At 39.3% G+C, this 217,574-nt stretch overlaps 3 protein-coding genes across 5 annotated transcripts; 2 read left to right on the top strand and 1 right to left on the bottom strand.

The window, feature by feature from the left end:
- Positions 1 to 1,670: 1,670 nt before the first annotated feature.
- Positions 1,671 to 13,968, bottom strand: LOC121505261 (HMG box-containing protein 1-like). Its single transcript, XM_041780400.1, has 13 exons — positions 13,899 to 13,968; positions 11,305 to 11,391; positions 10,851 to 10,946; positions 10,542 to 10,737; positions 8,291 to 8,417; positions 8,023 to 8,134; positions 7,757 to 7,869; positions 7,487 to 7,643; positions 5,651 to 5,795; positions 4,984 to 5,102; positions 3,252 to 3,432; positions 3,026 to 3,167; positions 1,671 to 2,946 (listed from the first exon to the last, which is right to left on the bottom strand). The coding sequence occupies exons 2-13, from the start codon at positions 11,375 to 11,377 to the stop codon at positions 2,929 to 2,931; spliced, it is 1,479 nt and encodes a 492-aa protein (XP_041636334.1). The 5' UTR covers positions 11,378 to 11,391; positions 13,899 to 13,968; the 3' UTR covers positions 1,671 to 2,928.
- Positions 13,969 to 16,097: 2,129 nt separating this feature from the next.
- Positions 16,098 to 37,539, top strand: pik3cg (phosphatidylinositol-4,5-bisphosphate 3-kinase, catalytic subunit gamma). 2 transcript variants are annotated; one of them, XM_041781294.1, is made up of 24 exons: positions 16,098 to 16,249; positions 17,483 to 17,698; positions 17,793 to 17,964; positions 18,041 to 18,303; positions 19,036 to 19,122; positions 19,206 to 19,306; positions 19,914 to 20,083; positions 20,167 to 20,354; positions 22,121 to 22,228; positions 22,340 to 22,427; positions 23,507 to 23,930; positions 24,096 to 24,194; positions 24,281 to 24,416; positions 27,634 to 27,699; positions 27,884 to 28,027; positions 28,367 to 28,448; positions 29,782 to 29,876; positions 30,049 to 30,195; positions 31,621 to 31,711; positions 31,781 to 31,911; positions 34,798 to 34,909; positions 35,012 to 35,169; positions 35,495 to 35,576; positions 35,821 to 37,539. In XM_041781294.1, the coding sequence occupies exons 2-24, from the start codon at positions 17,486 to 17,488 to the stop codon at positions 36,018 to 36,020; spliced, it is 3,357 nt and encodes a 1,118-aa protein (XP_041637228.1). In that variant the 5' UTR covers positions 16,098 to 16,249; positions 17,483 to 17,485; the 3' UTR covers positions 36,021 to 37,539. The 2 variants fall into 2 exon arrangements, with proteins under 2 accessions (XP_041637228.1, XP_041637227.1); XM_041781293.1 differs by having other exon boundaries at positions 17,479 to 17,698.
- Positions 37,540 to 82,912: 45,373 nt separating this feature from the next.
- Positions 82,913 to 198,575, top strand: ano2b (anoctamin 2b). Of its 2 annotated transcripts, XM_041780780.1 has the most exons (25): positions 82,913 to 83,041; positions 88,336 to 88,728; positions 115,364 to 115,462; positions 115,699 to 115,850; positions 118,128 to 118,182; positions 118,273 to 118,324; positions 123,186 to 123,241; positions 123,696 to 123,743; positions 127,622 to 127,686; positions 130,928 to 131,062; positions 132,764 to 132,924; positions 133,742 to 133,824; positions 133,924 to 134,013; positions 137,625 to 137,708; positions 146,136 to 146,210; positions 146,450 to 146,651; positions 148,605 to 148,716; positions 151,461 to 151,518; positions 151,644 to 151,744; positions 161,916 to 162,058; positions 171,213 to 171,365; positions 173,354 to 173,406; positions 176,229 to 176,407; positions 192,175 to 192,280; positions 196,402 to 198,575. In XM_041780780.1, exons 1-25 carry the CDS (start codon positions 83,009 to 83,011, stop codon positions 196,774 to 196,776), a joined length of 3,063 nt encoding a protein of 1,020 aa, XP_041636714.1. In that variant the 5' UTR covers positions 82,913 to 83,008; the 3' UTR covers positions 196,777 to 198,575. The 2 variants fall into 2 exon arrangements, with proteins under 2 accessions (XP_041636714.1, XP_041636715.1); XM_041780781.1 differs by lacking the exon at positions 137,625 to 137,708.
- Positions 198,576 to 217,574: the final 18,999 nt, after the last annotated feature.

Raw genomic sequence — 217,574 nt, 5'->3', positions numbered from 1 at the left:
GGGCTTTTGAAGAATGATCTATATTCCTGTTACACAGTGAAGGCCTGACTGAGGTGAATTACTATCCAAGTTTAAGCAAGGCAAAGACCATTACAACACCGATATGAGGCTCTTCCTCATTTTTAATGCACCCATAGCCACAACATATTTCCAGGCATCTTTTTTCACCTAAAGCCAGAAAACTACAGGAAAAGTCCCATTCTGAAATCTAAGTATGAACACAAATACCCACCAGAACTCACCTGTGGTGATTATGAGAGTCATAACTCAAACTCACCACATCTCAATATTTCAACACGTCTTTAGGCCAGGTGCAACATAAAAATCAAGTAGATATGCTAACTACTGGTTCAATAAAGGTTCTTCTACCACAAATCATTTTTTACTTACTTAATGCACCAAATGATTATTCCAAAATGTCTACATGGATCCACCTAATGATAATTTGCTGGCTGTGAAGATTTTGAGGGGCTTTGACCTTGCTGCTGGGGCCAGGGGTCCTCCTCAGGGATTTCTTTTAAATAATAAAACTAATTTTAATGCTATTTTATTCACTCTTGGCTCATTTAAAATACACATTTGATGCACACCTATTGACTATATCTTGAAACCCACCAAAGTTTCAATAATTGTTAAAGCCAGTGGAAGCCACTTCCATTAAAACTGAAAAAAGCTGCATAAGATATGAGCCCATCCTCAAGACTCTCTTGTACAGTGCCTTAAAAAAAATTCACCCCCTTGGATGTTTAGCCCTTTAATTGATTTTCTAAATAAGTCATGGTCAATATATTTTGGCTTTTTCACAAAAAAAAAAAAAAAAAAAAAAAAAAAAAACACCCACGCCCCTTTAGAGTGACTGACCTAATTCAACAGAGATCCAGCCAGTTGGTGTTAGTAGTGTCATAATCAGTTAAATGGGGATCACCTGAGTGCAGTGAATGTGTCTGTATTATAAAGACACCTGTGTCTGGAAGGTCCAGTAACTGGTTCATCAGTATTCCTGGCTACCATTATACCGTGAAGACAAAAGAACACTCCAAGCAACTCAGAGAAAAAGGTTATTGAAAAGTATAGTCAGGGGATGGATACAAAAATGTTTCCAAGGCACTGAGCATCCCCCAGAGTTCAGTTAAATCCATCAGCAAGCTATGGAAGGAATATGGCACATGTGTAAATCTGCCTAGATCAGGCCATCCTCCCAAACTGAGTGACCGTGCAAGAAGGAGACTGGTGAGAGGCCACCAAGACACCTATAACTAATCTGAAGGAGTTACAAGCTTCAGCAGCTGAGATGGGAGATAGTTTCAAGGTGAAAACTTATTAAATCTCAACTAGAGTTCACCAAAAGGCATGTGAGAGACTCCATGGTCAAGTGGAAGACAGTTATTTGGTCTGATGAGACCAAAATGATGCTTTTTGGCCATCAGAGAAGTCACTTTGTTTAGCAAACACCAAAGACTGCAAATCACCACAAACGCACCATCCCTACTGTGAAGCACACTGGTGGCAGCATCATGCTGTGGAGATGCTTCTCAGCTGCCAGCTCGAGAAGGCTTGTAAGGGTAGAAGGTAAAATGAATTTGAAAAAATTTAGGAAAATCCTGGAGGACATTCTTATTATACATACAGTAAAAGCTACACAGAAATGGTTTAAAGACAACAAGGTGAAAGTTCTGGAGTGGCTCAGTCAAAGCACAGACCTCAAAAAGCCAAACTGTATTGGCCATGATTGATAAAAGGCTAAAACATTCAAGAGGGTGAATACTTTTTATAGGCACTGTAATGCTAAATATTTAATATGGCACACTAAGAAATTAAAATTTAAAGGCAATAACATGTTCACTTTTATAAAGTAATATATTTTCTGCTAGTAGTTGTGTCATCCTACTGTGTGCTTTAATCAGTTTTCTTTGACATACTCTACAATATCCTGTATGTTGTGGAGTTAAATATCAATTAATTTCTGATGTAAGAGGCATAAAATAAGTAAAGGTCAAGGGGAAAACAGAATAACTGCTTAAAGCTGGAGCAACTGAAAGGGAAACTTAACACTTGTATTTTCTTTTAAATAAAAGCCTTTCACGGAAGTTACGTTTTTCTTTGCTGACCTGCTCTATATTTGTAATTAAGATAATATTTCTATTAGAAGCAAATAAAACTAAAATATGACTACTAACTAAATAAAACATGATAAATTACATGAAAGCCAAGTTAAATATTCTAGTTTTGTGCAATACACTGTGCAAATGCAAGTAATACAGGCAAAAATATGATGTATTTTTATATAATATATATTTTTGGGAAATTAGCTACATTATCCTACATGCTACAGCACCACAACTTCCACCTGTTTCAAGCATATGATGAGAAACTGAAAACAATCAGAATCTCTCTTATTTTAATGTCACATATTGAAAAATCACTCAAGGAGGAGGGCTCCTGTCATGGATTAAACGCAGAGTTTTTGGTTTTCCTGGAGGGAGACGCAGCCTTGCTCTACAGCCTTAATGTCAGGTTCAAAATGAAGTTACTGCTGGTTACACACTAGACGATTTAGGCCCAATTTTGGATTTGACCCAAATTCTTCCTCTCTTCTTGACAATGTCCTATATTTGCTTTTCTGTTCTAAAGTCACGTTTGATCACTTAGGTTTCTGTGAGATCTGTAAAATCACCTCTGTGAAATCGTGATTGCAGGCATGTGGTCTCCCAACCTGGCTGAGTTGTTATCTTTTATTTTGTCTGATTAAAATGTGTCCAGCGTTATGTCAGCCTAACTATAGAAGAAACTGATTTATACCTCTCTTATAAGTAACTTTAGCACCTTTGGAAAGCTAGAAAAAGACAAGCGAGTATTAGGAGCTGCTGCATAATCTTGGAGATTAAGGCTGATTTGATGTTTACAAAATAGCTCTTCTCGTCTGCAGTCTTAATTTCCTTGACAACCCTGTTGAAGACAGAGAAATATTTAGCCAACAGTATTTAAAAGCAGACAGATTTATCCGGTGTCAGAGTGAATTCCTTACAGAGGTGGTTCGTTTGCGTTTCCAGCAGTCTGGATTGAGTCTCTTCTGCTCGTCTGCGAGGGCTTTGGCCTGTACGGTGAACGCTCGACGCTCTTCACTTCTCATTTTCTTCCACCGCTCACCGAGGAGGACGCTGATGGCTCTGAAACGAACACGCCTCGTTTATTAGATCAAAATTAAAGCTGTAAGAACAATGTTGCGACCCCTCTAGGCAGACGACACTGACCTGTTGTCTTTTCCAGGGTACATCTGCGTGTACTCCACCCTGAACTTCTTGGCAAACAGCATGAAGGCGTTCATTGGTCGCTTGCACTTAGTGGGCGTGGCACTTCCTGCTTTGCTGTCATGCTGCTGGTTTTTGGTTAGCTTCTGATGAGGTGAGTGGGTGGGACCAGGACTGTGGGCCTCTGGAGGTTTTAAAAAGATCCAGAATTTACAGTTATTTTTTATTTTTAACTTTGCTTGGGGTCTTTGAACTGTTGACTGTTCTAGATGTTTTTGTCAAACTGGTAAATCCTCCTAAAACCCTGCCTGTACATATGAGGACATTACATTTGCCTTTCCAACAGTACAGTAAAAATTTCTGCTCTAAGAATTTTTTTATATATTTGTCCATTGAAGCTTAAGTAAGTTATTTTAAATGTTGAAAGGATTTGCCATGAAGTTTTCAGGAATTTTCATGGAATTTTTGGGGATATGTTTGTTTATTTTGGAGGCCTTCATTGGCGGAAATTTGGAAGGATTTCTTTTGTTGTGTGAAATTTTCAAAAATGTTAAATGAAATTTTAGGGAATTTGGGGGAACTGTCTGTCATTCTCATGGCATTTTTTTTGGGGGGGGGGTTGTATTTGTAAATTTTGGAAAATCTGATGAATAAAATTTAAAGGAAATCTGCTTTGAAGTTTTAGAGAATTTGCTTTAAAATTGTCATGAATTTTCATAGAAATTTGGGGGATTTTATTGTTTATTTTGAAATGTTTCATTGGTAACGTGGGGGGAAATTGATTTTGTTTTGTTTTTTTTCAGCTCTATGGGAAATTTTTTGGAGGACAGATTTTTGGAAGGAAGTAAACTATCAGTGCATTTTGGGGAATTTGGACATTTCTGTGATGTCCGTTGAAATTTTTGAAAGATTCAAATGGAAATTTCAGAACTTTGTTTCAAATGTATTTGTAAATTTTTGAGATTTGATAAATAAAATTTAAGGGAACTTGCTTTGATATTTTGGGGAATTTGCTTGAAAATTTTCAGAAAATGACATGAAATTTTGGGGGAAAATTTCATGACACACAGCAAAAACAGAAACTCTAAAACCGATCCAGTGCTTCATTTTCTGCAGAAACAGGACCTGGTTTGGTTATAAAGAAAATTATAGAAATAACTAACTAAATAAAAAATAATTACTTTCCAAAGACAAGCCTAAGATTTTAAACTTATCAGGTCTGACTGATCCCAAAAAAGTGGCATTCAAAACCAAAGTTCTGGTCTCAGGAGGACAGAAAATGTTGATGATGCTACTCTGACAACTTGTGTTGGTTTGTGAATGAACATATAGATGTCTTACATTTAAAAATGTTATTTTAATACTTTTCAGCAGCTTTTAAATCCCTCATAGCCATGCCTAAACTATGCAACCCAACTAAACAACTGTTTAACCTTTAAATTTCACCATAGTTTACTTAATTTCCTATTAATTAAAACTTCAAATAAAGAATCTGACCCATAAATCTAATTAGAGTTCACTGAGATGACCATTAGTAGTTTTTTGTCCTCTGAACAACCATACCAATCTTTGCCAGCAGTGGAGTCGCCCCCTGCTGACCATAAGAAAGAATGCAGGGTCATGGAATTTCTACATCATATTAAAGGACCATAAGCATTTCCTCTGCTCAGACTCAGCTTTTTCTCATTTAGTCAGTGGATGATCTGAAAATTTTATGAGATTTGAAGTCCAGCACCTTGTGATGCGTGTCTGTCTGGAGAAACAGCTCCCCCACTGGACTGGGAGGTGCGCCGCCGTCTGGCCATACTGCTCAACACGTAAACGGCAGAGGAGTCCAGAGGAGTGAAGTCATAACTGAAAAACACATCAAAGTCTGAGTTTGACACACAATCAAATGTAGGTACAGTGATGGACCAAACATGGACGCTAACTGTGTGTTCACTCATGCCGGACCAGGAGACACTTAAAGACCATCAATACAAATCCAAAAACAAAAAGAGTAACTTTTTTTTTTTTTTTTTAAACCATGCAGGTTTGTGCAGAGTCTCTTGGGGCGTTTCCACCAACCAGTCTTTTATGGTTAAGTGCAGTTTTGAACAGTTTGATCTCACTTCTGTTTCCACAGCCAACCAAATCCTTTCCTGGTGGAGGACCAGCAGTGAGTCCAGCTCCTCCCTTTAGGGTTTGACAGGTACACTTGACACCCCAACAGAAGGGTGCCAAAAAGTAGGATGTTACAGATGGTTATTTTGGTACCTTTCTCAACCTCTTTGACATTAGAAATGCAAATAGTTACAGACTGTGCTGAACCAAATTGAACTGGACTGCTTGGTGGAATTCTAGTTGCCTACTTTAGCTTTAACAGGTACTGCACCAAACAAACTACTGTGCTTCTGGTTTACCTCCTGAACGTGTCAAAGACCAGCGAGTCGTCAGTGTGTTTGGCATCTCTGTGTCCTGGAGGGAGGCACACACCTCCCACCTCCATTTCATAGCACGGTATCCCATGATGCACCACGGTCAGGCTTGGGTAAAATGAAGACCACCCTAAGAGAAAGCAACAGTGTTAATCTATCTCTACGGGGGTCTACGTACAAAGAAAAGATGAATTTGTGTTTTAGGGAGCTGCAGTAGGTTTCAGTACAAGTGGTGGTCTGCTTTCACTTTGTAGGAAATTTGAAATCCGAGCAGTAACCAATCATATCTCAGCAGGCTTTGGTATAAGAAAGAAAAGAAGCTTGGTATATTTGGGTTACACATCCATCCAGGCTATTCTTATGTACATGATGTATCAAAAACCCTTTGGGGGATCTTAGTCAAACTGCACAAATGTCCACTATCAAGATGAACCCACTAGATTTTGGAGGTAAAAAGTTTAGGTCAGCGTGCCTTCTCTTCAATCCTTGCTTATAAGATCTTGACCCATCACTGTACTTTCACTGTTCAACAACTATACACCCAGAGGAGACGTATAACCCCTGGGTGATAGTTCAATTATTTCTATGAACAGTTATCTGCCTAGCTAACAATCTGTTTGTAGATTAAAAGTATAACTTGAGAGATAAATCTGATGATGTATCACAAATGTTTCAAAGTAAACTTTATTGTCCCACAAAGTGAGACGTTTGTCTTGGTTTCTTCATCCATGTTGCAACATTCAACATCATACCCATTAAAGATAAGTGCAATGGTGTATTACGGCCACTCTAAAAAATTATAACAGTAATAATAGCAGATCTGTTAATTTACCAGAATAAACCACAAAATCTTTGAGTTTAAAATGTCATAAATCGATCACAAAAAGTTGTTTTTTAAAATATAACAAGTCTTAAATCTATGAAAGCCAAAACCTAGAATTTTTTAGAATGAGAAAGTAAAAGAAAAGCCTGTTGCATGTAAGAAAATCAAACCAGATGAAGCTGATTGCCTTGCACAGATACTGCAGGTGAGAACTTTTTTAATAGCCTTCTTACGGGGACTGAGTGATAATGTAATACTTGTGATATATATTTTTTTTTTTTGGTGTGTGTGTGGGGGGGTTATACATGCACAGAATGACAATATGCTTAAGCGTAAGCATCCGGACTTAGAGGAGACATTGCTGCAAACTAGGGCTATTCAGAAGAATACACAGTGACACACTAACAGCACTCAAAATTTACAGTGCCAAAATTTGGATTTTTTTCTTGTAAATTTTGAGTTTCTAAACTTGAAATTGTCATTTTTTTTTCCTTACAACTTAATGACCTTAATAATTAGGATTTTTAAAATTAAAATTAATGAATCCTTTATCTTTTCTTTTATTTATAGAGTCCCTGATATGCCAATGTATGCAAGACATTGATTATTCATACACTATTTCATAAAACTCTTTAAGGATAAATATCAGTTCTGAAAGGACCAGTGTTTAAATGCAAAGAGAAATCAAAGTTCAGACTGTATTTGCCACTATTCAAGAGTTTTACAGATACAGCCAAAGGAATAGATGAATTTTAACCCTGTTCAGGCTACAACAGGCAGCAGGTTTTACCCTTTATGTTGAACATGAATTGGGTCAAAAAGCTTATCTTGCTGTAGAATTCCTAGCTTCCAGGAATGCATCAGAAGCAATAAATTTGACTCCCATTTAACACTTAAACATTTTAAACATTTTCTTGATTTCAGATCTCACCAAGCTTGGCTTTAGACTGTTTATAAATCTGCAGCATAATGTGTTTTATTTCCTTCTCCACTCCTACCTTTGTTTTTCACGTAGAAAGGGTGGTCCAGTTGGCAACGGGCTGTCAAAGGGGACTGTCCGAACGCCCCGGGGTCAAACGTCAGTTGCAGGATGGCCTGACCCGACACCACGATCTCCGAATGCTCCACCAGCTGCAGACCCTCAGAACCATAACTCTGAAAGGAAAAAAAAGAACAAAATTCTGCTTAATTTTCACATTTTCCACAAACACTCCAGATGAACCAAATCAAGAAAGTACACCATGAACTCAAAAGTCTAAATGACACACCTTCAGAGATCTGGATCGCTGCTCATCACCAGAGTCCTCATCCTCAGCAGAGTCCAAGTCCTCGATGTCCTGCCACTCCACATTAGAGCCATTGTGGAAGCGAAGCTGAGTGCCTGAAGACAGAACAGTAGCGTTAGGAAACACATAAATCTAGCATTTTCTCTTCTTCTTTGTGATTAGTGATGCCCTAGCTTGAGGTGGCAGCCAAAGAAACATGAAACATTCTAACTTTAAAGAGGAGCTCTGGTTGGTGCATATGTTTATACCTTTAAGGAAGCAGTGCCAGACTGTAGGAGGCCAGGAGAAGCTCCAGCCCATGTCTTCATCGTCTGACAAGGAGGATCTCGTCGACACAGCAGAACCACATTCACTGCTCTTCTATTAAAAATGAAGCAAGAGAATCATCTGGCATGGATGGGAGAAACTGGGAACTAACAGCTGTGACAAAGCATAATAAAGATGATAAAACACAGAAAGCTTTGCATGTAAATAATAATAGAGCAAAGAGAGGAAGCAGATAAAGTTGAGCTGTACCCTGCTGCGTCGGCGCTCCCTAGCATGACCTCTGGGGGGCGATGCTGTGCTGCTGGGAGGAGAGAGAGGAGGCCGGGCGTAGGAATGTAGATTACTGCTGGTGCTGGAGATGCAGACGCATGAGGAGCTGAAAAAGACACAAGCACATAGGTAGAAAAAATACATGGAGGTAGGTGAGAAAATTATAAAAACATAAAGGTGACATTTCTTAACATGTATTCCTTCTAAGGGTGACTTAGCAAGTTTCAAAAAGAAGTCTACAACGGTGCTTAAGTCAGTCTTATTAGGGGATGCTGAGAGACTCCATTCAAGATCACGACGTTAGACTTACTGCTGTGTAAAAAGACGCTACATTCATTCATTTTAATATTAAGGAAAATTAGCTGAGAGTATTAACTACAGAGATTTAGTGGACTATTCATGGGCACGACCCGTATACTCAGCTCTGCCCTCAAATCCCTCAAATGCATGTTTCTCACAAATGTGGCACCATTTAAAAGAGGAATAAACAGGCTTTCCAATGATTTATTGCCAGAAGCATTGTTATAAGAAAGAAATAATCTACCACACACAATGTAGGCTACTTACTCTTTGTGCACTTTATTAAAGGGATACTTCAACATTTTCACAACTTGTCCACAAGAGTGTTTTGGAGTTGTTGGATTGTGTATTTGATGAGTTTGATGAGGGGAAGCAAAAAATACCGTCTGTCTCTATAGCGTTAGCTGAGCAGCTGGTGTATCAGCCCCCCAGATCTAAAAACAGCTTGCACCAACAACTAAAGGAAACAAACCTATTACTAAAACTACAGGGATTATGGCAATGGGCGAATTTGCCAAAATGCTGAAGTATCCCTTTAAGCTTCAGTAAATTTGTAACTTGTTTGTAAATCACTCATTATGTCATTATAAACATAATTACTAATGCCTTATTATAAAGAAACAGTAGTTAATACTAAACTTATCATTTATAAAACAGATGTTTTTCCAGATATCCAATTCTCTGTCCCTGTTTTTCACTTTATCTACTGTCCTATTCAGATAAACTCAATAAAGAAATGAATCTTTTAAAAAAGTGTTTTTTTTAAACAAACAAAGCGTTCCATAACTCAAACAACTGCCAAGTGTCTTAATTACAGCTGACTATTTATTCGTTTTATTTTACCCATTTATTTCATTGTCTTAATACAATAGTTTTGATTTGTGACTATCCTTAACATTTTTTTTTCAATTTCAATGGTGTAACAATTTAACAAGTCATTAAAGTTTTTTTGCAACATGAACAAAAAGCTAGCAAATCTATTTAGTTTTTAATATCCACTATGCCTGCATTTTTAAACGTTTATTTGATTTATTTTAATTTTCAGTTTGAATTTTGAATGATTTATTTTGAATTTTATTTTTATTGTAATTTACACATTTTCCTCCAAAATATTCATGTAGATTAGATTAAAATAAAATATTGTATTTTGAACTTACATATTGTTTAGAAAAATATATAAGTGAGGAAGGCATTCTTTGGCTTCCAGGAAACATACATTAAGCAGTGACTCTAAGTTGCTTGGGTAGGTATCAAAAATGCATAGGAGATTTAAGAGAAACCTCTTTACCCATAATTTTGCAGCACTTATTTAAATTACTTTTCCAGGCACTGAATATTATTAGACACTCCAACATGCAGTGAAACAGAGACCCCCTCTGGTCACCACGTTTAATGCACATATCAGGAATATTTGGGTTAAATTTGTGTAATCTTGCTGCAGTATTGATCTGTCTACCAAGCCATTTATTTCATTTCAATTAAACCTTTATTTAACCAGGAACTAAACCTTACTGAGATTAAAAATAGCCAAGACAGACAGTAGTCCACAAAGTTACAGACAAACAATAAGGAGCTATACAAGCAGAAAAGCATACTATATATTGTCAAAATTGGAAAACAATCACAAAACCCCCATAGGTCAGGTAGAACATCTACAAACAGATGTGCCTGCCTCCAAGTCATCCGGCATCATCTAAGGGGTCCAATGAGACAAAGTCATTGAGCATGAGGTCCTTCTGTAATTCATTTCAAGCAAAGAGAGCAGCAAAGGAGGAGCAGCATTTAAGAGTATACGTATATATTCGTTTATTGTAATAATTTGGAGTATATATAAACTGTTTGAGTTCGACATGCCTCTCCCCCGCTGTGATGTCAGTCCACATTATTAGGGTCTAGAGTGTCCAGATGGGCATCTACAAAGCAGGCCTACCTGCTGTGAGGTGACTCCTGCAGCAGTGGGCTCTGGGGTCCAGTAGCGATGTGAGCCAGCTGCGTCAGCCAGTGAGTGTCAGGCGGCTGGGCGTGGGAGCTTTGCTCAAGGTGAGACACACCCACCTCTACCTGATAGACTGGTGGTGCTGTTTGCTCCACCTCTTCCTGGACCTCCTGCAGGTCTGGGAGGTCATCTAAGAAGAATAAAAACACCGTGTCAGAAAGGTTTTGTGATGTCATGACTATGTATGATGTTGTTTATCAGTCTGCTGTGTTAAATCTGGTTAAATGTTGATGTCTTGTGTACCGTATTCCATGTAACTGTCACTAGTGGGAAAGCTAGGCGAGGAGGAGAAGCGTTCCTCGCAGCAGAGCAAGCCTTCATCTGCATCCATCATCACTTCTGAAGGTAAGAGAAAACAAACAGAGACTTCTTTACAGACACATGGATACATCATTACATCCTTTTTCCATCCTCTTTGAGGTTTAATGCCTGCCTAGTAGTCGCTATGATTTTATAAGTATTATGTAGAAAGTTTAGGTGTGGAAAAACCAGATTACAAAAGCTTCAGTAGTGTCCTTTATGTTGTAAAAGACATGAAGCAATTAAGCATTGAGTATTTCCAAACTTGGGATAACATGCAGTGAATTACAACATTCTATAATAAGACTGTCAACATTTTTTGATAGAAATAATACAAACTCTGTCATTTTGGTGATCAATAGTATCAAAAAGTGTAATTCTGCTGCTTTTATATTACCTGTGTGTTCACTTTGAGGCTCTGAGTCAACCTTCACACCCTGATGTTTGGGGGTCACCACCTCCCAAACCATGGCGTCCACAGTCACTGAAACACGAGGGATGGAGGAGTTAGGAAAATAGGTCAAGTACTTTATTTATCCTAAAGGGTAAATTAGGTTGTAATAACAGCTTAGCAACTGTAACAGACATACAAATACAAAAACTAAAGGTAAACCTAAAACAGTAAGTGGCAAGGTGCAAACAGAGTATGAAGATGAAAACAGTAAAAAACATAAATACTAACAGATACAGCACTTTGTTGAAACATACCAAAATAACTATCTGGTTAAGTTTAGTCTAGTACAGTTTACCATTATTTGCATTTTAACAGCCAAAAGTTGAGAAAATCAACCAATCTGTGCCATCCTAATTTTTGGCACTGTACTGTTAAAGTACAACTGCTGCATTTCCATCACATGGTCCTATCTGGAACAAAACAGAGTGGTAGGCAGTTACTTGCATTTCCACTGTCAAAAATTGGGAAAGACACCAAAATAACCTGTACATACAAACCTAATATTTTTTAGCACCCATTTGGGTACCAAGCGCACCTATCCAACCCTGAAGGGTGGAGCTAGACTCACTAAGGTTAGGAATGCAAGACAGATCAGGGTTTAATATATACCAAAATGAACCGGAAAAATGACTGTACTGAACCAAACTGGACTGCTTGCTGGAAATGCACCACAAGTGTACCAATCAGACGCAAAAGAGTTGGAGCTAGACACACTGCTGACTTTCATCCCTGCCTACCAAGTAAGGAGACAGATTGCTGTGGAAACACAAGCAAGAAAAAGTTCCAAACTGTACTGAACTAAAATGGTATCCATGAGAGTTGGCTGGGAACCTGTCCTACCCAGGGAATGGGCCCTCCCCAGCTGTGATTTATTAATACCAACGCATGTGTGTTGGATCAGTAGCATTGGTGCTAGCATCCTAGCTAACAGTAACTCATTTTGGAGCTGAACACTGTGACAAGCTATTATTGGGTTCTGGTGTTGAAATTATACATTCATGCCATATTTAACCCACTTCACCACTTTTTGTACCCATTTTGCCACTTCTTTATGCTACTTGAACCAATTTTTGCTGCATTTTAACCCTATTTTGGCCTGCTTTTGCCAATTTGGGCTCGTTTTGTCACTTTTCACCTATCTTTGCCCATACTTTTTGCTAATGTTAACCCTTATTTTGCTTATTTTTTCACTTGTTTTCCATTTTTTGTCACTTGTTTTTGCTACTTTTAACCCACTTTGCTACCTTTTCACCACATTTAACACATTTTTGCAACTTTTTGCCAATTAGGGTGAATTTTTGCAACTTCTTTAAGCAACTGTTAACCCATGTTTTTGCTTTTTGCCCTTGTTTTCCTCTAATTGCCACTTCTAACCCATTTTTGCTACTTTTTTTATTTTGCCCATTTTGTAAATGTAAAGTAATTTAAGTAATAATATATTATGACACAATGCAATGATACAAAGTAACGAAGGCAACAGTAATCTAAAACAGGTAAAATCTTACATAACATAGCCTAATCAATATTGGGATATTTTTCATACTAGATCTGTTTAAGTCAGCCACTATATAAATAATATATAAATCTAATTTTAATAGTATCATTGTTTTTGTGTAAATGGTAAAATTTAAGGCAATAGAAAATGTACTGTAGCGTGATAATAGATGTGACTTGTATGTAACATTAAACCAAGCATCTGAAATCCCTCCATAGGTAACCACCAACACACGTACACAGTAACTTAATCCTTCACTGAGCCATGATGTATAGGTTATATATGGTTGGGGTGATATGAGGAGACACGGGGTAACATGGGGTAGTCTAACTCTCACGCGGCTGCCATTATCTAATAACACCTATGTCCAGACATGTTCTCAAGGCTCCACGGCGTATTTAACATTCAATTTTTTGATGAAGGGTATGTATGTAATTTTGCATTAACACGTTCCGTTATAAATACATAAACATGCCAATAACATGTATCTGCGTTATCTATTTCACAATACTTGCGTCATGTGACCCCTCTTGTTTATAAACTTTGGTATCATGTACGCATGCGCATAAAAAGCCCATTCATTCAATACAGAGAAGGACAGCGATAGTACATTTTAAATAAGTCGTTCAAAACCACAAATGGACAAGACACTGACCACACAGACTTTACTAATAAGTGTGTCTTTATAACATGTTTTGGTACCAAAACTGTCAGGATTCAGTTAACTTCAAACGACGGGGATTTACTTTGTTGTCACGAAGCAAAAGTGCCGTTTAAACAGTGAAGTTACGTCGACGTTAACGGAAAACATTAAGCGTATGTGTTTTATTTTACGATCTTTTTCACGATATAAATGATTTTCGGGCTGACAAGTCTGATTAACAACGATAAAAAAAATGGACGGGGCATTTTGTTGCGCAAAGGCAGTTTCAACAAAACAACTGTTAGCGAACGTCAACAATGAAGCTTTACGGAGAGAGCAGAGAAACTGCTTTTACAGCATAAAATACACGGTGTCAGCTTCACATTATTGCTCGAGTACCTAGTTTGGGAGGCAATCATTCAAATTGTAGCAACAATTCTCAATTTCGACGCTTTTAAAGCCACAAATGATTTCAATGAACTTTCCTTAACTCACCAAAACAGTCGCCTTGTACGGGAATGGGGGCTGGTATAAACACTTTCCTCCCAGCGATCCTATTGGCCAGACGTGACGTCAATCTAGAGATTCTCTGCTCCTCATTGGTCGGTCCATTGCAGACTTGTTCTCTGTATTTTCACCACCACAACAATAAAACATTGGGTGGGTTGCTGTGATATAAGAACCACTACAGCAAGTAAAATGTTTAGGTTTCTTAAAGGGGTTTTGATTAAGGAAACTAGACAATGTACATTCCGGTATCATAGTTGGGCAATGATGTTATTGGGTTCTGATGTAAAGCAATGACGAAGTCATACTGTAAGCATGTATTAAAATAGGGGGGCAGTGTTTAAAACAACTAAAAATATAACCATGCTTAATATATACGCAGCAGAAAAACAGTCTTCAGGTTGACCTTAAATAGCTGTTATGCAGTCAAACTAGTCCAACATGAAGAATCAGGAGAGCAAATCTTAAAGGTCATGACCTGAGCCAGTTTTGAAGGTGGGCAATTGCCTGGGGCCTTGAGCCTCAAGGAGCCTCAAAGTACGGTTACATTGGTGTACAAGTGTAAAAAATATATATTAAATTATGTTTAAATTGTTTAAGCTTGTATTAATTGGCAATTTTACCTAACTAGTTATACTAAAATGGGTCAGTATCTAAACTGCCTTTATCCCAAAATATAAAATTTCTATTCAAATTGGAACTTTTTCATTGAAAAGAGCCAGACAAATAAATATGCATAAACATTATACTTTGCTTGCAAACGTACTGAAATCTGCGCATCCCCCTTATTCATTATGGGTCAGTTTTGCTTTGCCATGCTCGCTTTCTGGACATTTTCCCTCCTTCTCTTTACCAAACACTCTTCCCCATCCTCAGGTTAATAAAAAACTATTGTTTACTGTCAATAAGGGTTAAATAAACAGATCGGATCAGTCATTGTGAATAACAGTTACATTTTGAGGAGACTTGATGCTTCATCCTTATCTGGACCATTTTTAGCTTAGGTACCTACACTACATAACAGAGTAGATTAAAAAAATGATCCATGGCAGAGGCATATATATTGCAGTAAAGGTGAGCATATATCTTTATTTTTAAAGTTTAACCTACCCAAGAGACATATCAATTTTTTAAGAGGTGACATATATCCTTGTAAACCGTTATTTATGTGAGGTTAAGATACTTTAAAGCTCCAGACAGAAGCTGAAATCCATAATTAGAAACAGCAGCATGCTCGTAAACCAGAGGCTGAGTGGACCAAATCTTCCTCAAGTTAAAAACGCATTAAACTTTTATAATAGCATACTTTACAACACACCATGATCCCAATGAGCCTGTAATGCTTATTTCTGTCTGTCTCTTGTTGAGCTGATGTAATAACCACATTTCCCCTGATGGGGGATCAATAAAAGTTTATCTTATCTTATGTAAAAAAGACTAAATGAACATGACAAATACTTTGTCCAAATAGGACATAAAAAGGTCTTCCTATTAGCAACATTTCTTGACAAATTAATAATTTAAAAAATCCATGAAAGTGTCTGTCAAAAGGGAGAAACTATTTAAAACCAAGCCCAAAGACATTTCTGTAGCTACAAGGCATCACGCCTTTTTGTGAGCGTGTATTGCTCTCTAGTGGTCACACTCATGAACTGCGTGAAGACAGAACTCGTCAAGAAAGACAAAATATTATCTAAACATTTCCGTTACGTATCTTCGTGAACATGAAACAATTATTTAAAAAACAGAAACTAATTTTATAAGTATTATTATAAATATTAATTAATATTATTTTATATGCATTCTAATTGTTATTATGTATACGATTTTTTATTTCATGTTCCCACCAGTTGATTTTATCCATAGCATCTCTGTCTTGGAGTGAAAACACTTTATCCTTAACTTTGAACTTTCAAAACATTATTTTTTCACCTGATAAGACAACGGAAACATTATTAATCTACCAAATGGTACTCAGTTTATCCCATTAGTGCCGACTAACGTTTGGAATATATGTTGCTTTATTTTGAAAGGAGAAGCCGGAAGTAGGGATCTTCTTTGTGCTAGTAAGAGTTAGCCGGCTAGCTTGACATCCTTCCTGAGTCGCTTCGCTTCGTTTCCTCTGTTCAGACTCTTTTCAAACTTCATTTAAGTTTCCTGCTGTATATTTTGGATTTTTATGTAGCATAAATGCCGAAACCTTCGTCAAAATATTCGGGTTACGTCGCTGTCTGCGTTCATTGGTGAGTCACACATATTAATTTTCTAGTTTTATGAAATTGACACCTCCCCATGTAAATATTGTGGCAGCTGTACCGTTACATTTCCTGCAGACTGACACCGTTTTGGCTACGGCTGCTCTTAAAAGTTTCTTTTAGTCCTTTCAGACTCGTCCCAGCCTGGTGTTATTGCTGTTAAAGAGTTAATTTTGTTAATGACAGAGTTGAAAACAGCAGGCTGTGTCACTGTTGTTGCATTTATAGCTCGATCCATGCTGATTCTAGTTTTGCTTCCTGCTTTGTAAACTTCCTCTGCTGGTGCGAAATAAGCAGAAGGGAAACTCCAACCACTTTAACCTGTGATTTTAGACACATTTACACACATCATGAGTTGAAATACTTAACTGTGTTTGAATATTTCTTTGTTCAATTTATTAAAAAGGGAGCTTCATTTATTTAGCGCTTTAGAATATTATGGATTAATAGAAAATACAATTTAGAAATGCATAAGAAAGAAAGAGAGGATACAGAGAGATAACTTGTGGAAATGTAGTTACTGTGCAGATCACAGTGTAAAAGCTGCTTCAAGGGAAACAAAGAATTCAAAGTGCACCAGAGGAAAACTACTATGACAGAAAAATAGAGCAAAGATGGTAAATGTTAATACACCAGCTGACCCAAAAGCCTTTACTGTGTTAGAAACTGAGAATAAAAACACACTGAGTAGATCAGAATCATCTTTCTTCACTTTGTTGACTTTGTACACCAGAATAATGATGGACTAATGTGTTAACTGAAACATACAGTTCATTTAGAGAGTATTCAGACCCCCTTTACTTTCTGTGTTGCACCTGAGCTACAATAAACATTTACTTTATTCCCATTAATCTACACCCAGTACCCCATTATGACAAAGTGAAAACAGAATTTTAGAAATTTTTGCGAAATTAAAAAACTGTCATGTATCTCAGGTCCAAATTATCGATCTCTTGAACTGCTAATAACCAGTATAGGCCCTCAAAAACCAATATTAGTTGACCCCTAGTTTAAGCAGACAATACCATCACCTAATGTCGAATCTTATCATTTTAAGCTAGAAGAAAGTATACAATTTTCTTTTGACTAGGATAAACACAAAAATTGCTAGTTTCCAACAGTCCAGATGTTTAAAAGTCATTCATTAAGACCTCTGCATAGATATGTGACTGCTATTACAGAAGGAAAAACCAGCATTGTCTCTGAATCCATTCAAGCTAGGCGATGGACGAGAAGCAGATCCAGGTGAGTGACGAAGAGCCCAAAGTCGTGCATGAAGAGACCCGGAGGAGGAGGCGAAAGAAAGCCATAAGCTCGTCGACCGGCACATCCATGGATCAGATCAGTGTGGAGTTTGTTATGCCCACTGTGGTGCGGGGCGGGAGCAGCCTTGACACTCTGCAGATGGAGGTGGCTGGAAACTGGACGGTGGAACAGGTCAATGATTTAATATTTTTCTCTTGGAATTTAGAATACAATGGCTTTAAACTAATTCAGTGCCATTATTTGTGTGTATTTTTTTGTCCTTTAGGTGAAAGCTCAGGTGTGGATGAAGGCGGTGACTCAAAACCTCTGTCCTGACTTCTACCAGAGACTTTCCCCGGACCACTGCATCCTGCTCTACCAGAAGAAAGGCACCACGTGTGAGATCTATGATAAACATCAGGTCTTCCAGACACTGGACTGCATTCGCTACTGGAGAGGTACCAACCTGAGACAAATGTGGATTTAGAAGTGGTTTTTGTTTTTCAGTCCTAAAAAGTTTGTTGTGTTTTAAAGCTTTAAAGAAAGACACGGGCCGGATCCAGATGGTTCCCCGCCCTCAGCCCTCAGATGAGTCCCTGCAGTATCAGCGCTACCTGAACTACCTGATTGGCTATGATGTGACTGACGTTAGCAATGTACACGATGATGAGCTGGAGTTCACACGCAGGAAGCTGCTGACGCCACGACGCATCGAGCTGTCGGACCGAGACAGAAAGCTTTACTCCATGGACCCATGGGTGACCCGCAAGCCACTGCCTGAACACCTGCTCAGCAAGGTGTGTATGTGCGTAAAGTATAACTAATGAAACATAATCCTTTCAGTTGCTTATTTGAGGAAGATATCTGTTTCCATGTTAATGAAGCAGTTTTAATTCTATGTAATAGCAGATTTTCTCAGAATTTTCTTTCCAATTTCTCTAAAACTCAGTAAATGCCAGAGATTGAAAAAGTACACAACTGTTGCACTCAAGTAAAAGTAGTTACTCTGGTTAAAAATTACTTAAGTGAAAATAAAAGTACTGGTCCATAAATCTGCTGATATATTTTTAATTTAAAGTTTATTTTAAGTGTTGAGTGGCTTCTGAGGAGTTGTACAGTAAAATATAATATTTCCCAATTGGCAATAACAATAAGAGAATAGCTCTCCAACCAGGTTGTTCAACTAGTCACTCTTCTATAACAAAGTTTAATTCAGGCTTATTTAAACTCATGTTAAGTTGAATTTAACACTTTAAAAGTTGCAAGGTGGGTCTCCACTGTACAAAGTCACCCTCATAGCAAGGCAATGCATACACAAGACATCCTTCAGGAACATCTAAAGTCAGAGGTGGGAACTCTAACTCAGTGGATAACTTCACTCATGGTGCAAATGGGCATGATGCCAAACACATCCACACGGATTTGGAATCGCAGTTGCCGGAGCTTAGATCAGTTTACTCTTTGTAGAGTTGAACTCCGACATTACTTGAGACCTGGCATTAATTGAGACTCTGTGACCCCCTTTTAAGGTCGGTAATGGTCACATCCTGGTTGTGATCCACATCAGCACAATCAGCCAGACCATCAAAGTCTCCATCGACGACACTCCTGCACAGGTAGACTTTTCTGGTGTAAATTCTTTACATTTAAAGCTTTTCCCCCTCCTTTTGATTTTTATGACAGTTTCTGTCTTTTTCAGGTATTGACAAACTTTTTCACCAAAATAGCAAACAAGAGAGTTTTGCTAGGCATCCCTGAAAACATGTGTGAGGCCGACTTTGTGTTACGAGTGTGTGGAAGGTACAGCATATCAGAACCTACAGCAAATATGCAACCACTGTTGAGCTACTCTTAAATGAGCTAGTGTTACTAAGTTTGAAATGAAAAGTAAACTTAAATTTAAAGCAACAATATGTGACTTTTCCCATGTTAAAGAGCCAGTTTGATAATACAGGGAGAATAGGGAGAGTAACTTTTATTTCTACAGAGTGCCCAGGTCACCTGCTTTTAGCAATGTGTACCTTTGGCAGCAGGCCACAGTTCTCTTGTGAGAAGTGTGCATTGCTTTGTCTCAGTACTGCTTGATTCAATAGCTGAAGCTGGAAGAAAACACGTGGCTAATGATAAAAAGAGTAGAAGAGAGTGACGAGGCCAGATATTACTGGACCTTTTCAGTTGACAAGGTTATTTGGCTTTTCACAACACCTTTGCTGGCTTCGTATGAGGGAGAGAAAACAGCACTACGCTTGTTTTATGACAGTGCGGCTCAAAGACCTGAAAAGGGTGCCACATCACTCAAGACAAAAATTCTTCATATTGTTGCTTTAAATGTATAGAAAGAGTATCTTCACTAATGTGTAATGGTTTTACTGTCTGAATTTAACCTTTTTAGTCTTTTTTTAAACAGGGAGGAATATCTGTATGGAGATAAGCCGCTGCAGAACTTTAACTGGATCCGTCAGTGTTTAAAGAACGGAGAGGAGATCCATCTGGTTCTGGAGAAGCCTCCTGATCCAGACCTGGATCTGGTCCAGAAGGAAGACTGGGCCCAGGTGGATGACTGCACAGGAGTCGCAGGTAACCAGCCGAGCTACAGTTGCGTTTTCTGAATGGCCAACTTGGTACATCCAAACACAATCATGATCCTCCTTCTCTTTCAGGAACCCATGAGCAGTTGACCATCAACGAGAAGGACCATGAGCGAGTTTTCACCATCTCCATGTGGGACTGTAACAGGAAATTCAGAGTCAAGGTGCTGGGCATTGACATCCCATCCCTACCAAAGATCCCAGATTTTATTGTCTTCATTGAGGCTAGCATCTTCCATGGCCAGCAGCTTCTAGCTCAGGTAATCCAAATGAAAAAGATCAGTCTTATAATGGAGACTATACAAGATCATTGACAAACAGCTCACTGTGTCTGCTCCTATGTGTTCCATTACTCCATGCAATATTTCAAACTGATTCAGGATTAAAAAAATGTCCTTATTTTGTAGACATATTTTAGTGACTTCTGTTCAATATTAGGCTCTCAGTGTTTGGTTAGCTGAAGGCCTTTATCAGACTGCATTGAGATTACAATGCAGATCTTGTAGGAGTGAGCAGTGCTGTCAAAAACCTAATGCTGGTCTCAGATGGTCCAAGATAGCTAGTGCAGTATTAAGTTTAACAAATTACTTGCAAAGGAAGATAAATGTTGGCTCTCATATATGACACAGCAAGTCTTACATTTGGATATACTTCTCATTTATGAATGAGTAAGTAACTGACAAAGGTAGATGAAGAAATGGAGTTCTTTTGTTGACACAAAAAGGAGAAGTTCTGATATTCAGTGAGCACAAATATGGAATGAGACAAAACACATGCTCTGTTTTACCTGATAAAAATAAGCTGTACTACACAGATAAAGCAGTTTTCCCTGCACATTTAAAAACACACTACAGGGCAATGACTCATCTTACTGTAAAGGCATTCGCTGAGATATCAGGGTTTAAATGTTCTTAATGTTTGTTGATTACAGGCACTGGTGCTGCATAAATGTCTGAATATAGCATCTGTTGGCTCAAACAGAGTGAAGCTAAGGGACACACAAGAATTTTTCACCTACTTAAACTGTGCAAAAGAGCTGAAAGACGTAGCCTAATTTGTAAAACATACCCAAGGGGTTTCATGCTCCCCTTACAGAGACAACAGCTTCTCTGTGCCCAGGCAGACACGCATGTTGCAAGTGCAGGCAGGAGTGGATGACACACATAGCAGAGTGGGTGGCAATGGTCAGAAATCTAAAGGGAGCAGGACTTAGAAAGAAATCCTGCAGAAGGCTCAAATGTACAGGTTATGGGCTGTAGTTTCTAAATCACATGCAGATTTGTTAGCTCAGCCTGATGGAAGCTGACCCAAATATGTGGTGCGTTTGACAAAATAAGGACTTCTGTTTGGTTCAAATGTGTTTTAGAATGATTGGTCATTGTTTTTCTATAAGGTGGACACATTTATTCATTTTGAAAAAGACTTAAATCTTCTGCAGTTAGGTTGGGTTCTTTCAAACCCTCTGAACCCCTCTGTCCAGGGTAGGTTTTAAGTAATGCTCAGCAAAGCTCTCATGTAAGTGAGACTTTCTAATGCAGTTAAAACTGTTATAAACCTCTTTATATCCTGCTTCAAAATGTAATGTTTATGAAAAAAAGAAAAAATGTGGAGCTAACAAATAACTTTTGGAGTGTTAAGAAAGGTTTCTTTCTGTTTTTACATTTTTCTGTTCGCATATTGTGCACAAATATTTTGGAATTTTTTGTTTTTTAGGTCAATGACACAATTTCACTACTGCAGTTAATGACAGTATCTGACCTTTAATCCCACCCTAGGTGTTACAGATTTAGGTGTAAGAAACATTTAGAATAAACTAAAAGAAATGGCATCACAGTTAGCAAAAATAAAAGCTGGAGGTGTCGACTGAGGACTCAGTTGATGGCTTTAAGGGCTAGATTAGCCTTATCCCTTGGTTGTTTGGGGCTTTGTAAACTAACATTTATATTGTTGCAGAACCATTTTTTCAACATTTACTGAACATTTTTGACAGCAGAAATTAAGTGTAACCCTGCCTTTACTCCGACAGGAAAGGACGACCTCTAAAACCTTCAATGAAGAGGTGCTGTGGAACTGCTGGCTGGAGTTTAACATTAAGATCAAGGACCTGCCCAAAGGAGTGCGCCTCAACCTCCAGGTCAGTATTAGATTCTCATTAAAAACAGAATAATTAAAGAATTATTACGTGTTTTGAAAGGTAATAGGTTTAGAAGATCTGACGGTAATGTGTCCTTTTTTTTGTACTTAGGTGGTTTGTGGGAAGCATCCTCAGACAGCAAACCCTAAGGGCAGCACGGCCTACCAGGATAACACAACAGGGACAGGCTGCCATGATGGTGAGGTCTAATACTTTCCTTTCTATATAGTGTATGTAATGTACTAGTAAATTCACTTTCCTGTTTATTTGAGTTTGAATATCCTGTGCTGGCAGCGTAGCTGTCCTCTGTTGGCATTTGCATCTGTAAACAAACAGGATAATTATAATAAGACATTCTCTCATGTCTACTGTATCATGTTAAAAGGTCTTAGAGCCCAGGTGTCAAAGTTAAGGCCCGGGGGCCAAATCCGGCCCATGGAACGTTTATATCTGGCCTGCAAGATCATATGATAATGGCCCACCAGTATAAGGTCTGCAGATTTCCTCCAGTGTAACAATGTAAACTTCAACTTGATTATTTAAAATATCCTTGTTAAGCCATAAAAATTTGAAAAAGTAAAGAGTAGGAAATATTTAATAAAAAATAAAGAATGTGTGTGTGTGTGTGTGTGGGGTAATTTGTGTTTTAATTTCATATTTTCAATTTTGCATGTCATGATAATGACTCAAACTTGTGATTTTGACTTTTCATTTCATACTTTGACACTCCCAAGTTTGAATTTAAGTAATATTTTTAACTTTTTAAGTCATATTTTTGAATTCTAGCTCATATTTTGACATTTTCAACTCCTAATTTTGGCTTTTTAATCCCATATTTTGAACTATCAGACTAAAAATGTAAAATTTTAACTAATATTTTGACTTTAAAACTCTTGATTTCAAATTTGATCTTATATTTCAACCTTTTGAACTTATGATTTTCACTTTCTCCTGGTATATTTGCTCTTTAAAAACATTATTTTTCTATTTTTAATATCGTGTTCTGATCTTTTGAACTAATAAATTGGATTTTTTATTTCAGATTTGAGCCTTTAAACCTATCATTTTTACTTTTGGAATTTCCAAATGATTTATCATCAGAGCTGTTTTTTTCATATTTTATTACTAGTGAAAATGATGTTGACAGATATGGTTAAATGTTGACCCTGTTGGGCCCTCAGGCTAGGCCTAAATCCAGAATCCGGCCCCTGCTGTGAATGAGTTTGACACCCCTGTTTTGGAGCAAGGCTGATCGCTGTTTATCTGTTCATGTTTCAGGAAAGACCAAGACTCGCCTCCTGTACTACGTCAACCTTCTCCTGATCGACCACCGCTCTCTGCTCCGCCAGGGTGAGTTCATCCTCCACATGTGGAAAATGCCAGAGAAGAGCGAGGAGAGCAGCAGCAGCATCAACGCAGACAAGCTGACCTCAGCTACCAACCCGGACAAGGCCTCCAGCATGGCCATCGCCATTTTACTGGACAAGTATTGCTACCCAGTGGTGCTGCCAAAGAGTCGAGACCTCAGCCGGGATGTGGGAGGTGAGGAGGCTGAAGGAGGGGAGCGAGGTCGGAGAGAGATGCCGAATCATCTGAAGAAACAGTTTGGGGCCATTGTGGCCACTGACCCCCTGCATCCGCTTAGTCCAGAGGACAAAGAGCTGCTGTGGCACTTCAGACATGAGTGTATGCGCAACCCAAGGTACTTTATATGTGTTAGTCTGAAGAAAACTGGAAAAAAAACACACTATAAAGTCACAAAATATCAAGATTTTATTGTTGATCCATTTCGCCCAGCCCTTTACAATCACTGCTATTTTACTTTTATTTTTGGTAATTTTATTTGACACATATTTTTCTGTTTCAGGGCCTACCCAAAGCTCCTGGGCTCAGTCCGATGGGGTAAACAAGAGGACGTGTTGGCAACACATCGGCTGTTGGAGCGCAGCAGTGCGTGGGACAGCAGGTAAAGAGGTTTCTCACTTAACTTTACTTACCTGTCACCAGTGGTTTCAGCGTCCCCTCACCTGTCGTCTTGTCTTTCCTGTTCAGTGGTCTGGATGTGGGTTTGGCCATGCAGCTGCTGGACTGTCACTACTCAGATGCTCAGGTTCGCTCCATGGCTGTCAGGAAGCTGGAGACTCTGGAGGACGATGATGTGCTCAGATATCTTCTGCAGCTTGTACAGGTGAGCTTTTAGAAACCTTATCTTTTTAAGCTTTGTTGTTAAATTAGGTCAACATAAGCTGTTGAATATGCTCTACTTAAGTTACATTTGCTGCTTCAAGTGTGGTGCTTTATACTGATAAGTATTTGAGCCACCCGTCTAACCAATCCATGTCAAGTGGAATGTCTGAATCCCTGCCATGGATTCTGTTGTCAATTTTCCCAGTTATTAACATGATATCATGTTTAAATCCCGTACTAATGATAAGAAGTTTAGGTGGCACATTTGATGGTATATTTGCTCTTAAGTACAAAAGTAAAAGTCAGAACTCCCTCCCAGTAACTCTTCAGATCCAGTTGATTCACGGCTCCACCATCTCACGTCATCATGGAAAGAGACAGCTCAGCAGACTCGCTGCATTTTTGTGTGATGTATTTCCATAGTTGACTCTGTTGTGAGCTTTGCATGAACTTGATGAGATACCAGCTGAAGCCAACAAAGGACTCTTTGGTCTGATAGGAAAATGATTTGGAGCTTTACAGTTACACTGTTGTCTTTGTAGCCTTTGAACACATTAGATGTGGAGGTTTACTGTCTGGACATGCGTTGAATGATCTCTGATTTTTACATAAAAATTGCTTGATATAATGTTTGAATAGCCTTTCTAGTTGTTGCAATAGTGGCACACACTCTGATGCTTCTTGGGAGACTATGAGGATTTACTGTCTCCATGTAGTCACAAGTAGCTGTTAAAGGAGCTACATGCTTTTTTGGCACATGGGTGTTGGCTTTATTTTTCTGCCCTGAAGATTGCAGCAAGAATTCGTTCTTATTTTAGGACTTTTTTGGAAGATCTGCAGCCGAGTCGAGCTTTGTGTTTTCTTATTTACTTTACTGCAGTCTGTTTTTTAGCCTTACTCTGAAATCTCTGAACCCAGTGTGTTAAAGAGATCCTGTGAAGTTTTATTTTATGTTGTGTGCTTAAAGCTCTGGCACAGTTTTCATGCACTCAAAATTGTCATGCAGTGTTTACATGGCCTGTTTCTTGTGGTTTACTTTAAATTCAAGGTCTGGCTATTAAAAAGAACTAGACTAATGCTGTAATACAACTTTATTGACCATAAACATTTTTCAGTGTCTTTCTCTTTTAATACACTCCCCTCCTGCATCAACATTGCTGCATTCAGGTCTTCCTTCAAAGCAGACAGTGGGTTTTCTTCACAGTTGTCTCAGAACCTCTGTAGTTCTTTTCTTAACTTCTGCGTTGTCTTAATTAGGGCTGGGGAATTAATTGCAAATTAGATTAAACTGCAAGATGGTGATACTGATATATTTATTTAACTTGAACTGTGTTATATACAAGTAAAAATACAAGTCAAATCAATCCATTTTTCTCATCGGCAGAGATTTTATGCACATTATGCAAGCATTCAAGTGGCAAATTTTTATAACGGTTTGCAAAAATCCTCCTTTTCCTGTTTATTAATGTTTTTCTTTATCAAAACGAGTGACATCGAAATGATAATGCCCTTCAATAAAGCAAACGAAATCAAATTTTCAATATGATTAAAATAATTAGTTCATTCTGTCTAAAACTGATGAAGCTTAGTGTTAGTTCTTAAAAGTTGTACCCCAAACTGCGGTCAGCTGATTGCCAGCTTCACCTCCTCCCCCCCAGCTGCCTCCTTTAAAGCTTAAAGCTTGTTGCACCCTCATATTCAGATTCATTCTGCTATAGATTAATTTCTTCTAAAATAATTTCATTGTTTTCAGTACACATTGTTATAAATGTTTTTTATCTAGCTATTTGCTCCATGGAAAGTTAAAGCAGCTGCTGACTAACCCAGGGAGCATCTTTAGAGCAGAGCCTTCTCTGCCAAGTAGACTGTAGATCCATGTAGCAATAAAATGGTTAAATGTATGGCGAGCATTTCTTAATGAATGTAAGTTATGATATAGAATGATGTATTGCTAATTTATTGAAAAATACATAAGATCGGGAACCTAAGAATAATTGCATATCACATGAAACTATTTTTCCATATCCGTGGTCTCTTTCTTCTGACTTTTTCTCACAGTTTTTCTAGAACCTGTTTGTAGTAGTGCTGAGTCACTGTTTACCCTTCTGGAACCCACTCCTCCAAAATGATACCCTTATATGTCAAAGAAAACAACCAACATAGCCTTGAATTTGGACTTGCTTTGTTGTGCTGTCTTCATCCTTGGTGGCAATGGTGTTTTCCAGTGCACTGACTGCTGTTTGATCTCAAGTTTCATCACATGTAATCAATCCTTCTAAAAAATGTTGGTTTCTTTCAATTAGTTCCAAAATGTGTCCAAAAAAAGTGCTTGTAAGTTTATCCTTTTGATCAGGAGTCAGAAGTTTTGACACGATTTATGCACACACTTTTATCATGTTCAGATTTTCATACATAATTTGGTGAACTGAACGTGACATGCAGTGTTCCCCATACACCTCAGTTCATGTACCAAAAGATTCAGCTGCTGTTTTGTTCAATTTCACAAAAACTTAAGTTCATGCATTGCTTAGCTTTTAAGCTAAGCTTTTCAAGTCCCTAGCAAAAGCACGTGAACTTCAGTCAGTAGCTAGCAGTGAACTGAAGGCATCACTTATTGGTAACTTACGGCAGTTTTGATATAGAACACTCTGTGTGACTGTGAACCACGTGGTTTGTCCTCTAAAGTGCAGTCTCATTATCTAAAAGTCATACCTCATGCATCTGCGCTCATGTTTATCGATTTACAGCAAATTCATTGGTGGGACAACAAAAGTTAATGGTGCCCCATAAGTTCTCTAGAACTTTAAAAATGACCTTCCTTCACTATTCCACCATGTCATCAGGACTCAAGACACACAAAACCAAAATTTTGTTTAGCTTATTTACCAGGGGGGGCATGTGCAATGGCAGGTCACCAGTCCCACATAAAACTGACACAAGACATAGTATAATCACCCACACATCAAACAACACAACTGAAAACACAGAGTACATAAACTGTTAAACACTAAAGAAAACTGTACATGTTTTCTACAGTGTTTAAAATAGTCATCCGAAATACGCAATAAATGTAGTTTCTCTGTTTACTTTGTGCTTAAACTCTTTGGTTTAGGAAAAATGTGCATGCATGTAGACTCAAACCTAAACTCTCTGTCATGATGAATACTTTTACCAGAAATCCTCTGCATTACCCGATCTTTCTCTTATTTGTCCTACAGGCGGTGAAGTTTGAGCCTTACCATGACAGCGCCCTGGTCAGGTTCCTGCTGAAAAGAGCTCTGAGGGTGAGCAGGACTTCTGTTTTTGTTTCTTACACTGTTTTATGTTGATTTCAGTGAATCTAAATTTTAATGTGGAATAAATTTGCACAATTAGTCTGGCTACAGAGATATTCTCTATAACTACAGTTCATAACAGGCAGTCTTTTCTTTTTCGTATCAGCTGAATTTGTAAAATATCCCTCCACAGAGCAAGCGTATCGGTCATTTTCTCTTCTGGTTCCTGCGCAGTGAGATTGCTCAGTCTATGCACTACCAGCAGAGGTATGCTGTCCTGCTGGAGGCCTACCTCAGAGGCTGCGGTGAGGACATGCTGCAGGACTTCAGGAAACAGGTGAGCAATCAGTCACTGTGTTTCCCCCTTACATTTGGAGTGGCAGCCTGCCACCCAAACATCTGCAACCTCCAGCCCCTCCATAATAAAGCCCTAGCTATGTTACTAATGCACACTTGTAGCAGAGCATGACCACCTGTTCAGTTTAGCTGACTGAGAAATACATTTGATTCCGCAGCCTACATGCAACATGTAAATGTGCTTTAAGCCCACCCTAGTTTACATCGTTTTTAGGCACAGATCCAGCACTCTGATGATGTTCATCACACAGAGGAAGAAATTTGAGGGGAAATAAAGTAATTTTGTGGTTTGTACTCATCCATGGTCTAATGCTTGCAGGTGGAGATGACTGAGACTTTGCAGAAAGTCACCAGAGAGATGAAGGCAACATCTGCTGACAAGTACGACGTGACTGCACAAGGTGAGACAGACAAATGGTGGACGCCATGCTGAAGGTGTAGAAACCCTCTTAGTTTTATGCACAGAACCCTATTTGCAATATGCATAATGAATATTTATCAAATGTTTTAAGTTAAACATCAAGAAAAGCTGTTTTAAATTCCATGTGCTACTGCTTTGAGATGGGATTTTGGGGATATTGAACGATTCAACAAATGGAGATTCAGTACAAATCAGGAGTGTTTTTGCTAATTTTATCTTCCGCTGCATTTCAGCAACACTTTGGCTGGACAATAAGGTCTTTGTTTCAGTCTGTAATAAGCTTCAGGCCTGACTTGAGATTAGACAAAAACAAGTATGATAGAAACAAATACAGCAGTGTGTGAACTGATTTATTCTGCTGCAGTTTAGAGCATTGGTCCCCCAAAGCTTCCTATCTGGCCCCCAGAAGGTCATTAAATTTAGAAAAGAATTTGTTGTAATGTTACAGGATATGTTTTGGCTGCAGCTGTTAAATCCACCCAAAAATGGTTGAAATTTAATTTTTTTAGAATGACTTAAAATTTGATCTGTCTTTACAAAAATTTGGACTGGCAGAGATGTTGCAAAAGTGCCCAGATAGAGTGGTGAAAATGGGTGAAAACTGTCAAAATGGGTTGTGGAGTGGCACAAAGGGGCAAACATTGGCAAGAAAAGTGGTGAGAAGAGGTTTAAATGTTGCAAAAATTGGTAAGAGAGGAAAAAAGGGGCAAAAGGTACCAAAAGTAAGTTAAAAGGGGCAACAGTTGTGCAAAAAAGTATTGAAAAGGGGTTTCAAATGAGAAAAAATAGACTGAAAGTGGCAAAAATGGATAAAAGAGTGGCACAAAGCAGATACAACATGAAGGACAAGTGGTAAAAAGAGATTAAATAATGGAAAAAGTTAAAGAGGCAAAAATCAGCAAAAAGTATAAAAAATGAGTTAAAGTGGTAAAAATCTAGCAAAAATACCCTGGCAAAGTAGTGAAAATTGGTTTAAAAGTGGCTCACAGGGGCAATAATTGGCAGGAAATTGACTTAAAGAAATTAAGGAGTGACAAATGGGCAAAAAGTGAAAAAAATTGGTTTAAAATTGGCAAAAAAAATTTAAAAATGGGTTGAAAGTGGCAAAAAATGTAGCAGAAAAGGCCAAATGAAGTAGCGAAAAAGCATTAAAAAATATTAATTGTTTTTTGTTTATTTGAAAGTCTGTCCCACAGAGTCTCTGTCAAAGCTAAATCTGGCCCCTGTGCAAATGTACTTGATGACCCTTGGTTTAGAGATTCTAAAATATGTAACAGGAAGTAGTGTAAGTAAAGCTGTCTGTTTCTTTTCAGTGGTGTTTCAGTTGCGTCAGAAACTAGAGACTCTGCAGCTACCGCAGAGTTTCAGGGTCCCGTATGATCCCGGACTCAGAGCTGGAGCCCTGCTGGTGAGAGACAAACTACACAAACCTGCATCCATAACATTGACTGTAGATCAGCAACAATAAGAAATATAAAACAAGCTCTTTGACAGTTACATAATAAAAATGAGAAGTGAACACTTCAGGTAAACACCTAAATTAATACATTTTAATCAAGGCTTTGTTTATGTTTATTAAGATTGAGCAGTGTAAAGTAATGGCATCTAAGAAGAAGCCACTGTGGCTGCAGTTTAAAAGGGCCGACCCCACCACGCTGTCCAAAGACCCCATCGGCATCATCTTTAAAGACGGAGATGACCTCAGACAGGATATGCTCATCCTACAGGTGAGTGCCAAGGTCTTTCACGCTGAGGTTAAGAAATGATTACTGAATTTATTCCAAAAAAGTTCGGACGTTGTGCAGATGAAAAAAAAAATGTTAATATCATGAAAAACTATTTTTTTCCCCCTGTGATTTAATTCAAGAAGTTACATCTCAAAAAAAAAATCCACCATCTCATTATAATATCACAAAACATCAATGCAAACAGGATTTATAATACATTAATGTTGACTTTCTAGAAAATTCTGCTAATTTATGCTCTCATTACTGCATCTATGTAACGCATGGAGCCGGTCAGGCCGTGGCACTGCTGGGTTGTTATGAAGCCCAGGTTGCCCAGATAGCAGCCTTCAGCTCGTCTGTATTGTTGACTCTGGTGTCTCTCATCTTCCTCTTGACACTACTCCAGAGGTTCTCTATGAGGTTCAGGTCAGACCAGTTTGCTGGCCAGTCAAACACAGTAGTACCAGTTTCTGGTAGTTTTGGCTTCATTGTTGGCAGGTGCCAAGTCCTTGTGGAACGATTTAGTATCTCCATAAAGCAATTCTCAGCAGATGAAAGCATGAAGTATTCTAAAATCTCCTGGTAGACGGCTGACAGCATTGACTCTGATAATTTGAGATAGTGGATTCTTAATTTTCATAAGCTGTAAGCCATGATCATTAAGATTTAAAGAAATCTTTGCATCATATGTCTCTAATATATAGTGAAATTTAACTTTCTGAAGTAAATCACAGGAAAAAATGAACTTTTTCTTGATATTATATATTTTGAGATGCACCTGTACACACATTCTGAATTTGACTCCTGCAACATGTTCCAAAAAAGTTAGGTGTGGAGTAAACAAAAGAGTGGAAGAGTTGTGAAATGCTCTTAGTAGATGAGAGCACCATGATTGGGGTGTATTAGTGCCATGGCATGGGTGACTTGCACATCTGTGAAAGCACTGTCAATACTGAGAGGTTCATTAGTTACAACAGCATGGCTTCACAGTAAAAGATGAGGGTACTAGACTGGCCTGCATGTAATCCAGACCTTTTTCACATTGAAACCGTATGGTGCAGTATGAAGAGCAAAATATGACAATGGTAACCCTGCACTGTTGAGCAACTTAAGATGTAGGTACATGAAGCAAGAATGGTAAAGAATTCCACCTTCAGTATGGTTACTGTCTTCCATCCCAATGCACTAACAGTGCTGTTAGAAGAAAAAGTGATGTAACATAAAGGTGAACATGTTTCTGTTCTTACTTCTTTGGAATCAAGTTTATTAGTTTAAAAATTAGTAGATATCTTGCGTTGCATTCTATTGATTATAGGTTAGAAATGGTTTGCCCATCACTGTCTTCAGGTTCACATTTACCACAGTGTCCCAACTTTTTTGGATTCTTAAGTTTTTTCAAACATATTTGCTGTTATGTTCCTTCAGATTCTTCTCATCATGGAGTCAATCTGGGAGACTGAATCCCTGGATCTCTGCTTGTTACCGTACGGCTGCATCTCCACTGGGAACAGAATAGGTTGGTAATTCAAACACACTCTGAATTTTACACTGTGTGTCATTCATTTGAACTGCTTTAACTCCGTAGGTATGATTGAGATCGTGAAGGACGCCACCACCATCGCTAACATCCAGCAGAGCGTTGTTGGAAGCACCGGAGCCTTTAAAGATGAAATCCTCAATCAGTGGCTGAGGGAGAAGTGTGTCAGCGAGGAGAAGGTACACACTCATCCCTGCTAGCTCATTTTAATGTGACTGTACAGACCAGAAAACATGCAAATAAAGAGGTTATGGCTCCTCTCCCCCACAGGCAGAAACACATCCATTCACCTTGTCAGTAACATTTTTAGTAAACAACTTTTTGTTGATGTCATCTAAATAAATAACACATTTTTGAAGCAGAAATGTCTAAGGATCCATACTTTTATATCATGACGTGATGTAAGAGTATGTCTCCAGCAGTTTTGTTCTTCAGACGTTAAGAGAAAGAAGCTCACTGACAGGCAGGAAGGAAGTATTGCTCAAAGTTTTTCTTGTTGTCACAACATAAACACTTAACTTTTAGCCATGACACCTGCACCCCTCAGTGCAAAAAAAAATGTCTAAACATTTCCTGCCAGATTTTAAATTGTGTCACAACACTTTAGGCCTTATCTAACACCTGGTTTGAGCTGTGCACAGCACTGTCATCTCTGGTATCAGATGTGTGCAGTTATCATTGCTATGCCAACCCTCATATTAGCACCATGTACTTGCGTACATGCAGGTGCACCTAGCTTTTAAAGGCATCTTTGGGGCAACTGTGGCTCAGTAGGTAGAGTTGTTTGTCTCAACTGGAAGCTCTTCTAGTCACATTTTGATGTGTTCTTGGACAAGACACTTAGCCCCAAAATGCTCCCACTGCTGCATCAACGGTCTTTGAATGCACATGAACGGGATTAGTTAAAAATATTAATCCTTAGATGTCCTGAGTTATTTTTGCCATTTTGTAATACTTTCCTTTTGACAATATAAACCACTCAGAAAATGTATACCATATCCATAGAGTATCTTTTTTTCAGCAAAACCACAACTTTCTGAAAAGAAAACTATTTGTTAACTTCAACTTAATGTATTAGAGGACATTAAAAAAACACACACACAAAAAAAAAAAAAATTCAAGGGTCAGAAATTAGGAAAATGTTGTAAACTTTCACAAAAAGTAGTAAAATTGCATGTATAAATCCAAAAATTTTCATTTTTACACAGAATACATATGTATCTGCAGGCGTTTTTTTGTCGACTTATAAGTGCCAAGGATATGTATAAGTATAATATATAATATAAGTATATAGACAACAGTAGGACATTTTTTTGCTTTCCAGGTCTGTGATAGATTCCAAAGCATTGCAAATCAAACATAAAGTGTATAAGTGAGCCAACATAAAGCTAAACTCATAAATGTACAATTATTTACATAAGCATTTTTTCTAATTTTATCTGTCCCACTGTAAAGTATTTTATGAACACAGTTACAAGGACTGCATTTTTACAGAATGAATGATTAGTAGGCAGTAAAAATATAAGGATTTTTTTTTTCTTTCAAAAAAGTGACATAAAATACTGAAATTATATTTAAAAAGTACCTACACTAGTCCTCTACAACAAGAAACGTGTAAAATTAATTTTTATTTCAAATATTAATATTTCCTGATCTAACTGACCTATTTATATCAAACAAAAGCTGAAAGGGGGCTTAAAAATCACACTTTCCACTTTGCCGGTAGTGCCAGGCAGCAGCAGAGAACTTAAGATGGGGGGCAAGGGGCGATTTCTGCGTGGAGAAATGCTGCCAAAAAGGTGATGTTTTGTGCTGTTTACAAATATGTCAAATGTTAAAATGCAGAAATAAAGAGCTTCTTTAGTCTTAAGATACTTGTGTTCCAAGAGTAGTGAAATATTTAGGCAAAAAAAAAAAACTCATAAAGAAACGACAGAAGAAAGAAATAGAACAGTCTCCTTTTGATGAGCAGTGTTACACAACACTCATGTATGGTCTGTTTCCACAAAGCGGTCCAGTTTGGTTCAGTAATGTCTGTCTCTTTTTAGAGATCCAGATCATTTGGCTCAGCTCAGTAGAGCTGGTTGTCCAGCTCCCAAACTGCTCTTCATTTGGTCACAGTTTGGCTTTTTAAATGTGGATTAAGTAACAATAAAGGATGGAGGAAAGGAAACTGGCACTCAAACAGGAGTTAGCTGCCGTCGCTTGCATGAAAGAGCTGTTTCACAAAACAGGCTCATCTGGAATGGCACATCTTTTCTCAGTCGCTTACCCATCAAGGTTTATTTGATTGATAGTATATCGCCATTTCAATTAAAAGCATTTTTGTGACAAAATGAGGATTATTTTATATGTAAAAAGGTTTCAGCTAGCCTCTTAGCTTGGTACAAGACTCCTTAAGACTTATGTCTCCCTTCATCTGATTTGAAGACACTAGACTCTAGGAGGTCTGCAGGACTGAGTAATATGTGATATTGATCACCAATCCAGGTAAATCTGTCTAACTGTGGGTGAACAAAAAACTTTTTGTAAAGTGTAGGGAGCGTACTCAATGTACCTAGATATCTTCTGGTGATAGTGACAGAGTACAGGTCCATTTAGAGTTGTGAAAAACAAGCTTTACTTTGATCCCATTTATACCTAATGGCTATCCCACACTTCTTGACCCCCGATTGACATTCAGGATCACATGATTGCAAACAGCTTATTATACTTAAAACACATTTTAGAAATAAAAACAACTCTTACCTGTACCATTGTTTCTGCTCAGATAATGTAGATTTAGCTTTGACCGTTGGAGTCTAAGACGCCTTAATTGTGCCTAATCTGCAGCTTCCTTTTCTTACCCACACATTGCATCAACTCTTCTAAAATAATGAGGAATTTTCCAGATGCCCTACTCAAGGCAAATTGAGTTAAGCTTCAGTGGCTAAAATCAATCTGATCTCAAGCTCAGTTCTCAGCTTAAGTCTGGTTGAAGATATCCAGAAGACACAAATTCCACAAAGATCCAAGTGAAAAGTTGTTAGCGGAGTTAAAATTACCCCTTTTCTGTTTCTGTTTAGTTCCAGCAGGCTGTGGAGAGGTTTCTGTACTCCTGTGGCGGCTACTGTGTGGCGACCTATGTCCTGGGTATTGGGGATCGCCACAATGATAACATCATGATCACTGAATCTGGTACAGTTGTCTAATTCTTATAACATCAATGATTAAATGGCTACTTGTGTATTTGAGAATGGTAGGTAAAGAAATAGACTGGTCTGCTTTGTTTTTCTGCAGGGAACCTCTTCCACATTGACTTTGGCCACATCCTGGGGAATTATAAGAGTTTCATGGGGATCAGTAAGGAGTGGGTTCCCTTTGTGCTCACGCCAGACTTCCTGTATGTCATGGGAACGTCGGGAAAGAAAAGCAGCGCCCATTTCCAGAAATTCCAGGTGCATAAAACATGGCTGAGCATCATCTTGTCCACAGAGTGTGGACAGAAGAAAGAGATGTAACACAGTGGTAAACATGCTCCTGGTTCAGGTTTTTGGAACCTGTTGCAAGCATTAAATTCAGAGGGTGTAAATTTAAAAGAAAAGATACATTTTATCAGTTTGACCACTGAATATCTTGTTTTTTTTGCTATATTCAGCTGAATATAAGCTGTTGAAAATGTCATATTCTGTTTTTCTTCGCATTTTACATCTTTAGCTTTTGTCTTAGCTCCATGTGTTGCATGTACCAGTATGTGACATCTATCCTGTATGTGTGTCTCAGGATGTGTGTGTGAAAGCTTACCTGGCTCTCCGGCACCACACCAACCTGCTCATCATCCTCTTCTCCATGATGCTGATGACTGGTATGACTGTCTTTTGAAAAATTTTATTTTTTGTTTATGTTTTGTGCCTTTTGTTTTGTGCCAGAAAATATCCTAATTTTCTATTTTTTAAATATATATTTAATGTTCTTTGACTCATTTAGACGTCTAATTTTGAAGAAGTATAAACCCTAAATTTCACTGCATGACAAGTTTTACTAAATAACACTGATTTAGAAAAATAATAATGCTGAAAAGTGAGTCTCTTACATTTTCAACATTCCAGGCATGCCCCAGCTGACCAGTAAGGAGGACATCGAGTACATCCGTGAAGCGCTCACTGTTGGGCGCAGCGAGGATGAGGCACAGCGCCACCTCCTGGACCAGATTGAGATCTGCAGGGAAAAGGGCTGGATGGTTCAGATCAACTGGTTTGTTCACCTGGTGCTGGGGATCAAGCAGGGTGTGGAGAAACGGTCCACTTAGGACTCCGTTTAACTCGGAAAGATGAGGGATTCAGCCTCATCCTGCAAAATATTTAGAAAGAATTTCTGCTTTTCAATGCAAATAAGTGCGTTACAAAAAATCATGGAAGAAAAAAGTCCAAGTAAGTTTACAAATAGGTGAGAGTAAATTTTATGGAATCACTGCTAAAACAGCTGTTTCAAAAGACTGTAGAAAAAAACAGTGTTTAATTTATCAACAATCATGTGACTGTTCCCAACGCACAGACCAAGTTTAACCATTCCAAAATATCATACGGAGGAAACCTCAATGCTTTAAGCTATTTTACGGATGAAAATGTTCTCAATCTTCTTTACCAATTCAAACATTCAATGATGAATTTGACTGATAGAGTTCTGTTATAAAAGTGAGTAAATAGACCGTGTTTCCTAAAGGAGGCAAACTGGTCTCTGTACCCTCCTTCCTGTTACAATCTGCCTCGTTTAAAGTAATTTCCTGCTGAGGAAACACGTTTCTGCAAACTTCCTCCTCATTGTTAACATTTAAATGCACATGCATTTGTGTGTCACACTGGTGTTAATCTTTCACTGAAGCTGGACTGCACTGGTTTTTGTTAAAAGAAGAGCTGTTAGCTGAGTCTGCGCTATCAAAATGTTTCAAAATAAGATTTTTACTGTATTTAAGGATTTACTGAATTTGTTGGATTCTCCTGGCAAAAGAGTGGGGATAGCACAGTGCTGATAAAATGCTGAATTTGAGAGATTATTGTTTGTATTTATTGTTGTCCTCCTGCCTTTTAACTTCCTACACGTACTTAAATTTTGTGCTAGTAGTGTTTAAATTCATTAAGATGTTACTGTAACTTAACCCTCTGCTGTCGTTATGGACATTTTTGTCTAAGTAAATAATTTTCCACTATTTTTGCAATCATATAAGCTTGTCTAAGGTTTTTTTCTCTAGATTTTTAGAGTCTTATTTATTTAAAGAAAAAGATCCGCAACACACTGTGTACAAATGTACTTCCCTTTAAGTTCATTAAAGACACAAAGGCCCACTTAGGAGATGTACGATATTAGATTTTTGCCAACATACGATATGCTGATATTTATGAAATGATTTTTGCTGACACCGATATCACCACTGATATTTAAATGTAGTTCAGACCAAAAACTTCAGTTCTGAAAACCCAATTCAGTGTTTACCATTTTAACACAATCTCAACTTGATGAAATGAAAACTATTTTTTAACTTTGACTTACTGTATAAGATATACAGGCCCCTCAAAAAGTATTGGAACAGCTGGCCCAATTCCTTTATTTTCACTGTAGACTAAAAAACATTTGGGTTTGATGTCAAAGATGAATAAGAGACAATAGATCAACATTTCAGCTTTTATTTCCAGGTGTTTATGTCTGGATCTGATACACAACTTAGGCGATAGCTTTATTTGTAATTGAACACCACATTTTTAGGTGAGCAAAATTATTGGAACAGAGGCTTCGTTCACACTGCAGTTAAAGTGACCTGAATCAGATATTTTTGCTCATATGTGACTCATATCTAATTTTTTTTTTCTAACAGTGTGAACAGAGCAAATGACATTGAATCTGACCTTTATGAATCAGATTCAGGCCACTTTCATATGTGGATCTAAATCAGATACGTATCTGATCTTGTGGAAGTCAACAGCAGTGTGAACAGCCAAACAAAAATATCTGATCTGAGAAAAGAACAGGATTGTGCATTAAGGCCTGCAGTGTGAACGTAGCGGGACAGACTTAAAAACGATTAAAGTGAAAAAGACTTAACATTTAGTTGCAAATCCCTTTCTTGCAGTAACTGCATCAAGCCTGTGACCCACTGACATCACCAAACATTTAAGTTCTTCAAAAAATGGTCAAAAGTTGCCAATGATAGTGGCAAAATTGGGTGGGGAAAGTGGCTAAACAGTGGTACTAATAGATATTTTCAATATAGACACCCTATAACAGTTAGACACACTTTTCAGGAATGAGTCCTAAAATGCAGAAGTGAGTTAGCATTTTAGCACTTCCGGTTTCCTCATCTGAAAGTCTTTGGGATTTTTTTGATTAGTTTTCGGTAAAATGCCTGAAATAAGGTCTGTGGTGAACACAAGCTCAAGGGAGTTTAACGTTTTATCCTATAACATAAAATACATCTAAAACGAGCCACACCTTTGAATTGTGTGTCTTTTCACATCTTAATAAAGGCAGTTGCTAAGAGACTGCTAACAAGGACTACAGCGTACTATATGTCATCATCTGAAGCACGGCAACTGAGCCTGCTGTTAAATTCAGTTGAGCGTGTTGTAGTTCAATGTAGCTTGAAGTTAGCTTTTTGCTTTCGTCAGTTAGATTGAAAAACCAGATATGATGCTTATATTATCAATTTGTGAAGATTATCTTTATGAACAAAACATGTAAGTTTCAAAAGCTTTTATTGGACACAGATCTTATTTTCAGCAATAATCCAAAAACCCATTGAAAAATCCCATAGGCTTGACACCGAGGGAACCCATGCGAACATCTGGGTTTGCCTACAAAATTACGTCACGACTGCACCACTCTATATAGGTCTGAAATAACTTGCTAGTCTGCAGTCAGTCCAGAAAGTTCCCACGGGTATCGGATTGGTACTCTGTATCAGCCAACGCCTTGGTATCGGAATCATATCGGGATGGAAAAATGGTATTGGAACATCCCTAGTAGCATGTTTTAAAGCAGGGCTATTCAATTACTAATTCAGCTGGGCCAAATTTTAAAATCAAGAAATGTTGCTGGGCCAGACATATTTGGCGTCCAGTAAGCAGCTGATAATGTCAAAATTTGGAACCAATACAGATCAATTTGATAAAAAAATATGCACTTTTTATTCATAGTCTCCCTTTTAAATTTGGAAACATGACATGACAAAAGCACATCAAAAAGTGCATAAAAACACGACAACAGAGCTGTATTTGAACATTACTTGAGGTAGTAGTAATGTTTTTTCACTTGAAAAAAATAAAATGAAAGTCTGTAAATAATAATTTTGGTCCCAAAAAACCCAGGAATATCTTAAAACTAACTTTGCACAGTTGTAGCTACAATTTAAAATGACATGTGTTATACTCGGTATTTTGGGGCTACTTCCGTCAGCATTGCTAGCCGTGCTTCAAATCAACGCAGTTCGATGTAGGTAGACTGTTGCTAGACTACGCGGAGTGTCGCATTGGCAGGCCGCATGTGGACCCGGTCTACTAATTGAATAGGCCTGTTTTAAAGAGATTATTTTGTAGGAATATGGTGTGTCTTTAGATTTTGGCTTGATCTTAGGTGTGCCTTGACATAAAAAGGTTGAAACTCACTGCTTTAGCTCAGTAAACTCTAATCTTATCTTAATTGTGATTAATCTCAGGATTTCTGTAGTTAACTGTGATTAATTGCATTATTTATTGTGGAATATGTGATTGGTCCTGGTTGCCATGGTAACAGTTGGAAGCAATTTTGTTTACTTTGGAATGTTTGTGAAATGATCAAAGCCACTTTTGATTATGACATCATTCAAGCCACATTCCAGTAGTATATAAGGCAGCCGGCCAGAGCTAGTTCAGTTTATGTTTGAGGAAGGAGTTCAATCCAGTCATGCCATTTTCAAGTGACCTGATAGAATCTGGTTCTGGTTTTAATTCTAAACATTTTTGGAGGAGATTTGGATTTTTAAAAATGCTTTCGGGACTCAGCAATTACGTCCTGTTCCCCGTGAAGTGGGCCGGAGAGAAGCTGTCCGGAATCTACAACAGGATCAGCGGGGCAGAGTCACGGGCTCTGCAAAATCGAATCAAGGAGCTCACGTCCGAGCTCCAGAAATCGCAGAGTACCGCGGCCTGTGGGGAGCAAAAACTGGAAAAGCTCACTGCCAAACTGAGAACAGAGGAGCGCGATAACAAAACCCTCTGGGACCAGGTGGAGTATTTGACGGTTGAGCGTGAAAAAATGAATGACTCCCACAGAATCCTGAATGATAGGTTTAAAAAAGAGGCAGCCAGGTGTGTGGAGGAGCAGAGGCTGAGGATACAGCTGGGCCAACAAGCAGAAAAGCTCCAGGAAGAACTCGATCAGCAGAGGCAACAAGGAGAGCTGCTTCCTCAAAGAGGACAAGACGTTGGTTTCCATGTCCAGGAATCATGTGTTAATACGTACAACAAACATGAATTTCTGTACAGGTTGGAGGTTATCCACAGCAAAAATCTTCAGCTGAAGCTTGAAGCCGAGAGAAAGGCTCACGCTGAAAAGTTGTTGGTGCTCAACCTTCAAGTTCAGAGGCTGGAAGAGGAAAGAGACGCCCTTCTACAGTCCAACAGCGTCTTACAAGAAAATCTGGAGATGGAGAACAGGCATCACAATGAAACGGTGGATGATATGTTTGGAGACATGTCCAGATGGGAGCAGCCCCTTCACTGTGGATACCCAGGATGACCAGGACATGGTTCATCAGACTGACGGGGCAGCAGCGCAATAGACGGATGACTCCTGGATGGATGCTAGAAAAGTAGCATCAATAGCTACTAGGGCTGCACGATGGAGCAGAAGTTTGTACCATCACCTCACAGGAAGTTTCCTGGATTGAATCCATGATGGAGCTGAGCCCTTCCTGCTCCGAGATTGCATGCTCTCCCCTGTGCATGTGGGTTTTCTCCAGGCGCTCTGGTTTCTCCCTCAAACCACATGCTTGATAGGATCCTTAGTGATCTGTCAGTGTGTGGATATTTGTGTTTTCATGTCTGTTCTGTGATATGCTGACAGCCAGTTCACGGGACACCCCCAACAGGGGGGAGTTCAACACTGGATTGGCTTCAGTTTGAACAGGACAGGCAGTGGAGACACGAATTAAAGAAAAATATATTAAAACTTTGATGCACAACTCCATCATGATAACTTTGTTTGCCATTGCAATAAGTTACTCGTTTCATATTGAAGGTATTACCAAAAATGTATGTCTCATTAAAATTTTGAACGTCTTTGAAAAATATTCAGGAATGTGTTTTTTCGTTATTATAAAACAAAAATAAAAGCATTTAAAGATAGCAGAAAGTCATCACAACAAGGATGATGGCTGTATCTGATATCAAACCCAAAGACTGTAGAAAGAACTGGACAAAGCCTGTGTGACGTCAGCTGTCTGCTTACAATAGGCAGACTCAAACTGCTTTTGAACCCAATCCAATTTGTAAAAAGTCATTTTATATGTTTGTGTTTTTTGATTCTTAATTTTGGAGTTGATATAACCGGGTCATGTTAGCTTCTCTGTGTATTTATATCTATGGAAGAGGATTAGGGACACTGGAAAAAGAAATGTTTTTGAGACACTTTTTTTTTGACTTGTGAGAAAAAAGTCTAAATTCTGAGATTAAAGTCAGAATTCTGAGATTAAACTCAGAATCCTGAAAAAAAAAAATCTAAAAAAAAAGAATGTTTTTGAGACACATTTTTTTTACTTGTGAGAAAACAGTCAGAATTCTGAGAAAAAAAGTAAAAACTGTGATATTAAAAGCAGATTAAAGTCAGAATTCTGAGATTAAAGTCAGAATTCTAAAAAAAAATCTGAATTTTGAGGTTAAAGGCAGACTACACCACGTTCCACATTATTATGCAAATGACATTTGTCTCTGATTTTCCTAAATATTCCTGCAAATGACAGTCAGAATATTTTTCAAGTCATGAGCCATTAGAGCATAATTCAAATGTTTTTGAACAAACTTCATAATGACAAAAAAATATTTTTTTAAAAATAAAAACCTCAAAATGCACTGTTCCACATTATTAAGCACAACAGCTTTTTAAAACATTTTATAGGTTGTAAAGAACTGAAAATGGTCATTTGTAGAAATCGCAGCATCAGGGGGTCATATTTACTGAAATCAAAGCTATTTCAATCAAAAACGTCTTAACAGGACAAGTTCCATGTTAACATAGGAGCCCTTCTTTGATATCACCTTCACAATTCTTGCATCCACTGAACTTTTGAGTTTTTGGAGAGTTTCTGCAAGAATTTTTTTTTTGCAGGATGTCAGAATATCCTCCCAGAGCTGCTGTTTTGATGTGAACTGCCTCCCACCCTCATAGATCTTTAGCTTGAGGATGCTCCAAAGGTTCTCAGTAGGGTTAAAGGTCAGGGGAGGATGGGGGCCACACCATGAGTTTCTCTCCTTTTATGCCCATAGCAGCCAATGACACAGAGCTATTCTTTGCAGCATGAGATGGAGCATTGTCATGCTTGAAGAAAATTTTGCTACAGAAGGCACGATTCTCTTTTTGTACCATGGAAGAAAGTGGTCAGTCAGAAACTCCATATACTTTGCTGAGGTCATTTTCACACCTTCAGGGACCCTAAAGGGGCCTATCAGCTCTCTCCTCATGATTCCGGCCCAAACATGACTCCGCCCCCTCCTTGTTGACGTCCCGGCCTCACTGGGACATGGTGGCCATCCACCAACCATCCACTACTCCTCCATCTGGACCATCCAGGGTTGCACGGCACTCATCAGTCAACAAGACTGTTTGAAAATGAGTCTTCATGTATTTCTGGGCCCAATGCAACCATTTCTGCTTGTGAGCACTGGTTAGGGGGGGGGGCTGAATAGTAGGTTTATACACGACTGCAAGCCTCTGGAGGATCCTACACCTTGAGGTTGGTGGGACTCCAGAGGCACCAGCAGCTTCAAATACTTGTTTGCTGCTTTGTAATGGTATTTTAGCATCTGCTCTCTTAATCTGATGTATTTGTCCGTCAGAAACCTTCCTCATTATGCCTTTATCTGCACAAACCTGTCTGTGCTCTGAATCAGCCACAAATTTCTTCACAGTATGATGATCATGCTTAATTTCTCCTGAAATATCGAATGTTTTCAGTCCTTGTCCAAGGCATTACACTATTTGACACTTTTCAGCAGCAGAGAGATCCTTTTTCTTTCCCATATTGCTGAAACCTGTGGCCTGCTTAATAATGTGGAACATGTGGAAAAGTGCATTTTGAGGTTTTTATTTAGAAAAAAAAAAAAGTTATCATTATGAAGTTTGTTCAACAAACATACACGTGAGGAAAAAAAGTCAGAATTCTGAGAAAAAGTGAAAAATTTTGATATTTAAAGCAGATTAAAGTCAGAGTTCTGGGGAAAAAGTCAGAATTAATTAATTTGAGAAGTCTGAAATTACAGTCAGAATTTTCAGATTAAATTCAGAATTTCGAGAAAGAGTCAGAATTCTGAGATTACAGTCAGAACTCTGAGAAAAAGTCAAGATTTTGAGACAATTCTTTTTTTTTAGTTGTGAGGAAAAAAAAGTCAGAATTCCGAGATTCAAATCAGAATTCTGAGATTAGAGTCAGAATTTTGATATTAAAATCAGAATTCTTACTTTTTTCAGAATTCTGACTTTAATTTCACAAGGAAAAAATTAAAGGTTACCAAAATTGCGTCTCAGAATTTTTTTTCAGTGGCCTTAATCCTCTTCTGTATATGTCAGACAGTTATGGCTGTAAAGACATTTTTTCCAGTTTGTTTCGTGCTTTAAGTGCATTATATGCCATTGTTTGTATATTCTCCTTTTTTCCCATCCTGTTCTTTTGAAGTCTTTTACTGAGATCCAGATCAGCCGAAAAGCCTGGCACATACTGAGCTCAACTGTAATAGCAGACTTAGGCCACAAGATGGGGCGACACCACTTCTTTTTCCCAGAGCTCCTCGTCTCAAAACTTGAAACACATCTATCACTCTCACCCTGAACTCCTACTAAATCCCACTCATCACCTCGTCATGCTCCTCTCCATCGCCCTCTTTCGCTGCTGTATTTCCACAGAGGAGTGGGTGTGAGTGTGCAGCAGGAAGAAGAAGTCTATTTCATGTCTCAGGGTTGTCAGTAAACTGATGTGTTTGTTTGGATGTTCGTGATCTTGACGTCTAAATGGATTAGAAAGATAAACCTACACATTTCCCTGTAGCTTTAGGGCCTTTCTTTACTCTGCTGAATGTAAGCTTTTTAGTATTCCTCTGCAGCCTTTGTGTGCAGGTTTTTTCAAGGAAATGACAGCACTGAAAAGAGCAAAATTATGAATGGGTTACAAAACCTTGCTTCCCTTTGTTCCCTGCTTTTCTTAGTCATTCCTGTTGTTGTAGAAGGATTTGATTGTGTTTCATGTATGTATGTTGTTGAGTGCCAACTGAGAGCAGCACAAACAGCATGTACAGTATCATCAAGAAGACCTTCAACAAAGACCACTATTGACGGCTTTTCTCCCTGCTTATGTAAAAATTATCCATGAAACCAAAACAGTGATTAACTGTTATATGGAAGGCAGTTTTTATTGAGTCCTCGATCCAAAACATGAAGAAAGCAGCGGAGGTTAGTGGAGCTGAGTGACGGCCTCATCTTTTGTTATTGTTTTGATTGAGCACCCTTTATACATTTGAGTCATCAACAGATGAAAAGCCACTTTTATTTTACAATTTTCAACAAAAGTGAAGAAATTCAGTTTCACTTTGACTTTTTAAAAATTCATTCCCATGTTAGATTTAGAAAGTTTAAGAAATGATGCTATTGAGATCACACCAGTTAACTCTTATCATTCAGGGCACTACATCCTCCTCAGTCCTAATTTGTAGCCTCCCTCTAATGACTGAGAAAAAAAAAACAAGTGAAGCATTACACCCTAAAAAGACAAGAAAGCAAAATGTAAAGCATGCTAACAGTGAAACAAAGCACTTGAAAAATAAGACCAAATGGGCATGTCTGCTGCTGATATTTTCATGTTAAAATATTTTATTTGATGTGGTTTATGACATTACATAATACACTTTGAATGTCGTCCCCCAGGATTTTATTTCTGTCAGCATGGAAAAGCTTCTTAAATAACATTTAGATGATAATATGATCAGTTCATGGGTATTTTGATGTTGAAGGTCTTACTTTATAGCGTATAAAACAATATCTTAGTTGTAGAAATGGACTGGGATCATAAAAAGGCCTTGGCATTTGCAACAGACCAGCCCTATTACTGAAAAACGAGCACATACTCACCACTGTTGATGGAAAAATGACAAAATATCCAACTAAGAACACATAAATGACATGAAACAAAGTCACTCTTGTTGTTTATGATTGCTGACTTGGGTTTAAAGACCCTGTAAAGTGAAAATAAATCTGTATTTAGGTTTGTTGTATGATAGCTCACTGTGTTGTGAACCCCCAGGTCAAATTTCAGTCAAATAAAACATCTCTAAGTTTATCAAATTAAGCTTCAAAATCATGACAAATGAGGCGGTTAAATCTGCTCTAGGATCTGTGGGCGTGTCTGATGAATGAGCTGAAGCCACGCCCACCCTAGAGAAATACAATGCTTTCAATTGACACCACCCATACAATTAGCCTGCCTCTTGACCTTTTGTTGACCTGAGGAGAAGAGACAAAGTGTGTATTCTGGCCCAAATCTCTTTAATGATACTTTAAATGATCCATAGGCCACCAGTGCTGACAGATTTGGCAAATTTACCTCACAGTGAACAGAAATCCAGCATTTAACTGACTGTTAACATTCAATAAAGGCAGTGACATCTGCTAAAAACAGACTGTGACATGACATGAACTGCTCTGTGATTTTATATTGTAGTGTTAGAGCGGCGGGGTCGTTCCCCACTGTGGGCTTATGACAACACCAGTCCACATATTGGCCCCGCCTGAATTAAACCAAGCCAGGAAAGAGGAGAAAAACTTTCGAATGGTCTAAATCTAAAATTCAGTCACATGTAGATCCCAGTGTTTTCACATGTTTACAGCAACCATATTCCAACATATCTAGTGTGTTAAGACACCAATTTTGGATTTCACTTTACAGGGTCTTCAATGCTATTGGAGGGAGCACAATAGTATGGTGGCTTGGAAGTGCAATACCAAATTACAGTCTGAAACACTTTTACAAAACTTGAAACAAATTTATATCAACCAAAAACATTTCTACATTTCATAAAACAAATTTACATTTGCAAAACACTTCTACAAGTCACAAAACAAATTAAAAAAACACACGTACAAAAAGTCCACACAGAATTACAAAGTGTTAAACACTTTTACAGAACTTGAAACATATTTGCAGAGTTTGATAAAAAATTTAAAGTCTGAGACACTTTTAACAAAACCATTTTTACATTTAATAAAACAAATTATAAATGTCAAAACCTAGATTTAAAGATTTAGATTTACATTTTACAAAACAACAACACTTGACCAGACGACATGAGCAGAGACAAATTCGTTTTAAACACTTTCACAACTTCTGAAACAAATCAAAACAACTGACTCTTATGGGAAGGAAATGTACCAAATGCCAGAGTAACCCAAGTTTAAACTGTTGTTAAAGTGTTTCAGACTTTATTTTGTATCAGACTTTGTAGATTTGTTTAAAGTTTTGTAAAAGTGGTTCAGACTCCACATTTTTGTATCCGATCTTTAAAAAAATTGTTTTGAAGTTTTGTCAACGTGTTTCAGACTTCATAATTTTGTAGTTAGCATTTTGGAAACATTTTTCAAGTTTTGTAACAATGTTTCAAAATTTGTGAAAGTGTTTCAGACTTTGTGAATTTGTTTCAAGTTATGAAAAAGTGTTTTAGACTTCGTATTTTTGTGTCAGACTGTACATTTGTTTTAAGTTTTGTTAAAGTGTTTAAAACTTTGCATCATAATTTGTACATCTTTTTTAAATGTTGAAATGCTTCAGACAAATGTTTTCTTATCAGACTATAAATTTGTTGCAAATTTTGTAAACGAGTTTCAGACTTTGTAATTTTGTATCAGTCTTTTTAAAAGTATGTCAGGTGTTGTACAATTGTTTCAGTTTTTTTTATTTAAAAGGACTTCATTAATTCTTTAAAGTTTTTTAAAAGTGTTTCAAATTTTGTTATTTCGTAGTGAGCTTTTACAAATTGACTTTGTAATTTTGTAGAAACTTTTTAAACATTTTTGTTACCATAGAAGTGTTTTTCTAATGATACTTTTTTTATGAAATATAAAGTGTTTTGGTCAATGTAAATTTGTGTAAACTTTTGTAAAAGTGTTTCAGACTTTGTTTTTTTGTTACACGCTTCTAGGCCACCGTACAATAGGAGCTAAACATGTTATGGTCACATAAAAGGAGACATTCAACACAAACACACAGGTTGGATAGTTATTTTTCAACCAAAGGTTAGCCTTTTTAAGTCCAATTTAAAAAGAACAACCAATAATACAGCATATGATGACATACATATGAAATAAAACACTGTTCACAGAAGGATACCATTATGAAAAAGTACTGCTGAAACATATTGCATCTTAATGTAGTCTTTTTGGAAAAGCAGGCACCCTGAACAAAAATGAGAATAATTTTCACCATGCTTACCATCTCCGCTGGGAAACGCCTTGATAACTAGTTCCTCTACAGCAGCTACCTTGGCAGCCACCATGCTGCTATTTTTCCAAAAGAAATCTTTTATTTATGCACTTTTGTCTTGTATTATTCGTTGCCCTTCCCTTTGGCCATTTAATACCCTGAATCATCTTCATGTTTCCTCGTGATGCTGTGTAAACATTACTTTGAAGTCCTGCATTTGAATTTTATGACCTTTCTACTTATTCTACCACACAGGGATGATGGAAGAAAATATTTTTATGAAAACACGTTGGCTCTTAAATGTTTTTGCTTCATCGGTAACACTTTCTGAGCCCAATTGAACTCTGCTGGTGATCTCTGTCAAAAAAAAAAAAAACAAAGCATCAAAGAGCAAACTAATCATTTCAAAATATGCATGTTGCTCCAGTAGTTAAACAACCTGGGCTGTGAGCTCATGTAAACCCTTTTTCCTGCACCGAATACAGCTCAAACATCAAGCAAATTAATGACCACGTATGAAAATCCTCATAGCATCACCTAGCCACACATTTTCATTGCTAGTGATGTGCTTCTTCATGTTTCTTCATGCTATGAACACAAACAAGGGGTCCTACAATAGCTTGAGAACCCTAGATTGTGTCTTTGCAGTTCAGTTTTTTTCCTTGTAAATAAATCAACTCCCCTCTGAGTTAAACTTCACCTCCTTTGAATGGTAAATTCAAAAAGGTCTGGTTAATTTTGGGAAAAATTAGGAAATGAAAACCCCTCAAAAGGTTTCATCAATGGACAACAGTGGTGACATTTTAGTGGAAAGAAATATCACTTGGTATCTCAAAATTTCCAAGATGGTGCCCAAATAGACACATAATGTGCTGATTTGGCACATTTAGGACATTTTGCTTGAATATTCTGCTCTCTTTTTATGTTACTGTAATAAGAAGTCAGGTCAGGTATTGGAGCATATGCTGGTTTGGCACTATGCCATGTCAACCTTGGGCCTGCCCATCTCTCCAGGTATCCTCCCAGCTGACCCCTCTGGAACGCACGCAGTCGTCCTGGCTTCTGGACCAGCCCACCCTGGGTACCTAGTATATGTGAGCTGGATCAAGTCCAGGAAAGTGCGCCATAAGCTCAGCTGCCGTTCCCGTATCAGGCAGCTGACCCATCCTTACTCTCCTGAGCATGCTAGCCTTACCAGCAACTTCCAAATGAGTACATTAGGAAGTTAAAAGGTTAATGTTGAATTAAGGATGTGTGGTTTTACGCAAAAAATTTTGGCTAAATTCCCTCGAAAGTTAATTTTCCCAGTCAATGATGCCGTCGTAGATCTGTAACCCTCTGACCTCCTGGTGACCCTTTGCCGTAATGTTGATAGAGTGATGATTTACGATCGGGAGTCCGTGCATTGTGTTGTATTTTGAAAGTACTGGATACTCTAGGCTTTTGACTTCCTGTCTGATCGATGGGGATTGACATTAAGCTGTACGCCAGATCTGGGAAACCTTCGATATACAGCGTTTGAGAAAGGGCAGAGGCTTTGAAAAAAATCTTTGAGTGTTTGAACGAACGTTCTGTCACATCTTTATGGGCCAATCAGAGCAACAAATTATGTGACGTAGCCGCTATCGAGCTGCACCCCACTGAAGACTAAACTCCATAGAGAACTGCATAACGCGAACCATGGCAACTGTAGACATCTCAGTTCATGACTTTTGTCATTTTTTTTTTAAAGTGGGGGTATTATGGCCTTTTTTAAAGGCTTTACACTATCTCTCTCATACCCACGTAGTAGCATTACATGGTTTACAGCTCAAAAAAGTCCTCATGTTTCTCACACTGGCGTCCTGAAAAACCCTTATTTTAACCTCCATCTGAAATGCTTCGTTTTCCCTGCTGTCTCTTTAACACCTCCCCCCCGCTCCACGAACCTGCTTTCCTCTGACTGGCCGATTTTCCGGAGGCTAGCTGGTGGCAGCATAGATATATATATAGAAGAGTAGATACGACACGCCCCTTTGAGCTGCATGCCTACGGCGAGGCTAAGCTAGTGGGGCAAAAGTGTCGGGGCATTCCATGGTTGTAGATGGCATGAAAACTAAAACAACAAGGATGCCTGCACATTATGCTGCATACGGTTGCACACTACCCCGTACGGTTGAAACAAGGAAACTGGAAATAACTTTTCATAGGTAAAAATAGTTTTGGCTCTTTTTTCATTATTAAGTCTTGTTGAGAGCTTCAGTAACTACCTGGTTACTAGCAAAACACTACCGCGAGCTAGCAGCTTGACAGCCAAATACCAGACGATTAATAGTAGCTGTAGTATAGTTGTACAAGCAGCAGTAGTAGTATAAATAGCCTTTAGAGTTGTAGAAGTATTATCAGCATTTGTAATTGTATTACCAGTTGTAGTAGCAGTGCCAGTATCAGCAGTAGTAGTTAATGTACTACCACTACTAGTAGTAGTAGTTATGTAAGTTATACGTTATAGTTATATGTATAGTTATATACGTTATTTAAGTCCAAGGTGAAGTGAAGTGTTACTATTTACTCAGTGACAGGCACAATTTCAATGTACCTATTTCTAATTGTACAAATGGCAATAAACTCTATTCTATTCTATCTCCACAGTGTGTTTATTTCTATAAACATATATATATAAAGAGAGTGAGAGAGAGATGGGGGGGGGGCAAATAAATTAATATAAATGATTATTTGATTACTTTACAATTAAATCTTTAGATCTAAAAACATTTTCTATATGAGTATATATTTATCTTTCTATTTTTATACATAAAATATATGTTTATGTATATACATTTATAAATATATAATGGCTGAACATAAACGATTCCCAGACATCTGGACTTAAAGAGTAAAATAACTAAAATTGTAGGCTACATTGGTAGAAAGTCCTTTTCCATTTTGTTTTGTTTTTTTTTTATCAAATGTTCTGTATTAATAGCACATGTTTTGACGTTGACAATTAAGTAAACCGCATGAAAATCGGTTGAGAAATGAGCAAGTTATGATTTTTTTTCAATGTACATGCATTGCCTTTAATGAGAACGTCGCTCCAGCCAAGATAGCCGCCACGTAGACACGTCGCTCAGCAGGCTGCTACAGCGCGCTGGCGTATCTAGTGTTCTATAGATATCTATGGGTGGCAGGACTTAATGTTTTGTGCCCGCCCCCTCCAATGTGGCTAATGTTGTTATGCTAGTAGTTGAAAACTTTGAATGAACCGGTCTGACTGAATAAAATATGGCGAATTTTGATAAACATTCGTACGTGTTAGACCCGGAGTCTGATCCTAACAGTTTGGAGAGAGGGGGGAAGAAAACCACCAGCAGCGAAGGACAGAGCAAGACGTATCTGTTTGGTAAGTGTTTGATTACTGTGTTGCTAAATGGCTAAAAGGCCTTGTGGGGGCGGTCTGTTCCGCTTTGCTGGCAGCATGGACGAACCACGAACCAGTCAGGAGATCCTATTGCGATGACCTCATCAGTTCGCCCGATCGAAATCTCGTCTCGGGAGAATCTCGGAGAGATTTTCAACAAACCATTTTCATCAGTTTACACGCTATTTCCAAGATTACTGCCACAGACGTTTATCTTGCGGTTTGAAAATTTGCATACGTGGAGTATGGACACCTAACATTGTGACTTTATGTTTTAAAAATTGGAAAAGTATAATACCCCCTCTTTAAAGAAAACAACTCACTGCTGTTCTTTGTTATTCTTTAAACGAAGAAATGTCGTCAATTTCTGATAAAGCTGGCGCTTTAGCAGCATCCATGTTAATGTCCTTCGCCATAATTGCACCGGTCTCTTGTTGCTGCTTGAATACATCACGACTCCGCCGCACCAGTAAGTACAATCAGTACATCACTGATTGGTCCTGTCACTTTCTAACTGGGGCCCAAACGGTTCAGATGGGAGCTTTGCAAGATGGATTCGCCGGTGAGAAACACGGAAACCAACGTATCCATCTGCTATGCAACGTTAGATTGACATGGTATGGCAGCGCCCAGCACTGACATTAGACCTGCTGTGTATCTTCAGCAAAGCGCAGCCAAGTGGCGCTTCAGAGATGCGCCGGACTGGAGTAAGGGCAGTGATACTGCTCTGACTGACTAGAGAGGAGCAATTTGCTCCGCAGTGCAATTCGCCAGCAGATTGCGGTAGAGCTGCTGTATGTGGAAATTGTGTGTTAGAAACACAGTCTTGCAGAAGATGTGCCAAAGAGAAGTTGTCTCAAAAGAGTCTTGTTGGCACCTCTGGCCATCAGACAATGTTCAGACCTCACAATAGTGCAGTAAGACTACCCTTAAGTATAACAAATCTCAGGACCCACCGCCACCTGAGAAATTGTGACCCACATTTTTAAGAATTTTCAACAGTTTGAAAAGATGCATGCGTATGTTTCATTTGTCCTCTTTTTTTTCTGAGACAGTATGGAAATTTTGGTAATGATGGTAAGAAATGACTCCATTGTCTTGTGAAAGCCAGCTTTGTTTTTTACAGCAAAGGAGATGAATACATTGAAGTGCACAGTCATAGGATCCTGTGTGTGCATTTGCATGTATTTCATCCTGTGTATAGGACAGAAATTGAGGGATTTATAAAAGATATCTTCTTTTTTTATGTTTGACTTTCAGTGACTAACTACCTTTTATTTTCTTACCTCACACTAAAGCTTTCTCTGAATCCCGTCCTGGGCTCCGACAGGTGTGTGATGTTGGTGTGGGAGGAAACTGGAGGGAGCAGGAGTAAACTGGAGCATCGAGAATCGATTCCCTCTCTTTCTCTATTAACTCTGGTTTCTCTCCAGGAAGACGTGAACCAGATCAGACGACGGGGGAAATCACTCTGTGTCTGTGTGCTCGTATGTTCTGAATCTCTGTGTTCCTGTTCCTCCGTCAATCACAGTTTGAGGACATCTGGCCTCGCCTCTCTCCTCTGAAGGGTAATTTTAGGTTCACGACTCAGGTTGAGGTTAATTAGTTCATATCTCTACAGTTTAATGTGAAGATCTAGAGATTAAGACCTGGGGAGGGCACGTTGTCATTGAGGGTGGTGGAAGTAATTAAACATGTGCTAATGTTTGCTGTCATGTGAGCACATATCTATGTATGCAGCTCTTTAGAAGTGTAAATGCCTGGATGCACATGTGTGTGATTATACTGTGTGGGAGTCTCTTCTATTTATGGCGGCTGCCTTTAAGTGGTTTGAAGAACATAAATACAGATTTAATGCTTCCTCTTGATGTCACAGTGAGTGTGTGTGACCTGTGTTTTTGTTGAAGCTGCCTCCATTCATGCTTGTCATTTTGATGTCAGTAAAGCTTAAATTCATTCCTTTTATCTCAGCATTGGTAGGGATTCTGTGGATTTTAGAAGCTAGTTTGTTAGACGGATACAGCCGCAGGAATGTTACTAGAACAGGGATAAACGGGGATCAGACTACACTATATTTTTGTCTTTGGCAAGACTGATTGAGCTTGATTTTGTGATAATAGATGTACTAACTGTAGCTTACCAGCCCTTAGACTCCTGGTTTGAATCTCTGTTGGACAAAATCTTTCTACAGTGTTTGGGTGTTGCATGTTCTCCATGTGCATGCAGGGGTTCTCCCTGGGTACTTTGGCTTCCTCCTACTCTTCAAAATCATGCGTCTTAGATAAATTGCTGACTCTTAATTGCCCATAGGTGAAAGTGGGAGTGTGACTGAGTGTCTTTCTCTGTATGTCAGTCCTGTGATTGACTGGCGTTCAGTCCTCAGAGTACCCGGCCTCCTGCCAAATGACAGCTGGGATTGGCTCCGGCCCCTGTCATCCCAAATGAGATAAGTGGTGCTGATAATAGATGGATTGCTAATGGAAATTGGGAAGGTGGTTGTTGAACCTGTTCTAAAGCAGAAGACTGTGGATAAATAGTAGCTTTTCCTCCTCAAAAAGTGCCTTCTCAGCATTATATCATATTTTGAAAATTAGTGGGGCCTTCATCAGGTTTTGCCCATCAGGAAGGTTACTCTGGATGTTACTTTATTGCATTTCACCAAATAAAAAAAGCCCCCTAGAGGACACCTTATCACGTATTGTCTACTTTATCCCATTTTACCCACTGAAAGGTCACTTTATCCAAATTTGTTCATGAGCAGGGCATCCTAGAGGACATTCTATCACCCATGACTATTAAGAGGGCACTTCATCATGTTTTGACGACTAGGAAGGGTTCCCTGGCTGGCACTTAATAGCATTTACCCCATTTTTTAAACTGGACTAACACCTCGGATTGCACTTCATCATGTATTGTCTGCTTGAAGCACTTTATAAAAAAATTGTAGACTGGAAAAGCACCTAAATGGGCACTTTAAGAGGGTACTTCATCAAGTTTACCCCCAAGTGCCCCCAAATAAGCACATCCTGGATGGTACCTTCTTGCATTTTACTCACTAGGAGGGGATCCTACAAATCCCCTATTTCTTAATGTCGACTTTGAGGGCACTTTATCACATTTTGCCCCATGAAGGGGCAGCCCAATGGGCATTTTAATACTAAATTTCTATTTGGTGGGCACTTTAACAAAATTTGGACATTGGAAGGCCTCCTAGATGGGCACTTCATCATAATTTCAACACGAGCAGGGCAACCAGAGGGCATTCTATCACCTATGACTACTAAGAGGGCACTTCATCAGGTTTTGACAACCAGGAAGGGCTCCCTGGTTGGCACTTAATAGCATTTACCCCATCTTATATACTTGACTGGCACCCTGAAGGGCACTTTATCATATGTTGTCTGCTTAAAAAATTTGGACAATTGAAGGCCACCTAGATGGGCACTTTACTATAATTTCAACACTAGCAGGGGACCCTGGATGGAACTCTATCAACTTAAGCTGTTTAGAGGGCACTTGATCAGGTTTGCAGCCAAGTAAGCGCATCCTAGATGGTATCTTATTGCATTTTATCCACCAGAAGGGGACCCTACTAGGCACTTTATCTCTAAATGTCCACTTTTGGGAGACTTTATCACTTTTTGTCAACTGTAATGTCTTCTTCTCACAATCTTCAGGCTTGTATTTTCCACCTTATTTAGCTGAGATGTAATGGTGATGTTGTTGACAAACCAACAGGTGTTTGAGTGTGAGCTCCATGTCAGCTGATCCGTAAAGTGTGAGGATATATTAGCATGTAAGAGGACCATGAATTTTTAATCATGTTCTGTGAAAAAAATAACATTGAAGACTAAAAATGCACACATCCTGTACATCTTAGCAGGAGGCTATGTGCTGGACTATTTCTTGACTCTGAGGAGTTGCCAGGCAACCAGCATTGAATCCAGGAAATTGCTGCTTCCAGCCAACCTCATAAAACGGCCATTTGTCATTTTACACTTTGGGTCTTGTAGAGATTAAATTTACATGACACATGTTAATTTATGAGCTTTTAGAGGAAGGTGGATTTTTGTTACAGAGCCAGGAGAACTCTTTGTCCTTGTTTCAGTCTTTGTGCTAAGCTAAAAAATTTACCAACAGAAACACAGGTCATCCCAATCATCGAATCCAATTTTCAGAGAACAAATATATTTATTTCCAGAAATATTTAACTATTTCTTTAAGGTTGAAAAATGAAATACAGCCTTATCTGAACAAGTCTGATAAATTTTTATGGTCACCAAAGTAAAACTCTGCTTTTGACTCTGCTTCTAGTAACGGAGATTTATTTGTGACAGGTAGCGAGCCGTTTGATTCAACTTCACAGTACTCCTCTGACTCATACCTGCTGGTGGTAATGTCCAAAAGAGACAAAAATGGGCCAAAAAGGCAAGAAGAAGACTGCAAACTAGCATCAGGTAAAAATGTGTTGTTCAAACGTTTCACAGTGAAACTAAGAAATTAATTCAACTTGTTATTAAGGACTGAAGTCGAGCTTGTTTTAGTGAATTGCAGTGAAGGTAAACAAAAAAGAAGACTCCACATGGCGCCTATAAATGTTGTTCACGAATACAATATCTGTGTAAATCCATAAGTGTGTTTATAACATGGATATAGTCCCAGCGAAGTCATATATTCTTTTCAGATTGATTTTAAGTAGGGCACAAAAGGTGTTCATACATGTACAAACCTATAAAACTTTACCATGTTTTGTCCTCTGGAAGGGCATCTTGCAGGGCATTCACAAGTTTTTGTCCACTGGAATGGCACCCTTGATGGCACTTTGTCACATTTTACCCACTTAAAGGGCGCTATGTCACATCTTGAACACAGAAAGGGCACCCTAGAAGATACTTTATCACCAACTGACTACTTGGAAGGCACTTTATCACATTTTGAACATTAGAAGAGGGTCCTATTGGGCTCTACCATATTTTGAACCCCTACATGGTCAACCTAGAGGGCACTTTATCACCTATGTCTAATTAAATAGCACTTCATCAGGTTATGCCTATAGATAGGGTACACTTGATGACACTATTGCATTTCGAATGCTAGAAAGGGCACCCTTCGGGGCACTTTATCGCCCATTCTCTAATGGAAGGGCACTTATTTGCCCACTGGCAGGTTACCTTTGAGTGTACTTTATCATATTTTAAACACAAGATTGGCATCTTACAGGGCACTTTATCATCTTATGTCTACTTGGAGGGCACCTTATCACATCATTTGTCCATTGGAAGGGCAGTTTGTCACAATTTGAACATGGGAAGGGCATGTTGAGGGCACTCTACCATGCATTGTTAACTAAAAATGCACACTGTAGGGCACTTCATCACCAATACCTGAAGAGTGTTTCACCAGGTTTGGCCCTCTAGGAAGGGCACCCATGATGGTACTTTATTGCATTTTGAATGTCAGAGAGGGCATGCTTAAGGACACTTTATCACCTATACTTGAAGTGCACTTTTCAGTGGTAGAGAATCCTGGAGGGAATTTTATCATATATTGACTGCCTGAAGGGCGATTTATCACATTTTGCTGGTGGGGAACTTTATCATATTTTGAACTCTATGTACTATCTGCATGGGCGGCACTTTATCACCAATGTCTTTTTGAGGTTTTTCATCAGGTTTCTAAAATTAACAACACCCTGGAAGGCACTTTACTACTAACTGTCTTCTTTGGAGACACTTTAGGACATTTTGCCCACTGGAAGGGCATCCTGGAGGGCATTTTTTCCTGTATCGACTGCTTGAAAGGCACCTCATCAAGTTTTTCTGGAAGGGCACTTTATCATATTTTGAAAATTAGAAGGGCGTGCTGTCTGCTTGAAAGGTACTTTACCACATCCTGTCCACTTGAAGAGCATCCTGGAGAGCACTTTATTGCATTTTGCCCACTGGAATACAGGGCACCTTATCACTTATGGTATACTTTTAGGAGCACCTTATCACCTTTGCCCTCAGAAAGAGCATCCTGGAGGACACTCTATCACCTACTGTCTATTTGAAGGGCACTGTATCACATTTTGACCACCGAAAGGACGTCCTAGTGGACACTTTATCATATTTTGAAACCTACATTGGCACCCTAGAGAGCACTTTATCACTAATGCCTACTTAGAGGGCATTTCATTAGGTTTTGCCCAAAAGAAGGGGGCACCCTGGATGGCACCTACTACTAATTGTCTACCTAAGGACGCTATCACATTTTGCCAACTTAAAGGGTACCCTGGAGGCATTTTATCATATATTGGCTGCTTGAATAGCACTTTTGGTGGAAGGACATTTTATCATATTCTGAACACTAGCGGCCATTTTGTCATATCTAGTCCACTGATAGGACACCCTGGAGGGCACTTTTTGGCAACTAGCAGATGCCATAGAGAGCACCTTACTGTCTAACTTAGGGCATTTCATCACCTATAGCCCATAGGAATAAGATCCTGCAGGGCACTTTATCCTATTTTGAACACTAGAAAGCAGTGTTGGGAATAACAGCATTAAAATAAACGGTTTTACTAACGGCGTTATCTTTTTCAGTAACAGGTAATCTAACTAATTGCTATTTCCATCGATACAACGCCGTTACCATTACTAAGAATTAAATGGGGTGCGTTATAAACTAAAAATGAAAAATGGGAGACATTTCTGGGGCCCAGCCAAACTGGGGGCCAGCAAAATCATGGTCCATTGTAAAGTTAAGCTGTGGTATTTTATATTTATCCTGAATAATAACCACTCTAACCAAAGAAACAAATTTTGATTCATTTGTGTAGTAAGTAGCCCTCTTAAAAATGTAAATCCTTTTGTTGAGAACAGAATTCAAATACAATAAAAAAGGTAAAATTGGTTAATAATGGCAAGACATGGTGGGAAAGGTGTAGAATTGGATTTTAAAAGTAGCAGAAATGGTTTGAAATGCCAAAAATTAGATAAATGTGGCAAAATAACCAAAAAAGGCAAAAAATGGACTTATTTAGTGGTAAAAGTGAATTTAAAAGTAGATGAAATTGGAAAAAATAAGTGGAAATTTAGTAAAATGGGATGAAAATTGATATAAACTGGCAAAAAGGGGTTAGTTGAGGCAGAAAAAGTCAGAAACTTGCATAAATGGTATATAAAATTGGGAAATGTAGCTTGAACAGTGATAAAAGGGGTTAATAGTGGCGATAATGTGTCAACAGAGCCAGCAATAGGCAGAGAGTTGCAAGATTTGGTTTAGAAGTGGCAAAAACAGGCAGAAATAAGTGGTGGAAAGGGTTTATAATTTACAAAAAATGGGTTAAGTTGCAAAAATGTTAAATTTGATAAAATTGGTGGGGAAAAGTAATAAAAACTGGTTGAAATTCGACAAAATTGATGTGAGTGGCAACAGTGTCATTTAAAAGAGAAAAAAAATCCAAATTCTTAGACAAATTTAAACTAAAACAAAGTAACACAATAGTTACTTTCCCTGGTAACTAGTTACTTTTATAGTGGAGTAATTCAGTTACTAACTCAGTTGTCTGCTTGAAGGGCACTTTATCACATTCTGACCACTGGATGAGCACTCTTAATGGTGTCTATTCACCTTTGACCAGAGAAGAAATGAATTTAAAAATACAGAATAATGCTAGTGTCATTACATTAATTTAAATCCTCAGAAGTTTTATGTTTGTTATTGCTGGAGAATTTTTTAAAAACGTCTAGACTTCAGTGTGATTGGTGTGAAATCATGACAGTGTTTCAGGGAAGGAGCCAAGATTCATGTGACAGTATGCACATTTAGCTGTTATTCAGTTCAGTGTGAGGTTTAAAGATGACTCTCGGCATAAACAAAGTTTAAATGGGTCAATGTAATTTACATTAGAAACATGCAGGAGTTGGAACGAGGGGACAGATTGATAGGTTTGAAGTACATCTGATTATACAGCGGTTAATCTCAATACCAACAACATCTGAAACATGGCTGCTGTCAAAACTTTGGCAGATGTGTACGAGCCAAAAATAATCCTTCTCAACATCTTGTCTTTGAGCCATGAAAAGACGAGTCCAATCATACACCTGACTCCTCCCAGATCTGTGCTGCCAAAGGAAAACTAACTCTCATGCAGAAACGAGCCAACGTTGAACTCCTGTGACTCCTGCAAGTCAACATTTGAGATGTGCCGACCTGATGGTCAAGCAGAGCAGCCTCTGTGTCGAACTTGACCTTTTAGCAGTTTCCTCGATTACAACACCTAGCCGTTAATATTACAGCCTTTAATATTTAACAGCGTGTGCAGGTCTGTAACTGGAGACTGAGCGTGGAGGTGTGTTTGGGTGCTCGTGTGCGTGGGTGCTGCCGGTCAGTGTGCCACATCAGATACCCTTACTGACAGAGTACGAGTGTGTTAGTGTGTGCGAGTGCATGCATGTGTGTGTGCAGCCAGACGCTGCCTCTCACACTCTATCTGTATTTAGCATCAGTTACCAGCAGGTAGAACAATTAGTCACTGAGGAGGTTGGCCAAGCACTTAGACAGGGAGGAAGTAGGATGTGCAACACACGACCCTGCAGCACATCTGATCATTTATTTCATTAATTCAGTTCCTTAGAGGAAATCAGGGAGCTTTCTAGAATTAGTTTCCAAGATTACCTGTCAGAAAGAGAGACTTGAAGGTTTATTCATATGCTGATTTTAAACTTAGAATAGGTTAGCACATATTCCTGCTCTTCCTATGCAGATAGGGAAAACATAAGGCAGAGAGAAGCAGCGAAACCCCCCAGAGCAGAGCAGACATCAGTGACAACAGAGTGACATTGATTTAGTCAGAAGCAGAATAAAGGAGGAGCTGGGGTGGAGGAGGGTTGCAAGGGCAGCTTGCAGAGAGTGGCAGGGTGTATCCAAGCAAGAGCTGTATCAATACGGCTGTCAGCTGATGAGGGCCTGCGTGAGATCAGCTGATCTTAATTATGTCAGCACCTGACTCAGTGGCCTGCCTGATGCTAACGTTATACGTTATAACGTTATAATGCTATACGCTCGATGACAGGACCCAGCAATATGTGTTCTTCTCTTTCCTGTGTGCTTTTTGTGCTACGTGAGGGTGGACTTAAGACTCGGTTTAAACCAAATCTGTTTTGGGGTTCATTTAAACAGCCCATCACTCGGTCACTGACTAATCAAGACTAGTCTCCTCTGACATAACTGAATGGGAACTGAATGGTAAACAGGACCATAAAGACTTTTTAAAAGCTAGCTGACTCTGGGAAACTTCTTAAGATCATTGTAAATGAAGACTGGATGAAGAAACTACAGGTAGCAGACCTGGGTCCAGATCAAGCTGACTTAGTCACTGGATAGGACGCAGGAGGAAAGAGCTACGTACGAGGCTTCACCTGTGAGGCTCAGCTAGCGTGCTAATGTGGCTAATGCTGATTTTCTCCCTCCAAATTTGCTGAATCAGTGCGGTCTACATCAGGTTTTTCTAAAACCTGTACCTCTCAAAATCAATGGTGCCTGCAAAGATGTGGAAGTTATGCATGCCAAAGGCACTAATACACCCACACAACATCACAGGTGCCACTTTGGCTCCACTGCAAGGCTCCCTTCTGGCTTTGTTTTCACTCAGTCTCACATAAAGCCCAGCCCACAACACTATCTAACTGGCTTACTGACCAGCCAATCAAAATTGAGGCCTGAGTGGCACTGACAAAGAGAGTGTTTGGCATCTCTTCCTGTTGTGCTGCTGCTACTGCGTAGCCTTGTGTTGTTTCTCATGCTAAATAGTTTATTTTCCTTCATTTTTTTCACTTGCGGTTTTACTTTTGTCACATTAGGAAGATTTTGTTTGTCATAACAGATGCGTATTGGTCATCGATCTTCTAATAACTGTATCGATATCTGCCCTGAAGAACTATTATCATGCAACCTTTACTTTAAACCTATTTTTTCATTAAAAAAAAATTTGGTTACTTTATTTATTTCAAAATTTCGGTCATATCCTGGGCTGACTTGTAAATTAGTATTAAGTGTGAAGAAGCGCAACATTAAGACCTGACACAACTGGGAAAAAAGTTCTCTATTCAATGTGTATTGCAAATGTATGGTTTGTTGCTTAAATTGGCTGGAAAACATAATGAAACCAGCAAGGTTTGGCACCACTTTTTAACAGCTTTTCTTCCTCGTTAGGTCATAATTGTGCATTTAAAGAAACAGGAAGTATACTGTTAGTGTTAACACTACCAGTCAGGGCTGGTTCAACAGGAAGCACTCCTCAGTAAGGACAAGTGAGTCTGCCTCACAGCAATCACCACAGGCTCAACTACTGTACTACAGCTAGTCAATCATGAAACGACTGCATGTATCCAGCTTTTTATATTTTAGCCTTTCAAAGCTTTCCTTCTATTAACTGTGCACTACACTCTGTGGACTAAAGTGGCTGCCCATTCTTCAGATCTGTGACTGTGATCCACTTTTTTCATGGCATATTAATAAAAGGGTAAAGCCATAAATGTTAGTACACCCCAGTGCACAACAGGAGATATCCATGGTTTATCATGTAGATTACAGATTACTGATGGGTATTAGTAGACATGTGTATTTATTGAGCACTGGAATCCAGTAAGTAATACATCCCCAAGGCTGGAGCGGGACATTGTGACATTAGATGCAAAAGGTCCTTAAGATACTTACTCAAAGCCCTTTCAATCACAACCAGACACAACGAACACCAAAGTAGAACAGCGGTAAGGGCAGAGGCTCATGGATGCTGCTGTTTAGAGCTTTAAACCACTGAGTCTTTCAAAATAATACACTTAAATCATTTAAAAATGGTTGAAACGCATGATCCCATCAAATAAGACAAAATAAATCTTATATAACTTTGAGTGTCTTCAGCTTTTAATTTAAAAACAAAACAAGGTTATTGTAGTTTGAATAGTAGATGTCACAATAATGTCACAGCAGTCATGCATTTATAGCGGTAGTACAACAGCAGGAGTGTTAAAAAAAACTGATGTAAAATGTTGATATGTCTAGTTATATATGTATACAAACCTAAAATCCATAAAAGCTGGGACATTATGTAACGTGAATAAAAACAGAATGAAAGTATTTCTGAATCCTTGCATGGCGGCGCAGGGGTTAGCACTGTCACAGCAAGAAGGCTCCTGGTTAGCTTCCCGGTCAGGCCCTTTCTGTATGGAGTTTGCATGTTCAGGTACTCCGGCTCCTCCCACCACCAAAGACATGCTCAGTAGGTTAATTAGTGACTCTGAATTGGTCGTAGGTGCGAGTGTGCTTGGCTATCTGTCTCTGTACGTCAGCCCTGCGGTTGACTGGTGACCAGTCCAGGGTGTACCCCGCCTCTTGCCCAATGACAGCTGGGATAGGCTCCAGCCCCCCCACGACCCCCAACAGGATAAGCGATATAGTAAATGGTTGGATGGATTACTCCTTTTTAACCTATATTCAGTGGAATACAGCACAAGGATATTTGATGCTAAACCAATCATCTTTTTTGGGTAAATGTACACACACTCTGAATCTGATGCCTACATCATGTTCCAAAAACATTGGGACAGGAGCATGTTTACCACCATTAAAGTCATTGTTGTAATATTAATCACAGGAGAGATATCTCAAGATTCTCAGAATCTTTTGATGATATTATGGACTGCAATGGTCAAATCTCTAAATTCCTTATAAAGACACACTAAAGGCCTTTACATATCAAGGATGATGTGAAAAATGTAAATAGAGGCAAACTTGGTCACTCTTTTCTATGCACATCAGGAGCGATGCCATTTTTGTAATGATCTGGATTGGTTAACCAATCCTAATTTCAGAGGTCAGAGTGCATCAGTCTGTGGGGACCTGGATCAGTAAAAATGTAGCATAAATCAGTCTATGTGCTGGTTTTAACATAATGGACAGTTCACTGGGGCTCTTCTGCTTGTTACCCTAACTCGTTTTCCCTTGCTCTTGCTCAGCATCTCTAGTCTCGTATGACCCTGGGTGACCTTTAACCTTCAAACAAGAGTTACGTTAGCCATAGATGCTCACAAGGTAGCTGGATGTGTTTCACTAACCCAAACAGTTCAGAGGGGAGTTTTGCAAGATGGATTCGCCAGTGACAAACAAGGAAACGGGCGCATCCATCTGCAAGGTTATCTGTACTAATGAATCATCAGTGATTCCAATCATAGCCTATGAATCCAGGTTTAAATCGGGTCATCTTGAGAAGGAGAGATTCACATCCTTATGTTATGTCAGATATGACACGTCATGTGGTGTTGGAAAGGAGGATGTCTGCCTTCAATCTCGGTAACAAGTGTTTTGATTGGCCGGATTTGTGCTTGTTGGTTGCAAAACTGAAAAAAATCAACCAAGGTTTGGGAAATATCAGCTGCAAGTTTGCATGGTAAAATTACATTGCTGGTGCGAAAGCTTGCAGGCTTAAATAAAAACAAATCTGTGCAAATTATTTGCATAAAAAAAGACTTTGAGAAACATTTTTGATCACCATTGAACCATTCACCTGTGCAGTGCAGTCTTTTAAAGGTAGAGAACATTACACCATTGTTAACTGTACAGGCCTGAGCCTTTCAGGAGTGCTCCTCTTATAGTAAGTCATGGTACTATCACCTGTTTACCCACTTACCTGTGGAATATTCCAGCTATTTTTGAGCATCCCTAGCTAACCCAGTCTAGTCTGGCTTCTGTCCGGACATTTTTGGAACATGTTGCTTGCATTTTTTTGTATATCAATGATTCTAGCATGAAGTCTATAGTCGCTAAGGTAGCATCAGGTTTAATTAAAGGCGATGCGTTCATTGTTAGACTGATGTTGAATCAGTTTTATTTGCATCTCAAGCGAACCAAGCAGCTCCATAATCAGTGATGATAAAACTATTTGAACCGAACAGAACAATTCAGATCAGTTATGTCATCATGCATGAGATAAAGATAAGGATTAGTATTTCTTTAATCCTCTGATTCTCTGTAGGGTTTTATCTGGTAATAGTCTGACTTTGTTGTCAGTGGCCTGTGCATCCCATGCACCTCTTGTTTATCTTCATTAGCTCCCGCTCATGTGTCAAACTCTTCCTTGTATAACTTTAATTTGGAGCAGGATGTCTCTGCTCGGCTCATAAGCTCCATGAAGTGACGCCTTAAGACTCCATAGGTCTGCAGCCATGGCCTTAACAGAAGGTGCAGTAATTAATGCACATTAGAGTCCCAATAATCTCTGCCTCTGTAATACCCCAGAGAAACACCCAACCAGCCAGCCGCTCCGTTAGACAGGGGGCCCGGTGTGCCGTGCATTAAGCAAGTGTAGTCTATAAGCTGAGTTGTGGAGTTTCCACTATACCCGGCCAGCCATTTGGAGGAGAGTATAATCCCGGCAGAGATAAGCCTCCACTGAGCTCAGGATTGTACTCATGAGTCAGAGTGTTGTCGTTGTCTCTCCCTCACCTGCTTCTGACAGCAAAGCAGCATGGCCGAGTGACTGACATACAGGGAACTCAAAGGATTCTTTGTTTATCTGCTCTTCTTTGAAGCGATATGGCTTTCCGCAGATCCCCCTCCTCCACCCATGCAGGTGAGTGCCACAGCAACCCGTAGGAAACCCAGCAGGATCCCTCTTTTGTGTGGCCTGTCCTGCCTGTCCGTCCTGTATCCTCACCCAACAAAAAAGGGACACACTAGACCGGACCACCGTAGAGTAAGCACTCTATTGTCTGTCCTCTTCTCCCCCCGGTGTTTGTGTATGTGGGTGAGTGTCAGCAGGCCGCGTGGGGCGGCCGTCAGCAAGCTTTACGGCAGGCTGGGTATACTGTTGCATGTGAGGCTGTTATAGTTTAAATGATTATTCATTCATACCCTCCTGTTCCACCTCACTCCCCTTAATCGCAAGTTGTTTTGCAGAGGAACTACTTTACCATGTCTGATCTACAGCAGGGCAATATGGAGAAAATCCATATCTTCATTAATAGCTATGATCTATCCCTCCATACATTTTTGCTTTAAATAAATTATACCTGATGATAACACAGCAATGAAAGAGAAGTCTGAAACACCTCACACAGGGCACATTTTTTTTTTTTGGTGTTCAAAATTGCAGGCATGCTCTTACACGATGTATAAATTGCCCAAAAACATTGGCAGCATATCCATGTATTGAAATTTTGTCAAAATGTTCTAAACTCTTTAATACCATGTCTTCCAAAATGATCAAATCTCCATTCTTTTAATAAACAGTGGACTCATAAAGTAGATCTTCTGTCATATTTCTAACCAAAAGAAAGAGAGGGCAATGTGTAATTTGCACAAATATGTTGGCAATATTAAAAAGTAGGTGGAACTGTCAAGGATGAACATTCTTATAATTAATCAATAAATGATATTGATACCTGTTTGATACCACACCTCAAAAACAGAAGTTTAAGACAAACATTTTTAGCAATTTTTGAATTTTCAATAATCAAAGTTGCACACAAATTGTGCAAAAACATTGGAAACGTCTCTCTAGATTAAAATAGTCCAAATTTTCTAAACTCTACGTGTGTTTCAAAATGATCAAATCTCCATTATTTTAATGATCAGTGAGATCAAAGAGAGCATGAAGATTTTGGCAAGATTTGGAAAAATTGGTGGAAATGGAAAGATATCTGATTTGGCACTTTTTCATTTTTTGTTGTCAAAAATTGCAGAAAAAAATCTACACACTGTCTTAATTGGACAACTGGGGACATCTCAGTATAGTGAGATTGTCCAAATTTTGTACAAATTCTACATTATTATTGTTATTATTAATTAAATGTTTATTTGTATAGGGACAAGTATGAAGCAAGTAAACTGTTGCCACACACTACACTATTTGTGGCTTGAGTTAATTTGCGATGCCCGTCACTAGCTGGGCTTTTAAAATACATAAAATTCCCAAATACACACAAACAGTCACAACATTAAAATGACAACAAATTCACACAAAACAAGCACAACAGAATCATAAAATACATAATCACACAATGGCACAAAGGTAGAAAGGAAGTGCATAATCATCCATGACTGTAAGACTGAGTCCTCTTTAAAAACGGCTTCAGTCCAAGTTTAACATGATCCCAGTCTGGATCCAGTTTGAGCTCTGCTGGTAAAGCATGCCACATAAATACCATGTGTTTCAGGTTAATCAAATCTCAATTATTTTAATTCTCAATGGAGTCAAAGTAAAAAAAATAGATGTCATTTTTTATACAAAAGAAAGAGAGAGCAATGTCTAAATTGGACAAATATGTTGGCAAGATTCAGAAAAATTGGTGGAACTGAAAAGAAGTGTTTATTGTTTTTTATTGTTGTTATTGCTTATAAAAAAAAGTTAAACAATATTATCACCATTTTAATACCACAGCATCAAAATAGAGGTCCTAGACAACTGATTTTTGGCACTTTTTCTATTTTTTTTTTAATAATTAAAATGTTATTTCTTTTATCATATTGAACAAATACAAAGAATAAACAAATCTATAAATACAAACACAAACAAAACAGGCAGGAAACATAACAGACATCGATAAGGATACAGTACATTCAATGCAACAATTAAGGAGCATTATTGATGCAAGCTCTGTCAGTTTTTCAATTTCTGTTATTAAAAATTGCAGAAAAATTCCTGTGGACTGTCTAAATTGGACAATATTTGGAAATGTCTTCATATAACATTTACACTAAGAAACCACGTGTGCATGATAATAAAATCATTGTTTCAATGAAGTACATCTTCTGTTATATGTTTAAACAAAACCAAAAGAAAGCAATGTCCAAACTGCAAAATTTTTTAGCAATATTTAAAAAATTGGTGGAACTGGCGAAGAAAGAACATTTCTATTTTTTGGAAAAAATTGGAAATATTAATATCTGATACCACAAACATAATTGTTCTAGACATGTGATTGGACAGCTTTTCCTTTATTGTTTTAAAAAAAGCAAAAAAAAAAAAAAAAAAATCCCACGCAGTGTCTAAATTGGACAACATACTGGCAACGTCTATCTAAAGACGTTGCCCATGAGATATGTCTGTCTCATTATCTCCTTTAAGAATGCATCCATATACCGTAAAAAACCTGACATATTTCCCAGCCTTATTTGTAGCAAAGAATAATATCTATGAGAGGACTTTATCTCAGACGTGTGCTCCCTTGCAGTAACCTCAGCTAATCTGGGTTAGCTGACATGTCTGTCTGCTGCTCTGTTTCCCTGTAAGCGAGGTGAACACGCTGTAAGAGCTGAATTCAAATCATCCTGTTGGTTGTGGTGAAACAGCAGGATAGTGCTAAGCTAACATACCCTGAAAGGCTAAAACGAAGCATCTCCTGCTGTTTAGAAACCGCCTGGAGCGCTAGAGCTGACTTCAGAGGAAGAAACTTGTAGTGCATGAACATTTTATCTTCCTGCTGCAGGGTAAAAATGCTGGAAATGATGCAGGGGGGCGATACTGACGGCGTCATGGGAGTTATCGGGCACCTCTGGGACACCAGGATTTACTATCTGGGGGTTTTATGTTCCACAGTCATTATAAAAACGTACCTTTAATGGGAGATGTTTGATGGATGGCTTATAATGATCACCCAGCTGCTTCACTCACTTCCTTCCTCTGATATCCAAGACACACTCCTACTTAGTTTGTTTACCAAGAATAGCACATCAGTGCAGCAAAATTATGGGTCCCCTCCAGACATGTTTGAAGACACAAAATTCACTGCATTCCTCCAAAAAACATCGTTGACCTCATTAAAAATTCTTCAAATGTCACCCGCTCTCCTCATCATCTGCCTCATCATAAAATAAAACCCAGAAACCATGAATATGCAAATACTTCTATGTCAGAAGTTTAACAAGTAGACAGAAATCCTCTCTCACAGAGCTCAGAAGTCACTGAATTGTTATTGTGCAGAATCCACAGCACAGGTGCTGGACTATAAATGACACCTATATTTGTCCTAATAAATCCAAAATGCTGCATGTTAACCATGCAGTTCTTCACTTGTCCATAGTGTACATTATGTTTATCCATCAGGATTTACTCTTGTATACTTTTCTTCACTTGAGCTGATTTTGAAAGTACTTTGGATGCTGGATTTTGTTGAAACTTAACATCGGTTTGAACTCTCCTTTCATTTAGTTATTCCACATAAAGAGTTTCTCCTTAGATGAGGTCTGTGCTGTCCCTTCACAGCATGAAGGCTGGAATCCCAGGGGCCTTACTGCATGAGGTTTACATGTTCTCATTTGCATGTTCAGATGCATACACGAGTTTCCTCCTGATACTTCGGCTTCCTCTTACAGACCAAAGATGACCTTATTTAGTTGGTGACCGTTGGTGAACTGGCATTCAAAACAGGTATAAATGGTTGCCTGTCTCAGTAAAGTCTGGCAAACACAACGAGATAACTGTGCCGATTTTGGGTTTGAGTTCCCCCTTCCACCCAAAGCCTGTGAGAGCCTGATTATCTGGTGGTTCTAAAGAATATCTTTACAGATCCTCCTGTGGTTTTGAGAGTGTTCTGCTCTGAAGATGATTATAGTGGAACGGAATAGTCCTTAGGGGGAAGCACAACAAACACAGCCATGGCAACAATAGTATATAGAAGGCATAAAGTCATGGGAGTTTGCTCATCAAGGCTACATGTGTTTTGTGGAGTTGGAGAGGGCTTACGCCCATGTCTCACAGGGGTAACGTGGGCGACCATGGGTTCCCGAGGCTGCTGTGGTGAGCCATCAGTTTCCTGTATAACCAAAGTGAGATCTTTGTCCATATCCATAGGCACAAAGTTGGACAAGTTCCTGGAGTGTGTTGGCCTCTGCCAGGGCTGCCCCTTATCTCGGATTCTGTTTGTGGTTTTCATGGACAGGATCTTGAGGAGGGTTTGGTGACTTTGGATTTCATCTCTGCCTTTCGCGGATGATGTGGTTCTTTTGGTTTCTTCAGCAGAGGACCTCCAGCATTTGCTGTGGTGGTTGATGATGATGGTCAGCACCTCCAAGCCTGAGGTCATGGTCATCTGCCGGAAAACAGTGGAATGCGCCAACCGGATGGGGAGGGTGTGCTTGCCACAAGTGAGGGAGTTCAAGTATCTTTGGGTCTTGTTCAAGAGTGAAGGTAGAATGGACCACGAAATCAACAGGCGGACTGAAGCAGCTTCGACAGTATCGAAGACGTTACCAGACTGTCGCGGTGAAGAGGGAGCCGAGCCAGGGGAAAAGCTCTCAATTTAATGGTCGATCTTTGTTCTAACCCTCACCTATGGTTATGAACTTTGGGTAATGACTGAAAGAATGTGATCCCACATTCAAGCAGTTGAAATGGGATTCCTCAGGAGGGAGTCTGGGATCTGAACTAGATACAAGGTAAGGAGCTTGGACATCTGGAAGTCTTGAAGTACAGCTGAGGCTTCTTTGCCTCAAAAGGAGCCTCCTGTAGAGGTCTTCCGGGCATGTCCAACTGGGAGGATACCCCGGGTTAGACCCAGGACTTGCTGTAGGGATTATATATCTCATCTAGCCTGGGACACCTTGGAATCCTCCCAGGAAGAGCTGGAAAGTGTCGCTTGGTGGGAGTTTTTTCCGGGCTCACTTCTTAGCCTGCTGCCACTGTGACCCAGCACCGGATAAGCGTTGGAAACAGAAGACGACTTGTTGGTTTGTGGCAATGACATGGGTGTTGTGCCTGCTGCCTTTTTCACTGGCTCTGGTTTTGGAAGTAAAATTCGCCATTCAAATCCCCCATAGACATTATGCAAAACCCTTGTTACAACACTTGTAATGCATGAACCAGACTTACCAGCTACATGAATACTCATGACTACAAACATTTATTTGGTGCAAAAACGGCATTTAAAAATGGAAAAAGGCAAAGGTACATGAAACAATCAGAATCAATGCTGTGACACTCTAGGAGTGTGGGTATTGTAGTCTTTTGGCTAAGACCAAGAATAAACTAAAGATCAATATCTCACAAACTGGAGCATATGTCCTCATTTCACACTAAGGTAGCTCAGTGTAAGTCTAACTTGGACATTATGGTATAATCGAATCCACTTTGAAGACAATTAATAGGATTTTAACTTCTGGAACCACACTGTTGAGCTCTATTGTTACTGAGTTGGAGTTCAACTAAACCCCACCCCGTTCTTCCCAAATGAAGCTTATTTAGTCAGGTCCTTTCCTAGAAGGGGCGCAATCATTTCAGATTGGAGCTTTGCAAGATAGATCTGCCCGATAACAGACATGGAATCTGGCCAATCCATCTGCTCTAGGTTAGCACACTGCAACACAAACATGACAAGATAGACAGCAATGTTTTCTGACCAGAACACAGCTCAGTGACTACCTATAACATTAAACATCTGCTTACACCATAGTCCATACTAACAATGGCATTTAAAGAAGACATTTTGACCTGCTTTCAGTTTTAAACACATAAATGTTACCCAGTCGGTCTTAACCTGTCGTACGAGAGCAGCATTAAAGGCTCAGGATATTATACAGCGTTCTGAGTGTCAACCCCATGCTGGATTTGATCTCCTGCCCTCTGACAGGAGATTTAGATTACCAAAGGCCAGATCACACAGGATGAAAAATTCTTTTATCACTTAAGCCATTATACAACGACACTTAACAAACAATCCATTATAAGGCATTTTACTGCTCACCACTGAGGAATGAGCGTGGTTTCAGGACTGTCCTTTTATGTGTACTTGTATTTGTGCCTTTCAGTTGTTTCAAAATCAAAGCTTTTTCTTTTTTAATCCACACAGATGACAAAGCATCCTCAGCTGAAGACAGTACATTCTTAAGTCAAAGTGTAACAAAGAGTCACATTATGTCTATGTATATTATGTCTATGGTTAGAGACCACACTGGTGTAGCAGCTTGCCCTCATTTAGCCATTGTCACTTTTAAACATTATACTAACAAATAAACAGGAGCGCATGTTCAAAATGACTCACAGGCATGCACTGATCCCCTGCTCACATGAGCACACTTGTGCTTTTCAGTACCACCAGCTGCTTTTTCAGTATAAGTACTGTATTTCAAGTTAATTAAGCTGAGAATTGTCAAGAAACTGCTCTGTGTGAAGCTTTGACTTTGAAATTGTACCGTCTTAAGAGAAGTTTGCTTTGCTTCCTGTTTGAGTAAAAAAATCTGCTTTTATTTTGAAAGAAAATAATTGAAAAACACAAATACAAGGACAGCAGAGAAGTAAAACCATCCTTAAAACTATCATGATGCATAAGTAGTGAACAATAACATGCTCCATAATGGATCATTTGTAAAGTGTAGTTGTATAATGGCTTAAGTGATAAAAGATTTTTTCATCCTGTGGGATCTGGCCTTTGGTAATCTAAATCCTTTCGGAGATCAAATCCAACGTGGAGAGGTCAGTCAGGACGCTGTATAATATCTTGAGCCTTAGATGAATCTCCCTTATGAAAGGCCTGAGACAGATTGGATAACATTTCTGAATTTAAAACAGAAAAAGCAGTACGGTCTCTGTCTCTCTGTTTGTGCTACCTGTGATAAGTGTAGGTTGGCTGATGGGATCCTGGGGCATTTTCTCTGGTCATGTCCAAAACTTAAAAGCTTCTGGAGTCGTATTTTTCAGTTATACAGTGTTATATAATAGACAGTTAACTCCTGAAAGCCTTGCTGTGATATTGGGTTCCTCCAATCATTCTCAGACCCTTACCTTTATTTCATTACAGCCCCTGAGGTTTGGTAACAGCAAAGAGGGTTATCCTTAAAGGATGAAAATAAACTTCCCTTCCTTGTTTAAAAAAAAAAAAAGTTAACCCTTTATAGGGCACTTGTTGAAATACTTTGAAATTCAAAATTTGAGCCCTTGATAATAATCGATATTATTGATGTGACATTAATTTTTTTTTTTTTTTTTTTTTTTATTATGATGCCAAAATAAGATCAATGATGTGACCATGTGTGCTTTGACTCTCCAGGGAACGCATGGCTAGAAATTCCCATATGGATAGATACATTTATGACAATGTGTATTGAAAACAATGAAATTAGTTCAAAAGTCATTAATCCATACATACATGAATGTCAATATGAGGGTGCAACAACCTTTAAGCTATAAAGGAGGAGGCTGGGGTGGAGGAGGAAAAACTTTGCCAGCAGCAGCGTGGTGCATTAGCATTAGTAAAAGCAGGGATTAATGAGAAGTATGTCATATTTAAATGGGCCACTATGTTGAGAGAAAGAGCTGTGGTTGGCTACGGGAGCTGGGAGGTGATAATTGGGATCAGCTGGCTGTCAGCTGATCACGGCTGGGCGTGAGACTACCCTGTCCTACATGAACTAATGCTGAGCTTCATAGAGTGTATGCATATAAAAATGTCAAATGAGTTTTAACTTGCACATTTAAAAATGTTTAAACATAAATTTTTTATTTAATACACATAATAAGGTTCATAATCAGTGGTGTGCGGCGGGGGCAGTCGCCCCCCCCCCCCGTGGCCCAATTGTGAAAAACGCGCCCTCTTGGGAGCCAAAATGCGTGTTAAAGTGCCCTCTTGGGAGCCAAAACACATGCTAAAGTGCCCTCTTGGGAGGCAAAACGCGTGCTAAAGTGCCCTCGAAAACATGCAAAACTCGCACTCTTCAGTGGCGAGAACGTGCTGTATGTGCCTTTTTTTTTCTTTTTGCCCCTGCCCTTGAAAAAGTCTGTGCATGCCACTGTTCATAATGATACTTTAATCAACATGCTGCTTTTCCATAAAACCTAGGACATGGAAGCGTTACCTTTGTTCATGACCTTTTATCTTACAATCAATTCAAACAGGACACCTATTTACCTAATAATTCAAGTATACATATCTAATATTAGAATAAAAATGGATATAAACCAACTACCTGTATCACAACTGTTATGATTTGAGAAAAATAAAAAAATCACAATTTTTTAATAATCAATCCTTGAAAATTTCTATAAATTGGTCAAATTTACCACCGGATCATTTTTTGTTTTTCGTATATGTCAAAATTTGGTCCCTCCGTTTTGCACTTCAGAATTGCAGTAATTGCTAGAAATCCTATAGAAACAAAACCTATCATGACATCTGGCACAACTATTCCCCTTTATAGTGTGAGAGTTTCATCAGCTTATCATGGTCACTTATGATGTTAGGGGTGTTTGTGTGGGACTGAAAGAGATGTAAAACTGCATTTTGCATGTTCTGGAGGAAACAGGAAGTTGTTTTGCTTTATTTTGAATATGAAAAGCTTGGATTACCTTGGTGGTACATCAATGTACAAATTAAAACAGAGAAAAAGATACAGAAATATGACTTTAAGATAGAAACTATAAAATGAAGTGTTTGCTTATTTGTTTATTTAGAAGCTTAGCCACAAAATGATGGCTGCATACATTTAGACAGATAATTCCATTTATCTTCTCTTTTGATTACATAAGTCCATTACTTGTGAAGATTCCCTCAATAACACTGGCATGGAAAACACATATTTTAGTTTAATCAAGATGCTAATAACACAAAAGGAACTAATTCAGGTATTAAAGTGCATTCAGCCAAGTCCTAGTTGAGGCTTTTATACAATCAGAAACAGCATATGATAAAAGCTTCTGCTGTATCGCTGTCCATTAGCTGCTCTCTTAAAGATGCCTGTTGTCTGTGCAATTAGAAATCACTGTGAAAAAACAGTGCTAATCTTCAAGAATCATTCTACCAGAGAGTTAATGGAAATTTTTAAAGGTTCAGATATAAAGGAAAACTATGCCCTGATTGATCAACAGCTTATCATTCGCCATTTTTCATAAAAACACGATTGGTACATAAGAAGTGATGCTTCTAGTTCACCTAAATTGAACATCTGTGGTTAATCTTCTAGTGCCACCGCTGAGAGAAGGACTGTGTGTATGGTGCTGTGGCTTAGTTAGGCGTGAGATTTTTTTGTTTGTTTGTTTGTTTTTTTAAATTAAACCTATGGTGTTGTGTCTCGGGGCTCTTTGGATCTCTGAAATCAATTTCAGACACCTGTGATTATTACTTTGCCAGGTGAGCCCAATTAAAGGAAAACTACTTAAGAAGGATGTTCCACATTATTAAGCAGGCCACAGGTTTCAGGCAGTATGGGAAGAAAAAGGATCTCTCTGCAGCTGAAAAGTGTCAAATAGTGTAATGCCTTGGACAAGGAATGAAAACATTAGATATTTCACAAAAATTTAAGTGTGATCATCGTACTGAGAAGAAATTTGTGGCTGATTCAGAGCATAGACGGGTTCCTGCAGATAAAGGCATAATGAGGAAAGTTTGTGCCAGACAAATTCATCACATTAAGAGAGCAGATGCTAAAATGTCATTACAAAGCAGCAAACAGGTATTTGAAGCTGCTGGTGCCTCTGGAGTCCCACAAACCTCAAGGTGTAGGATCCTCCAGAGGCTTGCAGTTATGTATAAACCTACTATTCAGCCACCCCTAACCAATGCTCACAAGCAGAAACGGTTGCAGTGGGCCCAGAAATACATGAAGACTCATTTTCAAGCAGTCTTTTTTACTGTTGAGTGCCGTACAACCCTGGATGGTGCAGATGGATGGAGTAGTGGATGGCCACCATGTCCCAACAAGGCTGCAACGTCAGCAGAGAGAATCATGAGGAGATAGCTGGTAGGCTCCTTTAGGGTCCCTGAAGGTGTAAAAATGACCTCAGAAAAGCATATAGAGTTTCTGACTGACCACTTTCTTCCATGGTACAAAAAGAAAAACCATGCCTTCCATAGCATGTCAATGCACCTTCTCATGGTGCAAAGAATACCTCTGTGTCATTGGCTGCTATGGGCATAAAACTCATGGTGTTGCCACTATCCTCTCCTGACCTCAACCCTACTGAGAACCTTTGGAGCATCCTCAAGCTAAAGATCTATGAGGGTGGGAGACAGTTCACATCTGAACAGCAGCTCTGGGAGGATATTCTGACATCTTGCAAAGAAATTCAAGCAGAAACTCTAAAAACTCACAAGTTCAATGGATGCAAGAATCGTGACGGTGATATCAAAGAAGGGGTCTCAGGTTAACATGTAACTTCTTTACAACCTATAAAATGTTTGGAAACAGTGCATTATGAGGTTTTCATTTTTGAAAAAAAAAATTATTATTAGGGGTTCGTTCAATAAATTTGAATTCTGCTCTAATGGTTAATGACTTGAAATTATACTGGCTGTCATCTGCATTGACTATTTAGGAAAATCAGAGAAAAATATCATTTGCATAATAAGTTGGAACATGGTGTAAATCTCAGATAAAAATCTTTAAAAAGATCCCTTTGCTGTGGTTTTTGAGACCTCTGTATTGCCTGTAGATACACAGACATAAAGATTTGCTCTCCCTCTCCTTTAGATTAGATGACGGTAGTTGTTGAAAAACATGTTTTGATGCTTTATGTTCAAATCCTTCAAAATCCAGAAAACATTCCACAGAGCATCATGTTGGCTTCCTGTGGTGCCCCGCTTTATATATTTACAAGAGGGATTTTCTCATTCATTCCCCCTCCTACTAGATCCAAACTGGCGACCTTCCAGTTTCAGGCCTGCCTCTCTAACCTTCAGGCTACTGCGCTGCTGTCAAGTGAGCTGGAAGGAACAGAAAAAAACAACTGTTGCCATAAAATCTCCCTACTTTTAGGTCAGAAAATGCTTAAATAGAGAAATCACTGAAACATATCCATCCTCTTGACCTGGCTGACAGATCTCACAGTCTTATATGTTTGAAGTGTTTGAAGAGTACAACCGTGTGTGAATAAAAGAGGGAAAGATAGAATGAAATAAAGCGAGAGTGAGCTGTCCATGGTGCTGAAATGAGAGCACAGCACGTGGCCTGTGCGTTACTATGGCTACAGCTGTCTGTATCCCTAAAATAACCATACACACACATAGTAACCTTATTGCAAAAGGGAGAAAAAAAGTCAATCCTGACAACAGTGCAGTCAGATTTCAAGTTTCTTTTTTGTTATGATTGCATTTCAACTCCAGGCTGAGCAACAAGTATCCACTGGTGTTTTTGTTTCATGAGTCGTCTACTAAGAAGCTTTGACACCATTTCCATTTCATGTCTTGTTTCTTTTAATTATACTGTGTTCTTTGTGTTTTCAGACTCATTATAAGAAGTCGGCTCCACGTAGGCTTGTCTTTTGTGCAGTGCCTGGAGATGAGAGTTTGTGATTGACTGACACACAAATCAATTCTCACAGTGTGGAACAAAGCTTCAGCAAGCTGATTTGCATATTTGTGGCTCCAATAACAACAAGCGATGAGTAAAAATGTTGGTCTTTAGAACTCAGATATCATCAAACACTTTAAAAAGAGAGGACCGGTGATAAACTACAAAAATTATTTCAACAAATTTTAAAACTTACTTACAAAATATGAGTACAGCTCTTCTATTGGGGAAAAATGTATCTTTTTGTACCACATTGTCTTGTGTAGTATTGAAAATCACTAATCTTGTAATGTACAAGCAGTCACAGAGTCACTCTGATGATCACTCAACAGCCACAGAGTCACTCTGATGACCACTCAACAGCCACAGAGTCACTCTGATGACCACTCAACAGTCACAGAGTCACTCTAATGATCACTCAACAGTCACAGAGTTACTATGATGACCACTCAACAGCCACAGTCAATCTGATGATCACTCAACAGCCACAGAGTCACTCTGATGACCACTCAACAGTCACAGAGTCACTCTAATGATCACTCAACAGTCACAGAGTTACTATGATGACCACTCAACAGCCACAGTCAATCTGATGATCACTCAACTGTCACAGAGTCACTCTGATGATCATCAGAGTGACTCTGTGACTGTTGAGTGGTTATAAGAGTGACTCTGTGACTGTTGAGTGATCATTAGAGTGACTCTGTGACTGTTGAGTGGTCATCAGAGTGACTCTGTGGCTGTTGAGTGATCATTAGAGTGACTCTGTGACTGTTGAGTGGTCATCAGAGTGACTCTGTGAATGTTGAGTGGGTATCAGAGTATCTCTGTGACTGTTGAGTGATCATCAGAGTGACTCTGTGACTGTTGAGTGATCATCAGAGTGACTCTGTGACTGTTGAGTGGTCATCGGTGTGACAAAAGTGAAGTGGCTCCTTCCTGGCTTGTAAAAAAGAAAGCACCAGATCAGGACCAGATTTGGTTGTGTTGGCTTGTACCTTGTAAAATGATGGACAAAACTGAGCAACCCATCTCTTCTTGTCATCATTTCTTATTGTTTTGATTGAGAGCCCCCTGGTGGTGGAATTTATAATATCTGTTTTAATCTATTGTCTACTGTAAGTTCTTCAGTTTCCCTGACAAACTTTTAAAAACGGGAAAAAAATAAAAATGTATTGTCATGCTGTTGCATCAGTTATTTATTTGCAGAAGAATTCTATCTTTAATGTTTATTTCATTTTGAAGTGTCTGAATATGAAGCAGACTTTGAACGTTTGCAGCATGTCATCTTTTCCTGGATGGATTGCAGAAAGCTGCACAGGAGGTGAAAATACACCTGAATCAATAAAGCAGAATCTTTTAAAGAGCTCTACAATCACTTGGTTTCGGTTTTGTTTTGGTCCCTGGTGGGAAATGTTTACACAGAGTAAACCTACCCACCGCCTATGGATGTGTGCCACCTTTTCACCACCTCCATGTTGAAAATTTGGAGTCTGTGCATCCAATATTCCTTCAAAACCGTCAAACTCTCTGCACACAAACTCTGAGACAGTGGCAAAAGATAATTAGAAATCTTAGGCATTTGCTTTGCACTTAGTTTCCAACATAAATGTCTTACAGAATCATGGACCAATGGTGCAGGCTTCATACGAGTGGCAACAGCCCTCAGCGAGTCGTCATCCATCCACAGCGACGCCCTGTACCACCTGACCAGGGACGTGTCTGGGATGGGTCTGGACCCCATGTCCTACAGCCTCTTGGAGCCTGAGCCTTTCAAAGAAGAACCCTGGGCAGAAGAATCAGAGAGTCTGCTGCAGGTGAGTAAAGAAACAGAGAGAAGAATGTAAAATTAACATATTAATGGGCATTCCTCCCCTTTTAGGAAGCAGCTGGGGGTTAAAACTTTTAGGCGCCTGCTGAAACACCAGAAGCAACTTGTTAAAGCTAATCACATCATATTCCCTGCATAATGTGTTTCAGAGCATTGCATCATTTTATAAGTTTGCATAAAATACAGAGAAGTCTCATTAAAACGACTTCAATCTCTGATTATTAAAGGAGGCTGGTTAGAAGAAACTGTTCTCAAAGTTTGTTTTTAAAGATGTTTATTCTCGCTCAGAGAATATTTTTGCAGTTTGATGAATGTAACTAACCTCATTCTGACTGAGCAGAAAGCACATGAACACATCAAGGTTAATGTTAGTTTAGGGAAAGACTCCAGTGAGAAATAGGTTAATGGAAACACCTGAAATTAGCATGGGGGGGTTAACAGGTATCATTAAAGGCTCTGTTGAAAGATGTCTTATATAATGCACGCATCCTGAGAGAAAAGCTCTACTTTACATTAGGGCTGGGCAATATAAAGTGTTTACTTGTAATTATATTTGTCTGGATGCAATGTGTTGTTACAGGACAAACGTTTTAGAGAGAATAGGATGGCACAATGGTGATGATTCTGAGGTTAAAACTACTGTAGTATAAAAATCAATAGCTAAAGATTGGTTCAAGAGACCCATCACCTGTGTCAGAGCACGTCGTCTGCATCATGTTCCTTCAACATTTTCCTTTGTGCAAAGACAAAACAGCCATGGTGTTTTGCTCTAATTGGTGATCATGTTAACTGGTGACTTTCCACTGAATCCTTTTGTAGGTGTCATCTTTGCAACAGCTGGTGCTACAGTTGTTTAAATCCATTTATTCTCTCATTAATCTACACCAGGGGTGTCAAACTCAAGGCCCAGGGGCCAAATCCGACCCGTAGTACAATTACACCCGGCCCACAAGGTCACACCATATTCTTATTAGAAATGGCCCTAAAATGTAACCTTAACCTTGATGATATAAAAAAAAAATGGATATATGTGTATATATATATACAGTTCTTAACAAATTTATTAGACCACCCTAACCCTAACCAAAGTAAGGTTTATACCACAGCTGCCCTAAATTAACAGCATTGGTAATTACCAAAATCATTTTTTATGTTTCTGCAATGGTTAATACACTAATATGTAGAAGCTCTTTAACCAAAATGATATTTTTAATGCTAAAATATAATTATTATTGTTATCCATGAATTTTCAAATTTACTGGTTTACAAAAAAATGAAAAAATAGTGAAGCACATTATTATTTCTTGATTAATATGTCAAATTATGGTTATTTATTTGCATTCCTGAACAGAAAAATAAGTTTTAGTGGTTGAATGTTATGCTTGATTAATTTCTGACTTCTTAGAGAAGCCCAGTGAGCAGGCTCAAATTTGGGTGAATTCAGTTTGAAATTCCTCATTCCTGTTCAAAATGGTAAAATGTGGAGAGCTCACTGAAAATGAAAGAGTCCAGATTAAAGCACTTTATGATGCTGGATGGTCTTTGAGACAAATATGACAGGTGGTCTAATAAATTTGTTAAGCACTGTATATTTATATGAAAATTGAGAGTTAAAAGAATTAGATCAAATGAAATGTGGGAAAACAAATTTATTTCTGTCTTCAAGTCATAATTATGACTTCAATCTATTATTTGGACTTCAATTTCATATTTTGACCATTTTCCATTTATTTTTACTTTTTGTCTCATATTTTGACCTAGTCAACGCATAATTTTCACTTTATCTAATAATTTGACGTTTTCATTTTATGACTTTGACTTTTTTATCTCATATTTTAAACTGCCAATTTATTATTTTTGTTTTATCTCAAATTTTGACCTTTTTGATTGATTATTTTGACTTTTTATCTAATATTTTGACCTTTTAAATTTATTATTCTGACCTTGATATCATATTTTGACCTTTTAAGTGCACCATTTTCAATTTTAAGCCATATTTTTGCCTTAAAAACATGACTGTGACTTTTTTAAATATATATTTGCCTACTAAAAGCATTATTTTAACATCTAATTTCATGTTTTGACCCTTTGAACAAATAAGTTTGACTTTTTATGTCAGATTTTGAGCCTTTTGACTTATCATTTTGAATTTTTAAATCTCAAAATCATTCATCATCATTGCTAACTTTTTTCCCCATTATTTATTACTTGCAAAAATGAGGTTGACAGTTAAATGTGGACCCTGTTAGGCCCTCAGGTCAGACCTTAATTCAGAAGCCGGCCCCTTCTGTGATTGAGTTGGACACACCTGACCTACACTCAGTACCTTGTCATGAAGTAAAAAAAGGAATTTCGAAATTTTCTTAAAAGACACTGAAATGTCACACTGACATAAATACCCTGAGCCTGTACTCAGTACTTAGTTGAAGCATCTTACGCAGTAATTATAGCCTCAAGTCTTTTTGAATAGGACGCAACAAGCTTTGCACACCTTAATTGGAGAATTTCCAGCCATTCTTTGCAAATCCTCTCAAGCTCAGCCGGGTGGGATGGGGACCGTCGGTGAACAGCCATTTTCAGGTCTCTCAAGAAATGTTGGATAGGGTTCAAGACAGGGCCACTCTAGGACATTCACAGTTGTCCCTAAGCCACTCCTGGCTTCCCTGCAGGTCTTGGCTGTGTGCTTAGGGTCATTGTCATGTTGGAAGCTGAACCTTCGGCCTAGTCTGAGATCCTGAGCACTGAGAGGCTGGTTTTTATTGAGGATGTCTCAGTACCTTTCCTCATTCAGCTTTCCCTTGACCCTGACCAGTCTCCTAGTCTCTGCTGCTGAAAAACACCCCCACAGCATGATGCTGCTACCACCATGCTTCATTGGTGGGATGGTATTGGGCAGGTGATGAGCAGTGCCTGGTTTCCTTCAGAAATAAAGTTTATAATTGAGGCCAAATAGTTCAATCTTGGTTTCATCAGACCAGATTATCTAGTTCTTTTTCTCTTGTAAAACAGAGAAAAGGTCAGAGGCTAAATTCAGGAATAATTATCTATCCACCTGTTTTAGAAGTAGTTACACCAACTGTGGCTCTCTTTAGCTCTGTTAGCCTTAGCTAAAGCTAAACCAGCTATGTAGTTATTGTTACTACTTACGCCAATACAGCTAAGTTAGCTTTAGCAACTTTGACCTTAAGCAAATGAGGATAAAGCTAATGTTGCTACATAGATAGTTGCATAGCTTTAGCTATGTTAGCTATGTGGCACATGTAGCTACCAGAGCTATGTAAGCTACATTAACTACAGTAAAGTGTTTTCAAGCTTTTGCCTGTTGCAAACTGCTTACCTGGCTTTATTAAACATTTCATAATCAGGTTTTGCAGGTCAGGTTTTACTTTTGGTATCCCCAACCATTACCTTAACCCTAAAATTAAGTTGAATCCGTTTTTATTTTAAAAGTTTTAACTTGTTTTTCTGTTCTGACAGAGACGGGGTCTCACATGGACAGTCTGCAAGAGGGACTGTCAGAAATGACAATCTGCAGCCGGACCGCTCTCTATTGGGCTAAAAGAAATTTGAGGCTTTCAAAAGACTACTTTTTTTTATCGCCATTAATCTTGAAATTCTGCAGTTAATCATAATTACACACACTTTTTTGTACATTTTAAAATTTCACTATTTGGCATTCAGAAGTGTTTCTGTGTAGGTTTTTTTTTTCTACAGCCTGAAACTAAACGTAATTGACTTCCTATTTGTGCACAGAGCTGCTAGATCTTAACCTGACACGCCAGATGGATGTGTTTCACACATCTAGGAAACCTTCGATACTAAGTGTTTGGGAAAGGGAAGAGGCTTTGAAAAAAAACTCAGTCTGTGATTGGATGAACGTTCTGTCTGTCACATCTTTCTGGGCAAATCAGAGCAACAAAACATGTGACGTAGCTGTGAGCAAGGTGCACGTGTGCAGCCATCGAGGAATAACGTGAACTTTGCCATAGACAAAGGAGCCTGTTATGGATTTTACAGGAAACAAGAGGACAGTAAAAATGTGTCCACTGAGCTGTCTGAGAGTTTTTAAAAGTGACATCAGACCTAAACGACCAGTGGCGGACTTATTTTACATCACTGTGGCTGCAGGGAGATGCTGCCGTAGCTTAACCAAGGTATGTTGAAAGAGACAATAAAGCATGAGATTAACAACAATTTTTAAAAATTAGTGCACTAATTGTGGAACTTGATTAATCGCGATTAACTTGGTTAATCTCGACAGCCCTAAAAACAGTAGGATCTTTGGTCCATATTGCCCAGCCCTACTTTAAATGCAACTTCATCCAAAGCTGCTCAGTGTTTATGGTGTTGAACACACAGGTCTCTCTCCAAGTTACATGAGGGAGATTTCTTAGCAACCAAGGCTGCTGGCTTCCCTTGTACTGTAAAAGATACTCACTTGAAGCTGTTGTTTTGAAAACAAAAGCAAAAGACAACATTTTAATCTGAAGGACTGGGGGAAAACCCCAGGAGAGGTGAATTACTTTCATACTGAATTGCATTTCCTCTTCTAAAAGGAGAGGTTTTAATATGCCACGAGGGATTTAGGAAACAGTTAATTTTAGGAAAAAGGTAAAACTTCTAACATCCATTTGAACCGGAAACTAGGTTAAATAACTAGGATTTGGCCAGTCTGGCAGCATAGATGTGCTCATTCCACCAAACATGGTATTTTTAGAGTCGACATCAAACCAAATAACAGATTGAGGCTGGATATTTTTTACAGTGTGGCACACTCTGTGCCAAAAGCGCCGGCGGTGCGCAGGCAGCCTCCAGATCTCACAGTTGGATAGATGGGTATCACCAGCATGTGATCGCGCTGCTCAGTCTCTCTGCGCTGCCTCCTCAATCTGACATCTACCTTTATCTGAACTATGAAACCTGCTGCAGACGAGCCGTCGCTCCTCATGGACGCTGGACTATCTGGGGTGACTTCGGGTGTCGTTTTTGGATGATGGGGTTGCGGGTAGTGATGGTGAATCCGGCTGTTTTTATCTGCAAACTTTCACTCTCTCTCTCCTTCTTCTTCTACTTCTCCTCTGTGTGTCTGTAAAGCGCAACAGCATGCAGGATCCTCCGACTGAAGACAAGATCCCAGTAAGTAGCCTCATTTCCATCCATTACCACGCTGTTGCTTTTCTCCTCTTTGTCTTAAAGCTGCTCTTTTCCACGGCGTGTCAACAATGATTTTACGACGCAGTGCAAAAGTTGTCGTTTTTACGACAATGATGCAAACTCTGCGATACTACAGCATCCTCTCATAAACCCCCTCAACTTTAGTGCAGGGGCATTTGTACGAAAGAAAAGGCATCAGAGGAAACGATAAAATTAGTGATTACCCATTTAATTCAACCAAGTAACCATTAAATTAGCATGAAAACCCATAAAACAATTAGTCTTATTAACCTGTTGTTGGACAACTTGCATTGAGGATCAAAAGTATAAATGTAACAATCATTTGATCATTGTGGACAGGGCTAAAAGTGGTTAACAGATTGAATTCTCTTTATTTGGAAATATATATTAATTATTGATTTTAGGCAGTTTATGCGTCCACTTTTTGGACTCGGGGTAAGTGATGGGAATTTCAGCACTTTTCAGGGATCCGGGACATTTGGCTCAGCTCACCAAACGGCTCTTTAGTTCAGCTTCATTTCACCTACCAAATTTAGCAGTTTAATGATATATTAGTGATGTTTGTGCTGGTATTTAACTCTAATCATCCTTAATTTTTTCAATTAATGAAAATATAAAGTAATTACTTTTTTAAAGTGTACTGTCTCCTGAAAATACGTCATGGGCCAGATGAAATCTGCTCCCTGGCTTGGCTGTATGGCACACCTGATATAAAACAATGTGACACCATTAAGCTTGTGGCCCTCTAATACTACTGCTACTAATAATAACAATGAAAATAATGATACCAATAATGGTAAAAAAGCAAAAATCTCCAATGGTGTCTGGATCTCATTGTTCATGTAAAAGAGCCGGCTCTTTGAACAAGCTCGTTTGGGAACGTCACATCACTACTTAGGGTGGTGACACTTAAAAAAGTCAGGATGCATTCAAATAAATGGAGATGCACAAACAAAAATTATATTATCAAGTATCGGTGCTGATACCAAAAGTACTCAAAAATCTGCAGATACTGTAGTCAGTATCATTTTACAGCATGATGTTAACCTCTCCTTATTTGAGTAGGCAGGCACAATTAAAGCCATGTCTGCAGTTTCGGCATAAATTACGATGCCAAAAGTGGAGCACACTGTAAACTATGCACAGCTATAGTGTGAAGAGGAGGGGTGAGGACCATATAAAGCAGTGGTTCCCTACCTGGGGTACAGACACCCCTGGGTGGGGTGGGGTTGGGGGGCAGCAAAGATCTCAGAAATGTTGCAGGACCCTGTCTGCTCTGATATCAAAATTAGTGGATTTTTAAAAAATATATAAAAACCCTGATTACAGACAGAATGTACATCAGTGTATTATTGCCCCCATAAAAGATAAAGAGGATCTGTTAATTTTTTAGAGTAAGGTCAACTTTTTTTGGTTGAAAAAAAAATCAATATTATAAAGTCATACAGTTACAATACAACAAACTCAGAATTTCAATGTTTTTTTTTTTTAAAGAAGCAAAAAACAAAGTGAAAACAATGGTTGTGTTTTTGAATTTATAGTCTCAGAAATTCTACGTTTTAGTTCACGTGCACTTATGACTTTTAAACGTAATTATTTTTTCTTGTAAATTGACATCTTTTTAAACTTGAGAATTCCAAGTTTTCTCTTACAAATGAACACATCCTCTTTATTATTTGTATTTTCTACAGTAGCCCTAATAGGCTGTCTTGATAATAGATAGTTTAGACATAGACATTTTGGCAATAACAAGTGTATGTTGGTATATTACATAGGTGTGTTCTAAGTGAAAACAATTAAAGTAGATGTTCATTTTCTAAGTGGGTTCACTTGTGGTGCTTAAGTGTCTAATGCCTGAAGAAAAATACTTAAGAGTGAATGAGTACTGTTTACCCAAAATTAAAAGTTAGTTCTATCAATAGCTGTTTTGGAAACTCATTTTTTAAACAACCTTTTACTGTTAGTCTTGCAGTGTATTGGTGATCAATTACATGTCCCAGACTGTGATATTCACAATTGGTTGTGGCTATTTGGAGGGTTTAAAATGTAAAAAAGAATAAATATTTGATATTTATATGAACTGAGCTAGTATTTATTTAAGCCAAAGTCACTTTAATGGAAAGAGATACATATAAATAATGTTTTTAGTAGTTTTTTAATGAGTCCTTTTCCTGGACTTTGGGTCTTATGTGCTGTAATTATTTTCTAGCTTGAGGGTTAAGGGAACCCTCTGGTAACTTTGTCAGCTAAACCTAATGGGGATATTCTCAGTAAGTTTTTCACAAAATAAAGTTTCAGCAAAGAACAAAAACCTGGGGAAAGTTGCCAGAGAGTTAAGGTGCTGTAGCAGCCACTATGTGTCCTGTGGATGTATGTCTCAGAGGGTGAAAACTTTCTATAACTATTTGACAGTAGACTGCTGCTAGGTATAATATTCCCAGTTCCATTAACAGTAGTTCAAAAGATTTCAGGTACAGAGAATTAAAAAAACAATCCCCATTTCCATTTAAAATCTCACAGGCTTTTCATATTACTCTCAAATATGACAGAATTGGTCTCTAGTCTCTGATATTTTTTTTTAGTATTATGGCTTTGTGAGGTATGAATGCCCTGCTGAGAATGTACATTTATGAAATGGCATTTGCATGAATAAAGTACACAATGGAACAAATATGACAGGAGTTTTGATACTGCTAGAGTAGAAAATATAATAAAGGCATAAATTATTCCAACCACAGCTGCAAGGTAGATATTAATCAAGCACAGTGTACTACATGGATATAAAAAGGCCCAATCAGTGTAATTAAGTGAAAACATCTGTGCAGGGCGACCGTGGATGAATAGAGGTTTTAAATATTTAAGCTAATCTAACAGTGAAACCAGGAGTGCAGTGGCTATTTTTTAAGAAGATTCAAAAATTCAACAAGTACGTGTATTTTATTTACTTCTAGCCAGCTCTGTTGTAAAAAACAGAGCATAGAAATGAAGACGTGAGTTTGGTGGGATAGACATCGCAAAGTTAAACAATACAGGCTAATGGTTAGGTTAAATATGGCTAGCTGGAAATGGTAAAATTTTGTTTAATGTAAGTATAAACTTAAATATGCTAACTCATAACATGGCTAAAATGCCTTAGCTTTGACTTAAAGCAGCTAGTTTGCTAAGAATGTTTGCTAGCATTTTATACTAACAATAAAGTGGCTTGGAACTATAAAAAATGCATTAAGTCAATGTGTAAACAATGTTTCATACTGTAGAGGGTGTTATTTGAGGAATGGAAATTACTTTTAGGCATAAACATAGCAGTTATTAGCATTAATGTGTGGTAGCTCAGTGTAATCCGCAGCAGTTGTTGACCATTGTTGAGACAAATGAAGCTAAAAGGGTCTTTTTTGTGGGAAACATGAAAATGAATTGACATTTATTGTTGGCTTTTTATCAAAATATGTCATGTATGTTAGGCTGCCTTATGTAAAGTACATACTAAGTACTTGTACTGTTTGCATGTTAGCGCGCTAGCTAACGTTAGCATCCACTAGCTAGCCCATGTGTTAGTAGCAACAGAAGCATATTTCAATCAGGAAAAAATGCTTTTAAGTCAAAATAAGTTTGTTGTATTGAAGAGAATAATGTTCACATGAAATATAAGTTACACAAATTAAATAATGAGAGAAACTATCCATCAAATTTCACTTATAAAGTCTGTTAGAGTTTTAAAAAGGAAGTTAAACATTCACTTCCTGTTAAACAGCAGAATGATTAGACGCTCTGTACTGCACTAAATGGACAGTATACTAGCATAAATCGGCTATTTGAGACACATTGTCACTGTTTCAACACAATGGTAGCATGATAGATGATAGCATTAGTGAAAGCTTTCAGTAAAGGTAGGTAGCTTTCTCCCAAGGCTTCTTTCTATACATAAAAGCATCATTTTATCTCTGGCTAACGATTTGAACTAGAATTTGGACAACAATTTGAAACACTTAAGACACTACAAATGGACGGTTCATTTAATCACCAAAAACTAGCCTTAGCTAACAAAGCTATTTCTAAAATCTGTATCTAACATAAAAAGTGTCTTTTTGATACTAGCCTTTTCTTTTGGTAAAATATGATGGGAGGATTCACAACCAGTATGACATTGGTACTGGCAGATATGAACATTGCCTTTATTTACAACTGATACTTTGGCTATACAAATCTGCCTATCAGCAGTAGATATTTACCGGACAAGAACAAGTTAGTGGAGTTTGAGGCTGGATTCCTTACAGTAAAGCCTATTTTAAGGACTGAAATCTGTTCATCCTCAGACCTTTCCTTATGTGGGACATCTTTCTTGTAAAGTTGAAGTTTTAGTGCTTTTGGATATTTACAGTCATTAAAATAACAGCCTGTTAGTTTTCAAATTTTGTATGTAAAAGTATAAATGCATGAAACATTTTGACAACATCACTTTACTCCAGACAAACTGAATGATCAGAAACCTGGATATTGACCTATTTTGTCTCAGTGGTGTAGGGATTTTCCAGGTTGTATATCCAGGTTTCTTTAATCTGTAAAGGGTCAATTCTAGTTTTAAGACAGGGATATTTTTACACAAATCACATAGAGCACTTTACAATCAACCAGGATACATGTGCACATGAAAACATGACTGGCTTTAATACAGACAAATACATTCAGTCCACCTGTGTTGTTTGTATGATACATAAACCCCTTCCAGTTTGCAGATGTCATAAATCATATCTAGACAATAGCACAGAAAACAAACGCCACATTTTAGAAATCTTTCCTGCTGATAAGAAGAACACTGCTCTCAGGAAGTAAAAAAGAAAATCTCCCATCATGCCCACAGCCTATAGCGCTCTCCCTCTTGTGCCCTCCATGTTTAGTCTCCCTCTCTACTTTCCCTCGGTCTAAATAAAGACTGAATCTGCCAAAGGTGAGCTGACTGCCCACTCTGCTGCTGAAGGTTCTCACTTCAGTGTTTTTGAGAACCTGCCAAAAGCCACTTCTGTTTGCGTGTGCTGACAGTGCAGTAGATGTTTAAGTTCATTCAAATAGTCATTACATAACTCTCTGCTGCTTTGGAGTTGTATTTGTGCTGCCTTTAAACACTTGTTAAACTGTCAGTGATACCTTACTTATTGTAGTTATGATGATTAAATGAGTGGAGGATGTAGATGATTGTTTTGTACCCTAGTTTCAATGTTATGTTTTAAAGGTGGGACTATATCTTGTGCTATCTACAGGTCACAGATACAGCCATAAGCCACGAGATCAGCAGAGAAGGCCTTTGCTTCTCTGACGGCCGACGGAAAGTTGACTATGTTCTGGTTTTCCATCAGCGAAGGCACGGCTCCGTACGTTCTCCTACCAGCACGTCAATTTCACAGGACAGGTTATCCATTGTTTCCAATGGCAACTTTCCCACTGCGGTCGACCCAGACGCAGCAGCAGCAGCAGAGAGAGGTGGTGGCATACCAGCAGGGGAGGCTGGGAATGTTGGGGAGGTGTTCATGGAGCTCGGAGTTGAAGGATCGAATGAGCCAACGGAGCCTGCTGACCATGAGATGCGTCTGATCAGACAGGAATTTGAGGCCAATCTGCTGGAGGCTGGACTGGAGATAGAGAGAGACAAAGAGGTGAGTGTGCATAGAATTTGAATGCATTCAAACCTTAGATAATCACATACAGTGTAGTTTACTTTGTGGTGTTATACGATGTAGCATTGTGAGTGAGCCAAACAATTTCTGACAACACGGATCGCAACGATTTTCATTTTTTTCACATTACAGTGAATATCTCCTTGTAGCCTGTTCTTTTGTATATGCTAAAAAATAATCCTGTGTGGGCCCATAGCTCTTACTCTGTAAACGGGCAACAAACAAAAAGGCTCTCTCTGAGCCTCGCATCCAACATTCAAACCCATTAACAACATGTGATGTTTATTCTCTGCAATCCAACCTCTGCTTCTCCCTACAAATGCTTGTAAGTACTTTGCTTTTGAAGTCATTTCAGGGTAATGCACATTGATGAATTCAGGGAGGCAGAGCTTCTGAATAACCACTAAAATAATTGATATATTTGGCTGTTTATGTTGTCTAATACCCATTTCAACTTGGGTTAGATAAAGTGCACAACAAAAGAAATCCAATACACGTATCTAAATAATAACCTTTTCTGTTCACAAACATTGAAAAAATTTTTAAGAAGGAAAAACAAACGGAGCAATACTTTTCTTTCAGCTTTTAGGTCTCTAGATGAATGCCTCTATAGCTTCTTTAGTTGCCAGTTTTATTTGCTGCCTTTTTTATGTCTCTGCATAAGATAAGTCTATTTTAAGAGGGCTTGTATGTTGCAGAAGATGGCTTAGAGTTTATACTAGAAACAAAGCAGATGAAATTGACTAAAGTTGAAGACTTTTGAACCAAAACTGGAGAGGTGTTAGAAAAAACAATTCAACTGAGCCAAAATATATTTAGAAGAAAATAAAAAGTAAAAATGATGAAAGCACAATAAAGCACCTCACCGTTTTAAAAACAACAGGAACAAAAGATCCAATATTGGGATTGGAAAATTGATTCACAGCAGAATGGATCATGTTTATTTCTACAATACAGAACTGATCCAAAACATCCTAAAAATAAATAGATAAATATGACATATTTTGCAGCTTGTGTTGGTCCTGGTGTGATAGCCATGCTACTAACATTAGCTAACTCTCATCACAGGTAAAATCACAGCTGTGTTCAGCATACATATGTACTTCCTATCTGGAGCAAGGACAATGTTTTCAAAATATGGCCTGCAAAATAAAAGTACAGAACTTCAGGAATTATTAAAAAGCCTGAGCACTACCCAGAGCTAAAATGAGCTAAATAACAAACACCAACTGCAGGCCATCACTTTAAATACCTGCTAGCCACTCTTGGGCAGACAATAGAAATATCAAGATTGTCTGTTTCATTTCAAAGACCTCCACTCTTAGAATAACCTGACTCCCCAGTTGTAGTTTATGAACAATGGACCTACCTGGTGGATCAAACTCATGCCGAGGCTGGTTTAGAGAAGTGTAAAAACATCTTATCTGCCAAGAAAGGCTTTCAGTGTGGCAGAGGTCTTATAAAACCTGATATTGAAGCTACATCCGAGCTAATCGCTTCACCAGCAGCCATTGCACACACAGGCTTCCAGCACAACCAAAGCCCGCCTGTAACTATTGTAAACTCATGCTGAAGCAGGTCAGGGGAGCAAAAACATCTTTTATTCATGAAAAGCCTTCAGTGCTGTTTTTGCTCTTGTTATAAAAGAGAAATGCCCAGTTCTGATTAAACTGCTGCTATACTTTAGCTATATCCAAGCCAATCGCTATGCTGGCGGCAGCCATTGTTACCCTCTTCCAGTACAACAAAACTGCGGCTGTAGTTACCACCTCATTTTTCTCAACTGACACTGACTGGTCTGCTCTGTCTCAGACCATTATCTTAAACACATTTTTTTGGCCTTTTTAAATACTGAAAAGAGATGTGAAGATTGTAAAAAATTAGGGCTAATGCATATTTTGATGAGCAAAATAATTTAGCCAAAAGCGGATACCAATAGCAATGCTTTTTTATCCCTTTTTTTTTTTTGGTGTAACACCTTCACTATGCCAACATTTTTTCTCATCACATCACTTGTTTTCAACATCAGGAATCAGCCATTTTGTAATGGAATTATGACCCATAGAGTCAAAATTAAGATCAAATCAAATCAAATCAATACTGTAGATTAGAAGATTAACACAAAATGATGAGCTAAACAATGCTTGAATGCTCAGTAGAGGATCAGAAGATATCTTGAGTTTCAGAAATAAAACAGCAGAAGGGAGTTTGTTAGAACAACTTAAAAGCATATTTTATAGAGTTTTCAGGATTTTTATGATAAACCTCAACACAGAATCTGATGTAAGTGTATCTTGAGCTATTTAGGGTGAGCGCCTACATAGGAACCTGGCACAGATTGTAGAAGAAAGACGTGGGTGAGACTCGATGCATTGCTAGGGGTATAGGTGACTTTCACACTAGCAAGAGCCAAGTGTCATGTGGAGGTTTCTTTTTATTTCCCTTTAATGGTTTCATGTACCACCTTGTTCTCTCTCATTCATCTGTCTGCTGTGGGACAAAAACAAACAGAGACAGGGATGCAGTAGCTGAACAGATGATCATGTGAAAAATGTGCAGGCACAATACTGATATATGACTAGATACCTACAGTACATGTAGGTTATGTACAGTTCACATTTTAATGAAAGAGAAATGTGTAATGTCCTTGGTAATTAGACTCCACTGTGATGACTTCCTCCACTTCAAGGGGTAGTGAAGCAAACGGCAGGAATAGGATACCCCCCTATGGAGTCTAGACACTGGTGGTGATGTTGATGAGGGATGCAGGATCAGATGAGGAGTATACCTCTGAGAGGCTGGACCAGAAAACCAATGAGGTTGCTTGGAGGAGGAGACTGAGGTTTGCAGGATAAGATTAGCAGAAGACCTGTGAGGATCTGGACTAGATGCTGATAAACTGAATGGAGGTGGCTGGGGTGGAGGAAGGTTGCAGCGTCCACACTGAAACATCAGGCTGACTGTGAAAGAAAGGATGATAAATTTAAAATATGTCAGATGCATGTGATTGGTCAAATAAGGTTGTGGCAGAATCTCATTGCCTTTGTACTTAAGGGAGTGAACCCCCATAATTAGCTGATCAGGAGAGCAGAGGAGAGAAGACAAGTAAAGAGAGAGATATAAAGAAGTGGTGACTAATGAATGAGTAGAGTAGAGATAGAGTAGATATGATTCATTTTAAAGCCCACTACTTTGGCTCTGCTGCTTTCTGTGTCTTCCTCTCTGGCTCAATTCTCCTTCACTCACACTCCCACCTATGTCCCGCCCATAACTCTGATTGGCTAAGACATCACATGAGTTCTAGCCAATCCACAAATCAGACAGATGTGAAATAAGGAAGGCTGAAGAGCTAAGTGGAGTGAGTGGAGTCTTTGGTGTGTCACGCTGACAAGGTAGTACACAAGTGTAGTCTCGCTCAGTTCAGGAACTACAGGAAATCAATGATAATGATACCTGACACATCAGCACTGACCGGCCAGACTCACTGCCAAGTTTTCAGACATTTTACTGCGTTTTAAGTTGACTGTGAAACCTTTGGGTCTCTGTTGGCGCACTACTACATGCTGACATATTTAACGCTTTTTTATTTCTGAAGCTGGATCACTCTCGTTGTTGCTCTTGGTATGCTGACAACAGTGCGTGAGGATTGCCGCTACTAGTGAATCCCGGCTTGTCTTTAGCACTTAAGCTAACAACTTGGGGAACCACAAGAAAGGGAAAAAGGCATGCCACCACTAACCTCACAGTCTGGATGACACAGCTGTGTCCGCTTGACCCAAAAAATCTCCAAACTAGAAGAAAGACCTGACTGCTGTCCTCTGCCCATGGCCCAGTCGCACACAAAATGATTTCTCCCAGGTCCTAGTTTACGTAGTTTTAGTTCTGCCGTTAAAGGTAAAGTAGGAATGATTAAACTCAGACCGCCTAGTGCCATTTTCAATATTCCTGTCAGAACTGATTACAGAAAGACTCCCACAAGAGCTACTCGATCTGCCTACCAGTCAAATTTAGTATTTATTACTATCCATAATTTCAAGTGTAGTTCCTTCCTCCACTGCTAGTTTCTGTCTTTTCAATGTCAGCTCTCACTAGTAAGACTTTTATCTTGAATGATTTTATAAGTTCAAATAATGTTGATTTTATAGCTGCTGTTTTTAACCAAAAGTTCAAATGCTTTTCTCTTCAGGTGACAAAGGTCAGTAGCTTTGAGATTCTTGTCTTTATTATTAAGTCTGTGTCACCTACCTGCTGTGCAGCTATCTATCGCCCTCTTTGACTCTCATCAGACTTTTTACTTGAATTCCTGGATGTATTATCATCTTTAGTTCTGATGTGTGATAGAATCATCCTTGCTGGTGATTTTAATATTCACGTTGACGATCCTTGTGATCGTTTTGCTAAAGACTTTATTGATGCAGTTGACTCTTTTGGTTTAAAGCAACACGTTGTTGGGCCTACGCATAGTCATGGGCATACCCTGGACCTGGTTTTTACCTATGAACTTATGAGTGCGACAGCTTCTTGGTTACTTACAATAATTAACAGTTCCTTATCATCTGGCAGTGTTCCACAATATCTAAAAGCAGCCAGTGTTCATCCACTCATCAAAAAACCTAGTCTCGACCTGTCTGCCTGCAGTAGCTACAGACCGATTCCTAATTTAACTTTTATTGCAAAAATTCTTGAAAAAAATTGTCTGCATGCACTTACTGGAAATACTAAAACAAAATGACATCTGTGAGAAGTTCCGATCAGGTTTTAGGGAAAATCAAAGTACCGAGACCGTGCTTATTAGGGTGACAAATGATTTTTTTAGAATGGCTAATGCTGGTGTGTGCACTGTGTGACAAGATGAGTCATAATAGCTAGCGTAGCGAGCTAATCACTAGTCAGTACGTGTAGTCTTACTGATAGATACACTGCTAAAGGATTAAAAATGATAAGTACACAAACTGTTTTCTGATTCATTTTACACAAATCTTCAAATTAAGACACAAAAAGGGTTTGGGTGGGTGAAATATTTTCAAAAAATGTCTTTTTTCCAAGGTGGGCTTAAATGGTACAGTGACTCAAAAAACAGGTAGCGTAAGCTAACTTGAACAAGAATTCCTTGATAATTCAGAAAGTTTGGCAGAAGAGGGATGGCAAGTTTTACAGCATATTTAGGCTACAGGCATTTCTTTATACATTTGTTTCATTTTGGTGAGAACATATTCTCTTTATTTCTCTGGTAGTCACTGTAGAACCATTTAAGCCCATCTTATGTGTTTCAATAGGACTTAATGACATTTTGAGGTTTGATAGCTTTTCACTGTCATCCTGTGTTGGATGTTGTTATACCTCACTAACTTCATTAACACGAGTACATCACAGATCACACACTGCCCAGAAGAATTGTTATGCCAGTTAATTTTGCATAATAATTTGTTTGCAGTGAGAAAAATGCCAACAATAAGGAAGAATTACAGCAAGTGTCCTAAAATCATCATTGTTACAAGACAAACATTAAATCCAAGTTCAAAAAATAAATTGTGTTCAACATGTATAACATGTTACTGAATTAATATGTGTTTACTACCTGAAAGATATAATACATTTTTATATTTCTGTCAATAAATGTGTTGTAGGCTTATTTGGAGCACATTGGGGCTTAAATGGTACTTCGGTACCAATTAAGCCCATGCCAGACTTTTGACTTTATTCATAGAATTTCTTTAATTTGTTCTTTAAAATATGCATAAGTAAATAAATATGATTTCAAATGAGAGATTAATTCTTCATTTTAACACATGATCATGTTTATCTTAGTATCTATGAAAAATATGTGAACTTAGATTTTGGTGGGCTTAATGGGTACAGTTACCCTATGTTACTGCTAGGCCTAATTATACAGAGACACAGTATTTCATTCCACTGTTATGCTGATGACACACAGTTTTATCTTCTGGTGAATCCAAACATCAGCACAAATCTTTCTGACGTTACAAATTGTCTAAAGGATATTTTAATGTGTATGTCTGCAAACTTTTTAAAATTGAATCCTGACAAAACAGAAATCTTTATCATTGGGCAGTAAATGAAATTAATAAAACGTCTCAAAAACAAAATTCAGCTGCAAGACTTTTAACTAAAACCAAGATAAGAGAGCATATTACTCCTGTTTTAATGACCCTGCACTGGCTGCCCATTTCTTTTAGGATTGATTTTAAGATTTTTCTTCTTACTTTAAAGCTCTTCACGGTCTGAGTTGTTGTCCCCTTAACATCCAGTACACAGCCTGAGATCCTCAGGCAGGAACCTCCTTATTGTTCCCACCTCAAACTTTAAAACAAAAGGCGACAGAGCATTTGCTCGTAGGATGCCTCAGCTGTGAAACGACCTGCCTGAGGAGCTCAGACTAGCTACATCAGTGTCTTCTTTTAAATCCTTTTCTCTGTTGGAAAGCCTTCTTGTGAACTGTGTTTTATTCACGATCCCTTGTCTATATGATTGTTTTTCCATTGGTCAAGGTTTTTAATATTTCATTCAATTTGTCCTTGTTTTGTATTCTTTTATTTAGTCTGTCAAACTTGTTACTACTACTTTTATTCTTTTATATTCAAATCAATGATTGTTTTTCTTTTTATTGTGTTTTCACTGTTTTTGTGAAAGACTTTGTAACTTTGTTTTTGATAAGTGTTATATAAATAAACATCATCATTATTATTACTAGCATTACTTCCAGTGCACCAGGAAGTGCCTATCTCAGTGCGTTTTTTGTTGAGAGCCCCCTTGTGGTGACATTTTGCATACTCTATGTTTAAGTGATTTAAACATTAATGCATCAGTGCTCCAGTTATACAATAGCTATACCGTTATGAAATGCTGTTTTGCTGTTTCAAAATATACTTTCATTGGAAAACAGGACTTTGGACCACTGATCAACAGTCCAGTTCTTTTTCTTCTTAGCCCCGGTGAGATGCATAACATTGTCACTGGTTCAGGAATGGCTCAAGACTAAGAACATGACACTTGTAGTCCATTTCCTGGGCCCATGTATGTATAGAGGCTCTTGGTCCACTGACCCCAGCCTCAGTCCAGTCTTAGTAAAGTTCCCCTAAGTTCTTGAACCTGCTTAAGTTGACAGTCCTCTGAAGGCTGAGCTCATCCCTGTTGCTTGTGAACCTTTTCCTACCACACTACTCTCTTCCAGTCAACTTCCCATGAATCTGCATTGATAAAGCACTCTGAGAACAGCCTGCCCTTTCAGTGGTGACCTTCTGTGGCTTACCCTCCTTGTGAAGGATGTCAGTGATTGTCTTCTGGACAGTTGTCAAGTCAGCAGTCTTGGACACGATTGTGGTTGTGTGTACTGAACCAGGGTAAGAAAATGAAGGCTCAGGAAACCTTTGCAAATTTGAGTTTTCACAATAGTCTAATATTTTAAGATACTGGTTGGATGGATGGATGGATTTTTGTACATCATCAAGATTAAAACAAACAAGTTCTTGAAACATTTTATTTGCATGACATCAATCTAGTATGGAAATGTAACTTTCTGAAGTAAACCACAGGAAATAAAAGAACTTTTACTTGACATTCTAATTTTTCAAGCTTAATGTTACCCAAAAAATAGAAACATGGCAAAAATCACAGTACTCTGTGGCCAAGAGATGAAAACTCTTCACTAAGTGGCACATTTCTGAACATCAGAGAAACATCTTGTATCCAGGGCAACACACTGAGAAGCATTACTGGGTCCAAGCTGCACCAAACCTGCAAAACCTGTGCAACAGAAAAAAATCCAGTCTGATGAGTCATTCAGCCTTGTTGCTCCTTCCAGGAACACTTGCCAGAAGAGACTGAAAACCTTAAACCCACAACATTTTTGCTGCCAATAGTGTGGCTATCTAATGATCCTATGGAAACAGTGAAAACTGGTGACTGTTCTGCATGGCCTGATAAAACAAACATGTTACTTTGCATGAGCAGAATGGAAATAAATCAACCCACAACACTTGTACTAAACTCAGGAGAGCATTTAACAGTTACATGCACCTTCATGCAATTTAATCACATTTCACATTCATGATACTGGTAATAATATTCCTAAAATAAAATCATATTTACTGTGATCAATGGTGCATTCTGATAAGACTCCGCTGACTTAGGCATGGATCCACAAAGGGCCTGATGGTTTCATGTGAGCAGGCAGACTTTAATTGTAGCCAACGCAGCTGCTGTTCTGACCCCGCTGTATCGGTTTACTTATTTAGCCTGAAAGTTGTAATTTTGTTTTGACATGCACAGATCGCTTCGCTGTGACTGTGTGCTTTTAGCAACCACTACTTATGTGTAGAACGGTGCTGCTTTGTTCAGTGAGTGTGCATGTGTTTAGTAGGCTCTTGGCAGGACTCACGGTCTGTGTTCTTTGTGTTCTCGTAGTGGGACTGCAGGAGGCTCACTGCCACACAGTTGTACAAATGTTATTGTTGTTAAAGTTGGATTTGTCATCAAGTAAACCACTGCTGCTGCTATTTTGGTAACACTGAGGTAGAAGGAAATAAAGTTAAGCTCTCTTTATCTGTTGGATGAAAATGTTGCTTAAATCTTAAAACTTTACATGTACACTCATCAGTAATTGTCACTCCACTAAAGATTGAAACATTCAATAATAAACATCAGTATGGGAGTATGGAAGTGAGCTGTGAGTTTGATGTGGTGTATTGCAACCACTACCCCATAAAATGTTACAACTGCCAGGTAAAGAGCTGGATCACTAACATAAAATGTAATTGTGCATTTATGCGTCAGTGGACACTTCTCTAGAGCATGGATGATGATTACATATGGATTTAAAAAATGAAGAGGTACACATGATTGGTAAATTTACTTTGGTAACTGTAAACATACACTACACTATATTGCCAAAAGTATTTGCTCACCTGCCTTGACTCGCATATGAACTTAAGCGTCATCCTATTCTTGATCCATAGGGTTTAATATGACGTCGGTCCACCCTTTGCAGCTAAAACAGCTTCATCTCTTCCGGGAAGGCCTTCCACAAGGTTTAGGAGTGTGTTTATGGGAATTTTCGACCATTCTTTCAGACGTGGGACGAGAAGGCCTGGCTCTCAGTCTCCGCTCTAATTCATCCCAAAGGTGTTCTATGGGGTTGAGGTCAGGACTCTGTGCAGGCCAGTCAAGTTCATCCGCACAAACTCTCTCATCCATGTCTTTATGGACCTTGCTTTGTGCACTGGTGCACAGTCATGTTGGAACAGGAAGGGGCCATCCCCAAACAGTTCCCACAAAGTTGGGAGCATGGAACTGTTCAAAATCTCTTGGTATGCTGAAGCATTCAGAGTTCCTTTCACTGGAACTAAGGGGCCAAGCCCAGCTCCTGAAAAACAAGCCCACACCATAATCCCCTCTCCACCAAACTTTACACTTGGCACAATGCAGTCAGACAAGTACCGTTCTCCTGGCAACCACCAACCCCAGACTCGTCCATCAGATTGCCAGATGGAGAGGCGTGATTCGTCTCTCCAGAGAACGCGTCTCCACTGCTCTAGAGTCCAGTGGCGGCGTGCTTTACACCACTGCATCCGACGCTTTGCATTGCACTTGGTGATGTATGGCTTGGATGCAGCTGCTCGGCCATGGAAACCCATTCAATGAAGCTCTCTACACACTGTTCTTGAGCTAATCTGAAGGCCACATGAAGTTTGAAGGTCTGTAGCAATTGACTTTGTAGAAAGTTAGTGACCTCTGTGCACTGTGCGCCTCAGCATCCGCTGACCCCGCTCCATCATTTTACGTGGCCTACCACTTCGTGGCTGAGTTGCTGTCGTTCCCAGTCGCTTCCACTTTGTTATAATACCACTGACAGTTGACTGTGGATTATTTAGGAGTGAGGAAATTTCACCACTGGACTTGTTGCACAGGAGGCATCCTATCACAGTACCATGCTGGAATTCACTGAGCTCCTGAGAGCGACCCATTCTTTCACAAATGTTTGTAGAAAAACTACTTTGGCAATATAGTGTACCTGGGTGTCCCACCCAAGTATCATTTCTGAGTGGGAAACACCAAACATGTTATTTCCAATACGTTCACGGTAGAAGTCTTTTCTTGTTATGCTGTTTGAGTTCTTTTATTGTGAACAGATGTACAAGGAAATTAGGTGTTGTAAGTAGTAGTTTAACACAATCATGGACTCAAGGCCAATATCTGATTTATAGTTCCAGTTTGTATGGCTGATAAATATTGGCTGTTAAATCAGCAGAAATGTTCACATCTGCTGATCCCAGCATTTACCTTTCTTATATTTACTGATACAGATTTCTTGGTGATAATGTTATGCATCCATATTTTCAATGACCAGAAATCACAAGGAAACTCCTGCACAACCTAAATTACTCTTATCCAGTGGTTCCCAACCTGAGGTCCAGGCACCCCAAAGGACCCTTAGTATATATATGAACATATTTACATCATGATTAGGAACATTATGTGTTAGGGTCAACCTAAGAGATAAAAAAAAAAAAAATCAAAAGAATCTTCCAGTAAAAATTCAAAATCACATTTTTAGGAAAAAAATGTTTGAGATTATAAAGTCATATTGTTTTTTTTTTTTTTTAATAAAAAATCAAACTCAGAATGTCAGAGTTTAAAAAGTTGGTAATTGTCAACCAAAAACTTTTGACATTAGAAACCCAAACATTTCATGTTTTTAAAAGCATAAATTTACAACAGAGTGAAGTCAAAAATTGACAGGAAACCAAACTGAATATAGTAGTTTGATTTTAGAATTTTGTCTTCCTAATATGAAACATTCTCAGTTTTGATCCACGTTCATTCACCCCACCTGGAGACAATTAAATTTTTTTTAAATAAAAACTGAAACTTTTATGGTCAAAAATGTCTATTTTATTCTCATAAATTAAAGACTTTTTAAACTTAAGAATTTCAAGTTTTTTCTTGAAAATTAACAGACTATCTTTGTATTTTTTCTCCAGGGTGGCCCTAATACATTATTGTCATAATGGATCATTTATACATAGATCTTTTGTGGGGAATTATTGTTTGTAGGTCTATTATGTTCAGGTTTTGTAAGCTTACACCAACAAAAGCTGCAGAGAAACGCTCTAATACTGAGGTTGTTGGCACCGCTAGCACAAAAGGCATTGTCTACAGACATGGGCCTTTTAAAAACAACAAAGGCTGGTCATTTTTAATATTTGTTGAGAAAATATAAATGTGTCAAAAATGCTGACATTTAATGATGATGTGTTGCTTTCCTACAATTAGATTAAAATAATCACAATACATTAGCTGTCCTCAGTGCCAGTTGCAGCCGTTGCATTGTGCTAAATATTGACAACACACGGATGATCTTGTAGTACAGGGTTGCCATTTTTTACAGTGTAACATCAATGTAATTCACAGTATTAGAGGTAATATCTGTTGTGTCTATTTTGATAGTACATGTGACTGTGTGTATGTGCCTGTGTGTTGGCCTCCAGCCAGTTGGCAACGTGTGCGGTCTGCAGGCTAGTATTAATCAGATTGTTGACAATGTGGCTATGGAGCCTAAGCCAGAATGAGATTAGCTGACTGACTGATAGCTCCTTATCTCATCTCATTGAAGATCGAATCTGCAGCTGAGAGCAGCATTTCAATTCCCTTCATTTGAATGTAGCGACAGGTAATCTTACCGAATGATTGACAAACATAATTACACTCCTTCCATCCGGTTGTAGGTAGATGTGGTTGTAGGAGGTGCTGGCAACCACAAAGAACCTTGATAATAACTGTTAGTTCGCCTGTCACTTAATCACTTGTAATGCTTTGAGATGGTCTGTTGCCATTTTTCTTCTTGGTAATGATTCTGTTACTGAGTGTAGGCTGATACTGAGAACCCCTCTTATAACACTGGTAACAAAAAGAAAAGGAATAATTATAATCCTTTTTATCAGCTCTTAACTACTTACCTCGACAGATAAGGTAATTGTTTTAGGGGCTGACTCAGCACATTGAGCAAGTCCTAATCTGAGAACAAGCTAAGCCAGCATTAGCTCCATCCATATGTCCATCAAGAGGCCTCAAGAATGAACGATTTTTAACATAAATTAGCAAGTTTGAAACCAGTTTTAGAAATCTTTAGTGTAATTTGAAGATGAAAATGTCAGAGGTTGGGACGGGAAAACATTGATACAGATGTTTGGCTAGCTTTGGCAAACCTAGTTTGGTTTAGTTTAGTTTATCTGAGAGGGGCCATGCAAAACAAAACTGCTGATCCAGAGTTAACTATAGGGCTAAATTACATCTGTGGTCCCAGGGCAGGAAGATGCTAAAACATGCAATACACAATGCAACATGCAAACAGTTAGAAACTGACTGAAAATGCAGGTTTTCTACGGACAGTTTTCCAAAGTTTAGCTGAACAGTCACGTCATGCTGAATTTGGACTTGCTTTCTTCATTCTTAGAGGCGATGGTGTTTTCCAATGTACTTACTGCCATTTTCTCATAGGACTGTATGTAACAATCCAAATTGTATCGCATGCAATCACTGCTTCTTAAAAATGTGGGTTTCTTTCTGTTTGTTCCAAAATGTCTCCACGAATCTGATTATTTCCTTTTGATCAGGAGTCAGAAGTTTTAGGTCAACTTTGTCACAAACACTTTTGTCACATTCAAATAATAATGCAAACTGTCTCTGAGACCATTTCTGCTATCATTCTTGTACTGAGTTGTTGATCTTTTCAGCAATTTGTTCAATTTTTTGAACGTTTTCAGAAGTTTATGGTGTGCATGGGTATCCAGAACATTCATCTTTGACATCCTCAAAGTCTTGTGTGCCATTCAAACACATGCATTCCCCATACACCTGACTTAATGTACGGAAAGATTCAGGTTTTGTTTGGTTCAATTTCAGCAAGAATTTCATGGTAATGCATTGCTCAACTTTAAAGTTAATCATTTTTCAATGCCTTCGCAAAAACAAGTGCACTTCAATCAGTAGCTACATTGACTTAAATACGTCACTTATTTACAGCAGTTGTGCATGAATACCCAACCTTTAATATACAACACTTGATATCACTCTAAACCACAGGGATTTATCTTCATAAGAGCAGTCTCATTATTTAAAGGCCAGACCTCATATTATGGTTTTAGAGTGGTTGCACCAGCCTGGGACCAGCTTGAGAAACAGATTAATGAGAAAAAAAAAATCATCAAGTGCATGAACAGTTTCGCCAAAGATAACTGATGCCTGACGTGTCTAAAGTTCAAAAGGCTAGCTCTTACATTTCTGCAGACATTTTTACACGTTTCTAAAAAGTCACATTAGAGTCATTGGTTGTGCCCAGAAACTTGAAAAGTTCAACAATTTGTATTTCCTCTCCTTTTACTGTGTTGTCACCCCTCACATTATGAGTTAGACAGCTGTGAGTAAGCCATCGGATACTTTGTTTAATACCACAGAGAGTTTGAACGCAGCTTATTCTCTTGTTTCATCATGGGTGTAGATCACCATGTCATCTGCATACATCTGTATCTCTGGGCAGGTAATAAATATAGAAAATAGCAAATTGCTGTTTCAGTGGAATGACGTTTTCTAAATCCAAATTGCACAGGCTGTAATAGTTTTAATAGCTTAATTCTTGGGGCACATGTTTCATCTATTGAAGCAAATACTGACAAAAGCATGCTTTATTAGTGACATCTTGCTAGTACTGGGTTGGGCCCCCTTTTGCCTTCAGAAGAGCCTTAATTCTTTTTTGCATAGTTTCAACAATGTGTTGGAAACATTCCTTAGAGTTTTTGGTCCATATTGGCATGATAGCATTATGAAGTTGCAGATTTGTCGTCTGCACATCCATGACATGAATCTCCCGTTCCACCACATCCCAAAGGTGCTCTATTGGATTGAGATCTGGTGAAGTCATTGTCATTTTAAGAAACCAGTTTGAGATGATTTGTGACATGGTGCATTATTCTGCTGGAAGTAGCCATCAGATGGTACACTCTGGTCGTAAAGGGATGGACATGGCCTGCAATGATACTCAGGCAGGCTGTGGTGTTCAATCGATACTCAGTTGGTACTAAGGGGCCCAAAGTGTGCCAAGAAAATATCCCCCACACCATGACGCCACCGGCAGCCTGCACTGTTGATACATGGCTCGATGGATCCAACCTTTCATGTTGTTTGCACCAAATTCTGCCCCTACCATCTGAATGTCCCAGCAGAGACTCACCAGACCAGGCAGTTCTTAGCTGACTGAGTGGTACCCAGTGTGGTTGCTTCTGCTGCTGTAGCTCATCTGCTTCAGGGTTTGACAAGTTGTGCATTCAGAGATGGTACTCTGCATATCTTAGTTGTAATGAGTGGTTATTTGAGTTACTGTTGCCCTTAAAATCAGACTTAGCAGCAGTTACAGCTCAACTGAGAAATAAGAAAATTACTTTAGTGTTTCATGAGCTTCTATGAGGAGAGCCCTAAAGCCTGTGGACCTCATGAGTGATACTTCTTTGAGAGATACTTTCATGTCACTGTGTTCAATCCTCACATTTCTGAATCTGTGTGGTTTGAAGTTTCTTTCTTCTCCATAGCCTGTCATTGTAAACACTGACACCTGCTCTAGGAGGCAGAGCCCTGTGGTCAGACCGCTTGGTGCTGCTGATAATGTCAGAGTGAAGCAAGCAGAAAACTGTGATTCCTTTTATGTTGTTTCTGTCTCAAATAACTGTGTGTTTTATTTACCTGCCACTGTGGCCAGTAGGGAGAGCAAATTCACCTGAACACACTGAGCAGAAAACAAGTGGCAGATGCTGATTTCCAATTCTGGTGGCATGACAAAGACGAATGTTCTTTCCCTGCAGGCAAAAATATCTCTGGGGGTGGAGGATGTTGTAGGTTCTGGTATTAGACTGAAACATGACTGGGAACATCATAATACATGGGACCAAAATCAGAGGCATTCCCAAAACTGTCATCACCATCAGAACTATCCACATCTGCAGTCACAGGAAACAGCAATGCATGCTCGTCTGTAGTGTACATGTCAAATAATTCTGTAAATGCATGAAGTTTTATCAGATTCATCATGCATCCCCATCAGAGGATCATATCAGTGCCAGAATGATGCAACCAGACTCACTAATTTGAAATAAATAAGCCACAGACGCAGAGTATTAACTTTTAACCTCTTGGTTCATGGGGCATGCAATGTGTGCCATGTGTTTTGGTGTTGTTGCATAACCTGATTAGTAAAGATAATACTCACAAAAAGATAATCCAAATCATATAAAGCATTTAGGATATGTTTTTAAAGATTATGTAAGTCATCTTTATGTTTATTGTAATTTCCTTTTGTTGTTGTTTTCGATTGCATCAGCCTTACTGCTCATTCCTCTGTCCAACCTGTTCAGCTTCACATTTAATTGGGTGCTGCAGGAAAAAAGGGTGCTCAAATGTCAAACTTGTTGACTGTGTCTGAGGATTATTGAGTTGACCTTCTGATCTCTGAGGGACATCCATCCTCTTATAGAGCACTTTTAATTAAATCAGAGCAAGATGTTAATTCAAGAAAGTGCAGCAGAGGCTTTTGAAGTGCTCCGTCTGGGGGGGACAGAATGAGCTGGATTTACTGTTTGGTAAGGCACAAACTGTTCAGCAGATGTCAGGACGGCACAGCACTTGGTGCCTCACCTGCCTGCCCAAATCCTGCTGGATTACTTGACTGTAGGGAAGCACGATCAGGCAGTTTGCTTGAACTCATCACAATAGTTCTGCTGTGAAGAATCCCTGATATTTAGCCTTTAAACTGATTTAGAGATGGAGGTTTTGGAGCTAAGCCATTGCTAACACCTCAGATCAGCCTAGCCCTGAACTCTATGCAGAGGCCTTTTCGCATAGCTGAGAGGCAACTCCTCAAAAATGCAAAATACGCGTCAAAACGCTGCAGTGTTTGCGACTGCAAGTCTTTGATTCGTTCAGTGGTTAGTAACGTGCACTCTAGAGGGTGATAAATGGTGGCAGATAGTGATGCAACTAGTCCAATTGGGTTATGTGGGCTTCTACCAGACATTGAGGGGATTTTAAGTGGATTGATGTTGAGGCCCATGTGAGCAAATACAACACCCGATTCCAAAAAAAGTTGGGGTGCTGTTTAATATGTAAATGAAAACAGAATGCAATCCCATAAACCCATATTTTATTTTAATCAGAGCATAAACAACGTATCACATGCTGAACCTGTGGCATTTTACCATCCATTCATCCATTTTCTATACCGCTTATCCCATTCGGGGTCGCGGGGGGGCTGGAGCCTATCCCAGGTGTCACTGGGCAAGAGGCAGGGTGCACCCTGGACTGATCACCAGTCAATCGCAGGGCTGACATGTAGAGACAGACAAGCAGGCATGCTCACATTCACACCTATGGCTAAATTTAGAGTCACCAATTAGCCTAAAGAGCATGGTGGTGGGAGGAAGCTGGAGTACCTGGAGAGAACCCACACGTGCATGGAGAGAACATGCAAACTCTGCACATAAAGGCCCTGGCGGAATCGAACCAGGACCTTCTTGCTGTGAGGCAACAATGCTAACCTCTGCACCACTGTGCAGCCCCGACATTTTACCATCACATGAAAAATAGTAGCTCGAAAGGTAGGGACAGGGACATGTTTACCATTGTGTAGAAGCTCCTCAACAATCTGTCAATGTCTGGGAAAAGAGAAGACCAGCCATTGATTTTGGGTGTAGGATTCTAGCTCCTCAACAGTGCTGGGCCTTCTTTGCCAGATTTTTGATGTAGCCCCTCGACCTCCATTTGATAATCAGTGCTGTAGATGGTAGGATATTCAAAATCTTCACAATTTTATGCTGAAAAAAATTTTCTGAAATTGTTACAGATTCTTAAACACACTTTTTGCAGATTGGTGAACCTCTGCCCATCTTTTATTTCTTAGAGACTCCTCCTCTCTGAAATGCTCCTTTTATACCCAGACATGTCACTGGCCTGTTGCCAGTAATTAGGTGCTCCTCCAGATGTTTTTCACCAATTACAGTGGTGGCAGCACCATGCTGTGGGGGTGCTTCTCGATAGACGGCCCTGGAAGGCTTGTAAAAGTAGAGGGTTAAATGAATTCAGGAAAGGAGGACAATCTTATTCAGTCTACAAGAGAACTACAGCTTTGGAGAGTATTTATTTTCCAGCAAGCTGCCAGAAAGCTCCGGAAAGCTGCACAAAAATGGTTCAAAGACAACAAGGTGAATGTTCTGGGCATGGATGTATGATAATACGTACCAGACATCAGTAAACACATTAGCGACTATCCTGCTGACCTGAATATTTAAGGTTTCTCTTGGGTCGTCTTAGATATTTGGCCGTCCATTTCTGTTCATTATGTGTGGAAACTGATGATCCAGCTCTGAAACAGGAAGTTGGCTGCTTAGCATGCAAGAAAGAAGACTTCATTATGTTTTGAGTTCTACAAAGGAAGATCTCTGATCCTAGATAACTGATGATCAAGTATTTGCTAGTGAGAAATAATTCAAAGTAGGTTTTATCAACTGAAGAGTGCTACCACTTAGAAACCAGTGAAGGTGCTTCTTTGTGTGTTGAAGACAGCGTGTAGTAAAAGAAGATTTTGGCAGGGATATCCGGGGTAATCCCTTCATCCGACCACCTGCAGGTCCACGGGATATCCTGTAATGTCAGGCCCCTACTGGCCTTTATCTAAGTTGAATGACTAGTGCTAATAACCACCTTTTCACGCTGTGTTTCTCCCTGTGTGACTTTTAATTTTTCTCTTTCTGTTTCATCATTTTCTATCTGTAGCTGTCTCTTTCTATCTCATCATCCGCTCTCCTCTTGACTCCATTTCTCACCACTTCACTCCCTACCCAGCCATCCCATCACCCTACCGATCGCCCTCTCACACTCGATGCCCCCCTCCCAATCAAAAGACGCCCCCGGCTGCGTCCTAGTTACCCCCCCTACAGAGATAAAGAGCTAATTGGAAATCCCTCTACTAATTAACCTTCTCCAGGCTGAAAGGTATTTATATCCTCTGCTTTTTGATGGAGCGATAGAAAAGAGAGGGAGGGAGGGCTGGGAAGGGGGAGGAGGAGAAGGAGGAAGAGTAGGAGGAGGGAAAAAGGGGGCGAGAGAGCCGAGAAATGAATGTGAGCTGGTGGGTGGAATATAATGGTTTTGGTGGAAGGTGGGTACAAGTAAGTGAGAGAGGAGAGTGAGGAGGAGATGCCAGAGTAAAAGACTGAACTGGAGCATTTCAATACTAACATCAGAATAAATTCTTCAGGATGTGACAGGAGAGGATAAACAAAGCAATCACTGGGAAAAATGTCAGTTTCTGTTTTGAGCCTAATCAATTTTGAAAATACAGTACATCCATATGTTTTTAAGTCAAGGCAAAGGGAAAATTAATATTGTTAATTCTGATGTAGTTAATGTGATGCTAGGCCTGATACTCAGTAAAAACATTGTAAGGGAACATTGTAAGTTTTTATTTCAATTTATAAGCATTTATATTATTAGTGAAAATCAAATTATACTGATTATATTTGATACTGTGGCAATAAAAAATAAAATCCCTGATATCCAGTATAATATAATTTATTACTTTTAATAATCGAAAATTGCAGGCAAACTTCTGCACACTGAAATCAAGAAAAGCAATCAGAAAAGTGGCTTGAACTTTTAAGTACCACATGAGGGAAACCCTTGTTATGAGACTCACTTTCACTTTACAGTTAAGACTGCCATTAAATATGATTTTTAAGAGGGAAAAAGAATTGATTTTCTGAGTCAGAAACAGCACTGGACCCATTTTAACTGTGGAAACTGCCTTGCTACAGAAAAAGACCTTTGATTATTCAGGATGCTAGGATCAGTGTTGGGATAGTTACTCAAAAAAGTGAACAATTAAACATTACTTAACTAAGCAAAAAGAGTCAGGAAATTAGTGTCTGGTAGATTATTTCTTACAATGCTTCCTGACAGTAGGAAAGCTTGGTTATTTCCCTTTTAAATGGTGCCACATTTGTAAGGAACATGCATTTGTGGGATGAGCAGCAGAGCTGAGTATGTGAGTTGCACCCGTGAAAAATTTGCCAAATCTCCTCTTCCAATGGATAACAGCTTATTTTGCGGTTGACTCTTGTTTGATGTTGTTTGGTGGATTGGATGATAGAAGTCTGAAGAAACCATACATATTGCCAATTTATTCATTTAACAAATAGGAGCCTGGCTCCTCCTCCTCATGCTAGTCACCAGCCTGGTCACACACTGCTGTAGGATGGCATCCCATTCTCTATCGACCAATTTCAGCAAGTCAGCCTATGTGATGCCAAAGCTGATCCCAAAAGTGTTCAGTGGGGTTGAGGTCAGGACTGCTGGCAGGATAGTCCATCCTCCTCCCACCCAAATTCTGGAGGTAGTCTCTGATGAACCCCGCTCTGTGGGGGCCAGCGTTGTCATCTTAGACGATAGAGTTTTCGGCCCCTGTGAGGAAGGTGCTGCCCCACATGCCATCACACTGCCTCCACCAAAAGACATAACTATCGGTGCAGCAGTCAACATCATGCTCTCTGCATCTTCTCCACACTTTGACCCTATGATCAAACTGCCATTGGCGACGCTGAACATAACAGGAGCCAATCAGGCACCTGATTGTCAGCACCCAGGCGTACCAGATGTTTAAAGCAAGAGTCAGTATCAACAGCAGAATAAGGTGTTTGGCACTGGCAGAGAAGACTTAGCAAATTTTTTTCATGGGCACAACCAACATACTCAGCTCTGCTGCTCATCCCACAAATCCATGTTCCTTTCAAATGTGGCACCATTTAAAAACGAATAAAAAGGCTTTACAAAGGTGTAAAATTTATTTCAATTTACTAATCACAAAAAAAACAATTAAATCATTACTCGCACTGACGTCATACGTCACTGGTTTCTGGGCGTGTTTATCGTGTTGACATGGAAATATTGCAGAGATTGCATTAAGCTGCTTGCCCCCCTCCCCAGTCCTGTTGCTGGCCTGCATTCACATTGCTCCAAGCTCAGCTGAACCTGGAGGACACAAATACATTTCCATGTTGTAATATGACACGTGCAGTTTCAAAGATGTGTGGTTTAAGTTAGCAGAATGGAGAAATACACAGACAATATGACAGCAACTTTACTCTCTTAATGGTGAATTTGAGTTGTTTTGGTCAAGTATAGCTCTTTAACACTTCATCATTGTTTAAAGTAATTATGGAAAGGAATAATGTTTCAACTATACATCACTCTCCACTTACATAGGATATCATTCAATGCTGAAAGTACATCCTTCTGTCTGTGTCAGGGCCAAGGAAGTGTACCGTGTCTGAACATGCTACTGAGCACTTATACTGGTCAAACAAACTGGACTTCAGGGCTCAAGCATCTTTGGCCATGGCACTGCCTAGTGTGAGAGCACCTCGAGTGTCCATGTTAAAAAAAATACTACATGGGGTGCCAGTGGCTCAGTTGGTGTCACAGGCTTGCTCTTCACGCACCAAAGAGCTTACTGGTCATGGGGTTGACTCCAGTTCTGATGCTGTTTGGTGCATGACAACCCCCACTCTCTCCCCACATTTCCTGTTTCTATATCTGTCCTTTCCAATAAAAGCAGAAAATGGAGAAGACAAAAATATCCATGTTGACTTACATTTACAAGTCAGTCTACAGTTTAATTGATTGGTGCTAATGAGAACTGGATTGCTTGTAGGCAGCTTGGCCTGTCATTGTTGATATTCCAAATGTTTACTTGGGTTGATGCTGTAGTTTTTGTAGTTCTTTCATACATGATGCTTGCCTGTGGCCTCTTAACTGTAATGAGATCTTACTGCACTCAGCTCTTTGTGATGGATAAATTTCACCAGTGTGTGGCCTTGACATGCTTAGTTTTGACTTTGAAGCTGAGAAATCTGTCAGTAGACTGGCTAGTGTCGAGTATGCTCGTTGAGTGATTTAAGGCAAGACAGTGATATCAATAATGCTTTCTTTAAGTCTACGGATTTCACAAACTGACTAGAGACTGCACATACAAACACATCGGTCAGATATTAACAGGAGAAAATAGTCTGTGTTTTGAGATTTATCTTAATGACTAAATAGAGGTTTCATGTGGTTATTACAAGATTATCACAGTGCAGTCAGAAATTATTTAGGCCTGTTCGATTTTTCCAATCTTATTATGTTGAAGCCTGGTGCTGCAATCATTTAGGCTCATATTTTCTCCAGTTAATCTACAAAGAAAAATACATTGATCGGGCATGATTTGGAAAGGCACACACATCTTTATAGAAGGCCTTAAAGCTGACAATGCATATCAGAGCAAAAACCAAGCCACAAGGTCAAAGGATCTGCCTGCAGAGCTCAGAGACAGGATTGCTGCACACATGAAAGGTGGAGTTTGCAAGAAAAGTACCTAAAGAACTCTAGGACTCTAAGAAACAAGATTCTCTAGTCTGATGAAATCAAGGTTGACGTGTCTGGCCTCAATTCTAAATGTTATGTCTGGAGGAAACCAGGCACCACTCGTCACCTGCCCACCACCATCCCGTTCATGAAGTATGGTGGTAGCAGCATCATGCTGTGGGGGTGTTTTTTAGCAGCAGGGACTGGGAGACTGGTCAGGGTTGAGGGAAAGCTGAATGGAGCAATGCCCAGGATCTCTGACTGGACCAAAGGTTCACCTTCCAACATGACAATGACCTTAAGCACAGGAGGTTTAGGGTTAACTCTGTGAATGTCTAAGAGGGGCCCAGCCAGAGCCCTGACTTGAACCTATGGACCATCTCCAGAAAGACCTGAAAATGTCTGTCCACTGACGGTCCCCATCAAACCTGACTGAGCTTGAGAAGATTTGAAAAGAAGAATGCAAATCATCAGTCTGCAACATAACAAAACCAAAAAAGTGAAATTGGGGTGAATACTTTCTGAATGCACTCTTTGTTACAGCTGTGCTCATATGAGGCAAAAGTTGTGTGATGGTGTGTATGTTTTACATGCAAACCTTTGCCAAAAGAACGTGCATATAGATGTTTTACAGCCAGTAAAAGAAGAGCCAAAGTTGATATAAGTTTAAACTCTGTTGTATCTCTTCGTATGAGAAGGAACGCTGTGGATGTGCGTGAGGGAGAGCATAATGAAACATAAGAGGAGCAAGAGTGACAGTTAGTGAGTCAGCCAGTCAGTCAATCAGTCAGTGAAACACTGTCTAGCGGGTAGCAGAAGGCACAGTAATATATATGTGAGGAGGAGGGGGAGGGGGCGGGGGAGCGAAAGATCTCAGGAGAGTAGGAGTCGAGAGAGGAGAAAGGGAACAGTTTCAGGTTTCCATCATTTGCCGAGCCACCTTTCTCTTGTCAACCCCCCCTCCCCCCTCACAGGAGCAGGTGGGGGTCTGAGGAGGGTAGGGTTACCTGGCTGACATCCCCTGCTGTCTCTGCTCGCTTTCATTTCTGGTTACACTCCCACTCCAGTCTAAAAGCAGCTCTATAATAGCAGCTGCACGGGGAAGAGTTTTTCAATCCTGATAAAAGCTAACCGGGGCTGAAACTAGGGATGGGCATTTACGGCTCTTTAAGTGCTCAAGAACTTTCATTACCTTATGGATGAATACCCAAGTACTTGCTAACTCTATACTATACACTGCTTAGACACGCTGCCCTCCTTGTAATTGTCGCAGACGAAGACTACGTGCAGAAATAAAAGCTCTTAAAGGAGATTTCTTAGTGCTGCTCCTGAGTTTTGTAAGTCTTTTTCAGTTCTGCACCTTAAGAGGTCTAATTTTATGAGCGCACTCGGACCTACCAGTGGCCCACTATGTTGTCTGTGGTGCACTGCTCATCAGAACTTCAAATCCCAGTTCTGGATGAAATAACAAGTGTTGGTAATGTTACAGAGGGCCCCCTGTTGATTTATCATTTGTGCAAAAGCACAGCACCTCCAAAATAAAATTCCTGTTATCAATAGATGAAATTAACTATTCAAGGACCAAACAGTGCTACAGTAACAGTGTAGAGATCTGTTTATGAGTCTAAGTAATAGACACTTTATCTACATGCTGCAAATCAGCCCTCAGATTGTGATTTTGCAGCAATTGTCACTGAATTTTGGATTTAGATCGTTAGAAAGTTTTTCACCTCTTTTGTAGCTATGTTTAATTTGGGCAGGGCAAATATTGCGCCCCACCACGTCACCTGGAATTACTAGGTGACATGGTGGGTAATTACCCTGCTCCCCTAACGCTACAACAAATAAAATCACAGAGCAGTTCATCTCAGAACAGTCTTTTGGTTGCTGATGTCACTGCCTACATAGAAAATTAACAGCCAACTACATGCTGTGATTTTGTTCATTGTGAGGTAAATTTACCAAATCTTTCAGCCACAGTTGGCCTATTGGTCATTAAAAGTATCTTAACCATAGAGATATCATAGAGATTTGTACCAGAAAACAGTAAATTTAATCCCTAACTTCTGTCTCTGTGCTTTGGTACACAGCTAGGCAGCTGCACTCTGATCACAGTTCACCATTAAGTCAGGGTGCAGGCTAATTGCTGGAGTGCTTACCTACCTTTCACTTGAACTGGATGCAGCAGGAACAAATATCTTATCTGTTGAAGGTGTGTTTTAATCCATATTTCACTTGTCTTTAGTTATGGATGATTTAAAGAAGCAGACTGTTGCTTTGTCTCTCTCAAAGCAGAAACAGTTCCATCTCTCATGTCTGCAAAATGCATTAAGTATCCAATGATAGACACGTTCTATTCCTTCCAAGTCTATCACAATAAAAGTGTCGAATGCTAATCATATTTGAAGAGCAACATCAGGAAACAGAGTGTTTTCAGCAGCAACTTAACTGAGGTCTCATAAACAGGACAGAAGCTTCAACATTTGGCAATGGGCGAATTTTGCCAAAATGTTGAAGTATCCCTTTAACTTCCCATAACTCAGATATAAGGAATATCTGAAGTGTTAAATACAGAATGAGAAAATTGAACTAAAAATGTTTTAGCTCCAAACTGTCTGCCTGATATGACATAAATATGATTGTTTCTCTGGTGGCTTAAAAACAGAGTTATAACGTAGCAGCACAGCAGACAGATGAGTCCTCCATTCAGGTTGTAGCATTTTTTTTTAAATCTGAGAGGATTGTATTTCTCCTGGGTGGGAGTGGCTTCAGCTCATTCAACCAATACGTCCTCACTGTTCATGATTTTGAAGTTTAAATCTATAAACAAAGATGTTTTTCATGACTGAAATATAGTAAAGTTTTTTTTAATCATTATACAGGGACTTTAAACGGGAGCATATCTCCTGTCACCAGTTTTGTTATAAGCAGGCTAATCCTCCCCTCTTTGGTGTCATGATAACTCTAAAGCTAACTGATGCTAACGGGACTTGGAAAAATGTGATGCAAGACTACATGTTGCCTTTCTCTGTTGGTTCCTGCTTGTGATATTCATGTTATCATTTTTCTGTCAGAAATACCCCAAACTTTTCCTGCCTGCAGCTGAAATCCTGCTTATGAAACCGACTCCTCTGTGTGGTATGGTTTTGTTGACAGTTGCCGTGCTGTAATCTGGCTCAATGAGCTGATAAAGCCAAAACCATGGCTGGAGAAATAGTACCTCTGTTCAACATTTGTTATGTTTTTTACTTCTTATTATTTATCAGATATTATAGACAAATTCTGTGGCCAATTTCAGGGTGTCTATGGGGTCTTACAAGTATTAAAAGTTGCTAAATCCAAAGGAGTTGTTAATGGTCTGATAATCGTTCAGTCACATACCTTGATGCTGTTTGGAGCTGCTAATTAACACTTTTCCTAATGCATCTTAATATTAAATAATAATAACCGTGTGGGCGCGGGATCATGATTCATTAGCAGAACAAGCTTGATGAGTCAGGATTTTATTTATCATTACAGTAAATACGTTAAATGTGTTTGGTGGAGATTGTGACAGGAACAGAGAAGCACCCAAAGTGTCAGGAACAGGCTGCAACAGCAGAGAGAAGAAGAAAACAGCTCCAAGCTCTGCTTCAGGCACATAGGCTACATCTATCTTTCATAAACACCAGTAAGCTGCTGGCAAAGCTGGTTAGCCAAAGTGTTTCAGTGGGTCAGACTCAAGGCAGAGACTGGTTTAGCCTGCTTCTCATGTGAGATACTACCTGGGATTGTTTAGGGCTGTGCAACCTGCTGTGAGTCTGCAGCTCCAGACGCCAATTTCAAGGTCGGAGACAGAAGCAGCTGAGAAGCTTTTGACTGCAGCACACAGTGAGACCTCTGTGGCTAAAACTCAGTCTGACGGTTTTATTGGATTGTGAAGCAGAGCTGACAGATGGCCTGGTAAGAAGGTGGTTTCAGCCAAGCAATCTGGTGATATATTTCCAAAACATAAAAGTTTAGGTCAGAAAACAGTACTTTCAAAAACTTTGGCTTTTGCACTTTAAACCAATGTGGTCAAGTTAAAGGAAAACAGCAGTCAAAGCACTAATCCTCTTATTGAGTACATTCACATGATCACATGAATCCATAACTGGGAGGGAATAATCTGATTTTACATGTTTACATGCACTTCAGTTATGTGACCCCCCAGAGACAACTTATGCTATATGCTAATGAGGACTGAGTTTTTGGACTGAGTTAGGGTAGTCCAACTGAAAGAAGATAAGGGTATCAATTAAAAGTTTAGCTGTAAACATGGGTTTGATTTTGGCCATATTTCTTGGCTGAAAAAAAACAGGACTGAACTAGTTTGGTGATATGGCAGTCAAAGTTTGAATGGTTATCAAACAGGATGCCAGTTTTCTTGGAGGTGGACTTAATGTTGTTAGCAAGGGGACCGAGATGCTGGGTGACATAATTGAGTCTGATAATGAAGATTTCTGTTTTACCCGGGTTGAGATGATGAAAGTTTTGTGACTCACAATTGAAACATTAGACTAAATAGTCATGAAGGGTGCTGAAGATTGTTGAGATTAATTGGTTCGAATGGAAAAGTAGAGCTGGGTGTCGTCAGCAAAACAGTGGTACAATATTACAGTATTAAAAACAAGGTAGTTTACTCAGAGGTAACATGAACAAAGGGAAAAGGATTGGACCAAGTTTAGACCCCTGTGGAACTCCACATAACAGGGGAGCAGAGAAAGACACATTACAGTTGAAATGAACATTGACATGTCTGTCAGAAAGGTATAAGATAAACCATTTAAGTATGTATTTAAGTGTATGGATCATTGCCAGTGTATGTAGAAATGTTCTGATGTTGACTGCAGCATGGTGTCTCTCACTTCCTGCCCCCAGTCTGACTTTTCTGTGCTATTGGGATAACATGATGGGAAAACAACCCACAATCGGTTTGTTACCTATTGTTTTAGCTGGCACCAAGAAATCTTTGTTATTGCTCCATGTCTTGTAGGAAGAGTAAAAATCACAGATTTGCAGCTCTGACCTAAATAAAAAGTATAAACTTGTAACCATCTAGTCTGGACACATAGCCCGGGAGACATATCTACATTCAACATCATGCGTTTTTTCTTTTTTCTTTCATGTTTTCCAGTTTAAGACCCACGGCCCAAGCTTCACTCGCCTGCATGCGCCCTGGCCTGTGCTGTGTCGAGAGGCAGAGTTTCTCAAGATTAAAGTCCCCACAAAGACGGTGAGATCTCAATCAAAGTTAAGCCTTGTCTTTTTTTATGTGTACTTGTTATTTCTCCAGCCATCAATAGACTTCACAGTAACAATGTTCAAAGTTCATTAATAGCAGGAACTGTTTTATCTACTAACACATCATTGTCAAGTGTAAGGTTTTGGTGTCGTTCCCCAAGGCCTTTGGCAGTTCTTTTGAAGTATGTCTTAAAAAGTTTTCTAATTGACTCTGCTGTGTGTTTTCAGAGTTATGAACTTAAAGAAGAAAAAGGTTTCGGGTCCAGTATGAGCACAGTGTGGAAGAAACTGAAACAGCCTTTCCAGCCCAAAGTACCACATCAGGAACACGAACGCAACAAAGTCCTCTCACACTGCTTCTCCAGGGACAAACTCCACCTGTGAGGACTGACCACACTCAGACACCAGCACATTCATACAAAACATTCTGTGCCTTCGCTTGCTGTAGGACATTAGAGGACTGTGAGAAATAGGATCAATCAGTCCATCAATCTGTGGAGCAAAACAACAAATTGATGCTCTTTGTTATATGGATCCAAATTTTAAAAAAGTTGGGGTGTTTCTGTGAAATGTGAATAAAAGGGAATACTGTAATTAGCAAATTTATTCAGACTGCATTCAGTTGCTCTCAGCATAAAAATGGTCAGAATGTGGGATTGTCTTGTTGAAATAAGCAGAGATGGCTGAGTCTTGACTTATTTGTAGTTGAAGTGTCATGCTTTGTTTTCCCTCTTAGCCTGACGTTGTTGAAAACAACAAGGAGAGACACAGGTTATTAGAAATTAAACAACTTTTATACCATAAATCATAGCCTCCTACTTTTTGCTCCCATTCCAATAACACTATTCACGCTTTATGGAAGCGTTCGTAGCTAGTCTTGAACTTCGTTGACTTTTCTGGGTCTAGATTAAATCCACACCAGTAAATTCAACAATGAATGTCATTTTGATCAATTTTAAAGCCATTTTAGTTTGTCTCTCCTGCCAACTTAGCATTAGCCACTATCTTGAGTTCCCAAAATGAATGTCACGTGGGCTGTGACAACCAATGGTAGGTAGTTCCGTCATCATGCCCTGTTTTGCCAAACAGGGCATGTGCAAACACTTAGAAACTAGAGGAGACAGTCTGAACCAGGCCTGAATAGCTCATAATAGAGAAAAAAAGAGACAGAGAGCCTGTGATGTTTTCCTCTGTGTCTCTACAGACAGCGATTGCTTTGAGAAATGGCACATAATCAGCAAAAACAAAAAGTCAAAGGAATTTTTTGTAAATATGTGAATATTTTGAAGACTCTCTGTCACTGGATTATTTTTTTTTTCACTTTTTGGTCCCCAAGAGATGGGAGAACAAGTTTTTGCAAAAAGTCAGTCCTTTTTGTTTACTGTGTTACACATAAAAGTCTTTGTTTTGATTTCTATTAGTTTTTTCTTTTGTCTTTTTAGTCACATAACGTTTCATAAAATTCAAGCAACATTGCTGCAGAACACACATTCTTAAAGCCTAGATTTTCCTGAAAAAAAGACATTAAGACCTTGGCTGTGCAAGCTTTTCAAGACATTAAGGTCAGGTGAGACAAAATGCATTAAAAAATAGCTATTAGGGGGCACTGGTTTAGCTCAGTTGATAGAGCAGGGGTCCATATACAGAGGCTGTAATCCTCAACGCACTGGTTGCAGAATCACTCTGTGTTCTCTGTGCTTTTTCCCGTCTCTATCTATATTTCCAGTCTCTCTTCAGCTGTCCTATCATAATAAAGACAAAAACCCCTAAAACTCATCTTAAGTATAGACAATTAAAAGCATGAATGGTGGTTTTCAGAAGTGGATATTGTGATATCCATCCCAGTTTTAATGCAGTGCCACACGAGAGATCGAAGATCTCAGGAATTCACTGTTAGGTTTCAGCCTCGCCGCTTTCATGCAGAGATCTCTCTAGACTCCTTGAATCTTTTGATGATAATATGGACTGTAGATGGTGACATCTCTAAATTCCTTACAAGTAAGGAACTTTGTTTAGAAACTGTTGGACCATTTCCCACACAGTCTTTCACAAAGTGATGCCAACCTCACGCCATCATTGAAATTAAATGACTGAGCCTTTCAGGAGGTCTCCTTTTGTACCCTGTCACCTGCTGTCACCTGTTAGTTAAGTAAAGTAGTGAAGTTAAACTTCTTACCTGTGGAATGTTCCAGGTGCTTCTTTTTTTAACATTTCACAACTTTCCCAGTCTCTCTAAACTTTATCAGTTTGATGATTAAATATCTTGTCATTGTGCTGTATTCAGTTCTGTTAAGGTTAAAAAGGATTTGTTGGACCCAGATGGCCTCGTGCAGTGATCATCAACTGGTGGCCCAAAGGCCACATCAGGCCCCCCACCTTTTCCCGTCTGCCCCCCAGGACATTGTTGAATAAAGAAATATGTGGTGGGAAAAGTAGGGCGATGTTTATTAGATTCCCCTACAGCTATTAAAACAAACAACCCCTCCCCTATTGATTAAGGCTTGCCCCCCTGTTGCAGAAACATCGAGCAGAATCAGGCTCATGTCGATCAGCCGTCTGCTGAAGCTGTATCAGGGTTGTAAAGGGATAGAGACAGAGAGAGAGAGGAAGTCCTAACATTTATCAGTTGTTTAAACTGTTATTTTTCTTTCTCTCAGGTACAACATTGTATCTAAAGACACGTTCTTCGACAATGCCACACGGGGCAGAATAGTAAGTTTTCCATGAAATTTAAACCTTCTTTTCTATTTCTTGCTATTTTGTCTGTACATCTCCAGCCTCATATTTTTACATCTTTTTCAGGTGTACGAGATCCTGAGAAGGACGGTGTGTGTACGAACCTGCCAAACCATAGGTAAAGAAACCAGAGCGTCCAGAACAGAGTTTGTCTGGGCCTTTACAGCCATCATCATTCCTCACATTGACAGGTTCACTTTGACTTTGTCGTGATTAAGTGAACGACATGTGAGCTCAAATCTAATATTTCTGCTGGAGGCCTAGGCTGTTGATAAATGATGGGGATAGTTTTTCCATTATGAACCTGCACAAAAATAGTGCAAAATATGATCAATGACTTTATCATCTCTGTTGGAAAGCAGCAGCACAGTTTAAAACACTCCTCCACCTCCCTCCTCCATCCCATGTTGGTATAATGCCATGCCCTGATTGTTAAAAACAGTTCAGATGAGGATGAAATTACCCCCCTGCCCCTTTTGTTCTAAAGCATGAAGCTAATAATTTCATCCTCATCTGTAGTGCCAAATTATTTCCGATCAACAGAGTGGAAGAGCAGCGTGGTGAAGCAGAGCCCTCTGTCCAAAATCAAACTTAAGTGGATCAGCAGAAGATGCCAGACGATACAGGACAAGTATTTGTGGCAGACTATTAACTTCCCATGATGGTTACGTCACTGTCTAATCCCTAATGTTCAAGTCTCATCTCCTGGCAAACATGCAGAGAGCAAAGACCTACTGGGGGACACAGGTAAATCCTGAATACACTAATCTGACAAACTGAATTGCAGAAAATGCTGGCTGAAGTTCATAACTGAAATATCGGGAATGTTTTTCTGCATGACTAGAAAGCGCTATAAAATCTCAAGTCCATTTAACATTTTTCACACAAAGGACATTCACAGAGTTTCCCTTAACCACTCCTGTGTTGTCTTGGCTGTATGCTTAGGTCACTGTCATGTTGAAAGGTGAACCTTTGGCTTAGTGTGAGGTCCTGAGCACTTGGGAACAGGTTTTCATTGAGGATATCTCTGTACTTTGCTCCACTGAGATTTCCCTCAACCCTGACCAGCCTCCCAGTCCATGCTGCTGAAAAACACCCCCACAGCATGATGCTGCCACCACCATGCTTCACTGTAGTGATGGTATTGGGCAGGTGATGAGTTGTCCTTCTGGGACTTTGTTCCATCTCTACACAGGATCTCTGGAGCTCAGTCAGAGTGACCAGTGGGTTCATGGCCCCCTTTCTAACTGAAGCAGACAGGTCGATTCAATTCAAGGTGTAGAGACATCTCAGCAATGATCAGGAAAAATGAGAGGCATCTGAGCTAAATTTCAAGTAATGTTGCAAAAGGTCTGAATACTTATGCCAATTTGATATATCAGTTTTTAAAAATGTGATAAATTTGCAAAAAAATCCAGTTTTGTCATGATGGGGCACTGAGTGTTAATAATGAGAGAAAAAGGAGTTTAAACAATCGTAGCATCAGGCTGCAACATAGAAAATTTAAAGAGTGAAGGTGGTCTGAATACTTTCTGAATGCACTGTTCATAGTAAAGTCCACTTTTTATTAAAGTTTGATCAGGCATTTACAGGACTGAAGTCCTTGTCCCAGTATACATGCAAAACAAGGGAGTCGGTTTATTGGTGGAAGCATGTCTGCCTCCACTATGGCAGGTGGCAGTCTGTCCCCTCTCAGCTAGTTACATGGACCTTCTCCCTGTTGACCTTACTGATAAGTTAGCAAAGGGGCTAAACTGGATGTACTGTATGAATTGCTGCTTTGAGTATTTCTTATATACTCTCTGCTTTACCTATGGCACAAATACAATCCCGTTTTAGCTCTTGGTGATATCCTAAGGCAGACAACAATGTTAATTCTGCTTTGTTTAGTATTAGAGATGTTTGATTTCCAAGACAAAGCCCTGTGTGGAGGCATTGGAGCACAGAACACCTAGTCTAGTTTGTCCTAATTGAGGTGTGTACTTCGCAAGAGTAAATTAGTTTCCAACCACATTATCTAGGTGTGTTCATCCAATTTTAAGACTTAGAGGGATATCAGTCAGACATGTTTGCTTGCATTTAAAGATTCAGTTTAGACAGACTAACACAATAAGGGTTTTTAGAGTGCATTTTGCTTATTGGAGTTTAGCCATCGCTGCCTTGAGTCATTCATATTGATTAAGCAACAGCAAGATATTGCATGCCCCATTCATAGTGAGTCTTGACTTTACAAAGAAACTAGAGAGAACAGAGCACAGTGGAGTGCTGTGCTCCCCCTCCTGGCTCCACTGATCCTGTTTTCATCTCTGTTAACACCTTTATTACTACCTCTGTTGACTGCACAGAGGGAGAATCACTTTGTTCTACCATTACAGCTCTAGAGGCTAGACATCACAGCAGTGTAAATCTCAGCCTCTAATTTGACTTTTTCTAACTACATGGAAACTTACTATGTGGTCCATTCAGTCCCAGTTGGCTGTTCTCAGTAGCATTGTGCAGATCTGCAGAAATCCACTGGATGATTTGCAGAACTCCAGGGTTATCACAGCACTTGCGTCACTTGTCTATGACCTTCATAAATAGTTATGAAAGAAGTCTTTTTTTTTCTTTAAAGATTGTTTTTTAGACTTTATTAGATAAGACAGCTGAAGAATCATAGGAAATATGGAGAGCTAGTGGGGGAGTACGTGCACCAAACCAAGCCAGGATCAGGATTTGATACTACATCTAGTGCCTCAAGGACTCTAGCCTCAGTATATGACTGCCTGCTCCACTAACTGAGCTAAACCATCACAGTGAAAGCGGACTTTTGTGATTGCAACACTCTGAAACACTAGAAAAATTCATTTCAAAAGCGTCAAGTGGACTTGAAAATAAGTTTGCAGACCTCCCTGACTCAACCACAAGACATTCATTCGTACAGGACATTCAGTCCTCTCTAGATTCAGGTTACTGGATCCTACCTCAGTGGTTAAATAGACCATCCGTGGATTTAATGACATGCAGATAAGAGTGACACCCATTTCATTCTCAGAGTCCCCCATATGTCTCATTGGCGTCCCCATCACAGCAGAAGGTCTCAGCCAGCGGGTAGTGATGGAGCTTCAGGGGAAATAAGGAGGAGAAAATAGCCTTGCATCTATTTAACCTCTATTTTCTCTCTCCTCCTCATATTTGGCACTTAAATTTTGTCACACACACAGCCCACTCTCCACTGCCCTCCTCCATCTCCTCTACAAGTGGGTCATTTTTCCTGGGTCAGGCTGAGATTGAAGCAGAGGCCTCTGGGAGTTGTGGTTGTTTTCAGCTGATTGAAAGAGCATTCATGCATTTGAATGATATGTGAGTCGGTCCTGACTTTCAGTAATGGCCTAACTAATCATTGCACAGTCCCAAGTTCCCCTTTGAGAACTAATAATAAATTGATTGATCACTTTGATGAAAGGCTAGGCTTCATGAGTCTGATCTGATGAGTCTGACATTCACAGGTCAGGAGACTTCCACAGGAAATTTATCAAAACTTTAAGAGATGCAAATAAAATCCAACTTAAGTCTCCCCAAACCTAAAATGCAGAATTGAAACAGTGCAGTTCAAAACCACAGCACAAAACATGTCCTTGAGAAAATACTGAATCTGTTATGAAGGTGAATTTCAGATTCAGAAATCAATAAAACAAGAAAGAACAGAGTTTTTCTACTATGGGAGCCCCGAGAGACAAGAGAAGAAGAAAAATGAGAAAAAATCTTTTTCTCCTACCTTCTGTTTGACTATAACTAAAATGGAATAAACAATTCACATCTTAGTAAACAAAGTTAGAAAATGAGTAATATAATATTAAAATATTAAAACTTAAAGAGACTTTGATCCTGGTCTGCTTTACCTTTTTTCCTTATAATTTGGATTAATTTGATTAAAATGTCCATCCTCCCCAAATTTCTGTATCTTATCCAAGATGTTCCAACTTTTCTCACTAAATCTTTGTTTGAACTGATTAATTTCTAAATTCTTATGGGGGGATAAACTACCTCAAATCTGTTAGGCTGTTTTGCAGTCGCTCAAGAGCGCTGGAGGTCTACCACTTTCCTGCTTCAGACGATACAGAAACTTGTGAACTCGTATACTGACTGATGACTTGCATGACTCCTCCCGGGCTTGAGGAAAAATCTTCCTCACACCTTCCATTATGCTCTGTACTATGCTCCTCACTTCCCCTCTCCCTAACAACTGAGAAAGCAGTAGTTGTTTTTGCTTTGCTGAAGATTTGGAGCCAACTTATAAAAAAACTTTGGCCTGCAAAGCCCTGTCAAAAACCACATCTCTACACCCTCAAACTCAGACCCTGCATTTAAACTCCTACACAACAATGGCATCATTAGCCTGAATGACCTTTATAAAGACGGTATCTTTTCTTCTTTCAATGTGAAGAAACTTTTCCCCCATTTCACCAGTCGCCCTCTTGAGACTCTGACAGGAAGCTTTTAAAAGTTGACCACAGCAAACGCTTTAGAGTCGACCACTTTGAAGCCTGTTTCCATAATGAGAACCCAATGGGAGAAAGATCTAAACATGGATTTTACTGACCAGCACTCAGCCCTAAACTTGGTTCACTCATCCTCCATTTGTGCTCGCCACAGTCTCATTAATGCAAAACCCTCCACAAACGGTGAGGGAACCTTGTGAAGCCAATGGACTGACCAGATTCCATGTCTGTCATGAGGCAGATCTATCTTTCAAAGATTTAATCTGAGGATGGACTGACCAATCAGTCTGATTTTAGGAGAATGAGGCAGTTTGGAGTGGTTTAGCTGTAAACAATGGCAACAGGTGATTGGCTTGGATGTAGCTATAGCGGCACTTAAAAAAAACAGAAATGGGTCTTCTTTATCAAAAGAAGAGCAAATAATACTTGATTTAAAAACACTATCTATCTGGTGTGTCAAGCTAGGGCGTCCTATGATCTGTCTCTTTCTCTTTCCAGGTATCAGCACATTGATAGCTAAAGGCGTGTACGACTCTGCCTTCCCTCTCCACGATGTAAGTTCAACACCCTTCATTAATTTATCTTCCCTTATCATGATGTTCAGATGGTGGAAAATGTCACTTCCTCATCATGCAAGGGTTTTAATGTCTCAAGGCATTGTTTTGGCTTTGTTTTTTCTCAATTTTACCTTTTTTTTATCTTCTTGTAGCTGTGTGGCCCAAAATCTAGCTAATATTCTCTAATTCTCTACTCAAATTAAATGAACATTGGCAGCAAAGCTTGGAGGGACTCTTTCAACAGCTTCTGCTGCGAACTTGGTTTTCACGATAGAACTAATAGAATGGTGGTTTAAGATTTATTTAGACAGTCTGTAGCTGAATCTATTCAGTGTATTCTGAAGTTTAGGTTTGTGAGTAAACGAGTAACTATCATGGGATCTAGTTTTCTACAGACTTGTTTTATTTCTTACTGCATGCCTAATTTTCATTTTCTCTTGTTGCACCGTAGGGTGACTACAAGGTCATTGGACATGTTGAGGAGAAGAGTGACAGGCAGGTAGGTCTCCGTTATTCCTTGGTACATCATGCTTATCTGTGCAGCTTTCCTATTGGCCATGCACTCTGGAGGAAGTCGCTCCCTTTGGATTTCTACAGCATGTGTCATGGTCCATTTCTGGCACATGCTAGAAGCACCACATTGCTCTGCCTTGCCCAAGACACATGCTGAGTCTGTTTTCAGCAGTCTGCTTCAAGGCTGCAATCTGCCCCAAGCAATTCAGCTCAACCAGGGAGACACACAGAGCATGGCTTATTTTTAAAATCTAACACCAAATGCAGACTGACGATTGTTTATCTCATCACTAAATCAACATTACTTAAAAAAGGAAAGTAAATAACCTGCAGAGTTACATGTTGTTTGTGTGTTGTTATCTTCATTCCTGCTGGACATTGTAGTCTTGTGATCCACTTGGTTTCAGAAAGAAACCCAGCATGTGCCATCAGTCAGAGCAAAATCGTGGTGCAAATAACCTGCTGTGGATATAGACTCTGGAAAATGCACTTTACTTATTCACTCCTGCTCCCCTTCCTTTTACTGAGCCATGTCTGTTGAAAATACTTTGGTTTGTTACAAGTTGATACCAGATAACAGCAAACAACATGAAATGACACTACACGATACGATATTATACGAAATGAGACGATACAATATGGTACTGCCTGATATGACACAATCCAATACGATAGGTTACAATACGATACAGATGGATATATGAAACTATACGAAATGATATGACGCGAAACCATCCCATACAAAACAGTCCAATAAGCAGGGAGGGTCAAAGACATTACTGATGCTTATACATTTTGGAAGCTATACATAGAAGTAACGAAAATAGACTGCATGTACAGTCATCAGTCATGGACGAAAGTATTGGCACCCCTGGAATTTTTCCAGAAAATACACCATTTCTCCCAGAAATTGTTGCAATTACAAATGTTTTTGGTATTCATGTGTTTATTTCCTTTATGTGCATTGGAACAACACAAAAAATCGGAAGAAAACAAAACAAAATTGACATAATTTTACAGAAAACTCAAAAAAATGGGCTGGACAAAATTATTGGCACCCTTTTAAAATTGTGGGTGAATCATTTTATTTCCAGCATGTGATGCTCATTTAAACTCACCTGTGGGAGTAACAGATGCTGGCAATCTAGAAATCACACCTGAAGCCAGTTAGAATGCATGAAAGTTGACTCAACCTTTGTGTTGTGTGCCTGTGTGTGTCACACCAAGCATGGAGAAAGAAGAGCCCAGAATTGTCTGAGGACTTAGGAAGCAAAATTATGGAAAAACATGAACAATCTCAAGGTTTCAAGACCATCTCCAGAGATCTAGAAATTCCTTTGTCCACTGTGTGTAATATAATCAAGAAGTTTATAAAACCTGGACCTGTGGCTAATCTCCCTGGAGGTGGACAGAAGAGAACAGCTGACAAAAGAATGCAACACAGGATAGTTGGAATCGTGGATAAACATCCTCAGTCAACTTCCACACAAATTCAGGCTGTCCTGCAGACTCAGGGTGCAAAGGTGTCAGCTCGGACCATACGTTGTCATCTGAACGAGATGAAGCGCTATGGCAGGAGACCGAGGAGAACCCCACTGCTGACAAAGAGACATAAAAAATCCAGACTGGAGTTTGCAAAAATGTACCTGAGTAAGCCTCAATCCTTCTGGGAGAACATTTTGTGGACCGATGAGACTAAGGTAGAGCTTTTTGGAAAAGCAGGTCATTCCACTGTTTACAGAAAATGGAATGAGGCCTACAAAGAAAAGAACACAGTACCTACAGTTAAACATGGTGGAGGTTCAAGGATGTTCTAGGGTTATTTTGCTGCCTCTGGCACTGGGTGCCTTGACTGTATGCAAGGAATCATGAAATCTGGAGACTATCAAAAAATTTTGGGCCGCAATGTAGGGCCTAGTGTCAGAAAGTTGGGTCTGCGTCAGAGGTCATGGGTGTTCCAGCAGGACAGTGACCCGAAACATACCTCAAAAAACACCAAGAAATGGTTGGAGACAAAGAGCTGGAGTGGCCAGCAATGAGTCCAGGTCTAAATCCCATTGAACAGCCATGAAGAGATCTTAAAACTGCTGTTGCAAGAAGCACCCTTCAAATCTGAGAAATCTGGAGCAGTTTTAAAAGAAGAGTGGTCCAAAATCCCAGTTGAGAGGTGTAAAAAGCTTGTTGATAGTTATAGGAAGTGATTGGTTTCAGTTATTTTTTTCCAAGGATGTACCACCAAATATTAAGTTGAGGGTGCCAGTAATTTTGTCCGGCCCATTTTTTGAGTTTTGTGTAAAATTATGTAAATTCTGGCTTTTTTCTTCTATGTTTTTTGTGTTATTCCAATGCACATAAAGGAAATAAACATATGTATACCAAAAACATTTGTAATTGCAACAATTTCTGGGGGAAATGATGTATTTTCTGGAAAAATTCCAGGGGTGCCAATACTTTCGTCCATGACTGTATTTAAGTGCTCTGTTTTTAAATAAAACTAATTTAAAAGGAGATTTGGATTGACAGAGCTCTGTGTGGCAGCCAGTATAGAGAACAAGGGGTTTAAATAATACTGAAAACAGTAAAATAAAAACAGCTTTTTAGACATAAACATGACAATGACGGTGCAACATATGCAGCTACCTAGCGAGCACCTACGGTGAGAGGAAATCTCGCTGAAAGGTGAAAGGTCACCGTGGCTATTAAAACAAGCAGCAGAGCCTTTGTGAATGCAAACTAGTCTGATTAAAGCCTCGTTTTTACTGATCCAGGGCTCTGCAGGCCGATGCACTCAGACCTTTGATGTTAACATCGGTTAACCGATCCATATCAGATTATCTTTTCACCTCTAATTTGATATAATATGATACAATACTACACCATACAAAAGGACGTGATATTATAGAATTGATCCCACATGATACAACACGATAAGACACAGTAAGGTACAATACAAAACGATACGATACAAAACAATATGATACTATTGAAAACCAAAAGGACACGATACAATACATTATGATACTATATGATAAGCTAGGTTAAGGTATAATACAGTATAGTACAATATGAAATGATACAATATCATCAGGACTTACTTTAGGATATGATATGATACAACATGATGTAATAAGATACATTTCAAACAATGTGTCTTGCAGCACACATCATGCCACCTCCATAATTGCATCATTAACACTATAAACTATTCTCTAATGTTGACAGATACTGCTCTTTAATATCAGAAGCAACCATTTACTAGTGAAACAGTGCCTTGGAAATGAAGTGCACTCCATAGATCAAATCTTCTTCAACTTAAAGCCTAGACCCTTAAACCCTCAGCAGTTGAAAAGCAAAGAAACCTTCCCTTTCATAAACAATGCATCTATCCGTCTGAGGCTCTTCTGGCTTCCCATCTGTTGAACACCATCACAGATTGGAGTTTAAGTTAAACAAATATTTCTCAGAGTGGCTCAGAAGTCACTGACTGACTTGAAATTCAAAGAATGAAGCAAAACAACAAAATCTGCGGGGCCTGGGTCTCTTTAAAAATGAAAATATAAATAGCATCTTTCTGTCATAGTCTGTTAAGCCAGATAAAGTACTAGCGGTGAGTCTCTCAGAAAGAAGAGCACCAGGTTTCATAATACCCTTTTTATCCCTTTTCTCTTGGCCTTAGAATAATATTACTCAAACTGCAGTTGCTTGGCCTCGTCCGCTGAGGTTTAACTCGACCAATCAGATTATTTCTGCCTCCAGATCAGTTCTGCCTCTCAGGATTGTTGTTGTTTGCAATGACTGGTAAACATAAGGAAAACAACACACACCCACGGTGACTCTCTGTGTCTCTTTCCTGTTTGTTTTCAGGTCCTGCATGAAGAGTGGGCCAGATACTCAGCCTTTTACAAGTACCAGCCCATCGATCTTGTCAGGTAACATTTCATCACTAACATTAGCCTGTTAACTAAACATGTGACCTGTGTAATCCAATCACAAGTGGACATTTACATCTCTAGAGTGGTATACCATGAATCAGTCATTCTCAGTTTGAAGTCATATTTCATTTGAACGTCCAGGTTTTTTTTTTTTTGTTTTTTTTTTCTTTACTGTAAGTATTAACAGCAGCTTAAACTACAACCAGGGCCATTTCTAGCTTTGTGGGGGCCCTATGCAACATTGTGTTTGGGGCCCCCTAACTTGCCAAACTATGATGGAGAGATTCCTAATCCATTAGATGGTCCATGAATATGCCACATCTATTACACTTAACAACCAAAACAGGCTACAGTCATGATAACCTCTCCTATTAAATTATTTATGGTCTTAACCTATATATTTTATGGTATATAGCATAGTTTACATTACACTTAGTTCAGTGATATTATGGTTCTTTTGAATAAAACAAAGTACAACATGAAAAACCTAACTCAACTGTAGGAATGGAGACAGGATTGTCAATATTAGCAAACTGTATTGTCACAATAAATGTTCTGAGAATGTGGTGAAGAGGGAGACTGCAACTAACTCAGTAGAGTTTGCAATAATCCACTGCCACAGTAGTCAAAAATAATTGACAATAGGCCTAAAATGTATGTCACTTAATAAATAACTAGTCTTATTTAAAACGCAGTAGCATACTTCTAATTAGAGGCCTATAAAATACTCATTACACTTAAATCAATCATAACTAATCCAAAAGTAAAGTGGTAACTGCCACCAACAACACATCTTATCATCGTAGCTTATTTTATTCTTATATCCTACATATAGGGCTTGACATTGACATTGACATTTTTGCTCACCTGCCACCATGGCTTGTGGTTTTTAAAGTTACTAGCCACTCAGCCTTTCTTCTAGCCAAACTTTTGTTGTTGGGAAACTCCGTATTATATACCAAATTTTGCACATCTGGTATGAGATGAAACAAATCCTCTATTTCTTCCTCATCAACCTATTCAGTTTAAGCTCTCCTCTTAATAAAGCACTTCTACCTGCACACCTGAAACGGCACACTATAGAGATATGTGTCATACTTCAGTGATAGAGACATGGGAGACAAAATGCTCTTGTTATTTTTCAGATACATGGGCAGCATATATACTGTGATCTTCACATTTTACGAGGTCAAAGGTCTGAGCTGCAGGCATTAATATGGGACACTTTTAGAGAAATCCACCAATAGAAAAGACTTACAGATAGGCTCACCTCTGTATGGTGTACGCATAGGAAGTTTATCTGTATGGAGTATCATTTTCCTTTTTTTAAGATTTATTTGTGAGCCTTTTCATGCCTTTATTGGATAGAGGAAGGACAGTGGATAGACTCGGAAACAGGGAAGAGACATGCGGTCAAGTGCCACAGGCTGGATTCCAAACCAGGCTGCAGTGTACATGGGTAGTGCTTAAACCACTCGACCATCTGCACACCCAGAGTATCATATTCTGTCAGTTTACTACAGCTATTTATCTGTCATCTGTTTATGCTTCTGTACAATGAAACAACTCTATCATTATGCAACGTGCACACACAGCGTGTTTGGCACGTTTAGATGTTTTGTTTTACAACACAAAAGTAGTCCAAGATATTAAATTCTGCTGTCAGACAGAGCAGGAGCAGCACAGACAGATGTTTCTCTGCTATTTTAATTGCTTTATTTTATCAGTATTCTTTTGTAAAGGAGAGATTGTGCGCATATGGATGACAAAGGGATTGTCTTTATTTATAGGACACTGTAAAGGACACTACATTTTATAAAATTTAATCAATATTTTCATTGATTGATCATTTTAGTAACTCTGCTCCTCACTCTCCCTTTATAACCTCCCTTGCTTACATTGTTAGTGTGACATTCTGAGTATTTATGTGGCAAAAATCAATTACACCCTGTGTAAATGTATTGGGGTTAATGAGGGAGTGAAGTCAAACAGCCTCTAGGTTTGTTGTATTCAGCGCTGTGTTTACAGCCTCTAGATCCAGGACTCATTCTGGATCTGCAGATTGTTTATGTTTTGCTCAAAGGCTCAAATATGTTTCTCTCTTTTTTCATGTGAACCCGTCTCTCTCCAACTGTTAGCTCTGCGGTCACGTGGAGGAGGAAAGACAGCCTTTCCCCCTCAGGGACTCTGTTTCTGAGGACATAAAGAATTAATGTCATAACATAAAGATTGTTGACACAGGATTACAACAGATGGAGAAATAATACAAACTAACTTAGACAAAATCACCTTTGAGTCAAAATTGCCACTTAAATTTGATAACAGAAGCTTGATTTTCCAGATATCCATCAGCACATTTCTGCTTCACTGTCTCATATACACTTTTATTTAATTTTTATTTTTTTTATGTGAACGTAAGGGTTCATGGCTGAGCAGGTTGATGGGATGTTGGCTTTATGAATGTAACATTGGTGAGGCAGGTTGGACTATGTCACTTCTCTCAGCTTGTTGGCAATTCGCCCCCATTCATTTGAATTGCCAGCGTCTTTAATGCACTCAGCATGCTTGTGCACCTAGCCAAGTAGCTAAGGGGCTAGTGGGCCGGGCCTTATCTAAAACATAACTCACCCACATTGTCAAAGTCCCATGTGAAGAAAGTAGTGAAATCATGTTTCATAATGAGATTTTATGGGCTACATGTTGGTTTCAAATGACTCCTAAAATCATGACAGTAAGTGACCAGTGAGGTCTGTTCATGCATTTACCAATCTGTAATTGCATTTGCAGGTAGTTTTGCAACAATGATGGCTCTATTAAACAGGAAGTGAGAGGTTGGGACAATGCAAGAGTAAAGGGGAGTAAGGTGTGGTGGTTTGAAAAGGGTGTGTCCAAAGACAACTTTTGTTTTAGTCTGGCTGTTGCATAGTTAGCCTTAAATCTTATGGAGTGATTTGCATTCAGGAGTTTGGACTGTTTTTGTGGCCTTTAAGTCTTGGCAGAGCTCATGTATTATGTTCAGAGCTCTCAAAGAAAGTAATCTTAGCACTCAGCCTAGTGAAAGAAAGCCTAAATTAAACTCTTAGCACCTGCTGTTCTATTTAAGGCTTTTATTTTTAACACAGCATTAGGATTCTCTCACCTGTGTTGCGTGCTGTTTAATTCTAACACGTCTGATCTGCCAGGACCATGAACTTCGCTGTTACTTTCAACGACTAATCCCTGACCTTTGACCTCACAGGAAGTACTTTGGGGAGAAGATTGGCTTGTACTTCGCATGGCTCGGTGTTTACACACAACTGCTGATACCGGCCTCTATAGTGGGAATTATCGTCTTTGGCTACGGGGTAGCAACGGTGGATACAAACATACCCAGGTAGGAAAAAGTGCACTGATGCTTCACTATACTTGAAAAATCCCTTCATTTGGTTGATTTAAAGGGGAAGTGTGTTATTTTGTCAATTTTGGCTTGTAGTGCCTATAAAAATAATTCAGCCACTTGGATGTTTTACCCTTTAATTGATTTTATAAATCAATCATGATCCATATAATTTGGCTTTTTTGGCAAAAAAGATTTTTAATGTCAAAGTGAAACAGATCCCTAAAAAGTAATGTCAATTAAATAAAAATATGTAATGTAAAAGAAGTGGTTGCATAAATATTCGCCCCATTCTAGTCAGTATTTAGTAGATGCACCTTTAGCTGCAATCACAGCACGGAGTCTGTGTGGATAGGTTTCAGTCAGGCTTGCACATCTGGACTCTGCAGTTTTAATCCATTCTTCTATGCAAAACTACTAGAGCACAGTCAGGTTGCACATGGGTCAAGTGCCCTTTTCAAGTCCAGCCAGGAATTCTCTATTGGATTAAGGTCTGGGCTTTGACTCGGCTACTCCAGAACATTCACCTTGTTGTCTTTAAACCATTTCTGTGTTGCTTTCACTGAACACTTGACCGGCTACGGTCACCTTCTGCATCTTGAAAACATTTAATTGTTGTTAAATGCAGGGTGTCTCCCATCTCAGCTACTGAAGCTTGTAACTCCTTCAGAGTAGTCATAGGTGTCATGGTGGCCTCTCACTAGTCTCCTTCTTGCATGGTCACTCAGTTTGTGAGGACGGCCTGATTTAGGCAGATTTACACATTTGACATATTCTTTCCATTTCTTGATGTTGGATTTAACTGAATTTTAATTAATTGCTGGGAATGTATTTGTATTCATCGTCTGACTTATACTCTTCAATGACCTTTTCTCTGAGTTGCTTGGTATGTTCTTTTGTCTTCATGGTGTAATGGTAGCCAGGAATACTAATTAACCAATGATTGGACCTTCCAGACACAGGTGGCTTTATACTACAATCAGTACAGACACCTTCCCTGAACTCAGGTGATCCACATTTGGACCAAATGGCTGTACCTCTGTTGAATTAGGTCAGTGACTTTAGAAGGGGTGGATGTTTATGCGGTCAGTTATTTAATTACATATTTTTGATTAATTCACTTTTCTTTGAAGGATTCTGTTTTCACTTCCACATTAAAGGGGTGTTTTTGTCTTTTTTTTTGGTCAATAAGCCAAACTATATAGACCATGATTGGTTTATAAATAGAAAAGGGTTAAATAAAAATGCTCCTGTACACCATAGTAAAGATAAAATAAATCAGGTCTTCTTCCTACAAAAATTAAAGCACACACACTGTTACACACACACACAGTGGACTGGGATTGCCCGGATACCTGCTGCATCCGGCTTCAGTCAGGGGTGTGTAGGAGGAACACAGAAGGTTCGGCTGACACTCTGAGTGTGAGTGAGTGAGTGTATCACGAGGCAAATAGTTGGTAATTCAGCCTACACTGGCTCTGAAAAAGGTCAGATCAGAGTAGCTTGTAGTGTGGGTATGTGTTAAAACTTCCATTCATTTCTCATCGTTAAATGTTAACTGGAACTTAACCCACTGATGGCAAATCACAACCTCAGTGTATCTGATGCTTTATAGATGAATGTGGCTCGAGTTTAAAACTGCCACAGTGTAAACACCTTTCTGCTCTGTGACTTAAACTTTGATTTCCTCCCCCTCAGTCAGGAGATGTGTGATGATAGTCTCAATTTCACCATGTGTCCTCTGTGTGATGGAGCCTGCGACTTCTGGCGCCTTAGCACCGCCTGTGGCACCGCCAGGGCCTCACACCTCTTCGACAACCCAGCCACAGTCTTCTTCGCCATTTTCATGTCTCTGTGGGGTGAGTTTACACGTGTCTGATGGCATATGTGTTTGCAGAATAGTTGGCCAGAATGCAAATCTGATTTCAAGCGCCTTGTTATCTTCTTCACCTTACATTCCTGGTGATGTTAAGAGTCTAGGGGTAATTTATCAGGTAGGGCCAGGATGGCTTTTACTCCCTTAATAAATTAGATAATTTAAAAACTGCATTTTGTATTGACACGGGTTGTTTTTGTCTAAAAGTTGCTTTATGATCTGAAACATTTAAGTTTAACAAATATGCAAAACTTAAGAAATCAGGAAGGGGGAAAATACTTTTTCACAACACTGTAGCTAACAATTTGTATTTTTTTTATATTAAATGCTGATGAGCAAGTTACTGCAAACTAGCAAACTAGCTAATCTCTAGCAATTTTAATCTAAGTGATGTAACAAGGGCTTTTAACCCAGATTTTAAGAGACTCAAAGTTTGGTATTTTTTTACCCACATTTTAATTTTATAGTATGAGCTAAGTCTCATCTGTTATATAGAACTGGTGGGATTTTTGACTGATACTGGGCCCAGTCAGCAGGGGGACCTCCACGTTTTTGGCCTTATTTAGACAGTTGTTGCTCTGTCCATCATAATATAAACTTTATGAGAACTACAAGAGTGTACGTTTGTGTTTGAAAAACTACAAAAAGCAAAGACAGATGAAACAGCTCAACTGGATCTTTTTTTTTTAGGTGTTTTGTATTTTACAGTAAGACTTAAAAGTTTGGCAGGCTGTCATTGGAACAGGATATTTAATGGATTATTCAGATCTTTATCCTATTACTCCTTTGTGTTTTTGTAGCGGTGCTGTTTTTGGAGCACTGGAAGCGACGTCAGATCAGTTTGAGCTTCAGCTGGGATCTGACAGGCATTGAAGAAGATGAGGTATACCCACTTCTTACATGCACACACACACAAGCTCAAAGAATACACATAAAGACACTTAAATTCTAAAAATGCATACAAATTTGAATTTTTCTGCAGGAACATCCCAGGCCGAGATACGAGACCATCCTCCTACAGAAGAGGCAGAGAAAACAGAAACAAAAGAAGAAGAAAAAGAAGAAGAATGAGGTAGGAAAGATGAGACACATCTTTCATTTAGTGCAGAAAGTCTATCAGCCAACTGATGAATATTATCTGAGAGGAATTTCATTCTCTTACCCAGACCATAGTTGTGCCATTGCAATATTTACCTAAATTATTCAGTTTTATCAAGAAAGCCAACACTGACTCCCACAAAAACACGATTGCAAATGGCCATTCTATTAATCCATCTATCACCTGCTGGTACTGAATCACAGTCACTAAATTTTGGTATGCAGTTATGCAACCATAGTGTTTGTGAATCTAGACTATTCTTTTTATCAGTCCAATTAGAAAGTATTCAGACCCCCTTCCCTTTTTCAACTTTTTTATGTTACAGCCTGATGCTACAACCTTTCAATTTATTGTTTCTCTCATCAATCTATAATCAGTACCCTATCATAACAAAGTGGAAACAGAGTTTTAAAAAAATTGTGCACATTTATTACAGTGCTGAATTAAATAAACTGAATTATCCAATTCCCTTTAGTATTCAGAACCTTTATGCAGTACTTAGTTAAAACACCTGTGGCCGCAATTATAGCCTCAGGTCTTTTTGAGTATGATGCAACAAGCTTTGTACACCTGGACTGGGGAATTTTCTACCTTACAAATACTTTTGTAAGAATTTTCTTCTTACAAATCCTCTCAGGCTCAGTCAGGTTGGGTGGGGACTGTCAGTAGACAGACATTCTCAGGTTTGTCCAGATGTTTGACAGGGTTCAAGTCAGGACTCTGGCTGGGCCACTCTAGGACATTCACAGAGTTGTCCCTAAGTCCTGTGTTGTCTTGGCTGTGTGCTCAGGGTCATTGTCATGTTGGAAGATGAACCCAGTCTGAGGTCCTGTGCACTGTGGAACAGGTTTTCACTGAGGATGATGAGCTCTGCTTCGTTTCCCCCAAATACAACATTTAGATTCGAGGCCAGACAGTTCAGTCTTGGTTTTCATCAGACCAGAGAATCTTGTTTCTCACAGTCTGTCCTTCGTGTGATTTTTTACACACTCCAAGTGGGCTTTTGTGTGTTATACACTGAGGAGAGACTTCTGTCTAGCCGCTCTACCATAAAGTCCAGATCAGTGGAGGGCTGCAGTGATGATTGCCCTTCTGGAGCTTCTCCATCTCCACACAGGATCTCTGGACCTCAGAGTGACCGTCAGTTTCTTGGTCTCCTCTCTAACTAAGGCCCTTCTCCCCCATTTGCTCAGTTTGGCCAGGTGACCAGCTCTTGGAAAGTCTTGGTTGTCCAAACTTCTTCTGTTTGAGAATTATGGAGGCCCCTGTGACCATGGGAATCCTCAGTGCAACAGAATTTTTTTTCTTGCCTTTCCCAAATCTGTGCCTTGTAACAATCTTGTCTCTGAGCTCTGAAGGCAGTTCCTTTGACCTCATGGATGATTTTTGCACTGATATGCATTTTCAGGTGTGTGCTTTTCAATTTATTGTACCGCAGGTGGACTCCAATCAAGGTGTAGAAAAATCTCAGCAAAGATCCAGAGAAAAAGGAGGAAACTGAGCTAAATTTCAAGTGTTTTCACAAAGAGTCTGAATAGTTGTCAGTGTGATATTTCACTTTCACTGAAACATCCTTTCAAACCGTATTTGATAACATGAACAGTCAATAAAACATTCACCAGATTTGCAGTATACTTAAAGCTGTACATTCCCATCAAACATTCTGTGGGACACTCACCCTTGACTTTGTCCTCAAATTAGAAACAAACCATTTAATATGATCTGCGTGGATTCAATTGTTTTATTGAAGCCTGCAACGTTTACTTTAATCTTATTATATTCTAGTCTGATAATCTAATGATTGAGAATGATCTAGATTCTCTTTGTAAATTAGGTCAACCACATTAGGTCCTGTTGGCCCACATACTCTTTCTACGCGACAGATGGCTTTCTGCCTCAGCCCAAGAGAAGTCAAGACAATATCACATGATAGATCACCCAAAACCTGATCAAGAATGGCTATTGAAAGGTTGAATGATTATAACAGTGTTAGAGGAAAACTGTCAACTTACAACATCTGCTGGTTGTGTTTTAAAAAGAGAAAGGCAACGCTGCAGCAGAAGGAATTAGAAACAATGTTTTCAGGCACTTTATGTGTTTTCAAATTAGGCAGTTTGTCCCCCACTGTCCTGCTTTCACAGTTGGTTCATTGTTCCTAATCAAACACACTTCATTTCATCATTTATTTAATTCATACACCATGTAAACAACAGACATCGAACAAAATAGCCAGGGAATTATAGCCGCATGAAAAGGACATCCCAAGTAAGCTTCCAAAAGCTTACTTGAGTATGTGCAGTCTGATACATGAGGTAGTTTATGTGCATAGTTGTGTAATTGTACCCCAGTTGTCCCCAGAGAGCTTCCAACTCTGCCAAATTGCTTGGCCTCTTACTCTGAGCAGCCATGCTCAGCCTCTCTATCAAAGACCTTACCGACCAAACAAAACAAACAAATGACTGAAGGATTTTCCTTGAGACACACCAGAAAAAGCGAGGTCTTCTTGTTTGGGGTCTAGACGTTTAATTTCCAATTAACCTTCACAATAATACACAAACCACTTGTCGGTAGAACAGCTCCACCACTCACGACGAGCAGTCACCTACAGCTGCTACATCATTGTGCTGTTGGGCTTTATTTTAAATACATGGATTCTAATGCAACTGAATCACAAGGAAAACTTTTAAAGAGCGAGATGTGTTGGCTTGTACAAGAAGACAAGAAGGATGAGACGCCCAAGTTATGCTAGACTCTTTTTTCTCCAGCAAAAATGATCGACATTTCTCAAGAATTAGCCCTTGTGAACTGATGATCTCAACTGTAACCACTGCTAGAACAGTCACATCTGACCATCAGTTTCTTTGGCATAGTTGTGTTGAAATAGAAAAGCATCCTCTGGATAGTTCATTGCTGTCCTCCTCTCATTATTGGCTCTTCCCACAGCTGAAGTTATGTTTGCTGCTGCTACTATAGGCTGGATTAGCCAGAAAGCCCTAAGCATGCAATGCCCAGCTTCAGAGAAGTAAGATGGTGCTTGCGCCACCAGCCCAAACGACCTACGCCTTTCTGCATGACATGCTGAAGGTGGCATTGCAAAATAGTACCAAACAGAGAGGCTTTCTTGTTGGTGATAAAATGCTTCAGTAGTTTGATCTGATGTACAATTGAGCCAGCATTAGTTTTGGCCCATTTTAATCTAAAAATCACTCAATAGTGGGGAGCAGCTATACCCGTCTGTGGCGCCATCTAGCCTAGCTTCTTCAATCGCATCCTGTTTAAAGAGGCAATGCTCAATGACATCTCTAGAGGCTAATGGTACTTTGCCAAGTTATACAACCCATCTCCATTTTAAAGTGGGTATACTCTGTATACCTTGCACTACACCACTTTGCTTCAGTATTTTTAACCCATATAGTCATAAAATTACTGAGATTGTATTGTTTTAAAACACTCTGAATTAAATAGTATCAAAAGTTTTATGAACTTAGTCTGTAAACTTGTACAACAGCTCTGTGTTACTGAATATGCTTTTTATTTTACGTGTAAATGTGGTGTCTGTTCTTTTGGTCTACTCTGTCTTCTAGCCAGCGAAGCCGGAGGATGGGACAGTGACAGGGAAGGACAGATGGAGACAAAAACTGCTTTCTACTATGGCTGCAGGAATACCGGTAACCCCTCCTCCCCTTCTTTCCTCCCTCTTCCTCCTTCCTTATCCTCTCCTGCCCCTCTTCTTCCCTCCTGCAGGCTTCAGTCTCTCTGTTCTTCTCTTCCTGTCTCTGCCTCTGGCTTCTTCAGCTCCTCAGGTATTTGTTTGTACAACTTTCTTGGCTTGTTTTCTGATTTTTCTGATGCTCACGGCAACAAAACTCTCTTTTAATAATCTTCTGAATCATTCTGTAAACTAAAGGCATGACCAAACTTTCTGTTGCCCAAGAGGAAGTTGGCCCAAAATTACCCTTTCATACCGGCGCCCGTATTTTCTGTTCTGTGGGTGCTTCTCCGAGGGTATATTTGCTTCCTTAATTAAATATTTCCAGTGACTGCTCTCTAAGTACTTCTTTGATAATTATGTAACAATAAACAACACCAGCCAATGTTGGAACAAGTGCCCCAATGTTTGTGATGGACGTTTCCGTTTTGGAAAGAATCTTCTCAGTTGTTCCTGCATACTTTAAATTTAAATTGGCCTTGAAAAAGTGTTTGGAGACATTTATTTATTTGAAAAATATCTTTGCCAGGGAACAGAATGTTTCTACTGTCAGCAGAATGGGAGACAAACCTGTTTTTTTAGACAAATACTGTCAATGTTAACAGAAACACAGGCAGTGTGTCTGCCACCTCCAGTAGGTGGGGAGTTTGTGATCAAAAAAAGCCAGAACATACACAAATGTTGCATCAAGGAGTCTTCTTCTATAAGGCATATTAGTAGTTAATGACACATTTAAGAATCGCTGCAGACAGCTGATGCTAAGGAGGGATTTTTGTCTGACTTTTTATCTGCAAAATATATGGGAGATGTCATTTATAAACAAACATATATTGTTTTAATGCACTTGATGGCAAACTTGCAGAGAGATAAAAGGATGACATTGGAGATATTTTGGGCCCGGTTCACAAAAGTTCTGTTCATTTTTTTTGCATCCACTTGCCATCAATATGCGGACACAACTTTCCTCCATTAGCATGAGCATACAGCTAAGCACAAAGTAGAGGTGCAGGCTAGCTCCTTCCACATTAAGACCCCAAACTAGGGCAAACTGCACAGGGCAGGACAACTTATTACACGTTTCCACCTCAAAATCATGAACACTGTATGCTTTGTAATTTTTTTTTGTATTTTTTTGGTCAATAAAGGGACATTACAATGACCAGAATTGAGTTATAAAATCAATAAGACTTAAACGTCCAAGGGGGTGAACAATTTTATAGGCACTGTATATGTCATAACATTAAAAACATCTGCATGTAAACACACTAAATAACTATAGCCAAACTGTTGCTGTGTTCTTGTGAGTGTAGCCTAATCACTGTCCTGTTATGCTGTCTGCTGAGACTTCTACTGCTGAGCTGAATGGTTACTCAGCGCAACATTTCAGGATTTTATACGAACAATGTACATATTTATGATTTTTTTATGGCACCAGTTTCAAACCAGTACACTCAAGATATCTCCTGAGGGATATCAAGGACAACTGGGGCAACGATGTGGCGTGCAAATCAACACAGACAGACAGACACACCAACAGTTATAGTAGGAGTTGCCTTTTTTCTCTTAATTTTGACTTTTGGACTTTTCAGACAAAACTATTAGGCCTTAGACACTTCCATCCCCTTCATCAGCTGTGCAAGTAGGCAGGATCCAGGGAAGTGCCAACCCAAAAATGAGAAATGCATGTATTTAGTCACTATTTTTGCTCATGGGAAAATAAAAGCCTGTATATTTGTTATGATGGGACTGAGCTGAAAGAGCTTTTTAATGTGTGACTGTGAGTGAAATTGTGCTGCTATTTTTTTGATTTACATGCATGGCAATATCTTTGTTTAAAAGAATTAATGATGATTAATGAATTGCCCCCTGCATATCCCTGCATATCATCATACAGCATGATGTCACACATTATCATGATAATAATACAGAAAAATAAAAATTAAATGCTGACAAAAGTTAACCGCCTTCTAAAAAGCTATGAAGCCATGCTTTCAGGGGACTTAGGGGACCTATGAGGAGTAGCCAACCCCCCCTTCTGTAACTCCCACCCTGCCCAGGTGTGGTTGATAACAGTAATAACAGCTTATTGTGCTTGCTGAAAGGCTGATATAGCTGAGCCGTCATTTCACAGTCATTTGCCACACCTGTACTTGTCCTGTGATGATAGGTCGATTTATCTGCTGTGAAAAATGATTTGAATGGTAGAACTTTGTTTTGCACCTGCTCCATTGACTATGTAATAACTCTGAAATCTGTGGATCTAATCAAAGAGACAAAGACTTCAGAAAAGACAAAGAACAGAGACAGAGAAATAAACAGAGAGAAACTCCGAGGAGGGGAGGGATGGAGAGACACAGAGGGAGGGAGGCTGAGTGGGAGTCAGGCACGCTGGGCAGGAAGCCAGGGGTAAGATTAGTGAATGTCGCTATGGTGACACACTCTCTCTCTCTCACTCGCTCACTCTCTCTTTCACGCACACACACAGACAAACACACTAACACTGTTAAATTTCTCACCTGAGACTGAAATGTGTCGAGGATCAAATGTAAACAACCTAAATGGAGAATTTATCTTTTTCTGTTCCTGTTTTTACAAGACATTTAAAAAATCCTAATGTGCATCAGATAGACCCATCTTTATATATTTATTCACATTGACACAGTATACAAACCATACAGCATGAATCTGACACTGTGAAAGCATCAAAGCTTTATATGACAAGCGTACGGCTCGTCTTGTCTTGGTTTGTTTATTGACTGAAGCTGTGACTGCTTTCAGTGTCATCATCATTCTCAGTCAGTTCTTTATTTTGATCATTTCATTTTTAATTTTTTACCCCAAGCAAACCAACATAAACAATGGCCATAAAACACCACAGCTGTTACACATGATAGCTATCAGAAAGACTGGAATGGTCCATCATTTTTCTTAAAGGTACAGTGCACTGTATTTAGTCTAGTAGAACAAATAAAGTAAAAAATTAAACAAAATATTTATGAGCAGGCCTATGTTGAAAAAAGTGTTTTTCACCTAAATTAAGCTACTTATTCATACATTCGGAGGGTCCCCCTCCACAGAATCTGCCATCTTGAATGATCTGACTGAAAGTTACTTCCAAGGGAGTCGTACAACTCATTTCCATGAGAAGTAAACATTACCCTGCTGCTTATTACTCGTTTGCAATCTCTGCTGTGGATTTGTAAACCGTGTTCATTGTTGGCATGCAAGTCTGTTCCCAAGGATTTACAAACAGCTTTTTATTTTGTCTGACCTGAGCCTTAAAGGGCCAAGAACAGTTATAGTCTAAGATAGGGGATAAAACAGAGGAGACACGCTTCATAAAAAGACATTTAAATAACAAAGGAACCACCTCATGAGCAAAATCAGACTGAGTACCACAAAACCATCCAATTATTGTCTTTATAGTGGTGCTAGCATTCAATTAAGAAATTAATGCAAACTTAGCCCAAAATGAAGGGAAATTTGTGTTTTGTAGATTTGTCTTTGTTGTAACAATGCTTCTTGGCAGTAACTCTTAAACTGTTGGAAAGCCTGTTTATTTCCCTTTTAAATTGTGCCACATTTGTAAGGAACATGCATTTGTGGGATGAGCAGCAGAGCAACAGCTTATTCTGCCTTTGACTCTCATTTGGTGTTGTTTGCTAGGTTGGATGATTGAAATCTGAAGAAACCAGACATATTAACAATTTAACTCTTTATTCATTTAACAAACAGGAGCCTCAGTAGCGTGTGAATGCTACCACCAGAGCAAAACAAGAGTCAATAGCAATGGCAGAATCAGCTCTTTGGCATTGGCAGAGAGGATTTGGCAATTTTTTTAACGGGCGCACCCCACATACTCAGCTCTGCTGCTCATCCCAGAAATGCATGTTCCTTACAAATGTGGCACCATTTAAAAGGGTAATAATGGTAAGATTTATTGCCAGTAAGCATTGTTACAATAAAGAAATAATCTAACAAACACAGTTTAGTTACTCTGGGAGTTTTCAAGCTGGAGATGAATCTGATTTGCCCATTGATCCAGGGTCAATATGATGCTTGCTGACAGATTCCAATATAACCCCCCCCCCCCCAATTAATTGTACATCAATGAATATGGCTGATAGATCAGCCCTAGTCCAAACATTTACTGAAAGGAAGATTTTACATATTTCAGCACTCTGACATCAACGTAGGCCCTTATGGAGTCCTGAATAATGCTTGCATCTGCTGCCTCTCATGGCACAGGGCTGCTGGAGTCGGTCAGAGTTGGACATGCTGAGTGAAAATTGGTCCGTGTAATGACACCAGACTTAATGAAAGATGGCAGGAAGCTGAACAACCTGTCAGACAGAGCGGCAGATAAAGTTCAGTGCAGATGGATGGATGAAACCACCCGTCTGGTGTTCTTACTAGTGCAGATAAATATCGTGGTTTCTTTGTCATATAGAAGATTTTTTGTTGTTGTTAGGATTGTTTGATATGCTAGTCATAATCCTGGAAAATTGGGTTTATTTAGAGGACAGAAAGGTAGAGAGAGGGTGAACCGATAGAGCTAGAAAATAAAGACTGTGAGTGAGACTCTGTCACTCTCTGTCTTTGATGGGCTTTCCTCAATGGAGGTAAGAAGCCAAATATAACACCTGACCCATTTATTTCTACCTTTTCTCTGATGGCTATCCCCGCCAGCCACACAGAGCCTGTCTGAAGGTCTTTTTGTCCTTCAGTTAGTCAGTCCCTGAGGTCCATACCTGTTCGGGTCGGGTTTGTGTGTATAAAGCCAGAGTAAAAGTGGTTTGGTATTCTGCCCTAAATAAGACTTTGGCCCAGAAAAGAGTTTAAAAAGGCAAATGTGTAACTCTTATAAAATACAAAAGTTACTGCAGTATGAGTCTTTCTCCCCTTAACTATCCTTCCTAATATCAACCAGTCTGCCTCTCTAATGTGCCTTAAAACTGACTTGATAAAATATATGAGTTAGAAAAGGGAGTACTGCATATTATCAGAGGTTTTGTTGATCAGTGCCTGCTCTTTTTCCTTCATGTATATGAATTGCAACAGAAGGAGGGAAATGCAGTGAGATTCATGTTGTTCAGTGTTGCAGGTTTGCACTTTAATCAAAAAGCTCATTAGCTTTGTTACTGATTAAGACGTTTTCTACCTGGAAAAGTAATTTACCCGAGCATGCATTCATACAAACAGTCCAAGCATAATCCTCACAGTTCTAGTAAATTAAAGAAGCTATCCTAGGATTGGTTTTAAAGATGCATCGTTCTTCAATCAAATTTAAATGCAAAACCCCCCAAAAAACAAAAAGATTTACTGATACAAATGTTCCTTTATCACTCTTGCATTTTAAGGCCAGAGGTAATTTCTAAATCAAAAACTGTGTGGCTGATGGTTTTATGTGGTGGAAGGGAAAATATGGTGACTAGATGAAGCCACAATATGCAGAATATTTACATTACTGTTGCGATAGCCATGCAGTCTCCATTTGCAAAGACAACGCCCTATGAAAATGCATGCTCCACACAGATGAAGGGAGACAAGAGCCTAGAAGAGTCTTTACTGAGCTAGAGACTAGCAGAGCATCTTTAACAGTGTTTCTTCCCTGCTTTGTCATAATTGTGCTTTTAATGGTTATGGTGATATTCTATTAACTCGACAGACTCTGTCCTGAAACACCAGGAGCTTCCTTTCTTCATTTTTTTTGGTTATTTCACACACATTTTAAAATCTGTACTGATACCAAATGAACCTTTTTGGAGCCAAAAGACCGTCTGATCAAGGGTAAAGTAATTTGTAAACATCCTTTTACTGCAGTTGCTTCCAACAAGACCACAGTACCACATAGAGCTCAAACATAGCAGTCAGAAAACATCCGATTTATGATCAATTTAATCAAATGCTTGATAAATGTTATGAAAAAAAATACATATTATGCTTTTTAATCAAGCCATAGTGAATTCTAACATATTAGAAATAGTTTTGGTTTGATATAAACTGCATGAATTGCACAGCAGGTTGCAATGCCAAGAATTATTCACTAGATGGTGCTGTTGCCTGTCATATTAGGAGATTCACGGGACTCGTGTTCAGACTGTCCATCACTTCTCCCTGCCAGTGTCTGTAAGCCTGTGAGAAATTGCTGTCCTCCTCTGCTTGCCCATGTATGTAAACAAGTGTATACTGCTGAACTGGGTCACATATCTTTGGAGGAAGGAGAAAAATTTGTTTTTACAGAGATCTGATCATTTTTAAACAGAGACAGGTCACTAAAGTGGCTGCACTCGTTGATGCAAGTAGGTCAGCTTTTCCTCTGGGAACTTCAGGACCAGACTGAGAGCCGCACACAAAGTTATGTGATTAAGGTGATGTCAGTAGGTCAGGAGGCATCTGGAAAGCCTGGCATATTTGATCCTTGCCAAGTTGTAGCCTAATTTTGGCATTAAATCATTCAGAGTGTAATGATTTAGTCATATTTTTTCAAAATTGATTTTAGAGGGCAGCATATTCCCTGGAAAAGTGGGTCAGACGTGTCTTTATACCACTGAGGAGGCATACGTATGACTTATCAAACAGAGGGTAAGACAGTGCAACAGTGGTTCTCAACAAGGTCTGGAGCAATCTGTAATGTAACTGGGGTTTAATGGAGTGACGTCTGCAAGCTAGTTCAGGATGGCTCCACCAGCAGCAGTGATATTACTGCACACATTTACCATTAGCCTCATAAACACTTACCTCCACTCCAGTAATTTGTCTCCCTGATGTATTTATGTGAGTGCTACTCAACACTAGACCTGCACTCCTACTTTCAACCCCTATTGATTTGTTTTAACTTAAAATCCCCGTCTACTCAATATTTGTTTCTAAGTTTGTACCCTGCATCTTTAAGTCATACTTACTTGCTGTAATAGGTGGAGACAACAAACTTTGAAGAGCCAGCACTGTCTTATCCTGTGTGTTTTGTTCATGTGCGGAAAAAGGTTTTCTTTTCGTCAGCTCTCCATGAACTGTAAAATTACTTATATTTGGATCAGATGAATCCTCTCTGAGGGCTCCATTCAAGAAGAACCCCTTTGATTTTGCAGAATTTTCCAAAATTCATATCAATTCTCCCATTTTCTCACAAAAATGTTTGTGTTAGAGTCAAGACTCTGGAAAAGAAACCTTCCTGTTTCATGGTGAACACAAAAATTTCACAAGTATTTAGATGTGACTTAAGCTGAACCCACTGGCAATTGTAAAAAGACTACAATGACCACATCTTTCTGTATTCATGTTTACATATCATTTGTGGAAAGTTAATACAGTTTTGAGAGACGATGATTTCTGTCTTCCCACAAACCCCTGCAAAAGATAAAAGTTATCACGTTTGCGGTAGGAGACTGCTATTATGTTTGTGGGTTTAAGTTAAAAGCTGCATTTTTGTATTACATTTGTGGTCTATTACATTTGTGGGAAGTTACTATGTTAGCAGGTGTTACAGGGCCCCTCAGTCAGAACAGTCTCCAAAGATGATGTCAAAGTTAACCCAAATTTTGGGCAGTGGTGTACATGAGCAGAGTCATATTCACAGCAAAGTTGAACTTAAATGGTTTAATTCTTGTGTCATGCTCTAGACCAAGGGTTCCCAAAGTTTTTAATCCGTGACACCCAAAAGACCAGCATCAGAGCCTTCAAAGAAGAGTGGAGGCTGTGCTTGCTGCAAAAGGGGTATTTCTTTCAGTTTTCAAAAACTGAACAAAGTCTTTAGATGAAATCAGCAAACTTAAGGTTAGGCACAAAGGCGGCAAGCACAGTTCTCCAAGTGCAGCCATGACTCAGCGACAGACAGAAAGAATTAGATAACCGTTTCTACTTTCATTAGTTGTGCTTCACATTTCTATAAGAAAAAGCTATACTGAGCCATCGTCTCTCCTCTGCAGTGTTGATATAAACTGGGTCTTGTGTCTGTGTTTTACAGTGCATGGAATGAAAACATTTTCTCCTCCTGGTCTCTAAATGTAGGATGCAGACTGTAAAATGGTCCATTGTGCTCCTTTATGTCTCTCTGATGGGGTGTAGTAACACTTCCTGTGGAGGCGGTGGAGCACAGATATGCTGCTGCCTTGACTCGCCTTCATTTTATGCAAACCATGTGAAAGGAATAAAGGGAGCTCTGACAGTGCTATTATTATTTGGATTATTGTAAAAACGATTATCTTTTAGTCACTGCTGCAATCATGAAGCTGCTTTTGTCTCCTGAGATGTTTCAGTAGGCGCCTACTAGAGGTTCTGCCTCACAAATTTCTCAATAAAATTCAATGATCTGTTGATTATTGTATGATTGACTGCCAATTTTCCCTCTCTTTTCCTCCCTTGGTCCCTTTGTCCTTCCTGTTAGGCGGCCATAGAGAAGCTGACCTGGAAAGATCGCCTGCCTGGATACTGCATCAATGTTTCCTCAATCCTCTTTATGGTCAGTATTTAAAAATCAGGTTAATGCTGAAGTAGGGGTCGTATATTTCACATGCATGTATGGATAGAAGCACTTTAATTTGAAAAATAAACATTTGCATTAGCTAATGTGCATAAATGAATATATGACTGACCTACATGACTGTGTCATTGAAATATTAATTCTAGTCTCTACACTGTCAGACTGATGTGGTTGAGTGACAGCTAACATGTTTGATTTCTTTCCCTTTCTGCTCCTAGTTCGGTTTGACGTTTTCAGCTGTTTTCGGCGTCATCATCTATCGAATCACCGTCTCCGCTCTGATGGCGATGAGCCCTGACCCGGAGACAAAGTCCAACGTCCGAGTGACGGTGACAGCTACTGCAGTCATCATCAACCTCGTGGTCATTCTGATCCTCGATGAAATCTACGGAGCCGTCGCACTCTGGCTGACTGAACTAGGTACATGAAAATGTACTGTCTTATTGTAACACAGCAGGGAAACTAATCAAAACACAAAGAAACTGAAAAACAAACTCTTTTAAAAATCTGTTTTGATCTTAGTCCCAAACATGACTAAAAAATTAAGGCTGTCAATATCAAAATATTAGTTGCAGTGAAAGATACAATTAAGATCAACTCAGTTGACAAGTCAGTAGTCATCTGCACCTTGTGTTATCAGATACCTTATTACTTTTCCTCTATTTTCTGAACATGGCACACCGGATAGACTGTTTCGTATTTCCACAGCATGAATATATTTCACATTCATCTGGGAAACCTCCCATAGAAAGTTTAGGAAGGGCAGGACTTTTTAAAAAACATTTGGAATGTGATTGGATGAACAGACTGTCTGTCAAATTATGGGCCAATCAGAGTGACAAGACAAAATGAGGTAGTAGACATGCGTAGTTCTCGTAGTAACCTGATAAGCGCTGCCGTAGTTAACCCTCTGTTAACCCTCTCATTTTTTTATTGTTTTGGGTGTGAGAATTTGGGTTGTTTTGAAAACTTGAGTTGTTTTCTTGCTTTCAAAATTGAAAGTAAACATAAAAAAACAGCTGTTTTATTTATTGAGGATTTATAGAGGATTGTTGTTTTGTCTGAATTATCATTTTTTTTAAACAGTTTTCTTGCTTGAGTGGCTCAACTTCCATCCATCCATTTTCTACTCTGCTGAGTGTGCATGAATATCTTTGGCATTACTGCAGAACACATATTCCTAAAGCCCTGTCCTGTAAAAAATTATGTTTAAAACTTGACTTTGTACCACAGGGTTGATGTTTTACACGTTTTTAAAGACAGAAAGTCAAGGTGAGACCCAATGGGAAGATAGTTTAGGGCTCCAAGGGTTAATGAACAGTGGAGCTTGCCAGTAGATAAAATTTATGTTGAGGACAGTCGAGGAGAATTTATTTAATAAAGAAATGCGGGCCAGTTCTGATAAAACTGCAGCTATACTATAGCCACAGCTGAGCTAAATGCTACAGCTGCGATAGCCATTGCTATCAGTTTTAAGTACAAACCCCGCTTGTAGCTACCGCATCGTTCTCCTCAAATGACATCAATTGTTGAGGTAAGATCTCAGACCTTGAACAATCGTTTCAGACTGGAGATTTACAAGATGGATCTGCCAGACGACAGACTGGCCAATCCATCTGATTTTCCTTTTCAATCCAAACTGATTATGTTTTCGAATTCTTCCATCTGCACTTCAGTTTTTCTTGAATCAGCATTCCTACAACAAATGATAGAACATAAGTTATTATTAGAAATTTAAATTTATTCTTGTCTGGAGTCTGTTGTTGTTGGTTGTTTTCGACGTCTATAATGATACACATCTGACACGCTGAAACAGAAATATGCCGGCTGTGGAATCCCACAATCACAATCAACATTTTTAGATGTTTCATTCTGCATCTGTGAGTGTGAGAGCCAGAATGAGTCGGTCTGCCTCGTGGTCGACCATTTGATGAAACTTTGATGTATTCACGCTCCAGTCATTCCATCAGTCATCCCGGGAGGATTCGACCACATTAACATTCATATTCAAAACGTCGGAAATAGAGGAAAAGAATGAAAAGGAAAAATGTGAGAAAAGAGGAAGGAGAGAGTGAGGGTGTGCCATGTGAGAGGTGCATTTTAACCTACTTCCAGCACAATGATTATGGTATGATTCCAGTTCAACAGTCAGACCAACAGAAACTCCACAAATCCACAAAAAGACTAATCTCTTGGTTACTTCTCTAACAAAAAAAAAAAACTTGAAAAACAAATGTGAAGAAATGTAATGCAATAATTAAAACAAACTATGGCATACAAAATTTTCAGCAATTTTATTTTTTTTCTCTCTTAGGTCAGTTTCATCTTTCCATGCCAAGTTGACTAATTTTTCCTCCTTCCTTGATTTTACAGAAATCCCTAAAACAGAAACCAACTTTGAAGAACGACTCATCCTGAAGGCCTTCCTGCTCAAGTTTATGAACGCTTACGCACCCATCTTTTACGTGGCTTTCTTTAAGGGACGGTAAGTCTTGCACATTAAATTAGCCTGAGTTTTTCAGAGGGGTCTGGCTGCAGACCGTGCATTTCTGACAGCCACGCTCACATACCATGATCTGAGACACCGTATATCTCAGAAAGGAAATGCCGTACATCGTATTCCAAGTTTAGGTTTTTTTTTTTTTTTTTTTTAAACTTCATTCATAAACAGAGTCTGGGAGGTACATTCATGAAATAACCACATTTCAATTCCAGCCTTAAAACATTTCTTAAATGGTGAAAAAAGTCAGATATCTAATCTGGGATTGAATTATTCATAGATCTGTTTTAGAAGTAGTTACATGAACAGTGGCTCGCTTAAGCTTCATTGGCTACAGCTAGAGCTAACATAGCTATGCTTGCTAGATAGTCAACGTTACTATATAGGCCAGTGTAGCTAAGTAAGCTTTAGCAAATGAGCTTTACCAAACTTAGCTAGAGCTAACGTAGTGACATAGATAATGTATCTACATATGTTGCATAACTGCTTTGGGAGCTTAGCTTTAGCTACATTAGCTACTTATCTACGTAATCTAGGTAGCTCCGTCATCCATAGTTAAGTTAGCCTTTGGAACACGAGCTTTAACAATCACAGCTAAAGCTAATTTCACTTAGCAGATAACGTATCTACATAGTTTACATAGCTGCTTTGTGAGCTTAGATTTAGCTGCATATTAATGTTGCTATATTAGCTACATAGCTTTGTTATCTATAGCTAATTTAGTTTTTTAATTCATGCAAAACAGAAAAGTAACAAACATGTACACACAATACACAGACATAAAGTGACAAAGTACAGACAAGCCAGTTGATTGGACAAACCAAATGACAAATTAGTGTAACTTATTTAATTGTGTGTGGGTGCTTGTGTGTTTGTAGTTGCCTTTTAAAACAATTAGCTTTAGCAACTTATTTAGCTTAGGCAACATGAGCTTAGGCGAACTTAGCTAAAGCTAACGTAAACTACATAGATAACATACCTACGTAGCTTATATAGCTGCTTTGTGAGCTTAGCTTGAGCTGTCTTAGCTACGTTGCTACATTCTGAGCTTTAGCAATAGCAGTTAAAGCTGACAGCTAAAAATATAACAGACATGTAGCTTGCGTAGCTGCTTTGTAAGCTTAGCTTTAGCTCAGTTAGCTACGAAGCTTCATTAGTTTTGTAGCTCCATTAGTTACACAACTTAGGCAGCTAGTAGAGCTATGTAAGCTAAGCTTGCTGCACTGTTTTCATGCAGGACAAGATTTTTCCTGTAAGCTGTACTCGTCTTTATAAAACATTTTGTAATTAGTTTTTGCAGATCATGTTTTTGACATTTAACTTTTGGTATCCTTACTGTTACCTTAACCCTCACCCTCACCCTAAACAGAAGTTTAATGGATTTTATTTTGAAAGTGTTAGCGTGTATTTCCTGTCTGATATACACGGCGTCTCAGATAAACGGTCGTGAGAGTGGTCGTCAGAAATGAACAGGCTGTAGCTCGAATGTCTTGTGTGGTTTTTATCATTTTAACAGCACAACTCTGATTACATGGACCAATAGACCAATCACTGTGCTTCAATGAGGTGTCCATAAACAATATATGACAATAAAAATGTGCAAGATGGACAAGATTTAACAACCTTGGGGGGGGGGGGGGGGGCTAACACTTCTAGGAAAGATCTCTTTGGTAAATTCTCTTGAAGTTATCTTTTCATTTTGTAGCTCACATTGCTTTGAAGAGCAGATATTTGGATTCCTCTGGAGTCAGAAAACAGAAAAAACTGAAGCAAATATTTTAAGATCATTATTATAAGAAAAGTATGTCAAACTACTAAACCTTTTATTGCTTTGCCTTACTTAAAAGGCTGCCTTTGTTCAACTTATGTAATGACATTTTTGTTTGTTTGTTTATTTAGATCCCCATTAGCTTTTGCAAGGCAGCAGCTATTATTTTTTCAAGAACTCATACTTTTTTCAAACAGTATTTCCCCTTTTTTGCTGATTCAGAGGATAGTTTTTCAGCCAGTTATGAGAAATACAGACGTTACAAAACAGTTTGAAGAACAGAAACATTTATGACTTCTATCTAACAGACCAGGCCTTGGAAAAAAATCCACAAAGTATTAGAAAAAATGGGAGGATACTTTAGACCGCCCTATGCCGTGAACACTGGCCTTTTGTTTGATAAATAAACAGCTGTTGGCTCATTCACAAAGTAATTTCAGTTAGAAGTTATTAGTAACTTTTTGTCTGTTAAAAAGCTTTATATATGGACTATTAGCAAATTGGTTGAAAACTGGTTTTGTTGTAGACCTAGAGTCAAAAGTTCACCTTTTTGTGCAGTCATAGAATTTCATATTTTTCTGCGTTTTGGGGAGAGTTTTTTATCTATTTCTTAAAATGCATACTTTATTTAAGCAGGGAGGGGGGCTTGGACCGTAGTCTTTTTCCAGGGATGCCCTGCAGTTACACAAAAACAAAATTTAAAAAACATACACTGTATATATCATTGTAGTAAAATGATAACAATAGGGATTACACACTGACTCCTAAACATACATTCATTTTTGCAAAACATGCCCATTTTGGTGATGTGACATTTGTAAACAGACACTTTCTTGAGTACCTACACCTACACAGTAACTCTAACCCTAACCCTATGATACGGTTTTTGGCATCATGGTAACCCTGTTTTGATGTGTCCTTGAAAGTCCTTATAGTCCTACCCTGGTTTCTGTTTTTGCAGGTTTGCTGGTCGACCAGGAAATTACGTGTATGTTTTCAACGACTATCGGATGGAAGAGGTATGTTATTCAACTTGTTTGTATTTGTTGTTGTTGTTTTTACCAGTTTTTTTTCTTATTGTCCGAACACGTCAAAGATGAGGAGGTGATAAATAAATGTAAAAACAAGTCTATGTCTTCTTCAGTGTGCACCAGGAGGCTGCCTCATTGAGCTGTGCATTCAGCTCAGTATCATCATGCTGGGGAAGCAGCTGATCCAGAATAACATCTTTGAGATTGGCATCCCGTGAGTAGACTAGTTTGCTTTTTCTTCACGTGCTTACTGAGTAAAAAGAGGAGATTTGAGACACAAAAGAGGAAAAAACACAGTAGTTAAGCAATGAAACCCTCTAATACAAAAGAGTCACTGACAAGAGGCAGCTTTTTTTATGTGAACGACAGGAGCCGGCTATTTTGTTTATTTGTTTGTTAATTTGTTTTTGCTTTTTGTTGTTGTTTAATTGACAAAAAACAAAACAGTACAATTGAAGAGCAGTTTTGGAGATTAAAGAATGAGCAGAGCAAAATGCAAAAGCAAAATCTAGATATCAAAAAAGAGCTGGAATTTCTTTAACAGTGGTTGAAGCTGGATGGGCATTGGCTGTGGAAATGTAAGCAAAATCGGGGCTTACTGTAAAAATCCATGCCTAAGCGCTCTAAACCAAACTAGGAAACATAGCATCTCTCTGAACATCATAAAACATCCACGCATGCTTACTCACAGTCTCTTGCCACATTCCTAAAACATTCCTCCACGTTTGTACAGTGGCTTCTCATGTTGTGAAATAGCTCAGCTTTTACATGCAAATCCCAAAGATCAGAGGTCAGCTCTGTTTATAACAACTGTCACAAACAACAGAGGTGCTCGTCTTGACTTGAGGCTGCTCTCTCACTAGGATACACTGCAGGATGTCCTGAGGGATCAGCAAAGCTCACATCATATACATACCTTCTGCTTATCTGCTTCACATTCAGGCACTAAAAAGCTTCCACACCTCAGAACCAGCCGTCAAAACCAGAGTGTTATACTGAGGGCCAAAGCACTCATGTGAGGAATTCTTGGGGCTGCAGAGTGAAGACAGTATATTAGATGTTTAAATAGGTTTGAAATGTGCTGCCTGGCCCTAAAAGCTCCCTTGGGATGTGAGATTGATCTGTCAATTAAAAAAGTTAAACTTCCAACAATTCTGAATGGGTCTGCTGGAAGGGCTCAGTGTCTCCTAATAAAAATCTGAAGTTAGTTTAGTTCACATGTAGACTGTTATTGTGTTCAGAGCATTGTGGGTGGTGGTGTCAAATGGCTGCATTGTTCTTGTTCCAGCCTTCATAATTTTATCCCTATGTGCACTTTTAGAAAGAGGGATGCGTGCATTTTTACCCACGCCAATGAAATTGGCAGGGGGTTATGTAAAGGGTTCCGTATCTTTTTTGTTTGTATGTGTGCAAGATAACTCAAGAATGGAAAGTCGGATCTTCACCAAACTTTCAGGGAATATTGGGATAGTGACAGGGAAGAATCAATTAGATTTTGGTGATGATCCGCGCACCTGTTCGGTTTTTCTCAGACTTCAAAATTTTGAACGCCATAGTAATCAATGGGAGCATAAGTTCCTCGGTGGCGCTGCTTAGGCGTGGGTCTGCCGCCTCAGACGGCCATTCTAGTTTGTCAATGCCAAGGGGCCAAACTGTTTCAAATTGTGAGATATTCTGAATCTAACCTCTGAAAATACTAATAATTCAATTAAAAAAAAATATGCTGCTTTCTTGATCAGGAATTATAAAAACTTTTGAACCAAAGTGCAAATAGAAATATTTAATTTAATGTGATAAATGTAGATATAAAATCAATTTCAAGCTGCTTTTTCAATGCAGTGGACACTATAGTTACTTGTTTTTTTACTTGCATATTTGCTTTTTGCAAGTGCATTTAGTGACACATATAAAAACGTTGTTGAGAAACCCTTGAAGTGAATTAAATCTTAACATAAAAAAGGGAAAGAAAATACTTTATCAAAAAGCTTGAAAATGAAATTAAAAATATTAAATAGAATACAATAAATACATTTAAGATTAAAATTAAATTATAATAAAAAAATGTAAAAAACAAAAGAAATAAAAGGTATTACAGAAAAAAACTAAAAGTTTAAGAATGAAAAACAAATGAAAATTTAAAAATGTGAAAAGTAGATAAAATAATTAACGAGAATACAAGAAATACATTGAATTAAAATGAGATTAAAATTTAGAAAAATAAAAAAAATAAAATATATATAAATAAATGAAATGAAGAAATAAATACATATTTTTTAACCAAGTCAAACTTCTAAAAGTAAATTGTATAAAAATATAAATAAAGTAAAAACCAATCAAAACAAAATAAAAAAATGAAAGAAAATGAAGTACAAATAAAACAACATTCAAACATTTAAGAGGAAACAAGTTCCACACTCTCTTTTAACGAGGCTTTAGTCACTCAGCTCCTCACTAGCCCTCTCTCTGGACCTACTCTGCCCTCTAGTGTCGAAGCCTGCTCTAAATACCGCATCAGTTCCTGTTCCACTGGGGTCGTCAGAGAGCAAAAGGCAGGGCTCAGGGCAGCAGAGAGAAAATGGTGTAAATAAAAAAAATCAAAAGATATGTTTCAAACAATTTTACTAAAATAAAAACAAAATGGCAGATTTTTACTTTTTTTAATTAAAGTTATCATTGGCTGGTTTTTGAAATTGACTTAGGGGCTGCATTGAGTGGGGTGGAGGGCCACATGTGGTCCCCTGGGCCACCAGTGTTTCGACGCTGATGTAGATCAAGGCGATCACAATCAAAAAGGTAAAGAAAGAAGATTGTTGCAGCTATCCCACAGAGTTCTGTCCTAAAAATGAAAGCTTTCATGTGACTCGATAGTTTCTCTGCAGATGGCATCATGCCACAGCAGAGAACTCCAGATGGAGGGTATGAAGTGATTTCTGCATGAAGAGTGCTATGAAAAGGCCATGTGCTCTTTACAACTGTGCCAACTATTCAAAATGCAAAACTAAAACATTTTTAAGCTATTTTTGTGTCACAAAAGCAGTGACACATTCAGGAAAAAAAGTTACGTATCTAAATCATCCCACCAGGGGGCTCTCAAGCAAAACAATAACCAAAGATTACAAAAAGACCTCTGCTCAACTAATGGCACTGGTTTAGTTTCACTGAGGTATATCACATAATGAGGGAGAAAAGCTGTTAAAAGTGGCCTTCCTGGTTAATCCTGTGTGCTACTCGTAAAGTATTCTTGGACTACCAGCAGCGCAAACTAGGAAAGGCAAAAGACAGCTTAACTCAAAAAAAGTAGTACCAATGAAGGTGGGTGCATTGAGCAGCCTTACTTGACCTGGAAATGCCTGGTGGGTGACAATGTCCACTGATCTGGGCTTTATGTCAGAGAGGCTGGACAGACGCCTGCCCATCCACTCTGCCATAGAGCCCAGAAGTGTCCGGGGTGACTGAACGTGCTCTTGAGAGTTTGATTTTGTTCTAGCTCAGAATAAATCACAGATAAGAAAACTTTGCTGAATGGAAGAGTGTTATGGCATCAGTGGGTTTTAGAATAAATGTTTCCTTATAAATAATTAGTGAATGGGGCCCAGTGTTGTTTCAGTAGCTATGTTATTCAGTTTGAGTTGAATAAATGCTTTAGGAAAAAAATCATGTATGAAAAAGCCTTTTACTGTTAAATTTAAAAAACACTGTAGTAAGTTGACAGCAGTGTTATGAGTACATAAGTAGCCATGTCTGTGAAGACTTTAAAACAGCGTCATCCTAAACTCCTAAACGGGTGACTGGCATACTCCATCACGACCTGTTGAATTATTAAGAAGGGTGTGTTTTAGCTCAGATTTGGAGGAGTCTTCAGGACAGGAAGGTCCTGTTGACTCATCGTGACGTACTGAGGTGTAAAATGAGGACTTCACAGTGTGAAACCTTAAAAATGGGTCACAGATAGTGTGTATCCCACAGTTTATATAAATCCCTAAAGATACAGATGATGTAGGTAATCATAAAGGGATTTATGCAGCAATATATCCAAGTATTCATGGGTGGTTGTTTACATCATTCCCAGTCTTTTTAATATGTAAACAATTGGTTAGGTTTAGGCTTAGGTTGTAGAATATATTACAACTTTAACTTAGTTCCCAGAGTTTAAGGGCTTTAGAGGTATCAGATAAGAACAGAGGCACAGAAACATAAACAACACTCTGTTTGGATTGGCTGATAGTTATTTTTCAATTAAAGGAAATTAAATTAAAGCTTGATTACTCAGCATTGTTTCGAAGTACAGTTTATTTATAGCTGTAGTAAGTGTTTCCACCTCTAGGGGGCATGAACATACTGGGACAGATGCATACAATCACATCCACGATATGATGTTAAAGAGAAAACACTTCCAGCCTCTACCTGGTAAACATTAACATTTGTATACTTCATGTTGACACCAAAATAAAAATGATTTACTCATGTGGAGTTATATTTGGAATAACTGACACTGGCCTAGAGCTCTAGATCTTATCAGATGTTTAATTCAAGACTAAAACGTCTACACTAAAAGGTTAAGAGCAGGTTTTTCTTTTATAAACTGGCTTGTTGCCCAGTTGAATGCCTGGTGACACCGTGGAGGGATGCTTTGCGTTTTTCCCAGGATGCGATGATCACAGTGAAACAATGTTGTTGCTACAACACAAGAGGAAAAAAAAACAGAGGTGGAGAAAGTACATTAAAGAGAAAGTGAGTGACCTGACTAACGTCATGGACCCCTGATCCCTCTCTCACCAACATGACTCTGAGTGTTTAGAGGCAGCTTGTATGACTGTGAGCATGTGTGTTTCAAGAGCAGTTAACATTTATGCAATCACTGTTCTTAAATGATTGAAAGCATGTACAACTCTCCTGTGTTTGTGATGACATAAATAATGTAGCATTTAGTTGCTTTTATATATTTAGCATCCCCAGCTTGAGGATGAGGAGGATGACTCTTTCAACTGAAGGTTTAAATGCAACAAAACACCATCACCATACCTAGAGCCCTTATAGTTGTGTCAGCATGCTCCATGTGCAGAAGCTGTGGTCCTCTAAGGCAGGGGTTCTCAACGTGGGGGTCGGGACCCCCTTGGGAGTCACAAGACACTGAGAGGGGGTCATCAGATGCCAGTTTTCACCAAATTTTAACCAGTTTTCATCATTTTCCCATGAATATTTTTTGCCAACTTCAGAACATTTTTGCCACTTCTAAACCCTTTTTTGTCAATTTTAAACCCTTCCACCACTTTTGTCTGCCTGTTTTGCCACTTCTATTTATTTTACTTATTTATTTATTTATTTATTTTGAACATGTATAAAAGTAAAAATAAAAAATTTAAAAAGTAAAAAAAATCTTCTAAACTAATTATTGCCACTTTCTGCATATTGTTGCCTGTGCTGTCCCTCTATTCCTACTGTAAATCCCTTTTCGCCCTCGTTTATGCCAACTTTTGACTATTGTAACCACAGTTCATTATTTGTTACCCCCTTTTTGCTACTTTAACCTATTTTTACAATTTTTTGTACATTTTTTTGCCTCTCTTATTTTATTTTGGCCACTTCTAACCCATGTCTGCTACTTTTAAAATCCCATTTCACCACTTTTTCCACGACTTTTAGCCATTTAAACCCACTTTTAGCCATTTTTAACCCACATTAACCATTTCTAACCCAATTTATTCTGTCTTTAAAGAGGATTTGCATTTTTTGGAAGGATATTTACTACAGCACAAATGAATTAAGAAAGACATTTGCTGCTTTGATAAGAGTGGGTATTATTCATGTTAAATGTAACATATAGTTTCACAGCTTAACTTCATAATAGACCATGATTTTTCTGACCTCAATGGGCATAGTAATGTGCAGACAAGGCTGCCCATAAGGGGAAATAAAGGAGGGAGCTTTCTGGGGCCAAGCCAAACTGGGGGCCCATGGAGTCAGCAAAGTCATGGTCCACAGTAAAGTTAATTTTTGATAACCACATTTTCTTTTTTTTTTAACCTTTTTAATACCTAGTCTTATCAAAGCAACAAATGTCTGTTTTTGATTCATTTGTGCTGTAGTATATAGTCATCATAAAAATGGAAATCTCTTTCCTTAAGAACATGATTAATATGGGTTGAAATGGAAGAAAATGGCAGAAAAGTTGGTGAAATAGGATTTTAAAGCAGCAGAAATTGGTAAAGTGGCTAAAAATAGATAAAAGTAGCAAAAATGGACTTATAAAGTGATAACAATGAAAACACTGGCTCACAAGTGTCAGAAATGGGAAGAAAAGGTGGTGAAATGGGATAAAAAAAGTGTGAAAAATTGTTTAAACTGGCAAATATGTGTTTATTATTCAAATAATTGGGCAGAGAGTGTAAGAAATCAGTCAAATTGGCAAAAATGGGCATAATGAATAGTTAAATGTGGTCAAAATTGGCAAAAAATTTCATCAAAGGTTGTGAAAAGGGGTTGATATTGGTAATGATTGCTCAACAGAGGAAACAATTGGCATAAAGTGGCAAGAATTGGTTTTGAAGTAGCAAAAACCGGCAGAAAAAGTGGTAGAAAAGGGTTTAAAATTGAGGACAAAAATGGCTTCAGTGTGGAATAAATGGTCATAAAACGGGTGAAATGGGATTGAATTTGTAAAAGTTGCAAAGATTGATTAAAAGAGGCAAAAATTGTTCAAAGTTGATAAAAAGTGGCAGATATTGGTGGCAAAATTGGGCAGGAAAAGACGTTAAAAAGTGCCACATATAAATAAATACTTTCAACATCAGAACCCAATTGTATTTGACAAACTTTTCATCTCCAAAATGAGGGAACTGTTAGCTGGTATGCTAGCACCAATGCTATGATCCAACACACAACCACTGATACTGTTGATAAACCACAACAGAGGAGTCCCCATTCTCTGGGTTTGTCAGGGGCCAGGCCAGCTTTACATTTAACTAATTTTATGCATATATTTTTATTAAAAATGGATAAAACATACAGTTGAGAACCAGTGATCCTTCGTATCCAGCCTGTGGCTCCTACCCTTCATGTCTCCCAACACTTTATCAACTGCTCATACACATTCTTTGTGTCTAAAAACTGTTCACACAGTTACAAAAACACACACATAAAACTGCGTATACCTGCCTGGAGGAGTGTTTTCCTGCTGTGTTTCCCAGCAGCCCTATGTCAGCATCACAGCTTCAGTTTGATGCCAGCCTGCTTTCTTTGGAAGTGTCTGTGTTTTCTTTGAGCACAGTCAGCTCCTGGCTGCTTGTCCAGACTCTTAGCAGTTTGTTAAATGTTTAGTATTACAGTACTCCTGTAAATGCTTGCTCGTGTTTCACAAGAGACTGTGTCAGTGTGTTTTGTTCCTGGGAAAGGAGAGAAAATGTCCTCATTTGTTCTTTGGTTTTAGTAGAAACGTTTTTATACTTTAAACATCCATCCATCCATTATCTTTTCAACTAACCTGTTTAAGTCCGCAGGGGGGCTGGAGATGGTCCCAGCTGTCATCACAGCTGGCAGAGAGGGTGCGCCCTGTTGTTTTCTTTGACTTTTCCTTCATTCAGGGAAGAAACATTGTCAAGGTGGTGCTTAAATAAACCCATTGATATTACAGTTGCTTTAATTAAACACACTGTTATTCTGCATATTTAACATGGTTTATCAGAATTTATGCATGGGACTGGACACACCCAACTGAACCTGCACAGCCTACGCCCAAGTAAGGCCAGATTGATTAAAGTGTCCCACTATTTTCAAGCCACTTTCAACCACATACAAGAAAGCTGCTTGCAGCAAGCTCGGCTCTTTTGGACAGCAGGAGGGTGTGCTCGCTACAAAGTCAAAACTTCTCCAAACACTGTCTCTTATTGCTTTTGTCATTTTTGAGAGAGTTCAAAAGGCCACCATCGGCCGGTATCGATCAAAGCATTGGTGCATCACTAGTCACTGCACAGAGACAAATATGGCGGTCAAACCAGGAGGGACAGGTAAACTGTTTCAGAAGTCGACATTTAAAACTGTGAAAATTATGAAATTAAGAGGGGTGTTTTAGTTCAGCCAGTTACCTTGTAAATGGAGGACTTTCAGCTGTATCCATGGCTGTTTGTATTGGTATAGTTGTTTTATAAAAAACAAACAAAAAGATTTTCGCAAGGAGTCTTTCTGTTCAGCAACTGTAATGATGTTTTAGCTCTTGGTTTTTTGTTATTGTTTTTCTATTTTGATCTACTGTGAGTTATCAATGTTTTTGTATTTGATTGATTTTGTGTGTTTCGCCTTGCTTCTTTGTATAGACCCCTGGAGGAATAGTTGTTACTATGGTAATGACTGATGGGGAACTAATGTAAATAAAATAAAAGTTTTATTAAATGATGACCTTAAGAACACAGTCAGCTGAAAGTCAGCAGTTAACACAGCCTCCTAATAAACTGATACACTTGGAGAGTTTCATCTGAGCCCAGAGGTAGTTGTTGTCAAAACAAAGTGAAGACATTGTGTTCTGACCCACCATATAATATTAGATAGACTGTTTCATATGTCCACTGCATGGATATTTCACATTCATCCGGAAGAGATGACTATCAAGGCATTTAGGAAGGGCAGAACTTGTTAAAAAATCTCTTGGAGAGGGATTGGATGAACGTTCTGCCCATCACATTCATCACAGGCCAATCAGAGTGACACAACATGTGACGTAGTTGCACGATCTGCAACAGATCTGCTGGTAAACGCTGCCATAGTTTGGGAACTGTGGAATATGATGTTGATTAAACACTGTGGCCAGTCAGAAAAAGAGCAAAAACATCCTCTCCGCCAAGAGGAGCTTACAGTGTGGCTCTCTGCTCTGTTTTGATAAAGAAATGTGGTCCAGTGTGGCTCTTTGCTCGTTTTTGATCAAGAAATATGGTCCAGTGCGGCTCTTTGCTCGTTTTTGATAAAGAAATGTAGTCCAGCTCTGATTAAACTTCAACTATACCAATGCCACAGCCGAGCTAACTGCTTCACCAGCTCCCATCTACATCCCCGCCTCCATTCCCCCGTAGCTCCTGCAGACTCATGCCTAATCAGGTTGGCAGGAGGCCATGAAAAGCACAAGAACAACTAGACATTTACCACATGACCAATAACCTGCTTTTAACAGCAACTTTTAAAAACAGAAACACTGTGATACAGCTTTATGTCTATGCTTAAGTGGGACTGGGGACACATTTTTAATTCCTAACCTAATCCAAGACCCAGACAGTAGCAACCAAGCCAACAGTAAGCAAACGTACCCTGCTTTTTATACATAACACACATGACCAAACCTTAGAAATGATTGTGGAAAGACAGCACATAAAAAATAGCAGGACTTAGATTCCCATTAGCACTTTTAGCATTCACTTAGCACATTAGCTGCTACCATAACTTTGCAACTTACAACAACCAAATAACATCCTCCACTGATAACACCTGTGACTCATCCGAAGAAATAACTAACTAGTGCTCCATCAGCTAGACACCACCTTACAAATGGAAACTGAGTCTTACAGTCAGTTGTCCCATAATCGTCCTCGTAGACTGATGATCTCAACTGTAACCTCTTAAAATCCAACATGGTTTACTTGGAGTAGTCTCGAGAAAGACAAAAGCGTCCACTGTGAATAGCTCATGCTGTCCTCCTCTTAGCGATGGCTTTCCCCCCACTGCTGCTGATAAGCCATGGCGTCCCAAGCGTGAACACCCAGCTACAGAGAAGCAAGATGGTGCTCTCGCCATCGGCCCCAATGATCCACGCTTTTTTACATGACATGATTCTCTATTGAATACATGTACAGTAGCTCATATCTTTTTGCAGACAAACTGTACTGACGTGATTTATTTATTTATATTTAAAACGTATCTTGTGTTTTAAGAAGGACTTTAGCCATGCATATTTAGGAGCATGGCTGATATAACTGCAGGCCTCGTGTTGTAGCTGTTTGCATTAAGGCTGAAGGCCTGCCTCTGCTCTGCTTCTTTGTCTGTTCTGAAGCTGTAAAAAAGTTTGTTATAGACAGTGTTTTTTTATATAGCTTCAAAAGCTCCTTTGAATAACCAATGAGGATAGGATACTCAGTTTGTATCCATTACTTTGGGCAGTTACTCGTCTAAGCCTGGGGTCTGAGGCTTTCAGTGCTCTGAGGATGTCAAAATTAAATATGCAATAATGAACTACACTAATTGGCATTTGCTAAAAAGTTATACAACAGATTTTATTTTAAATTTGATTACCTGAGTTTATTTCAAATGAATTGTTCTTTAGATGAGATCAACGTCACTAACAATACAGAGAGATTTTTTCCATTCTCTGATCAGCCTCTCCTCCACCTGTCCTTTCATCCCAACAGGAAGTTGAAGAAGCTGGTGCGAACAATAAAGGATAAAGGATCAGCGGAGACGGAGGTCGAGGACGAGAGGCCTCCAAAGCAGTGGAACCTGGACTACGCCCTGGCCCCCTTTGAAGGCCTCACGCCTGAGTACATGGAAATGAGTGAGTCTGAAAAATACCCTCAGAGATCAGCCAATAGGGCACCAACATGCAGTCAGATGGTTACTCCTGTGCATCACTAAGACATGTTATGTAATCTGCAGGAATCAGACTCCTGATTGTTTCCTGTTTACTTCTAACACTTTTAGTTGCTTTCTTGTTGCCATGAGGAAGGGGTTTTCCCAACTTTATTCATAAGAAGTTTGTTTCAGCCCTTAGTAAGATCTTTTCAAACCTCAGACAATTTTTCCCTTAAATCAGAATTAAATCAAAGCACTGGTAGTTTGCCAAAAAATACTTCCTGTTACTTAGTTTTAAGGACTTCATGCGAAAATGCATGCACTCTATATTTAAAATAAAGGATTTACATTCATGTCCATCACAGAGCAAAGCACATAAACAGAGGAGACTGGCCTCAGATGAAAGGTTTTTCCATCCCTGTGCATAATTAATGTCAGCTGTGTATAAAAAAATCGGCAAAGTTCATGTTCAGCCTTTAAAGGCCAGTAAGTAGTTAACATGTGACACTTTATTTTGAAGGGCTTTCAGTTTCAATCATCTTTCCATGGCCTGGAGCAGGCTACTGTAGTTCTGTTGGCTCACAACGATTCACAGCCCACAGAGCTAACTCGGCATAAAAGAGTGAGACCTGCTGTATGATGTAGGGATTGGCCAACACATTTTTACAAATGTATTAAGAAGAAAAAAACAGAAATATCACATTGACATGAGTATTAAGACCCCTTTACTGAGTACTGAGTTGAAGCACCTTTGGCAGCAATCTCAGCCTTGTGTCTTTTTTAAATATGACTCAACAAGCTTTGCACACCTGGATTTGGGGATTTTCTGCCATTCTCCCTCACAAAACCTCTCAAGCTCAGTCAAGTTGAATGTAGATCGTCAGTGGACTGCAGTTTTCATGTCTCTCCAGAGATGTTTGATAGTGTTGGCTGTGGTCTTAGGGTCACTGTCAGTTGGACAGCAAATCTTCGGCCCAGTCTGAGGTCCTGAGTGCTGTAGAAAAGGTTTTCACTGAGGATATCTCTGTATTTTGCTTTATTAAACTTTCCCTAAACCCTGACTAGTCTCCTGTTAATGTTAAAAACACCTCTGCTTCTGAACACCCCCCACAGCATGATGCTGCCACCACCTTGTTTCACTTCTGGGATGGTATTGGGCTGGCGATGAACATTGTCCAGTCTCCTCCAGACATGATGTTAAGAACTGAGTCCAACAGTTCAATCTTGCTTTTATCAGACCAAAGAATCCTGTTTCTCTCAGTCTGAGAGTCTTTCAGGTTCTATTTGAAAACTCCATGCAGGTTTACATGCAGTGGAGAGCAACAGTGATGGTTGACATTCTGTAACTTTGTCCCATCTCCTCACAGGATCTCTGGAGCTCAGTCAGATTGACCAGCAGGTTCTCTGTCACCTCTCTTACTAAGGCCCTTCTCCCCTGATTGCTCAGTTTGGCTGGATGACCAAAGAGAGTCTTGGTTGTCATCCATTTGAGAATTATGGAGGCCACTGTGCTCTTGGGAACCTTCAATGTGGCAGAATGTTTTTTGTTGCCTTCCCCAGATCTGTGCCTTGCAACAATCCTGTCTCTGCAGACAGTTTCTTTGACCTCATGGCTTGGTTTTTGCTCTGACATGCAGCTGTGAGGCCTTCAATAGAGATATGTGTGCTTTTTCCAAACTATGTCCAGTCAATTGTAGCACAAAATCCAGCCTGTCGGACTTCACAGCTTTGTTGCATTAGTTGGCTGGCCAGCCCGCAAAAGAAATCAGTAGTGGAAAACCTCTAAATTTTTTATACTACACTTCTACATCAGTCTATTTAAACCATCTGTGGAAAACTGGCAGTGCCACAGTTTGAAAATTGATTTTACTGTTGTTGGCAAAATTGAACTTGTAAAAAAAAAAAACTGTAAATCAAGAGACATTGTGAACCTGTGTTCTGACAAACACTGGCAGGAAATATGTATGAGAGAAAGAATCACAAAAGAGAAAAAGATAAAGCATGATAACAAACAACAGAGGCAAAGTCACAAAAGAAGAAACCATTAATGGTACAATTGAAACCAGAAGTTTACATACACTATATAAAAAGGCACATAAACTTTTTTTCTCACCGTCTAACATTAAATCAGATTAAATTTTTCCTGTTTTTGGTCAATTAGGATTACCAAAATTATCTCTATTTGCTAAATGCCAGAATAATGAGAGAGATCATTTTTTAGACAATTTTTTATTATTTTCTTGAGAGTCAGAAGTTTACATACATTTCATTAGTATTTGGTAGCATTGCCTTTAAACTGTATGACTTGGGTCAAACATTTTGGATATGCTTCCACAAGCTTCTCACAATAGTTTGCAGGAATTTTGGCCCATTCCTCCTGGCAGAACTGGTGTAACTGAGCCAAGTTTGTAGGCCGCCTTGCTTGCACATGCCTTTTCAGCTCTGCCCATAAATTTTCAATGGGATTGAGATCAGGGCTTTGTGATGGCCACCCCAAAACATTGACTTTGTTATCCTTAAGCCACTTTGTAAGCAGTTTGGCAGTGTGCTTAGGGTCGTTGTCCATTTGGAAACCCCATTTGCGCCCAAGCTTTAACTTCCTGGCTGATGTCTTGAGATGTTGCTTCAGTATTTCCACATAATGTTCTTTCCTCATGATGCCATCTATTTTGTGAAGTGCACCAGTCCCTCCTGCAGCAAAACAACCCCACAACATGGTGCTGCCACCCCCATGTTTCACAGTTGGGATGGTGTTCTCAGGCTTGCAAGCTTCCCCCTATTTTCTCCAAATGTAACGATGGTCATTATGGCCAAAAAGTTCAATTTTAGATTCGTCAGACCACAGAACATGTCTCCAAAAATTAAGGTCTTTGTCCCTGTGTGCATTTGCAAACTGTAATCTGGCTTTTTTATGTTTCTTTTGGAGTAATGGCTTCTTCCTGGGAGAGTGGCCTTTCAGCCCATGTCAGTACAGGACTCGTTTGACTGTTGATACTGACACACTCTTACCAGCTTCAGCCAGCATCTTCACAAGGTCTTTTGCTTTTGTTCTTGGGTTGAGATGCACTTTTCGGACCAAAGCACATTCATCTCTGGGACACAGAACCCGTCTCCTTCCTGAGTGGTATGATGGCTGGACATTCCCATGGTGTTTATAGTTGCGTATAATTGTTTGAATAGATGAACGTGGCACCTTCAGGCATCTGGAAATTGCACCCAAGGATGAACCAGACTTGTGCAAGTCCACAATTCTCTTCCTGATATCTTGGCTGATTTGTTTTGATTTTCCCATGATGTTACACAAAGAAGCAGTGTTTTTCAGGTGTGCCTTAAAATACATCCACAGGTGTGCCTCTAATTAACTCAAATGTTGTCAATAAACCTACCAGAGGCTTCCAAAGACATGACATCATCATCTGGGCTTTCCCAAATTGTTTAAAGGCATAGTAATCTTAGTGTATGTAAACTTCTGGTTTCAACTGTAAATGACAGTATATTTTTGTCTTCAAATGTCTTTAAAATGCATTGTTTTAGGGTCAGTCGAGGGTTAAATAATTAGAGGTGGAGGTTCAGTAAAGTGCCAATAAAGTTGACTGATTTACTGCCTGTGTGGTAAAAATGTACCTTATTTAGCCCCACAGGTGTACAGACAGACCGTCACACACTGCTGTGGGCTCTGTCTCCAGCACAATTACAGCTAACTGCAGTCATAACAAACCAACACCTGCTGAAACGCAAATTTCTTTTTGCAAATCTGCAGCTTGAGGGCATTTTCACATTAAGCATGGTTGTTTCATACCATGCCCAAGCACAATTGCTCCCTACTTCCCTCTCCTCTTCTGGTCTGCTTTCACATTGGTCATATATTCTGTACTGGAGCACACATTGATTCAGTATGTGGCAGTAAGTGCAAAGTTGGCTTTCAAATGCGGCAAGGAAAAACAAAGAACAGACAACCACTGCAACTTCTCAAGTCAACTTTTTAAATACCCTGGTCAGACAATTGAGTTCATCCTGCAGGCTACTTAGGATGGTTTTATTATTTGCTCACAACAACCCTCTTCCCACTTCCACATCATACATATCAGTGAAAGAAATGAGTCCATGCTGTGGGGATACTATAGTTTTTGAGGAGTACAGTGGCTCATAATAGGTGGCAATGGTCCATGAATGCCCCCCGACACATGACGCTGACACCAAATGCATGACATTTTGGCATTAAACAGAGCTAAGATGCTTGGGAAATTAAATTTATATTTACTGACACTATGTGACTCTTAAGCATTCATCAGAGGGACAGTCCAGGGGAAGACCAAGCCCAAGTTCACATAAATGTGGCAGAGATCTGGTATGCATGTGTTCACACTGATCAAACCAGGGTTGTGTTATAGTTTGTTGCTCTGGTCTGAATCATAGGCCGATTGGTTATGTTACATTATTACCTCAAGACCTTTGGTCTGTGATCACACATTGACATGTACACTGCAATTTGGTTGCATGGAGGTCTTTTCATGTTCTCACTGCAAACAGTTCCAGGGTTTGAAAAAACTGGGAGCGAGACCCACCTTCTCAAGCGGTCTTGACTTTGTTGTTTTGCCATCACATCTCTTCATCTTGTCCTTCTGCTTTGGTTTTTGAGGGCGGCTAACAACCAAAAGTGCAATACTTCCCCCTTCTGGAAATTAGGACAAGATATTTAAATCCACCCCACTGATTCAGTCTGCCTAATGTACTCTTAAGAAAACTTTTCTGCTGGTCTCCAGGTTGCATAAGGATTTTAGAATGGTTTCCTGATCTCCATACTTTCTCAGTTCCTCTTTAATGCATAGACCTGGTTACCAATGTAAAAGACGATCTATGATGCACATCAGGGTTCAGTTCACAGCTTTCACACCAATGCAAATGAATTGCTTCAGCTTGGCAAATGGACTTAAGTTTATTTCAGTCAGAACAAGCAGGTTTGCAATGAGAATGCCATAAGAAGCATGCTCAAGTGTGTAAGTGACACAGGAAATGCAAACCTCAGAATCTGTCATATTCAGGAGAATAATTGAAAAGCCGGTTATGACCTTTGATGGAGCTGTGATTTAATGATTTTCTTGTGATAGAGAGAGAAAGAGAGGACAGAAGGCAGTAGGAGGAGGGAGAAGCATACAGAAAGACGTCTGAGCTGGTGTTGCTGCAGGGCACAGAGAAGAATGTCAGAAATGTCTGAGCTCTACCTGCTAACACAGACTCTCACATAACTGGCATAAGTGTGAACTCTTGTATCCCTGTGCATTTCTAAATGTGTTGTATTTGTGAGACTTGGTGCTCATGTTAAGGCATGTGTGTATCTTCTGTGTATGTGCGCCTGGACCAGCCTCGAACCCGTCAACCCCGGCTCGGATAGATAGAGAGGTTATTCTAAGCTTGCCCTCTAGCGCTCGCCGCTCTGCTGTCGTATTTTCTTCCTTGCCACTCTTTGTCTGAGCGTGGCGTCCCGAGGTGAAGCCGTCAGTCTCAGGCTCGCTGGAAATCCCCGTTCCCACACTGCTAAAGTTCCAGTGCTCCAATCTGAGCCATGCATCACCCAAAGTCAGACAAACCAGCTCGTCTTTCTCATGTTTCCTTTGCACATTCTTAAGGAGCAGGTGGATGTTTTTGTGATCCTTCAGTGATGTACCCAACAGGAAGGCTTCAGCTTTAGTAATTCCATTAATATCAGGTCTTTAAATATCACCAGCTGACCTTGCAGCACATAAAGCATTCATAATTTAGTATTGTCCTAATGGCATCTACAACCACAATTCCAAAAAAGTTGGGGCACTGTGTAAAAAGTAGATAAAACAAAATGTAATCATTTGCAAATCTCACAAACCCATATTTTATTCAAAACATGTCTGATGTTGAAACTAAGACATTTTACCATTTCATGAAAGATATTAGCTCCTGAGGAATGTCGTCCCATTCCTGTCTGATGTAGGATTCTAGCTGCTCATCAGTTCTTGGTCTTCTTTGCTGGATTTTTTTGTTTTATAATGCACCAAATGTTTTCTATTGATGAAAGGTCTGGACTTCAGTCAGATCAGTTCAGCATTCAAACTCTTTCATTGTGGAGCCATGCCATTGTGGATGCAGTATGGGCTCACATTTGGTTGGGACCCAGAGATCTCTTCCCTTAATCCTCTCTTATCGGCGGCCTTCCCTGAGCCTGAAGTTAATCTCTGACTCCCACATCTCTGAAGGGAAACTGCTGTCAGCCATCTAGGTGCAAGACCAGTCAATGCTTAGACAAGTCTTTTACAGCACCTGGTTATTATTGCTATTGAACCACCATTAAAGTTGAATGTGATGCATAAAGCTGCTGCAGCCAGTGGCGTCACAGTAAAAACCCAGTGTGTATATGTGTGCCTTTAACTCTGTTCCCACCATCTTTAATTTTAAGAGCTGTGGATGTTTTGTCTCTGTTTGTTTTTGCTGTGTGTTTGTATCTGTGTGTTATGGATGTCTGTCTGATAACCCCACCGCTCAACACACTGTATAATCATAAAAAAGTCAGCTGGTGCCGCGGAGTGTTTCACCTTAAAAGGCATTATCTGAAGCTCAGAGCGAGTCTGGACAGACAGTGTGGCTCCTGACCACAGAGATGACCGTTCACTAAAGCCAGTCTGAGGAATTCTCAGAGGAACTTTGAAGCCAGATAAATGAGGTTTAATGGCTATGACAGATATCAGTGAAATATCTGAGACAGGTCCGGTATAAATGGTTTTAGTATCTCTGATATGGTACAGTGTGTGAACAGTTTTTTCCATGAAACAAGACTTTCACATGGGTGTCATCTTTCACTGCTGCCATCATCACCCTGTGTTGTTTGTTGATATTGAGGCTTTAATATTAAAACCTAGTATATATGGGAAACTAAGAAAATACACCAAAGCCGTATATTTTTATGGAAACAAGATGTAAATGATCCTGTTATGTCTTTATCTCTGCAGCCTTGAGAGGCTCAGGTTTTCACACCTAATCCCTAAATTAAACACCATAGTTTATTGTTTTATTACGACTGTAGATCAACTTATTTTCCATCATATGAAAGCAATTTGTTCATTATTGAAAAAACATTTCATTATTTTTTTCTACTCAAATTAAAGCATCTATCTCACTTTTACTGTACTTTTAGCATATTAAGCAACCTTTTTTTAGTGGTTTCAAAATCCCCAGACTGTGGCGTGTGAAAGAGCTAGGTATTGATAACTCTGCTGCGAGGCAGTAACCGAGGAAAGGGGAGGATATTCTGTAATGTTTTCAGCGGGACATTCGTATCTTACTCTTTGTGACAGCCGTGGTACAAATATGACGTAAACTTAAACCGCACAAGCATATGATCAAACTGCAGTCAACAACTCTGAGGACACTGTGCCCTGGAGTACAATACTATTACATGAGTTATTTTTATGTCCTTGAGATGTTGTCTAATGCAGAAAGTTTCCGTGATGAGTGTTTTCAGCTTTTTAGGGCTCTGACAGCAGCTTTATGAAACATTTGTTTGTGATACAGAGACGTACATTTGAATACATCGGCGTAAAAAATGGAAAGGCATGCCAGCAGCAATTAAAAATGTATTTACTATTGGGACTAATACAGTTAGGACTGTAATATTGTTTTATTTCTCTTCACCACCACAATGGGCTTTTACATTTGGGGGTAATGCTAGGGGGTTCAGGAAGTGAAGAACAGCCATTAGGGATGAATGGGAATGGAAAAAAGATAGTACATTAAAGCTCTAAGAGGACCAGTCGCTGAATCTATTATCAGAAAATGTCTAGATACACTGCACTGACAAACATATATTTGGCCACCTGACCCTTACACCAACAGGGACTGTAATGACGTTGTATTCAAATAATTAGACTTTAATATGGAGTTGGATTTGATGATGTTAGGCTTACTTGCAGCTACTCAGCCATGGAAAAGCAATACACGAAGCTCCCACCGTACAGATTTTGTGCTTACATGAATGCCAGTGGAAGTTCAGAACTCTTCAGCTATGGAATCAGGCAACTTATACACATCATACACCTTACCATTCATTGACCCTGCTCTGTGATTTTACATGGTCTTCTGCTTCGTGGCTGAGTAGCTGTTGTTCCTAAACTCTTTCACTGTCTAATAATATCACTTACAGTTGACTGTGGAGTATCAAGCAGAGAAGAAATTTCTCGATCTGTCATATTACAAAAGTGGCATCATCTACAGTAGGCTTGATGTCAGTGAGATCTTTAGAACGACCCATTTTGTATCACATATAGAGACTGCATGACTAGGAACTTGATTTTATACACCTGTGACAACAGGTCTGATTGAAACATCTGGATTCAGTAATTAACAGGTGTGGCCAGATACTTTTGTCCATAAGGTGTTTATTCAGCAAGATCTCCAAACTTTATGAAAATAGATTTTTCCCACAGTTTAACGGATTTACCTGGTACCAACCATTTCTGCTGTTGTGAACAGCACATGAGATGACATTTTGATAGTTCGCCGTAGCTGAATTTGAGACCTGAAAATCAGTTTTCTTTACTAATATTAATCTCTTAAAACATACAGTGTATTCAGAAAGCTTTCAGACCCCCTAAAATCAGGGGGAGAAGGGTCTTAGTGGGAGAGTTGATCAAGAACCTGGTGGTCACTCTGACTGAGCTCCAGAGATCCTGTGTGGACAAAGTTTCAGAAGAACAACCATCACTGCAGCCCTCCACTGATCTGGGCTTTAGGACAGAGTGGCTAGAGAGAAAGGGGAGTCTTTTGCAGACGTCAAACTCCAGAGGCTTCTGTCTAGTCACTCTGCCATAAAGCTATAGGTTGGTAGAGGGCTACAGGAATGGTTGACCTTAACAAAATTATGTTGCTGTCCAAATACCTAAAGACCTAACTGTATGTTGCTTTTTATGCATGCTATACTGCCAGTGTCTTAATGTTTACTATGAGTGCTAAGGAATGAAGATTATAGGAATTATGGCCTCTATTATTCCCCCACATGCAAACACACAACAAGGAATTATGTAAAACTAATTGAGCACATTAAAATCTATACATTGTTATTGTACACTTACTCTATTTTTTATTGTCTGATGAGTTTTTTTCCCTTTTTGCAGTAATCCAGTTTGGGTTCGTCTCCCTCTTCGTGGCTTCATTCCCACTCGCTCCACTTTTCGCTCTGCTCAACAACGTCATCGAGATCAGACTGGACGCCAAAAAGTTTGTGACGGAGCTACGCAGGCCGGTTGCAGTACGTGCTAAAGACATAGGTAAGCTCAGACCACATCCTTTTAAACACCCTGTGCGCTTCACCAACACATTTCAATGTATGTGGTACAATAACTGTGGATGGTCAGTAGATTGTATAATACATACAAACCCCCGTTATTGTTACTCATGAAGGAGTGGAAACATTTCAGGCATCCTTTTAAAGACTAAAGTGTTCCTTTACTCAGCATTAAAACCAGACAGGTCAGGTAGGTTTTTCAGCTGAATACACAAACTGTCACCCAGCAGCTATTCATTACCACCATGTTGTGGCCCTAACCTTAAAGCTCATATCTCTGCAAAATCTTCATCTTTTTGACACCTTTACATTTTTGAGTGTATCCACAGGCCATTATAGGCCTTAACTAATCCTGCTGGTCCAACCATGAGTCTGCTGAGTAGTGACATGAATGATATACCTTAACCTTCTTTCAAAAACTCATCTGAGTAATGTCAGAAATGCTCTTGCAATAACTTGAAATAAGCTCTTTTTGACAATCTGTCAATGTGCATCTGTGTGCAATCTGTCCACCACTCTGAAATTAGGATGCTCCAGTGCTGTTGTTGTTTTGTTTGTTTAATTTTTGTATTATTTGATAAATTATTGCTAAGTTTCCTCATCCTGTCAAAGTTTTGATGTCTTCAGCGCTTTGGCTTTGAAAAAATGCATCTGAATTTGATGATGTTCCCATTAGTGTCGGTTGTGTTTAATGTTGGTCATACGACTTATCAAAAGTCTGTATCTTTTTGGTGTTGTCTACATAATTAAAGACCATTAGAAGCACTCAGTAGTTCATTGTGGCCAAGTCAAGTATGTTTTCGTTTGTCTTTTTGTTTTAAGAATACTGATACTGAGGGCCGGTACCAATGTGCCACAGGTGACAACACATCCCATAGCCACAGTCGAATAAAAAGTATTTCTGTGCCCCTGCCACTCCAAATGAAAGTTATGAAATACCATCTGGGATTAATCATTTTTTCTTATTTTTCTTATCTCACGCTCTATTGGCATCTTTCAAAGAAAATTCTCGGACTTATTGAAGCCTACGGTACGGAGACAGCTTTTATTCACATGAGTGCATTAGTGCTGCTATTATAGTGAAGAATTAGTATTGATGGTACCAATCGTACCAATCGATATCTTTTTTTTTTTTATCTGGATGGGTTATTGTTGGTTTATGTTCATAGTGGAGGGAAGGAGGAAGAAGAAGAGGTCATTGATGAGTGATGGCCTTTAATGAGGGAGAGGGCAGCGTGCTGCTAGGTTTATATGTGAGCTCGTTTCAGCAGGAAAGGTCATTTATAAACAGTCAGACCATGTAAGAACCTTAAATTCCCTTTAAAATGAAATCCAAAATTTGTGTCAAAACACACTAGATATGTTGGGATAAGGTTGCAGGAAACATGAAAACAGCAAGATCTTTGTGTGTCAGAATTTTGGATTCCGACTGTTAAAAAGCTTTTGACCTCTTTCATGGCGAGGTTTAACTGAGTGGTGCTTTGTGCGATTATAGGTTAATGTTAGACTTTATGTCAGGAGGTTGTGAGGCATCCAAGGTGGGTCCTTGATTGTCATTCATCGTGGCACACTACACGAGAAACACAACTAAGTGTCAGGGCTGCAGGTCCCAAAACCCTAAGACTGTTGGATCGGGTGATAATCATGCTTAAAATGTGTAGTCTGACCTCAGTTTACAGTGTCTTTTAGTAGGAGGAAGCCCTATCCTAGCAAAATTGCTAATTTTTAGTGTAAGGAAAAAAATCCAACATAAATGTGGCTCTGCATTGAAAAATGACTTCATTGTAGTGATTGGGACCATAAACCGAAGCTGCTGCTTTATCTAATTTCTTTTTTTTTACATTTTCTTTTTATCTACAAGGTCTTTGAGGTTCCATTAGATAGCATTAAATATTTATGAAGATCGGTCATTTGTTTTTCAGTATTTCATGATAACATCCTCTCTCCTTGTCCCTCTGTCTTGCTCTTCAGGCATATGGTACAACATACTGAGTGGAATGGGGAAATTCTCTGTTATTATAAATGTAAGTATTAATGCAGTGCCCTGCTTTTTACTCTCTGCATATTTAAATAGAGATGAGGGCAGATGTCTGTTCACACTAATAACATGAAGACATGTACGTCACATTAAGTCATGTATATGACAAACTAAGATGTCTCTCATAGCACCCAAACTCTTTAATAAGTCACAAGCACAGAGTGGGTTTGGAGAAAAATTAGATTGTCTACATTTGTGTTAATGTCCATACTGGATAGCCTTCAAGTTGACAGCACTTTAATACATGCATTCACACTTTGTATCAACAATCAACAACTCCACTGATTACCAGCAGTTAGAGCTCATTTGCCTACCTCTTGTGTATGCAACAAACTATTCAACCTATCTGAGGCACTCAGGCTGGCTGGACCGACTGTCTATCCATCTGTCTGTCCAGCCAGCCAGCTACCCACCCACCCACATCCCTTATCCAGGGTCAGGTCATGGTGGCAGCATGTGAAGTTACTCAACCCAGACATCCCTCTCTCCAGCAATCTTTTCCAGTCCCTCCTGAGGGATTCCGAGGTGCCAGATGGAATATATAATCTCTCTAGCAGGTTCTGAGTCTGCCCCGGGGTCTCCTCCCAGTTGGACATGCCAAGAAGACCACCACAGGGAGGAGACCAGGAGTCATCCTGTTTAGAACCATCTCAACTGGCTCCTTTTGATGCAAAGGAGCACCGGCTCTACTTCTAGATCCCTCCAGATGTCCAAGCTCCTCACCGGATCTCTAATGCTAAGCCCAGACGCAGACATCCGCAATCTCATTCTTTCAGTCATTACTCAAAACTCATGACCATAGGTGAGGGCTGAAACATAGATCTACTGGTAAATCGAAAGCTTTGCTCTCTGGCTCAGCTCCCTCCATCATAACAGTCTGGTATAGCACCTTCAAAACTGCTGTCCACCTGTCAATCTCATAGTCCATTCCACCCTCATTCATGAACAACACCCCCAGATACTTGAACTTTTTCACATGGGGCCAAGACTCACTCCCCACCCAGAGGGAGCAATCCACCGTTTTCCAGCAGAGAACCATGGGCTCGGACTTGGAGGTGTTTACTGTCATAACAGCAGCTTTGCACTCAGCTGAAAACCGTCCCAGTACCGGCTGGGGGTCCCAAGCCGAGGAAGACAACAGAATCCAAGTGTCTCCCAATTGCATCTCAAGATCCCATGAAAATATGGCAAGGGACAGCCCTGGCGGAGGCCGGAACCCCATAGTCCTGTGGGAATATGATAGTATGTGTAGCGTCTAAGTGTCTAGAGATACACTGACTGTAAAAATTGAGGCCAATACTTATACTGATGTTTGAGATACTAATTTAATGGATACCAATGTCGAAACCGACATTTTTAAGATAACTTCGTTTGGCATAAGACTCCCACCATACCAACATTTTCGCTCATGTTTAGCCAGATCGAAGTTTGTCTAGGTGTCTTCTTCTGCCTAATAAAGAATATATCTTAATTCAGCAGTTGGATGCACCAGATACTAGTTTTAAATTGATTAAACATAAGAGTTAGAGATTGGCCACTGTTACGTGATAATCCATTTTTGCTAGGTGTTTGTCAACAGGGCTGATATTGGCAAATACAGAAGTTACAGCAGTGCATCAGTGCATCCCTTGTATCTACATTACTGATGTGCATTCACACCAAGCATGTAGGATTACAACTTGGTAACCAAGCACCCAAAAGGGATGTTAATTTGAGGAATAAATGGGGTACTGGCTGAATAAATACAGCAATAAACAGAACAGTATTGAAGGAGAATACTGCAGATTTTTATCTCTGAGTTTAGTTTTAACCGCTATGAGGAGGCATTTCAACTCAACCTCTAAATCTTGTTGAATGATGTATTTTGGAAATCTAAAGTCAGCTTTGTCATGGCTATTAAAAATTTAAGATCTTTATAGTGCCTTACAGTATGAAATGCATGGTCTAATTTGCTATAATGATTTGATTCTCAAGGGTTTGAAAGTTTTATTCTCATGAGTTTGACAGTTTTACTACATAACAAGTTCAAGTGTTCACAAGTATAAGTAAATTGTTTCCACATTAGATCAGAATAATGCTTAGCTCTGTTTATAAGCCTCATCGACCTCAAGGTTTTCATGGATAGGAGGTCAAATGTTAATGTGTGCTCAACACAGAGTATGAATCTCTCTCCTGAGCTTTAGGACATGTAATCCGGCTTTAATCAGCTCTTTTGTGTGCATATGTGTCTCAAATACAGATTTATCCTCTCTGTTTACTCTGAGATATCATCCTTCATGACCTTGGCAGATCCCTGAATCATGTCTGAAATACCTCAGCATCCTGATCTGCTGAGGTCAAGGTGTGTTTGTGAAGAAAGGAAAGCTCTGCTCGGGATTTGTCCTCCGCCGGCTAACCAAATCTTGTTCCGTTTACTTTTAATACTAAACAGATTTGCAGAGGATTCAGAAAAACCAGCAGCAGGAGTTTTATTTGATCTGGATTCAGCATGCTTAAACTCAGTTAAGCTACCCTGGGAGCAGCAAGGCGATGGAAAAGCGGGAGCAGACTTCCTCTTTTTGTGAATACATCTTGAAATTATGTATCAGCTCTGAAGGAAGTATCACTGATCCTATATGAAAACACATAAAGGAATTTCCTAAAATAGTGTAATTGGTTCTTGACATCTGAAAACAATACATTTGGCTCACATTGCACTGCTTGAAGGACGTTGACAAGTGTAATTTTGCAAGGTGAAATATGCTTTATGTTATAATTTATTTTTGGAATAAAAAAGCTTAACTCTGACTGTCTCTCTTCTCTCTGGAGGCCTTTGTGATCTCCTTCACATCAGACTTCATCCCTCGGCTCGTCTACCAGTACATGTTCAGTCAGACTGGCACCATGCACGGGTTCATCGACCACACGCTCTCCTACTTCAACGTGTCCAACTTTAAACCTGGAACGGCACCGCTCAACTCTGACCATGGAGACATCACCGTCTGCAGGTAGAAACAAACACAAATACACATGAAACATTAAAGTAACCAATAGTGTGCCTTTAGAAAGTATTTAGTCCCCTTCCCTTTTTCAGGTTTTGTCGGAAATTTGGAAATTTATTAAAAATGAAATACTGAAATATCAGTTTGACATAAGTATTTAGACCATCTGCAACAACACTTGAAATTTAGCACAGGTTCCTCCCATTTGTCTTGATCATTGCTGAGATGTTTCTGCACATTGATTAGGGTCCGCCTGTGGTAAAGTGAATTGATTCGACATGATTTGGAAAGGCACACACCTCTCTGTAGAAGGCCTCACAGCTGACAATGCATATCAGAGCAAAAACCAAGCCATGAGGTCAAAGGAACTGCCTGCAGAGCTCAGAGACAGGATTGTTGCAAGGCACAGATCTGGGAAATGCTACAAAAATGTCAGCTGCACTGAAGGGTACCAGGAGCACAGTGGCCTCCGTAATCCTCAAATGGAAGAAGTTTGGCACAACCAGGATTCTCCAAGATCTGGTCACCTGACCGAATTAAACAATCAGGAGAGACTGGCCTTTGTAAGAGAGGTGATCAAGAACCCAATGGTCACTCTGATTGAGCTCCAGAGATCCTGTGTGGAGATGGAACAAAGTTCCAGAAGGACAACCATCACCGCAGCCCTCCACTGATCTGGGCTTCATGGAAGAGTGGCTCTCCTCAGTGCAAAATACATGAAAGCACCTGAAGGACTCTCAGACTGTGAGGAACAGGATTCTCTGGTTTGATGAAACCAAGCTTGAACTGTTTGGCCTGGTCTGGAGGAAACCAGGCAGTGCTTATTACCTACTCAGTACCATCCCAGTAGTGAAGCATGCTGGTGGAAGCACCATGGTGTGGGGATGTTTTCAGCAGCAGGGACTGGGAGACTGGTTAGGGTTGAGAAAAAGCTGCAAGGAGCAAAGTACAGAGATGTCCTCTTTTTCCAGTTTCATAGTGTCTTGACCTCAGACTGGGCCAGCATGATAATGACCCTAAGCACACAGCAAAGACAACACAGGAGGGGCTTAGGGAAAACCCTGTGAATGTCCTAGAGTGGCCCTGACTAACCCTATCAAACATCTCTGGAGAGACCTGAAAATGGCTTTCCACTGATGGTCCCCATCCAACCTGACTGAGCTTGAGAGGATTTACAAAAAAGACTGGTAGAAAATCTCCCAATCCAGGTGTGCAAAGCTTGCTGCAACAGATTCAAACACACACAAGGCTGTAATTGCTGCTAAAGGTTCTTCAACTTAGTACTGCGTAAACAGTCTGAATACTTATGTCAATGTGTTTTTTTTTCCTTTTTCCTTTTTTTTTTTTAAGATTTATTTTGGGGCATTTATTAGACAGAGGAGGACAGTGGATAGAGTCAGAAACAGGGTCAAGAGTGGGGGAGAGACACGCGGTGAAGGGCCTCAGGCCGAATTCGTACCCGGGCTGCCCGCGTACATGGGGAGCGCCTTTAACCACTAGGCCACCTGCCCCCCTCTTTTTCTTTTCTTTGTTTTGCCATCAGAGTACTTTTTAAGATCTGAGAATATAATTAAATTTATTAGTTATCTACTTTTATCACAAAAATATCATAAAAGGCTTATCTTGTCAGATCAAACAGAAATACTTTCCTTTTCATAGTTTGTAATTTTGACCTTCACAAGTATATAAATCTTCACATTTATTCCCTTAAAATCCCTTTAAATGGTATACGTTACGGAATAAAATGCTGCAACAAAAAAGAAGTTTTGAGAAAATGTCATGGCTTAACTGAGTCTTTTTGTATATGCAGTCCTGCATATTTCCATATAATTCAGTCTGATAACAAGGAGTAATCAGGAGGTACTCATCTGACATGTTTTTATGCACTTTAGCTATGCATTACTGGAAAAACAAAACCCTCTTTACATGATTCTGTCAGTGGTCGGAGTTCTTTCCCCAGGTACATTTCCATAAATCCAATCCAGTAACAAGTGTATCTCCTTGCATTGAACTTGTGTTGTTTTGTCTCTTAATTGTGTAGTTAGCTTATCCATTTTCGTAGAAACTCTGAACTTATGTCTCCATTTCTATATATTTCTATATATTCAGACTACCAGGGCAAATTTTAGTCATGAAAAAACTATTTGGGATTTTACTTCACAGGGACTTTAAACATAAAATTCTCTCCAGAAAGGCTGCCTCCCAATGCTCTTGCTTCTGCTTGCCTTGTTAACTATTTCTTCTTTTTCTACTTCTTCTGCTTTAGTTCATGTTCTTTGCTCATGTGCGGATGTATTAAAATGAAAGAAACAGATTTAAATGGTATATGTGTGCCTTATAAAATAGATTATCAGGCTAAGCAAGGCTGTTTATCTGATTTTTTATGATCTGGTAATGGCCTTTATTAGATATGTTTACATAACTACTTGGGAAAGTAATTAATTTCTGTTGTTTTTACGATTTGAAAAAAAAAATATATATATGTATACAGTGCGTAACAAATTTATTAGACCACCCTAACCCTAACCAAAGTAAGGTTTATGCTGCAGCTGCCCTAAATTAACAGCATTGGTAATTACCAAAATCATTTTTTATGTTTCTGCAATGGTTAATACACCAATATGTAGAAGCTCTTTAACCCAAATGATATTTTTAATTCTAAAATATAATTATTATTGTCATCCATGAATTTTCAAATGTACTGATTTACAAAAAAACTGAAAACAAGTAAAGCACATTAATATTTCTTGATTATTATGTCAAATTATAGTTATTTACTTGCATTCCTGAAGAGAAAAATGAGTTTTAGCGGTTGAATGTTATGCTTGATTAATTTCTGACTTCTCAGAGAAGCCCAGTGAGCCGGCTCAGATTTGGGTGAATTCAGTTTGAAATCCCTCATTCCTGTTCAAAATGGTAAAACGTGGAGAGCTCATTGAAAATGAAAGTGTCCACATTAAAGCACTTCATGATGCTGGATGGTCTCTGAGACAAATATGACAGGTGGTCTAATAAATTTGTTAAGCACTGTATATATATATATATATATATATATAAAGAACTGTTTGACAGCACTATTAATATGTCATCTGCTTAGAGCAGTATTTTGTATGTACTGCAGGATTTATGTAATATATAGCATAATAGGATCGAATTGCTTGATCAAGTGCTTACAAAGATTTACGAAGCAGGAAATTGCAGAATTATTTGTGTGGTGGTCTTTATAGATCAAACTTAAGTGAAGTTTAAACTGCTATTAGCATGATGATCGCTCTGTAATATATTTGAGAAAGTCCCAGACAAAGGAAAGGTATGTTGACAGGTACAGTATGTTTACAAATATAATTAAGAGCTGTGCTATTATTGACTTTTGCATCCATAAATGTTGCAAACGCCGACTGAAGGGAAATAATTAATACAAACAGTAAAAATTGATTTTGAAAACCATAGAAAACAAGAGCAAATAAGCTCAGCGCCAAAGAAGTCGAATGTTGTTAGCTTCAAACACAGTACACTATTGTATCTACTATGCATTTTCCTTCATGCCAGTGGCAAGCATTTGCTCCATAATATCGATATAAAGCGCCGCAGAAGAAAAGGTCACGGATGCCACCGCCCACAGACAGAGGCCAACCTGCTGTTACATAACCCATCGAAGAATTACGATGCCAGAATGCAGTCTTTGTGTCTAAGTAGCGTGGTACGTCACCTCTGAAACACGATGGGATCTTGTCCGAAGAGAATACTTGCAACCATGAAATTGGCTGTAGGATTTGCCCAGAAGGGGCGTGTCAATTTTCACAGTGTGAAGCACTCTATAGATGTACAGACTGGATCTAGACAGCGAATTAGCCATTTGCCATGTAGGCAGTGCCTCCAGGCACAAGGCAAATGATTTCACTCTTTATGTAATTCAAAGTATTTCAAACACTCCACACAAGTCAACTCTTTCATTTCCTTTCCTTCGTGTGACACAGATCATCCATACCCCGCTTCATATCAATGATTTCATGCCAGAAGAAGGATAAAAAGGCTAATATTGATGGATGATGGTGTCCACCAGGGATTGGTGGGGTGAAGGACTGTGATCAAGAGATAAGATGAAGAGACAGGGAAGCATTGAAGGCTGTAGAAATATCCCAGAGAAAAAGGAAGGAAACAGAACAAACTGTGTGATAGAGGGAAACCACTGAGGTACTAAATCTTTAAAATTACAGTTAAAAACAGCAACATTGAGAACACTGTTTCTGTGCCAATGGGCAGACCGTCACTGTATGTCTCTGCAGTAATGTTCTCTGCTGCATTCCCAGAGCTGGATGAGTCAGGAAAGTTTGTTTTACAGGCTTTCCAGAGAAAAGAGCTTTTTTTTTTTATCATGAAAGGCATCATGCTGTTTTGTACTTATGTTAAATGAGTTAGAAATGGTACTTTGCATTGAGGAAGTGTAGCATTACAGTTACAGATTCTTGGTACATTTTTGGATTTGGGTATTTAAGTGGGTCCCAATTACCAAGTAATATTACAGTAATGAGTGGCAATTATCAAGTTATTTCCCAGATAAAAGTGAAAATCACCTTGTGATAAGTTGGCATTTTACCAAGTTATGACTTGGGAATATTAAGGAAATTACAATGTATTAATAATCAATTAATTCCTCATAATATTGTGGCAATTCTCTGGTAATTAGGTGGTATTTTACCCTAACCCTAGACTTTGCTACCCTGACACGCCAGATGGATGTGTTTCACACATCCATCTGGGAAAGCTTCAATAGGAAACGTTTGAGAAAAGGCAGAGGCTTTGAAAAATTCCCGGAGTGTGATTGGGTGAACGTTCTGTCTGTCACATCTCTACGGGCCGATCAGAGCAACAAGCACGTGACGTAGCCGCTAGCAACCTGCGCGTACGAAGCTACTGAGGAATAATGCGAAACATGACAACTGTAGGCATGTAAGTACTCGACTTTTGTCGTTTTTGAGAAGAAAACAACTCACTGCTGTTCTTTGGTCTTCTTTTAACGAAGGAATGCTGTCAAGTTCTGATAAAACTGGCACTTTAGCAGCATCCACGCTAATCTCTTCCTCCATAACTGCACCAGCTCTTGCTGCTGCTTGTTTACGTCACGACTCTGCTGCGCCTGAAAGTACTGCCCCTCGTCACTGATTGGTCCTGTCACTTTCTAACCGGGCCCAAATGGTTCAGATGGGAGCTTTGCAAGATGGATTCGCCAGTGAAAAAAAAAGGAAACGGGCGTATTCATCTGCTTTGCAAGGTTAAGACTTTACAATATTGTGGCATTTCTCTGGTAGTTTTTCCTTCTTGGACAGAAGCGCCTTCTGAGTTTTTTTTTTTTTTTTTTAAGTTCCTGCCCTTCCCAAACACTTTGTAGGGGAGGTTTCCCAGATGAGTGGTAAATATATGCAATGTCAAAATGAAACAGTCGATTTGGCATGTCAGGTTATGCTCCTTTGTTATTTAACACAGACTTTTTAAATGAGTATCAGTAGAAGTGAGTTACTGAAATGTTCTTTGTTGTACAGCAGTGACTTAGATTTTCCTAAACAGATTTTTGATGGTTTAATTGATTTAGTCAGAACACAACCATATCCCCATGAAGAAATTGTCTTTGAAGGCGCTTGAGGTTCCTGCCCCTGCTGAGTTATTAATGAGGGAATAAATCCCTACCAGCACCAACTGTCATTTGGCTGACCTCACTGTCATGCGAGGGGGACAAAAACAGGGAAAGTGACTTACACTAGACACATCATTTTCTGTGATTTCTTTCATGTGCTGACATTACCTGCTTTTGGATTTGTTCAAAGCTAAACTGTGATTTAAAGACTGCACAGAGTAAATACACAAAAATATAGAACAAAAACTGATAAATTAGAGAAAATAAAAAAGAAACAGTTCCAGTGGACTACAATCTCCCATGGTTGCTCAGCTTCATATGTTACAAATCATCGTCTTTTTCTGGACCAGTTTGCACAACTTTTAGGCCTCGTGTCAAGACTGCACTTGTTCTCTGAGCTGACGGGAAGTTGGCTGTTTTCACAGTCTTATCACGAGAGAGTCAAGTAAGGGCCAAGGAGTGATGTGACGGATTATAAAGTAATTTCCTATATTGTGTTTCCTGCTGGTGCATCTATAGCAGCAGATGTTCTTTAACCAGTGTGCTCTGTTGAGAAATAAGCTACATTTGGGAATACAGTATAAAAATATTAGTATTATTTTTCCCAGAGATTTTAAACTCTAACTTGACACTCAGATATGAGACGGTTGACTTGCCCTTTGTTGGTTCGAATTAAGAGCTGCACAATGATGCACTAGTCACTGATGTTGCCTCATAGTTTTAATCCCTGGCCAAATGGGGCCCTTTAAATGTGGCGTTTACTGGTTCTTTCTGTGAATGGATGAGTTCCTTACTTGTTGCTAAGTACAAAGACATGCGTGCCACTCTGAATCACCTGTAGATATGGCTCCAAACAGAGATTCTACACTCCAGAAAAATTCCTGCGTTGTCTTTAAAGTGTTTCTGTGTAGCTCTATTCTTCGGGTCATTGTCTAACTTGGGAAAAAGTCTCCAAGCCGTAGTTCTCTTGCAGACTGAACAAGATTGTTCTCAAGAATTTTCTGATATTTTAGCACATTCATTTTACCCTCTGTCTTTAACAAGCCTTCCAGGGCTGGCTGCCGAGAAGCATCCCGACAGTATGATGCTGCCACCACTGTGCCTTACAGTGGGGATGATGTGTTTGTGGTGATGTACAGTGTTTTAGCATCTTGTCTGATGGTATAAAGCCCCATTTTGGTCTCATTGGATCAAAGAACTTTTTTTCCACTTGACCCTGGAGTCTCCCACATGCCTTTTGGCGAACTCTAGTCGAGATTCAATGGAAACATTTGCAGATTTTACTTTTAAAATGACATCAGAGTACTAGTGTAAAGCAGGCATGTGGTTTTAATGTCCCAACATATTCAACAACAACAATTCTCAGACCTAAAGTAAACATTGCAAAGCAGATGGATAGGCCAGATTCATGTCTGTCCATCTCCATCTTCTTCCGCTTATCCGAGATTGGGTCGCGGGGGCAGCAGCCTAAGGGAGACCCAGACTCCCCAGCCACTTCGTCCAGCTCCTCAACTCTAACCTGAAACAATAGTGCCAGGTCTGAGAACAGACGTGATCAAGCAGCATCATTTGAGGAGAGCAAGGTGGTAGCTGGGCATTCCTGCCACCTCATTTTGTCTTGTCGCTCTGATTGGCCTGTAATGAACGAGACAGACAGAACATTCGTCCAATCACGTTTTGAGGATTTTTTTTTAAATCCTGCCCTTCCCAAATGTTTTGTATGGGTTTCACAGATTAATGTGAAGCATATCCATGCAATGGATATATGAAATTCTGTCTTGCATGTCAGGTTAAGATAAAATATCAAACAATAGAAAGAAGATCCATAGACAGACATTCTGCACTAATCAACAGATAAACCACACTGGGTTGATCTGAAGCACACTGCTACCTGACAGCAGCCATGCTCTGTGATAAAGTGTTAGTGTGTCTCTGTGTCTGTGTATTTAAAGGATGGGAATGCTCTGACCTTTGTTTGTCTATAAATTTATTGCTGGCTCCCAGGAGGCCCAGTGTTGGCAGCAGGAATGCTCAGGAACACTCACACACTTTCACTCTCTCACATACTGACCATAATCTCATTGAGAAGTCTTATGAAAGAATATTAAGTTAGATGCTCCAGTTGCTGCCAACTATTATAACCAAACATGGAGCGTCTAGAAAACACACACACATAGAGAGATAAAGGGAGAAAGTTTTTCACTGATGATAGTTTTTTTTATTTTTTTTATCAAATTCCACTCCAGGAAGCCAAATTAAAGGGATAAAGTAATACAAAGTAGGAGGTTTTGTTCTTAAGTGTTGTCACACTGGAGACGCTTCAAAACAAAATATTACAAATTGCTGGTGAGCGGGCGAGACAAAGATGAACAGATCAAAGAGAGAGAGAGAGAGAGAAGAGCGGACTCTCACAGGCAGCATTCCTCACTCATGACTGTATAAGGAGAAGGAATCAGACACCATAAGACCCCACCGACACATTCACCCTCCCTCTTTATGATTTCTATACTGCTACTGTAGTACTTAGTGAGACGGCTCAATCAGAGCGTTTCGTCTTCAGAGGGATTCTTTCCTGACAGCTCGTGTGTTTGGATGTCAGTCTTTTCAATTTCAAACTTTGATCAGAGCGATCTAATTAATCTGACATGTTTAACTGCTGTGTTTAATGTAGAGGGCAGTTTCTCGTGTGATTGCAATTTCCTGCATTCCTTTTCTGTCCTCGTTCGTTTTCATACACGTGTTGGCATTTTAGTCGCTTAAAGGAAAAGTGCATTGCCTTGACTGTGTCTTAATCACAGCAGACACTTCTACTTGTTCAAACTGCAAAAGAAAAATCCGGTCTGAGGTTGGAGAAAAGAGGTTCCAGAAACTGTGAGTTCAAGGTGGTCAAAGGGGATTTAATCAGACACCTACATATCTTTATGGATAGCCATGAAAACAACACAGGCATTAACAGCCATATAAGAACCCATCAGCAACCAGGATCATGTCCAGCCGTCAATTATGTCCCTGTAAAATTAGCTAAATTTACAGACTAGCTACTTTTTTCAATGAACAAATCAGTTAACTTTCAGGATACAGCTTTGATTCACGTAAGTCCTTCCCGGTCAAAGATCGAGTTTATTTGTTGGATAAGTTGGAAGAAGTCAAAGGTCAAAAAAGCAGATTTTAATTTGAGGATCCTAAACTTGATTGTTGGAAAACAAAATAACAGTGACAAGATCTGATTATGTAATAAGATCTTTCTGTCATGACTCCAAAAGCACTTTTTTTACTAATGGGGGTGAGTTTTTGCTCCAGTGATTAAGACTTAAAGCAGGGACCTCCCGAAGTTTTGTTGTGAACACCAAGAAGGTTCAGGAAGTTCCTGCCCCTGGCGAAGAAACAGTCTGGCATTTCCCCACATTAAAGAACACCGTACGCCCTTGTGGGTTGTTAAAGTGTTCTTGCAAGAATAAAAGTACATATAAAAGAAAACTGGTCTTAATCACATCTGTCTATTGAATAATAAGCTCCAGCCAGGAGTGAGTTAGCTTGGCTCAAAGAGTAGAATCGAGGGAATCCAGATCATGGCTCTGACATAAGCTGATAAAATCTTCTTAAAAGCACTCCTCAAAGAAATAATATAGTAGGTTAATTACAGTCGAAGGTCAGGAATGGGAACTGGGGAAAGTTAGTACTTTAAAGCTCTAAATGGACCTGTATGCTGCCATGAGCATCAGCAAGGCTTGTGTGATACCAGTCATTCAGGCTTTGCCTGCTGCCATTTCTCTGAGGTTTTTTTCTTTTAAACTTCTTTTGCCTGATTATTTCACTATTTTTGGGACACAAAAATAGCTGAAGAATAAGGGTCTGTGTCCATTCCCAGCTTTTTTTGGCACTGGTTGTGCTTATTTTTTATTCAAAACCAATGCAGTCCAGCATTCTGGGCACTCAGCGCCCTCGCCATGCTCAGAGCGCTCTCAGTTGGAGACTCTTCAACTTTTGGAGCAGCTCTGCACTCGTCAGTGTCACTTCTTCCACTCTTGCCAATCAAGCCAAATCAAGAAGAGGCAGGACTTTTGACAACAGTGAAAGAGAAATTGATCTGAATCGTCTTTCTTCGTCTTTTTCAAGGGTAGTTTTCAGATCTGCAGCTGCTGCCTGTCAGGACAGGATTCCTGTGACATGTTTTCTGTGTGATATTTCCCTGAAATACGGAAATATGAAGCACATAGAGCTATTATAAAAACAGTCTAGCAGTTTCTACAGAGTAAAGAACTGTTCATTTTTTTTATTTAACATAACAACAAGGAATGTTGGTGAGAAGCGCTCTGAAAAAGAGGTTATTAGCTAGTGCCAGTAAGAGAATGAGTGTTGTATACAGGAAATTTGGTGAGACTTTGAAAAGGGAAAATAAAGGCAGAGCCACATTTTGCAATGGAGCCCAAGTACTGCATTTTTGATTAATTAATTTTATCTATTATCGGTAATGTAAAACACCAATACAGATAATCGTCAGAATGCCAAATACTAGCTTGGATTATCTGCCATGTTGAAATGCTTTGCGTAGTTTTAACCAGCAAAACATTTCCCTTTGTTAAAAGTTAGTTTGGGGGGTTTTGGATGGATTGGACAGTGGACAGAGACGAAAACAGGGCTGAGAGAGAGAGAGAGAGAGGGGAAAGACGTGTGATGAAAGAGCTCCAGGCTTGACTTGAACCTGGCCTGCCTGCATCCACTGGTCCCAACCAAACCACTAGGCCAACTGTGCCCCAAAACATTTTTACCCACAGCGATGAAATCAGCAGGGGGTTATGTAAAGGGTTCTGTATCTTTGTTTGTTTGTTTGTTTCTTTGTTTGTATGTGTACAAGATAACTCGAGAACGGAAAGTTGGATCTTCACCAAACTTTCAGGGAATATTGGGATAGTGACAGGGAAGAACCAATTAGATTTTGGTGATGATCCGCGCACCCGTTCGGATTTTCTTGGACTTTGAAATTTTGAACACCATAGTAATCAATGGGAGCGTGAGTTCCTCGGTGGCGCTGCTTAGGCGTGGGTCTGCCGCCTCAGACGGCCATTCTAGTTTAAGCATTTTTTGTATACAGAAATCACACCTTGCCCTCCACTGGGACCTGTCCACTGCAAGATCTGCAAAGATCCTGTACAACAGAGTTCAAATAATATCTAAACCAAATATATCTTTGAGTAGTTACTTTCTGCTTTCTTTTTTTTTTTTCTCAAGCCACAGACCCAAACTCTGACCAGATACTCTGAGGGGTAGAGCATGCAGCCAGTGGCCGAAGCTCGCATTGCAAAATATTTCCAAACACAGAGGCTTTCTGGTTGACAAATAACACTCCTTAAATATTGTCTTTATAGCTTACTGTTGAGCCAGCTTTGTTTTGTTTTTCACCTAAAACATCTAAATTATGTGGAGCAACTGTACCCATCTTTGTGTCTTATGCAGGGGCAACGCTACCTAAAATCACTGGAGGCTAATGCCACTACCATCACCACCCAAACTCAAAAATACCCTTTAATTTTATCCATGCAGTAAAAACAAAAGAAGTCAGCTAATTTTTTTTATAATGTTCATTTCAGTTTGCCATATTTTTATCCTTTCAACGACCCATCAAGATGTCATGGCTTAATCGCCTCTTCCTCTGTTTTTGGCTCAGAACTCTGCTCTAGATTAGTGATAAATGTGTCCTCTTTCTATTTAGTTTGATGTCTATTCTGATTAAATGCATATTTGAAGTATAGCCGTCTGCATGATGGCTCTATTTATAGCTAAAGCTCTAAATAATGCTCATCTTTGTCTATAAATCTCAATCTGTTCTTTCTTCTCTGAATATTCAGCGGTTTTGGAGGATGCATTTTTGCCTTCCCTCAGACTAACAATGACATGAACTGTTTCCCAGCTCTTGTCTTGAGAGGAATGCTATATGTTACACTTTGTTTTCCACAGGCAAACTCTCTGACTCCTCTAAGATGGCCATCATGAAAACTGAGTCCAGAATTACATAACACAAAGTCAACCACAGTCACCCCCTGCTGTTTACTGTCCTGTCCTCCCTTTGAGCTCAGAGATGGTCAGATAAGTGGGCCACTATCTGCTCCCCACTGTTTCAAATGTATTCACTCAAATGTGTGAAGATAGATTTAACTGTGGCGGGATAAAGTTTCAACAATATTTGCATTAATGCCATTTATAAAAGCCCCTAATCTTCTTCATTTTGGGTTTAATGTAGGAATATAAAAGTAAAAAAATCCCTTTTACCAAATTTTAAAACTGTGTTTAAAGTTTACAGAAGACTGTATTACATTTTGATTGAATTGGCCATGGTGAAACTTGGATTTATCATCAAAATTATACAATATCTTCCAAGAACTAGTCATAAGAACCTTTTCATGCAGCTATCGCTTGTAACACCAAGAATAAAAGGTGTATGTTCTTTAAGTTTCTAGGGGACAGATCCACCAAATAATAGCAGAGCTTTTTGCATGTTTTTAGCTGTGCAAATGGCAAAAAGATAGTATCTAATCCACATGCAAGGGGAACTCCAAGGGGGAAAATTTGGTGCAAAATTGCTCCTGACATGCAAATCAGCATAGAGTTCTCAGTCTAAAAATTGTGTTTTTCTTTATTTTTTTTTTTCGTCTCACTCTGCAATGCCATTGATGTGCCACTTGGCTTGTGGCAAACAGGTGCTAAGTGCACTCTGATGTCAGACTTTCTGGGCAACTTTGCACTTGCATAGTGGATATAGTGCAAGAGAGGAGCTATATGCATGTGCAAATCTTAAGCTAAACTTGCTGTTATTGGTGCAGCACAACAAAGCGTTGTGGATCTAACCCTATGAGTTTCATACACACTGTTAATGACCGTTTATTCTTGGTCATGGGTACTGAATGTGGCAACATGGAATTATTTTCTATTACAACATGCCTCTAGTAAAAGTACTTTGCCATCATTTACCACTAAATGTATTATTTTGAGAACCAAAAGGGGCACCTCAGCTTGTGGTGCATGTGTAAGCTAAATGATAAAAAGGATTAGTATGGTATAGCATTTTGTAACATACTATTTAGCATCAAATTAAAATAAGTAATGTGCAAGAGGCTTTCTGTTCTGAGTCAGGCAATACAAACTTGTTATTTTCCTCGCTGGGCTGCCCTAAACTGAGGGAGGAACTCACCAAAAACGAAATGCACTTTATCAGTGTGTAAAGATTAATCAACGTGTATTGATAGATTGATTTGTTGATCAAATATCCAGTTAAATCCATCTTGAAAACATCAATCTACACCTTCATTATTAAGCTACATCTTTCTTTTGAAATTCCACCCGTAGCCCTTTTTGACAGTTCCAACTCAGCTGCATGTCGTCCTGAACTTTCAAACAAGCTAACAGTTAACGGTCAACTGCTAACAGCCAGTAGCTGAAGTTAAGAACATGAAAACTATACCCACACCTCTTTTGGCTTCATTTGACAACCATGGTTGTTTTTTAAAATCTGCATGCTATTACCTTTTAAGATTGTTTGTGGTAAAAAAAAAAGATTTTACCTCGCTATCAACCCAGGCTTTATGTTTGAGTGGATGCTACAGGCGAGCTTTAACTTTGATGGCATGCAAGTTCACTTTTCTTGCCAAATCCCCTGAAGGTTCAACGTATCTCCAATAGATAGATGTTTGTGTGAAGTCTGCCTTGATTTGCTAGTTTTGGCCTTTAAACAATCAGACAGTACTGCATGAGCTTCCAGGGGTCCTTCATTTTTTTACCTGAATTATTCAGTTCATTCACATGCAAACAAGTAATCTAATTATGCTGGATGCATATCAAAGAAGACCTACATTTATTAAATGTGCATATTTCTGTGTTTTCTGCAATGATTCATGCACAAAATAAGTGAGGCTGACAGTACAGAATGAGTAAACAGGAGACTGGTGTGAAAATGGCACATTTTTGTTATTGCTTTTGATAGCTGTGATTATGTGCAGCTGGTTTCCAAGCATGTTTAGGTTCAGCTTCATCACCTAACTCTAATGTGAACTCAGCTGGATACTTGCATCCATATAGTAATGAAACGTAAACTCCTCAGTCGAGTGTTAAGAGTGCGAGTTCCTGATTTTATTTAGAAAACAGTGAACCTCTCCATCTTCTTGGATTAGAATAAGCACTCCTGAACACATGCACACCATCAGTTGGCTTGGTTGTTGATGCTTGCTCCAGATGGTTGTCCGGAAGATGCAGGTTAATGTAACATTCTGTTCTCTTTTTAAATGATCACACTTGAAATTCTCTTTGTAGACTAGAGTGAAAACAACAGCTAACGATTGTGGGTTTTGTCCTCCTCGCTCCGGGTTTCTCTGTTAAGTTGTGTTTCTTGGCTTTTAATCTGACTCTCTGCATGTCAAACAGCCCAGCTGTAGCCTGACATAATTTTACTTCTTTCTCTGATCTCTCTGATCGATGCTCTGCAGCCAACAGGTTCAGCAGCAGTAGTTCTGGTGCCATAATTGCCCTGTTGCCATAGGTCAAGTTGCCACACTTGGGTTTCATTAAATGTCCTTTTGTCATAGGAATACTATTACCTGTGGACCTAATGTGATTTCAGGTTTCACCCGCTGTGTCTGTGTTTCATGCAGAGCTTTAGCATGGAATAAGTGTCATCTAAACATCTGTTTCATCTAAAGACTCAATAAAATCTGTTCAGTCAATGGTATGTGCTGCATCATTTTCATCAGATGTTGAGGATGTCCTGCTCTGATGTTGATTGAGTTGAGGTTGTTTTTTCTAAAGGTCTGCTGGGTACTCTTGAAACCATTTCTGTATAGCTTTTGCTGTGTGCTTCTGGTCATTGTCTTGCTTGTCTCACAGTGAGATGGTGTGTTTGTGGTGTTTTGGTGTTTTGTCTGATGGTCAAAAAGAACCATTTTGGTCTCATCAGACCAAAGAACTTTCTTCCACTTGACCATGGAGTCTCCCACATTTTTTGGTGAACTTTAATCCAGACTTAATCTAAGTTTCTTCAACAGTTGCTTTCTCTTTGCCATCCTCCCATAAAGCTTTGACTGGTGAAGAACCCAGGCAACAGTTGTTGTCTGCAGACCGTCACTCACAGTCATGGCCTGATCTAGGCAGATTAACATGTGTGCATGTGATGAAGTTAACTGAACTCCAGGGGATTTTCAGTTTCTTTGAATGTTTTTGTATCCACCCCCTGACTTATACTTTTTAATAATATTTTCTCTGAGTTGCTTTGAGTGTTCTTTTGTCTTCATGCTGTACTGGTAGCCAGGAATACCGACTAAACAGTGACTGTACCTTCCAGAGACAGGTGTCTTTATCAGACAACCACTTGAGAAACACCCAATGTTCTCAGGTGATCCCCATGTCCCTAATTGTGAGACTACTAGCACTAGTTGGCTGGACCTTTGTTGAATTAGGATAGTCACTTTAACATTTGTGCAAAGTTTAAAGAAAATCCAACAGAATGTTCTTGATATTGAATTCACATGAGCATGTTGACACATGTCACTCTGTTTAATCTGACAAGCCTTTCTTCTTCTTCTGTGTTTTCACGTCTTTTAAGCGATTTCCTTTCATTAATCACTCGTATCTCACCACTTCCCCTCTATGTTTTATCTAAAATCTAACTCTGGGGAGATCTTCTTTTCCTCTTTCTCTTTGATTCCTCGTCCTTGTTTTAAGCTGTCTTCTGCTAGTCCAACATATGGTTCCAGTTTTCTGCTGTTTGTTTTGCCAGGACAATAAAGAGTGTTTACTACAATAAAAACAAAGGAAAGGAATCCTAGTAAAGTTTATGGCACTTTGAGTCGGATCCCAGACCGGGTGAAGAGAGTTGTGTGTTTTTACTGAGGCCACGTCTCAGCCAGGTAAAGATGGATCAGTTTAGATTTCACACGATGAAAAAGACCTGGAGGATTCTCTCAGACTGGGCAGGCTTTACTGGGATTATCACTTGATTGTAATTTTGTTTTTACTGCTTAACCATGCTACTACTCATGCTAACTACCACCCTGATTTAAATAAAGCTTGTAAAGATGTTTTTCATCAGGCATTAACAAATAAAAGCAAGGAAATTTGAGTCACTACATGTGTCTTCACACTTTTTGTTTGTTTCTAGGTATAAAGACTACAGGGAGCCTCCCTGGTCCCCAGATGCCTACACCTTCTCCAAACAGTACTGGTGTGTCCTGGCTGCACGGCTGGCTTTCGTTATATTATTCCAGGTATGAGCTCTTTAAAAATAGAGACAGACAAAATTTCATTATCAGGGTTCTAGCGGATTGTGGAAAAGTCTTCAAAGGTCGTATGTTGGGCATTAGAAATTTAAGCACTCAAAAATCTTACTTTTACAAGTGAGAGTTTGTAAATTATAGAAGACACTTTGACTGAGACATGTCTTTATCCAATTTTTGTCTAGTGAATGTTATGATTCAGATCTTTTTTTTGTAAAGTGTTTTTCCACTCAACAATTAACAGCATTTAGAGCAGTGCTGCCTATATATAACCTGTGTATATGAATATGTATATGCAATATTAGCAAAACAGTTTAAGAAGAAAGGAAGAAATAAATTCAGACACAAAGACAGGACTCATCACTGTTAAAGTCTGTCCAAGAAATCCACAGAAGAAATGTAGGCAGCAACATGACAGCACAGTGAGCTTCAATAAAGTCTTCTGTCTGTGTGTTATTTAAGCATAGTTTTGTTGCTGATTTGAAACTACTCACTGTTCTTTTTTATTCTTAATCAATAACTTGAGGAGGTTCTCGCTGCAAACCATAAATCTCTGACCATTCATCCTATTTCTTTAAACTTTTGTTCAGGGCTAAGGTAAGGGTTTGGCTACCAAAAGTAAAAAGTTAAACACCTCACCTGCAAAACCTGATGACAAACTGTTCAATAAAGCCAAGTAAACAGTCTGCTTACAGAAAAAAAGCTTGTTCCCCATGTAAATATTCTGACAACCAGTGTAGCTCACCTTGCTACATTAGCCTTGTAAGCTAACTGTTTAATAGGGGTGGAAAGTAACTAATTACATTTACTGAAATAACTGTAATTGAGTAGCTTTGTTGTGTACTTGTACTTTTTGAGCAGTTTTAAAAATCACTACTTTTGCTTTTACCTAACTATATTTTAAGTGAAGTACATGTTCTTTATTCCTTTTTTTTTCCTGTTAACTAGCTCACATTGCTAAAGCTAACTTAGCTACATTGGCTTATGCAGTAACATTTACTACGTAGCTAGAATAGCTATGTTAGCTTTAGCTAAAGCTGACGAAGCAAAAGTGAGCCACCTTTTGTGTAAGTACTTCTAAAACTGGTCTCTACATAAGTTAAGACCTCTGATCTTTTTCTCTGTTTTATTAATGACATGTTTCTTAGTCTGTAATGTTTGCCATGTGGTTATTTCGTAAATGTAACTGCCAGACTTTGTTTATCAGTAAATCTGAATCTTAAGGAAAAATCTCAACTGGACTTACTGTACCTGCAAATTGCAGCACATCTGTTCTGAGAGAGAGATGGTGTCTCAGAGGAGAGTAGCCATCAGAGATGTACGATTTGCAGCCAAACTGTCCTGAACAATTTTGTATTTCTTACTGAATTTTTTCCACATATTGTTGAATAAATATTCTCCAGATTTCAGGGAATTCAATGTTGGAGGCTCAAAATGTTCTCAGGCAGGACCCCCAGATCCCTCTTTTATATTATAGTACTTGGAGCTGCTGTTTTAATGCAGAACAAATTTCAGATCTTGCTTCTGACAATAAAGTATTATCAAATCAAATCAAATCAAATTATGGTGGAATCCTGTTGTAAACACTACAAGTCCAGTTCTCTAACATCTGGGCTACCAAGTCTCCCACTTAAACATTTGTGCAGCCCACCCTTTTTTTTGACAGGTCCTCCTTGACAAAAAAAAATCCTTCTGTGTTTTAATGGTAAACTTGTTTAGAATCAGCTCAGCAGACCTGCAAAAATATGTCATGATGATTATCACTACTAGGCATATCGATTCAACAGATACATGAAAGGTGCCAGAAATCATAAAATTTGGGCATTTATGGCCAAAAATGTTCTTTTCTCTAAACCATTTGACATCCAAAACTGTACAGTAAATCAGAAACTATAGCCCTGCTCCAGTGTACTTAGAAATCTCACATACCTTTACTTTTTGACCGTTGCTGCATAAAGTGTTCTTTATTTTTCTTAATTCAGGTCTTCAAAAGTTCTTTGAGAGTCTTAAATTTGATTTTTAAAAGTGTGGAGTAAGCCTGGATAATGAATGAGAAGTAATTAAATGTGAGCCACCATTCTTACAGGTGCACAGACTTTAAGTATATTAGTCACAGCAGTGTCTGCTGAACTCTCTGAGCGATAAATGATGGGTTTCATGTGTGTCTATCTATTTTTAGTTGATTTCTGTTGACAGATGCAGTTAATGTATGTGCATAAATGCGGTTTGATCTTTCATCATGGTTCTCAAAGTTTTCTTTTACTATACTTGTTGGCAGATTTTCATGCCATCATGCCTCACTAACACCTGTGGATCAAAAGTACATCAGCACTGACAAATTGTTCTATAGTATTGAACATATTTCAGGAGATCTATCTAAGTTTCTAGATCAGAGGATTTCAGACAGCAAGACATATCTACATATTGACTGCATTGCATCATAGCTGTGGGGGATCCAGTGAGAGAAAGGAATCTCGTCTCCAGTCTAAAATGCCGTAAATGTGACGATTTTAAACTGTCATGCTAATGCTAACAAGCTTTAATATCCCACATTGAGTCATTACTGTCAGCGACACATTAATAAACTTAATGAAAAAGGCCCAGATTGTGGACTGAACTTTACAAAAGACTGGACAAATGATCCCACTCTATGGCATGATGTGTCTCACAGATGTCTCTTACTACCTGGGTGAATCACCTGGTGGGTGATGAAACCACATTCACAGTAGACATGGTGTATCAAACTTAACATAATATCAACTACTCCAACATTCATGGCAACCCTAAGACAATCTAACCATTATAGAATTTATTTCCCCTCACACATTCTTAGAACTGGGCACCACAGGAGAGATGCACCCATTTATATTCTGCCTTGTGTAATTGAGTGTCTGCCTCCAGTGTCACTTTGGTGTATCTGTGATGACAGCTGCATCACCTGTAGGCTTTCTACATACAGGAGACACCAGCTGTGTGCCCAGTATGGTTGATTGCAAACAGACTTTTATACAGATGAGTCAAGGAATGAGTTAACTTGCTTCCTTGTTTTGCTTTTTTTTTGTGCACATCTCCATGGTTATAAAACACATTATTTAGGATTTACATGGAGCAAATGTGACATTTTCTATGCCTCCCCCTTGATATCTGCTGTATTTGTTGTTGCCAGCACACTCAGTTCAGAAATTATTTCATCTAATCTTCCCCATATATTAGCATCAGTTAATATCAGAAGAATCTGTTTGATGTTCTCCAAAAATAACATCAAACAGATTCTTCTGATGCAAGGCACAGATCTCTGGAAGGCTACAAAAAATTCAGCTGCACTGAAGGATCCCAAGAGCACAGTGACCTCTTTAATTCTCCAGTGGAAGACTCAGTCTTGAGAAATAAGATCCTCTGGTCTGATAAAACCAAGATTAAACTGTTTGTATTCAATTCTAAATGTTATATCTGGTGGAAACCAGGCACCGCTCATCACTACCAATACCATCCCAACAGTGAAGCATGGTGGTGGCAGCATCATGCTGTGGGGGTGCTTTTCAGCAGCAGGGGTTGGGTAACTGGTCAGGGGAGGCTAAATGGAGCAGAGATATCCTCAATGAAAACCTGTTCTGCAGCAGAACCTGAAAGTCAAACAGGCCAAACTTCTTCCGTTTGAGAATTACAAATTGAAAAAAGTGAAGGTAGTCATAATACTTTCTGTACTTTCTGTATACCAGTAGGGCAAGAAAGTGTAAAAAATTACCTAAAATACGTTTTAACTAGCTAATTTAGATATAGACATCTCATTTTAAGACACTCAGTAAGTAAAATTTGCAGATTTAAAGCAATTACATTTTTTTTTGCTGTTAAAAATATTTTAAGTTTGACTGTCAGTTGAATCATGCTCAAATTAATAATAGTAAGAAAAAGAAGAAGTGTTATACATGATGTGATACTTTCACTAGAGATAAGACAAATGTACATACTTTCATATGAGTTTTTGCAGTTTGAAGTAACTGAAAGTATACTGTTGTGTGTACAAAAAGATTCTGTTTCACATGTAATAATGTAATTTGTTGGAAAAAAGATCAAAAGCAATTAAATCTCCCCTTTTCTGCCCCCTCTTCTAGAATCTGGTCATGTTCCTCAGCCTCTTGGTGGCCTGGGTGATCCCTGACGTCCCCAAAACCATCGTGGAGCAGCTGAAACGGGAGAAGAAGCTCCTGGTGGACGTCTTCTTACGTGAAGAGAAGGAAAAATTCCAGCTCATCCAGAGCCTCTTCTCCAAGGACGCCTCCAAACACCAAGGCAGCCATGTAATCCCCCCAGGCCAGAGCGGCCCCCTCCCAGGCCGGTACAGCACTCTACCTCCGGGTGCGACGCAGGCTGGCGACGGAGGAGTACCGAGAGCGAGGTGCAGGGCCGCCAGCTTCAGCCAGTTCACCCGGAAGATTCCCCCATCGCCCAGGAGTGAAAATGAGAATTCGAGACACACAGCAGTGTGACGAGGAACACAGAGACGCCTCCAGAGTGGAGACGCTCGAGGATCAAGTCCATGAATGTCTTTGACTGTGTCATTTGTTTTCTGGTGTGTGTGACGCAGTAGTGCTGAGATTAAATAATGGCATCATTTTTATTTTGACGTCGCGGTGTGGTTGAATGTGAAAACGGTTGTGTTGTTCCTTCTTGCATCGACTGTTCATCCGATAAAGTGTTATAATTTTTACTTTTTGGTAAAAATCAACTGTTTAGTGAGGCACACTTGCTTCATAGCGTAGACAAGCAATAACTACAGCATTAGGCTGATCCGTCAAACATTACAAGAACCAGAGAGGGACTGAAGATGAAGAAAAGACTATTAGCAGATGGACAGACCGAGAGATGGACACTACATAAACTCTAACAGTGTGATGGATATTGTGGCTCATAAATAGGGCTTTATGAACTTATGAATATTTCTTCTTTCTGTGCTTTTGCTCTTTATGTATTTTATTGTTTTTAACAAAATTTGTAGCAGCTACGATGTTCCACATTTTCTGTATTTTGAATATGTGAACTCTACGGATTGCACACAGGAGCCTCCTAGAAGAGCTAATCAGTTTTTCTTTACACCATTGACAGGGTTTCTGCTGAGTTTCTCAACAGAGGGTATGCACTGACGCCACTTTTAAACCGGACCAGTCGGCGTGAGTGTAAGCACATTCTGAAACATGGAGGGAAAACAAAGAAAAACAAAGTAAAATTTGCTCAAATGAGGGACATTTGGACGCAGTTAAGGTCTCTGCTATTGAGTAAAGACACAGTGGTGCTTGGTTATTGACTTTTGGCCAAAATCAGGTTTACTGACATTTATGGAGCGATGCCTGCAAGCTAGTTCAGGCTGATATTTTAAGCCATGCTGATTTCTCATTTGACATGCATCATCATCCAATCACCTGACAAACATCCCGCCTTAAAGCTGCAAGATATCTGGTCTCCTTTTTTGCTCTGCTATTGCAAACTCTGCCCTCTATCAGAACCAAGGGTCAAACAACTTGTTGATGCTGCTGACAAAAGTTGCTGACAAAATAAGTCACCAGTGGATTTAATTCAGTAAGGACAACTATGTCAAGAAATACACATAATTCGGTGCTATTAGTATTTCTTTATTAACAGTTATACATTAGCACTTATTCTGTTATTTATGTTTTATCTCCTATGAGCCCACGTGGAAAGCATAAAGCAGGAACACCACACGTCCCTGATCTCCCTATGCCGATAAGGAAAGCCTGAGGTGAGGAAGAAGCAGCAAACCCAGAGCAGAATGGGCAGCAATGACAACAGAATTTCATTAAGTCAGAAGCAGAATAAAGGAGGACCTGGGGGGAGGAGAGTTGCAAAAAGCTTGCAGGAAGAGTGGCATGAAAGCGCTTCAGCCAATAGCATGCTCAGAGCAAATCAGCTGGCCATCTGCTGATGAGGGCTTGGGTGAGATACGCTGATCTCAATTATGGGAGCGCCTGCCTGAACTACTGCAAAATGCTTAATTTGTCATTGATTTGCTGGTTGCATCATTGTGCTTTTTCCATGCTGCACATGTACATGGCGCTGTTTTCTGTTGCACAGATGGTACAGAGTGAGCCAACTCATATCCTTACTCTCTTTTTGTCACAAAACCTTTCAATTCAAAAGCCCATTTCAGACGGCACATGTCAGGAACACAGCTTGATTTTTATTATGTTTGCATAGTTAGGGCTATCAGATTGCCTGTGTGAGCACTGTGTCTCATGCGCATGATACCTACATCTCATGTGAGGAGAATCTAGGGAACAGAGGGCTCGCCTAACCTTGCAAAGCAGATGGATTCACCCATTTCTGTGGTTCTTACTGGCAAATCCATCTTTCAAAGCTCCCATCTGAACTGTTTGGGCCCAGTTAGAAAGTGACCAGACCAATCAGGATCGAGGGGCAGTATTTTTCGGGCACGGCAGTCGTGACGTAAGCAGGCAGTGAGAAGAGGCTGGTGCAAGTATGGCGGGAAACATTAGCGTGGATGCTGCTATAGCGTCAGTATAAAGAATATAAAGGATAAAGGACTTTTTAATGGATACTTTCTCATAAGCAAGACCACAGAAGAAACAGGAGCACACGAGTCACTTAAATGCATTTTAATCATGTGCAGAGAACTAGTATTTGGACTCCCAGTGTGTTGTCACTGGGTGGCCTGCGTGCTCCAGTTTCTTCTTTAGATTTTCTTGTGAGAAAGTGCTTACTTAGCTAAGATTGACTCCTCATTTTCTAAGAACTGATACTGTTGAGGATTATTCTCATGCACTAGATCCTGGTCCTTTCTGAGAGCCCCAGCCTCCACCTGCTATTTCTGCTCGCCAGTCCTGAAAATGATTGAACTTTTTTGCTTTCACGCACACAGACCTCTAGTCTCTCTCTTTACTTGCTTTACCACCTACACTAAAGTTCACAGTTGGTAACGAGCACAGCTAAGCTTTCCTCTATAATTTAAAGATTACCTGTGAGATTAGTAAAGTCGACCTTGCTTGTTGTGGGAGCATGTCGGTCTTGTAGGAGCTGACTTAAGGCCGTTTACTGATTCCTATCACCAGTATGTGCTTCCTGCCTCTCAGCAGCTGTAACTGCCTACTGTGACGTCATGTGCATACCCTCTCTAGAATTCAGGAATAACTTTGATCATTTTCACACTTTACTGAAATGATGTTACTGCCAATGGAGCACTCTGTTAGGCGCCACTCATAGGTTCCAGTCCAAGCTATTGTTTTAGAAATAGAAGATCTGTGAAGCATTTATCCTGTGAGCCATGTTGACTTTTTTTTTTCTGAATTCAACAAGGAAGCCAACACTTCTACAAACTGTGAATGGGAGTGAATAGAAATTATTTCACTGTTATTAACATGAAGGGAACACATACTTCATCAGCATTCCTTCAGTATGAAATATCGGTCTGTACTCTGACATTCCTGCAGGTAATAAATCTGGGTTTCTGCTGCCCAAACAGAGAAGCTGTATCTCGTAAAAGAAGTTAATGATGTCACGTCACCTTTGGCAGCCCTCTTCTTCAGAGATGAGCAGTTCACAGATCATATTTTGAAAATCTGGACAATCTGTTTCTAATGCAAGACAAATGATTTTGTCATTGATTTGGCCCGCTGATTTGGCTTCACACGTGTCAAATACCATAGTTATAACTGAAAAAACTGATCCATTATCAACACCACTTACCATGGAGGGATGGATGGATGGTCAAAAGTATTTGGCCACACCTGTTAATTATTGAATTCAGGCATTTCAATCAGATCTGTTGCCACAGGTGTATAAAACCTTGTCATGCAGTCTCATTTAAAAACATTTCTATTACAAAATAGATCATTCTGAAGAGCTTAGTGACTGTCAGTGTGGTACAGTGATGGATGCTGCCTTTGCAATAAGATGGTTCAGGAAATTTCATCCCCGCAGGATAACCAACAATGAATTGCAAGTGATAAGAAACCGGAAGAGTTTAGGAACAACAGCAACTCAGCCACAAAGCAGGTGGTCAACAACTGCTAAGAGCTGAGAGCTGTGAACTCCCACAGACATTAATGTAAGGATAAAAACTGTGCGTCAGCAGCTTAATGTAATGGGTTTCCATGGCTGAGCTGCTGCATGCAAGCTTCAGATGTGGTGGGATAAAGCACACCAACACAGGACTGTGGAGCAGTGGAAACATGATCTGTGGAGTGACAGATCTTGCCTCTCTGTTTTTGGCAGTCAGATGGGCTGTCTGGGTTTGGGGGATGCTGGGAGAACGTTACCTGCTTGATTGTTCTATGCCAGCTAGGGGCTGTTTTTCAGGGTTTGGGCTAGGCACCTTATCTCCAATAGAGGACAATTCAGCACACCAAGACATTATGGACAAGGCTATGCTTCCAACTTTGTGGCAACAGTTTGGGGAAGACCCTTTTCTGACTGTGCCCCAGTGCACAAAGCAAGGACTATATAGACATGATTTGATGAGAACTTGACTGACCCACACAGAGCCTTGACCTCCACCCTACTGAGCACCTTTAGGATGAACTGAAAAAGAGATTGTGAGCTAGGCCTTCTTGTCCAACATCAGTGCCTGACCTCATTCAATGCTCCACACAATGAATGAGCACAAATTCCCACCTTAACACTGAAGCTTGTGGACAGCCTTTCTAGAAGAGTGGGGGCTGTTATAGCTGCAAAATGGGAATCAGCTCCATATCAAATTACATGTATCTTAATACAATGCCATTACAGTCCCTGCTGGTGTGATGTCAGGTGGTTGAATACTTTTGTCCATAGTAATTGTCAACTATCTGAAGAAATCTTTGCAAGTGAATTCTGAATTAATGCTTGCAACACAAAAAGTTGGGACAGGGCAAGAAAAGACTGAGAAAGTTGTGAAATGCTCAGAAACACCTGAAAGGCTCCCCAGGTAAGTCGATTAATTAGTAGCAGGTGAAAGTACCACGATTGGGACTAAACGAAGCACTCCTAAAAGACTCAGTCATTTTCGATGAATGATGGTGCGAGTTTCTCCACTTTGTGAAAGAATGCTTTGGGAAATAATTAATTTACAGATCTCTGCAAGTAACAAACAAGGCTGAAACACAACAAATCCACATTTTAAATTGTTTTTGGCATCATGGTTGTAAAAAGGAAAAGGATAATCCACATTTCTATTAATGCAAATTTCAAAAGCCAGCATCTGTGATGGTCTGGGGGTGTATTGGTGCCCATGGAATGGGTAACTTGCACATCTGTGAAGATACCATTGATGCTTAAAGGTACATGCAGGTTTTGGAACAACATATTCCTCCACTGGGCCACGACATGGCAATCATCCCAGTAAGCAACAGCTGGTAGTTCTATCTAGATGGAGGACAAGCATGATAGAAAACCGTCTAGTAAATCAGTAGTTTATGAAATACACCAAAGTCACTGCTCAGTTTGAACTTCAGATACACTGGTTGTGACTTGCTTATACAAGACAAGGAAAGTGAGTGCACATTTTTAAGGTTGGTTTAATAGCTACCATCATAATAATAATGTAAATGCTCTGGCATTTAATGCCTGACACACCTACTAACATGCACTACTGACTAGTTCGTGCTTCTGTGTGTGTCTGCATGTTTTTTTTAAATAAAACATCAGGTAGTTTTCCTTTTTGTAGCTCGGTGCCAAATTGGCCTGCAACCACAACATAACTGAGCTTAACCTCATGACAGAAAAATGAGCTGCGGTTAACACACACAAACCAGAGGTGTATGTGTGTGATTGTAGCTGTGGAGGTTGCAGACGTCAGTCCCACAAGAACCCACGCTTACAGCTAATCTGACCGGATATTTATGCTCTAAAATCCAGGAAGTTGTTTGAGTTCATGGTAATCTTGTTTGATCCTTCTCCAAACGTCACCTTCATCAGTTTTTAATAATAGCTGTATATCTGCAACGAAAGACTACAGCAACCATTTCATTTCACTTTAACTCTGCAATAACACACCAACGACTATGTCCAATCAGCTTACAGGAGTCCAGTACTGATCAGCACCAGCTGTTGGCCTGTGGTTGGTGGAAACATTCATGCCAATCAGCATCCTGCATATAACATTATGAGATCCACATTCCTGACATTTTAATGCTGTGTCCATCGCCGTGCTCGCACTACAGCTTTTGTTGAAATGTGCCATAACTGACAAGTGGAGCCACAAAGCCGCCTCAAGAACAGACCTTAGCTCATTTATCGACTCATAAAGAAGACGCCACAGTGCACGGGTGGTGATGTAATAACTCACGGTTTAGTCGTAGCATCCGGATGCGTGGCAGATTGTCTTTATTCATCAGTCTGATGTGTCTCATTGATCTTGAAGTGTGACTGCCCGCTCCTCTAAAGAGGATTAAACATGAGGATGACTAGTCTGGTCATCTAATAAAGCTGCTCTGGGTGACCACAGCCATGTAAATATTTAGATTTCTACAGAATCAGTTTTAGCATGAGATAACATAAGCTGATGGCAGTTCACAACATCAGTATTATCTGTTTCATGTAAAAGTCAAAACAGCTGTAATATAGTATGGATAGAAGGTCAAAGTACAAATTGTATGGATATTTTAATGGTGGGAGAAGCCTGCTTTGGAGTTTCATAGGAGGGTCAATTTTAGCATCTATTCTAGGTTTTGTGTTTGAAAATGTGCATTAGTTCTAGTCATATTATAGTCAGTTTTACCCATCAAAAGACTTTGTCCATTTTAAGTCAACATTTTTTTTAAAAATCCAATTTGATATGAATTTCCTTGAATGCATTGAAGGCCAAATTTTCAAATGCACTTGAATTAAGAAACATTTGGGTCTTGTTAACATACTCAAATGAATATTTTGCTTCATTGAAAACATATGCCATTTTTAGCTTCTAAAAGTAAGTCAGTCCATATACCATAGTCAGCCACAGGGGGGCGATTGAGATGTTTTAGCTGTTATGTTTTCCATCACTGACTTCGATGCTATAATACAGAGCCTGGGAGGTTACGTGAACGTGGTTATTTTTTTAATACAGGCGCGCAATTTAGTATCTTGCGCATACCTTTTAGTATCTCGCACGTGTGTTTTATCGTGCATGAAATAGTCCATAGCTATATACGCGAGCGAGATTCTAGAATGCGTGCGTGAGATTCAGAGAAATCGAGTGCATGAGATTCGAATAAAACACACACACGAGATACTAAAACGCGCGGGCGTATTAAAAAAAAAAAATAAACACGTTCATGTCACCTCCCGGGCTCCGTACTATAAAGATGTGCCCTGATTGAAGAAAAACCTGTCAAACAAAAGGTATATTAGGTTTTGATTATCTTGAAGGAGAACTCTTGAGGTCAAAAGAAAACCATAGTTTTAATCAAGAATGAACTCAAAATATGTGTTTATCATGCCTCTAACAATGGGTGACTGGTGGATTTCTTTAAAATGAATCAAATTTAACTAATCCAGACAATTTGTATCAAGCTCAATTGTTTGTTTGTTTTTTAAATAGCTGTGGGGAATTGAAAAAATGATACCTTACATAAATTACGTCCTCCTGTTTTTTCCTCTGCATATTTCTGATGTTCTGGAGGCCGGATGGGAAGATGTCCATGATGAGGTCCTTGGGCCACCAGTTGATGATCACTGCAATAGAGAATATGCAGTTGCAGAATTGTTAAGCACTGTGACTGGGAAAGTCATGGAACGCCCATAAAACACCTGGAACTTAGCACAGGTAAAGTCAGTTACCTTGTAACAGCTGATAGTGCCATGATAGGGTATTAAAAGGCTTAATTTTTTACTGTCTATGGTGGCATGAGGTTCCCCACTTCGGTGGTAAATGGACCTGAGCTTGTTTCGCTCTCTTCTGGTTGCCTGACCACTAAAGTGCTTTCAAGGCTCTTTCATGCATTTGAAACTCATACGGATACAGATGGAGCTTTGTGTCCAAACTCTGCATTCACTTTGTCCTTTCTTCATCCATCCTCTCAAAGCTTATGGATACGGACCAAACATAGTAATACCACCGCCAATAGTGGGGGCAGTGTTGAGCAATGCAGCCAACAGTTTAACCCAGAGTAGCAAAGCACTATGAAGAAGAATCATTTGTAAAAAACCCAGAAGTTAAATGAGTTGGTTAAATGAGTAAACATTGGCCATTATTGAGTGAGTTGTTGGAAAATACAGACATATCAATGCTGTTAGCTCACCTAGGCACAAAGGCTGACAACTACAAGAGCACAGCTGAGCAGAGGATGGTTCGTTCTTTCTTCAGTCTAGAGGATGGATGGAGTAGTTTTGTAGCTCCGTGAGAGACAGCGATCTAGTGCCTTGGTTTCCAACCTTGGGTCCATGACCCCCTTAGGGGCCAGAGATCTTGGGGGGGGGGGGGCACGAGGCTCTTTCTGCCCTGAGGTTGTTAAAATTAGATATACACATATTGACAGAAATGATAATATAACACTTAGAAATAATTCGCACCATGGTTGCTGGGTAAACGAATATGCGTTAAGGGCTACTTTGGTTGTATTTACACAAAAAACGATTAAAATGTATGTTAATTTTGGCCATGAAACAGTCCTGGGGGGGCTGAATTTTTCTTAGATACAAGCGGGGGGGGGTAAGGAAAAAAGGTTGGAAACCACTGCTCTAGTGGATTAGTTTTTCGATTTCCACTCCAAAATAACATACGTATGAGGGAAAAATGGTTGTAATGTTTAAAATGCACTCATTTATATTTGTACATGCATAGAGTATACATGATCCTTATTCACAATCTCATCCAAACGTATCCTAACAATCTTACACACTGATGCAGCAGTCTGAGCAAATTGGGGTTGAGTGTCTTGCCCAAGGACGAATTGACATGCGACTGTGGCAGCTGGGGATTGAACCCACAACCTTTTGATTGTGAGAGGACTGACTACTGAGCCAAAGTCACACAACTTTGTGAAAGATTGTGTGGGCAATAAGTTTATCAACAATGATCCTCAGTGTGCAGCTGCAAGGAAGTCAGAAATTTCCCCATCAACAGTCCATAATGTCATCGAAAGGTTCAGAGAATCTGGAGAGATCTCTGCACGTACATCAGATTGTTATCGACAGAGTTCAAAAGCCTGCATCTGTGATGATGCGGGGTGTTTTAGTGTCCATGGCATGGGTAACTTTCACATCTGTGAAGGCAGCATTAATACTATGAGGTACGTACATGTTCTGGAGCCACGTATGCTTTCCTCCAGATGTCTTTTCAGAGACATCCCTGCTGATTTTTAAAATGAGAACGCCTGCATTCAGTCCAGACCTGCCTACCACTGAAAATGTATGGCACATTATAAAGCACAAAATACAACTAAAACTCTCATTAATCAGTGTCTTCAGTCCTTAAATGCTTTCAGAGTGTTGTGAGAAGAAGATGCTACACAGTGGTAAAACTGATCCTGTCCCATGTCCTGTTGGAATTGGGGTTTTGTCAGTAAGTGGACATAGTTCAAGTTGTTTAGAGTGCAGAGAGTCACAAAGTTCAGGAAGAGAACTGTCTGGTCTCAGTATACGTAAGTAAAAGGCTGAATCCTGATAAAGTGGTTGTAAAATCGTTCCTCCAGCATGAAGTCAGACCTCGAGTCACGCCAGTCCATGGATGTTTGAATTATGCATGGACATTCTGAGCTGGGATCACTGCTGACTGATGTCAGTGTTCACGAGCACACACCCTTTAGAGGAAGTGACGGAGCTCAAAGTCACTCTTCAGATTTACACACTGGTCTCTAAAACAAAGACATGCCACAGCATTCTTACTCACTGCTTCTGCACTTCCCTTTTTATTGTTGCTATTGTGTCATTTGGATTTAAATGATATAAAACAGTAACACTGAATAAATAGCACAGAAAGCAGTCAGATTTATTTATTTGCGTTATAGTTTCTTTAGAAATACAGACATGTTATCTTAAGTCCTCTTCTAAAGCCTTATCTTCTTTATTTTCCTGCAGATTTACAGTAAATAGTCTTCTCACAGGTCGTCATGGAGCATTTCCAACCTTTACATGTTTTTGAATGTTTTGCGCCTCTGGCTAATTCCTGGCCTGTCCTGATTTGTCTTCATTTACCTTTCTGCTTCTTTTCATTTCAGTCTTTCTGGATGGTGCGCAGACATTCTGGGACGCTGAAGGTCAAATAGTTCATTCCCCATTATTTTGTTGTCTAAAAATGCTGCAACAGAGCTGATAAAAACTCTGTTTTTACAGCAAACATCTGGTATTAACCTTAAGTTGAAATATACAGCCCATTCAGAAAGTATTCAGACCTTCACTTTTTCAACTTTGTTGTGTTGCAGCCTGATGCTACAGCTGAACCACAATACCATATCTGACAATGCATATCAGAGCGAAAACCAAGCCATGAGGTCAGAGGAACTGCCTGCAGATCTCAGAGACAGGATTGTTCACAGGCACAGACAAAAACATTCTGCTGCACTGAAGGTTCCCAGGAGCACAGTGGCCTCCATAATTCTAAAACGGAAGAAGTTTGGCACAACCAGGACTCTTTCAGGAGCTGGTCACTCTGCCAAGCTGAGCAATTTGGGGAGAAGGGCCTTAGTAAGAGAGGTGACTAAGAACCCGATGGTCCAGAGATCCTGTGTGGAGATGGGACAAAGTTCCAGGAGGACAACCATCACTGTGGTCCTCCACTGATCTGGGCCTTATGGCAGAGTGGCTTGACATAAGGGGAGACCATTAGCTTCATTGCCGGAGGGCTGCTGTTTCCCCGTCTGCACAAGAAAAACATTTTTTATTACATTTTGGGTTCGTATTTTAACATGGATTTAAGGGTAAATAAATAAGTGCTGGTACTCCCCTTAATCACCTGTCATCAGGGTGTCGCACAATTTTTTGGTTTGGTTTCCTGCTTCAGCAGCCAATAGGCAGACTCAGGAGGGACGTCAGTGAATTCGGTTAATCGGGCCTCAGCTTATTTAAGTAGCTTTCACCTTAATAACTCTCTCTCTTCTTCCCAGGCCTCCACCAGCTGGTTTCATGTGCCTCCACAACACCACACACAAATCCATCATTGCAAACACCACTGATTTACAGATTCTTTATATTGGGGTCATTTCCTGTAAGTTTTCAACAAATTATTGTTTATCTCTTTCAAAACTATGGAGTCTCCCTCTTCATCCAGCATGGGGGCTCGTCTGTGTATGACTCTCTTTTTTGTCATTTCCTTATGAGCCAGGTTGTGACACTGCTATCATGACTCATTCATAAAAGCTGCAAGCAGATGTGAGAGCATACTTGATCCTGGTGAGAAGTCCTGGTACACCAGAAAAACTCCCAGTATGATAAGGGGCAAAATTTAGAAGTGGCGGTACGTAGCGTCCCACTTAAAGTACTGTATCCTGCCCAATCAAAGAACAGAGCTGAGTTGGAGAAGACGAGGGCTGCAGGTCATCGAGCAGAACGACGAGCTTGTCCAGTGAGATCCAATCAAAATGTTTATGTCTGTAGTCAGCACTTCATTACACTTAACATTACCATTATGTTCAACTTATCCAAGCAGTTTTAGACCATTTCAGGAGCACCATTAATGTTGGAATACTAATATTTTAAGTGATGCTAACAGCAAACGTGACATTATTTCATCCCAGGTGATGTAATTAGATAAGAAAGGGTAAGAAGAGTAAGATCAGTTGATCATTTTTTTATCATATAGACCACAATCTGATCTTATTTTGTAAATTTCATTAATGTTGCATGATCGGCCTGTAGGACATTAAAGCTGTAGGAGTCTCAATATAAAGGTGGTAAAAGATAACTTCTCTCCCCACCTTTTCTGTCCCTTACAGTGACCTCTTCTCTCATAAGTTGTTGATTTTGGACCCTAAGGGCCACCATACTGATGGGTGGTCTAATCAGGCAAAGTGAAAACACCTGCCTAATGAGCTTTAGGAGCTTGAACTGATGGATGAAAACCACTTAGAAAGAGAAAGAACAAACAGAGCATAAATGATGATCCGACCCACATAATGATCGAGATGAAACAAAGACAAATATTTAGTGAGGGGAACGGTCGCTTTTATGTCACTGAAAAAAATATTAAACTGATGAAATTGTTGAGGGGGGTAAATGATAGCGCGGCCTTTTAAGCTGCTAACTGACAGAAGACAGATAATGGCAGCAGACGGCTTTAACAGCAACGTATCAACAGAAGTGAAACACATGTTTGATAAAGCAGCTTATGCTAAGCCTCAGCTATAGAAAGAGAGCAGACCTCTTTTGTTTGACTGGGCAGAGATAGGGGGGTATGTTTGAGGCTCATCCTAAGGCCAGGCAAGCAGAGGAACTTTCTGAGCCTTGTGGTATGAAGCTCTCTGTCAGGTTGGATGGACCCAGTGTGGTTTTAAAGCAGTGACAGAGCCACAGGCTCACAGTACAAAACAATTTTCCACCCCCTTTCTCCTTCTTTCTCTCAGCATTACCATCTGTGTCAGCTGGAGGTCTGTGTTTAATTTTTTCTGCTTGTTTATTTCCTTCATCATAGCGAAGATGGAGGGACATCAGAAAGTCATACCAGCAGTTGTCATGGTAATTTAGAATTTTGTCTGACAGTCTACAAAGGAAAAAAACACGCCAAAATGGCTAATTCTGTTCGCGTTGCTGCTCTCACTGTTAGGAGTGTCTGGAGTTGTACGACCAAAATATCAAAGCGTCAGAAACGCATTCGACCGGCCGGGAGCAGCTTCTCAAGTTGTGATAAGGTCGCTGTCAGCCATCGTATCCCCCTGTAAATAGCACGACAAACGACACCTGATCCAACTGAAAGTCGATGCGACTCCCAGGTGAGTCGTGCAACTCAAAATTTGTGACTGAATAGGATGAAATTCACAAAGTGCACGCCCAGCTTTAAACTGCAGGATCTTTTTATGTGACCTACTTTTCCACAGCTGTGACTTTTTTCATTTGAAAACCTGCAGTCTATGGCCTGTTGGTTTTCTCCACCGCAACTATAGCATTTTCTAATGTCCGGCTGGGGCTTTGGTCATTTATCGCTGACCTTATTCATTGAACTCGCTGCTCTGCTCCATTTACCAGGTTCTTTCATGCCATGTAAATCCACACTGTCACTGTTTGGCGCCTCCATTGCTTATGCAAACATGAGTGCTTTTTCAAAAGTCCGTACATCCTTAGGCACCAGCCTCCGCTATATCCTGTCTTCTTTTTTTTTTGCCACGGATCAAATGATATCTCAACATCATTGTCAACGATTCACCAAAGTTACAGTCCTGCGCCAGCTTTCTCAGTTCTGCCACATAATCACCAACACTTTGGCTACTACTGTGGTGCCCTCTGCTGGCACTAAGATGAAATCAAATTCCAAAGTCACTTCACAACACAGGGAAGTCCCCAGATTATGACATTTTATGATTTTATTCATGATTTTTTAAGGCATTCTTGAACCGGTACACCCAAGAAGTCTTCGGGGAGGTACCAAGAACAATTGGAGCAATGGTGTGACTTGTAAATCAGAACAGACAAACAGACATGCCACCAATCAGAGAAGAAGAAACTCTCACAGTGAAAGTAGAAATAAAAGCAGTCTTCTCAGCTTAACCCTTAATGGGGAGGTGAACTATCTAGTCACTTACGTTGACTCTTTCCTCCACTTTCCACTCCCTGTGAATTCTTAGAACCTGAATAATTTTGCTCAGCCAATCAGTGAAGATCAGTCAGCATCACAGAAAGTGACATCATACTATCTGACCAATTAGCAGTGGTTCAGATTTCTCAAACTAACTTCTTCCTCCAGAACTTGCACATTTACAATAAATTACAACTGTTTTTTTGTCCCACACAAATTTTTATTAGCAATTACTGCAATTTTAGTGTGAAAGTTTATTCAAAGTAAACGCCAAAAATGTATGGACAAAAGCAGTCTTTCAAATGTTTGTTAAATATCTTTTTTTATTCATAGTCTGCAAACTTTAATGTTTCCACATTTTCATGTACTGGATGTAGATGAAGATGAGGATGTTGTGGATGTAAACACAGGGGAGGTTTATGGGAAAAATGTCATTAAGAGGAAGGGAGGAGGACAAGAGGAGAGGGTTCATGTTCCTCTATGTCTGTGACCTCAGGCTGTGCTGTACCTCCTATTATAAATCACATACTCCTCCTTTTTCCTCCTGTTTTTCTCCATCCACACACTGGAAATTCCTGTTCCTTCTCGTCTCCCCATCCTCTCTCTCTTCTTCTCTGCAGCTTTTGTCTTCCCCCTTTTTCAAATCAGGATAAAAGGCTTCCAGAGATCCCTGACGTGAATTCTTTCATGCATCGCTCTGGAATGAAACAGTCTCAGCCACACCTGAAATGCACACGGACACACAACCAGCATGCATGCATTTGCACACTTCATGATCCTTTTGCACACTTGTATATCATTACAATAATAACAAAGAAATGATTTCCATACAGTGCTTTGCACATGTTTAATTATTTGCATAATAACTGAAACAGAAAGCAACAAAACAAACACATAGAAGGCAGGCAGGATGCTCTCTAATCTGTCCATCTGTGTAAATACATTAACTTTGAAGTGTCAGAGCAGTTAGTTTCTGTGAATCTTTCCCTTTGTCCTCTTCACTCAGCATCGACTCAGGTTTTTGGGAAAGCAAAGGTCAGTAAAAATAGGCTCTTCTATCCTTATTTTGCCTCATATATTAGAGAAAACATGATGTTGGCATTGCTAAGTCTTGTTGATGGATAAGTTTGAGTTTCAGCTGTGATTCCTGCAGGAAGTTCTCAAGTTCTGGAGGTGGCTGGCATACGTGATATACTTCAATCCCAGTTCTGATGGTCTTGCACAACAGCAGCATCACTAACAGGCATTCTTGTCTTTAAATTCCATACAAAAATGTAATATCACACTTTGCAGGTGACATTTCCTTTGTTTAGCCTCCACATATTATCAACAAGAGTTCCCAATAGAGTACTAGCAGGAAACATTCTCTGCCCTTCCACTTTATACTACTCTATCTGACACTTGGCACTGGACTTGGAGACGTGAAGCTTGCATGCAGCTGCTCAGTCATGGAAACCCATTCTGTGAACTCCTGCTATACAGTTTTTGTGCTTAAATCAATTCCATTGGAAGCTCAGAACTCTTCAGCTATGGATCAGCAGAGTGTTGTTGACTTGTTGGCATCCTTGACAGTGGTTGACCCTGCTCTGTGATTTTGCATGGTCTTCCTCTTTATGTCTGAGTTGCTGTTGTTCCTAAATGCTTCCACTTTCTTATAATATCCCTTACAGTTGACTGTAGATTATCCAGCAGGGATGACATTTCAAAAACTATCTTATTGCAAAGGTGGAATCCATCACAGTACCACTCTTGAAGTCACTGAGCTCTTCAGAACGACTCATTTTGTATCACGAATGTTTGCAAATATCAATAGCATGACTAGGTGCTTGATTTTATACAACAGTGGAAACAGGTCTGACTGAAACACCTGGATTCAACAATTGACAAGTTTTGCCAGGTACCTTTGCATCTACCACACTGAGCTTGAAGCTTCAGACTTCATATCTGTTGATGTCACTGTCTATATTTCCTCTGCACCAACATTTACCATAGATGGCCACACTAAGCTGAACTCTGGCTCTCTTAAATCTTCAGACAGACAGACAGAAGTCTCCTGCTGTAATAAACACACACAGTTACCAAACTTACAATAACAGGAACGTGCATAGTAAATGGACATATCTACATTCATACTACATTCATACTAATAAACCTCATGCTTACATTGGGGTAAGGGTTCAATATATCACTCGGAACCTGAAAGCGTTAACTATAAATCATTGGACATAAAACATTTTGGCAAGACTGCACAGAAAATAATTTTTAATCAATGTTTCATGGCACCAGAATGTCTTACAGGCTCCAGTCTTTACTCACTGGAAAAGGAACAACAAAAGGCTTACAGCAAATATAAAATTAACTACAGGATTCATATCTTTATGAGTCTGTTTGATCTACCAAGTTGTGATAATCCTAAAAATGCAACATGTGATATGATAGCCTTTGTTTTTATGGCTTAAGAAAATTAAGAACAGCTAAAAAATATCAGAACAAAATCATGATGTCAGTGACTTTAACTGTTTACACAACGGCATGGTTCCTATTTCCTAAAGATAACTGGATTATGTAGGGTGGAGCTCAGTGTATAATACAATATGACATGGTTTCAAAGCATTTCCTGGTTTGTATTTGATTCCTGGCATGAAAGCTTAGGTGTCATTTGTCTGATGTATAAACACAAAGCTGTAACTAGGATGACTAAGGTTAGGCATCCAACCTGGGGAACAGCTAGGGTTACACCTTAGCTCCCAGGCAGGAAACTCAAGCCCAGTGGACAACTTCACGCATGGTGCAAATGCACCATTAAAAATTAAAAAATCCCACAGAAACTTGACACACACATACTGTATAAACACATCTAAGCACTCTGCCCAAGGGAATGATGGGAAACTCTACCCTCAAGGCCACCCAGATTTGAAATTGCAGAGGGCAGAGCTTAAATCACTTGACTTGACAGAGCTGGACTAGCACTGGTGGATTATCAGTGAAGACCATTCCTCTCAGAATGGAGTTAAAATTAAACGTTGGGGGTTTATATCAAATGTTTAACCCAGAAATATTAACACTCCCATTTTTGCTGTGTACAACAGCTGTTTAGGGAAGTACTGATTTTAAAATGTATTCCAAAAAAGTACAAATAACTGCTTATAACTACCAGCTTTAAAAACCTTATCTAACTCTCAATGAACTGGAGCTAAGTATGTGCCTTGAAAGCCTTGGGTAGTGTTGACCATGTCGTTTTGAAAGGCTGGGTGTGCAAGGTCAGTCTGTCAGTGCAATCTGTTGGTTTAACTGTTAATTATCAGATAGCAATGGTGCAGGCCTTTACCTCTAAATATCGTGAAGTAGAAATTAAGTGCCACAGAGCTTAATCTTAGGACCATTGCTCCTTGCTACAGCAGCATCGGTCATCTGCTTATATGCAGATGACGCTGTCATTTAGTGCTCTGCACCTACACAGCATCAGGCTCTCTGTTTTTTACAAGAGGCCTTTAATACTCTACAGCTGTGGTTCTCAACTGGTCTTGCAACAGGACTTACCGCCACTTCCTGAACGACAAATCCAACCCAAATTTTTGTACATTTTCAATTAAAACTCTGTTTTTTACTGAAAAATGGGAAAGTACGGACCTGGAACTGAAGTGACCTCATGGCTTGGGTTTTACATTTATATACATTGTCAGCAGTGAGGCCTCCTCTATAGAGCAGTGTGTGCTTTTCCAAGTCATCTCCAGACAATTTGATTTACCACATGTGGACTCCAGTAAAGGTGTATAAACATCTCAGCAAAGATCAAGAGAAATAGGAGGGGCCTGATTTCAAGTGTTGTTGCAAAAGGTCTCAATACTTAGAGTCAATGTTATATTTCAGTTTTTTCCTTTGAATGAATTAAAAATCTAAAATTCTTTTTCACTTTGTCATGATGGGGTACTCAATGTGGATTAGTGAGAGGAAATTAGTGGATTAGTGGAGGATTTGAAGCCATTCCTTTGATGTAAGTGCCGCAGTGAAACAGTGGAGTAGAATCTTTCTGTTCTTTCAATACTAGGGTTATTTGAGGTCTAGATAGATTTACTTGTTGTAAACAAGAAAAATGTAGAGCCTCTTTGTTCTGTCTCCCCAATCTGAGAGTGATTTCTATCACTAAAATCTCCACATGTGTGAAAGTTTTGGTTCACACAGCTCAAAACAAAGCAGGGAAGACGGTACACTGGGTTCTGTGGCATTAATTTATATTTTCACTGATGTCTCATTTGACATTTATGTATTGGTGTTTGAATGCAAAGAGCACATTGGTCTACATCCTGGTGAGCAGCTGGTTGGCTGTGAGGGTGGCAGCCACTCCCTCCATCTCTGACTCCTCCACCAGCACCTTCCTCTGGAACTCCTACAGAAGGAAAAGTGTCAAATATTGAAAGAGTCAGCCTGTTTATTGCTGTAAGTGGATAAATACACTCATCAACCACTTTATTAGGTACAGCTGTTTAACTTCTTGTCAACACAAATATCCTATCAGCGAATGACAGAGCTGCAACCAATGCACTGAGGTATGTAAACATGGTCAAGACGATGTGCTTAGTACAAACTGAGCATCAACAAGTGAAAGAAAGTGTATTTAAGTGATTTTGAATGTGCCCTGGTTGTTAGTGCCGGACAGGCTGATGCTGATACTGGGAAAAGGTGACTCTATGTGGCCTATTACTGGAAGAAAGATAAGATGTTCCAAATACTTCTGTAAAAATTTATAGCCAAGCTTCTCTGAGAACATTCCCCTTAAATGGGCAACGCAGACTGAAATCTCTTGTGGCTAGTTTTTAAACATTACCTACAGTGCCTGTAAAAAGTATTAATCCCCTTGGATGTTTCACTCTTTTATTGAGTTTAGACATCAATCATGGTCCATATACAGTGATTAAGCTTTTCTGACAAAAATTACATAAAAACTCTTTAATGTCAATTAAATAAAAAAATATTTAAGGTAAAGTAAGTGTATGCATAAAAATTCACCCTATTTAAAGTGACCAGTCACTGGTGAATCAGTATTCCTAACTACCATTACACCAAAAAGACAAAGGAACACTCCACATAACTCCATTCTTCTTTGCTAAACTGCTCAAGCTCTGTCAGGTTGCATGGGGGTTAGTTATGATGAGCCCTTTTCAAGTCCAGCCACAAATTCTATATTGAATTGAGGTCTGGGCTTTAACAAACCACTCCAGAACATTCACCTTGTTGTCTTTAAACCATTTCTGTGCAGATTTCACTGTATGCTTCAGGTCATTGTCTTGGTGGAAAAAAAATGTTCTCTCAAGCTGTAGTTTTCCTGCAGACTGAATAACATTGTCCTCTAGGATTTTCCTACATTTTGCTGCATTCATTCTAACCTCCACCTTTACAAGCCTTGCAGGGCCAGCAGTTGAGAAGCATTCCCACAGCATGATGCTGCTACCACCGTGCTTTACAGTGCTGATGGTGTGCTTGTGGTGATGTGAAGTGTTTGGCCTTTTCATCTGATGGCCGCAAAGCACCATTTTGGTTCCATCAGACCAAAGAACTTTCTTCCACTTGACCATGAAGTCTCCCACATGCTTTGGTGAAATGTAGTCCAGATTTAGAGAGTTTTCTTCAACAGCGGCCTTCTCTTCGCCACTCTCCCATTAAGCATTGACTGGTGAAAAACCTGGGCAATGGTTGTTGCATTCCGAGTCTCTCCCATCTCAGCTGCTGAAGCTTGTCACTGCTTCAGAGTACTCACAGGATTCTTGGTGGCCTCTCTCATTAGTCTCCTTCTTGCAGGGTCACTCAGGTTTGTGAGGATGGCCTGATTTAGGCAGGTTTACACATGTGCCATAATTCTTCCATTGGATGCATTAAGTTTTGTATTCATCCCCTGACTTATACTTTCCAATAACCCTTTCTCTGAGTTGTTTGGAGTGTTCCTTTGTCTTCAGGGTGTAATGGTAGCCAGGAATACTAATTTACCAGTGACTGGACCTTCCAGACACAGGTGTCTTTACTGCCCTTGAGACACATTCACTGCACTCAGGCGATCCCCATTTCACTGATTGTGAGACTACTAGCACCAGTTGGCTGGACTTCTGTTGAATTAGGTCGTTGACGTTAAATGGGGTGAATATTTCTGCAGTCCCTTATTTTACCTTTTTTATTTTTATTCAGCTTACATTACTTTAGTTTTTTTGTAAAATATTTTTGTAAAAAAAATAATATATTGACCATGATTGATTTATACAATAAAAGGGTAAAACATCCAAGGAGGTAACTGCATTTTATAGGCACTGTAGCACCTTAAACAACCCAGCTATAAAAATATCAAAATATCCCTTTAATGATGAACTCAGGGAACCCTCAGTGTCTGATAAATAGCTCGTCTGATCTTTTAAAAGCTTTTGTATTCTTCAGGAGCTTTGAAACATGAGCGGTGGTTCTAAACCTCAGGCCATTACAGCCAGCAGATGGGCACAACTGAATGATTTGTTAACCCTGTATTTGACAGCTGAACAGCAGCTCACTTTTAAATGACATTACAAATTTGTAAATACGTCTGTGTGTTTATGGATGCATTTCATACCCTGAATCTCCGGAGTCTTGCCAGCCTGTCTTGCAGAGCTTTCTCCTGACTGGAGGTCAGGTTTTTCACATGAGTCCTCCACTGCTCCTCCTTCTCCTGAAACACAACAGAAGGCACCATTCACCAAATCCTGCCTTTTTTGGGGGGCTTATTCTTTTATAGTAGATGACAGAAAAGTGGATAGAGTGGGGAATCAGGAGCAGAGAATGGAGAAGAAGTTGAGGGTCTAAGTCGAACCACGTCTGCCTGTTTTGGACTGCAAACTCTGTATGAGGCACACGGCCTAACAGTGCTGGTGCCCAGTAGGACCAATAGGCTGGAGGTAAACTCTGATTTGCAAAGGTGTCTGGCTGCATTATAAGCGTAGTTATAAAAATAACTGACTCAACACAAGCCTTTTGGAGAATCAGTGAAATGACTTCAAGAATCTTTACCAAATCCAGTTGCCCTTTTTGGATCAAAGTTTAGAACCATATCCTGGATGACTGAGAAACTACACAGACAACAGCTGAGGCTGTTGAAGAATCATGTTTCTCACGACATGTAGCTGTGTTTTACATCCATCTTATTATAACCAGATTTCATCTTTTTGTTTTCATTCAAGTTTGTTCTTTTCTTGGGAATCTGTTTTTGTGTGTAGTCCCATGATCAAGGCCACCCATAAGAAAGGAAAGGGTGAGACTTTCTGGGGCCCAGCTGCATAGAAGGCCACGGAGGTCTGCAAAAATATGGTCTACTGAAAACTTAAACATGTTATTTTAAACCCACATGCCAGGGGTATAAGGCTGAAGATATATAATCGTTGTTACCTCCGCCAAGGAGGTTATGTGATTGGCAAGGGTTGTTAGTTTGTTGGTTAGTTTGTTAGCAACATAACTCAAAAACGTTATGGATGGATTTTAATGAAATTTTCAGGAAATGTCAGGAATGGCATAAGGAAGAACTTATTAGATTTTGGGAGTGATCTGGATCACCGTTTGGATCCAGGAATTTTTCAAAGGATTATGTACTATTAGGAGATAGGGCTAATGGCGGAGGGCTGCGCT

This window comes from Cheilinus undulatus, linkage group 23, assembly GCF_018320785.1.
Source record: "Cheilinus undulatus linkage group 23, ASM1832078v1, whole genome shotgun sequence".
Taxonomy (NCBI): Eukaryota; Metazoa; Chordata; class Actinopteri; order Labriformes; family Labridae; genus Cheilinus; species Cheilinus undulatus.
This window is presented reverse-complemented; position numbering and strand designations above follow the sequence as displayed.

Coding starts and splice junctions, on each gene's coding strand:
- LOC121505261 (XM_041780400.1), bottom strand. CDS start 11,377: ATGGTTTGGGAGGTGGTGACCCCCAAACATCAGGGTGTGAAGGTTGAC. Junction 8,135..8,290: donor GGGAGCGCCGACGCAGCAGG/GTACAGCTCAAC, acceptor CATTTTTAATAG/AAGAGCAGTGAATGTGGTTC. Junction 7,870..8,022: donor CTGGCACTGCTTCCTTAAAG/GTATAAACATAT, acceptor TTCTGTCTTCAG/GCACTCAGCTTCGCTTCCAC.
- pik3cg (XM_041781294.1), top strand. CDS start 17,486: ATGGACGAGAAGCAGATCCAGGTGAGTGACGAAGAGCCCAAAGTCGTG. Junction 27,700..27,883: donor TGCTGAAAAGAGCTCTGAGG/GTGAGCAGGACT, acceptor ATCCCTCCACAG/AGCAAGCGTATCGGTCATTT. Junction 28,028..28,366: donor TGCAGGACTTCAGGAAACAG/GTGAGCAATCAG, acceptor TAATGCTTGCAG/GTGGAGATGACTGAGACTTT.
- ano2b (XM_041780780.1), top strand. CDS start 83,009: ATGCAGGATCCTCCGACTGAAGACAAGATCCCA. Junction 131,063..132,763: donor GTGGATACAAACATACCCAG/GTAGGAAAAAGT, acceptor CCTCCCCCTCAG/TCAGGAGATGTGTGATGATA. Junction 162,059..171,212: donor GCCTGAGTACATGGAAATGA/GTGAGTCTGAAA, acceptor CCCTTTTTGCAG/TAATCCAGTTTGGGTTCGTC.